Source organism: Aspergillus bombycis (genome assembly GCF_001792695.1).
Source record: "Aspergillus bombycis strain NRRL26010 chromosome Unknown contig00009, whole genome shotgun sequence".
Taxonomy (NCBI): domain Eukaryota; kingdom Fungi; phylum Ascomycota; class Eurotiomycetes; order Eurotiales; family Aspergillaceae; genus Aspergillus; species Aspergillus bombycis.
In genome coordinates this window covers 1-220,775 of record NW_019170011.1, presented here as the reverse complement: position 1 = coordinate 220,775, position 220,775 = coordinate 1, and the positions used below count along the sequence as shown (strand labels likewise).

Here is a 220,775-nt window from a genome sequence, read left to right as displayed (position 1 = left end):
ATGACACAATCATACCTACAATCGAAAGTATATCGTTGATTTCATGAGTCTTTATACTCGTCATCATCATTCTTAACAGAGAGCGAACTCAGGGGAGTGGATGGTTCTACCTAACCTTGACCGTGTACCTGGTATGTAAGATGGAAAGCCGCGTACCCGACCGACGGAACGAGGTTCAGAGGGTCTAGGTTCTATACTACTAGGAGGATCTATACATACTATGCAGTACTACTTACGTCGAAGCTCTGGTGGGGGGGAAACTTGAAGTGAAGTGAGGGGACGAGCATTGAATTGTGCCTCGTGAGCCAATCCCTACGCGCGCCTTGCAGTCTGACTGCCAAATCGAGACAGAATCACGTCTTCACGCGTTTTTCGCCCCTCCCTGTCTTTCACGAGATTCTACTCTTTAACGTACACGAACTATTAGAATGCTAACTGTAATTATACTTCGTGGGAGAAATGATGATGATTCAATATTCATTCCTCTTTGAGCTGTACATACTCCGAAACCACGCATCTGCATGTTTCGCGCTCCTCAATTGTCATTCTCATTCCGATACCCTGCCCTCCATTCTTAGCCATTCCACTCCACTTCTCCTACGGCCCTTACTGCCATAGCTTTATATCTTGTCTCGACTGCCACTGTTGTGACCGTTTCTTTTCATCCGTTCATCGCATCCTCGTCGTGTTGTTTGTTGTTGTGTAATATATCCATCCTGAACGTGTTGTTTGTTGTGTTTTGCGAAAAGCTCGACACGACTACTCTAGAGACCCGTGGCCCTGTCCAACTTTGACTTCGTTTCCTCCCTAGATATTGTATACCTCATCCTTGGTTCGTTCGTGATCGGTTCCATTTGAACCGTTGGGTTGTGTTGATCGCGGTGGTATAGTTACTACCGTACAATACCTAGACCGCCCGTCACCCCCCACTTCCTCGACGCGACCAAAACAAATCCACACCCGCGCAGGCTTATCACTCACTCAGCTCCACGGCAGTCTTCGCTTGCTGCCTGGTTGACTCCCTTTATTACTCCAGCCCTATTGCTCTGCAGCGCAATTGTCTCAGTTCTCCCTTAAGTCACGTCGAATAACATGGCCGCTCTCACAATGTCTCCCACGACCGTGCGGCAGCCCTTTGCGAGCTTGGATACACCGCGCATGCGACCCTTGCTGAAGTCAAAGATGAACCTGAAAAACCAACGAAATGGTATGTTCCTTGGAGTCTAGCTATGTACCAACACGTACTAACCCGACCATCAGGCACGATCCTGTCTGGCAAGAGACAGCCCCTCTCGGAGGTGGACACCGAGAACATCGACCCCACAACCTTGAAGTCCTCGGCAAAACGCAAGCGTGGCGCGGATGAGGACGAGCATGAGCCCGTCAAGAATATTATGAAGCCCATGAAGTCCTCGCGGATCACGTTGACAACCGTGAAGTCCAACGCAGCGCCTCACATCCCAACCACGCCCCCCAAGACATCCCTGTCTACCCCGAAATCCGCTCCCACCCTTAAACCGGCCGGGCGCTCCCCACAGGCTAAACCGTGCAAGCCATTCGCTCGTCGCTCGACCATTGCGAAGAGCCGTCCTGAACCTGCAAGTAAAAAGAGTGTCCATCGTCCTTTCTCCCTTGCAGCGGCTCTGGCAAGCGGCAAGCCAACGAGTCAACCTGCCTCCAAGGCCCCCTCTGGCTGGTCCTTCGATATTTATGTAGATTCAGAACAAGAGGAGATGACCAACCTCATGCAGCACTCGACCTGTGTGCTGGATATCAGTGATGACGAAGGCAAGGGGGAGTCGGCCACCCGAGGCAAGGAGAATATCCCCCCTGCCGAACTCGGAATCGACCTTCCTCGCTCTCGTCAACAGGAATCCCCCGCTGCTGCCGCCCGCAAGTCCATCATGATGGAAGAATCTCGTGCTCCCCTCGGCGACCTGATTGCCGCTGACTACTATGGCGAAGACTGCCACACTTTCTCTTATGCCGTCGTCTATGACGACGAGGAAACCGACGCCACTCCCGCCAAAAACGCACCTCTTCCCACTTTGCCTCGATCCTGCCCTCACAGCCGCAGCAAACTTTCCAGTGTCTCCTCTATTTCATCATTACTTGAAGCGACCACGCCTGAGAAGCAGGTCGGGGACGCCAAGTCCCGACCATCCGAGGCGGAGGTTGAAGTCTGGGAGAGTGGAAGCGCTGTGGAGGAATCTGCTTAAGACACAAAGAAGCCGACTGAGTTGGCTTTATGGTTATAATTTTATCATTCATCATTCTTTTTGGTACGGCGTACAGTGAAAACCGGAGTTGAGGCTTAGCACTTGGATTTTCTTTGCATTGTTTTATTCGATACCCTTTTGGATTACTTTCCTTTTTATGTCCATATTATTGTCTCGGGTCTTGATGACCAGCCGACTGTGACTTGTTCCAGTTCTCCTTTGTTCCTACTTGAATAACTACGCACAGAAGAGTGCAAATTCCATCCTTCCTACAATGTCCTGAATAATATAAGACTCCCTATCTCATTGGATTTATTTGGCGTCATATCTATCATCTCGTTGAACGATGCTATGCTTTTGCTTATGAGTGAGAACGTGTCATGTTTCTGATGTCTTATGATGTACATACATCTAGCTGAACAATGCGATTAGTATAAATAAGTATCTTGACAACACAAGTCAACATGAATGTTTCAAATGCCGTCACCGCCGACTTGCTGACTTGCGCCGAGGTCTCGACTCCTCGATATCCTCTCCCCCATCCGACTCTCCAAGATCATCATTTCTGTCATCATCTCCACCTGCCGTAGCGGCTTCGATAGCCTCATCCACAGCTGCTTCCAGAATCTCCTGCTTCTCAATGGCCTCCTCTTCACCTTCGCTCTCATCCTCGCCCGCCGTATCCCGCCACTGCACTCGACGACCTGCAGCGCCTTTCCCACGCTTCGCCGTCGCATCCTGCTCTTGCTGTCCCTGATTCGACTCCCTCCACGATGGGGTCCCCTTAATCATCGCCCTAATCTCCGTCGCCATAGTTAACTCCTTATTCGACACAACGCTAGCATCCAGCGTAAACGCCGTATTCACATTCTCCGGCGTCGCATAATCCGGGAAACTCAGAATCCGCGAAAAGTCCTGATCATCGGGAATCCGCTCCTCAATGAGCCCAAGGATCTTATGACGCATGATCAGTTTCAGTTTCGCGAGCGTCCCACTCCCATACCACCCATCGCTGACTGTATCGCATGTCTCGCGGATAAACCCAAGTGCCTCCTCCGCCGGGAACACGATACTCCTCAGCAGAGGGTCGGTGATATCGCAGAACATCCACATCCGGCCGTCGAGCGGCAGCGGCAGCTGGCCCGTGAAGATGTGCGTATCTGTTTTCAGATCGCTAGAGGGATCCGTCGCGGCCGGGTCGTTGAGTCGGGGCACGGCGTGACGACGCCCTGCGTAGCCATCGCGCGCGACGTCCGCTTCCCGGGGCAGGATACGGAACATGACTGTTTGGTAGGGGCGGTAGTCTGGGGATGAGCGCGGGTCGTGCCCGAATTTGATGATGGCGTCGCGCCAGGGTCCGGAACGCATGATGTAGCCTACGTAGGGGATTGCGAGCCGGAGGGCGTATCGCTGTTCGATTGTCCTGAGGTTGTTGCGGAGTCCACGACGCGTCCAGGCTGGGCGCTTCTCGAAGAGTTCCCGGATAATGGCTACTGTTTCTCGGAGGGTGGCGTCTTGGGTTTCTAGGGGTGGGGTGTTTTCGTTCGGTTTGCTGGGTACTTCCGGGACGTCGTAGGAGACTAAGTGCGTCAGGACCTTTGTGGGTTTTTGTGTGTTGACTGTTGTTATGTTGCCTGATGCATCAATCGATTGGCGGACTGCTTGGTTTTGCCGGTACCTGTTTTGAAGGGTCAGCATGGGTGTGGATTGGGTTAATTGGTATCGTTTTGACTTACGCGTAGGTGAAGGGGATATCTCCCTGGCTGAAGGATGGCGGTGGGATGATATCGACGTTTGATGACATGCCTTTGGCCATGTCTAGATTGAATTGCTTCATCTTTTCATCTGCGGAACGATTAGTTTCCACCATGCTAGACCCGATCTACAGGGCAAAACAAACAGTCAAAGGGCAGAATATGCTCCCGAAACCGATTAGCGAAGGAACTACCAGTACTCGAGAAGACAAAGTCCGGCATCCCTATATAGCCTCATTAGCGTCAACTTGCTCGCAACCCCCACAAAGCAGAAAGTAGGAAAGTTATGACAGACCTCGAAACACATGCGTCCGGTTCACAAGACCGACCGGTTCAATCTGATATTTGCCAGCATTATCGCGCAAACTCCGCAGGAGCTCCCTTGCGCTGCGCCGTGGCTGAAACTCAGGGCCAAGCGTCGAGACAGGGACACCGGTGAACGGCTCATCTGATCCTCGCTTGCGCTTACGACCAGTCCGTCTGGGCACGGTCACCTTCAGGAGGATGTTGTTGGATGGCAAGCTGGTTGACTGAATAGGTCTTGACATTGCATCCTCTGGTCGAAGGTAGAGATAAGCCGGAGTATCGGCTTTTGGAGGGTTTAGCATCTAGCAGTTGTGAGCGTAATATTCTAGGATAAACCGTCTTGGGGTGGGTGTTAATGTCAGGGCCCTGTGCATAGGGGTATACGTACCTTGGAGATCCCTGTGTTACCCTGGAGTGTGTCGATGGCTTTATCGACATTCTTGACAATCGCCGGGTGCTCGACACTGACGATGCGGCGAGGCGGGATGGGATAGAATGGGGCTGTCCTGGACCCATGTTGTTCGGACATGTTAAGGATTGTGATGCAATGATCTGCTAACCGTGGTTGGGTTGGGTTGGGTTTAGACTATGAGAGGTTATTGATATTGAGTGGTTGTTGGATGTAGCCCAAATTTAGATGTATATTTGATTGAGATGACTTGCACCCGTACGAGGCTAGATTGCCATTGACGTCAGAACGTAAGACTTTGTTTAAAGAAGCGTGTTGAATGGCTTCATATGTGAGCTGAGGCAAATTCGCCAAGTTATGTCATTTCTGGTGAACTCCAGAGGATGTATTGATACCTCTTTTGTATGTACATGTAGTTACGTTGGTCGATTTGACCTGCTTCTTTCTACGAGGGTGAATAATCGTCGGTCGTAGTCACATGACCATCACCTTTTTTTCTTTTTTTTTGGTGGAACTTACGGAGGAGTGTTTTCGAGTACCAGTTGCAAAGATGGAGACAAAAAAAAGAACAAAATTATATAAATGTATGAGGCATATTGAGATTACGGGAATGTCTTAAAATAAAGATAATCAAGGAAAAAAAATCCATATGATCATGTGGGTAGCCGATGTACTGGTTGTTTGATAGTTTTACCATTTTCCAGTACCCGTCCCTTGCCTTATGTATGTACCTGTCCCAGGCACAGGTGGTGCCCGTACCTATAATAGTAACCGGTAGTGGAAATAATAAGCATAAATGTGAAACAGGTCATAACATACAACCGATGTGATGCGATAGCCGTGGATACCAGAGTAAAAGATGAGCAAAAGAGGGAAGGGACTCTGTCTTTCACATATTGAATCTACAGAATCAGTCTCTAGAGACCTAGAAGAAATTCTATTGTATATACTAGGGTTTAACTCTATCACCGCCAAGTTGACTGATACCTGGAGTACTGGTGTATGTTCCCCTTTACTGGAGTTTACCGTAGCAAGTTGGTTGTACTATGTATGGGACTAAGTCAGTCCCACGGCTTTCCTCCACCACACGTCTGAGCGCACTCGCCCTCCTCAGCCACAACACACCCCCCGTCAGACCTTCAGTCCCTCTTCCTCATTAAACAATCTTCTATATCAACCGGCCCTTTTCTCGGCCCTATTGCAATTGCACAGAATTATTTTAAACCGCATCGTGTAGGCGACAATCGTGCCGTGCGTCTCAGTACCTGGGGACTCTTCTCCCACACCCCCGCTTCTCACCCAGCCGCTAAGCGACAGCCAACGGAAAGGCGATTCGATCGTCTGCGGACCGACTAACTGCCTAAGTTGCTCCTATACCGCTCAGTTCGCGCCTAAGGAAACAGCGTGAGAGCGACTGAACATCTCCCCCTTCCACTCGTCCCAGCTTGATCCCACTGAGGTAAGTCATGCAGCAATAGTTTCCTGTTCCTCTTGCGCGTCTAGAACCACTCTTTGTTTGTCCCCCTCCCTTTCTGGTTCCCATCTATTATGGTCGTTGCCCTACCATCTCCTTCCCCCCAAGTTGTTCCCTTTGCTTCATTATCCCACCCCTCCGGTCCTTCTGCACGGTTTCTATTAGTCGACGTCAGTTGGTGTTGCGACGTCTACTCATTGCTGTCATAATTGCTTCTGCAATCATAACAAAAAGGACCCTTATCGCAATCGATTGCTATGTTCAACTACGTTGGGGTTAGAATCGCTCATGTGGTCATTTCCAGGCCGATATAAACAACCCGGGTCTCCTGAACCGCCTCTACGCTACCCAACTACATCCCCTCCTGCTAGTGTGTGGCATCTTGCTGCACTGGCATCGAGATCGCCGTCCGAGTACATGTGGCTGTTCGAATATCTGCGACAATGAAGGGTTTCAGACAGAGAGTGGTAAGTTGATACACTGCGTCGCCGGCCTTCCTATTTTCCGCCCTGACCTCGATCCCCGCCTCAATATCACAACTGCCGCTCGTCCCGCTACTCCTAGCTAACCGTCCCAGCACGAGCAGTTGTCGAGGGCCAAAGATGCAAACAAATCTTCGAAGAAGAAAGATTCCTCCCACTCCTCGTCCCAGAACCAAACCTCCCTCGGAGTCAATCACGGTCAGCAATCCTCATCTCCGAAGAACGGCACTCCGACATCGTCGACAACTTCGGTGAATGATACAAGAGGGAAGTCTCCGGATAATGCTGCGCAGGCGGGGGCGTATCCCCCAGGTCAGTACCATGTTCCTCAAGGCGCAGGCGTCGCTGGTCAGCCAGTAAATAATGGTGGTCCAGCAACTCCGACGAAACAAGGGCAAGTGCCGGCTCCCAGCGTGGTCATCAGTCCGAGCGCACCGGTGAGCCCTACTCTCCATCCCCGTCCATGCCTCTGGGTCAAGGCGACCGAGTAGCCCCCCCCGCGTTCGCTGATCGCGCTGACCCTTGACCCGTTTTCTAGCATGTACCTCCCCCTGGCGCCGCCGAAACGATGCCAGGCGACCTAGCCCCTCCCAGAAAGTCCCATGTCTTCGACCGCCTCCAGACAACGCCCAAAGATATGTCCGAAGGGATCAGGACTCCCAAACGTCAGCATTCGTCGCGGTTTGATATCTCGGATCAACGCCAAAGAGAGTTGGAGAAGTTGCCGGGATTCCATGAAGTAATACCCAGTCGGCGTCAGGAGCTGTTTATGCAGAAAATTGATCAATGCAACATCATCTTTGATTTCAACGACCCGACTGCCGACATGAAGTCGAAGGAGATTAAGAGGCTGGCGCTCCACGAACTCCTGGATTATGTCGCAAACAACCGTTCGGTGATCACGGAACCCATGTATCCCCGAGTCGTTGAGATGTTCGCTAAGAACCTCTTTCGACCCATCCCACCGCCTGTAACACCCCAAGGGGAGGCCTTTGACCCGGAAGAGGATGAACCTGTTTTGGAAGTGGCTTGGCCCCATATCCAGGTGGTTTATGAGTTCTTCTTACGGTTCATTGAGAGTCAGGATTTCAACACGAATATTGCCAAAGCTTATATCGACCATCACTTTGTATTACAGGTATGTCGCCTAGACGGTTGGCACTGTGCAACTGCAGAACGAGACCTATAAGTTGACACTCGCACAGTTACTGGAGTTGTTTGACTCTGAAGACCCTCGGGAACGTGATTTCCTGAAAACTACCTTGCATCGCATTTATGGAAAATTTCTGAATCTGCGGTCTTATATTCGCCGCTCCATCAATAACGTGTTCTTCCAATTCACTTACGAGACGGAGCGATTTAACGGAATTGCGGAGCTGCTCGAAATCCTCGGATCCATCATCAACGGATTTGCACTCCCGCTGAAGGAGGAACACAAACTCTTCCTGACGAGAGTTTTGCTGCCTCTGCACAAAGCTAAAGGCCTCAGCATGTATCACCCACAGCTGGCGTATTGTATTGTACAGTTCCTTGAGAAGGACTCCTCGTTGACGGAAGAGGTGAGACTTCCACCTATTTCCCTTGGAATTCCGGTTAGCCTGACTCTGAACTCGAATTTAGGTTGTTCTCGGCTTACTACGCTATTGGCCGAAGGTCAACAGCACGAAGGAGGTAATGTATTTGAACGAAGTAGAGGATATTTTTGAGGTTATGGACCCGGCAGAATTTGCAAAGGTCCAAGTACCCTTGTTCCAGCAACTGGCGAAGTCGGTTGCAAGCCCCCATTTTCAGGTATGGACCATCCTAGCTTGTCTCATTCACAGTTCTAACACGTACTCTGACAGGTGGCGGAACGTGCTCTCTATTTCTGGAACAACGAATACTTCTGCAACTTGGTCAGCGATAATGTGGAGACTATCTTGCCGATTATGTTCCCTCCACTGTACGAGAACTCGAAAGGACACTGGAATCGGTAGGCTACTTATTCACCACCCGTTCCCTATCGAGATTGCTGACTCGTAGACAGAACAATCCACAGCATGGTATATAACGCCATGAAGATGTTCATGGAAATCAACCCGCAGCTTTTCGACGAATGCTCGCATGAGTATAACGAGCGGCAGAACAGTGCTGAGCAGCGCGAAAGAGCCCGAAAGGAGCGATGGGAAAAACTGGCGGAGCAGGCCAAAGACCGGCAGAATGGTGTTCCTCCACCACCGCCACCAGCCGATGTTCCTGTTTATGTAGACGAGGTTGACAGCATCACGCAAGATAGCCAGAATCGTCTCCAGTCTCTGAAGCTGGATGACTCGGGCTCAGTGAAGGAGCGACGGAGTTCAACGGTTAGTGTCCATGCCTGAGTGTTCGTGAAGTCATGTTTTGACATGACCTTGTCTGCACCTCGATGAGCCTTTCCCCCTGCTTTTGTCGTCGTCGTTTTGCTAAGATTTTGTCGTTTTTGATGTTACAGCAAGCGTGATTCTAACGTTAAAACGTCCGTTGCTCCAGAGACGGCGCCGCGACACCCTTGATGATACTCGGAGGCGACGGAGTGGTAGCGGCAGTGAGATCCGGCCGCGCGACCGCAGAAGGTCGATCGGGTCGAGTGCCGTGCAGATCTTAACACGAAGCAATTCTACCAAGTGATGGATGGTCGATTTGATGGCACTCTTTAATTTAGATTTCCCACAGTGATGGCATAGCGACTACGAGCTGCGATGAGTGTGTTTGTTTTCACTTGGTTTGACATCTGATCAGAACCCTCTGTTACGCGCCTTTCACCCTCCATATCTTTCCGATCTTATTTTTCTTTTCTCTTTCATATCTCCTTTTGTGTACATGGCTTTCAATATTCTTTTATCCGCGCGCAGGGCTATCTTTGTGCCCGTGATTCAAAGCGGACGTTTGAGTTGGACTATTAGAACTGTGTTCGGGTCTGGAAAACGGGTGCAAATGGCGTTTCCCTTAGTCGACGTTTATGTCGATGACCTCTTTTGATTCTAAAACATGAAGTATTTATGGCATAACAGACTAAATCCACCACTATATGCACCTCACTTTCGGTAATTAACCACGTGCGCCCGAAGTGTTACCCCTGTCTGGCGTCTACAGACACTTACATGATAGGATAACTAGTCGACAAGCGTTCTCAGACGCGCGCTTATCGGCATGGAGAAATGATGTAGCGAAACTTCCTGTTTAGGACTAGTGTTCCGTTCGGGGTCTTTGCGATACCCGCGTTCTCGCTGCTGCTTTCTGGTCCATCGGTTTGCAGGTGTGAATTTGCGCGCAGCTCTCTTGACCTTTGATACCCTCCACTTTCTTTCCCCGCTCCCCACGTCCTTCTCTCTCCTTACGCTCTTTAATTGATTATTCTTCTTTGCTATACCTTCTGTTTAATTTGTGAGGGAGATTAATGACTTGACGCTTGTATTCTTCGTCCTGTCCGATGCAGCGTCTTCCGTCGATGGGCCATACGTGACAGCCTATTACCGTCGCTTTCACGCGGATGAACACAACTTACGAAGCGGATTGTGCTGGCGCTCGACTTTTGGCCGGCGTGTGGCCTGGCATTAATACAACCAATCTAACCTGTTAAACACTCCCCTGGAAGGGTCTCGCCGACGATGGAGCGCAATATCGATATTTACGCCAGCAAGCTGGGCGACGAGAAGCTTGGTACGTGGGATATTTTGATTCTCTTGGGGCATACACTGGGATAGGAGCCTGGGCTTGCCTGAGGGCAGCTTTACGGAGCTTGTTGCCCTTGCTGACTGTGTTCTAGATATCAAAATCCGCGCCAATGTCGCCGTCGAACTACGAGATAATATCGAGCCGTTATGCTCTGGTGCAAGCTATCCCATATTCCTTTCAAAGTTATGGCCGGTGTTCAAAGGTATACTCAAGGGCGAGCCGGTGTTTACAAACTTGTCATTCGAGCAGGTGAGTCGCCTTGGTTGGAGATATCGTTCTGCCTTTCGTGGGGTCGGTGCTCATATGTCGTGTAACCGACCAGAAACTACGCAATTGCGTTCTCGAGACTTTACACCGGTTACCGATGGCCTCTCCCGATGTCGAGCCCTACGCCGCAGATATGGTGGACTTCTTGATGGACCTCGTACGGATCGAAAATGAAGAGAATGCCGTCCTATGCATGAAGACCATTATGGATTTGGAACGCAATCAGGCAAAGGCAACTGCTGCCCGGGTACAGCCGTTCCTCGAGCTTATTCAAGAGATGTTCCAGACAATGGAACAGGTTGTTCGCGACACCTTCGACGCACCTAGCCAAGCCACACCATCCGGCATGCTTCAACACCCGGTGCCACAGCTCAGAACTTTCAATCTCCTCGACCTAGTTCACCAGCAACTTCAGTATCAGACCTCGGTCCGTCCGATCAGCAAGGGAGCAACGTTTTACTTAGGGGGATGCAGTCCTTTAAGGTTCTAGCAGAATGTCCGATCATCGTCGTTTCCATCTTCCAGACTCACCGGAATTCTGTATCGGCAAATGTGAAGCTCTTTGTGCCCCTCATAAAGAGCATCTTGCTTCTCCAAGCTAAGCCACAGGAGAAAGCCCATGCGGAGGCAGCTTCCCAGGGCATGATCTTCACTGGTGTATGCAAGGAGATCAAGAACAGATCGGCCTTTGGCGAATTTATAACGGCACAGGTGAAGACGATGAGCTTTTTGGCGTATCTGCTGCGCATGTATGCCCATCAACTTCAGGATTTCCTTCCGACACTGCCTTCAGTGGTCGTTCGCCTTCTTCAGGACTGTCCAAGGGAGAAATCCAGTGCCAGGAAGGAGCTTCTTGTTGCAATTCGTCATATCATCAATTTCAACTATCGGAAGATTTTCCTGGAGAAGATTGACGAGCTTCTTGATGAAAGGACTTTGATTGGGGACGGCCTTACTGTATATGAGACGATGCGGCCTCTTGCCTACAGCATGCTCGCTGACTTGATCCACCACGTACGGGACCATCTGACTCGTGATCAGATCCGGCGAACTGTCGAGGTGTACACTAAGAACCTTCACGATGACTTCCCAGGGACAAGCTTCCAAACAATGAGTGCCAAATTGCTTTTGAACATGGCAGAAAAGATTTCCAAGCTTGATGATAAGCGAGAGGCCCGCTATTTCCTCATCATGATTCTTGATGCCATTGGTGACAAGTTTGCGTCTATGAACTATCAGTTTGACAATGCAGTGAAAGTGTCAAGCGCGTACAAGACAAACAAGAAGGACATTGAGCCTTCATCAGAGAGATACCTTGCCGACAAAGATCACCCACCCGACTGGGATGAAATTGATATCTTCTCGGCGTCACCGATCAAGACTTCGAACCCTCGCGATCGAGGAGGTGATCCCGTTTCAGATAATATCTTTCTCTTCAAGAATTTAATTAACGGGTTGAAGAATATCTTCCACCAGCTAAAGAACTGTAATCCAGATCATATTCAGATCGACCCGAACAGTGTCCCTATCAATTGGTCTGAGGTCTCTTACGGTTATAATGCTGAGGAAGTGCGGGTCATCAAGAAACTATTCCATGAGGGAGCTCGGGTCTTCAAGTATTATGGTGTAGACCAGCCACCACCAGAAGTAAATTACTCTTCACCCTTTGATTTTTTGGCAAGTCAGTATACAGCACCAATGTCACGAGAAGAAAAGGAACTTCTGGAGAGTTTTGGAACCGTCTTCCACTGCATCGACACAGCCACATTCCACGAGGTCTTTCATTCTGAGATACCCTACCTTCATGAGCTTATGTTTGAACATGGCGCTTTATTGCACCTGCCCCAATTCTTCTTAGCCAGTGAGGCAACGTCTCCGGCCTTTTCCGGAATGGTACTCCAGTATCTCATGGATCGAATCGACGAAGTGGGAACTTCAGATATGACCAAGGCCAAAATCTTGCTTAGGATGTTCAAGCTCTCTTTCATGGCAGTAACGCTCTTTTCAGTCCAGAACGAGCAAGTGTTGCACCCTCATGTAACCAAGATTGTTACCAAATGTATAGAGCTTTCGGTGACTGCCGAGGAGCCTATGAACTACTTCCTTTTATTGCGGTCACTGTTCCGCAGTATAGGTGGTGGTCGCTTCGAGCTCCTATACAAGGAAATCCTGCCCTTACTGGAAATGCTTCTCGAGACGTTCAATAACTTGTTGAGCGCGGCTCGGAAGCCTCAGGAGCGTGATCTCTACGTTGAACTCACCCTTACTGTCCCCGCTCGCCTCAGCCATCTCCTGCCACATCTGAGTTATCTCATGCGTCCTATCGTAGTAGCGCTGCGCGCAGACTCCGACCTCGTAGGACAGGGACTCCGAACCCTCGAGCTCTGCGTGGACAATCTCACTGCTGATTACCTGGATCCTATAATGTCTCCCATTATGGACGAGTTGATGACCGCGCTGTGGGACCACCTTCGGCCTCACCCGTATAACCATTTCCATGCGCATACAACCATGAGGATACTGGGTAAGCTCGGCGGCCGCAACAGGAAGTTCCTTAACCATCCTCCAGAACTTACATTTGAACAATTTACCGATGACGCTCCTAGCTTTGATATCAAGCTTATTGGGCCGAGTGAGAAGCGTCCTTTCCCCATTGGTATCGGTATTGATTTGGCAATTGCGAAGTTAATGGAGACGCCGAAGACGCCTGCTGCAAAGGCGTCTGATGTGTACTACAAACAGCAGGCATTCCGCATGATCTCGTCCCAGCTGAAGCTCTTTATCGGACCTGAAAACCTCCCAGAGGATTTGGCATCGCTCCTTCGGCTGCATGCTAATGATCTCTTCGAGAACAAGACTACTGGCATGGCCGATGTCTTGGACAAGTCGGAGCGATCAAGCTCTATTCCGAAGAAGCTATCACAGGAGGTTTCACTGAAGAAGCTTCTAAAGGCTAGCGTTTTCGCCACCACGGTTCCTGATCTGAAACAAACTGCGACTAATTTTGTGGCCGATGTTTGCAAACATTTCGCAGTTGTTGAAGTTGGACGGGCTCTGGCTCAAGTCAGACATAACAGGAAGCCGTTCGATGTTGCCAGTGGCGAAGGATCGGTGTACCTTGACTCGCGGGTCCTCGCAGAGGCTATCGTTGAGAGCCTATCCTCTGATAATGCCCCTGTCCGTGAAGGTGCGCAGGCGGCGATGCAGGTCATGAAAGACGCAGCTGGCGTCATCTTTGGCACCCCTGAGCGCATATCAAAGCTACCCTTCTTCCAGCATCTTGGCCGTGTCTTCTGCCACAGCTGTCATAGTGAAGAGTGGTTTACTAAAGCGGGAGGCAGTCTTGGTATTCACCTTTTTGCAACGGACTTGGACCTGGGCGATTCTTGGCTCTTCGACAAACAGGCTGAATTTGTCCGGGCATTGATGTATGTCATTAAGGATACACCGGCCGACCTACCCGCTAGCACAAGAATAAGGGCGCAAGATACCCTAGACTTGATCCTTCGAAGATGCTGCAAGAATGTTTCCAAAGATGACTTGAAGAATGAAAAGAGCCGTCTCTATTCTTTGTGCGGATTCTTTGTCTACGAACTCTCACATATGAACAAATACGTTCGGGAAGCTTCTCGTCGCAGCTTCTCAACCATTGCTGAGGTCCTAGGGTGCCAAGTCCATGAACTCATTTTCCCCGTGAAGGATCGTCTGTTGCAGTCTATCTTCAACAAACCGTTGCGGGCCCTGCCTTTCCCCACTCAGATAGGCTTCATCGATGCTATCACTTTCTGTTTGAGCCTGCATAATAACATCGTGACGTTCAACGATCCATTAAATCGACTTATGCTGGAGTCCCTCGCCTTGGCAGACGCGGATGATGAGTCTCTGGCATCCAAGCCAAATGAGTTCAAGAATGCTGAGATGATTGTAAATCTGCGCGTGGCCTGTCTCCGTCTTTTATCGATGGCAATGAGCTTCCCGGAGTTTGCCAACACGCCCCAGAACACCAGCCGTGCTCGCATCATTTCTGTCTTCTTCAAGTCTCTTTATTCCCGGTCTCCTGACGTTATCGAGGCAGCAAACGCAGGTCTGCGCGATGTCCTTACGCAGACAAACAAGCTTCCAAAGGATCTGCTACAGAATGGTCTTCGTCCCATTCTCATGAACCTTCAAGATCCCAAACGCTTGAGCGTCGCTGGTCTTGACGGGCTTGCCCGGCTGTTGACTTTGCTGACCAACTACTTCAAAGTTGAGATCGGTGCTCGTCTCTTGGATCATATGAAGGTTATTGCCGATGATGCAATCTTGCAGAAAGTGTCCTTTAGTCTTGTTGAGCAAAGTCCACCCATGAAAGTTGTTGCTGCAATCTTTAATATTTTCCATCTCCTCCCGCCAGCTGCAACATCCTTCATGGAACATCTTGTGAACAAGGTATTGGATCTCGAAGAAAAGCTTCGGCGGACTTCCAACAGTCCCTTCCGCAAGCCTCTTGTCAAGTACCTCAATCGCTATCCGAAAGAGAGCTTATCTTTCTTCCAGGCGCGCTTCAAAGAGGAACGGTTTGGGCGATTCTTTGGCCAGGTCCTTGCAGACCCAGAAAGTGAGGCGCTGCGTTCTGCGGTAGTTGCAGACACTGAAAGCTTCACATCCACTTTCTTCGGGCAGGAACCGGCGGATGGCAAGAACACTGCTGCGATCAACGGAATCTACGTTACCCATTCCATATGCTCATATCAATCGACAAAACGCTGGCTTGTATCTCATGCGGATTTGAGGGCTAAGCTATTGAGCTCCGGACGCGAGCTTGAAAAGAAATTGCGCAACGATAAGTTACCAGCCAATGAGAGACTGAGAGTCGAGCAGGCTGAGGATCAACTGATGGATATCTTCACGATCTATCTATCGGAGTCAACACAAGATTTGGATTTCCTTTTCGAAGTTATCGATGGCCTGTCTGCGGATGAATTAAAACGCACCTTGGCGTTCCCAAAGTTCATATTTCGTCACATCATAACCAATGAGTCCATTGACTACCGCCGCTCTGTTATTATGCGCTGCCTCGATCTTTACGGCCAACGAACATGCTCCCAGAAGATGAAGACTTATGCATTCCGCAACCTCGTCAATCCCATATTTGCAATGGATGTTCAGACAACATGGAACCACGCCCCCAATAGCCCCAAGCTCATGGACAAGAGCATGACTGAATTTATCCAAAGTCGCCTGTGGAAGCCTCAGTTGGCGGATCTGAGTGAAGAGTCTAGCCAGTCAGGTGTTGACCATTCACGTATGGAGCTTCTCCAGCTATCAGCCTTGTTGATCAAATACCACCATCAGACTGTGCAAGATTCTCGCAAGGATATCATCAAGTTCGCTTGGAATTATATCCGGCTTGAGGACATCATCAATAAATATGGGGCCTACGTCCTCATCAGCTACTTCATAGCCCACTATGAGACACCCTTCAAGATCGTGGTCCAAGTTTATGTTGCCCTTTTGAGAGCACACCAGAATGAGGGCAAGGCCCTTGTTACCCAAGCCCTTGATGTTCTGGCCCCTGTCTTACCTACTCGGATCATGACAGCAAATAGTAACGCTCAAGCACCAGATGCGCGCTATCCGCTCTGGGCTAAATGGCCACGGCGCATCCTGGCGGAAGAGACTGCAAACTTGCAGCAAGTTATGAGCATCTTCCACTTCCTCGTGCGACAGCCGGATCTTTTCTATGAGTCGCGAGAGCATTTTGTGCCTCTTATTGTGCCCTCATTAATCAAAATAGCTTCTCCTCCAAACTCATCTAACGAGAGTAAGAAGCTGGCGCTCAACCTCATCAGCCTTATCTGGCACTGGGAAGAAAAGCGTGTCAAGAGCCATTCTGCTATGCCGAACGGTACAATCGAGTCTCCAAATACAAAGAAACGTAAACTTGAGGAGGCTCAGGGCACATCGTCGTCTCCCTCTCTTGCTCCACCCAATACTCGTGAGCGCACAGAATACTTGGTGCCTGCTGATCTTCGAGCTGCATTGACGAAGTACCTTATTACCTTCATTACCACCATTCCTGAGCGGTTCCCTGTTCCGGCTTCTCGTATTCGTGACCTTCCTTCCACCAAGACACAGCAACCTGTACTTACAGGAGACATGGTCAAGAAGGCTGTTCACTTGCTGAGAAACCTCCTTTCTCCAGAATACTGGGGCGACCTCGATATCGAACTCTATCAGAAGGTTACAGACCCCATTCTTGCGGGGGAGAAAGCTGACAAACCAGACGAAAAACACATCACGAGTATGGTCAATACTTTGCAAGTTGTGCGGGTACTTCTGGCAGCTAAGCCAGATGACTGGATCACAGGCCATCTACCCTTGATCCAGAAGCTCTTTGAGAAGCCTCTGCGTTCTGATAACCCAGAGATCCAAGATTGCCTCCACAGCGTGGAGGATGAAGTGGACATCTCCCCCAAGCTACAGCCTCCTGTCAGACGCGTTCTCGACGCTTTGCCCGATGACCAGCCGGAGGAAGAGGATGGCATGGACGTCGAGAACTCGCCTTCTGAGTTTGTTACGTATTTGTCGGCTATCGCCACAGAAACACTTTCGGCAAACAACTATGTCTCTAGCTTAAACGTCCTTTGGACCCTGTCCAAGAATAAGCCCTCCGAGATGGATACCCACATCCCCCAGGTCATGAAGGTCTTCTCTCAAAAACTGGCGAAGGAACATGTCGCAGCTTCCGTGAACAATCAAAACCAGGTTATTCCAGGCACTAAACCCGGGGAAGGAGTTCCGGACCAGCAAGAGTTTGAAATTGGTGTGGACTTAATCTTCAAGACTATCGAGTTGATATCTGTGCGTATGTCTCATTTAGGGGAGCAAAGGCGGCCTTTCTTGAGCGTTTTAGCCCAGCTTGTGGAGCGATCGCAAAACATAAAACTCTGCAGCAAGGTGCTTGGTATGGTTGAGACCTGGATCTTCCATTCCAATGAATCATGGCCTACTCTGAAGGAAAAGACTGCGGTTTTGCACAAGATGCTGCTTTTCGAATCGCGACAAGACCAGACCATGCTCAAGAAATTCCTTGACCTTGTCATCAGGATCTACGAGGATTCTAAGATCACGCGGACGGAATTAACAGTTCGCTTGGAGCATGCATTCCTGATTGGTACTAGAGCACAGGATGTTGAAATGCGCAACCGCTTCATGACCATCTTCGATCGAAGTTTGACTCGTTTGGCTAGTTCTCGACTCAGCTATGTGCTGACATGCCAGAACTGGGATACCCTCGCGGACTCATTCTGGCTAGCACAGGCATCCCATCTGGTCCTGGGCTGTGTGGATATGAATGCACCCGCTAAGCTGCATTCTGATGACTATACTGTCTACCCTCTATCGTTCCTATTTGCAAACGCAGACAAAGATTCGAGGAAAGCCGATGTCATGGTCGACATTCAGTTAGAGGCGTTTGTCTCTGATCGGAAGCGATTCGTGGCGGATATCAGTGACGTTAGGGCCCGGGATTTGATGGAACCACTATGCCAGCTGCAACACACTGATTCAAATGTTGCCTACACTCTTTGGACTAATCTCTTCACTATCTTCTGGTCTACCTTGTCCAGAGAAGATCGCATTGATTTGGAGAAGGGTATGATTACTCTGATCACGCGCGAGTACCACCAGAGGCAGTTGGATAAGAGACCAAACGTTGTTCAAGCGCTGCTAGAGGGCGCAGTTCGTGCTAAGCCACGGTTCAAGATTCCCCCACATGTGATGAAGTACCTTAGCCGGACCTACGATGCTTGGTACACGGCTGCTGGGTACTTGGAAGAAACGGCCATCAACCCCATAATTGACACACCGACTGTCCGTGAGAGCAACTTGGATGCCCTTGTTGAAGTCTATGCAGGCCTACAGGAAGACGATTTCTTCTATGGTACCTGGCGACGTCGTTGCAAGTTTGTCGAGACTAACGCTGCTCTTTCCTACGAACAACAAGGAATGTGGGATAAGGCCCAGCAGTTGTATGAGAATGCCCAGATCAAGGCTCGCTCTGGGGCAATGCCGTTCTCGCAAGGTGAATACTACCTCTGGGAGGATCATTGGTTGATTTGCGCGCAAAAGCTGCAGCAATGGGAGATTCTCAGCGACTTTGCTAAGCATGAGAACTTGAACGATCTTCTTCTTGAAGCTGCCTGGCGCAATATTGAGAACTGGCAGAGCGAAGGCAATAGAGAGCAACTCGAATCCCTCATCAAGTCCGTTTCTGATGCACCGACGCCGAGACGTACCTTTTTCCAGGCTTTCATGGCACTCCTTCAATATCACATCAAGAAGGAGAACATTCAGGAGTTCAACGGCGTTTGCGACGAGTCCATTCAGTTGTCCATCCGCAAGTGGCTTCAGTTGCCGAAGAGGATTACAAATGCTCACATCCCTATTCTGCAGCACTTCCAGCTCTTAGTCGAGCTCCATGATGCAAGCCATATCTGTGCCAGTCTCTCGCAAACCAATGAGCGGAACCTGGATACGAAATCAGCCGAGCTGAAATTGTTGCTGGGAACTTGGCGTGACCGCCTTCCTAACCTCTGGGATGATATCAACGCGTGGCAAGATTTGGTTACGTGGCGTCAGCATATCTTCCAATTGATCAATGCAACGTATCTAAGCTTGCTGCCACCACAGACCAACAATGTGGCCAGCAATTCCTATGCCTACCGCGGATACCATGAGACCGCATGGATTATTAACCGCTTCGCCCATGTTGCACGTAAACATCAAATGCCTGAGGTGTGTATCAATCAACTTAGCCGTATCTATACGCTTCCGAACATCGAGATTCAAGAAGCTTTCTTGAAACTGCGTGAACAAGCCAAATGTCACTACCAAAACCCCAAGGAGCTGAACAGCGGACTGGATGTGATCAACAACACGAATCTCAATTACTTCGGTGCACAGCAAAAGGCAGAGTTCTATACCTTGAAGGGTATGTTCCTGGCTAAATTGAGCCATGTCAGTGAAGCAAACGATGCATTTGGTGTTGCCCTCTATTACGACTTAAGGCTTGCGAAAGCTTGGTCCGAGTGGGGACAATACAGTGACCAGCGATTCAAGAAGTCTGATCCATCGGATTATGAGTTAGCAAGCAATGCTGTAAGCTGCTACCTCGAGGCTGCAGGGCTTTATAAGAACTCTAAAGCTAGGAAGTTGCTCAGCCGAATCCTTTGGCTTCTTAGCTTGGACAACGAAGAAGGTCGTGTCGCGGCTGCCTTTGAAAATTTCAAGGGAGACACTCCTGTCTGGTATTGGATCACCTTTATACCACAGCTTCTGACCAGTCTTTCGCATCGAGAAGCACGCCTTTGCAAAGCCCTTCTGGTGAAAATCGCAAAGCTGTACCCGCAGGCTCTCTTCTTCTTACTACGTACGAATAGGGAAGATATGCTCAATATCAAGAAGCAGCATGATCAAAAGCAAGAGAAGCTGAATCGTGCCAGACAGCAGCAGGCTCAAGCCCAGGCCCAAGCCCAAGCTTCACCACAGCCTAAGCCTTCCCCATCAGCTGTGGGCGGCTCACCTGCGCAAAATACTCAGCCTCCAAATGCCAATACATCCACTCCCGTGCAAGGCCAGGCTAATCTGCCTAACCAACAGCAAGCCCAGAACCAGATTCAGCAGGGAATGGTCCAGGGCCAAAGCCCTCAAGTCAACGGCCAAGCTCAGCAGTCTCCTGCTCAGGGACAGAACCAGGGGCAAGGTCAAACTCAGAACCAAGCTCAAGGTGGTCAACAGCAGAATCTCCAGGTACCTGGCCAGAATGGGGCATCACAGCAAAACCAGAACGCTGGCACAGAGCCTGAGAAGGAACCCCTCAAGAAGCCTTGGGAATACTCAGACGAGATCATGTCCGGTCTTAAGACAGCTTTTCCATTGCTTGCGCTGTCTATGGAGACGATGGTCGACCAAATTCACAAGAACTTCAAATGTCCACCCGATGAAGATGCCTATCGTCTCATTGTCGCACTTTTGAACGATGGACTGGCGTATGTTGGTCGCATGCCTGGCTCGTATGCACAGGACTTCAAGCTTCCTGCTCCCACGGAAGCAAACATCACCCGTTTCGCTGAGACCATACTCCCGGCCCATATTCGCAAATCTTTTGAGGCCGACTTCGTTGTCAAGAAACCTACAATGTATGAGTATATTCAGAAGTTGCGGCGTTGGCGTGACAAGTTCGAAGAGAAGCTTGATCGTCGACCTCAGTCCCAGTTCCTCGAGAGCTACTCGCCGCATCTCAGCGAGTTCCGATTCCTCAAATTCGACGAGGTTGAGGTGCCTGGCCAATATTTACTGCATAAAGACAAGAACCAAGACTTCGTTCGCATTGATCGATTCTTGCCTGACATTGATCTAGTCCGCGGTATTGGTGTTTGTCACAGACGCTTGAAGATCCGTGGCCATGATGGTAGTATACATCCTTTCGCCGTCCAACATCCAGCAGCTCGGCACTGTAGACGCGAGGAGCGCATTCTGCAGTTGTTCCGTATTTTCAATGGTCTCTTAGGCAAACGCAAGGAAAGCAGACGGCGCAATCTTTATTTCCATCTTCCGCTCATGGTTCCGTTGGCACCTCATATTCGTTTGGTTCGTGATGATCCCTCGTACATTTCCATGCAGGGCATCTATGAAGACTACTGCCGACGGGTTGGAATAAACAAGGATGATCCTGTACTATTCACGATGGAAAAGATGAGGTCATTAGCAGAGACGAAGCAGAGTGTAAGTGAAACTACCGCACCTACGTACTTGAACAAGACTAATTTTCCTCAGCGGACACCTGATCAACAGCAAGTGCTTCGAACTGAGATCCTCACTGCGATTCAGGAGAAGTGGGTTCCCAGCAATATTGTGCTGGACTACTTCCAGAAGACATACCCCAACTTCTCTGACTTCTGGCTCTTCCGCCGTCAGTTCGCGTACCAATACGCGGCCATCGCTTTCATGACCTACGTGATGCATATGGGTAACCGGTATCCCAACAAGATCATGATTTCTAGGACGACGGGTGACATTTGGAGCTCCGAACTGATCCCAGCTATCAACCCTGCTAAAGCCTTCTTCTACAACCCGGAGCAGGTGCCTTTCCGTTTGACCCCCAATATTCAGACGTTGATGGGACCCATCGCCACCGAAGGTCTATTTGCTTGTGCACTGATGGCAATTGCCCGATGCCTTACGGAGCCCCGTCATGAGCTGGAGCAGCAACTAAGCATTTTCGTCCGTGACGAAATGATGTTCTGGGCTACAGCACAGCATCGGGGCGTTCTACCAGTCCCGCAGCTCCGTGATTTGGTATATAACAACAGCGATATCATCGTCAACCGGGCCGTCAGCCTTGCCAGTCCTCCGGAGGGCAATCTGCCAGCCAACCAAACTACTATTGACCTGATCTCCAAGGCCGTCAACCCTCAGCACCTAGCAACCTGCGATGCTTTGTGGATGCCGTACCTCTAGTCGCGGGGCTTTGTGTTTTCTGCTTCTCTGGTGTATTATTTTCTTATGCTTGGCGTTCTTATTTGCTTGGCGGATTGTGGAGGATTGCCTACGGTTCTAATGAGCTAGTTCCGTTTTACTGTGGTACTACTTTACTGTTTCAGCGTGGCGCTCTGGGAAACATTTTTGATGGATATGCTTATGACCTGTCTCTTAATCGCTATATTCTTGATTGCCCATTGATATGTAGTATTTATAAGAATCGAAATAATTCAGCAGTCAGTTCATATCCTTAGTCGTAATGCTTGTAAGCAACTGTACCCTATGCAATCCCAATCAAACGCCAAGCCTATAGAATAACAATGTAGAATTTCGATGAGCACATGTTTTATACCAACGATGGCTTTGCCTTCTTCTTAATGCCCAAACTATTCGGCAATGGCTTCTTCGCCTTCTTGACTCGTGTGAATGAAGGTGGCGCCTCGCTTGGCTTGGTGTCTGGCGCAACGCCATTTGAAGAATCTTCCTCGACAAGCCTCTTCACCTTCTCCCCAGTTTCCGTAGTGAATGCCCTCCTCGCAGCTTCCTCGATCTCCTTCTCAGCCTTCAACCTCTCCTCGTCGACTTCCTCCCGTACATGCGCAACCGCGGTCTCATCTCCTAGCGCCTCATTCCTCTCTATCCTGGCATTCCTCGTCCGGATCTCATCTAGCGCATCCGCAATCGCCATCTCCCTCTTCGAATCCAACATCTTCTCCTCCAACTCAGCCATCTTATCCCTCTCCGCGCGTTCGTGCTCCTCATTCTCCTCCTTCTCTAACCGATCTAGCAACTGATCCTCCGTCTCGTTATACGTCTCGTTCTTCGGATCCCGCCATGGCTCAAAATTCCGCTTCGCGCCCTTCTCCGCTGTGTAATCCATATTCTTCGGGTCCGTCTTGAACGTAATTTCGCCACTGCATCTCGTGCATCGAATATAGAAGCGATAAATGGGGATAGAGAAGTATTTCTCTTCTGTCGTCTCTTTGCGCGCGTTGAACTTTCTACCCTTATAAATGAATTCTCCACATTGTGTGCATTTCATCTATGAAAATGAGCTGGCTGCCAATAGGTAATTAAAGCGAAAGGGGGCCATGTAAAAACATACCGAAAACGGGGCCATAAGTCGAACGGTAATCACCTTGGGGCCAGTTTGTTTGTTTTTTGTGCGGGTGATTGCACTTGGATCAAAGTCTGGCGGGTAGTACTATATATTTGTGTGTTAGTTATGTCATAAGTATCATAGGGATGTGTGTTTATTATATAATGGAGGTTCTGGAGTGTTGGTGAGCTCACCTTCGAAAGGACTTTTCTTTCAGACATATTGGCGGTGTTTGATTAAAGCTTTTGAATCTGGAGATACTGTGTTGGACGCTTGATCGGACTTTGATCGCTGTAGGAAAGCTGGTAGCGTGGTGGTTATTGGGAGAAGACAGTATCTTGGATGATGGTGATGTTGCTAATGATATATGAACGACGATAGCTTGATATTTGTCACGTGGGAGGCGCTCGTTGAACTGCTTTGGGTAGTCTATTCCTATCTTGATAATGAGTTTCGCCTGCATTGCCTCTTACCGCCTACTCAATCTAACTTGTTAGCTTCCATAGGAAGGCGGTCACTAACATGTCCCTCCAGACCCCCGACCGAGTAAAGGAGATGCTTTCCTTGCATACTGCGAGGTTAATATATCTCAATTGAAAAGCCCTATTTTAAAATGGAGAGAGTCTAGTATAACGCCCATTCAGCGACTCTATAGCTATAAAATTTTTGAAGAGAAAATAATCGCTCTTGTTGAAATACTAAACTTACATACTCTTTTGCTAAAAGATACACTCTTCAATCTGTCAACTGACTGGCTGTTCTGCCGCGCAACACTTTTCCCATCACAGGCATGAGCGTTATGCATCTTTGAGTCTGGGTTTGCTTTGTATGCCATACTCAATATCGGTGCTTTCCCTTTGTTCTCCTGTTATACATTCATCTATGTCTAGATTTCTCCTTTCTTGTCTACTGATAGATCTAAACCAGCTGGCACATGACTGTACTAGTAAACCCCCTAGGAAATATACAATCGTAAGCTTAGCCCTAGCTATCCATAATGTTGGAGCGTGCTTTCGTGAACACCACAATGCAGTATACACGAAAAAGAACGTTTTGTTATGCTGACTATTACAGTATGGGGGATCACTACACCCCGAGTTGTTTCTCCTTTTGCGTTAATCTCTTCGACAGTACCACCACTACTGCTCAGGTTTCCGGGCGATCATAGTAACCTCCGGGTCATTTGAAAAGAATTAAAAGTCGGGACTGGGGAACAATGGGCTCAGATGATATACTTAGCTTGAGAGATAGATACACGTCTGATGGCCATACGCTGCAGTTCCGTTCATTTGGTGTGGACTCTCTATTGATGATGTGTGGAACTATGGTGTAGTAATCCAAGTTGAAGTTCGAGTACGTTGACAGCCCTAACATGGTTTCAGTTAGATAGGTGAGCTTGGGATATATGCACGCAGTCCCGCTATTCTTGATGTAGTTGATTCCCCCGGGAGTCCTTGCACATATGCTTCTATGGGTCTACAGGATTGCGATCTATCAACTTTTATAGGCATGGTTCCCTCGCTCGTGACTGTAAGATAAGGTGGCAAGACAGATTATTGTTATTCGCTAGTGAACAACCCTTGAGCAGATAACTGATTCAAATGATCCCCACATGCATGAATTCAATTGTCTTAATTCATTGTATGCGAGAAAAAAGAGGTTGATATCCTATTACCCGATAAGGTAAGCGCACAGACCCAGTGACGCGCCATTTTGGGAAGCATAAAGCAAGCAAACAAAACAGTCAAACATGCAATTCCGCGGATCGCATCCATAGATTCCAATCTGGATTCTCTCCCTCCCTCCTGCGTTGGACGCACACTGGGCCAGCTGTTTCTCTGGAGAAGCTATCATCGTCGCTCTCCGAGAACTTTCCTGGAAAAGGTTGGCGGTTGTACCTGGAACCAGGAACCAACGAATGCGCCTAGCCTTTATCGCCCCTCCGGACCCCATGCCTCACTGCCACAACTCCGATCTTCCCTGAATCCTTCTCGCCCTTACTCGAAAGCGCATAACAGCTGGTATCATGGAGAAATTTCTTCGCTCCTGGCGGCAGGATGCGTTGAACCGTGGCCAGCATGATGCGGCAGTCTACATCGGTGATAAAGTGCTTGCGTTAACTAGTCGGTCGATCCTTTGCCCTCGCGCCGCAATTATTCAAGACTAACGCATATTACTCGATCAGACAGCGACTCGGATGCCTTTTGGTTGGCTCAAGTACATTTCTCGAATAATAACTTTACCCGAGCTCTAGCTCTCCTATCACGGAAGGATTTGATTTCCAGGAGTACTGCCTGTCGCTACTTGGCCGCGCATTGTTATATAAAGCAAAACCAGTTTGAGCAGGCACTATCAATACTCGGCGACCACAACCCAACTCACCTGATTCGCAGCAATAACAACAGCAACAGTCGTCGCAAGCTGCAGCATCTAAACAGCCAAAGCCATGTCACTTTACGCAACGGGAAAACCACAGCTTCGCGGATCGATCGCAGCGAAGAGCGAGAGCGGGAGGATGCAAGTAACATTCGCTTTGAGGCCGCAATGTGCTATTTGAGGGGGCTTTGCTTCGCCAAGCAGAATGCATTTGACCGCGCCCGTGATTGCTACAAGGATGCTGTGCGCATTGACGTCCAGTGCTTCGAGGCGTTCGATCAATTGATGAAGAACTCGCTAATGTCACCTGCGGAGGAGCTCGAATTTCTGGAGTCACTTGACTTTGACTCTATCTCCAGTCCGGACCCATCCGTGTCTCAGGAAGCCGCTCATTTCACGAAGATGCTTTATACCACCCGATTATCCAAATACTCGTCCCCTGCAATTCTTTCCGACGCAACCGAAACCCTGTCCACGCACTACAACCTTTCACAAAATCCGGATATACTGCTTTCACGCGCAGAGGCCCTGTATACCCAATGCCGCTTCGCAGAAGCGTTAGAGCTGACTTCGTCTATTTTGTCGACCTCCCAGTCATCTACTGCGCTAACGGCGACGACTGCCCCTATTTCAGCCCAGAACCATCTGGGCCATGCACCAGCCGTGTACCCCTTACATCTGGCATGCTTATATGAAACTGGTGCCACCAATGCGCTATTCCTTCTCTCCCACACGTTGGCGGATCATGCTCCAGAAGAGTCTTATACCTACTTGGCCATTGGCGTCTACTATCTATCTGTTTCGAAAGTAGCGGAAGCCCGACGATTTTTCTCGAAAGCATCTTTACTAGATCCTCATTCAGCGCCAGCATGGATTGGGTTTGCTCACACCTTCGCGGCTGAAGGAGAGCATGATCAAGCCATTGCGGCTTATAGTACGGCGGCCCGACTCTTCCAGGGAAGTCATTTGCCGCAACTGTTCCTCGGCATGCAGCATTTAGCCCTGAACAACATGTCGCTCGCTCATGAATACCTGTCTGCAGCATATGCAATGTCGACCGGCGCAACGTCTGGCTCGGTTCCCGCACTCCCCCCACCCCATCCACTGGAGCGTCCTCCCTGGGAGGCGATCCATTGGTACTCAATGAGTTGGGAGTCGTACTCTACCATCAAAATCATCTTGAACCTGCGGTAAAATTATTCCGTCAAGCTCTCAACCTCGCCACATCTCTCAATTGCGAGCCAGGAGCCTGGGTGGCCACACGAGCGAACCTGGGCCACGCTCTGCGCCGTATTGGACGCTTTACAGAGGCACTAGTTGAATTCGATGAGTGTCTTCGTATCGGTGCTGCGGGTGCTAGCTTCGGGTATACCCCATTTTTAGGAGGAAGTGGAGGCAATGCTTCTGGCGCGGCGTCGTCCGGTGTTGGAGGCTACGAGGACCGCGGCTTGATTGGCTCACTCCACACAGCTCGCGGCCTTGTTCTACTCGAACTAAGCCGGACAGTGGAGGCTGTCACCGCTCTTCACGAGGCCGTTCGTGTCTTGGGGGCTAGCGGGGGTGGTGACGCTGCTGCTGGTGCCGGTGTTGCGGGAACACTACTCTCTCGAGCCTTGGAGATCTGGGCACTGGAGGGCAACGAGGCTGAGGCGACGCTGTCCGAAGAGGCCTCACGAGCAGGAAGCGGCAGCCGAAGTTCCAACCGGTCGTCGCGTGACAAAGGAAAGGGCAAAGTTTCCAGGCGACGCGCTATTACCGAAGAGCAGTATTCAGAGGAGTGGACGGATGAAGTTGCCCAGGTCGATTCTCACAATTTGGGGGGCGGCTCTGAGACACTGGAAGATAAGGTGGAGATGGAATTGGACGATGAGGCAGATGGACTTCTGCGCCAAGCAATGAGCCGCGTGCGAGGCGGTCGAAGCAGACGACAGCCTATGTTCAGTCCCGAGGTGGAGGCGAGCAATACGCCCGAGCCTTCTGCGGGTGGTCGTCGAGGGTCGAGGGCGTTGAGAACTAACGCTAGACAATGATTGTAGTTCGATGTTTAGAAGGCTGGTTTTGGGTGCATTGCAGTTGGGCGTTTGGATGAATTATACCCGGTTTTGTTCACTGATCCTGCGATCTATGGAGGGTTCCATTGCATTCGTGGCGTATATGATGATGCTTTTGTCTCGTTCATGTCCGCAGAACTGTGATGTTGAAGAGAGTTGCGTGAGGTACTTCTGTCCCCAAAGACTGAATAGAGAAATGGAATTATTCTTTCCGGTGGATTGAGATCTCACTTATCCCGCCGGGTTCCCCTCATACTTCTCATTGATTTGAATGGGCGAACAATTTCTGTAGCGATGGCGCAATCGCCGACAGCGGGGAGCCGTCTTACGTACCCTCGATAACTATATGTCGGAGCGCTCCGGTCCTATGATGAATATATAACCGGGCGACCTGATGAACGATGCAAGTACTTGCTCTTCCTATCAATTGATAGCTTTAGTAGTCACATCAATTGTGCCCACCCTTGTGCATCAATCACAATTACAAGATGGGCTCAACTCGCCGGCCGAACTTCCTCATCATTGTCGCTGATGATCTCGGATACAGTGACACCAAGCCGTTTGGATCGGAAATTGAAACCCCAGCACTTGATTTTCTGGCACGTACAGGAACATGCCTGACCAATTTTCACACCGCGTCGGCCTGTTCACCGACTCGCTCGATGCTGTTCTCCGGCACCGACAATCACATTGCCGGGCTGGGCCAGATGGCCGAACACATGAGAAATGCCAAACAATACCAAGGCAAACCAGGATATGAGGGATACCTCAATTGGAGAGTAGCCGCCTTGTCCGAAGTGCTGCAGGATGCTGGCTATTTCACGGCCATGTCAGGAAAATGGTACGTATCTTCCAGTCCATGCACGAAAGGGTGTGTAGCAAACTAATCAGTGGGAAAGGCATTTGGGACTGAAGCAAGAGATCGCTCCCTGTTCTCGCGGGTTTGAGAAGAACTTCTCATACCTTGCTGGATGCGGAAACCACTTCAACTACGAGCCTCAACTGGAACATGCTGGAGATGGCTTCCTGGCCCCATTGAAATCATCCGCCTTCTGGATGGAAGGGGACAGATTCCTGGACCGAACCACCGACATTCCCTCGGACTTCTACTCGACTACAACCTTTACCGATCAATTACTCCAATACTTGACTTCCAGGGAAGAAGACGACGACCGACCGTTCTTCGCCTACCTCCCCTTCACGGCACCCCACTGGCCCCTGCAAGCTCCGCGCGAGCTAATCAACAAATACAAAGACCTCTACAACGAAGGTCCGGAAGTCCTCCGCCAAAAGCGCCTGGAGCGCCTCATCCAACTAGGCCGCGTGCCCAAAGACGTCCATGCTGCGCCCATCACCCTCGAAAGCGACGACTGGGCCTGGAACAAACTCAGCGACGAGAAACGCGCCGACTCAGCCCGCAAAATGGAAGTCTTCGCTGCAATGGTCGATCTAATCGACCAGAACATCCAAAGAGTCATCGACCACCTCCAATCAACCGACGAACTAGACAACACCTTCATCCTGTTCATGTCCGACAACGGCGCCGAGGGCGCAATGCTGGAAGCCCTCCCTGTCATGGGTCCCTCGGGCAGCATCAAGGCTATCATCGATAAGTACTACGATAACTCGCTCGAGAATATAGGCAATCCGGACTCGTTTGTCTGGTACGGCCCCGCGTGGGCCAGCGCAGCTATGGCTCCTTCGCGTGGATTCAAAACCTGGATCACGGAGGGTGGCATCCGGTGTCCGTGTGTGGTGCGGTTTCCGCCGCTGGGAGTTAGTAATGGGCAGACTGACTCGTTTGCAACGGTCATGGATGTTTTCCCGACAATTTTGGATCTAGCGGGTGTGCCTCTTCCCGGGGAACAGTTTCGAGGGAGGGAGGTTGTGCCCGTGCGAGGTTCGTCGTGGGTGCCGCATCTTGCGGGCCGGACGGTAGAATTTCATGAGGATGAGGGGGGTTATATTACGGGATGGGAGTTGTTTGGGAGACGGGGTCCGTGGAAGGCGCTCTATATGACTGCGCCGAGGGGCAAGGATCGGTGGGAGTTGTATAATCTGGAGGAGGATCCTGGGGAGGTGGATGACCGGGCAGACTCGGAGCCGGAGATTTTGCAGAGGTTGATTGAACACTGGGAGGTGTACTATTCTGAGACGGGGATGGTTGATCCGGCGCAGGAGTTTCCATATACGAAGATTTGATGCGTCGATCCTTGGTGGTGAGGTTTCACGGGAGCCTGTGAGATAGGGCTGGCCTAGCATATAGTATGAGAGCCTAGATCTCCCCAACGGTATTCGCATATTAAATAAATACTCTTATTGTACAAATTTAATACACGCAGACAGTGGACACTCACCTCAAAGACCATTAGAATAAACCCTCACCTACAAGAGCAAATACAGCTCTCCATACTTGAAAAAACCCATCGCCATCACCAGAAATCGTTGAAATCACACCAACCACCAGAGTTCCAACACCCGATAGATCGACAACCGTCTACCAAGGTACACTAATAACTAACAACAACTCCCAGCCCTGAAACCGTATCCGATTCCAACTCCACCCAAAAACTAAGGAGTAGTTAAATACCACCCCAAATGCCAAAAAAATATGTAAAATAAACTTTCCCCAAACACAAGAAACCCCACTGTTTGCCGATCCCGTCGCAGAAGGACATCCCGATTCGGGTCTGAGTGTCTGTTGGTAGGGCAAGCGTGAAACGATGGGGTCTTGGCTGTCTTCGGGGACTTTTTTTTTTTTTTTGTTCTAGTCAGGGATTTTCTTAGCCTTGTTCTAGGCGATCGGGGGGTTTGGTTTCAGGGCTATCTATATATGGAATAGGGGGTGGTTCTTGGGTGGAGCTTGGGGTTGCGGGTGTTGTGAGGGTTCAATTGTAGGGGTTTTTGAGTTTGGGGAAGGGTTTATCTTCCGCTCATTTGGTTATCAGTTATGATTATTTCTGGGGCTTTTGAAGTAGAGTTGTTTTTGGGTGGGAGATTTGGTTGATTTTGTAGGGCTGTGATTGTTATACTGCTGTTGTTGCTAGTCTGCTCATGTGACCCAGATACCATTAGAGAAGCAATTCGGATTATGCTAGTAGCAGACACTATTATGAATCATATCCCGAGCAGATCATGAATGCCGTGCTATCCGAGTGAAGTTTCAAGTTTGACTTTTGACATGCTCTGTCTGGCGTTTTTGAAAAGGTTACATCCTCTTAGTCATAACGACCGCAGAGTCCACCGTGATAGTCTGAAGAAGTGCTTAGGGCAGTTAGAGAGTTCTGCTAATTATAGCAAAACAGTATTTATGGACCTCACTGTGACGGTTCACCAGGACCACATGATCTACCCCCGGTTTAGACTCGCTCGGGGGGAAGAACCACCGCCTGGTCTGGGCTCTCGAGTCAGGAACTAGGAAGGCCAAGAGTTTCGGACGGCATAGAGGTTCGAGTTTACCGTTGAGCACGGCACTATAGAGATCCACTTGGACGGCGATTTTCGCCTAGAGGATGGGATGGTTCGCCAGCGCTTGTGTTGCTCTATATGGGATTGTATAGAGAAACGCGAGTGTCTGTTGTAAGAACCATCAGGATAAGGGAGACGATGTCTACCCATCCTCGATGGCACAGCAGTTCCGCCCAGCTGTCAAAGATACACAGGCACAGACATGTGCTTCTGGAAGAAGCACATAGCTTAGCTCCGTGCTCGCCACCGGTCAATTGAGTTTTGCTAATGGTTTGAGGCTAAAGAGGTTGTCTCGGCTTGAAACTTGGATCTACATCTCAACCATCATGTTTATCCCGAATAGAGCTGTTACAATGCAACCTTGCCGACCGAATGCCATTGTCAAAGTCAGCTGAATGCTGAAAATGGGCGAGATCAAAGGTATATAAAGCATCACAAACTTCCAGCAGCAATTCCTCATCCAACCACGCTTCGACAGCATCTCTCTCTTCTTTTCATTCGCTTTCTATACAAAAAACTATCTTACGATCTTTATTATCTTTCATTTTCTCTTTTCAACATGCGTCTCGTTTATTCTACTGTTGCCTTGACGGCAACAGCTCTGGCAGTCCCGGTGACTGTTCCTTCTACCTATCACCGTACTTCGACGGTTCCTGGGAAGGTCCTTGAAGCTTCCAACCCGTCTGATGCTGGTCAGTTGACGGCTCGGACTTTCGGCCCATTGATCAACTGGCTCGGACAGCTTAAGGGAGGAAGCTCCTGTGAGGAATGTGCAACTGGTGAAAGAACCGGCTCCGATTCCATGGGTGTCAGCATTGACAGCAGTGCCGAGGATTGTAATGACGAGTCATCCAGCAACGGGAACTCGAACAGCAACTCGAACTCCAATAGCAACTCGAACTCCAACAGTAACTCCAACTCGAACAGCAATGAGAACTCTAACACCAACACCTCTGGTGGCAGCACTGACAGCGGTAGTATGCCCCCTGGTGGCATGCCTCCCTCTGGCGGCACTCCTCCCTCTGGCGGCACTCCTCCCTCTGGTGGTATGCCTCCCTCTGGCGGTACTCCCCCTACTGGTGGTACTCCTCCCTCGGGAAGCACCCCCCCTACCAGCGGCACTCCTCCTACTGGCGATGTCCCCACTGGCAGCACCCCAAGTGGCACCCCTCCCACCTCCGGTACTGAAACTGGTGAGGAGACTGGCGAAGAGACTGGTGGCTCCCCTCCTACTAGCGGAACTCCTCCATCTGGCAGCACTCCTCCTACTAGCGGCACCCCCCCTACCGGCGACGTCCCAACTAGCGGCGGTACCCCCCCCAGCTCTGGCACTGAAACCGGCATCACCACTGGCGAAGAGACTGGCACTTCTACTGGCGGCTCCCCTCCCACTGGCGGTAAGCCTCCTTCCGGCAGCACTCCTCCCAGCTCCGGCACCGAGAACTGCGAAGCCTGCGAGAAGGGCAACAACTCTGGCAACAACTCCGGAAGCTCCTCCTCTTCCTCTTCTTCCTCGTCTTCCTCCAGCAGCAGTAGCAGCAGCTCCAGCTCCAGCAGTTCCTCCAGCAGTTCATCCAGCAGCTCCTCGAGCAGCTCGTCCAGCTCGTCCGGCGGCAACCACGCCTCAGCCAACGCTTCCGGCCCCAACGACTGCGCCGAGTGCGAAGTCTCCGTATCTGTCTCTCCTGAGGACTGCGAGGACTTCGAGTAAAGGCGTGCCGAAGCTGAGAAAATGCCGGTCACATAAATCGGCCCATCTAGCCATGGGGGTTTACTCGGGTGCTTTCCTATCTGTTTTAATAACTTTTACCGATGCTGGCTTGTTCTGGCTCTAGCGCTCGTCTGCTTGTTCCCTTTTCCTTGTTAGACTACGGTCCATATTGCTGATTTGTCTGTCGCTACCGTTGTTGTGAGATAATTGATCCGCTCCTTAGTGTAATAGAATTAAATCACGTTAATGTGTGCTCGAGCTTTGATCTTCTTTATTAGTATATTATATTTACGAATGGGTAATCAAATGTTTGCTAGTTAGCGGATAATTCCTAGATATGACTAAAGTAACTAGTCTCTCTTACCTTGGGTACTTATTTAAATTAGACTTACTACGAGATATCTCTTCATTTTGTGAGATTTCAAGGGGGGGGAAGGCGGCGAGAAATTAGAGAGGAGTTTAAGGCTTTGCTATATATTGTTGAGCGTAGTCGGTTGGCTTTATAGGGTTGGCGGTGGTCTGCGGAGAGGGCTGTTGAGCAGGAGGAACAGTGGTCGCTGCTGAGCTGAGCTCACTAACTTTTGTCGTGTGACCGAATTGTTAATCCCAGAAGAGTGCATAAGATTCCCGATATTGGATTCAGGAAGGAGGGTCGTGTAATAGAGCACTTGGGTGAGATGTGCTCAACTCCAGGTGGGAAGAATGTTCTGCTTGAAAGATGAAGGTCAAGGTAGGAGAGGCCATCGATGTCAAGGTGATAGAAACTACCTTTATGGGAGGTTTCTTATGATTTTGGCTAGATCTTACATAAATGCGAAGGTATACCTCAACCCTAATCGGCTTGCTTCTTTTTTTCTTACGTGGTTTCTCTAGTTGTTAGTGTGATATGGAGTGTGCGGTCCTATTTAGATATGAATTAGCTTAGCAACTGGTGCAAGTGTGCAAGCCATCGGGGAAGAGGGATCAGAAGCGAAAATGGTGAGATTAAAAAGATAAAGATTACTAGTGTGAACCATGGAAACAGAAGTTAAAGACGTTAGCATAGATTGAAAACCCATTTTAGTCTTTCAGGCTGTGGCATGCAGCGTTCACGAAGCAAGACCCTGTGTTAGAGAATCTTGAGTAGGATCGAAAAGCTAACTCTCGGTAGTTTAGAATATACGAGTCACACTCCATCCCACAGAGGCACCTTTGGCCAGTATCAGGAACAGCGTCGAGCAAGCATACGACAGACCGCAAAAGACCATCAGCCCCCAATACACTGTCTCCTGATGCGTCGACGGATTCTGAGCCTTGAGAATCTCTCCTGCGACTGGAATAGTCACCAAGAGACAGAAGCCCATAATTGTATTCGTCGTCCCATATCGTTTGCCATAGTCCTCTGTCCGAGAGATCTGGGCCACACACACTGGCGACAAACTAATAGCCGGACCGGCCCAGAAGCCGAACAAGGCAGTGAAGCTTATAATAGCTGCTTTGCTCTCGTTGGCCGCAAGCCATAGTGCAAAGATTAATACCGTACAAACGGACCCAGTGGCGATCATAACATTGAACCGGCCCCAGCGATCAGCTAGCATACCTGGGATAACTCGACCGGGAATAGATGCGGCGCTGAAGATAGACATCAGCTCATATGATAGGGGACCGGTTAACCCATGCGACGAAGCATAAGAAGGCAGGTACGTGATAACGACCATCAGGCCGACTTCTGCGGCGGTCACGGCGAGAGAAGTCATTGTGAATACCGGTTCTCGCAGGGAGCGAAGGTCAATCATGCTGCTCTTGGAGTTATTTGAAGGCAGTCTTGTCCTTGTAAGAAACATGCTAACGATAAAGCAACCCAGGAACAGGAAGCCAAGCACTCTAACCGCCCAAGGAAATCCAATTCGATCTCGGAGTGTTCCGAAGATGTATGTGAATATGATGCCCCCAATTCCACCGCAGGTAGAGCAGACTCCAGTAGCCAGGCCCCGACGTTTGTAAAACCAGTGATTTATGGTGCCGAATGCTGGTGGTAAGATGGCCGATGCGGAAAGTCCGCCAAGGACACTGAACCCGAGGATGAACTGGTAGTATGCTTCGCACCGTCAATAGGACGGCAGTGGGAACCGGAGCTGCTCCACATTACCTTGTGCGACACTGAGTATCATCATTGATGTCGTAAAACCGATACATCCCGGAAGCAGAGTGTACTTAACACCGTGTGAGTCGAAGATGGGCCCTGTCGCGTATTAGTTAGTGCCATTTACGTCCAGAGCTCTAGCGCATCATACCGGCTTGGATACCACCGAGGTAAAAGAGAAAGAGCCATAAACTAAAGATCCAGGAGATTGACGCTTTAGAATAGTTCTGCAGCTGGTGGTCTGCCAACCACTCTTCTAGAATCCCCGTGATATTCATAAGACCGAAGCTTGGAAGCAACGCACACCATGATCCCAAGACCACTGACCAAGCTCGCCATCCGCCATCAGGGAACTCTGAAGGATCTTCTTCCGTGTACTCAATAGACGCGTGATTATCTCCCGAGCTATTGCCACTGCTGCTTGCGGCATCGTCCGTGGCAGAAGGTATCTTCTGAGAGTCGTTGCTTGTGTACATGGTCCGAGAGATTTTGAAACTTCTGTACAGTAGTCCGACGACTGCCTTGTGGCAAGATTAAAAGAAAAGCCAGAAAGCAGTGTTGAACTTGAAGTTCATAAAAGCGGCTGGAATGAGATATGTAATTCCATTTTTTGTCGATCATTGAATTATTTCTCTTTCTAATCCAATGGTGATATACACCCCTTGCATCCGATGGACCCGAAGTACGTATCCTTATCTGAAGAACATAAATGTAATGCTGGAATTTCGCCTTCGAATCACTAATGTGAGGCTCGTTGAGGTAATGATTTTGGTACCTGGGTCAGCGAACGAAGCGTTATATGATCGGTAGCTCCACATGTTTGGGATAGAGATACGTGCTTTAAGGTACACAATCAGCGACTATCGAGTTTCACAATTTTGAGTCCTGCAGAAAACAGGACAGCAACAACCATGCCTTTTCCGCCGTCATTCGTGGTAAATCGCAGCCAATCGTTCGAAGGTAAGAACCCACCAAGCATTATATCTGTTTTCCTCGCATTGGATCATATCGGTTGTTGATTGTGAACGCTCGGATAAGACATCCTGGAGCCCAAGATGGGATGGATCTCCGGAGTCGACCGGGTGACTTGAGAAGATTCCCAACATCGCCGTCGAAACATGAAAAATTTTCTAGACATAACCTTATCTGAAGGCAAAAGGCGCCACCGGGAACTGCGGCCAAACAGCGCTCGGGAGGCGCAAATAAGCATTGTGTCCATCCCTTGTGGTTAATTTCACCCGCTGCAGGAGAGTCCTTCGAAGTCACATGCTTTGTGCTGCTCAACTGGGATGAAACAAAAACAAAACAAACAAGAAACAGGGGGAAATAAAGGAAGGCTGGATCCCTGTCCACCAGCAATCTTGTATTCTCTGGTGATTTTCAATTTGCAGACATCCGTACTTTTTCACACCTAAATATCAACCATTCTACGGTGATCAAAGAATACACCGTTATCATTTTCACCTCAGGTAGCTCTTGTCCTCGGTCTGCCACATTATGGATCTGAAGATGTGTATCTTCACTGCATAGCCACACTCAACCGAACTGTGGAATAAACCCTTCTACTCTGGAGACATCATGGGAATCGCCGGGCATATAAAAATAATGTGTCTCTCCAGATGCCATGGTCCGAGTGAGACTGTCGACGAGCCTCGGATATACTAGTACCTCGGCCAATTCGCCTTTTCTTGACTGCTAGATAGTAATACGATTGTCCATCAGTGTCCTAGCAGTGATAACTCTAGTATCAGAAGAAAGAACGGAAAATTCCGAGAAGAGGACTGGAAAGATTTAGTGGGATCACATTGTGAGTCCAACGCAGGCGTGAGCCGATCATGGCCGAAATGAGGGTCTCCTTGGGGCGAGAATGAAAGAAAAACCCCGGCAACCTCGTTGAGCATAGCCCACGTTAGGAAGGTCTTGGCGGGTGGAGACGTCCTTATTTAGCGGCAAAGGGTCCAATCACAATGGGGCGAAAAAACAGGGTCAAGGTGGGGGGGCCCTTTTTACGTCACTGGCGGCTCTCCATCACGCCAGGACTTCTTTTACGCAGCGTAGTAATTCTCTCTTCAGTTCTCGGCGATTTAGTATCGGCCGATGATTTCGATTTCGGGTCGTGTCATACCCCAGTCATGTATGCTGCAAGATGAGATATTCTGACATAAATCCCAGTAAGAACATGCTATGGACGTAGCATATGGAGTACGTCACCCGTGCCACATTGACGCCCGTCATACATGTCACAGCCAGGCACGAGAGCCATGATGGCGCCTGTCTCGTTCTATTACTGGCTGCCAGCTGACGCTCCCGGAGGCGTTCGCAGGGTTGCGGTATCCGGTACCGTACTTGAACCGTTGTAGTTTAGTGCCAGGGGCCCCTAACAAGGCTGAGTCCTAGCCTCAGGCTTCTTTTGCGGGTAGTTCCTACCTGGAAATCTGGTCTCGGGGCAATTTTTGCTCCATTTCCCCGCCAGGATGACATGCCAAACCCAGTAATGAATGCGACAAGTAACAACTGTTACTCGTAGCCCGTTCAGGGACGATGATGTTAAAAAAGCTACGATCCAATGGTCCGACGAGGGGGTGCTCCATAAAGCTTGTCCATCATTGACCGAAAGGGAAAGATTGACCGTCCCCGCCGTGTGAGTTTCAGAGCATCGCCGCGTCATTGCCCTTCGCACCGTCAATCTAGGCCCCTGATCCTTTTGCTTCATTCGTTTATCCTTCCCGCTTCCCCCTTGGCTCAATTTTTGTTTTCCCTCTCTCTCCCTCTCTCTCCCTCTCTCCCTCTCTTTCTCTCTCCCTCTTCCTTTCCTTTCCTTTCTCTATCCTACAATGCTATCGACCTATTCACGCGTCATCCCGTCTTCGCCGACGCGATGACCTTACCCAGTTGTTCGAGATGGCGCCTGCGATTAGGTAGCCTCCTCTACCTGTTCTACTTCGTGGGATTCATGAGCTTCGCTTGTATCGTCACCATCTGGTATGGCGTCAATTCCGATCGAGACTATATTCACCCGCTTTTGACCCAGCTCATCCCCGCCGGGCACTGTGCGTGCCAAACTTCAACTACCTTCCAGTGCTCCACCTGTCTGTCCTGCTCCGAGCATAGTCTTGTCCCGCAGCTCACCTCCGCCCCGAAATGGGAATTCAATTCGGATCGCGATGCAAACAATGAGGGTCTTACAACACCTCAGTGCAAGGCCGCATTCCCGGGACTGTACGAGGATGTCTTCCGCGCCGAGAGCTTTTGGCGGTCCCAAGGCGCTCTTGCGACCGAGGACCTGGATCGCATTCCCTTAGGATTCGGTATGGCGCGAGCATTTATCTCTCGCGGCGAGCTGTATGTGGTTGCGGCGCGGGCAAAGCAGGAGGATCATCGACGAAAGATTGTGGCGGCATTAAGCTCCATCCATCGCGCGCTGGTCGCGGATTTCGACCGAGCTGCTCGTCGCGACATCGAGTTTGTTTTCTCGGTGGAGGATAAGGTGGAAGATGTCACAAGCTCCGACAATCCTGTCTGGGTTCTTGCCCGGTCTGCATCCGAGCAAGGCGTCTGGCTGATGCCCGACTTCGGGTTCTGGGCGTGGGATAACCCGCTGAATTCGATTGGACCCTTTGATCAAGTCGTCGAACGGGTCAAGAGAGCCGATATTCCATGGTCGCAGAAAACCCCGCAGTTGGTCTGGCGCGGCAAACCTAGTTTTGCCCCCAAGCTGCGCCGCGCGTTGATGGATGCCGCTCGGGATAAGCCGTGGGGCGACGTCAAGCAAGTGGATTGGTTTGAGCGGACGAACATCATGTCGATGGAAGATCACTGCCGGTATATGTTTATCGCGCACGTCGAGGGTGAGGTTTTCTTTCCTTGGTTGTAGCTGCCAGAGTACTAATTGGATCCCCCCCCCCTTCAGGCCGATCATACTCCGCTTCACTGAAGTACCGCCAGGCCTGCAACTCAGTAATCGTGGCGCATAAACTGCAGTATATCCAGCACCATCACTATCTCCTCGTACCGGACGGCCCGAATCAAAACTACATCGAGGTTGAGCGAGACTTCAGCGATCTTGCGAACAAGATTGAGCCCCTCCTTGATGACCCGAGTACGGCACTACAGATTGCCAACAATAGCGTGCGCACCTTCCGGGAGCGGTATTTGACGAAGGCCGCCGAAGCATGCTACTGGCGTCAGCTTTTCGAGGGATATAGACACGTCTGGAACAGCAGTGTCCCAGTGTGGTCGGACCTGTATCAGCGGGAACGGGGTCTCCGATACGAGTCGTTCGTCTTGATGGATAGTCAGATGATGTTTGATTTTCGCGCGACGGGCGACATGCCATGATGATTTTGCAAGCGATATTCGAGCGATCTACGCATTCACGGAGTTTGGAGTCTGGGATATGATAAACTTCTGCGGCTATTTAGCCTTTGAGATACCAATCAAGCGTGGTTTTGTGATTCAAGATGCTTCATAGAACTGGTACGGTTTACACCGTCTGCTATATATACTCTCAATAATACCTGATATATAACCTCCGAGTACGGCCAGTACCAGAGATGTGATGCATAGATCTTCCCAGGTGCTGTAATGCTTCAACAAACTCTCATGTCAATAACTCTCTCAACTCAAAACAGGACAGACTGCCATCAATGCCCCTCAAGGACAAACCCCTCCAAACCCCCAGGACTGCCCCCCACCAAATCCTTCACCTTCCTCCCCTCCCGGAACACCATAAACGTCGGCATAGCCACAATCCCCAACTTGGCGATCTCCTCGTCCGACAACTTCCGCACGTCCATCCGGTAAAACGCCATGTGCGGTGTTGCATGGGAGATCTGCTCGAAAGCGGAGAACATGGGGCGACACGGGCCGGTCCAGCCGGCCGTGAAATCGACGATTGTGGGAGTCGGGGATTGGATTGTGTTTAGAAGGGTTGAGTAGCTTTGGGGGGCAATCTTTATGTTAGAAAGGTGGAATTTTGGGGGGTTGTGACAACGGCCGGGGGACGGACGATGTGATTTCTTTGACGACCATTTTTCTTCCCTCTTTTCTTGTTCCCTTTCCTTACTATCAGATATGTAGGAGGTGCAATAGCGGCGATCGAGGGGTGGTGGTGGTGGTGGTGGTTGGTGATTGATTGACTATACAATCTTGTTAAGAAGACTAAGAGACCCGAGGAAGTAATAACAAGCAAATAAAGCTATCATTACAGACAAAGTCTTCCCTTCCACATATGTACATCTTTCAAGCTCCCATGAATCCAAAGCTGAAGGTAAAGTAAAAGGAATGTCTATGACGTGGTTGAAATGTGAATAGACTTTGTGAGATGCTACAAGTCCTATAATGAACTGTTCTTGTGCACTTGCCTACTAATACGGGTGGCGCCGCTTTTGTAAGGACACCACTCTGGGTCACTCACTGAGTGCTCCTTTGAACACGCACCTACCGCTCCGGCTGCTCCCGGAGCAATCAGCCAGCTTCCCAGTTTTCCCTCTGACTACTACTAGTAGTAGTAGTCTGTGTTCCTACCCGTCCACTAATGGTGCAGCCCTCGACAAACTATCCCCAGGCAACAAATAGCCGTCACCGAACAAGGAGCGCTGGAATGATTTCCAGCAGTTTATAGAACTGGCTGCCTGATCGGCAAAAGTATAGCAACAAGAATAGAAAAGAAAGCACATAATACAAAGAAGGGAGGAAGAAAGACCAGATGGCTATCATTGCTTCTAGGAGACTAGGACCCTTTTCGATCTAGGTAATAAACTCGAATCTGGGTCTAGGTAGCTCAAGTGAAGCTTATCCTCCCCTACCTAAGCACGAAGTAGCCTGGCGAGCTCGGATCCCCATCCATGTATCTATTTTCATGTATCAGTGACTTCACTGGTAGGGAAGGGTTCACAGCCTACTAGACTTACCAGAGGGGATCGCATCATTGAAAAGTGATTGCCGTCGGTCGGAATCACTATAACATTGTCCACAACCTTATCCCATTCAAACAACTCATCATCGGCTCTGTCATTCAGGAACCAGTTCACCAGTTGCTGTTCCATAGGGAGAACCTTAGGTAGAGGTACCTCATCCTGTTTATTCACACCCTCTCTCGCTGAGAACAGTACAACCTGTGGGATCTTCTGACCTGGTAGCGTACTCACTCGATACCTCAACAGTTGCTGCCTTGCCAGCGTGAAATGGTCGCTCGCCAGGGGCGAGCCGCGCTTGTTCTCTGGGGTTTCGTCATCCATCATGCTGAAGCGGTTGATGGAATCCAGAAAGTCAACCAGTGCATCTGGCATAAAGCGGGCGAAGGTGGGGCATGCTGTATCAATAAGAAACATCTTCTTGACTTCGTTGCCATCTTCAAGAAGTTGTCGTGCCGCTTCAAATGCCAACACCCCACCGACCGAGTACCCGCCGATCATATAAGGGCCCTCGGGCTTCCGACGCTTAATCTCGGTCACGTAGATGGCAGCAAGCTCCTCAATAGTGGGCACTTGGTTTGAATCGGGCTTACGCTTGAGAAAGGGGCTGCTGAGCGTGTAGACAGACACATGTTCCACTGGAGAGAGCAGCGGCGCAAGGGCATCGAACACAGCACCGGAGCCAAATCCATCCGGGATCAGAAACAGGCTGCGGTCTCCTGAATCAAAAGTTGGGCGATGCAGGAGCATCGAGGTTGCCTTTGCCGGGCATGCTCTCTCCGGCTCGGCGACCGTGCCACAGATTACTCGAACACTTCGAGATTCATGACTCGCGCTCTCTGACCAATCGACATGTGCGAAGCCCGCATCTAGCATCACCCGCTCCCAGGCCCATGGGCTCTGCAATGCGTACTTCCGGCCGTCGTCAAAAAGCCACCAACCGTCCAACAAGCCCCAGACTAGATCGTACCAGGCTAACTTTTGCGTTAACTCTACCAGTGCCACGCATCCGTCATCCGGTCGTACCAATTTGCGCATGTTAACTAGGCTGTTTCGCAGGTTGCGCGTTGCGTGTACGCAGTTGCTTGACACCACGATATGGTAGCGCCCCAGCAGATCCTCGGGCGGGTCATCCTCGATATTTAGTTTCCGAAACTCCACGCCTGCAATGCCCTTAAACGTGGTTTTCTTGGCACGTGCCAGCAATGAAACTGAGAGCTCGGTGAACGTGTATTTGAAAGGGAGCCCAGTGGCTTGGAGCACTGGGATAAGGTGCTTGGTGGTCCCACCGGTACCGCCGCCAACTTCCAGGACATGGAAGGGCTCGCCGTTTGAAGCTTTGCAGTGGATGGCTGCGGACATGAAGTCGCAAAGCAGGTTCGTAGCGGCCAGAAGATCCGGTGCGTTGGCGTAGAAGTCATCGAGGAGGCCGCGACCCTTATCGCTACCAAATAGAAGGGGGACAGGGTCTGACTTGCCTGTCAAACACTCTGCTAGGTGTGGTCCAAGGAGGCCGAGTAGGCCGTGTGTAGATGCGTACTGGGGGAAGTTCGATATAAGTTCCGTTATTAGTTCCAGTCCAGAACGATCACTTGCACCACCGCCTAAAAACACAGGACCGCGTATGAAGTGGTCTCCTGCTTTCTCGACTACTCCAACCTGTTCTAAGATCTCCCACAGCCGGAGGGTCTCCCTGCGATACTTCGGCAGTGTTCCTTGCAGATTCGGGAGCTTCTTCCCTGGGCTGAAATCCCTAATGGGACAACCGAGCTTCTCAAAGGCTTCCATGATAAAGGCTGTGACGGTCCCCAGCTGCTGTGGGTATACCCGATCCCAGAAGCCGGTGAACTTGGTATTATTCGCATAGGTATCAAAACTGCTCCGGATTTGTTGGAAAGCCATATGTATCGACACCGTGTGGCCTTTGGCTATGGTTGACTTCTTGCTCTCTATTGGGGCCGCTGCAGCTGCAACTAAGGCCCTAGAGAGATCATCTCTGGAAGTACAGTGTGTGTTGGAAAGGCTGGATAAACTGGTCGTAGGAGTCTGTACCAAGGAGTCACCACCACTGTCCGCAATATATTCACAGAGAGATGCCACATCAGCCATTGAGGAGAATTCGGTCGGTGAGATATCAAGACCTAAGGCATTATTCAGGTTGCTGATGATCTCAGATGCAACAAGAGAATCAGCTCCAAGATCCTCTAGTTTCGAATCCATCTGAATGTCTATAGTTGGTATGTCGAGAGACTGCCCAAGGATCTGGAATACCGTCTTCTGCCACATTGGAGTCCCGTCATCAGCCGTTTTGTACATAGGATCGGGATCCTGGTCTTCACTGTCGATATCGCTGCTGGTGTCGCCATCTACCCTAGAGGAGATCAGTTCACACAAACACGCAACTTTCTTAGCTGTTGTCAGATCTTCACTTGAAATTTGGATCTTGAATCTGTTACGGAGATTAGCTAGCACTTCCGACCCAACTAACGAGTCCACACCAAGCTCCTCGAGCAGGGCCTGATTTGTAATCTCTTCGACTGGTACATCCAGGGAGTGGCTTAAGACTGTTTGGACTTCACTCAGTACACTGGCTGATCTTTTCTCGTTCTTGCTGAACTTTTCCCGATGAGCAGCAGAAGCCACTTGGTATGGGATCTTGGGGGAGAATGACTGAGTAGCAGGGTTAGACGAGCCCACGGGATTGGTGAACTCCATGCCAGGATTGGCTCCTGCCAGCACTTTCGCTAGCGAGCTGCGAGGGACCTTCGAGAACTTCAGTCCCTTGGCGGACCAAATAATACTCCCAGTTTGTGTGTCGAACGAAAAGACATCCAGAACAGCCTCTCTATTGTCCTCCCGGACAATCTTTGTATACACTCTGTATTTCCCGCTAGCGCGTAGCCCGTTCAGTGGTCCTACGGCATCGATGCCCGTACAGATATAGGATGTGTCTCCAGCTTCTATCTCATCCGTAGCTCGCAGCGAATGTATAAATGCACCTGGTACCTGTAAGAAGGTGTCCACGACAGCGGGATCTGAGATGCCGTCGTTCGGCGCCCTGGCTATCGCATTGACGTCCCCCACGGGTACTGTGATGTCCCCCGCACCTTCCGTGCCCTTTCCAACCAAGTATCGTAGGCCCTGGTAGGCTGCTGAGTATATGGCCATCTTACGGAACACCTTGTACACCATCGTGCCGCGCAAAGCTTCCGTATTAGTATCTGTCTCTAATAGTTCGGTGATGCGGGCCCATTTGTCCTTTTTGTCCTGTTCCTCGTGCACACTGCTAATGCTGCTGTTTCGCAAAGCAATGCTCCCCGTGGCGTGTGATATTGACTTGCTATTCTTAGTGGAGAACAGTTCGAAGTCCCACATGCCCTGACTGTTCTCCGTCAAGGTTAGTGTGACGGAACGCTGCATGTCCAAACCCAGTGGTGCCTTGATCTTGACGGCATCTGCTACAATTTCTGGGATATTAGACACTCTGTGATCTTTATGTAGCAAGGCTACGGCATGTGAGGCCAGCTCCAGGTACATTGCTGCTGGACATATCGGTGACCCAACCACGACATGGCCTTTGACGAGGTCCTGGTACCGTCTGCTGCGCATATCGATCTTGAAAACGGACTTGCCCCTACCCTGGGTTTGAGACTTGACATGAGATATGTAAGGGAAGCGGTCAATATCCTTCAAGCAGTGAGAGCACGTTTCATACTGTGTTAAGTCTTGCTCATCTGTCTTCCTACCTCGATTTCCAGCGAGATGGGTGTACTCAAGCCAATGACTGTGCTTCTCGAACTGATACGGCGGCAGCTCTACGGGCATGAAGCTCGACTGTTCGCTCCGGTGGAACAGCCAGAACTGTGCGCTTGTCTGGCCATTCTTCCATAGTGTAACTACAGCATTGGCAAGGGATTGCACTGGTTTATTCCCATTGATCGGTACAAAGGTATGCTGAGACTGGGTCTGGGGCTGCGGCAGTGCATTTCGTGCCATGGCTATAATTGGACCCCCGAAGCCGGCTTCCAGAAATGTACAGGGCCCCAGACGGTTGACGATGCGTGAGATTGCTGGCCCGAAGTACACAGCCCCGCGAGTATTGCGGGCGATCACGTTAGAGCCGGGTCCAGTCCAGGATTGCTTGTGGCAGGATTCGAACGGAAAAACTGGGGTCTGTGTAGGGTGAGAAGAGAGGGTCAATGATGAATTGGCAAAAGGAACATGGTTGGAAAGGGAATGCATGGGCGCGATTAGGTATGTTCCATCACTGACCTGGAATGGGATTGAAGCTGACAGCCTGGCACTCTTTTCGACAATCGAGTCAGCCATAGAAGAATGGTACGCGTGCATGCCCCTAAGGACCTTAAAACGTAGCTTCTCGCTGTTAGACTTCCTTTCATTTAGGTACGATTCGAGCAGGTCTATATGCGCCGTGCTGCCGGCGACAACATAATTGTTCGGCCCGTTGTAACAAGCAATATCGAGCTTGGCATCTGGGTGTTTTTTGTGGAATGGTGCTAAATGTTCGGTCGGTGTTGTGTCTGTTCCGACCAAGTCGGCCTCAATGGCTATCATGGACCCGGTGTCGTCTCCCCACACCTCCTGGATGATGGCTGCGCGGCCTGCACAGTTGTTAGTAACTTATCCTTCATTTCTCTAGCTTACTATCCTACTGTATATACTACGTTAGCATTCGCCCATATTTAAATGCAAGGTTAACAATGATTCCAGACGTAGGCGACTTACCCAGTAACAAGCCTCATGCCACCCTCAAGCGTGATAGCACCTGAAACGGTAAGTGCCGCCCACTCGCCGAACGAATGGCCACAAATTGCCTCAGGCTTAACGCCAGAGTCGATCCATGATTTACCGCACGCATACTGGATGGCAAACATCGTGGCGTGGCGGAGGATCAAGTCACCATCACCCTCGTTGCCCTGGAGTACGGCTGGGAACAGACTGGGCAAACCAAGTGACTGCATGACTTCCTCACACCGATGTAGATGTGTTCGGAATAGCAGTGAGCTGTCATAGAGAGGTTTAGCCGAGGGAATAGTGTCGCCATTTTGTCCGCTGAAGAGAAGCACTATAGGCTTGGGGCCCTGAGATGTAATGTGCCTCTCGGGCTCGGAAAGCTGGGTTTGTAGGTCGTCCACTATATTGAAGAAGTCAATCAGCAGCTATTACCTGTTGTTAATTCAAGCAAACTTGAGAATTTCTTACAGGAAGTGGCCGTGGTGCAAAACGTATGCTGGAGTTTGCGATTCTGCTTCGTGGCCAAAGCGAAAGCGAGGTGAGAACTTGTTTCGGGAAGAAGGGAGCCTTGCTGGATCTGGATTTGAAGTTTTCTACAATAGGCCGAAAGGCTGGCCTTGGAAGCAGCCGAGATGAAAAAAGGCCAGGCAGAGATCGATGGGATGGACGACGGTGGTAGCGGTGGAGTCGGAGGCGGAGGGGGAGGCGGCGGAGGGGCGACGACAGCCGCAGCGTTGTTTCCGGAAGCGCCATAACTGTTAACCACGGCCAAGCGCAAGCTGTCACACCAGTCCCTCACCGACGTCGAGATCGCCATCATATCGGGCTCAAGGGCTGAGATATTCGGATTTAATGTCTGGAATTGAGCCTGGCCTGGGATCTTTCCGTACTTCATCATAAGCAAGACCTTGATGAACGAGACCACACCGGAGGCTCCCTCCGAATGTCCAATATTGGGCTTGACCGCGCCAACATACAAGGTGGAATCCCTATCCTGCCCGCCTAGGATCGTCCGGATCCCCTCGACCTCGATAGGGTCACCGACACGGGTGCCTGTGCCATGCGCCTCTATGTACGATACCTCTTTCGGGCTGATTCCAGCACGATCCAGCACGTCTTTGTATAATGCCATCTGGCTCTCGATAGCTGGGTTCGTTATACTGGTACTATTGATGTTTTGGTTATTGCCGGTAGCCAGTATTACCCCATGGATACTATCCCCGTCGTTCAACGCCTTCCCAAGTGGCTTTAGTACCACAACACCCACAGCCTCACCACGGCAGTACCCGTCGGCCCTGGCGTCAAATGTCTTGCAGGCACCTGTCTCATTGAGAAAACCACCCACACGCATCGCGTTATGCAATACCATGTTGGTTATTAAGTTGATACCTCCCGCAACGGCGCGCGTGCACTCACCTGCCTGGATGGCGCGGCAGGCTTGGTGGATGGCGACCATGGCTGAGGAGCAGGCCGTGTCGATGGTCTGTGAGGGCCCCGTCCAGCCGAAGGAATGGCTCAGCCGTCCTGCTACGAACGACCGGAGCATGCCGAAGCCAGTGTATGGCGAGGCTGGATGGCAAGCTAGATTCAGAGGGTAGTCAGGTGCATTCATGCCGATGAAACAACCTGTTACCTCACTACCTCTGCTTTTGTCATGTGTTTCCGCCTCTTGTTGCTGGTTACCACCAAAACAACCAGCTGATTCAAGTGCGTGGTATGTTGTTTCGAGCAATACACGCTGATGCGGGTCCAATGCTGCTGCCTCACGCTTGGACTTTTTGAAAAATTGGTGGTCAAACGACTCGATGTCAGCCATAAAGTTACCCCACATCTTGCCATCACTGACTACCTCAGGAAATCGCGCCAAGTCGATCTCTCGCGCCATGCTCCTCCCGGTCTCAATGATCTTCCAAAGGTCATCTACCGTATCCCCAGCAGCTGTGCGGCAAGCCAGGCCCACCACTGCCACCGCATGCTCGGGGTAGCTTTTGTAAGCCGTAGCGGTGCTTTGCATTGCTTGCTTACGCGGTGTGATGTCCTTGAGCACGGGATGCCGCACCGGCTCGTCAGCCTCGAGCTTCAACACTCGTACCACTGCCACATGGTCAGTCTCAAGACTCAAGATACGACTAAAGGCATCCAACGCTTCGCATTTGCTCACGTCCATAATGCCCCGAGCCCGCATCCCCTTGGTAAGCATCCGTGTGGCAGACTTATTTTGTGCCATTAGCCCTATGCCGCGCCAACAGGTCCAAAGGATGGACATGCTGTTATCACCATGGCGTCTCCTGTATGCCGCTAAACCATCCAGGAACGCATTTGCCGGTGCGTAGGATAGCTGGCCTGGGAATCCGACGAGTTGCCCGACTGATGATATAAGAACGAAGAAATCCAGCGTACCGGGTGGAAATAGCGCGTCCAATGCCAAGGAGCCTCTCACCTTTGGTGCCAGTACATCTGCGACATCCGAAGGAGAGCAACAGTGTAGTGTATGGTAGCCTGCAATGCCGGCCGCATGGACCACCCCCCTTATAGGTGGAACATCCAATTCGTCGATGGCTTGACCAAGCAAGGTCTCTGCCTCAGGCTTGCTGAGGTCAATAGAGAGTACATGGACCGAAACGCCCAAATTCTTGAGCTTGGCAATTTGCGAGACAAGCCGCTCGTGATCTGCATTATTCTCGTTTGTATCCAGGGCCGGGATAAGTCCACGACGAGATAGCAGTAATATGTTACGGGCACCCTGCTCGCCTAACCATGTCGCTATCTCCAGACCCACACCCCGTGTCCCCCCGGTAACGAGGTACGTGCTGTTCCCTTTGAGCTGAAGCTGTCTTTGGTCGTCCAGCTTGTCCTGGAATGGCTGGAGTGAAGCGGTCTGCGCTATGCCCTGGAAGGCCCTGACAACATCAAAACCTTGCGCGTACTTGAAGGCGGACAATGGAAAGCGCCCTTGGTCTTCATGGAACAGACCGCCAAAACTTTCCAACATTTCCATCTTCATGGCTCGCGCCAGGCCATACAGCGGAGCGTACGCTAGATCACCCGTACCGAAGTCCCTTGAGATGAGCCAGAAAAGCTTACTCGTCATATTTCGGTTGGCTTGGCTATGATGATACAGTATCTGTGCCACTGCAATCAAGCTGGTGCACGACCTTGTCACCGTGTCGTAGATGCTGCTCTTTTCCCTAGCCGCATGTGGGATGTGGACAACAATTGTATCGGACGTTAGCAAAGGGGTGATCTCTGTAGCATGGCTAACAATGACAGTTTCGTAGCCCTCATCGGCAAGCTGGGCCTGGTATATAGACAGCTTGTTACCTTCCTCCTCGCTGCCAGCTGCCACGAATACAGCTCTTCGAAAGTTGAGCGGTTCAGGGGAGAGTTCAGCAGGCACCCAGTTAACCCGGTGAATCAGCTCTTTGATGGTCATGACTTCTTCGTTTATCGAATACTGCGACTTCTATGGTAACGTGTTGTAGCAGCGGGGTTTTATAACGTAGAACAAACGAAGAATGACTTTGAGCTTGCCAAACTGATATTCATACAGACCACTGGCTTCCACCTTCACACTATATATAACTTTCTCCGGTTTCGTAGCTCTCTAGATATGAGAGATCACAAGGGATTCGATATCCATATCGGAGGCTACGTAACGCGTATAGTTTTGCCAACTAATGGTCGTCTGGGATTAACTGCTACTCTTACTGAGAATGAACTAGAGCCTTCAGGGTACATGGTTGGCAGGGTTGTCATCGATGGATGCTCCACGACGGTCCGAAGCAGCGTGATGGCCTTGCTGCAAAAACGTCAACCACATTTAGATCTAGGTGACTCTGGGTAGTACCTGTAAATTGGTAGTGGGTATTTCATGTATTAATATACTAATATCCTCCCATTAATAGTAAGAATGGATAAGGCAGGTTCCCAGCTTCTTACGAAACATCGTCTGCTATTCCGCAGCAGTTACCACATTGACCGAGTTTGATCGAAGTATACATAAGTTGCAGGGATAGCTGAGTATGCTCGTTGTCATACCGGCATGGTTACTACTTGACAATCCGCCATTATCCGGCTGACTGGTGGTGGGTCATCCCATTGGACTAAATGCTCGCTCATCTCAATGCTGGTGAAATAGTTTGGGGTTGTCTGGGTCTAGATCCTCGCCACCACAGCACAACATCACCCGTGATTTAACACTATCTCTAATCTGCCAGATAAGCAACACTAACTAGCCCGGGGTATATGCAACGTTCCCGTATATGTAGAAAGTGTGTTGTATTTTGCTGCAATAGCGACCCCCAACTCCAACGAGCTACTTCAAGGTGCAGGGAAGTTCGCCAGCCGACTTTGGTATTGTCTGATAAGAAAGGATTTATCATCAGAGTTAGTCAGTTCATGCTGAGGGTTACATCGGACCCTGGAATTGTGATAGACGGTCTGATAGACACCCTTTCGCCCGGGGCCTCCTTAAAAAGCTCTACAACCATTTACGCCTCTTACAATACAACTTCGATACCAGAATTCATGGATGTCTGAAAGTCGAGAGATCCGCGAGCGAGGTAACCACGCAGATGATCCAAGGTGTAAAGTGCAAGTAATAAGTTTATGATGGCATTTGGAGTCCTAAGAATCGGGTCTCCGAAGTACATCTACTTAGTCATTTAGTGAACACAAATGATTTGGTGTGGCAATCCTATATAGTAGGAGTCATTGGCCGGTGGCAAGCTAGTGTCAGTTTGGGCGGTTGGTCACAGTGGACTCCTGGAATAATATGCCCTCGGGGCACTCTATTGCCTGGAGTGCAATGTGGGCTGTTTAGACCGAGGAACGCCGTTCCCTACCGTGAACCCACCCGGCCAGGGTTTGGGCTAATCAACCCCCGGGAATCGATTAACCTAGACCTTTTGAACGAAGCCATGAGTCTATGACTAATTTGGCTAGCTCAGCGTATGCCAACCTCAATCTGAATTCACTCCAGTTCGTATGGCGTCTCTACATCTGCCTAAAGTGGTAATAGTATTCTACGGTAGAAGGAAGTCCTGGTACCACAACCTTCTTGCTTACATACGGCGTGATTGAAGGGGATGCTATAGTATACAGACTGTTCATGATAACCAAGTGTTGAAATCAACCTTCAGTTTCCACTCAACCCTGTTCCAACAGGCGTTGTTTATCTGACCTGAGGAGAAAGAATAGCCTGTTTCGGTGCGTCACCGAAATGGCTGGTGTTGTCGATGTTTGAAGCCCGTTGGTTTTCTTGAATAGGTAGTAACTCGTTGTTGTCCCGAGTATGCCCGTGGATAGGAGGAGCAATGGATTAACCCACCTATGCACCATTAAGGGTGGATAGTAGTGCCTAAATTTGGTCGTTCAATAGTCAATTATGCAGGTATTAGGGGGTCAAACTGAGCCCTTTCTAGGCCATTTCTTTATACAGCTACGGGCATGTTCGGTTTCACCTAGGTTACATTCTTCATTCGCCTTGAACTCGGTTTGAGGGCTTGTCCGACATGGGGAAAAGTGAGTGTGCCTGTGAAAATACAGGCAGATTATGGGTACCTCTATGAGAATGAAAAACTCCTAACTGCCCTTTTTTTTTTTACCAATCTCATGCCATGCTGCGTGACATCGACAATATGCAACTGACCTGGCTAGCAGTTGGAGCAGCAATCGTTGTCATTTTCCTCCACCTGCTCACCACCTGGTGGCATCTAAGACACATCCCGGGACCATTCCTCGCTAGCATTACCAACCTCCAAAGAGTCTGGTGGGTAAAAACTGGCCGCGCTCATCTTTATCACCAGGCGGTCCACGCCAAATATGGAGAAGTCGTACGCATTGGACCTCACCTAGTTTCCTTCAGCAATCCTGAGGCCATTCCGACAGTTTACCCCATTCGCCCTGGGTTCCCTAAGGTGCGTATTTTTCTCTAGAAATAATATCACCAATACGAATGTCGTTCGCGGGAAGCTGAATGCCAACGCGAACTTAAGAGTGACTTTTACGCCACACTCCGTCCCTATACCCGAGAGCGCGGCTCCATGCTCGCTGTATTCAATACACAGAATGAGCAGATACACAAGCAAATCAAAAGTCCCATTGCACCGCTCTTCTCCCTCTCCAATATGGTCATGTTTGAGAGTCTGGTCGACGAAGTATTGGCATGTCTCTCAGAGCAATTTGACACTCGCTTCGCGGGTACAGGTGAGACATTCGACTTCGGCGAATGGCTGCAGTATTTCGCATTTGATGTGATGGGAACTATGTCCTTTTCGAGAAGATATGGTTTTCTTGAGCAAGGTCGTGATGTGAATGGGATGTTGGATGCGATATTTCGGTTTATGAAGACGGCCGCACCGGTATGTGCTCTGGGTAGTATATTCTATTGTGTAGCTGATACCAATTGCCACAGATGTCACAAATTCCCTGGGTCGATCCTTGGATCTACAAGAATAGATTTGTCAATCGCCTCCGCAGGACACCTGCAATGTCCATCCTGGGGTTTGTTGATAGCGTGATTCGCGAACGATTAGACAACCCAGACCATGTCAAGCGCGATAGTCACAGGGACTTTCTATCTCGCTTTCTGGAGATCCAGGAGGCAAATTCGAGTGTGCCACCGTGGTAGATATGTCCTCCAGGTACATATGCGGCAAATGACACTGACAGAAACCCTACTCACAGGGCCTCAACCGCCTGGACATTCTCAAATGTCATCGCTGGCTCAGACTCTGTCGGAACCGTGATGCGGACTGTTATGTGGTATGTGCTCTTATATTATTTACATCGATTGCAGATTTAAAACTAACGACATACAATAAGTGAGTCCCAATTATCACAATCACATTTCTCAATGCCGCCCACCAGCATTACTAAATGCAATAGATAATCTTCTTACCCACCCCGCCACCCTCCAAGCCCTATCCAGTGAACTCATAGCAGCGAATCTCACCCTCCCCTACCCTAAATGGAACGAAGTCTGCGACCTCCCTTATCTCGATGCTTGTATTCAAGAAGCTGTCCGTCTGCACCCCCCTTTCGCACTTCCCCTCGAGCGTGTTGTCCCTGCTGGCGGTGTCACAGTCCTGAATCACTATCTGCCTGAAGGAACTTTAGTCGGTGGGAACCCCTACGTGGTAAATCGACATGCGGAAACATTCGGGCCCGATGTCGAGGAGTGGAGGCCTGGGAGATGGCTTGAAGGGGAAGGGCGGAAGAGGCTCGAGCAGAGCGTTCTTACGGTAGGCGTCGACCCTTGGCTAACTAATTTGACTAATGGCTGAGTACCTAACTGGGACAGTTTGGTGCCGGACGGCGTGTCTGTCTTGGCAAGTATATTGGGATACTTGAACTGAAAAAATTAGTTCCCTTCTTGGTGTTAAAATACGATGTGAGTTCTCGTTCTATTGCAGGTATTGACCCGGTGTTGAATTAGGTGGTTGCTAATAGGATATTATAGATGAAGATCATTGATCCGGAGAGGTTTTCGGTGGAGAACGGCTTTTTCTTCAAGCAGCGCGAGTTTTATTGCACTATTACGAGACTGAAGGAGGGATCAGACCGGGGCAAGGCGGATTCCAAGTAGAGCAGGTGAACAGGCTACCGAAGGGCCAGCTAATCCTTACTAGTCCATGTAGGCGATAGATATTTCTACCGACTTCCAGATAAGTGTGGAAGCGAAAATCTACAAAGTAAAATCCAGGCCTTCACAAACACGCCTCGAGAGATATCCTGCCCTGCCAGGTGTTAAGAACGCTCTCGCAATTCGACTGGGGTCATGGCGGCCCTCTTTCGGAAAATTACAAGACGATTAGAGTGCTCAACCCCGCTATTTGGTAGACTAGTTTTTTTTTACCTAGAGACCAACAGTCTAAAATTAGGGTGTTTGTTAATCTAACTAATCTTAACCATTCGACTCTGGTTGTTAGGTTCTTGCCACTTGTCTTGTCTTGGTATTATCTTGTTTGGCAATAGGGCCACGGCGTATGCATGATATGTGTGAGCCCTACCTTGTCCTTTTCAAATCGGCTGAAATTACCACCTAAGCTGGCTTTCAAAGCCCACAAAAAGTGGCTTGATTCACGAAGTATTCTGCTGGCTCTATTTCCTCAATGTGCCAAGTGTTGCTTCGACAAGTGTATATATAGCGTACTGTCGCCCATATCCGCACCTTCCATTAAGACCCTGCCTACACTATCTATAACCCCCCCCCCCCCCTCTATCATTATAAGTCCGAATTGCCATTATCAAAGCTCTTCCTTGAAAGTGCTACCACCACCGGCTCCGCAGTATCACCCCGTGTCACACAATGGACTCGTCGAACTTTGCATCGCCTGACCGTCAGTTAACTCCACCCTTCCATCAAATCCCGGCATCTTGTTCGACTGTCGACGTCCGAGTGATAGATACGTAAGTCAGGTCCACGTTTCCCCAAGACACATCCACCTAATTCCCTTGATTTATAGTAATACACGCCTCTACCTAAAGCCCGGGGCTTTCTACGAGCCAGCCATCCCAAGTAAGGGACCGCGCGTGCCCTCCTACTGCTTCCTCCTCTCGCACGGCGACCGGCACCTTGTTTTTGACTTGGGTGTGCGCATCGACTGGCAGAATTATGCGCCCCAGGTTGTGCGGCTCCTCACCATCACCACGGAGATAACGTCATGCGACAGGGACGTCGCATCAGTGCTCGATAGCGACACGAGTGGGTTGAACATTCGCAGTTCCGACATTGAGGCCATCGTGTGGTCCCACAACCATTTCGACCATACAGGCGACCCGTCCCGCTTCCCGACCAGTACCCAGCTCATTGTCGGTCCCGGCGTCAAAAAAGGCTCCTGGCCCGGCTACCCATCCCGTCCCGATGGTACTGTCCTGGACAGTGACGCCGTGGGTCGTGAGATTCGTGAAATAAACTTTGACAACACGAGCCTCCGCATCGGCCGCTTCGACGCTTTCGACTATTTTGGTGATGGCTCCTTCTACCTTCTAGACGCTCTAGGCTATACTGCGGGACATATGTGTGCCCTTGCCCGCACGACAGCCTATCCGCCCTCGTTTGTCTTCATGGGCGCTGACGCCTGCCATCACCCGGGCGTATTGCGGCCGTCGCGGTACCTTCCTCTTCCGCGGCCACGGTCTGGGGGAGATCCAGTGGGTTGCGGCGGATGTCCAGGAGATCTGCTGATGCAGTTGGCATCGTGGAAGAGCCCCAGTGAGCCCTTCTACCACCTGGCCCGTGGGCAGTTCTTCCCTGATTATGCTGCAGCTACCGAGACAGTGGCTAAAATCCAAGAATTAGATGCTGCCGGTAACGTGCTAGTTCTTCTTGCTCATGATAACTCGCTAGAAGAACACCTGCCGTTGTTTCCGCAGTTAGTGAATGACTGGCTAGTGCGAGGGCTGCGGGACAGCACGATATGGTCATTCTGCAAGGCAATCGCCCATGATCAATGGGTTTAGCACGAAGCTAGGAGACAGCGGGCCAAGGATATGGGGCTATCTTGGGACGGTTCGCAGAGGAGCGTGGAGGAATTCATCCCTGGGTATCGTTTTAAATCGACATGGAGGAGTTGTTATTACACCAATAGATATATTTAAATATAGCTCTTCCAATGAATATGCAGTCCATTGGCCCTGTTGAACCTTGCCCTAAGGATGAAGAGTACAGTCACTTGAAAGCTGAATCCCTCCATGCCATTGGAATCCTTGTAGGCATTCGGCGGCAGCCATTCGGGGCACCCACCGTCGCGCGGTTAGCTGTTGCCTGAGGAAACCGCCACGATACGATAATCGGTAAGCAATCCACGACACCACTTTGGCTGGTTGACCTCAGGTCCTCCGTTATACAAATTAAACCTGCCTTCATTTCCGGGAGGCTCACTAACCTTGATGTGCATAACATTGCTTTTGCAGAAAATCAACTTCCTGTGCATTGTTATTCCAATCTGTCTTGTCAAATGTACGTTCGAGAGGGTCTGTAATATAGTGAATATCTATCCTCAAAGAAAAATTACATGGCGTCTTGAGAATCACTGCAGTGAAAAAGACAAGGTTGCATATACATACCATGAATATTCTATCCTATCCGGCAGAGTATATCTTATCAAACGATATTTAAAAGAGATTTGTAGACAGCTTGGGGCTTTCATGTTAGATGGGTAGGTACCATTTAAATGTGGAATGCAAATTGCAGGATGACGGGCTTCGGGAATGAGCTCTCAGAGCTACAGAATGTTCAACCTACCAGCCCATATGAATAATTGAGCCTTATGTCTAAGTCTAATAATTCCTTAGCAAAAGAGAGAACAATCATTCGAGGACTGGAGATTTCATGCCATTGGCAAATGTAGTTCCATTGGGATTATGTCCCTTCTGAAGCGTCAATAGACCACCCCTGTGAGATAAGGTTAATTTCCTTATTTTTCTTTAGCATCTTCCCTCTGCCCTACCCAAACATTCTCTAGCAAGGGCTGCGGTATTTGAGTGTCTGTTGTTGCCCCTTCCTTGAGATATAAAATGATATTACTACCTACAAACTATCGATTGCTCCAAGATCGCCCAACGCATGTAGACTACCGGTCAAAAGTAGTGGCATTTGAGAGGTTGCTCAATAACCCGCGGAATTATATGATGGGGACTCATCAATGAGGTAAGGCCAGCTTGATCTGCAGGCTACACTTGTCGCAGTTATTCTATCCACAGCGAACAGAAGGACACTGGCAGAATTGTTAGGCTTTTTTTTGGGCAACCCAATCCGATACGTGGGTAATAAGAGAGAGAAACGCATGTTAAAGCGGAAGCGATAGTACTGACAGTATAGGACAGAAGTAAATTGACGCAGGAGTAGATTTGATAAGAGACTCTTACTTCTCTTAATATAATCTATATAGTTTTATTTATATATATCCTATTAAATCTTATATTACAAGAGCTTTCAATGTAGAAGAAAATTCTATAAAAATGTATAAGATCTAATAACTAAAGTATATATTATATATTTCAATAACTCAAGTACTGTATCTTCACTACTGCTGGGATATTTGAATTATAAAAAGGACTATTTTATATAGAATATAGAGGTGGAACACTCGCTTGCGTGGAACGCTTGTTTGCCAGTTATGTTAGTCTGCTTAGCTGAGTAATCGCTGATTTACTCCGGAATTGATCCCGGATTACTCCGGTGCACTAGCTTCATACTCAGGGAGCGCTCAGCACACGCACCATTGTCTTGCTCCACATGCCGGGATTAATCACTGAGCAAAAAGCGGCCATGAGCTAGTCTTATTCCGGGAAGGGAAAGTACGAGAACCGTTCACAAGGCTGACTTTTAACTCTCTGCATAATGGCATGATCTGGGGGTCCGCATCGGCTTTTGGTTCCGCTGTGGGGGGTGGGTTATGGGTTTGGGGGAGGTGATTGGGCGTTGTTGGGTATGGTTTGGTGGACTTTTTGTGTGTTTGGGTAAGTTGTGGGAGTGGGGGAGGATTTGCATGGCTGGGAGAGATATGGAGGTACTTGTATATACTAGTAGAACACTGCTTGTGTATGATGCTGGCGTTCATAGTGTCGTGTTAGGGAATAGAGGATACTAGTAGGGTTGCGGATGGGACACTCTGTTGAGTACTTAGATTGAAGTACAGTCTACTTTTATCTATAATGTCGATATCAGGTGGCATACTGTACTGTATATGTCAATGGCTAGGTGTCTCGGATAGGAATTTGGATCCATTATATGAAAATATCACAACCAAGAAGGCAACTGATCCGGATTTGTACCCATCTCTACCCTACTGCAAAGAAAGCTTCACAACGTAAACTTACATCAGATGTCCACTTCCAGGTTTCTTGTCTCCTTCCCTGCTCGGTCAATTGTCTGACCAGATTACCAAACCTGCCGAAAAGCAAGACAGGCTACCCGGGACTCTCATATTCTCCGAGGGTCCTTATTCCCCTTGCTTCTTCTTGTGCTGTGATTTATTTGCAGTGGAGTCTGCAATGTCTCTGTCTCCTGGAGGAAGCCCTATACATATCTTCTCGGGTGCTGGATGCGGCGAAGATGGTGTTTTAGTTGCTTCTTCTCTGGTCAAGTTGTATTCAAGAACTGTAACAGGCAGAACTAATTAACCCTGAAGGGTTTGGGCAGATGATGCAAGTTGGGTAGACATGTAGTAACACAGTGCAGTCTGTCAAGATCACATATATAAAGTCCCCGATACTGCAGAGTCATTAGTGACACCTGATATCTACCCACTCTTCTAGACTACCATTCTTCTGCTATCTCCATACCTCTCGTACCGGAAGATGATGCCCACGTTCTTCCAAGCGATCTGTTCCACATGCATAGCTCTTGCGATCTACACAGCAAGTCTAGCCATTGACCGTCTCTTCCTCTCCCCGCTCGCCAAATTTCCCGGCCCAGCGCTCGCCGCCGTAACCAGTTGGTACGAGGTATTCTTTGATGTCCTCCTTGGGGGCCAGTTCATGTGGGAAATCGACCGTCTCCATGGAAAATATGGTCCTGTTGTGCGCATCAACCCCCACGAACTCCATATCAAAGACCCGGACTACTACAATACCCTCTACGCAGGCCCCACAAAGAGACGAGACAAGTACCTTTGGTTTCTATCTGTCGGAGTTCCCACCTCGACCTTCGCCACTGCAGAATCTGATCACCACCGCTTGCGACGGGGGATGATTAGTCCCTTTCTCTCCAAGCAAGCTGTCAGGGACTGGAAGGGGGTTATCAAGGGAAAGTTAGACTTGCTCTGTGAGCATATGAAAAAGGCGATGAGGACTGGTGAGGCGGTGGAGTTGAATGCTTCTTTCGTGTCGTTTGCTGTGGATGTTGTTTCGACCTGTGCATTTGGGGAGAGCGGATGCTTCGAAGTGTTGAGGAGGGAAAGATTAGATGACAGATGGAAGAAGGCCGTAAGCAGCACCTTTGCTCAACTCATTCTTACGAGGCATTTTCCTTGGTTAGTGGTTGTTTTTCGATTCCTGCCCGTGTGGGTCAGTGCGCTGGTCGCTCCGGAGGTGCGGTATATATATTTTATGGAGAAAGTAAGTTTCTTGGGAGAAATCGGTTGCACTGTTGATGTGGATCTGAGTGTTACTAATATGGACTTCAGGCGGTAGAGCACCAAATACAATACGTATATGCGAAGAGCAGGGATGGCATCAAGGAGAATAGCATTTTCTCGCAGCTTATGCACAATCACAAACTACCTCCGAAGGAGAGGACACTGCACAGACTGACTGATGAGGCCAAATTTCTGATGTTTGCCGGCACTGAGGCTCCGTCTCAGGTTTTGGCCATCACAATGTTCCATGTTGTTCGCTCTCCGCTGGTCTGTCGAGATCTCCGTAGGGAACTGCAGGACAAGACTGAACATCTACAACATGAGCCTTGCTTGAGCGTGCTTGAAAACCTGCCGTATCTGGTGAGCAAAGGAACGCCTCCGTTATAGGACTCCACAGCTCACTTTGGATAAGACCGCAGTCGTTAAAGAGGGCCTTCGTGTCTCTGCCGTTGTCACATCACGTCTCCCGCGGATTGCGCCTGACGAGATGCTGGAGTTCAGGGACTGGAAGATTCCCCCAGGGGTATGGTATTTATCTCATATCAATCTAGCGTCTGCTTTGCTGGCTGACGAGGCCTTGGACAAACGACAGACCCCAGTGAGCATGTCCAACCACTTCATTCTGCGGGATCCTGCTATATTCCCTGATCCACTGGTCTTTCAGCCTGGACGATGGCTAAAACCAAGTCCTATCGGCTTGAACCTGGACAAATATCTCGTGCCGTTCTCAAAGGGAAGCCAAGGATGTTTGGGGCCAACGTATACTTTTTCTTAGATATCGACAACACTCGCTAACTCAGACATTAGTATGGCTTATGCTTGGCTCTACCTCGCCCTAGCTACATTGCTGCGGAAATTCGAATTCTCTCTGTCCGAAACCACCGAAGAGAACATTAGGACAGTCAGGGACTGTTTCAATGGACAGACAAAACCTGGACAAAATCGTATCCGGGTGAAGGTGCTGATGGAGTTTACATAGCCCAACTTTCGATATATCTGTGTCATTGGCATCTCCTTTGTAGGGCAGGGAACATCGCAAGAAGAAGCTAATTCCCAAAAATCAAATCATTTCACAAGGCAACGTAGCCAAGACGTGTCGCATACTTACCGAAATATGGTATGGTGGCTGGGAGTGGAGCAGTCGCGACGAACAACTAGGGTTACTAATAGAGTTTCTCTGACTCAGTAACATGGGACGCTTTGACAGCTAGGATGACAATCATGCAGTGGTGCTCCACAGCCCACCGACATGGTTGTCTTTCTTGATGCTGTGATAAGGCAATATTTGTCTGGTTTGGGCTGCGTGGTTGGACATGTAGATCTGCGCGGGATCATCATGCCCTTGGATTCAGCTCCCAGCATATTAACCGTGGCGGCCCGGATGTCCACATATACAATTAGCTGGTGCATCTACTGTGACCCGCTGGGCAATTAGTGATAGACGCACGAAGTACAGAGTAACGAGGGCTGAAAAGTAAGCTGCATGAGAATTGGTCTGTGTAAGACACTAATGAGAAGCCTGTGGGGATGGGGTGGTGCAGAAAAAAAGTTAGCGTTCGGCAAAAGACGTGGTGATGGACATTCAAGAGAGTCAAACCACCTGACCTCACTTGACTTGCCTTATGTAAGTTGGGTATGGCTTTCTTTTCCCTTTCAGGATTGATCTGTACATACATACTTACATACCAATGTTCTACCATTCCTCCCTCAGAAAACAACTCATCCAATGCCCTCACTGTGCAGGGATATAAACACTATTTTTGTTAAACAACCTGCCGATCGGGACCCAAAAGGCTGGAAAAGGCGGCAGAGTACACACAGTATTGACTTCGGCTATTCAGAGCTGGTCCTCTTCATGACGGTCCGCGGCCGCAGTGGATCAGCGTTCCACCAAATCAGAACAGATCCTCTCTCGTGTCGCGGAGCGAACTCAAAACAAACATCCACACCGACCACCCCCCCTTTGCTCGTCCACTGGGGCTTGAGCTGACAATCGTTCCACTCTGAGTGGGTGCGCACTCTCTCCATTGGGCCCCAGTTTAAGCAAGGAAGCTCTCACTCTCCAGACGAACCATGATCTGTGCGACGATCGATCCTGCTTTGGGACCACTAAGAGACAGCTAGTGGACTGATGGCCCAAGCCAGCCCACCAATTGACAAACTATTGTTATGAGATCGTCGCGCGAATCGGCGAGATTCAGCTGAGCCGAGATTTGCAGCCACACAAGAATCTTCACAAATCACAACTGGCGCCGGCGGTTGCACGGGGATGAATGTGTAGGATGGGGCAACAGAGCACCTGGTGGAGAGGGAATTTAAATTGCCTACCCGCCGGCAACTGACCCTCCTTCCGTTGGAATTTCTGTAGTTTTCCTGACCTAGTGAACATCATGTCGTCGCCGATCCCGAAGCCGAAAGGTGTTCCCATCCTGGGAAACCTCTTCAATCTCGATGGTAACAATGCCTGGGGCTCCTTCAACAAGCTAGCCAAGGATTATCGTGAGTCTCAATGAGCCTTTTGTGACAGAGCACAGTTAACACCGTGTGTCTGTACCCCTAGGCCCCATCTTCAAAATCACCATCCTTGGTCGCGATATAGTCTTTATTACCGGTGCACACCTACTAGAGGAGATTTGTGACGAAACACGCTTCCGCAAATGTGTTGAAGGCCCCATCATAGCAATCCGAGATGCAGTCAACGACAGTTTGTTCACGGCACAGCACAATGAAATGGAATCATGGGGCATTGCACACCGCATAATGGCGCCCCTGGTTTCGTGGGAAGCTGTTGAGCAGGTGTTCTCCGGCATCCAAGAGACAACAGATGACTTGATCAAGAAATGGACGGCGGGGTCCCGGCAGCGTGTCAATTTGACGAGCGATTTGGATCGATGCAACCATGCCGCAAACATGCTTTGCTTTTTCGATCAGCGGGTACACTGTATGGAGGGTCCTGAACCTCCGGTAATTAAAGCCATGGACTGCGCTACCAATGAGGCGATGCGCCGACCTCTCCGCCCCCGGCCACTCAACTGGTTGTTCTACAATCGTAAATGGAAAGCGTGGATCAAGACGATGCGTGACTACGGAGCCGACATCGTTGAAACTCGAAAGAAGCACCCAACCGACAAGAAGGACATGCTCCATGCGTTGCTAGAAGGCAAAGACCCGGAGACCGGCAAGGGCCTGACCGACAGCCAGGTGCTGGATGAGATTATCAATATTTTCATTGGTAGTGCCACGGCACCCAACCTAATCGCTTTCGCAATGTACTATCTGGCGAAGAACCCAGACGCAGTTGTCAAGGCTCGCGAGGAGCTGGACACTGTGGTCGGTGGTCCTTCTGTCAGGATCGAACACGAACATCTTGCTCGCCTCCCCTACACTGAAGCTATCTTGCGGGAATCCTTCCGACTCTCCGGCGTCGCCCCCGGCTTCAATATCCAACCTATCCCTTCGAACGGGGCCCCGGTCCTGCTCGCCGGTGGTGAATACGAAATTCCCGAGAAGCAGGCCCTGATCGCCATCCTGGCGGCCGTGAATCGTGATCCAGCCATCTTCGAAGACCCCGAAGCCTTCAAACCCGAGCGTATGGTCGGCGAGAATTTCGACCGACTCCCCAAGGGTGTGAAGAGGGGCTTCGGCAACGGTAAGCGCGAGTGCATTGGCAAGCGGTATGCCTGGCAATGGTCCTTCATGGTACTGGCGAGCATCCTTAAGGATGTGGAGTTTGAACTGGCGGACCCGAACTATGTGGTGGGCAACGACGGTATTAACTGTAACGGAGCATTCAGTGTGCGGCCGCAGGAGATGTTTGTGATAACTGGACCCAGGGCTCGCGCTGCCTAATTGTTGATCTCTCTGCTACTTGATTCTTGTTAGGATACCAATGCTGTTTATGATGTCAATAATGTCTACTAAGGATGAACGAGCTGTGTTTGAGGGGACGGTATGGGTCTGGCGATTACTTGCGGACTGCCTAAGTTATGCCACAATATTTATAGCATGTAATCAATCATATGGATTTGAAACCTCAAATGCAAAGCTCAAAGAAATCTCTGATCGCAAAAGCTATGTCCGCCACCGTCTAGAAGTTAACCCGGGATTCCTTGACAATTCACCCTCCAGCGGGTAGCTCTGTCTAACAACACCCTTTCCTGCTATCCTGATATTCGATCCTTAGGTGATCGAATTGTTCAACCTGTGACACCTCACTTTGCAGCTACTTCTCTTGCGATGGGGGCCTGACGTTCGGGAGGAATAAGACGAGAGAGAAGGAAAAATGGAGGACAGAGATGGTGGATGTGAGCGGTTGACAACGAACAGGTCTGCCATCGGTGTGTTAAATAGATAATCACACTATCTCAAGAGTATCACCTCGATCGATGATCATTCTTATTCATAAACTTCGAAGAGACCCACAATACCTTTTTACATAGGGGCGTTGTTTTTCTATCTCACCAGACAAGAGAGCTCCGGATGAAATGCACATGGCCAAGGTGAAAATAAACGCGAAGGATAAACTTATTCTAGCTCTAGGTATCTAGTCGCGCGACTATTAGGTAGCCCTTACTCCTATTATCTGTCCTATCATACCTGTTGTGAGAACTCAGGGCGACATTGCTCACCTACTAGCATCAGCAGTAGCCATTAAGGTGCTCCTAGACTTTTACTCAGTAGGTATAATTGACCGACCCCTTTAACCTAGCCTGCCCTAGCCATTGCCCAGTCTATCCAGACATCATGGAAAGCTTGTCTTTAGTAAACCATCAATGAATGACCAGATCTGGGCCGAATCATGCGAGTTAAACGTGGCAGACATATAGTACGTCTTGCGATGGCCCTGCAGGTTATTCAGATGTCCGTAGAAGCCATTCCGGATTGCATCTGGCGGGACAGTCAATAGGAATGGGCTATGATCAGAGTATTGAATAAACTCCGGTGGCTCAACAGGGATTCCCGTCTTCCTTAATTGTATGACGCTGCGAGTCATATTACCCTTAACCTCTGCTTCCGTCATGTGGTCTTTGCTTCCGTAGAGAATAGTAAGCAGCCTCGGTTCTTTGGTGGTATTTATCACATAGACCGCCGGCTGAGGCGGCAGGTGGTAGAGTGTATCTGTTGCACGGTTCACAATCTGCATGCCTTCTGGAAGACCCGGGATTCTGGCGAGAGCAGTGTAGTAGCATGTGTTACTGAACTGCCCGAACAACGCTCGCTCTGAATCGTCCAGGTCCATGTTCATTCTCTTCAGTATATCTAGCCTCGGTGGAATGGCTATGATGAGTTTCCGTGCACGAATCACTTTATCCCCGGATGGCGTTTTCACCACCGCGTATGCCCACTCCCTCTCGTCATTGCGGTGTGTATACGTGACGGTGCTATTCAGTAACACGTCCTCGCCCAGCTCCTCCCGCGCAGCACCATACAGCTGGCTATTGTTGCCACTGGTTGGCACAAGAAAACCCCCCAATGCGCCTTGGACCACACTAAGGCCGAAGTATTTCAACATGTAGAGGGTTGTCTGCTGCAGGATATCGCCAGCGCCTTGATTGAACATCGCAATAATATCGACCGCGCCCTCGAGGTGATACTTCTTCACAAAGTCGCCGAACGGGAGCAGCAGATCCGGGGGGACAGGGGTGGGAAGGTTGAAGCCCGTGCTGAGATAAGGGTACTTGAGCAGTTGGGCCGAGTATGCTGCCAATGCCTGAAGCATGTTGCCCTCGGCTGGGCCGACGGGGGTCCCGGTTCGAAGGTCGACCCGACGCTGCGTGGTGTTCTGCCCTAGAATCAAAACCTTCTCTAGTGGAATGTCGAAGTAGCCGAAGTAGTCTCGCACCAAGGGTAGGTTCTCATAGTATAGTACTCCAAAGTCGACGACGGTTTGTGTTTCCGGGTTGCCGTAGGTATCGACGTGCCCTCCTAAGTGGTTCTTTTTCTCTACCAGCACAACGCTCTGGTTCATTTGTCGGAGGCGGATTGCTGCGTATGTGCCAGCGGAACCGCCGCCTATGATACAGACATCACGGGTGATGATTCGCTCGTCATCGAATTGCGAAAGGTCGAGCTTGGGAGGGGCGCGAGGGACAGAGACCGCACAGTCTAGCCACGATAGAGCTGAGAGGACTAGCGATATGGTGGTTATTAACAGCCTCATATTGAACGTCTATATGGCCAAAAGACTTAGAGAATCCATACAAGTATTCCAGGAAGGAGGGATGGACGCAAATTTATCAAGTGTGCATGGGGTCACCCCGACGGCCAATTCTAGGGAATTGACCAAAACGGGGTGTGAATAGATTCTACGATGGATATATTCTCATCACTTACCGTAATTCGTTGAGAGCCATTGGAGGTGGGGTTCTCTCTGCAATGGCCACAAGTATGTGCTATTCCCTGGTCCCTCTGGGCCGGCCAGGGAATTTATGGGATATGGTATAGACGAATGACCCTCAAGATAGTCCGGCCGTTACACCTAGAGGCTTCTGTCGCAAATGGCTCTCTAGTGAAACATCATAGTTGCACCCTATCGCACTTGAAGAATTGTCTTATATATGTTCTGGCCTTCACCAAAACCTCCAAAGCGAATGCTACCACGATGCTGCACACTTCAGAGGTTTCAGGACCTCAATGACCGTTATACCTAGGGGCATGCTACATCACTTTTTTCTCTCGGCTGATAAGGGTTTGAATTCATCGCATAACTCTATGCCCGAATGCTATAGTAATAATCACGGCTTTATTAGTAGCTTTATCCATGTTCCCTTCCTTCATGTATTCCGGGTCTTAGAATGCTATTATCTTACTCTAAGAAGTTCAATCAATGTAATCAAGCTTGCTGCTTCTGGCAGTTATATGAGACCAAAGGTCAGTTTAACCAAGAACAAGCAAGGTGTGAATGGAAATACGAATTTGGAAATCTTGTCTATTATCACTTATACCTGGTCTCGCGTGCAGTGATAGTAGCACGCTCCATTCGTAGTAGCGCAACTGGGGATGAACTTTACCAGGTTCAGTGACGCAAGAGTTCTTTGTTTTAATTTCTCAAGACATACTGGTGTACGTGACCCTTCCATGGTGAAGTTATCTAAGTAAGGCGAGACTAATTAGCTTACTTCCACCACATCAAAACTTCACTATTAGCAAATGCAAAAGAGTGGGGCTCCATTTTGACAGCAAAAAGGGCTCTCAGCCGTTCAATTAGAACCATTGACCACTCAGTTATCTGTTTTAGCTACACCATGTTAGGTCTGAATGGAAAGGGGGCCCGAGGAATGGTAAGGTCCACTCTGACACCTGAGGGTCTAGGGAGAGCAGAACTGGGCCAGAAGATACACCTCTGCAGAAAGTTTATTATAGTCGTTCCAAGTAATAGACGCGATGCTATGGATTCGAAGTTCCCCGACCCCTGTCCATTATGAATCAGTGGTTTGTATCAATGGCTGCGCTAAAGTCAGGGTCTGTTCATATAACCTTAGACTTCAGCGGACGAGTCAGTCGTCGAGTGATTAGAAGAAGGCTCCGCACGTGCTCAATGTTAATATCATAACTAGAATATCACTCGTTCTACTACTCATAGTGTCAACGTTAGCTTAAATATGGGGCCTTGACTCTGCATCTGGCCCAATCAGCGCGTTGTGGAGATTATACAGATTGAAATATAGAAGAGTCCGTGCGCTATCTCGTAGTTTATCGTAGGAGATAATTGAGTTCTGTTTTTGTTTCAGTATTGTAGTTAAGGACTACCGAAGCATCTATAATAGAAAGGTGTATGTCCATCAACTACAGCTGCAAATAATAAGCGAATATACTAGGAATATCCAACCCCAACAGGACACTGATGATTATGACATGGTCATACTATTATTCACGGCGCAGAGGGAATGGAATCCTGCGCCAAGCTTGCTAGTTCAACGCGCAGTTTTGTATTTTACGTGGTAAAGACAAAACATAGACAACTCAAGTTGAATAGGGTTAGATACCCTCTTGTGGGAAGGGCAACCAGAAGATACCTTCCAGGGAAATAACCCAATGGAACAGTGCATTGCACGCATATGCCGAGGCAAAACAATTCATATACCGACATTGAGAGGCATTTTCAACAACAGAGCTAAGCTTTTGTCCTCCAATCTGCTTATTTGCTGTTCTACTGACCTGCGGTGGCTGTAGCTCCCTCTCTCTCCCACCAACGCGCGCATCGCCATATGGGCCTCCTTCATGGAGTTCAACCGGCTGAGGAACATGGCCCACAGTTTGACTCAAGCGTTCTTGTTCTCCATACTCCTCGGATACATACCATATGCTAGTACGCCAGGTTTTCCCGGCTTAGTTTCTGCAAGATCTACAGTACAGCTCCTTGCTTGCGCGGATATTGCAGGACAAAAGTACCAAATAAGCTTTGAAGCTTTCCAACTGCCGCGAAATCCGTGTCCTATTCGCGATCCTTCGATTAGCCTAGGCACGTGGTTTTCACCAGTCTTCCAGAGTGTAGTATCTGCTGTCGGCGATGATTCGTCCGGAGACTGAAGTGATCTGCCTCGTTATCAATTGAATATGTGATAGGGAAAGTGGGGCCCGTCAAGGGTGGGGCAATCCTATACAGGGAGGATGCTCTCAGCGCTCCAGAAACGAAAACCAGAATAAAAACACTTGCTGTAAGTCGGTAGTATGTTGCACAACATCTGGCTCAAAGCGGCATGAATGAACGTCTGCTTGTTTAGGAGTCATTTCCAAGCTGCTATGGTTCGGTATTTTCAGGTTAGTGATGCCATGCCGTCTGGCCCTCTTGGGGCTGAGCTATAGACCCGTTTACTATAATATCCCATGATGCTGGCTATAGTTGCTGAAACCGGGAGTACCCCCTGGCTGTCAAAAGTTGGAAAAGTTAATTAACTGCTAAAACTTACGCCGCTAACCATGCCGTTAGACAGAATCGGAAACGATGATCTCCCTGCCTGCTTCGAGAGCATGACTCTCTATTTACCATTTACCCTTTCTGGCCAATATCTGGCGGCATGCTTCAAGTAGATAGTAGGTCGCTGCACGGCGAGGGAACTTAACCCTAGTGAAGTTGGATCTGAGCCATGGCCATGGTCCACCGGCGCGCAACTTCGCACAAATCTACAACCTCAAGCTAGGAAAGTGCTGACGCCTCAGACTGCTAAGCCTCGTGTTTTTCTAAACATTCGACACATTTGATGCAAAAGCAATGAATTCTTGTGCATGAACTTGTATTCGGACACTTCTTTAGTCCTATGAGGTGTATTATTGTATATTAACTTCTCCAGGATGGACTCACCTTCGGGGTCGGCTACAGGTCTGCTAACAGTCATCGGGAGCAGCCCCTCCTCTTATAAAGATGGTATCATACCTCCATCCTCGAAGGGAGTTAAGGTAATCATAATGGATGTCTTTTTGATACTCCTGACGATTGTCTTCACTGCATTACGGATTCTTTCGCGACGGCTGAGGGGACAGAAGCTTCTTCCGGAAGATTATTTACAGATTGTGTCCCTGGTAGGTCATAAATCGTCCAAGATAGCTAAGCGCGGCTTTTCTGACTGTCACTGCCTCAATAGATCTGCTTCCAAGGCATTTGTTGGCTTAGTATCGCAAGTGAGTCAAAGGAAGTTCGAGGTTATTTTTTCTGATCTAAACATAGCTTAGTGTTTGTGAGAGGCTTTGGGCATCACATATGGGAACTGCAAACTTACCATATCACTGCGTTGCTTAAGGTTAGTGTTCCTCCGTCAGGCGCACAGATTGCAATCATGCATCAACTGGCTGCACAAAAATGTTCCCTGCTCATGTTGTTGTCTTTCATCTACTTCAGATGTCTTACTCTTTAGTGATCCTTTACGCCATATCTCTCGGGTTGGTAAAGATTAGCATCTGTTGGTCCCTTGCGCGCATATTTTCCACGCCGCTTCTAGTTTTCAGTGCACGCACCTTAATGGTGATGTCTGCCTTATGGGCAATAACGACGATTTTCATATCGTTGATCTTCTGCCAGCCAATCAGTCTGAATTGGACAATGGTCACGATGGAAGGGCATTGCTTGAGCCTCACACTCGCCTATGGTCTCCTAGCCGGATTTGACGTCCTCGTTGACTTATTTATCCTGATACTTCCATTTCCCGCACTCTGGAGTCTTCAAATGCCGAAAGCTACTAGGTTGGCCTTGACCTTTGTCTTCAGCACGGGAATATTGTAAGCTATCTTGGACAGGACTTTCAGTTTACTCCTTTTTTTCTTTTTCTTTTTCTTTTCTTTTATGTTTCTGACAATTCGCCTCCGGAATGAATAGAACGATGATATTCGGCATCCTACGCCCTATTGTGATAATAGGTGTACAGCGGACAGATATCCTCTATAGCGGAATCATGGGCCATGTATGGTCTATTGTCGAGAACGGTGTTGCTATTATCGTTAGCAGCAGTCCTTTTCTCCGTCCGGTCTTCGAGCAGGTTGCGAGCGCATTGCCGTCGTGTAAGAATATCACAAGAACTACAATCTCCAGAAAACATAACACGCGACATACAGAAGATGAGAGACACTTAGTGGCAGTTCCACCCGCAGCTTTCCTTGGCCAAGGAGATCATGATGCTGAAAGCATAGAGCTATCAGACTCACAGAATCGGAGGCAGACCATGTGGCCTTCAATTCCAAGTTCGGCTGTCTAGTCTTTCTTGCCGGCTTCTAATTCCCTTTGTGTTTGTATATGACTTTTAAGTGCTTATTTGTCTCTGTTGCCTTGCTTGTCGCGATTAGGAACATCCATGTCTCATCTCTTCAGTACGACGAGGTTCACGGCAGTTGTTAGACATGTCTTTTTTAGTTTCTGTTTCTCTTCTTTTATATATAGTACCTGGTTTAGTGAGCTGATCTAGCCGGGGGTTTTTATTCAGTACGCAGACATGTTTTACAGTTTCTTGTCTCCCCCTTCAATATCTGTCCTACACATTCTTAGATCTTGCAATGTGACAGCACTGTGGAGATACCTCGGTTCGTTTGCCCACATTAACAATTTAAATGATCTAAGACTTCTCTACTTGAGCAGCGGCAACACAGTGATACATATAATATGCGCTTCCTATGACCTAGATTCCGGAGTGGGGTTCCAGAAGGTGTCTGCTCCACAGTTCAGCACCTCCTATCAGCTCGGGGGTTACACACATTGGCCTACTCGACCGAAGAGAAAAGAAATCGAAGAAAGAGATGGTCAAATTACAATGCTATATCACCGACAGTGTCCGTCTTTGCTAGTTACTGATTTACTATCAAGAAAGTGAAGAGTCCTGAGCACTGGTCGTTGGAAAGAGTCCACCGCCAAGTCATATGACTAGTGAAGACCTAAACTGATCTATCACATTTGAGATTTTCCTATAGTAAGACATTTATTATTCTAAACAAGGACCGTTTAATTAACGGAGGTACTATTAGTGGCAAAATATTCGACAGACGGGTCTAGACGATATCAATGATCATATCACAAGATACCCGAAAAGCGGAGATGTATCATATTCCTACAAAGTACTTCTCGAAACCCAATACAAGACCGCAATCTACAAGCCCGACAGAATGCTCGACGCCAACGAAAATCTGTCGCGACCAAAGCTATCGCATCCAAATGGATTGACATAGCATACTTCACCGAGAACTTCCGATTTGCCTGATGGGTAGTGGCCGGATTCGTGGGATTAATATATCAGCACCCTTCTCGGCGGGCGCTTGGTTCTGTACGACAAGGTCAGTACCAATGAGATCATATCCGAGATGGAGACGCTTGCGCATCACAACCGTTGAAACGACGAGGAATCCTAGACTCGTTTGAAATGGCTGGCTTGTCTTGTAGTGTTCGCCGGACAACCGCCGCGGTCGTCGTTCGCGGGCCGAACGTCCTCCCTTCAAGGCGCCCGTGACGCCGACGATCACCAACGGAGCGGCGTCCCGTACATGTTTTGTGAAGGAAATGATGCTATAGGGAGGATGTGGTGTGATTGTTAGGATAACCAATCTCATTTGACGCCTGGAGGGTTAGGGAAATACGCTTTTAGGGTGTGCTAAACTCGCGCGCGGGGAGCGCTTGGTAACATAGCTTCGTCTTGATGAAGCTCTGGTGGATACAGACACAATGGGACATGTGTTGGTCGAAAGGATACAAGTTTCGCTACCTAGAAGGGTCGGTGCCTAGGAAGGTGTTGAGATGGTAGCAGGTTGCTAATTGTGCTGATGATATTTTGCATGTCCGTATATCGCCGCTCGAGGCCAAGGTAAACAATGCTCGAAAATGACTAGTTCTCTTATAATCCCAGTTCTAGGGTCAACATAGACTGCCTGTTGGTTGAGGGAAATGGTCGATGGGCAAGATAGGAGAGGTTAGACAGAGTGACCAAGAGTACGTTTAGATAGTAGAGTTCAGTTACCTGGAGGTTGGAATAGGAAGCAATTTGGCTGCCTATCATCTGTTAATCACCAAGTACTCCAAACTACTTTTGAACAAAGGCCCGGTTTAGCCCTAGAAGCAGATACTATATGACCTGTACGACGTCTGGAAGAACGTGGAGTAGCCCTACCATGGTACTGGTTACGATCCAATCTGAGTCCCCACCTCTTGATGAAACCTATTGTTCATCTACTTTGTACTCCCTGCATCGCCATTGATCGGCCACGCAATCATACTTCCCATGCGGCCAGTTCTCATTGTTATGTTAGTATATATTATGATCGGGTTGTTGCTGCCTCAGTCACGGGATCTTGTCTGCCCAAAAAAAAACAAAGGCAAAACGGGGGTCCTCAATGGTTCTTCAACAACAGAAATCTTTTCATTTAATCCACTCTCCCTGGTGACACAAGCGTTCGTCTTCGGTCCATCGAAGACAATTAGGGCCTACAGACTCTTCCCCTTTCGAATACGAACCCCTGACTCTCCACCAAATGAAATCTATGCCAGCGTCTTCCACAGTGGGACTGGCGACACTCCAGCCAATCGCCTTAATACATTTTCAGATGGAGACCTATTTTTCAGCTTCTCCAGCCAAGCAATGATTGACTGGCCAGTTGCAAATCCAACGGGAACCACATTGAAATGCTGACGGCCGATCAGCATCTAGTTGGGCTTATCCTGCGCCATGCCAGTGATGATGCACTGTTAATGGAACCAAGAAAGCAACAATGCTACGATTTGGGGGAGGTTGTATTCTCAGTTCAGATACCTTCATTATTCATGTCTGTGCCCATTTTTCAGGTTCCTTCTTTCATTTTACCTTTCCATTACATGCCCTGTGCTTCTATGAAACAATTCGCCACGCCACTCGCCTGCGATTCCTTTAAGCGAACTAAGACCCAGTTATTCATAGCAAGGAAGATCCTCACCAGTGTCTTGCTCATGGCTATCTGAGGAAGTTCCCGTGTACCCCATCTATACTGACCCACATGGACAAACTACAATGCCTTCTCTGGACCCACCCGATCTGGGGTATCACTGTGCTTTAGCATTTCGATGTTGGATTGAGAATAGTACTGATATTCTGGCCCTGTTCCGGGTACGTCATCTACTGGATTGTGTCTCTCCGATGGTGCCGGCTTCTTTGTTTTCCTAAAGGGAACCTCGGCGGAAGACCTGCAAGGGTTTGCTGTGAACCCTGTAGGTTGCGCGATACTCGAGCATAAACGCCGACACGGAACACGATTTAAGATACTGCAGCCAAATTACAAGTACGTATTTCATGTGTCACGGTTCACACGGCTGAAGAAAATATCACGCTGGTGAGCCCTAGCACTGGTGGCGAGCAAATCAGCTGAGCCGTGCATGAATTATCCGCGCAAATACCCCTACTCCGTCCTATCAACGCAGGTTCCATAACACCATTTGTCAGGACTTATTGGAACTAACTGGTGTGCCGAGCTGGCGCCGCCCCAAGCCTCATACGTCCCGCATGGCTGCTGACTTGGGTGTCTGAACAGCACACCCCGCGAATCGGAATGGAACAGGGCTCAGTACCTCGTGGCTATCGGGGGCCACGGTTCAAGTATCAAGTACCATGGGTGCGAGACATAATATTCACTAGTGCCCGTAAAGCCAGGAACGATGGAGCAATTCTAAGAAGTCAATTCCGTGGATATCTAAACACCTTATCCCAAAGGTCAACTACGCTTTTTGCTCCCGGGGCCTTTTTCATATATACCCGGAACATTGTCTCAATCTATTACCGGCTCTCGTAAACTCTCAGGCGCGTTGAGCGACGAGCAAATCAAAGGTCGTCCCTCAGACTCTTATACTTTGATATACCAGAACCAGATAAGCTGAGAACACGTCAGACTTTTTTATGAGAACACCGGGTAAGGCTGGCTGCCCCTAGGTTGGTTTGGTCTAGGTTGATCTGAATTTATAGTAATTAAATATATGTTGGCCACCGCTCGTTGTCCATACATCCTCGCCATACTTCAACCGAGAACTGCATCTCCGCATCATCATTTCAAGTGCTACAATTCCCTAGGTTAGGCGGTAGCTCCGCTCATTGCGAGAGAAGTCAGAGGTGGAATCACAAGCGTGAGGGCTTGTACACATCTTGAGTGAGCGAAGTGGGGTGGTTTTCAACATATATTCTCACAGCAAAATGCGCGCACAGCATGCGAGGGACGATCGTGCCAATGGCGCGGCAAACCCAAAACAGGAACAGGACCCCATCGAAAGAAGAAGGCTACAGAACAGGCTGTCCCAGAGGAATCATCGTGAGTCTATCACTTCCAACTTGAGTAGAGAGCATGGCACTAACCCCGCCCTGCACAGGTCGCAAAATCCGAGACCGAATTGCCAAACTACAGGAACGGGTAATCGCGAGTGAGCTCAGAGCCGCGGCGAGCCTCAATGGTTGGAATTATCACCATCCCACAGCACCATTGGTGACACCGACACCAGCGTACGATGTTGAGAGAAAGGTACTATCGCCTGCTGTCGAGGTTATGCCTGCGATGAGTGGTACTTATCTGCCTGGTTCGACGGGTACCTACTACCCTTTCAGTACTCTGAGTCCAGCACCTCCTCTGCCACCGCAGCCTTCACCAACCTTTCCTCAGTACGAGCCCACTGCGAAAGAAGTCGACTCGTCGGGCTCATCTTCGCCGTGTGCTCCCACAAACAGCAGTGTATGTTCTCCAGGCGCTAGCTCCTTCAATCTGGACATGGCACCGAATGCCTCGAATAACTACGTCCCATCTGAAATGAATGGCCAATACCAGACTGAGCCATGGAATATCTATACCCAGAATTCTCAGTCCAACTTCTACTACATGACCACAGGTGAGTTTCCATTCTGTCCCTATATCATATATATATGATACATCAACCGCTGACACTTAGAAGAGGCATCACTGCCTCAGATACTACAGGTTCTAGACAACGGAAATATGAGGCCAAAGGCAGTCATTCTGCTCCAACCAGACGCTCAGCAAGCAGGAGTTCCGCCACTGTCTACATCTCAACCTCCCTCACCAATGGAACAAGCAGCACCAGCTACAAGCGCCTTTCCCATACAGGGCTTGACATGTCAGTGCCACAACCGAAGCTTCCTGACCGAGTCTCCTGTGGACTGGATGCACGCGACAGCCTCTACAAGTCTCTGTCCCTTGCACGGTTCATCGCCACTGGATGGCTATCAACCGAAGCTGCCATGAAGCAGCCATCCGCGAGAAATGGGGATCTTTCCTAATAATCAGCATAGATACGGTGTTAATGGTTAACATGGGTGTTTATTCCAAGTCCTAGTTCTAGTTTATGTTTCCTAATTCCAATCTACGTTTATTACATCCAAAGTGGCCTCGCTCCCTCTACACACAAAAAGTAGAATCACTCATGCGAACGCCAATCCCAAAGACACACACGCTATTAGTATACTATATTCAATATTAAGCCCAGCCACCAAACCTACAATCCCCCAGCCGGGGAAGGCTTCCCGCCCAGATGTACTCTCCAAAAAACGCCAAGAGGGGTCTTTCTCCACCTCATGCAGCCCATACCACAACTGACGGCCTATATCACATTTCTCGAGTCACGCATATAGGTATACATGCCTACTTCGGTGTGTGTCACCGAGTCTACATTTCCTTTCTTGGATCCGGTCAACTGCTCTGGGGTCTCTTTGTCGCTATTGTCTAGACCGGGGTACCTAGTAAGTAACGTAGTATCTTGATAACTTCGTGCAGGGAAAGATGAGGCTGTGGTAGAGAGTGAGGTGACAGTTTGGCTGGCTATGTGGTGTTCATGAATATATCATCGATTTTCTCGGAAATGGAAGGGTATCTATCTCGAGCTCATGGGTATACGGGTTATTATACTCACGAACCACCCCCTCCACAAAACATCCATTACCGTATACTCAGCGCTGTAAGCTGAACCACAGCAGCCACCCTCCACCAACCAACCAACCAACTCGCAATCTCCTGAGACATAAGCCCATCATCTTTCAATACACCCCCGACATAAACCTCCCTCCCCTCCCCCGGCGGCACGAACACCACCTCCTCCAAGCCCCTCACCGTCTCAAATGTGGTATGATGTCTCGTGACCCTGCTCTCTTATACTCTCCCAGCCGCACGAGAAAATGTAGAGTGAGAAGAGGAGACAAGGTCCCTTATTCCAATGGTAAACATCTGACATACGTATGAATGCTGTTTGCAGAATAGAATCAGATTATCTCTTGTTTCTAGCAATTAAAGTTTCATGAAAATATCACAAAGATAGGCTATCTAAACCAAGACCTAATTTTTTTTACAGGAAAGACCACATCAATACAAGATAAACACCACGCCAAACCAAGATTTACAACCGAACGCATATATACTCCCCTGGTAAAGCCGGTCCATGCAATCATAACGAACACTTCATAACGCCAAGTACCAAGTCCCACATGGCGGATGATCAGCTCCAGAGCGGTGGGTGAATGTACTCCGCAGCCCGGTCAAGGATGTTGGGTATTGTCCACTCCCCGCTGGTGGAACTCTCGGGCGTCGGTGGCGGAAGGGATCCGACGCTAGGCGTCATGGCAGCGGGACCCGGTGGTACCAGGTTTTGCATGGATGCCGTAGCTGGGTTCAGATATGCGCCTTGGCCAGTTGGCAATTGACCGTGGGAGCTGAAGGCGGCTTCGAGTTTATCCAGTGCGCGGAGTGTTTTGGTCAAGGGCTTGGCCCACTGAGTCTGCGTATCGACCACGACAGCCGCCGACGCAGGGGAGGCGGAGCTGAGGGCGGCGGGACTGGTGACTGTTGTGTTGGTGGTGGTAGGAATGGCCGCACTGAGGCTTCCGTTGCGATCCGTCTGGGGAAGGCCAGACGTATCTCCCTGACCAAACAAGCCTTCTTCGTTGGCCCGTTCTGCAATAATCATCTTCATCTCGCGTAAAAGAGTCCAGAAACGGGGGTTCGTCTTAGATTCGTCTGTGACTGCGAGCAAGAAAATCGAACTGATCGCTCGTTGCAAGGCAATCCAAGACCGGGACGCATGGGAGCTAACGGTGTGCATTTCAACATAGGCTTCGACCGTGGTCATCAAGTTGCTAACGCAGTCAGAACGCATACTGCTGGTGAGCGGGTCGTTGGGGTCGGCTGTCATTTTGAGAGACGGTCGGAGGAGCTCAGAGGCGAAGTATGAGGAATGTAGCTTCAGCACGACTCTTTCAAGGTGTTCGGAGGTGGAGAAGCAGTATTTTCGGTCACGCAAGTAAGGCTTCGCCTCGATCATGATGTGTTGGATCCTTTCTTTGTATGCTTGGATGGTCTTCTGGCTCAGCTGTGCGTGGGGATTGAGCATTCGGCTGCGCACTACTTCCAGCGCTAGGGATATGTTCCGGCAGAGCGTTTCGAAGTACGAACACTCGCCAGGCGTTGAGTCCTGTTTATAGGCTATCTCTGGTTGGCAGACGGCCGTGGTTGATGGTCGATCGTAAGAAAGCGAGAAGTGGCTGTCCTGCCAAGCCATGGACCACCTTTGCAGTGTTAGAATCATCCTCGATCACAGCGGCAGGCGCAGTCCACTCACCAAACATGTCGCCTACGGTATCTCTCCGCGGTGGAAAAGCGGCTTGATTCAACATGCAAGCCAAGCGCGAGCCCCATTCGAAGGGTCATGCCTGGCACTGGTTAGCTCGATTGGCGCAGAATTGGGCATGGAACTATCCACATACCAAGAAGAACGTAGGAAATGCCGGGGTTCATATTATAGGACAGAACATTGCCAATCACAAGGAGAGTCTGAATCGCGTCTATTGTCGGGTGCGACAAGAAGTTGGTCATTCGGAGACACTGGTACGAACAACATACTACGTCCAGTAAGTCAAGGTTGTTCGCAGATGGAAGTGGAACACACGACGCTCACCATAAACTTGAGACGTTAATTCTCTCTCCTTCCCGGGCAAATCGGAGGACTGGCAGCCGGAGGCCAACACAGCAAACAACAAGCCGAGAAATGCTATGGAAACGCCAAATGGTTTTTGAGCTTGATCGTTATCCGAGCGGTATATCCCACCGGTAGCCGTTCTATTACTCAACAAAAGATCAAGGTGCATCTCGAAACTAGGTATGTCCTCGAGAACAGGATAAATAGCACCTGCGATGTCCCGATAGTAGTAGAAAAACCTAGCCATGGTTTAGCATAAGAACAAGTCTACTTAAACAGCAGACTGGTTTCCAGAAACATACTCCTTGCACTGCTGATCACTTGGGAGGGCACTGCAAACAGCGCTAATATCAAATGTGGACATATCAGACGACCACAGGTCGACAAACGGATACGTCGCAGATTCATTATCAAGACCGAGTTTCGGCAGTATGCCACCCTCCAGAAGGGTTTGCAGCTGGTCTGACCCGGACTTGTTGTTCAATATGTAAGCAAGGACGGATCGCGATCCCAGGTGGACAGTGCCTTCGCCCAGCGTGTTCGCCGCATGGATCCCCTCTCGCTCCGGGGAAGCGGCCTTGGACCGGTTGCTTACATCACCGCTCTGCACGCTGACCGTCTCTAGAGAGGAGACCTGTCCTTCTTCTGCCTTCTCCAGGCCGACCCGGAGATTCGTGATGGTTTGCTCCATCTCCTTTAGCCTGCTGCGTACATTATCCCACTCCTCACGCGCAATTGAGACTCGCCCGGCAGACGTTAACGGGTTCGATCTCGCCGCGCCAGGTTCCTGTTTAAGCCGGATAGGTGTCTCAGCCGGTCCAGGGAGCCCGATGCTTTCCGATCTGCCCGGTGTTGCTGCGGGACTATCGCGATATTGGGAAGGGCCCGCGCCGCCCATGATGCGTTTTTTGGAGGGTCGTTCGTACGAGCAGAGGTCGGCATGGTCACGCTTGACACATCCATCACACGGGAGGTTGCGATCGCATTTGACTTTTCGCGCATGGCAGGGATAGCACGCCTTCGGCTCACGCGCTTTCCGTTTCGTTCGGATAATCGCATCGACTTGGGATTGCGGCAGGTCGGAGACAGGTCTCGAGGGCGCAGCCGTCATGTCGGGGCCGTTCACCGACGGCGAAAACGACATGGACGGCTGGTATGGGGACGTCATTGGGAATATTTAAGGTTGAGTGGGAATTACTTGGTCTCGCGGTCACTGCAGTGCTGCGATTCAACTTTTTCGGTGTTTCAACGTCATGCAAAGAACGGAATCACATAGGAGGCGGATAGGCGGAATACGAGACGATTCAAATCACAGTGGTCGCTTTCATAATTAAGTCGAGGGGAGGTCCATAGTTTTAAATAATTATTTTAATTCCGGTAACGTCAATACTTGGCAAGCTTATCGAGAATTCGTCGAGGAGGACGAGGAAACAAAAGGCTACGGTCGGTGACTAAGGCCGCAAGGGAAATCCCCACGTGATGCGGAGCGGGGAAGTTTTAGCTTCTGCATTTTAGGATTTGTTACGAAATCTTAGCGTTTACATGGAGTCACACTTATTTAGTAGCTCTATGAAATAACTCGTCAGGGTTAACTAACTTCTCATTCTATAGTATTAATAATATACTAGGGCCATTTGTTAATTTAATTTGGAGCTTATAACCGAACTAAGGACCTTATAATTCTTATTATAGTACTAGTACTAGTGGTATGTAGTAGAAGTAGCAGTAGTAGCTAAGCCTAGGGGTTCACAGTACCTAACGTTAGCGGTAATAATCCCTAAGTTCAGGTACATACAGCCTCTAGGATAAAAATTCTTCAAACCGGTCGAGGACTGCAGGGCTGCATTGTCAAAGCGGGAAATGTCTTCGACCTCCAGCTGACTAGTTGATGCTCCACCTGTATAGACTATGATTAATGTATTAATAGTAGGAGGTAATATAGTAGAGCTATATCCTCCCTAGATAGATGGTGCGTTGGTATTGGTAAACTTGGTCATAGTTTCCGGTTACATTGTCTCTGCAGACCTTTTAGTCCCGCCGTACTATGACGTCCTAGCTTCTCAGCCGTACCTAGGTTAAACCATGTACTTTCTTCCGAGGCCCTCGACCCAATTAATTCTCTCAGTGAACTTTATTAAACATCTCTAGGGGTGTATCTTCTATATTAGCCATGGTATATATAATCCAAACATTCAAAACATATCACTCGTAAGCCCAAACAACGTGCCGGTGCCAATCCTTTCGGAATTGCGGAATCCGACCCTGGACACAGAAAATCTATGTCTAGTTCAATGTAAAATCATCCTTTGTCGCACGGAAATAAATTATGTGCCGGGTTCCCAGAGAGAGAACACGTTTAGCTCTTCTCGACCTTGCCGGAATTCTCTTCGTCTTCGTTATAGGCAAATCGCGAGAAGCGGCGAATAGACTCGCCCTTGAAATAGAAGACGTAAGGAATGGCGCAACAGGCCAACGCAATGAAAGCCAGCAACGTACTGGCCCACTGGTCACCCAACCGGTCATACATCTGCTCGGTAAACAGGACTGTGGATGCTCCCCACATGGACCGGAGGAAAGTCTTTGCGGCAAGGGCAGACGCGGCTTGGTGCTGGTACGTATCGACTACGATGCCGTTAGTCAGGAACGCTGAGGAGGTAGACGACAGGGAAATCTCACCAAGGTAGTTGTTGGCCGAGTTGTACAGAAAGATAAAGCCGAAACCCACTGGCCAGCCACCGATGGCAGGTCCGAACCAATGGATCTGCGGATATGATGTCCATGCGAAGATGAAAAGTCCGACCGGAATAAACCAGCACGAGAACATCATAGGGATCAGGCGTGCTTCTGCGGGAGGCTTGCCGCCATACTTTGAGTACAGCGACAGATAGTGCTTGTTGATAAATGGAGAGCAAGCCGCGCTCATGACAACACCGATGGCCAGGGGAATGAACATAAGACCGGTAGACCCGGCACTCCAGCCCTTTCCACCCTGATACACGATGGGGTACCTAAAGAATCATGTTAGAGGGCGGTACCACTGGTTTGAGTTGGAACGTGAACTTACGCAACAAAGAACATGTACAGCAAGCCATACAGCACGGACATGTAGATCGAGATGAATAAGACGATGGGTTCCAGAAACAAAAGCTGGAAGGGGCGGAAGAAGAAGATGCGCAGCTTCTCACCCATCGGCCGAGAATCCAGTTCCGTTTCGGTCACGTACTTGGGATCGTTCTGTGTCTTCCTGAGTTTCTTGGCTCTCCGCTTCAAGATCGTTGGGGCATAGGTTTCCGGCACGGTGAAGGTGATCAGCACCCAGGAGACAAAGGCCAGGATCAACATCAGCCAGTAGAGCCACCTCCACCCGGCGGCGTCGGCCAGGTAGCCACCCGCGAGCGGACCAATGGCGGGTCCAAGGAAGGGGCTTGCGGAGAAGGCTGCCATGGGGACCCCCCGCTCTTCGTTTTTCCACAGATCCGCCAAAGTACCACCGACCAGGGTCATCGGGGCACTAAACGCAATGCCGTCAATTGCTCGGCACACGATGAGAGTTCCGATATTCTTCGACACCGCACAAGGAATGATGAAGATAACCGCTATGAGGAGGGTGAAGGTATAGACCGGCCTACGGCCAAACATCTCTGACATGGGTGCAAACGCCATCGGACCTAGCCAGTCAGTGCCAGAACCAAGGAGGGATGGATGACCACAACACACGTACCAACACCAAACCCAATGACAAAGACTGTGACAACCACGAGACTAACTTCTCGCGAGACACCAAACTCTTCGGCCGGTCCTTCTATATCGGCCGTGATAACACTACTCGCGAATGCGACGACAAAGCAAGTGAACGCAACCACCATGGTACAATACCATTTGAACGCTTTGGACCAATTCTTGGGGTTTTCCGGATCGTCGATGGTAAACGTCACTAGCTTCCAATCCTCCATCTTCCCCGAGGCAGCGGACCGAACGGGCTTGACGATTTGACCGGCCGCGGTTTCTGTTGTGTATTCCTCAAGGTTGGCATCGCGGGTGACTTGGCGAACGGGTAAATCCAAGTAATCTGTGTCTTGCCCGGACCCTGAGAGGGTCCGAGTGGCATCGAATGAGTGTCCTGACTGATTGTCTGGCATGGTTGTTATGGACAGAACACCAGGTTAAGCGCTTGACTGGTTCGATGGGGAGGCTATCATCACGACTTGGAATGGGGGCATATGTGCTTCTTATATAGAAACGCATGGCGCAAGGATCAGGCGCGACCCGTGGGCACGCAAACACAATTTCTGAGAGCTAAATTAAGGGGCGCGAATTTTCGCAAAGATACCAGGCAGGAAAGATGCCCAAGATGGCAGCTCACGAGCTCAGCTTTGCATCCAATTCCAGTTTCCTATCAAGTTGCCCGATATGGAAGCAGGCGCGCTAACCGCATCTGGAAAGATACGACGAGAACACTTGCTTATCGTAACGTCTGATTTCCTGTTTCTCTCTGCCAAGCATATCTGGCTGATTATCTTTGGATTTGGTTTTTCTCTTTTCCGCTCGAATTAATTCTACCGACACATACGGAGGACTTCCATACATACATGAGCTATAATTGCATGAATCCATAGTCCGACAGAGTTTGCCCCACCTTCTATACCCAATGTATTGACAATTTGAGAGACACCTCCTTTGCGTTTACAGCGTTATTATCCGAGTCAACTCTGACGCGGCCAGGTTATTAGTTGTAACTTCACACTTGTAAACGTATACACTTGGTTTCTTGAGGCATTACATGATACCATAGAGCCTTAGCGGTACTAGGGAAACACTAGTTCATCATCTATATGTTCTTCATATCAGGCTACCAGTTATCCTAATAACCTCATTAGTGTTATGATCTCTACCTGATTCTACCACAAGTTTCCGGCATACATATCTCGTCCAGTACAAGGTATGATCTCTCTACTATGAAATAGGAAAGGCAAAGGTGCTGTCAGTGCTTAAACTAGTGCCAACCCAAGGTTGCTTTCCGGGTCCTATATCCGCGTGGATAGTTAGACTGTAAAAGCAGTCGACTACTAGTCTACCTAGTACAGGGAGTATAAAAGTTTGAATGGCTAGATCCGCCGCCAAGGCTCTTGGCACCACACCATTTTCATTATGTCATCGGAATTACGGGCCACGGAGGGTATTACCGCATGAGGAAAGGTCCTGTCTGGTGTGTCATCGATTTGGATTTTCAGTTTTTTTTTTTTTTTTCGACTCTCTCTTTGACTTCTCTTGCTCCAGGTTTTGCTTGTTTCCGAATCCCATGAGCTTGCTCCGGAGTATCCACTTCACACGGAGATTGTCTCACTTGGATTCGATCTTAAGCAGTGTGGACGTAGAGTACCCAATCCACTTTGCTCACGCTCCAGGTTCCTCTCTTGGGTCTTGACTGGTGCTCTAAAGCCAATGTCAGTGCATTTCTATAGTCTAGAAAGATGTTCGCCCAAGGTCGAGAACTCGGACACGGTCACCATGGACCCATACTCCAGACTCTTGAAGCCATGCCATCCCCATCAATAAGGTGGACACGCGCTCAGTGAAACACTGGGTCTGCCCCGTAGTGTGAACCCATCTTCTCACATCACCCCATGTATCCGACTATCCCAAACCACCCATCATGACCCTTGGGGTGTACGAGGTACGAGGTATGAGGAGCATTGCATATAAAATGACAACAACCTGAGGCAGGAAATCCTCCGGGGGTAAGATTTCTCCGGGGCAATGATCCCACGTGATTGATAAGGTAAAGTGATAAGCCGAAATCGGCCTAGCGCGGGGCCTTTTTCCCACGCCCTCCCAAAAAGAAAGAATTAATTTTTAGACAGCAAGACGGTCGAGCAGCTCAAAGCCCGTCGCTGTGCTCCTCATCGCCAGTCGAACTACTCGTTCGAGGTGTGTCCCTGTACACATCTCTTCCAAACACTTGGACCTCTCCTCCTGAGTGTCCTATCCGATTCTTCTTCTCCTTCCTTCCCCCGCCTCTCTCGTTCGCCTCCGTCTCCGTTGAGTCATTCCGGGTCCCTCCTACACGTTCAGAATGACCTCCGCTTCCTCCGATGCCACCTTTCTGGCCCTACCCGGGTCTGTTGCCTTCTCGCACTCCCGGGGACATGCAATTGCGGCCAGTATTGGAGCTCAAGATGTTCGAGCCCAATGGATTCACTACGTTCATGCGGCTCAACCCTTGGATGAACCACAGCAGAACGTTCTGAAGCAGCTCCTGCAATACGGTGATATTACCGACATTCCTCCCTCCTTCAGTGCCGAGGACGGCCAGTTCGATGTCTTCTATATCTTTCCTCGGACCGGAACTATTTCCCCATGGAGTTCACAGGCCACCGGTATCGCCCACGTCTGTGGCTTGCGCAAGTATGTCGACCGCATTGAGCGCGGATTGAAGATCTCGTGTCTCCGTGCGAATTCTGCAGAATACAAGTCGGGCTTCCAGGATGTCTTGCACGATCGCATGACACAGGTTCTGAGCCAGGAAGAACCTGACCTCCACCTGATGTTTTCCGAGCACAGCCCTCTTCCCCTTGAGACTGTCCCCCTTCACGGAAGTGACAAGTCTCCGAAGGAGGTATTGCAAGAGGCAAACAAGCGGTTGGGGTTGGCTCTGGAAGAGTCTGAGATTGAGTACATTGCGGAAGCTTATGGTCCCAATGGTCCTATTGCCCGTGACCCTACCGATGTCGAGCTGTTCATGTTTGCACAGGTCAACTCGGAGCACTGCCGTCATAAACAATTCAATGCGTCCTGGGTGATTGATGGGAAACAAATGCCCAACAGCCTGTTCGCGATGATCCGCAATACACACAAGAAAAACCCAGAGTACACGGTCAGTGCCTACAGCGACAATGCTGCTGTTCTTGAGGGAGACGTAGCCGCTCACTGGGCGCCCGAGGCTTCCACCGGGGAGTGGAACCACACGAAAGAAATTGTTCACTTCTTGGCCAAGGTCGAAACCCACAACCACCCGACGGCGGTATCCCCATACCCGGGTGCCGCAACTGGCTCCGGCGGTGAGATCCGTGACGAGGGTGCCGTCGGACGAGGCTCCAAGCCCAAGGCAGGTCTTTCCGGATACTGTGTCTCTGATCTGCAGATTCCTGGCTTGAAACAGCCATGGGAACTGGATGTTGGCAAGCCGAACCACATCGCTAGCAGCTTGGATATCATGTTGGAGGCCCCTATTGGTAGCGCAGCGTTCAACAACGAATTCGGACGGCCCTGCATCTCTGGCTACTTCCGGACTCTGCTGACAGAAATTGACGTTGGCAATGGCCAGAAGGAAGTTCGAGGCTACCATAAGCCCATCATGCTTGCCGGTGGTGTCGGAACGGTCCGGCCCCAGCACGCCATCAAGAAGCCAGAAGTGGTAAAGCCTGGTGCTTTCCTCGTCGTCCTTGGTGGGCCTGCCATGCTGATCGGCCTGGGTGGTGGTGCTGCCTCCAGTATTACTTCGGGTGAAGGTTCTGCTGAGCTGGACTTTGCTAGTGTGCAGAGAGGCAACGCTGAGGTCCAGCGGAGAGCACAGGAAGTGATTAACGCTTGTACCGCTATGGGTGACAACAACCCTATCAAGTTCATTCATGACGTTGGTGCTGGAGGTCTCTCCAACGCCCTTCCCGAACTGATCCATGATTCCGGCCTGGGCGCCACTTTTGAACTTCGTGAGGTGGACAGCGCCGACAAGAGCATGAGCCCCATGCAGATCTGGTGCTGCGAAGCTCAGGAGAGATACGTCATGGCTATTGGGGAGGACTCCATGAACAAGTTCACCGCTATTGCCAACCGTGAGCGTTGTGGCTTTTCCGTCGTTGGCCGTGGAGGCGGAACGTCCGAAGAGGAGAAGAGGCTCGTTCTCATGGACAGGGACTCGGCTGAGTACCCCAAGCCCATCGACTTGCCCCTGTCCGTTCTATTCGGAAAGCCCCCCAAGATGACTCGAGTCGTTGATTCCCGTAAATTGAATCTTCCTGCCGTCGATGCAACCCTGACGAAGTACCTCCCTGCTCTTGCACCCAACCATCTCGAGCTCATCGGGGAGGCTGCTAGCCGAGTCCTTTCTCTTCCCGCGGTTGCCTCCAAGTCTTTCCTGATCACGATTGGTGATAGAACCGTTGGTGGTCTCACTGCTCGCGACCAGATGGTCGGTAGGTGGCAGACTCCTGTGTCTGACGTCGCTGTCACTGCCACGGCATTGCTTCAAGGAGTGAAGACCGGTGAGGCTATGGCCATGGGTGAGAGGCCGAGTCTTGCACTGATCTCCCCTGCCGCTTCGGCCCGTATGGCTGTTGCGGAGTCGCTCATGAACATTGCCGCTGCTGATCTGGTTGACCGTCTCAGCCACGTGAAGCTCTCCGCCAACTGGATGTCCGCTAGCAGCCACCCAGGTGAAGGTGCCGCCATCTACGAGGCTGTGGAAGCCATTGGAATGGACCTGTGCCCCAAGCTTGGCATCAGCATTCCTGTCGGAAAGGATTCCATGTCCATGAAGATGAAGTGGACCGATGAAGCCTCTAAGGAGGCGAAGGAGGTTACTGCACCTATGTCTCTTGTCATCTCTGCCTTTGCGCCGGTTGGCAACTACCGCAAGACTTGGACCCCCGCTCTTCGTCGTCTCGAGGATGTCGGTGAGACCGTCCTTATGTTCGTCGATCTCTCCTTCGGCCGGAAGACTTTGGGAGGCTCTGCCCTTGCTCAGGTCTTCAACCAGGTTGGTGACGACTGTCCTGATGTCCGTGATGTTGAAATCTTCAAGGACTTCTTCGATGCTACTCAACAATTGCAGGACGCGGGCATTGTCCTGGCCTACCATGATAGGTCTGATGGTGGTCTGTTCACCACTCTTGCCGAGATGATGTTTGCAGGCCGTTGCGGTGTCGAGGTCATGCTCGATAACATCTGCCCTACCTCTGGCACGAAGGATGTTGTGGAGACCCTGTTCACTGAAGAACTTGGAGCTGTGTTCCAAGTCCGCAAGGAACACGAGATGCAGTTCCGCTCCTGCTTTGCCACATGCGGCCCCCCTGCTGGCCTGATCCACAAGATTGGACGAGTTTCTGAGAGAACTAAGCAGAACCTTGCCATTTATCACGGACACACCTTGGTGTACCGCAAAAACCGTGCCAGCCTTCAGCAGACCTGGTCCAGCACTTCGTACCACATGCAGAAGATGCGTGACAACGCCGCTTGTGCTGATCAGGAATATGCCAACCTGCTGGATGATGCCGACCCCGGTCTCTCATGGAACCCAACTTTCGACCCCAAGGATAAGGCACTCCCTATGCTCACCAGCCTGACCTCGATGTCTCCTTTCAGCAACAAGCCTCGCGTGGCGATTCTGCGTGAGCAAGGTGTGAACAGCCAGGCTGAGATGGCTTTTGCTTTCAACATGGCCGGCTTCTCCGCCGTCGATGTCCATATGACTGACATCATCTCTGGACGTGTGTCCCTTGCCAGCTTTGTCGGTATGGCTGCTTGCGGTGGTTTCTCTTACGGTGACGTTCTTGGTGCTGGTCAAGGCTGGGCCAAGTCTGTCCTGCTGCACGAGAACACCCGCTCCGAATTCCAGAGCTTCTTCGAGCGCCCTGATACCTTCGCTCTGGGTGTCTGCAACGGTTGTCAATTCCTGTCTCGTCTGAAGGATTTGATCCCCGGCGCCCAGAACTGGCCCAGCTTCGAGCGTAACGCTAGCGAGCAGTACGAGGGCCGTGTCTGTATGGTCCGTGTCTCGGACCCTGATCCCTCCAGGCCCAGCGTGTTCTTCCACGGCATGAACGGCACCTCGCTCCCCATCGCCGTCGCCCACGGTGAGGGCCGTGCCTCCTTCTCCCCCTCTTCCAACGTCACCGCCCAATCCTTCGTTCAGGAAGGTCTCGCTCCCGTCCAGTATGTGGACAACGCCGGCCTTAAGCCAACCATGAAATATCCCTTCAACCCGAACGGCAGCCCCGAGGGTATCGCCGGTATCCGCAACGCCAACGGTCGTGTCCTGGCCATCATGCCTCACCCCGAGCGTACCATCATGGGCGGCATCGCCAGCTGGCTGCCCGCCAAGGCCCAGGAATGGGGTGACATCGGTCCCTGGGGCCGTGTCTTCTACAGTGCCAGAAGATGGGTCGGTTAAAAGTTTGAAGTCTTTCTTCACTTTAGTAGCTGCAACTGGATTGTATATGCTTGGTCATATCGTATCGTTTGTATATGTGGGATAAGTTATCCCTGAAAAGAAAATCTATTCCCGTAGAAATTGGTTGTTATTGCGACGTCTTTCTATATTTTCCCTGGTTTGGAATGTTCCAGGATGAAATCTTGATACGATGGCATGTTTTAGTAAATTATCAATGAATTACAGCTTTTTTATTGTTCTCATTTTCATTCCAGTCTGGTTCTCATCCTAAGGTTAATAGAATAGACCCAACCACAAGCACCACGAATAAAAAGCAATACACAGTCATAGTACTCATTATCATAATAAACCAGAGAACATTTTATAGTCCTACATGATCCGCCGTCCGCTCCTTCCTCCACTCCAACCGCTCAGCCAAAATCTCCCAGCTAACCTGCGCATTCGCACGACCCACGCCCTTCAGTCCAGCAGCCAGGAAACCGACCAGTTGATTGAACTGATCTTGGGTCGTTTTCACTTGCTGGAAGTATTGTGTTTCGTGAACGGGGGTGTGTCTATCATCGTGTTCGAGCTCCTCGTCTTCGTCTTCCTCTTCGTCACTCTGGTCTTTGTCCTGGCCGTACTCCTTCTGGGCAGAGTTGGTCTGGTTATAGCGAGTAGATTGGAGATCGGAGAAGGATATGCAGAGGTCAAGGAGGGAGATGATTGCTTCGTAAAGGGGGACTAGGTTTTGGGAGAGAAGGCATTGGTCTTCCAGGGAGGACATGTAAGATTGGTGGACGGACACCATAGTATCGACGTCGTTGCAGGCTGCGAGGTCTTTTCGGAGAGAGGCGGTGGTAGTTGAGATGACGAAGTCGGTCATGTGACTGTAGAGCGTGTTGAGGAACCAGAGCATGTGATGTCGGAGGGCGTAGGCCTGGGCGCTCTTCCTGGGTTCGGAGGGTTGGGAGGAGTATTGTAGACGCTGTTTTACGATGGTATGTTTTGCTCTGCGGATTTGCATGAGGAAGGTCGAGAGGCGTTGGTAGCTTAGGATGGCGTCTTTCGTGATGATGTTAGCGACGGGCCAGGGGAGGATGTAGTCGAAGCAGATGGCTTGGAGGAGCTTGACGGAGCGACTGTGGGTGTTTTGTTTGCTGGTGGGGTCTTTGGATGACCGGACTATTACTCTGGATGGGTCGATGAAGGGTAAAGTGCTGAATGCGCTCTGGGCGAGTTCCGTGAGCAGATACCGATCGTCCCAGGCTCCCCGGCCTCGGTCGATAAGGTCGAATATTTTAAGATCGATGGGCCCGAACACGCTCATGTCTTTGCAATGGTAGATATGTTCCAGCGCTTGGAGGGAGACCCCTAGCCCACACTGCTGATCAAGCTCTCTTCGCAACAGCGATGATGTGAAAGAGTGGTTCTCGTCGACTATTCGCCCAAAGGCCGAGTCGAGTAATGCTGAGAACGGCATGTAAATGGAGGCAGATTCTTCTGGGAATACGTCCCCAAGTGTTAATGAGCTCTTTCTTGCGTGTGTCTCGCCCTCCGACACATCCAAGTGTCGCAGGAAAACCATGCTTTTGCCTGCGACGAATATCTTGCGAGCGACAGGTTGGACAAATTTCGGCGCACTTGAAAACCACGCTGATTCGTCCAACGTATACCATCCATGCCATAAGGTTCGTAGGTCTTGGTCATTATTGCGATTGTCACGGACAAAAAATGAGCCTTGGTGGGATTCCTCTAACTCTCCCTTTTCCATCCAAAGGCGAATTGGGCGTGCGTAAGTTTCGAAGCACGAAAAGAACAGTTGAGCTAGGAACTTGAACTCATTTTCGTCACCGGTAGCCTGCGTCATGCAGACGGAGTCGTAGAGGAGGTCAAGACAACGTACTGGACTATCTGATGCGTCATGTCTGAGATTAGATACAATTTCTGCTAATAAAAGAAGCAGCTTCGATTCACGGAGAACGCTCTCGTATAGCTGCAGAAGACTGACCGCAATAGTTGCGGATTGCGATAGGTACTGTGACTGCACATTAGACAAGAACCCATCAAACTCGCGCAGGCGATCTTCAATGCCTCGGTGGAAAGTCTGCAGGTAAGGAATGACCCGCGGGACTTGGTTGTATCGTCTTAAGATGTCTATTTTAGACCCAATTGAGCAGAACGAACGTAGTAATGAAGATAGCGTTTCACTTGATAAGTGTGCGAGTGAGTATTTTCGGTCTACCTCAACGCTTTCATGAAGACGCCAAAACAAGGATGTAGGTAGGCCTTGTAGCATGAATATTGTCTCTCTTACGATCTGAAGCTCTGTGAGTACTTGAGAGGAATTGCCTCCATGCAGTTCACTACCGGCACTGGTTTCATTTCGCCAGAATTGGGCGCTTTTGATCGATTCCACCAGGTCTTCATCTTCTCCCGAAGAGAATAGGTCCTCTGGAATCACGTAGTCCTCTTCTAGGGCTATGGAGGTTTGAGGTAAAGAGCGTCCATGATAGCTATCGCTTGATACGGACGAGAGGTCATCCTCGGAGGATCCAGCGCCGAAGTCTACAGATTCCCATATATCCTCCTCACAATACGCAGTTCCGGAAACATCTAACTCTGTCCAAGATAGGGATTCCACGTGCTCCTGAGGCTTCGGCCTCTCGATGCGATCTACCTTTGACAACTGAGCAGGGCGATCAGCAAGCTGCAGCAACAACGATAGGATCTCAGGGAAACAGGAGTCCCGATGTTCATTTAACTCCGTGAGACGGGCGCGGAGAGCGTCTGCTAAGTCATCTTTATTGAGGACCTGGAACTTTTCTTGAAGTCCCTCTAGCTGCTTGGCCACCGCAAACTGGTCCGTACGGCCATGAGCATTCGCTCTTAAAGTATCCTCGGTACGACGTTTCAGGATTTTGAAACGGGGGGTTCTTTTATCAACGTTAGCGACGGTCGCAACCAACTCGTCGGTTAGCGCACTAATACTGGCGGGGATGGCCATGACGGTTGGTTGGAGGGGTTAACTGCAGAACTAAGCCAGCAGCTAGCGCACAGATGACTCCCCATTGCCCATCACAACGAAAGGGGGAAGTCCGTAGTTTAGTAGAATTGCGACAGCTTTTAAGGAAGGGTTACGCGGCTTTTGTATTGATTGGCGGCAGCAGTTGACGTGTTGTTTGAGTCGCCACGCTAGACCCATTGGGGGAAAGGCGGCATCGAGACCTTGTGCTGCGAAGTCTCTCCTATACCAACTCTATTCATTACCTTTTTTTTCCCTCCTTCCTGTCTCTTGCTTGCTGCAGTTTCGCACTCAGTTGAATTCAAGATGGCTGTCGCAAGACCCATTCGCATGCTGGGTGCGTCATGCATTATTCTCATTCTATTCCTAGTCTTCCAAATGCACAAGGCACCTACTGCCAACATTAGTAAGGGGTCCAAAGGGGAGTATACCGGCATCCAAAGTGACCCCCTCAAGGAGCGTATGTTTTCCCTTCCACCTCTCCTTTGCTGTCTCACAATATAAGTACCGTGCATATTCGAGGCTGACACAACCACTTGTTTTTCACAGCGACCGGAGAACCCGAAGGACAGTTATGGCGAGCCGACGAGCACGATTATGCCCCCGACAGTGCCAACTCCGCCCGGACCAACGCGGCGCTCATCTCTCTCGTCCGGAACGAGGAGCTGGAAGAGCTGATTCCGACAATGCGCGATCTGGAACGGACCTGGAACAGCAAATTTAATTACCCCTGGATTTTCTTCAACGACAAGCCGTTTACGGAGGAGTTCAAGAAGCGCACACAAGCGCTGACCAAGCGAAGTGCCAATATGGTATGAAGAATCGAAACGAGATACATGACACGGTCGGTCTAACTATACTCAGAACAAGTACCGAAGGAACACTGGGATGTCCCCGATTGGATCAACATGGACCTCTTCCGCGAATCCGCCGAGGTGCTGAAGGAGCAGGGCATTCAGTATAGCGACAAGGTATCCTACCATCAAATGTGCCGCTGGAACAGTGGCCTGTTCTATCAGCACCCAGCCCTCAAGAACTACCGTTACTACTGGCGCGTCGAGCCCAAGGTTCAGTTTTTCTGTGACGTTGATTATGACGTGTTCCGATTCGTAGAGGACCGCAACATCACATACGGTTTCACCATCAACCTTTTCGACGCTCCCCAGAGTATCCCAACTCTCTGGCCAGAGACGAAGAAGTTCCTGGCCGCGAACCCTACGTATCTGTCCGACAACAATATGCTGGACTGGTTGACGGACGACCAACTGCGACCAGAGCACACTAATGCTGCAAATGGATACTCCACTTGCCACTTCTGGTCCAACTTCGAGATCGGCGACATGGAGTTCTTCAGGGGAGAAAAGTATTCTGCTTATTTCAATCATTTGGATCGCGCGGGTGGCTTTTACTATGAACGATGGGGCGATGCTCCTGTGCACTCGATTGGTCTGGGTTTGTTCGCAGATGCGGCGAAGGTTCATTGGTACGTAAATCGGTCCCATATCCCACCTTCGACGCACGCTGACTGGGCTAATTATCACAGGTTCCGCGACATTGGATACAATCATATCCCTTACTACAACTGCCCCAACTCGCCCAAGTGCTCCGGCTGCACTCCAGGCAAATTCTACGCCGGCGAGCCCTTCCTGGCCAAGGAAGATTGCCGACCTAGCTACTTCAAACATGTCGGAACCCATTAATCTTCTGTAACATCGTATTACATTCTCTGGAAGCGCTCGCAGCGACCGTCAGCAACCGTCTAGGCTCGACACGAGATTGGTTGTGTCAGCTGCGGCGAACGGGCATGGTTCCTCTTGATGGACCTGTATAATATCAGACTTGGGACTCAGCGAGTCCACTTCGGGTACGAGAACGTCCCATTATCTGACATCTAACGACCTCAGTGCGCGACTATCACGACTGGTTTCTTCCATTGTACATCGCATACTCAGCATTGACGACCCTAAGCACTTTAACTTGTTTCTCTTAAAAATCCTGGCGGCGTTGAAAGGATCGGTCATGGTCATTTTTATTCGATGTTCATTCCCATATTTACCTTAAAATCGTCTCATATTTGATATCTAGCCGCGTTGTGCTATCTTGATCGAATTGCTGCCGGCCTTTGTTGTACCTATATTTTTCGTGATATTCCAAACTGCTCTTGTGATGAGGATACATTAGACCGGCGCATCCTATCTCTTATTATCTCGTTTTCCATATCATCTCGTTCCTTTCGTTGTTGACATCTGCATATTGACAGATGCACCTTGCAACACGAAAAGGGTGTATATCACGGTCGTTAGGAATCCATTTTATGCGTCCAGTGGACATCAAAACAACCCCTCAGCTTGAATTTTCACTATCTCCAATAATACAGAGTACAATCAAATGCTCACAAGATTTATAGTAATAGTAGCACTGGTATAGAAAAGCACGTGTGCACCTCCATTCAAACCCCGTGACAGTAGGGCTCCGGTCGGAAGATAGGGATAGATCAAACCCATCAAAGAGACACGGGGGACACCTCCTCCAACTGCATTCTAGAGTATGTATACAGCTTTCCTATCTAATCGACTGGCACAGTGGGACAAAAAAAAGTGATTTGGCATGACGAGACTATGGTCGATTATTTACTGCTCGCCGGGGTAGAGCTCTTCACGGAGAGCAACGCCGAGTTCCTGGCGGAGACCCTCGAGGGCCTCGAGGTATTGCTTGTACTGGTCCTGGGTCTCGACCTTGGCCTTGATACCTATTCGGACGAGGTGTGTGAGTTTTACGACTGTTTCACAGAGTCATGAGAATGCAGGGGAAGAAATGGGGGAAGCGCACCCTCGAAGACGCGGACAGCGGTAGGGAAGTCGTTGACGCGGCGAGCGGCCCTGAGAGCAGCGGAGAGGACCTCAACGGAAGGGACGAGATCGTAGGCGAAGCAGTTGTTCAGGTTGCGCTGGATTGATAGCAAACAATATATCAGCATTGAGCTATCTCACATGTAATATAGGTACATATGATAGGGTGGAGCGATCTGCCAATGGCAGGCTGGATGATTATAAGACCGAGATCCAAGTGGATAAGGGCCATATATGGAATGATCTCTGTGCGAGGGAAGCCTGGCTTACCTGGAGCTCGAAGACATCCTGGACACCGTCGAATTCCTTCTCGAATCTGTTGCGTTGCAAGCGTTAGTGAGAATCGAAGGTCCTTGTATTTTTTTCCCTTTTTTCGGCGATAGATTCCGACAGCAGGCGTTAGGAGATTACGGCCAACCGGATCGAGCCCCTGTTGTCGTTGTTTGAGGCTCGCTCTCGGCTCGTCGTGGGCTCAATGGCTCGCTGGTTGGGTTGGCATACCTGGCAGAGAACTCCTCGTATGTCTCATCCTCGTGGTGGCCGCCCAGGCGCTTAGAGGAGGTGCTGAAGGCAGGACGGTTGATAGCGAGAGCAACCGGGGTCTGCAGGCGGGACCGGGGCAATTGGGGAGCTCTGAAGAGGCTGGCAGGGCGGACGGCGCGGGTCGCGACACGGAAGACAGAGACGGGCGACATTGTGAGGGGGGTTGGAATGGAGAGGCGGGCGAATTGACGTGGTGAGAGGAGTGGAGGATGGGCAAGGTGTGGACGAGGTTGAAGTCAGAGGACAAGGACGGCTGCGCTAGGATTTTGCGGGTGGTGTGAGGCGGTCGGTGCCTCAGGTTTTGCAAGCGGTCGTCCGTCATCGATTCCTTTGGCGGCTCCCGTTCACGCCCGACGGTGGCCTGAGGCTGCAACCGCTGTCATTCGCTCGTTCCGGCTCGTGATTTGTATTTCTTGGTTCTGATTGGTTCGAACATAGTCGTGTCAATTCTGGGCGGCGATTGGTTCGACTATTCCGGTGCTTCCATCCTTCCATATGGAACAGACTCAGTACTACTACTAGTAGTACTAGTAGTACTAAGTATTGGCATTATATCTGGTCAATCGTTGAGAACTACTCCGTACTGTCCTTGGGATAACAACCACCAATTCCAATGCTAGGGAGCTGGCTAGAATAGTTAAAACGAAAATACGAAAATTTATCAAGATAGATTCGGCCACTCAACTAATCACTCTCGCTCGTCGCTCGTCTACAAGGGATTGCGTAATCCAATTCCCATTAGTTACATTATCCCACCAGGATCAGTTTTCCGGACCATAAACTTATATTGTCGTATGGCTGCATGAATCGAGATTATATATGGACGGTTTTCTCTTTGTTTCCATGGGAAATTCCAGGCTATCGGCTATATAAAACAAACTAGGTCGAATTGTCTGTTAATGGTAACGCTGGGAAGAGAGGTCACCACGGTGGGAGATTATACTTGGCTTCCAAATTGGTCTAATTCAAGCATCGATGATCTGATAAGATACTCTTCATGAAGAAGCTCAAATTCCCCAGTTACCTCACCTGTAAACTGGGAGACCAAAAATAGTGACAGTGGTCTGGCCCGGCGTATATCGTGATGCCTGAGGCGACAACCTGAGTGACTCGAGATAAGATCGTTGACAATCAAAAATGACATCAGTTTCAAGAACATCATGAAATATCTACACTGGTTGAGTCAAACGTAGTACCCTCCGCTTGTTCTTATCCTCGAGCCTTCGGCGACTTTTGTTGAGAACAGTGGATCGACGATTAATAATCTGCCCTTGAACCCAACCATTTATCAGCAACGATTTCATCATCGTCCTCGGCATACCGAGGTACTAGCGAGGTATTTATATCAAGATCTAGGGATAGATTCAAAATCTCTCTCATTAACATATCCTATTTTCCTGCTTCAGAAGAGTACTATATACCTTTGCAATTCATCTTTCCTCTTCACGATCTCAACGAATAAAATGGCGTCCGCAGTCATCAACCAGATTGCCCTCCTTACTCCTAAGGAGGGAAAGTTTGACGATGTGAGTGCCTATCAATTCGCAAATCGGCCATCTGATCCAGACTAGCGCGCTTTGATCTAGATGAGAGACTCTTCCATTTAATTTAAGAATTGAAGCTAACAATCCCCGTTCACCGTATAGCTCGCCGCGGAATTGGCCAACATCACCCGGAACGTGCAAGAACACGAACCCGAGACTCTGGTGTACTATGCTTACGCCGATGCCAAGAAAGAAGAGATCATTGTCGTTGAGAGGTCAGTCTATCCTTTTGCTATCTGTTGTCTTTTTTCCATGTTTTATTGACAACATTGCTAGATATGTGAACCAAGCCGCCTTGGACAAGCACCGGGCTGCACCTTACTTCCAGGATCTCATCAAGAAGGCCCCGGAGCTGTTAGGCAAACCCCTCGAACTCAAGGTTGGCCATGAGTTGCTCCAGGAATCTGCGCAGGTTGTCCGATTGTAAGATATGAGCTTTATCTTTTTTATATATATAGTTTGATGACATTACATATGACATAAAATTTGATTATGTATCTTCTCTATAAGTATCAAGCTCAATGTAACTCTGCATCAGCCGGACAGCTCACTTGGAGAGGCCGAGTTCATTAATGCTGTGCGGGCATGTTCCCTTAAATAGAGTTCTTTAAACTTTTTGTGCATGCCAACAGTCTACTGCACGATGTCTATGACGCGCATGCACTGTAGAATGTTGGCCTATCCTCTACCACGTCAACAACTTGACTGGAATCTATTATAAGAAAACTTACATAGGTTCATGTTTCGCATGGGGAATAATTTGTTGTTCGGATGAGGTTTAGAAGTTGAATGAGGATACACAGGACCAACTTGTATATACTAGTACGGTAGGAAATATAGAACAATGAAATAGGCACTATCAAAGTCACAGGGTGTATATATATATATATACTCACACATTAATACATAATTATAACGGCCACTTACTCTAATACAAAAATTTCAACACTGTTTACTACGGAGTAAATACAAATTCAATCAAATTCAATGCAAATGCTGTTAAGAAAGATTAACCTAGATCTAAGCAAATGTGGTCTATGAAAAGTAGTTCCCATGGCGATACATGTCAAGAAATTGCGGCGGATAATTAGGAGATGGATGTCAGTGGGACTACTAGTGGTAACTAGTAGGCTCATCTATTATTGAGCTCCCATGACTTGGCGGACCCTAATTGGTAGATCTGAGGGACGTGAAATTGGACTCCATCGGACTGCCTGGGACTAGCAGCAACCATGGATTCGACACAAGTACGTGCATGTGAAAATCAAGGTGGTCTGTTCGCTGTTTGTTGGATCTGAATTTGCCAATAAGTTGTTAATCAAGTGAGCCTACGCCTTGTCCATACTGTACCCCAAGCGTCACTACAATTGGATTCTGATCACCGTCGGGAGTTCGAGGACATAAGGCCGGACCAGACAAAGCAACCAAAAAGTCGAAGCCTGAGGAGGGACTCCGGAACCACGGGAAGGCACATGATCCGCGGGCCCTAATGAACAGTCGCCCCTTTTTATCAAACCCGAGGTGTGTCCCCTGATTGGTCGAGCCCTGCGGACGTGCCGGCGAAACCAAAAAGGGACCCAACCAGAAAAAAACGACACGCGGAGAAGATTCGAATCTCCTTGCGCTTGCGCTTTCTTCGCTTTTCCTCTCCACCTCCTTGTCTTGTCAACCCAGCCCCAGTCGACTTTTTCTTCTCTTCTTCTTCTTCTTCTTCTTCTTTCGCTTCTGTTCCTTTAATATTCTCCTCTCTCTTCTCGACCCTCTCTCGCGCTTTCCTTCCCTTTCCCCTTGTCATTCCTTGTGCTGTGTTGACAGGTTGCCTTTCAGCAGCCCAGAGGAGAGAAAACAAAGGAAAAGAACGCATCTGTAGTCCTCAGGGCTTTTTTTTTGGCAGCAACTTGTCTAGCGGACTGCTGTTATTTGGGCTTATATACGCTCGATTTCCGTGTCGCAACCTCACCATTCACAATGGCGCTCGAATTCTTACAGAATGTGCCCCGTCCGACGATTGATCGGCCGTTTGGCATCCACCTCTGGCCTATCTTCGACCAGGCTTTCGAGAAGGTTGTGGGCTATCCCGCCAGCGAGTTCAAGTTTGTTGAGGGAGAGACCCCCATGTCCGGCTTCCGGGAAACCGCCGCGATGCTCGTGACCTACTACATCGTGATCTTCGGAGGCCGTATGGTTATGAAGAATTTCCCTGCCCTCAAGCTCAACACCCTGTTCATGATCCACAACTTCTACTTGACCGCGATCAGTGCGACTCTGCTGGCCCTTTTCATTGAACAGCTTCTGCCCACCATCTGGAGAAATGGAATCTTCTTCGCCATTTGCGACTACGAGGGTGGATGGACTCAGCCCCTGATTGTTCTGTACTATGTTAGTACCGTGACGATGAGAGATTCAGACTAATAACGGGAATGCTGACGCGTCAATAGCTCAACTACCTGACCAAGTACCTGGAACTCATCGACACCGTCTTCCTGTTCCTCAAGAAGAAGCCTTTGACCTTCCTCCACACTTACCACCACGGTGCCACCGCTCTCCTCTGCTACACCCAGCTTATCGGTTTGACCGCCGTCCAGTGGGTTCCTATCACCATTAACCTTCTGGTTCATGTTGTCATGTACTGGTACTACTTCCAGAGCGCCCGTGGCATCCGTATCTGGTGGAAGGAGTGGATCACCCGTCTCCAGATCATCCAGTTCGTTATCGATCTTGGTAAGTAACATGGCTGTTGACGTTCGGGAGGGACCGCTGCTAATCACACAATTAGGTTTTGTCTACTTTGCATCCTACACCTATTTCTCGTCCACCTACTTCCCCTGGGCACCGAACATGGGCAAGTGCGCTGGAGAGGAATTCGCTGCCTTCGCCGGAATGGCCATCCTGAGCTCCTACCTGTTCTTGTTCATTTCCTTCTACATCGCTACCTACAACAAGGCAGCCAAGACCGGCCGTCCCCGTCGCAACACTGGCAGACAGGCTGTTATCGATATGGCCAAGATGGAGGTCGTCCCTTCTGCCAACGGAAGCGCAGCCAATGGCAGCGCCAAGTCGAACGGAGCGGCAACCGCTTCTGGCCGCTCCAACGGCCCCGTCACCCGCTCCCGCAAGGCCTAAGTCCATCATATCCCTTTGGCATTTTGGAATGACATTGGCGCGACCTATGGAGCGATCCGCTTGGTATAATCATACCTTCAGAGGGCCCACAGGAGGGCCAGCAGAATTCGTTCCAGGAGTTATGTTCGCTTCGGTCCCGTTCGAGTTCTGATTGGATCTTTTGCCAACTCCTGGCGAAAGACACCAAGAACGAGACACTTCTCGATTTGCATTTTCAACCGTTTAATCTGGTGCTCAATGTTTTATCTGTTTAATGTATGACCATTATGATATTGGTCGCCTTCACTTCGCGGCCATGATGCACGTCAATGTCGCTTTGCTACATATGAATGTGCAATACCAGCTTCCAGCTAATGTGTGAGGGGTTCTCTTCTGCCTGGGAACGCATCGAAGTGGCCCAAGTTGCTCCGATCGTTGCCAGTCTGTATTCTACCTTATTATCACGTCTTCTGCCGGGTGCTGCTGGTTGCACCCGTCTCTTTTTCTTTTTCTTTTCCCCCATCAATGTCTTTTTACACCAATTGTGAAGTTTTATAGATGCCAGCTAAACTTAAATGTAATCATGGTCATGTGTGTTTTCTTTTACCAGATGAACAGAAAAATATTCGATATTACTGCTAATGTATATATATTTCTTACACTTTTTGAATCATATGCAGAAATTCTCATTTCTAGGCACTTATAGTCATGTCGAATCGTTGAGAGGCGCACTGTAGGCTATGCATTCAAGCAAGTCCATGTACTAAGGACCTATTGATATACGCGATACCCTACAAAATTATACACTATGACCATAAGGTGACCATTCTCACTGTTGGTACATGTCACGATTATACCAGATATTCGATATTCCATAATACATAGAGTCATAGAAACTACGAGGTCAGGGAAAACTAACAATAGAACCAAGATCTCCCGAAGCACACACATTCAAAATAGTGAATAAATCCACTTAATTCCCTCAAAACAGGGTCGAATGATAAATCCTTCTGATCTTTGAAACCATAGCACGTTTGAGAGAGGAACGTTTCATTCTTATTAGTAGTCGGAGTCGCACTCTGCTGATATGTACAGGCAGATGCAGGATCGAACGTGAGTCTACTTAACAACTGTAGATCTACACCTAGCATAGATGTATATTTATAAAAGCTGACAGTGCCGCACTAGAAGAGAGAGAGAGAGAGAAAGGTGTAGGGAGGAGGAAGGATTTTAACCAAAACAACTAGAACCAAAGGTAGAAGAGCCATTACGCAAGAAGTGAGAAGTAGTGTACGGTGTGCATGGCATATATGGGTCAGCAGCAAAGGTAGTATTAGTCACTATGGAGATAAACGAGTCAAATGTTACTTGTTGAGAGATAATGGAATCCAAGGGTTTTGGATGAGATGCCATGAAGTTTAGTGTTTATGCTCGAGTCCGGAGTAGTTCGGGCCATTCTCATTTCAAGGGCGCTGGACTAATTCCAAGCGGGTGAGGAGGACACTTCATAGACATAGCGGTGAATATCAAGCACAGTGATCACTGGCACAGGAGAGCTCAGAGTGATAATGTTCATAAAAGACATTTTTTATCCAGGGGGAATGAGAGCTATGGCCTCATTATGCGTCCGGATATTTTATGGTTGATACGTAGATCATACGAAGCCTCATACATGCAAGGGATCATATGAGATTTGTCATCTATCAGTCTTTTCATAGGCATCTATCGGAAGTATAGGGTGACCCGGAGAGTTGATAGGGTGGCATCTTCTGATACCATGATTTCCCTTGGAGGTTTGTGCTCGCGAAACCTGATATCTCTTGGGGACAAGCAAGACGTTGATGTTTTCCCTGTGGGCTCTCACACTCCACAGAAAGGTCGGAGATGAAGGGGATAAGAAATTACCACCTACCAAGTAAGCTACCGTTTCATTCTACAATGGTAGAACCCGGAGTCCACCCACGACGGAGAACCATCCACAGCTACTATGTTGGAAGCTCGGACGAGCGAAGAGCAAACCAAGAACACAGTCTCAATACATTAGGTAAGGGCGACAGTCACGTAGGATTAGTGTTTAATTAACACAGACGCTTATAAGCCAGTAGCTCAATGCCATGAGAACCAAGGTTTGATTTATACAGATCAGATCATATATATGACATCTCGCACTTTAGGGCTCTTTCTCCCATTTGCCCAAGGTTTATTTATAGCAAGTCCCGTTTTCTTCGAGGTGGATATCTAGTGGAGAGCCTCGGAGGACTATTGATTTTTAAATTGCTTCCGAAGTCTCGGAGAACACTACTCTCTGTCTTGAGTCTTCCACATACGGAGTACACGGAGTACGTCCATACTGGCTAACCATCCCAGCGGACCATGGTGGAAGCCAATAGTTTTGGACACTATTGGCATCTGAAACTCTCCTTCCGAGATGTTCTTGTAGTCAATGTTTGTTTCTTGAACTTCGAGCAAGAAATCCATGTGGTGGATCCGGTACCTGAATATGATATGACATCTTGGCGACTTTTCCCTTTCCGCATTAGGCCGGATGTGATGCTGAATTTGTTGATCGTGCACCAAGCGCACTGTGCGTGTACAGACCGCCCAGTGAGGAGCAGATGAGATTAACCTCGGCCGCGACTGTTACCCTCAATATTCAGAATGACCGGCAGCTTCGGAAGCTATGCCCTTCTGGCTGTTAAGGGTGTGGATTCGGTTTCGAAAGATAACCGTGGACGCATTCCTCTTCTGCTAGCCGCTCGCCCTGGGTATACAGAGATCGTACAGCTGCTTCTCACAGTAAGGTGTCGATCCAAATGTAAAAGTTGTCAAGGATACAACACCGCTTCATCTCGCCACAAAGTTTTGGCTGGACGTCGTGAAGCAGCTTGCTATAGACGCAGTGGGCCCAGAGTGGAAGGATAATCACGGATATAATGCCCTGCTGATCGCTGCACAATACTAATCCTCTGAGACGGTTGCTCTTGTCCTCAACGGGACGCGTGCAGGCTGACCCGAGTACTGGGGAGGGTCGACGAAGTTACATATGGAGACTCTCAAGGGATATAGCGAGACCCGTCAAGACAACTAAGTGGTGATGTATAACTAACTGTAAGAGAGGGAACGAACGGGTTGCGTGTCCCGGAGCGGTCAAGGGCGTCGTCTTAAGGGGCCATCACGTGAGGCCCTCAGGACCCATCTGGAGTCGCTCCGACTCGTTCGGAGAAGACTGTCAGTGCTATGCACCGCGAGTGCACTAAGGAAACGACGGTGGATATGACAGTTGCCCCCTCCCCCAATGGTGCGATTCCTATTGTCCGGGTAAACACCGTTATTATGTTCCCACCGGGAGGAAGATCAGATCATATGGCTTTCCATGAATCCAAGTCCGTCCATTTCCTATTCGGACAAGTCACCGTTTTAGTGCTGCTGCTAGCAGTATAGCCTGGGAAATTTTTCTATTATTAATCGCAGAGTGACCTTGGTCGAAAGTCGGTCAGCCAAAAACAAGGCAAATTACTGAGTAGTTGCCTCGTCGGAGTTTATCTTCCATGGCTGTCTGGGGTTAAGGCAGTGCCAGTGCCGTCGTAGCTCGATGAAGAAAAGAAGACGGGACGAATCCTCACGAGAAGATGATCTCCTCGGATTATGCTGAATTTGGCAAGATCATCGCTGTCAGGATAATTTCCTGGCTCTTGGCTCTACATATCATATCACATCACATCTCACAAGGCAATGGAACCGGAGCAAAGGAATCTTTCTTCCCTCATCCATGCCTGCATTCTATACCCTGCGATCCCTATCCTTAACAGAAATCTAGGGACCGCGAACAATGCCTACAAAGAATTCCCTCCCTCGTCGCTGTTTAGTATGAAGGGCGCGCGTTTTCCCGCTCCCTGTCTAGGGTAATCTCGGCATTGACTCGGCTTTTATCCCCCCCTGTCACTATTCTGCACCATCGTACCATAGATGCATTCTCTGGCTTGCTCTTTCTCCATTCTCGATTCCTATCTACTAATCATGAACGAAATAAACGGTGGAAGATCCCGTGGCGCCCCTCGGGATTTGTGCCCTTGGGTGCCTGCCATGCCGCCACCTTCGGTGCCTTGTGCCTGACTCTGAACTTGGCTTTCGTCTAGTCCTGCATATCTAGGAGTCTGTACAGTTGCATTACCAATAATGCGGTTCGGTTATCAACTGGGGTACAGGGCTTATCACATTAGCGTTTACTATGTTGCGGTCAGTTATGTATGCAGATTGTAGGGTGAGATGTGGCGATTATTACGGTTTTTACTGGGTTGTCTCTGGCCTTGTGCCATTTGATTACCTCGTTAGTAGCGTGTGGCTATAGTACAGGGTATGCAAATGACTTGTGATGATCACTATGTAACTGTAAGCCTACTTTGTGAAATAAGAGCTCAACATGAACACGGCCATCCCGAGGTTGCAGTCGTGATGCTCCATTACCACGCTAATCTCTCGGCCGTATGGTTATTGGTAGATGGACACCTGATGAATCCCTACGACGACGTGTCTTCTCCAGCCAAGTCCGAACGGTAGCAGTGTTGAGTTCCAAGGCTGTTACTAGTCAACGAAGGGTAAGGATAGTGGGGAGGCTGACGTTGAACAAGAGAGTTGCCATTTAGTCAACAGCAGTTGAGGCTTTTCGCAAGGATATTGCAAGGCCTGACGAGAAGTGGGGTTGGGAAGGAAAATCGTAAGCCGTGGAGGGGAAAGAAAGTTTGCCGATGAGTTTTATCTCTCATCCTGGTGCCGGAAAAGACGGTATCTTTGTACCTACCCATGTTGGGCTCTCTTTCTGGTCCTTTCGTGTCCTACCTGGCCTGGTAGTTGTATTGCCCATCACCCTGCATCTAAGTTTCGCGTCCATCTGAGCGTCTGGGGAAGCTGGCAGGTTGGTGATGGCTGGGGACAATGATCAGACGCCACGATATCGCCATGCAGATGATACGTGTATCATCGTCACTATCTACTGGTTTAAGCGATCTGGGAAAGTCTAAACTACATCTTGCTTAGGCATTTTCTTGATGGTTAGGCAGGTTTGCGGGCGATCGTTGCTGCATCAGGTTGTACTTGCTGTAGGGTTTGGCCATCTGGCGGGCTGGACTTGAGCGACTCGAGAAAACCCCAACGCAAGGGAGAAGCATGGCTGTACGACTCAGGCGAAAGTCGATTCGATGCTGGACGGCACGTACGTGGTCCTACACACCTACATACGTGTAACCATGCAGTCATACTTGCAGCGTCCCCTCCGTACAGGGTTCAGAGAAAGAGCGCGCGCGCATCATGTATGTCGCTCAATCTTCCAGCCACATGTATGTCTACTGCGATCTCAACCCGATAGCTGTTCCTCCATCCGGGCATAAAGTTCGTATGCCTCCGAAATATCTCCTTTTCAACCGATAAGAGCGCGAAAAAGAAAGAAAGAAAGAAACGAAACCGTGGTGTATGCCTTGGTCCATGCGCTTTCGGGATTGTTTCACCTTGCAACATAATCGTGTTCCTGCAGCTCAACGGGGGGCGGTTGAACCTGCCGCACTTGCTTTGATTTCCCTTTATTTAGTTATTTATTTATTTATTTGTTTACTGATTGTTGTCCCGTGGGTTATGCTTGTCTAATTTTATGAAGATCAGAGGATTGGTTATGCATTGGTGACGACGATCATGGTGGCCAGCCTCCTATTGTCTTAGTCGGCCGAATCGGGTAATTTCGCCTCCGTGCCCTAATTATTGCATGTCAACCTCCAAGATGTTGTAGAGAGTTTCGAAAGTCGGTGAAGCTGTCAACCACCCACGATGTATCATGGTGATATATATAGGAATATTGATTCCTTTTTTAAACTCCACGAACCATTGAGCTCGGTTCTCTTCGGATGCTATATCCGAAGAGCAGGTTGTGGGGGAATTCTCCCTCTTGTTACAGACCGACACAAAGGACTGCAAGGGTTCGAGTCAAACAGTAGGGAGGTTCGAGTCTATTGCTGTGGGCGCCGATAAGAAAAATCTCCTATTTGTTGGGCAAATCGGAGAATTTTCTCGCTCTCTTTTCGTCCCTCGTCCACCATGAGGGGGGAAAAAAAACCGGCCTTGGTTGTATTACCTGACTAAAAATTTCCATGGATTGTTGAGGCGAATGAACTCCAAGGCGGGAAGAGCAAACTAGTGTGCTTCCTTTGGGGTTAATGCTCGAAATGGTGTGTTTGAGTTAAGAGATGCTCCACCGTGGTGCAGCAACGGAGATCTTGGCAGCTTTCCCTGAGTGGGTGGTCCTTGGAGGTGATTTTCTCTGGTTCCGGTCCCCATTCAGGAGGAGTCCTTTGACTTTTTGATACATGATAATTGGGGATGATCGGAGGGTGGTCATGGCGAAGGTTGTTCACTATTGTTTGAGAAAATTCCATTTCTTGTTCTTTTTGGCTTCGATCCGAGCAATCGAATGGGTTTCAACCCTTTTGTGGCCAAGTTGCCTGCTTTTTCTTTCTTTCTTTCTTTCTCTTTCCTTTTTCTCTCTTTTATTTGCTGCAACATTTCCCCACTTCTTTTTAGTGGGGCGGCCTCACTTGATTCACATTTCCGTTCTCTATCAATAACAAACGGCCAAACATGAATCTAAGGCACTCTAAGTGACTTAGTCTCTCACGGAATGCTGCCCCATGTGGCTTAGGACAGGAGACGAAACCCTCCCAGCACAGACGTTTTGCGCTGAAGGACTCTCGATAGTCAATGATATAGGACCGACAATAGTTAGCACCCTTGATGAAGAAGCATATTAAACACCCTTCAGAGCGTCATAGTCCGATGACGATAGATTAAATGGAAAATTCTTCGCGTTCCATGGGAAAGGCGTCGTATTCCACACGGTCCCTACTAATCTTTTCGGCAGCGAAGAACCCTCCCCCTGGCCAACGCACCCAATGAACAGTCATACCATCTCTCAAATCGTCGATCGGCAAAAAGAGGACAGACGAGAAAATTTGGCTTGCAAAACGGTTTAAACCGTCGAAAGGGGAAGACGCACATGATCTCCACTAAGTAATACTAAAGTAATCTAGATGTTGCCGCCAAAGTTGGTGGCCCTAAAAAGAAGCTCCGTCCATCCATGGTCACTGCATTGACCTCCCCTGTCGACAGCTCACGTTGATACGTCAATTCTTCCCCCCGACTCGAACCTCTCGTCATTGGTTTTGCTTTTCTTGTTTTTCCTTTTCTTTTCTTTTCTTTTTTTTTTTGGTTAAGATTACCTCCGCTTCTCAAGGTACGAACCAGGGTGTCGTGTAAAGCAGGACAGAAAGCTAAAATTACACCAGCTCCCCCGGGCTGTTTCCCCTTCATTATTCGTTTGTGCCCGGATGGCGTTGAATTGTAACGCGCTACGCCGGCAGGAGATAACCGAGCTTATTCCAGCGGCTCTCTCTCGTGTTGCGTCCCAGTTATTTCTGGTATTTTGTCGTTTGTCGCCAATGTAGGGTTAGTTCGGGTGTTAGTCAAGAACTCTGCAAATGCAAGGGTTAAACCTGAAGTGATATCCTGAGGCAACGGTCCACTTGTCGGCTTGCAGGAGAGAACCGGTAAGGGAAATGATAAAAATAATTAAATAAAATCGAATGAAATGAAATCGACTAAGATAAAATAAAAATTAGAGAATTACTGTAAAATACTGTATGGATTCATTTTATTCTATGTTTTCTTCTTTTAATCCATGTTCATATTATATAGAGAATAAAATAAATCATTTAGTAGAACAAGTAATTAGGAAGGGAAAAAAAAGAAGAAGAAATAAAATAAAAATAAAAAGACCAGGACAAAAAAACCCTTTCCAAACGTGATTCCACGTGTGCACGGCTTTTCCCTTGTACTGACTACTGTACTAACCAAACATTCCTACCATTTTTCCTTCTGTCTCTCCACTCTCGATACAACGGATAGTCCGCCCGGTGGAGATCAATGGAGTGCGTGGTCCGTCCTCCGTTCCGAAGGTTGTGTGATCTCATGGCATCGAGGGTGGCTATTTTTCCACTCCTCCCTGTTCAAACCTTCAGAGACAAGGGGATCCACTTCTTTTAGAGCATACCAACCCGTGTGGGACAGGAGGAGAAGGAGAAAAAGGGTAAAAAAAGGGAAAAAAAGAAAAAAGAAAAGGATGATTGTCTGCTCTTAGTAGTTATATCTCACCTGTATCCGTCTCACTCTTTGACGTCCCTGTCCTTCCTCACCTGCGACCCTCCCCCTACTTTCGTCTCTGGTCCTTCTCTGTTGATTTTTTACTGCTTTTGTTCGCACGCTCATTTGTTATTGTCGATGATACCGTGAGTGTATCGTCCTTCTTATCCGGTGACATTGATCATTATTGCCGTCGCCGTCCTTCCTACCTCATTATCGCGGACCCGATCATTAACGACGGCTTGTCTACTTGCCATTCTTTCTTATAATCAACTTGATCTCCTTTCAGTCCTGGTCCATCCCGGAAACGGTCGGTGGAAGAGACTATGTACGACACCGCAGGGCCTATTCGTCTGGATTATATCAACCAGCAGCATCTACCACGGCGGTACGAGTCGGACGAGGAGGATATCTCGGAGTCTGAAATGGGTGGACACGACAATGCTTTCTCTCCCGTGGAGGCTTATGAGCCATCAAATTCCGACATCAACGAGTCCGAGATCGAGAGGCCCGGCTTCCCTCGGTTACTGCCTACATATTCATCCTCCGGGAAAACGTCACGCCCGGTATCAATGGACACCATCAAACGAAGCAGTGCTACGACATTCGTAGCGGACTCGTACATTTTCGAACATGATGACGACGTGATCATTGAGCTGCCATCCCCTGACGCTGCATCTCCCCTGCAATCTCCAATCTTCTTGCCTCCCAGTGTATATGTTCCCTCGGAGTCACCTGTGTCGACGAGACCTCAATCTCTCGCCTCTATTTCCTCGGCATCGGTGTATTCTGATGATGAGGATTCGGGCCTGCTCGTAGCGGAGCAGGTCAAGATCGTTGAACCCATTGCAAAACCTAATTTAATCCTAATCAGCCCAGTCTCCGAACACTCCCCCTCCCCCTTTAAGGACTCAACCCCTACACCTAATACTATCAAGGATAATTCAAACGATAGCGGCTCTCAGGGGCTGTACTCGCATCGACGGGCCGCGGCTTCTCAGCCCTTACTATGGAACAAGTGGGATCAAACTCCCGCGAAGAATGAAGCATTAAAACGAGGCAGCATGCTGCTGACCACTCGTGATCTTGAGCGGCTACCCATGGTGGCATCAGGCCCCATCGTCAGCTCACCAGTCGAGGTGCATGAACTGCCATCTCCGATGACACTTCCTATGCACTCGATGACATTCCCACGCCCTGCAACTGCTGTGTCTGAAAAGGCCTCCTCAGAGATGCATTCCCGTCGCCCTACGGATATTCTCCGCCGTCCGCCATCGATCAAGAGTCTGAGCAGCGCGAGCCTTCCGTTCTTTCACGGCCGTCAAGCCCCTACCAGTGCTGATGCCGACTCTCGGACGAGGTCTATGTCTTACACTCACTCGAGTGCCAAATCTGTGCATGGATTACCATTGCAGTCTAGTTGCCCGCCATCTCGTACCGCTAGCCCTTCTCCATATTATTCCTCCCCCTCTTTCACTCGTGAGCGATCCGGCTCCACCTATAGCACTTCCAGTTTTGGTCGCACCCCCACGCCACTCCGACAGCCCCTGAAGAAAACCTCGACATCCTCTAGCATCTACTCGTCCAGCAGTCTCCGGTCTGAGGTCGAGAGCGTCCACAGCTTGGACCCCCGGGATGTGGCTGAGACCGATTTCCAGCAGAAAGTTAAGCGAAAGAAAAGTCTGCGACGCATCCGGCAGTCGACCGTCGAATCTTTCGACCCGGCTGGAAAAAAGAGCTTCATGGGGTTTATGTTCGGATCCAAGCGGAAGTCCACCATCAAAAGTCTTAATGCTTAATTCCAGCAAGTTGCAATGACACGCCTGGCTACAGTTTGCCTGTTCTCTCTCTCTTTCGATCCTTGCTTCTCCCTGTCCTAATTTGACCCTCCTTTGGACGAATTTGTTCATTTTGATACCTATCCTTACTTTTCCTGTTACTATTTTGGTTTCCCTCATTTTACACGGATTTGTCCAGCGGTTCCTGTTGAGCGTTCAAGGCGTTGGGGTTTCTGCTTTCCTCTCCTCATTCTACGGCGGCGGCTTTCTTGGCTTTGATTTTTGAACCTTATTCTCCGGTCGATATGGACCGCATCCACCTTGTTCTTGAAGACCTTTCATTTCCTGTATCATAATGCCGAAGACTCAGTTCGTTGACGGTACCTCCTGGAGTGGGCCGAACCGGGCCGGTTATACTCAATACCCAATTGGATGCAAAAAATATACAAGAAGTTGACTTCTGCTCCCGTTCTCAAAAGTCAAATAAATGATATCAAATTGAATCCCGAGCCGAACGACCCACATTCAGCTCCCTTTTGTAAGCGAACCCCCATCCCATTGAAGATACAGAGACGGTCACGTTACATTGGCATGAATCAATCGGACGGCTGGGGAGATTGAAAGTGGACATTTCTCCATGATCCTTCAGCCCTCTGTCGTCATCTACGCCGTATCCATTATCAATCACCAACCCGAGCGACTTTCTCCCCCACTGTACCTCGTGTCCAGGGTTTCAACAGCGGGAAGAATCCCAGTTGACCACTATCTCAGCCCCGTGACTTTTGCCACCACGGTCTTCGTATTCCACGCTGTCGTGACTCGCGCAGTCGGGGGTTGTCTCTCCTGGACCTACCCGAACCGAGCGGCTCTGCCGGCCTTCATCTCTCAGTTGGGCCTAGGGCTCGTTTCGTCCGTGCGGGACTCTTCGATCTGGATTCCATGATCGGCACTGTCAGCGAGTTCGCGATGGGGTTTCCGTTTGGGGAGCGAGCGTTCGGGTGTAAGGTTGTTGGGATTTGCCCTAGTCTACCAAGGTAAGTCTATCCGGATACGCAACGATTTATTTTTTATTCTTTTTTTCTCGCCTCCTTTCTTTATCGTCCCTGGATATTAAGAACCGGGAAGGGTTGACGTAGCCTTGATCCTGAAATTTAATCAGATGCAGATCCCAGGCTGAAATCAGTTCACTTGCATCTCCGCTGAATAATGGGATTTGTGTGAGTGTGTAGTTCATGTCGTATTGGCTTAAGCTTTCCTGCCTGCATACTGCGCAGTAAGTACTAGTACTATACTCCTTGTATGCATGTAGTCTACCTTAATCTATGCAATCAATGGGTTTCTAAGAAAAGAGATAGGCACGCAGGGTGCCGTGTGCCCTGCATGATCTCGAACAAAGAAAACGCAAGATTGATACTAAAAAAAGACTCAAATGGAAAACTACACACACGGGCAAACAGGCCAACATCTCAATGAGGCTGAAAGAAGGAAGGAAGAGAGAAAGACAATAATCCCCAAAAAAAAAAAAAAAAAAAAAAACAAAGTAGGCTAACAAACACCCTCGTTTCAGATCCCTCTTCTCCACCGAGTCAAGCTTTATCAAACCCCGAGACAAAAAAGAAAATTTTCATTCTCCTAGCAACAATGCACGGGACAATACGCCCCCCAAGAAAAAAAGCCATACCGGAAGCGAATCTGAGCCGCGTTGCGGGAAGCCCGGAAGTCCTGAAGATCTCCTCTCGCACGAGTCGGGAGGGGACACGGATCTGATCGGTGTGCAAGTCCTTGCGATTGAGATTGAGATGGAGATCGGTACCAGAGATTTTCCTGGCTCATGCACGGTGAGCTGAAATCTTGGGTCAACCGATCGATACTGGGCGAGTGAAAAGCTGTTAGAGTTGCCCTGGTTGTTCGGTTCGCTACCGCGTCTTGGGTTCGGGTTCGGGGGCCCACTTAGCCTGTTCGTTTGAGGTTCGGTACTTGCTTTGCCTCCGAGCGCTCGGGATTGCGTTGGTTTTGGAGTGTGGGGCCCCTGAGGCACACGTGTGTTGTTTGTTTTTTCTTTCTTTCTTTCTTTTCTGGCTTTTCCTTTGTGCTGTTTGGGGGTGGGGGTTGGGGTTGGGGTTGCGGTTTGGGGCAATCGGGAGGTGCTTGATTACTCCTGTTTTGGCATGGGAGTTTGTGGTGGGCTTGCGGTGGCCTGATTGTCTTCTTTGGGATTAGATGGCTGGGTGGGTAGTGCGCTGTGGATTGAGCGTATTCTGGAAGGTCGTGTGCGTATTCAAGGGAAGTTTACAGGTTTAGTCTATTGCGTGGTATACTCGTATCGTATAGTACGATTTGGGGATGCCTCGCCTAGCCCTAATTGCAGCCTTGCGGAGGGTGAAAGACATGAACCAGGTCATGTCCCCGGCTCCCTGGGTGAAGACTATGAATACTCTCAGTGATATCTTTGAACGATTAACCTCTGTAATGACATTCACTCCCTGATTCACAGTAGTACAGAAAAGAAAGGCAGCCGAGCTCTCACTACAGAACGGCTATTCTTAAAAGCTACAGACCCCACCTCCTCTCTTGCTAGAACCTATCTAATACAATACGCCTTGCTCTCTAGAGACAGATAAGGAGGGTTACAGTCTTTATCTTCAATTTTATCCATTTGTTTTATGTACAGACTATCGAACCAAACGTCTTATTTGAGAGCGCTTGTCCTACTCTAAATCGCTTTGGCCGAGAGCCTTGATCCTCCGATACTGGCGATATCAATACCCGACACTGTTAGAAAGGGAAGGAATCAAAGAGGATGTCAAATATGTTGTGGCAATCGTTCATAATTAACAATAGGACAACTGTTATCCCCGATTTAATGCGATTCGGTACGCGTGCTGCGTTTGACTATTATTTTACATTAAGAGAATATATACATACCGAACCGATCGATTCGTTACATAAAGTCCCAGGTGAGGAATACCTGAGCTGGAGGTACTGTTAAATAAGCGACACCTTGCCCTAAAGGACCGGGGTGAGGTGCACCAACTAATCATAATGGTAAAGGGCTCGGACGCTGTTTGTGACGGTGCGAGGACGAGACCCGTGGTAACTGCCCCGAAAGGGGGAAGCAGTGAAAACTTGATAGAGCAGCTGTGAACATACCGTTTCCTCTGCTACGTAACAACAAGTGGCAGCCGATTATATCAAGGGTTGATGATTTCGTGGGTCAGCACCCTACCTTTGCTCCTTCAAACTGGAAGCTCGAACTCCTATCAGCGCTCCTTGTTGGAACAACACTCAACTTTATGATAATGTCGAAACGTGGTTAAGCGTACACTCTAAAAGGCTGGGACAAGGATTACATTTCAGAGTATAACCGAAGTTGTCGATCTTGAGAAGGGGGATATAGCGCAGCACAAACCTATTATCGCGACTGCATTCGACAATCAATGGATCGTAACCTATAAAGGCTATTTTGCATTCATGGGACAGAATATAGCGGAAGGATATCTATATCTGGTCAATAGATACCCCGGGGAAGTACCTGGGATAGCTAAATTCGAAATTGGGAGTGTGGAATGCCCGCCGGTAGTAGCTGCTGACGCGATGGAATTTAAGAATTTACCGGTAAAGGGCGCGCTGAATTTTATATACTAGAAAAGATATTCGAGCCTCTATTCTCGATATCAGGCAACAAGACAGTCGCAGAAGATAGTCGACGGCTGTGGAAAAGCATTGGGGGATCTTCAATAGTCTACGCAGAGCCGTGTTACAGAGACTTACTCAAGCAGCTGTCTTGGCTAACTATAAATCTTCAATCGTTTGCCTGTGCACACAGATCCGGATGTAGTCATTGCCACATGCCTAGGATGGTTGTTGGAGAGATGAAGACGCTTGGGCTAAAGAGCATATCACTTCCAGAATGGTAATCTGCGCAGGTGCTGTTCTAGACAAGAGTAAGTTGAGCATACACGCTTGAGGACCTGATAGATATATTATCACCTCTATTGCCTTGGCCATATCCTTAGATACCACACAAGCCCGCGATACAGAGGCATAAAGAAGTACATCCTCGCGCGTTTGAAGTAGGTAGCCTCGTGTGTTTTTGTGATATCGTCATGCCAGGATACTGCCAGAAGGGAAAGTAACAGGAATGCATTTAAATTATCAGACCTCGGTTGTATGTTGGAAACGAGGGTTCGGAATTAACCGAATGCAATAGCAACTGAAACCGGACGTCTTGCACACCAAAACGCATGAATCACTTTTTTCTTTCATCACTATGGATGATCTGTCTACTGTGATGAATAAATGGCCTGTTTATATGATAGCTTTTACAATCATAATCCTGGCTGTCACCGCAGAGCTACAAGTGGAAAGAGGTATAGGCTGAATAGACATGGCTACTCTGTTGTCATATTTTGTCTAGCTAGAAACTGAGCAGCATAGCCTGATGCATCATTAATCACTAGAACCTTCTTAAACGGTAGCTGCTGTTGTTTATCCCATTCTCGTAGGATTAGGCCCTGATACGCCGGGAGGTTCATCAATGCACCCGACAGAATGAGGGCACATTTATGGGGATCACAGATCTCGGCCAGCGGTTTGACTTGCTGAACCAAAGTACCGGCTGAAGACATTAGAACCCCTAACGCTTGAGGATTGGGATCCCGTGCTCTGAAGCCTAACTTTGTGACAACCTTCGCCAAGTCACCTATCTTCTCTTTAGGCCCCGAATTCGAGTGGTATATGTCTTTAAGGACGCCTGCTTCGTTAGAGTTGAGTTCTGCCAGGATCGCCCTCTCGAACTCCGAGAGCTCGTGAGTAGCTTGAAACTGCTTTTGCTCCACACTAGACAAAACAAGCTGCAGTGCTCTCTTTCCAATATCAAAAGCGCTCCCTTGGTCCCCAATTAGATACCCCCAGCCTCCTGTCCGACCGACTTGGACAATCTCGTTCGAAGGCCCCTTTTTGAAGGCAGTTGCTACAGATCCTGTTCCGGCGATCACGGAAATTGCACATTCGACCGAGTCATCCATTGCAATACAAGAGCCAAGAAGTATACCATCACTGGTCAGGCGCAGTGTTCCTTGATCTATAGAAACACCAAAAAGGTCCTCCAGACGATGGGTCAATGTTGCAATCTGGTCCGCGTGGTACAGCCCAGCTAATCCTACCCAGACCTTTGAGAATCTTAGTATATTGGGATGGCCAAATCCCTGCCTCGCAAGGGCCACCGAGGATGCCCGGTCTGTGGCCAACTTTATTTGATCCATAAGCTCCTCTAAAGGAACCGAATTGAAATTACAGGGACCAGCCACCCCTTGACCGACAACCGTTGACTGTGTTGCAATCGAAACAGTGCAGTTTGTTCCACCACCGTCCACGCAAAGGCAGTAATCGGACTCACTCTGAAGGGACATGGGCTTTGGCGGAACCCTTCTGATTCCTTCAACAAAAATGTGAAAGCTATCGCCAGCAGCATGAAGCATCCGCCTGGAAACATCTGGAGGATATCCAGAGATAGCCACGGCGCAGGCTAGCTTGACACTGCCATGACACTCCGAGATGAGATGGTCAATGACCGCATCGCCTTCAGCTGTTTCAGGGATGTCAACCGCCAGTGTCGATGGTAGTCCGTTTCCCTCTATGATATGCATCGGGGCTCCATTGCAGACCTGACGCACAATTCTTCTCCCACGTGCCTTCAGCTTCCAGTTATTCACCCGAACATCAATCATGAGACCCTTATATGTTTTTCCGAGTTTTACCATAGAGCAGGTGCTAATCATATTGAGGATCTGCTTAGCAGCGCTGCCTGCCTTGAGTCTAGTGCTGCCCGTGAGAAATTCAGGACCAACCAAAGGACATATGAGGTGTTTGACCCCGAGCTTGCCAATTCTGGACGGATGCGTGTTCGTAATTCCCGCCGTGAGGGCATCATGTTTGAGAGCTACTTGAAGTGCTCCTAGAACAAATGGGGTTCGTCCCGACGCGGAGATGCCAATCACTGTGTCCTTCTCATTGAGTTGGAGGGCTTCCATTCTCAGAGCCCCGTCACTCTCCACATCCTCAGCACCTTCTTGGGCATGAATTATGGCCTCAGTACCACCTGCAACAATGGTAAGAAATTGCCGGGGGTCGACTGAAAAGGTCACTGGCAGTTCACTGCAGTCCATGAACCCGACTCGGCCGCTATTGCCGGCTCCGACATAGATGAGCCTGCCTCCAGCTCCGAGTCGCGGAGCCAAATCATCAATCAATGATGCAATATCGGGTAGACAGCACGCGACAGCACTCCCTACCCGACTCTCCTCTTTGTTGAACTCTTCACAAAGGTCCAGCGTGTCAAGAAGATCGATCTTGTCCGCAGTTGAGGTTAGGGCTTCTGTCTGCAGGAGGTCCAGACGTTCAACATATTTCGATGGCGCCATGGGCTGAGGGTTAGCGACTGCACGCGATGCCGCTAGAAATTGACATGTGCCTGGTGTATTGTTATTTTTGGAAGGAAGTAAATGCGCTTCAGCAAGGGTTGTCATATACTAGCAATTGGCGATAGATGGCGTGAGTGGAAGTCGGTGGCCGATATCCGCCAATATCTATCCGAACTGCACCGCGTGCCAAAGTGGCACGTTCGCCTACTCCGTAGCCTGCAGTAGTCTAATTTAGTCTTGCACTCTTGTTCGGCATTCAGGACTTAGGTCTCTTTAGCAAATGTAACTTCACCAACCGCTAATCCTGTTCTGTTCTGGGTTAATTTATCATCCCTACCTTGTCTGGTTTTCGCCTGGCGCAATGGGAAACCAGAGTTTTTGCTGCACCTCTGGGTATTTATACACGCATGCCTTCTTCCCCCCGACTGGAATTCTTTACAGTGGCTCCTGATCTGCCGGCACAATGTCTGAAGTAAAGTCCGCTGAACCGGACGTAGCCTCCTCCTCTCGTGATGATGACTTTATACCCCCAAGGCCAGCCAAAAATATCTGGTCAAGAATATACCATGATCCGTGGTTTCAAGTGTCTTTGATTTCGTTTATTTCTTTCTGCAACCCGGGTATGTACAATGCTCTCACAGGAATGGGAGGCTCTGGCCAGGTAGACGGCACTGTCGCTGCGAATTCGAATGTCGCGACGCATGCATGCACCGCTGGCGCGGCCCTGGTTCTCGTGGGCGCATTCTACAAATACCTCGGTCCTCGATTATCTCTCCTGATCGGAGGGTGGACCTATGCGCTCTACGCAGGGTCGTTATTAAACTTCAACAGAACGTCAAACGGTGCATTCGTGATCGCCGCCGGCGCGATTCTCGGCCTCGGTGCCGCTTTCTTTTGGGTGGCCCAAGGTACGATCATGGTTACCTATACCAACGACAACACCCGTGGGCGAGCTATCGCGCTCTTTTGGGTGATTTTCAACCTCGGAGGAGCTATAGGCTCTCTTGCCAGTTTCGGCCTGAACTACCACTCCAAATCTGGCACTGTGACCGACTCCACCTATATCGCCTATATCGTGGTGATGCTGTTTGGGTGGGCTCTGTCGGTGTTTGTGTGCTCGACGGAGTCACTGTCTCGCAAATATCACGGCAGTAGGATCTCCCAGGACTCCAAGACCCTCAATTGGGCAAACCTCAAGCGCACGGCTACGGAGACCGTCAAGATTGTTTTCGACTGGAGGGTCATGTGCCTGTATCCCATGTTCTACAATGCCAACGTGTTCTATTCCTACCAGCAGAATACCGTCAACGGCATGACCTTCAACCTGCGCACACGCTCGCTCAATGGCGCATTGTACTGGATCGCTCAGATGGTGGGAGGGCTTCTGATGGGTTCTGTCTTAGATCTTAAAGGGATCAACCGCCGATCCCGCGCATGCATTGGCTGGGCTGTGTTATTTGTCACAGGCATGGCGATCTGGGGAGGAGGCTACAAGTTCCAGCTCTGGAATGACCAGCGCATGCGGCTTGGTTTCAAGCAGGACATTGACTACAAGGCGGGGAGCCAGTATCTCGGCCCGATGTTCTTGTACTTCTTCTACGGCGCCTATGACTCGTTCTGGCAGTCATATTGCTACTGGATTATCGGGGCGCAGTCCCAGAATCCTGTCGTCAATGCCGTGATTGTTGGTACCTACTCTGCTCTTAAGCCTGCGGGGGGAGCCATGGCCTGGCGAATCAATGCGAACAAGCTTAATGCCATGTCCGAGTTTGCTATGAACTGGGGGCTTTGCATTGGTAGCCTTCTGGTGGCAGTTCCTACTGTGTTGACGCTCAGAAAGGGGAAAGACAGCGCGGAAACAGACCACTGTTGAACCGGTGGCAAATAATGGCTCTCAGCCACATGTTAATTATAAAGGGGAAGTATTTATCCACGAGAAATGGTTTCCCGAGGGCAGTTTTTGACCTTTTTTCGTCCAATTGGACGATGAATATATATATGCAGGGATTCAGTGGACGCTGGTGCCCTTATAGTACATAGATAGGAGATTAATATACGCTGTGCTATTTAATACATAAATAATACTGTAACCCTCCTGCAGGGTCTAGACCCACAAGCCACTCTAACTTTGGGTGTTCATGTTAGTCAACAGAATAACGTCATGAAATTCTCGAGTTGTACTCTTTGGGTAACTATTATGTTTACATGTTACGAAACTGTTATTAATGGTTTCCTAGCTTTACCACCGGCACATATCTAGCTACTCCTTTCTCGGCTGACAATGTCTCGCGCCAGAATCCACACGGATGACGACTTTGACTTTTCTACGTGTTGGGAAAGGATATAGAAGATCCGGGCTGGTTAGGGCTGCAAACGGACCAGCCGAGATGCGGGGTTTCGTAGCCGAGATCCACCGAGAGCGGAAGTCGGCCGCCGTCTCGGGGTCTCAATTTCTGTCCTGCATGGGTGCCTCAGGCGCTAGCAGACCATCCACACCCCCGTATAAGAAAGTGTTCTGGACACCGATCTCTTCGCGGGACCTAGAACTTCGTCCTCACGACCCACCTGATAGTGCCGGGCCATGGGCGGGTCGAGGAAGCCTGCTAGCTGCCTGATCTGCCGCCGGCGGAAGGTACGTGTCCCGACTAGCTTCAAGCCGTATATCAAACACGTGTCTACTAATCCACTTCCTCTAACGTTCATCGCGCACTAGATCAAATGTGACCGCAGTGCGGGCTTTTGCAGAAACTGCCGCAATCTTGGCGAGCAGTGTGTCTATACCACGGAAGCTGGCACGGATACCACCGTGGCAGACGATGGACCTACCTCGAGTGATTCTGTGACGCAGGCGGGGCTTAAGCGCCGACGAGTCCTCCGGTCTTGTTTAGAATGCAAGCGAACCAAGTCCAAGTGCTCGGGCGGCTCGGCATGCACCCGATGTACTAAAAAGGGCCTGCATTGTTCTTTCTTTGAGGAGGAACCGAACCCGCGAGAGGAGGTTCACGTTCAGGGGTCATCGCATGCGATCCCGACATGGCTGGTCATGAGAAATTTGCCGCCAATCGATCGGGTGCGAGAGCTCATTGACATTTACTTCGCTCACATCCACACGGTCCGCTGCATGGGGTTCTTGCATATTCCGACCTTCATGGAGCGCTTCAAGGACCGAAAGACGATCTTTACCGAGATGTCTGGCTTGATATATGTCATGTGTGCGTTGGCTGCTCCATTTTACTGCGCGCGAGTGATCGCTTCTAAGGAGGATGGCCCTAGCTCTGCTGTGCTATTCTTCGACGCCGGTCGGGGCTGGGCAGAGGCCGCGTTACAATGTATGTTTTCGAGCTTTGGGAGTCCGCGAATTGAGTGTCTCATGACTGGGGTCCTGCTCCATGAATATTACCTGAGAGTTGGCGACTACGCCAAGGGATTCCTTATCTCAGGCTTCATCGCGAGACAAGTTCAACTCCTACAGTTGAACATGGAGTATGATGACGACGTCCTGTGCCGGAAGAGTAAGATGTCATGGGCTGCGAAGGAGACCAGGAGGCGCGTTCTCTGGGCGTGCTTTCTCCTCGATGCTTCGATTGAATGTGGTATCAACCAGCTTTGCCTAATACCGTCCGGCGATATTTACGTGCAGCTCCCCTGCTCCGAAGACCTGTTTGTACGTAACACCCCATGCAATACAGAAATGTTGACCAGGGGCAAACTACTTCCCTTCGCTGACTCTTCAGCGGTGGGCGCAGCGGGGAATCTCGATATCCGTGCATACTACATTAGAGCAATGGCTATCCGCTCCAAGATCTTGAAATATGTCAAGCATTTGGAGGGGGAAATCCCCTGGGAAGTCACGGAAAGTTCTCAGTTTCATAAGCTCGATCGTGAGATCAGGGAGCTCGATGCGTCCATTCCGGACAGCCTCAAAATGTCTTCGGAAAATATATACATCTTCAAGGCGTCTGGCCGCTTAAACTTGTTCTTCGGCGTACATATTCTCATTGCCCAAACATTCAACGACTTGTACCGTATCGGTGTATCAAGACTGGTATTTCCGAATACTGCAACTAAATGGATACGGGAAAACGCTCCGGTTGAGTTCATCAGACTCTGCCATCGAACCTGTATCAGCAAGGCCGTCTATATTGGATCCTTACTGAAAGATCTCTGGGATTGCCACAAGTTGAGCATCGTTGACCTGCCCTATGCGGTACACGCGCAGATATGCAGCAGCGTCCTGGTCACCAGCCTTTCGTCATGGAGAGAGCCCGACCCCCCGCTCCCTCACCTGTCGCACAGTGACTACAAGGGTATATTGCAGACCAACGTCACAATCCTGAAGTACCTGCAAAGGTACATCAAGGCAGACCTGTACTACGAGTCAGCCACTCAGGCGCTGAGGCACTTCCACACACGATTCTCCCACGAACCCCCCGAGCGCAGAGCAACTAGCTCCATAAGAGAACCTAGTCCGATAGACAGTAGTGATCATACTAGACCGTCCCAGTCTACTTTGGAGCATATCTTGAACCCACTGGGCACGTATCCCATGGCCCGCAAGCAGGTACAGCATTCTGATCAGCAACATGCGCGCGATGGGACATCAGACCAGCCGTCAGTCCCGCAGTCAGATATCGGGACCTCGTGTCCATCCGCCGCCGATCATCCTGCGGCTGTGGATGGATTCTTGGGCTTCCAGGACCAATCCTTTTTCAGCCAATTCCCGGACTGGGCACCCGACATTCCAATCATGAGTGACATGGGATATCCTACGTTCTTGGACCAGTACCCCGTCAGTATTGGTGATGGGACCTTGGTCATCTAGTACTCGACTTGCTGATAAAGGAACTCCATCAATGAGTTCGGGTAGATTATGTACATAAGTTGAACCCTCGACGCTGTTTCCAATAGAACATCTCCATGATACTGTTACGAACGAACGTGGATGCCGAGCAGAATCCCACCGAGTGGGGCCCCGGAAATGCCGCCAGTTCAGGGTTTCGGGCCGTGTCAATGAGGTCAATGAGTCAAACAAACAGTTAGGAAAGAACCCATTAAATCAACCATCTTCCCCACCACCAACCATCCTCACCTCGAAAAAAAACCATTCCACTCCATCCAACCACCATCATGCCCCAAAATCTGCGCTTCGTCACCCTCGACGTCTTCACTGCGGAGCCCTACCTCGGCAATCCACTCGGCGTAGTGTTTCTCCCCAACTCCCCCGAAAATGCCATCACCCAAGAACAAAAGCAACTGATAGCCCGGGAATTCAACTACCCGGAGACGATCTTCGTGCACCCACACTCTCCCTCCGACACGGCTCGAAAGATCGACATCTTCACCACAGCCGAAGAGCTCCCCTTCGCGGGGCACCCCACCATCGGCGCCGTAACATGGTTCCTGGAGCTCTCGCCCGATGCCGCCGACCGCACGAACGTGCAAACCCTCATCACGAAAGCGGGGCCGTTCGCCATGACCCGCGTCCCGGACGCGGGCACCGTGGCCGCAAGAATCGCGCATAATGTGCACATCCACTCGCGCCGGTTCCCGCTGGCGGAGCTGCTGCGTCTTCACCCTTCGCTGCGGGCGTATCTGGGCGGCGGCGGCGGTGGTGATAGAGCGGACGAGGAGGGATTCCCCGTCTTCTCGATCGTCAAGGGCATGAGTCAGGTGCATGTCCAGTTGCCCAGTTTGGAGGCGTTGGCTGCCGCGGAGGGGCCGGTGAGTGGCGAGGTTGTTCCGTGTACTGCCGTGTCTGCAGGTGGGTATCTGGATGCCGGGTGGGAGGGGGACGGGCTGATTGTCCTCTATTTCTTTGTTCCGGATGTCTATGATGAGAAGACGGGGAAGACGGTCATTCGGTCGCGCATGTTCTTGAGGAACTTTGAGGATCCGGCCACCGGGAGTGCGGCCAGTGGACTGGCGGCGTATTTGACTCTGACGAGGGCGAGGGGGGCGAGTGACATCGCGTTTGATTATGATATTGTGCAGGGGGTGGAAATGGGGAGGAGGAGCGATATTGGGGTTGCGGTTACGGTGAACGGGGAGGATAGAGCGAAGGTGGAGAGCGTGGAGCTTCGCGGGACTGCGGTCCAGGTGAAGTCGGGTGAGATTAGGGTTTGATCTGGAGTAGCTGTTAATCAGTTGCGTGTTAGATAGTGGTATAGGCAAGCTTAAATATGGGATTATAATTCTGTAAATTAACATTCGGACAGGAATAGGTTATATGTCGATATAAATATCTCATCGAATGCATCAAATCAGGTCCTGCGTTTCTTCAGCCAGCGTCAAAAGCATGGAAGTCAATCTTGGGAGATCCTCCAGCGGTTGATCCACTGAAGGTCGTGGGTCGTGGCAGATCTCTCAGAGGTCCGTCTTTCTCCTTCTCTACTATGGAAGACCATAAGGATTATATGATCTCACAGGACGAGAAGTCTAATAAGACGAGTACCCCAGACATGTGGACCTATCTGGTATATGCACGTGTGGTATCTATTATAAGCCCCACAAAGTTAACCATTCCGACGATATCCATTTAGTAGTGTGCTATACGGTTCTTAGTTGCAGCGAGTCCTTCAATCTCCACTTCGACGACGTCAGAATGCCTGAGAAACTCCTTTCGAAAGAAGCCCACACCAGCTGGGGTTCCAGTCATGATGATGGTGCCCCTGCGGAGAGTCGTCCCACGCGACAGATGACTTATGATCTGCCGAACAGTCCAGATCATGTCCCCAGTACTAGTTTCCTGCTTCACCACACCATTTACCCTGGTAATCAATTTGAGCGCTTGGGGGTCGACGACCTCGTGCGCTGCGACGATAGCATGACCGACTGGTGCGAATTTGTCCATCGACTTGGCAAAGCAAAACTGGCCACCGCTGGCCTCTGGCAACTGGAATTTTCGCGCGGAAAGGTCATTCCCCGCTGTATATCCCAGGACATAGTCCAGTGCTTCAGATTCCTCGACGTTTTTCGCATCTTTCCCCATGACAACGACTAATTCACCCTCGAAGTCGAGTTGATCGCGCGCGTCCGGGTGGATTTCGATCGTCTCAAACGGCCCGGCGAGCGAATCTGCTGGCTTGGTGAAGACTACTGGGTATTTGGGGATTGGTAACTGTCGATAGACACTGTTAGCATGAAATGGCCTATCTGGTGGAACCCTTATTACTCACGTTTGCTTCTGTTGCGTGTTGTTTGTAATTTACCCCGATACATTGCACGATGGGCGTGCTTTCGATTGGACATTCGAGCTACATGATACACTTCAGTTACTGACCATTGATGTAATATGGCAGCTGGCATACCGAGCCAACAGTTAGAATATCTCCTGTTTTCTTGAGGCTGGTAGAAAGACTCCCTTCCAACCTCCTAACTGTGTATTGGGTTCCAACCACATTGATAAGATCACCATAATGGACCTGTGTGCGGTAGTTAAAGCGAACCAATCTCTTGAACGCGGACATGATGGGCTCGTTGTTGCAGTCTTTAAATCTGAAGTAGACGGCTAAGTGCCACCGCGTGAGCTTTATACAAGATTTCGGTAGGGAGGATGATAGGCGTGTTGTGGGATTTATGGGATATGTGGGATCAATGCTTGTCACCATCCAAGCGCGATCATGTGCACGCAAAGGCAGCCAGACACCCGTCATCCTTCAAAGTATTCATTGGGATTTTCATTTGTGTCTATTTTAAGTTCATGTGGCTATGCACAATTAACCTGCTGCCATATGATTCAGAGACAATCAATTTCAAAACGCCGTACGCCAATCTCACGCTCGGGTCAGTGGTCTCAGTTGTGGCAATAGACTCTCGGCCTAGCACACGCGCCAGTCTTCTTAACATAAGCCCGGCAGGAACATGGACTACTCAAGTATAAATGCGGGTTTACTATTCTGTGATTCGGGCAAAAGCTGCCAAGCACTTCTTGACTACTAGAAAGGATCATTATACCTCCTGTGAATTGAAAGTTTATTCATACAGCCAGCAAGACCTAGTTGAATAGGTCGAACTATCACTGAGGCAATCAGAGTACCTACTTTCGCATCAACAAAACCATAAGCGGACATAACTCATATACTCACTGGCCAGCATAATATTGAGAAAGTATGTTCAGATCAATCGGGTACGCCGAACACCAAGAGGATTTATGATCCTCGAGAAATAATCAAAATGGGACAAAACACAGGCGAAGCATTTACGCCAGGAATGAAGAAGGAACATCAGGGCCCCAAACAGCCAATGACTCTTCCCCAGCCTGTACATATCCAACCGGCGTATGTTTGTTTACCTGATCTCCATCGGCGTAATGCTCAACCATATTTCCAGTGGTATCCCACCAGTAGTCAAAAATCTGAGATCCCAGAACGTGGCGACCAATTCCCCAGACTGACTTGTAACCCTTCTGGGCAAGCCACTGATGGCCCAGGTGTTGCGTGTCATAGTCGTGTACCTCAAAGGAACAGTGATGGACATGGGATCCTTGAGGATTAGCGCTCAGGAAGAATGAATGGTGATCCGACATAGCTTCTCCTAGGTCAAGGTGGGCGAACATGGTGACAATCTGTCTTTTGTTGTCTTTCTCAACATACAGCAGGTCTGTCGGGACGATGTTGAAGGTTGAAGTGTAGAAACTCAGCAATGTGTCAAACTGCTGTGTGCAGAGTCCGAAGTGGCCCAGCTGTGTGGTGATCAGCTAATGCAACGAAGACAGCGTTCGAAAAGAAAACCCTACCTTATGAACAGCAGCAGGCCCAGGGTCGAACCGGTTGAATTTTCGACAACGAGATTTCTCGTCTGGGTAATTCAAGATAATATGTTCGGGGTATTTTGTCTCGGTCGCGGGTGCTTGTTGTCCATAGACAATATTAAAAGGGAATCCCTCCGGATCAGTTATGGTCACGATGGAACCTCCACCAGGCGCGCCGGCTAGATCTTGGACTGGACCCGCACTCGGGAGTTTCGAGGCCCTTCAAAATACTTGTCAGATCTCTTCCCTGGGGGCAGAGAGGGGAATCAGCAGGAAGATAGTTGAAAGCATACTTGAGAAAGTCCTCCTGGCTCTGCGCTACCAAAGCGCCACCCAGAAACTTCTTAGGCCCCTTGCGCGCATAATAGACGTACGGATCAGGCCCATAGCCTTTGAACCAGATCTCCTCTTCTGTTTTCTTCGCAATCTGCATTCCAAAATCTGAGGCAAGTCAGTCGTGGTTCACGAGTATGAAGAATTGTTGGAGAATTACCCAGCATGAAACGCTCGATCTCATCTAGAGACGGGTGTTGATATCGCATATGACTTAGCCGTTGCAGATGAATGCGGTCTGTCGGGTTGATTTGTCGCTTCTCGAACCAAGTTGACTGCGACTCAGTATCCGCCAAAGCCACGGTATCTGGGACCGATGCCCCGTGGTTTGGTGTCGGTGCGGTAGCCATTGTGAGATCAGATGAAAATAGACCTCTTGTGTCTAGTTGTGTATCGCTGAAAATGGGCTTGAGAGTAATTTTATACCACGCATGGTGTATCCTGATCTCGAAACGGTGGGGCTAATATTGGCACCACAGCCAACCTCCCGCACCACTGTAATCCCCACCGGTGACGTTTTTATATGCATGTAGTATAGGCCTGGATATATGGTGTACTGAAAGGTAACACTTTGCCACAGTGCCGACACTGTGTGATCTACGTGGGGTTGCTATCGATCATACTTCCGGGCGAGGCAAAGAAGAAAGATGCATATACCGACTGGTCACTTTTCTGTCGTCTTTTATCCGTTATTCCGGAATCCGCATCGAAGCTCATGATAGATCCCACCTCCGAGCCCTGTCTCATCTGGAATTGCCACAAAACAGCAGAACGTCTGTAAAAAGACGAGTAGATCATGTGGAGCCCGAGATCTGCATCAAACAGCCACTGTTCCCACATTGGAGTTAGAATATGAAAGATTCCTTATCTTATAACAACTGCTTACAGCCGGACAAAAGTTGTGGCTCTCACTTCGCATTCACTACACTATTAGAAGTCTCCCTTGAATTGCTTGAACCTTGAATTTCTCGAATTCGATCATGGCATCCTCCGACGAGTGGGAAACCACAGAGATTCTGGTGTGCGGCTGCGGCCCTACTGGTGCCATGTTATCAGCCTACCTAGGCAGACTTGGAGTGCCAAATATTGTCATCGAGAAAGAAGCCGCTATCACAACGGATCCTCGTGGCATTGCTCTTGATGACGATGGGATTCGATATTTACAAGGTCTTGGCTTGTACCAGCATATTTTCACGGAGATAGGTTCTTGTAAGTTCAGCGTCTGCTCAATCAACAGTACTCCAGCCTGACCGGCCAAGGCATACAAAAGGTCCGATTCATCGGCGGCAAAGAGCAGAATCTGCAGAAGTCGCCATTTCTGCAATTTGACACTGCGTCGGTAAATGAACTCTATTCCCAGCAAAATGTCAGACCTGTGAGTAACGATTTATCAGACAGAAGGAAATACCGGGCATATTGGCGTGCTTGCCCACAAACAGCCTGTCCTCGAGAAGCACCTTCGGTCGGCTGTCCAGGAAAGCGAGTTCTGCGAGCTGAGAAGCAGCTGCACGTTGAAATCGATATCCGAAGACGAGCAGTGGGTGTATGCGACATATACCGATGCTTCGGGCGCAGAAAAGAAAATACGCTCGAAATTCCTCGCTGCCGCGGACGGGAAAACGGGCTTTACCCGGAAGATGTATTTGGAGCCTAAAGGCATCCAAATGGAATGGGCGGAAAAGTAGACGCTTTCTCTCTCTGGCGCTCCGGATTCAATGTACTGACAAGAACGCAGGTCGAAATATCAAGAAACTTGGGTTGCCCTGAACTGGAAGATCCAGCTGCCTTCACAGAAAAGCCACCCTACGTTCCCGCTCTGGGATCTGGGATATACCCCTGAGGACGTCTACGATCTTTTCTTCCCAGCTGATTTTCGCTTCCTTTGCAACGACGAGCGGCCTGCTGTATGCGGTCGTTTTGGCCTTCCTGAAGACCGCCTGTGGCGATTTGAGTTTGTGGTGGCGGACGGAGAGAACGATAACGAAATGGCTACGCGAGATAAGGTACGGGAAGTAGTATACCCCTACTTGACGTTGCCTGGTAGCCGATTTGGGTGAGTTGGTCATTCCTCCCTTTGAGGGCCAATCTATCCTTTTGCTAATGTGACGACCTAGACTGCAAGAGGACGTGGGCTTTCCCGAAGACTGTATCGAAGTTCTGAGGTCCAGGCCGTTCCGTTTCTCTGCCCGAAGCTGTAATCAGTGGGCGTTGGACCGGGTCATTCTTTGTGGTGATGCAGCTCATGTGTTTCCGCCATGTAGGATTTCATCATCCATCCTTTCTTGAAACAATATTGACGAATTCTTATAGTTGGAGGGCAAGGAATTGCCTCAGGCTTCCGCGATGCAATTGCGCTGTCCTGGCGTCTAGCCCTGATCTGCAGATCTCAAACTCAACTGGACTACCGTAGCCATTTGAGAGGATGGTTCTTGGAGAGAAAGCAGCAGCTGGATGCCTCCTTAGCCGCGACCGTTCGTAACGGGGAGATGGTGGCGGGCAAAAGTCTTGTACACGACTTTACCCGCAACTGGGGCTTATGGCTCATCCAGCTAATCCCAAACTTCAAGCACTGGCTGGAGCTTGGCCCCCGGGGTAACGGTCCCATGCAGTACACGCACCTACCAGGGATGCCTTTCATGCCGGAGTTGAAAGGCGGCCTTTGCTTCCCTCAAGCATATTGCATCTCCTTGACCCAAGGCCACACCGTGCACTTTACTGACGATGCCATCTTTACGGGGAAATCAAGCTTGTTCCAACTTGTTGTTCTACTTGACGATCTGGGTGAGTTGGACGATGCCAATGTGGACCTGGAGAGAGTCAGCCGCAGAACCCCTCTGCTTTCGGTCAGTGAGGCGACCTTTTTTGTGCCTCGTACTGCCTGCGAGGTGGTGAGCTCCAAAGAAATGTGGACGCTGCCCCGAAACCTGTTCCGCACTGCCACGGGCGATGAATTCGCGCTATCCCCGCTGTGCAAGAATCGACCAGTGCCGCGGGGATATAACGAAAGACTGATGTGGGATGTCCTACCTCGAAAGCGATATGTCATTGTGAGACACGATCGCTTTGTGTTTGCGGCGTGCAGTTCAACTGCAGAGCTGGAACAGGCTGTGGAGCGTCTGTCTGAATTGTTCGATTGATGGGTACCGCCGGTTGTACGCAGAAACAGACAAAGCATATGTATACAGTAGCACAAATGCCTTCAGAGGATTGCCCCATAACGAAATGGCTTGGATCTGATGCTTCGCGATTGTCGAAGCTCCACTTATGATGAATATAAAATTAAGAAGCTATGACTATTTTCTCGATTGAATTAGGTTTAGTAGAAGGGACTATGACGGTACTATGGCCTAGACAAGGCTTAGCGCGCGGATAGGTCTCCACTTTACCCCGCCTTTTTCTATGTTTTTGTGACCGAGGAAATGATACTCAGGTCACAGCGGTATAGAGGCTGCGGATCTTGAGCGCCGACCGCTTCAGGATTAGTTATGGAGATCCAGAACGAGCGCGATATGGACGCTTGCACGCGAAGAAGCTCCCAGTCATCCTCCGTCAACTCAGACGAAGGAGGATACAACACACCGACACACGACACCCAATCCCGCTTCTCCAGCGATGAGTACAGCGCACCGCAATATGACGGCACCATGCCTGCATACCTAAACACCGACTTCGACCTACCGCGCTACTCAAGCGTGCGCGAAGGTGCCGTGGGGGTGTGTCCCTGGAAAGGAGGCACGTACATCATCCGCGACCCGGCAACCAAGCTCGTCATAGCCCTAGAGAAGGGTGTCTTGGGCATGTATCCGGAAGCACACGAAATGGACAGCGTACTATACCAGTACGGGCGTGGCAGTCACTGGCACTGTGTGGAGAACGACCGGATGTGGCTCGGCTTTTATAACGCGGTCTCGGGGACGTATATCGGTCATGATAATCGGAAGAGCCACTGGCGGTTTCAGGCCAAGGCCGAACGGCATGATGAGTGGGAGTGGTTTTGTGCGCGGCAGCACCCAACCGGTGGACATATTTTGCTGGTGAAGCACTGGAGCGAGTTTTTTCCGATGCGAATCGGGGGCCAAAACGACCGAGAGTTAACGGTGGATGTGAACCGAGAGGGTGGGACCGTCTGGGAGTTTATTAGGGTTGGTTCGGAAAAGTGAGCGCACGGCATACAGATTTACGGCGTTTGAGAGATGATCAGCATTTGGAGCTCAGTGATGCCTGCTTGGCTGCCGATCTGAGCCCTTGGCTGTCTTATATGGAGTTGTAATTGGGTTGGATTTGGATTCAAAGTTTAGGGTGTCTAATAAATCAAATTGAACTGATCTAATCTATTCTTAAACAAAAGAAAAGCTAGTAAGATCTATCTCTGCCGATATACCATATGGAACAGACTATTGGCGTGAATAGTTAGTTTTAACAACCAACTCTAGACGCACTTTTTATTGGCAGAGGACTATATGAGACCATTGTCTGACGCTATTTTTTGTAACTCGCACGTCTTTCTCGACCTACTAAATGGGGCGAATATGAGCATATAACCTACGAGTAGTACTCAACTTTTGTTGTTTCTTCGTCTTTTTAGTTCTTGAAATCACTTTCTCATCTTCCCATGTCCACAACCTACGGCCATGCTTATACTAGTAGCTAATCGCTTACAGCATTCAAGACAATCTAAGTTTATATAAAATTTAACATACTTTGATGTTCCTATTTATTGGGCGAGTTGATCGACAAAAACGATTGACCGGTAACCGAATCTGATTTCTAGAATATACATGACACGAGTAGGTACCTAGTATACTTCTCTATCCTCGTTATACTCCGCTATAATTGATGGATTGAAATGCAGAAATTCACTAACTATCAGAGTTCAATTGCGTAGCCATGTCTTCATATTCCGATCTTATCTGATCTATGATCTATAAAAAAAATAATTGAATCGTTTAATCTTGCCCCATTCCTCGTTTCATTCATGCAGCACCGCCGTTCACGAAGAGGTCGCCTCCTGAGCAAACGTCTCGAAGAGGGTCTGAAGGCGACGCCCTTCACTATCCGCAACGTCGGAGTAGCTAGCAGCAGCGCCGAAGGGGTGGTACGGAAACGGTCTAGATATCACCCAATACGTTAGCAACGCACACAACACAACGTGTCTGGACAGGAGGGACACGCAGTGTCTGAGATGTATAGCGACGACTTCGGACCACATACCCATACTCGGGAACAAAGGTTACTGGAGATGACCTCTGTTGGGCAATTGACTGGATAATCTGTTTCCAGGAATTCTCAAAGAATCGCCTCTCCTCGGTGAACACGTCGTTAGTTGGGTCTGGGCATTGGGACGATTGCGTGGTTCCGATTCTTGCGTGGATATGGGTCACCTAGCGGGGACGATGTGTTAGAACTGGAAGATAGCTTGTCTGGAAAAAGGAAACCAACACGAGGAATGATGGTGCGCAGGAGCTCCTTGTCCTCTTCACCCTGGTCCAGAAGGCGCTCGCAGACGACAACGAAATGGGAGAAGTCGGCCGTGACTTGCAGACTTGGATCGTTGTGTTAGCTAACTGGTTTTGATTATCTAATTGTGGATGGCTTGTGGTACCTTGGGACTCTTTTTAGGACTGCTGCAGTAGAGTAGGGGCTGAAAAATGCCCGGTTTCTATGAGTTTCGTGGCTCACCATACCGGCCAGTCCGAGTTCGGCATCGACGGCCAGAGTGCCCGTGAAGAATTCCACAGACTGGTCGATCGACCACCCGTCACTGTTCTCGTGGTCAATGCCATTTCTCATTATTAAGATTAAGCATGATTTGGGAACCGTACTCGCCGGAGTGTGCATTAATCTTGAACGGCCTAAGCGTCTTGGCGATCTCGAGCTGGGCTCGGTAGTTTGTAAGATGATCTGTTGGGGTCAGGCCCACCGGCTTGGGACCTGCATAACCGGGCCATTTGGAATGGATCCTTGGGTTGTAGCGTTAGTGTTGTTTTTGACAAATATGGTAGGTCCGTGAGGGTACGTTGGGCGAGCATTCTCATATTCCAGAGACTCACATCACACAGATTTCTAGGCCGACTTCATCGCAAAGCCGACGGATGGTTGATATGTTTGGCAGAGGAGCTATGTCAACTTCGATTCCCACTAAGAGCGGACAGAACCCCGTTAGTCCACTGCTGCTCCCCCGGGGGAGTCTCAAGTCTCCTACCGTAGCCTTGGTCTTTCAAAGTCGGAAGCCATTTCTGCCAGTTCTCGTAGTTCTCGCCTGTGTCAACCCCCCACGTGGAGCGGAACCGGAGGATCTGTGACATCGTGGTTGTTCGCGGCGTAGTCGCAACAAGTCTTTGAGCCGGCCAAAGTGGAAGAGGAGTAAGAATTGGTGTTGCCTTCAATGCGCGACATCATTGCAGGCTGGGGAAGATGCTTTATTTCTACTTCCAGAAAAAAAGCAAGGAGCAAGCATGAGGGGAAGAAGCACGATCGAAAGAGTAAAGAACCACGCAGCGGGTCCGTTGACGCCATTGTCGCGATTAGGGCTTCGCGAGATCATCTCGGTGGGGGAATTTTTCCCCATCAAGCCACGGGGAAAGATGCCGAGAATGGCAGAGCGATCTCCACCTCACTTTTTACGGAGATTATCTCCTACTGCTTGGCCGTGAGGGGAAACTAAATGATACTAAGCAATTCTATGCAGTTGATTGTATGGGGTTAATTATAACCTGTTCTGATAGCGATGCGGGGTAGCTATTCCAGTATAAAAACGCCTATCGATCGCACCGCGGTCTCCTCCTTACAAACGATACCTGCTTTTGCACCCTGAATGGTCATATTTCTCTTCTCCAATCCAGTCGCAATGGCCCCAACTACCATGAAAGCAGTGAATTATGTGGGACCGCATAAGGTCCAGGTCCAAGAGGTCGACATGCCCAAGCTGGAACATCCGGACGACATCATTGTCAAGGTCACGACGGTGGGTCACCCACCATATCACGCCCCAAGGATCCATACTAACGCATGATATAGGCTGCTATTTGCGGCTCTGACCTGCAGTAAGTATACTTTGGGGGGTGGGGAGTTGCAAAAACAATGCGCAGAGAACTTATGGATTACGCAGCATGTATGAAGGAAGAACTGCCGCAGAGCCAGGCATCACATTTGGTATGAAGACATGGAAATAGCATGACGGTCATTTGCTGATGGGTCAAAAAAGGTCACGAGAACATGGGAATTGTCGAGGAACTAGGCGAAGGGGTCACATTGTTGAAGAAGGGCGATCGCGTTGTCATGCCATTTAATGTTGCGGATGGTCGGTGCCGCAACTGTGATGAAGGCAAAACGGCGTTCTGCACTGGTGTCAACCCCGGGTTTGCAGGCGGCGCTTATGGTAATACCTTGACACAGATGGGTGGGATTCCTCTTGGCTAACCGCAACCAGGTTATGTGGCTATGGGCCCGTATCGCGGAGGTATGTGCTTGAAATGAGCCCCAAGACAAAATGTCGGCGAGCTGATCTGATTGGAATGTGAAGGCCAGGCTCAGTACATTCGTGTTCCCTATGCAGACTTTAATGCTCTGCTGCTGCCGCCAGGCACGGAGCACGAAGCCGACTTTGTTCTTCTCGCCGGTGAGTCGCCCGGACTCATTACCTCCCTTTTTGCCCTTTGTTCTTTACTAACATAGTGGCATAGATATCTTCCCGACAGGTAAGACCCCGACGGTCGCTTCCACACAGAGCCTTTGTATTAACGATGGACGATCAGGTTGGCATGGTGTCGAGATATCCGGCTTCAAGTCAGGAGAAAGCATTGCTGTGTTCGGTGCTGGCCCCGTGGGTTTGATGGCAGCTTATTCAGCCCAATTACGCGGAGCCTCTCGCGTGTTCGTTGTCGACCGTGTTCCTGAGAGATTGGCTGTTGCAGAGAAAATCGGCTGCACGCCAATTGATTTCACCAAGGGCGATGCCGTGGACCAGATCATTCGGCTCAATGGCGGAGAGGTCGACCGCTCCGTGGACGCTGTCGGTTACCAGGCTGTAGACACCAGCGGATCGAAGGAGAAACCCAACATTGTGCTTGAGAATATGATCCGTGTCACGAGGGCCTGCGGAGGCATGGGAATTCCTGGACTCTACGTGCCAAGGTTAGCCATCCCGCCGAAACCCTACGGTAGCTTCCAGGAGCTAATGTTCTTTTCACCTAGTGATCCAGGTGCATCTGATGAAGTCGCCGCGAAGGGGGCGATTAGTCTCAGTTTTGGAAAGCTTTTCGAGAAGGAAAGTGTTTTGCCCCTGGCATCGGCTTGTTTACATTGCTAACTTGCTGCAGGGTCTCTCTCTTGCCACCGGCCAGTGCAATGTAAAAGCATACAATCGGTACCTCCGAGACTTGATCATCGCCGGCAAGGCAAAGCCCAGCTTTGTCGTCTCCCATGAAATTAGACTTGACCATGCGGAAGTTGCGTACGAAAAGTTTGACAAAAGAGAGGACGGCTATACAAAGGTGCTGATCCATCCAAACGGGGGATTTGAATCCACGACTGTGGGACAGGTCAGTTAAAACATATCGGTCTATGTTCATGGAGCATGGTTACTGTCTGGCGGAGGGTCTGAGTTGCTGAGATCGCTGGCAGGTTACGTCAAAATTATGATTGAATTTCTGGAAGTTCTAAGGCGCTGTTTGTCTGACACTGTTGGGTTTGGGTTTATTGATTTGCATTTTATAGAAGTTTATTTTTCTGAATTATCTTTAGTCTTGTATCTTGCGTAGTTGAACCTGTCAAGTCCCTACTATTTTAGGAGCCAGTTGAGGAAATAGAAAAGCAAAATCTGAGTTATTTAATAGGAGTAAAGAAAATCGAATGTCTCTGTATAATACAGCGAAGGAAACAAAAAGGATATATGATAAGAATACAAGGAAAGAAAACGAAAGCAGGTCCAGGATGGAGCGTGATTAGCCGAGCCTAGCAACATGTAGCAGTAGGGGATTATCTTCCCTGGTGCACATAGTCGTTAGAGGGGGTCCCTTTACAAGTGTCCATGTCGCCGATGAGAGCCCATTCGTCGGTGGTGGTGTGCGCGTTTGGTTGGCTGAGTTGCTGACGAGGAGGGCGGAGGGATCGATGAGGAAAGGGGTGTTGATGAACTTGGTGGAACCGACGAAGGAGTAGTAGACGGTGTTGGATAAACTGAGGGTGGAATTGGTGAAGATGTTGGATGGGCACTGCTGGATGGTGTTGGACTGCCAGAGGGAGTCGGAGTACTGCTAGGTTCAGGGCCGACAGGGTAACATTGTGATTCAAGTGGCGCAGTATATTCCTGTTCGTCCAGTGGTTAGCCTGCACTTGTCTAGAGTATTGCATGCCACGTACAGCAAGAGTGTAATCAACATCCGGTTGGCCATCGTTGTTACCAAATGTGGCTTCAAAATTGAGGCTAACACTCGCAGATGGGTCGACCGTGACGCCATTCTCGCGGTTTTTGGGGTCATCAGGGCAAGCCCCATCAGTCGCTGTGACCTGTCAGTAATTTAACACCAGGGGATGTACACGGCCAAACACTGACAATGGATAGCAGCCATGGTTGCAGCAATGATTGGTTTCAGATTCAGGCCCACCTCGACTCCCTTGCCTATGTTTATGTTAGCTTGCATTATTTATCAGTTGAGTGGATGTGTTACCTATCACCTGGGCAGAAATCTGCAATGATGCTTTAGGATAGAGCGCAATCTCGCCCTCGATCTCCGCGTCAACCGAGACAGGAGTTGCCTGAACTGAGGGCGTCCAGCCATCTGATTCCACGCTACGGGATTCAAGGTCTATGGATACCTCAGCCGAATCATCGAGACTGACCGTAGTTCCAGCCGTGATGGTAGCAGAGCCAGTCACTGGACCCATGTTATATCCGAGGCTGAAAACAATCTGAGGTCCAATGTTCAGGATGCCGCCTGGAATAGAGATGCCCGCAATGGGTATCCTTCCGATATCGATCTCTCCACTTTTCTGGTCCTTGATGTCACCATCGATTGCCAGTCGTGGCATAAAGGTGGCTGATACACCGTTAGGGCTAAGACTCAAGCTTCCCGTCCTGGGGATCCCAGCAACAGTCTTCACGTGAAAAGCAAGCTCAAAAGCTCCTTGAGTGCTACAATCCGCACATTCCCAGGTAACGTCAATGCTGTCCTCTGGAAGTTTCCCGCTTTTCACAGGTATCACGTGGTTGAAGTCTAGAGATGCGGATCGGTCAATATCACGTCTAGCTGCGGAAGAGGCCTTATGTTTGCCTATATTGAGCTCATAGGTATGAGCGATATCGTGCCACTTTGAGCTTTTACCCTCGAGCTTTGTTGTCTTGGTGGTCTCGTCATACGTAACACTGGAAACAATGAATGGAAGCCGGTTGGCGTTCCATTCACAGGAGCCTTTTCCAAGTACCAATACAAGACTGTGGTCATCCATTTCATTGACCCATTGCCAGGTGTGCTCCGTATAGGCAAAAGCTTGCTCCTCTTTGAAGCTCATTGCAACAGTAGTGTTGGTGCAGTGAACTGATTCGAGGAGGTCCTCAAACCGCTCCATGGACACGATGCTCTCTTGTTCACCGGTAAGCGAGACCGTGAAGTTGGCGAGAGATAACTGGCCATTTTGTTCTCCTAAGAGCAATGATAATTTATTAATAACGGTTATCTTAACATCCAAACTCGCACGTACCGCTGTAATAGAACGAGTCCTGCTTGAGTAAATCGAGGTTCGAGTATCCAGAGCCACGCACAGCCAGAGGATGCGGTTCTACTTGCAAGTGACTGATTTCCTCGAATACCAGCGACAGTCCCTGCTGGGCGTGTAGCATAAGCCACGAAGCCAACCAAGTGCGCATATGATGCATCTTGGATTGTTGAGACGAGATGGACAATTGAGATGCTTCCTTTCAAGCTCGCCATCTTCATCATCAGCGCCTTTATATCATTCTAAATACACTATTATTCGAAGCCACTCAGGGGGTAAGATGAAGTTCTCTTCCATGTAACCTTCCTTCCTTCCTTCTGCAGTAGTTAGTCGTTTCGTTGCAAAGGATCGCATATCACAATTTACGAGGCCGTATTGACGAGCCCAGTGCTCCACAAGGCGATTCCGAATTCACCTTTCGCTTAAGAACAATTAATCCTTAGGGATTCAGCAGTGTATAATCAATCGAGGGCGATTATTATCCTTGTTAAGTAATAAGTGGACCGTTAGCCGATGAGAAACCATCAAGCGTACATCGGCTCGCTCCGGGAGGGTTGGCTTGAGGGTCGGCAGCTTGCCGATAGCGTCGGCGAAGCCGACGCCCAGAGAACACCATGTCACCCAGGAACCTCAAGATATGTATTTAGATCATAGATCTGCATAGCTTCAGGAGATTATTGGACGTCAGGCGGCAAAGCTACGCGTTTGCAGCATGTCATAAACGAAAAACGGATCACCCATCCTTTCGCCCCCATCTTTAAAGTGGCTTGGTGGAATCAGAACTCTCCAAGATCAGCTAATGGTTGACTGCATTGCTGGAATTATAGTAAGTTTCCAGATTACTCGAATGTTCGAGACCTGTGGCCTTCCTGGAATAGAACAATCATTCAAACATCTGCAATGTTGTGAGAGAACCCAAGCACCCATATCTGAGAGTGCTTGGGCTGACTACCTCGGCCACTGAGCGCCTTTCTTGGTGTGTCTGCACTGTCTTCCAGTTTCTTCCATTGCGATCACTTTATCATTGATACCCAAGTCTTTAAAAGATACTATGGTGGACATCAGATGGGTGACCCTTCTGGTAGTGGACATGGGGATGTTCATTCCCGCTTTTATCGTAATTTACTGACGGTTGCTCAGAACATTCTCATAGAATTTCCAAAGATTTCTCTTTGGTGTCCAATTTCATGAAGGGATACCCATGCTGGGTTCGGTTCTGTTTTTTTATTGGGGTCCTTTCCACCTGTTACAAGATTGGCACAAGAGCCTAGGCTACATATATATATATCATTGTTGGGTGTCCAGGACGATCCACCGTACTATGATAAAAAGTCTCTACATTAGATATCACGTAGCGAAGCTTTGTACTGCCAACAGACTGTATTTCATAGCCTTTTTGTATTTACAGTCCTATAGCAAACCAGTATGATAGTAACACTACAATAAAAATTAAATTGCCCCATAAAATCCCTTGCTTAGAGTAAAACAATACATACGACCATAGGGTGTGGAGAACAGGGCTTCCCGTCCGCTCAGCCGTACTTAAGCCACACGCCGGGAGGTTAGTAGTTGGGTGGGTGACCACCAGCGAATCCCTCCTGTTGTATGTTTTTTTTGCCTTGTTTCATATTTTCCCTTCTTACTTCTTCTGCACGCTGCTGACGTTATAGATCGGTGATGCCTGGTTCTCCATCTGTGGTGCGGGCCGGAGTGTACGACCTGCCGCTGTTCACCTTAACACTTGCTGTTGCAGTGTGACAGTTGCTACATTATCCTCGCAGACTTCCTATGCGGAGGTTGTCTTACGATCATTCAGAACGCAGCAGCGGATGTCCGGGCCTTTCTGAGCCTTTCCCAACACACTTCGGAGTTATCCAATATTGGAGAACTGCAAAGATGAGCACGCTCCAGGGATTATGTAGCCGTGCGTCAAGTTATTGATCTCTTGTTTACTGGGGGCTGCTCTCTCTCCCCAGGTCACCCATCTCTGGGAGGGCATTGGTGTTATTATATTTGACTTGAGCTCTCAACCATTCGGATCCTAGCGATGCCCTCTCGCCTTGACGGGTCATTCATGGAGAGATTGAGGGCCATGTGAGTTGGATGCTGCTCGCGAGATGCTTCAGGATGATAGCTCAGTAAGCTACGACCTTCTTATGACAGGGAACAGATGACACAGCTGTACATAGTATACTGAATAGACAAGTTATGAGACAGCCCTAATATAATATTGGGCCCTAGAAAAGACGCCGGATTTGCAGCACGGCTTAATATCTTGCTAGAATGTAATGGATGAAGTTTTACTTGTCTTTGTTGCTCACGGCTCACGGCATATTGATTAAGAACACCCTGCTGTCTTGCGCGAGCTCGTGGATGAGATCTGCTGGTTACTGGTCTTGTTATGGAGATTCTACTATCCCGTTAAGCCAGTAGATCGCGTAGTCAGGCAAGTCTAACTTTAGATACTGGATTAAATCCTATGTATGTACCTAGAGCCAAGTGTATAGATACACACAGGGACAGGTATTCTGTACCATATTCGCAAATCACCTCCCTGTCCTTCCTATCCAACTTTTGATTCCTTGGGTTTTCCCACTCGTTCGAAGTATGCATGACACGAACCAATGCTATCTCCTCTCAGATAACCTTAATCAGAGAACACAGACATCAACTGCCCGGATGGTCTAGTGGTATGATTCGCGCTTAGTAAGACTCCCTTTATCGCCGATCAATCATCTTATCAACATACTAACAACAACTCCAGGGGTTCACCCAAAGCATTGACTGCGCGAGGTCCCCGGTTCGATCCCGGGTTCGGGCCTTTCTTTTTTCATTTTATGTTTTTTGATCTCTCAGGGGGTTAGTTAGTTGCATGCAATACGTAGGTAGAGAGAGAGAGAGTCTCTTGATTTTTGTTCTCTTGATGGCATTCATTCGTCCTGAGCATCCACAATGACACAAATTTTAAACTGTCTGCGGACCCTAACACAAGTTGTATACAACATAGAGAACTTTGGTACCCTCATCAAGATCTGCACGGGTGTTCTTGTCATAAGCTCGACACTTCTTCCAACTCGTCCTGAATAGGGTCATCACGTTTGACAAACAGTTGTGCCCAAAGGCTCGCCAGAGGATTGTCTATGGCCCTGGAGATCCTGATTCTTGGATGTGCAGCATACGCATGCCATCACGCTTGTTATCCACATTGAATGCTCCCCGGAGGTGGCCTATACTGCTCAATCTGTTCATGCATCCCATTGGTCTTTCTCATGTTGAGCCATTCCCAAGGGGGGGCTTGTACGCTTGTACAGTCTTACCGGTGACAGCTGAGATGACTTTAAAGGGACCCAAGCGAGAAGGTATTGAGGCTATATTATACAAAATCCAGTAAATAGGAGGATTCTGTTTGAGCTTGAAACCCACTACGTGAATTCCAAGCGGTCCAGTAGCTTGTGCTAGTACTGTTCCCTTTGAGTCCTCTGGTGAGGACCAATCCTGAACCTCATCACCCACAGCCTGTTGGAGGCCCAGCCTAAGCTATCCATGCACTCAAACAGCTCGAAATGGTAATTTTCAGAATGTCCACCATCCTTGTATAGAACATCTGGTCCAGTAGAGACCGTTCTACTTATTACTCATGGTGATTGACAGGAGAGCAAAGTATCCGTGAGGGATGGCTACAATACCGCGTTCCCTCTCTCTTTCTATTCTTTCCCAAAGCTTTCAGCACACACACACACACACACACACACATGCACATCCAGTATTCACTTTATAGACTATGTTTTAAGAACAAAAGGGATATATATATGAGCTAGCAGAGTCCAGCAGAAGCTCTATATAGTCTGAAATAAAGTTCTCTGTATGCACTTCAGCTCACTTCAGCTAACATCGGCCATGAAATGGATTAACTGAGCCGATCTCGGCGCCCTGATGCAGGTATCCAATATCCTATAGTATACTGATAACAACCCCATCAGGAAACAATAAAGGGGGCACCGGTGATCCACCGCAGCATCAAGTCAAACGCCACATCCGGGCGATCTTGGGGAACCTGGTAGAGATCAGACGTCTGCACATTCGCATGTCGGTTGAGAAATCTTACCAAATGACCCGCCCCATCCACTGTCACCAACGCGAACCGTACTGTCTCTCCGTGGTCGTTTACCCGCACTTGGACTTCTTTGGCTGTCCCAACTGTTTCATTCCGGCCGATCGCCGTTGGAATCCAGGGGCGTAACGGCTTTGATTCGAACACGACCTGGCCCTTCCAGCGAAGTGCATTGGCCCATCGAAGAGTTCCGGCCGTATTGCAAGCGAGGTCAAGATTCCCCTGATACGCAAGAAAGTGGATCCCATGAGAAAGCAGGAACACGACCAGATCGGAGGCGGACGTCATGCCCTCGGGCGTGGTGTCAAAGGCTTGAATCACATTGTCCGAGACGAACTTGTATTCGGTGATCTGCTTGGGGGGTGAGAGGGCGGCCCAGACGGCAGGGGAGTTCAGGTATTGCTGGATATGGGCCGCTTGAACGTAGCAAACGTCGTCGATCTCGCAAGGGGTAGTGACTGTTCATAGACTGGGATTAGGGTGCTCTGAGCCTTGGGTGTCGGGGAATTACTTGACGTACTGTCGAATCGGTTGCGACCGCCCTCGCCCACCTCGTCCTCGTACCATCCGAGCACTCCCTCATAGCAGACGGAGTAGGCCGCCTGGCAGAGCGCAGGATCCGGATGTCGGACGCATGTTTCGGCGACTTGCATGCACCGCGGCATATTGGCGGCCATGTTGTCGCACCGGGTCTCGTTGAAAACGGGCACGGAAACGCCGGGATTGGTGGTGCACAAGGTTTCCCAGTAGCCGTACATGGAGTCCATGGGAGACATGAAGCCGTTGCCCACCAGGCACGACTGCAGGTGGACCTGGGGCTCCGTGGGATAGCGCTGATTCTGCTTCAGGATCTGGGCCCCAAGATGGGGGATGTATTTACCCTGGAGACCGACGTTAGTTTGGTGTGCGTCAAGAAGAGGTCGTCAGATATTACAGCATATGACTCGCCCGAAAGATGGACGGGCGAGGAACTTTTATGGGGGAAGACCTCGGAGACGAAGAGCTGGAGGAATCGGTGCATGTCAACGGCGGCCTCCTGGGAGTCCCGCGGGAGGTCATGGCCTTCATCGATGTAGGAGAAGCCGACATCAACGGGTTGGTCCACAAACAGTAATGAGGAGTTCCGAGACCAGCTCCACGGATTGGGAACGGTTCCATTACCATGTTCATTAATTAAACAAGGGCCAATCTCCTGGAACAGGCCGACCATACTGGAATAACCAGGTCCACCGGTCATCCATAGGGTTAGCGGGTCATTGGCTGGATCGTTCTGGCTTTCAAAGTACCAGAAGAACAGGTGTTTTGCGCCGACATCCAGCCATCCCGTGTACTGAGCCGAGCCCGCCTCACAGATTGACTCATTCTGCTGTCGGATCCGGACCGAATGGGAGGGTGAATATGGGCTCTGGAAGATGTCAAAGTCGCCGCCCGCGAAGGTCTCGGGTCGAAGCACCGCCTGCGCGGCGTAACCCACGCCAAACAGCGCGGCATACAAAAAATCCCGCATTGCAGAGGGTGATGGTACCTAGAATATACGAGCGATGGTGGTGATGTGACGAGGAAGTTCGAGCAGGGAGGATGGAGGTTATCATACATGCCGTCCGCTGGCTAACCCTGGACTGCAACCAGTTCACCGTTACATTGAATATACCCGCCATCACGTCGCCCTCACCGCTTCCATCCACACGATTTGGTCGCGGACGAAAAGTTTAACGATGCCACCAAAAGGGCATGGAAACTCCAGAGAATCAATCGCGAAGGAGGGTAGAGTTATACTTGCGGTCTCCACTAGTGAAACGTAAGAAATATGCGAAATTCATTAAGCGGCGCGCCTCTGTAATGTCTTATATATAATCCGACGTCCTCACTTCATAGAACAACCCCACGCTTAGAAATACATGCTAAGAATTATGCAATGTCTCGGCATGAAGATAAATCACTGATACAATGGACTCTGTTGCTAAATGAACAGGTTTATCCCCAGTTATCTTGTGTATGAGAGATATTTAATAAACTACCCGGTGAGCGCGGTACTAGATCTGTTCAAACGGTTGGTATAAAGTTACCTTTTTCAAACAATATAATATAGTAACAACGTACTATACTCGTCGATTTGGTTATTAGTGTGCTGAATGCGAAGATACTAAAACTATTAGGAAGTTATTTGATCGTGTATAAACCTGCGCATAAAAATCAAGCTGAGAGGCAAAAAAACACTCTACTAGGCAGGCAGCCAGCTATTATAGATAGAACCCTCCGACCACCTTAGGGTCTTAGGAACGGAGGGAATCGGAACAGATAACAAAGATATACGCTAAAGCCTGAAAGCATTGCGAACCCAGCCAGCTCTAATAATCTCTTAGACCGTATCCGTCAACTCGAAACAAACCCCCTCCAGCAACGCCACTTTTACAGCCTCCGCATACCCAAGTCCTCCAATTAACCTCACGGTGAGCGTTCCATCACCGCTCGGGATAGCAAAAATCTCCAAAAAGTCCGCTGCAACGGGAATGTGCCACATCTCTTTGTGTACCAGCCTGCCCACCGCACCAGGTACACCGAGCATGGGCGCCTCGTCCACGTTCTGGTACTGGATCCAGCAGCCAAATTCCTTGGTATCAGCCGGCCAGTCGGTGCAGTACTTGGCGATGTCGGTCAGGCCCGTCGTCTCATGCGCAAGGCCCTCTGCCTGCTGCTTTTGGAGCGTCGCCAGTCGCTCTATCTTCGTCTGACCTGGGGCGAATTGCACGCGCACCGGGAGACGGTTGAGGCAGGGCCCGACGACATTCTGGAGCTCGGCCGGAACACTAGCTCGACCGGAGACTACGCAGCCGAAGATAACGTCGCTGCTGCCGGTGAGGCAGCTGAGCGCGGAGGCGCAGGCTAGCGTGAAGAGGGAAGCCTGCGTGATGCCGAAGGGTGGGGTTGGCATCTGGATAGAGCGTTCCAGCACGGTAGGAGGGCCATCTTTTGTGGAATCTGTCAACGTGCATGGTAGCCTGGTCATTGAAGAATTCTGGAGCGTCTTGCGCCAGTATACGTAGCTGTCTTTCCTATGTGACTGAATGTGGTGAACGTAGTGGCTGAAGGGCCGACTTTCACGCGCCGAGCCGTTGTAGACTTCAGCCAATATCTGCAGGGTTTGGCTGAAGCTGATTGCATCGTAGATGGCGTGCGACTTGCTGAAAATGAGCCTTGCTATCCCATTTCGCCCACAAAGCAGCGTGAACCGTATTAAAGGAGCGCCCAGCGGAGCGGGTGTTTTCACCTCTTCTTCTACCAGCTTCTCAAATGTGGCTTCAACAAACTCAACATCGTCAACGATGTCGATGGTGGGCGCCCAGGAATCAAAGACGGCTTGTAAGAAGGAATCCCCGGAGCGAACAAACGCTGTCCGGTAGATTTCGCAATGTGCCACGACTTGCTCACAGCTCTGGACGAGATGGTTCTTATCGGGGATCTGGGAGAAGTCAATATAGCTGTAGAACCAGGATCGCCGGGGCTCGTGGAGGTTGTCCATGAGATAGGTCGACTGCATGTCTGTTGCCGGCAGAACGTCCACCAACTTGCCGTGACCAGATTGGACGTGTGGCATCACTTGGTCTTGGACAATAGCGCTCGGGTCTGCCACATCTAGCAAGGCGAAGCGTGGCTTTTCAGTGATATTTTCGAGCGCAGTTTCCCGGTCCGTCTCGAGAAGGTCAGCGATGCGCTGCTTCGTCAGGATATCCGCGACGGTTATCGAGATCGCCTGCTCACGCGCGAGCGAGGCCAGTCTCATGGCGCTGATCGAGTCACCTCCAAGCTGGATAAAGTTGCTGTCCATTCCGAATGACTCTTGATCCCAGGAGAGCACCTGTGCAACAAGCGTATGGAGCTTCCTCTCCGCCGCCGTCTCTGGGGCACGTCGCTTAATGCTGTTGACCTGCAGAAGATCCTCCTTGACCATGGATGACGCCGCCTTGCGCAGCTTGCCACGGTCGACCTTCCCGGACGTCGTGTTTGGGATGCTGTCCACCAGCAGGTAGGCATTCGGAATCATGTAGCTTGGGATTGTGGCCGATAGGCGAGCCTTGGTGGAAGCAGCCAGGTGCTGGGTATATGCACGCGCCTCCGGCGTACCAGAAACAATTCCCTTGTTCGACGGCTCGATGAAGGCGACAAGAGCCCATTCAGCGGAGTCCGCGAGCCTAACGATATCCACGACGACCTGGGATACGGTCGTCTCCGTAATTGCATCAAATACATGGTGCCCAATCTCTTCCAGCTCCACGCGCTGTCCGCGGATCTTGATCTGGGCATCCTTCCGTCCGATAAATTCCAGGTTGCCGTCTTCTTCGTAGCGCACCAGATCTCCAGTCCGATACAGTCGTCCCTGCCGACCGGCAAAGCCGGGGCCGCCCTGAACCAGCCATTCCGGATCCTCGACGAATGATGCCGCTGTTTTCTCTGGCTCATATAGATACCCCTGGCCGACCAGAGGCCCTTCCAGCCACAGCTCGCCAATGTCGCCGATGGCGGCCAGTGAGTGGCCGTGCTCTGGTTCTACGATCCACGTTCGGACGCCGAGGCCTTTGCCAATGATCACCCGACTGCGTGCGGGATCGAGAAGGTGCGAAATCGAGATGGGTGTGCATTCGGACGGGCCATAGGAGTGGATGATTTGAGTGCGGTCTTTCCAGTAATGAATCTCGTCGCGCGGAAGGTTTTCACCCCCGTAGTTGATGACTTGCAGATCGGCTCCATGTAGCAATTTGCCAACTGTCGGGGTGATGAATGCGGTGTTCGCCCGTCTGCGAGCAATGGCCTCCCTGGGCTCGTTTTGGATCTCATACTGGGATGGGACGCAGAGACATCCACCGGCGCAAAGAGTATACAGCACATTGAGCCACGAGACGTCGAAGGCGTACGACACGAAGTCGTATGCACGCGTATGCGGGCCGAACTTCAGTGCCTTTTGGCCGTGCATGAGCGCGCTGGTAAAATTCGAGTGGCTGATGATTGCGCCTTTGGGAATGCCCGTTGAGCCGGACGTGAAGACCACATAGAGCCACGTATCCGGGTCCACCGCTGGCAGATACACATCTTCCGGAAGGATGAACGCCGGCTCCTGAGCGTCACTGACGACGATGACCCGAGTAGTCGACGGGGCCAAACCTCGTGCTCGAGCTTCCTGTGCCGCCGAAGCGAGGATGATTTGCGGTTTGGCTATATCTATTACCGTCTGCACGCGGCCGTCCGGAAGAGTCGCGTCGAGCGCAACGGCGGTCGCATTGGCTTTCATGACTGCGATTTGGCATACCGATGTCCATTTTGACTTTTCGAAGATCAAGGGAACGATGCGCTGGCCGCTCTGCGGAAGGCCCGCGCGGAGAAGTTCATGGGCAATGCGCGTGGACATCTCCTCCACTTGACTGTATGTGAAGTTGCCGTCCCATGAGCAAACTGCGGGAGCGTCGGGCTGCTTCGCAGCGACTTGGCTAAAGATCTTATGAACTGTTTCACCGCATCTCTCCAGGGTAGTATCGTTCCAGCGCCAGATCTGCTCTAGATCTCCCAGGCTGCTGGTATCGAGCAGAGAAAGTGGCTGAGCCTGGACCCGAGGCAAGGAAAGCTGTATGAAGATATGTTTGAATCTGTCGGCAAGCCGGCGGAACTGTGTTGGAGACACGACCGTAGAGTCATAGTCGGCGCGCAAACAGATGCTATTCGGTTTGAGGACGAACTCCAGGCAGATGGCATAGAGTTTGAAAGGGTCAACATCATCTGCGGCCGTTGCCACTGACGCGGACTCAAACAGAGCGTCTTTAGCATCATGCTCGAGTCTAGACTGAATGACCATGAGCGACTGGAATTGGCAGCCAAGGCTACAGTCCTCGCTGAAACGCCGGATCTGCTGAAGGCCAACTTGCTCGAATGGCATCATCTCTGCGGCTTGTAATTGCACTTGCTGCAGCAAGTCTCTGACAGCCTTTGAACGATCAATCGCTACTCGCAGTGGCACGGTGGCCATGGTCGGCCCCGTCATGCGCTCAATGCCCGGCACGTTAGCTTGTCTGCCGGACACGATGGCACCGAATGAGGCATCTGCGGAGTTGGTGATGGTCGACAGGAGGATGGCCCAGGCCAGTCGAATCCTTGTGGATGCTGTGTACTCGCCATTCGAAGCCACGTCGTCGATGTCCAGCTCCAAGCGCCCATCACATTTTGGCCTATAGGCTGGAGAAGGCAGAACAGGAAATTTCTGGGCGTTAAAATCGCGGAACTGATCCTGCCAGAACTCCTCCGCCTGGATTTGGCTGCCGTTTTTGACATACTTGATGAACGCTTGGAAAGGAGGGGTGGCAGGAATTGTCTCCGATCGGTAGCTCCTGTCCAGAGCGTCGAAAATGAGAGGCATCGACCATCCATCGTACAGAGCGTGATGAATCCGCCATGAGAAGCACGAGTCGGATATATCGTACAAGACCAACGGCGTGCCAAGACCAAAGTCCTGCGCTGACGCACCTTGTCGCGTCTCGCAGCCTTCACGATCGCGGACAATGACCTGGAAGAGACCTTTCTGACCGAGATCGACAATCCTCGTCCTCAGAATCGGGTTTGCACGGACAACCCTCTGCCATGCGGCGCGCACGCGGCCAACGTCGACACTCTTTTTCAACCGCCACTTCTCTCTTAGGACATTATCTCCTGGCCGTCGGACCGTCTCAGCCAGTAGTCCGGCCTGCAGAGGGGTGCAAGGGAATACGTCTTCCACCTGGGCTGTCTCAATCCCACACAGGGACGCCGCCTGCGCCTGAATCTCCGCTGGGACAACGTCTCCACCCAGCAAGGAGAAGGATTTCACGGACACCTGCTTATGAGTGGGCTGGAGCAGCACCTTCGAACGGCTGTCCAGCTCCCGCGCGAGGTCCTCCAGCCGCGGCCACCGGAAGATATCTGCCACCGACAGACTCATGCCGCGTTCGCGTGCTTCGCCGACGAGCCGCATTGCGAGAATCGAGTCGCCTCCGACACGGAGGAAGTGATCGTGTGGTGACAGATGGTTTGCGTTCACCTCCAAGATGACAGCCCATGTCTCCAGCAACAGGGCCTCCGTCGGTGACGAGGTGTCCCGGCAGTTCGAAATGCGACCACTGCTCCTCCGCGGCTGCAGTTCAGAGAGCTGCTCGAGGGTCAGCGTAGCCCCCATCTCCCGGAGCCGCCGGCGGTCGGTTTTGCCTGTCGGGCCAACTGGCATGTGGTCGACGGGGATATATGCTGTGGGGATCATGTACGCCGGCAACTTGTCTGTCAACTTGTCGTCGAGCCCGGCTGTGAGTTTCAGTGTGGTGGACTTGTCTCCTTCAGTGATGCAGACAAACGCAACCAGCATAGGGTGCGCGCTGTCGCGCGGCTGCACTACATCTGCCAGCACCTGCGCCTGGGTGCTCCCCTCTTTGACAAGGCTGTTCTGTACGTGGTGCTCGATCTCGCCGAGCTCCACCCGCTGGCCACGGATCTTGATCTGCGAATCCTTTCGGCCTATGAAGGTCAGTGTGCCACTGTCCCCATTGCATTCATATCGCACCATATCCCCCGTGCGGTAGAGACGGCCTCGACGACCGGCGCAGCCAGGTCCCCCACGCAGCAGCCACGGGGGGTCTTTCACAAAGGCTGCGGCTGTCTTCTCCACATCACCGAGATAGCCCTGTCCGACTAGGGGCCCCTCTAGCCAGAGCTCTCCCACTGCCCCCAGCGGTGCCAGCTTGTCCGGATTGTTGGCGTCCACTACCCACGTAATAAGGCCCTCGCCACATCCGATATTGTTCTCACACGACGACCCGCGAACAGACGCCATGGTTGCTTTGACGGAGCATTCGGCGGGCCCATAGGTGTTCAGGAGCCCGGAGTGGCTCGCCCAGTCGCCGAGAGACGCCTGGCTGAATGATTCACCACTCAGGATGACCCGGCGCAGTTGGGGCAGCTGTTGCGGCTGGAGCAGGCGCAAGATTGACGGGGTGAGGTCGACCAGCGTAGCGTGGCTAGCCTGCAGCGAGCCGAGGAGGTTGTTTTTCCGTTGCTCGTCCGACGGAATGCACAGACAAGCCCCAGACGTGAGCGAGTGTAGCATGTTGGACCATGTGACGTCGAAGGCATACGACACAAAGTCATACACCCGGACGCCAGGGGCGTACCCTAGCGCACGTTGTTGGTAGTGGGCTGCGGAGGCAAAGCTCTCGTGGGTGATCATGGCGCCCTTCGGCACACCGGTACTGCCTGACGTGAAGACTACATATAGCAGATCCGAGGGGGCTGCTGTTCGGGGCAAGGACACGCCTGAGCCCATGTACGGGAGGGCTATCACGAGACTCCAGTCCAAGATGAGCAAATTTGGGGAGTTAAGGGATGACACTGATAGCCGGTTTGCAGGCGAGGAGATGACCACATTGGACTGCACCTGGCTGGCGATTGACCTGGCGCGTTCAAAGGGCTGCGTCGAGTCGAGGAGGACGGACGCGCCGCCGGCTTTCATCACCGCTAGCTGTGCAACAGGCACCCACATGGACTTTTCCATGTAGATGGGGATGGTCCTGCCCGGTCTCACCCCCAGCGCAATGAGATGGAGAGCCAGTCGAGTGGACAGGTCGTCCAGCGCCTGGTACGTAAGCTCCCCATCCCACGCCGATATCGCCGGAGCGTCAGGCTGCCTCTGGACGACACGAGCAAACAGGTCGTGAACCAAGAGATTCCTGCACTTAGGTACGACTCGATTCCAAGCCCAGATCATGCGAAGATCCTGTTCGCTTGCTGTCTCCACGTCTCGAATTTCACACCCGACGTGGGCTGGTGTGCTGAGCCATCGGAGTGCGCATTCAAATTGCCGCAGCATCTTGGCGGCGAGGTGATGGTGGAGCACTTTGGGGTCGAAGTTTGCGCGGAGTTGAACGTCCGATTGTCCTAGGATGCACTGGATCGTTAGTGCCAGTGGACGCGAGGGGAGAAGATTCTGTTCGCTCTCCCCAACGGGCTTGTCGTCATGCACCATTTCTCGCCCGGGGGTGATGATGGCGAGAAGGGTTTGGAAGCGACAGGCACGAGCTGCGCCTTCGCCCAGCCGCTGGATACGCAGAACGTTCAAATCCACGTTGTGCGTACTCTCTGTATGGAGGCGCTCGAGCAGGTCGACGACCTTTTCGTCCCGACCGAGCATGACTCGCATGGGGGGCGCCGTCGCCATATCTGGGGAAGTCGGCGGCCCCTCGCAAGATAGTGTCCCGAAGCAGATATCGTCGGAATTGGTGTGGGCTGCCTGCACGCTCGCCCACGCGGCTCGGACCAGAGAAACAGCCATATATGACCCTGGCCAAGTGATGTCGTGGACCATATGCTGGACCGCTGCGCCCACTCTGGGCTGGTAAGACGGCGAGGGAAGAGGAGGGAATGTGACACCATCCAGGCCTGCGAACCGACTGTTCCAGTGCGAGATAGCTGAGCGTTCATCGATGTCACCACTGATGTGCTCGAAATACGAGTCGTAGACCGACCGCTTGCTGCCATCAGCATTCGGGCACCCAACAAGGTACACGATGGCTGACTCCAGCGCTTCCGCAATCATGCTGGCAAGTCCCACGCTCATGTAGTCTCCCCGGTATTGAATACTAATATCAGTCTTGACTCCGTCCAAGGTGGCACTCAACAGGAGATCAAACTGCATACATAGATATATCAGCCACCGCACCTCAAATACTCCCGTCAAACCTCGTCAGTAGCAAGGCAGGATGACCTAGCCAATGCCAATAGAACACCATGCGTGCTTACTTACCTCGTGGGGGTCCTCCTCTCGAATCTCCTCGAGTTGCAGCCCATTATCACTGCCGTACCGATGGGCCTCTCGCACAGTAATGGCGGTGTTGAATAGTGCTCCGCGTCTGCCCATGGCGTGCTGGATCTCGGCGAGGGAGGTATGCTGGTGATTAAGGTGCTCGATCGACTGTTCACCCACTGCGTGCAGAACATCCGTCAATTGCGGCACACTGAGGTCGATGCGCGCGACGAGCATGCTGATCAAGGGGCCCACTATGGCCTCGACGCCCTCCACGGGCGTGTCGCGCCCGGAGCAGACATACCCGAAGCACACCTCCTTCATGCCCGTGAACTGCGCAAGAACTAATGCCCAGGCGACCTCGAGGAACACGGCCCGGGTAACGTCATGCTTGCGGCAGTACGAGGAGATGGCCGCTGTGGTGGCTTGGGGGAGAGGAATGAGGCCGTATAGCTCACAGCTGTTCGCGCGATGGGCGTGCACGGGGAGCAGGTCACCGAGAAGCTCGCACTGCTGCGCGCCTTCCAAATGAGCCTGCCAGTAAGTGAGTCGCTTGGAGGATGACAGACTGCCTTCGACGTGGCTCACCACGTTGCTGAAGGCTGGAGGATCAGGACGGTTCCCCCAGCGCCCCCCGGCGTACACAGTGGCCAGATCTCGCATCAGGACTGGGATGGAGGCAGCATCGATCAAAGCGTGGCTCATGTCAAGTCTACAGGCGACCTCCCCGTCGGGGCTTGGCAGACGGTCACTCTGTACTCGGGCGACGAGGTCATCATTGGGGGGGATTCCATGTCCAAGAGATATTGCGTGGCTGATCGGCTTGTGACGGCAGGTGTTGCACTGACTACACGGGGCTCGATACCTTCCAAGAGGACCTGAATATCCCTCCCAGTGTCCGGATGAGACGCAAAGACAGTGGCGAAGATACTGTGTTTGCGGACTGCTGTCTTCCAGGCCACTATGAGACGCTCCAGAGAGACAGTAGGCGAAGGCCCCAGCCCTGACGAGCAACGCCACACCCAGCTATTCCGATACGAAGCTGCCCCCTTCTTCTCACTGAGGAGGATTCCTTGCTGGACTGGCGTGCACGGGTAAATGTCCCGAACCGCCTCTATTGTAATCCCCCGTCCCGCCAGCTGACCAGTGAGCAGCGCCTCGAGACCCGCATATGAGATAGACAAGAGGGGAAAGTCGGAGAGAGTGGGAGATGGCGAGTTAGCCAAGAGGTCTTGGGATGCGACCTGAAGCGCATCGGGGAAGAGATGTTGGATCCAACGGTGCAGTCGGCCCCGGTGCCTCATGCGCCGGTGTGTAGTCGTCGAGATGCGTGCGCGGCCAGCCTCGACAACAATATTGATTTCCACGAGGGCCATGCGCTGGTAGTCATCTCCAAACTCCCTTATGGCCACCATTCGATCCGGCCGGTCTTCTCGCTGCAACAGAGTCCCGGCACTTTCGAGCTGCTGGAAGACGCCCCGGTAGTTGAGCAGCAGCTCTACGGGCTGGTGATGGGCGAAGGCCTGGCGTCCGGCGGCGCTATGATAGCGACAGGCGATATACGGCCGGCCTTTTCCGGGAGCCCGTGCACGCGTATCCTTGGCCTGGCGGATACTGTCAACAAGGGAGTCGGATCTTGATCCGGAAACAGGGACGGGGTGAAGGGTGGTGAACCAGCCCACCGTCTCGGCAAGGTCCACGTCGGTGCCCATCAGCGGCTCTCGGCCATGTCCCTCCAGGAAGACGACTGGCGCGGTGCGGTCCGGAAAGGCCTGGCGGAAGGAGTGCACTAGGGCGCCGACAAGTATGTCGAGGGTCTCAGTCCGCAGGCTGCGATTGCTGTGGCCCAGCAGTAAGGCCGTTGTTTCCGCATCGATAGTATGTTCGTAGAGGTCGCTTTCCGCGAATCGATTATCTCCGGGGTCCAGAGCCCAGTAGGCCATCTGAGCCGCCTCCACTGGGTATGGTAGCACCGCAGTCGGGTCGAGCATCTGGCCTTCGGTACGCTGCAGCCGGCACCAAGTCTGAAAGGAGAGAGGCGGCGGTGGGAGCTTGGCCGGCCCTCGGCTCAGACACGTTTCCAATTCGTGCCAGATAACGCGCCATGAGACGAGGTCAATGACGACGTGGTGCGCGCTGAGCAGTAGGCTCGCGTCCTCCTCTCCGTTTCCGCAAAATAGATCGGCCGCAAAGACGGGCCCCTGCTGGAGATCAAGGCTCGCCTGTCGAGTCTGCACGACTGACTCGAGGCCGCTAGCCGGACTGGCTGGGTGTTCTACGACGACAAATGCATTATCCTCCGCCCGAACCACCACTTGTTCCCATGCCTGAGTGTCCCTACATCGCTGGAAGCGGACTCGAAGCATGCCGTGGCGCTGCACGATGATTGTCAACGCCTCTCGCAATGCATGGAAGTTCACGGGGCGGGTGATGCGGAGCAGAAAGCTCTGGGTGTAGTGGTTCAGACCGGCGGGGTGTGCGTCGAAGAACAGCTGTTGCATGGGAGAGAGCGGCCAGGGCCGACCTTCGGCATCATCCTCGCTGGCCACGATGGCAGTGGTGGGACTTCTGGCTGTCCTTTGAGCAGCCAGGGCTTGAATGGTGCGCAGCTTGAGTACATCTGCGACCGTGACGTGGAGTTTCCTCTCTCGGCATCGAGACACGACCTGCATGGCGGTGATAGAGTCTCCCCCCAGGCGTGTGAAGGCTGCGTCGGTGGAGATCTTGTTGGGGGGGATATTAAGCACCTCGCTCCAGACTTCGAGCATGTCCTGTTCCTCTTTCGACGTGGGCTGTATCCGCTCTGTGCCCCCATTCTCTATAGCGTGCTCCCAGAACATCTTCGAGGCCGCTTCTCTGAGACGTCGGCGGTCCGTCTTCCCGGTGGCTGTCATAGGAAAACGCTCGATGGGAATGTAGGCCGAGGGGATCATGTACGTAGGTACTGACTCTGCGAGCTTTTCGTCCCAGACCCCAGCAGCCTTGCGCACGAGGGTTGCCACGTCCGAGTGAATGGTGTCATCAAGGGAGCTCACCAAGGCCACGAGTGCGGGATTTGTGCTTCCTTGCGGGACAATGACCTCGGCGATGACCTGCAGCTTCTTCTGGAGCTCGAATGGCAGGCAGTTGCGCAGATGATGCTCCACGTCCGCCAGCTCCACCCGCTGCCCACGGATCTTGACCTGAGAGTCTTTGCGGCCGACAAACGACAGAGACCCATCATGGCGGTTATAGCGCACGAGGTCCCCTGTGCGGTAGAGGCGACCTCGTCGACCCGCCTGGGTTGTAGTGAAGCCACGACGGAGTAACCAACCTGGGTCCTCGATGAATGCCGCCTCCGTCTTCTTCGGATCGTTCAGATAGCCCCCTCCCACAATAGGGCCTTCGATCCACAGCTCTCCGACGGTGCCAATGGGCACCAGCTGGGTTCCATCCAGACTGACCACCCAGGTGCAACTGCCGAGGCCGTGGCCGATGGGAGGGTTCCGGTCCACCATGGACGTATCAACCGCCTGAATCGTACTAGTCACCGAGCACTCAGCTGGCCCGTATGTATTAATTATGGCTGCTCTCTTATGAAAGGTTTGAACTAGTGACGCCTTCAGCTCCTCGCCACTGAATTGCAGGCACTGGATGCTATCGGGCAGATCCTCGGCAGCAAACCAGGTCACCGACGGGGTCAAATGGGCATACTCAGCCCCATACTTCCACAGGGCGGCCGGGATGTCTTGCTTCCGCTCCTGGTCAGATGGGATGCACAGACAGCCACCAGCGGTGATGGTGTGGAGGAAGTTGGACCAAGCCACGTCAAATGCATACGACGCAAAATCGAACACCCTCTGTCCGGCTCGGAATTGAAGGCATTTCTGCTGGTGCCGGATGGCGCTGGCAAAGTTGGAGTGTGTGATGATAGCCCCCTTGGGCACTCCTGTGCTCCCCGACGTGAAGACGATATATAGCCGGGCGGACGGCGCCACCGTGGGGAGTTCGAACTCAGCTTCGGCCTGAGGAAGCTGGGTGAATGCGGCCTTTCCAACGACCATAACGTGCTTGGTCGATAGGTGACGGGTGACGGTCTCATTCTCGGCAGATGTCAAGATCAGCCGTGGATTAACCTGGTGGACGATGGTCCGAAGCCGTTCTATGGGCTGAGAGACGTCGAGCACGACGGAGGCTGCACCTGCCTTCATCACTCCCATTTGGGCCACAGGCGTCCACATGGACTTCTCGAGATGTAAAGGCACGATAGTGTCTTTCACATCATACTTCATGAGGAAATGTGCCAGATGGGTCGAGAGGCGGTCCAGCTCACCGTACGTGAGCTCGCCGTCATGAGCGCAGATGGCAGGCGACTCTGGCTGAGCCCGCACGACGCCAGCAAAAATGTCATGGATAAGCCCATCCACCCTCTCCGGAACTGCCGCGTTCCAGCGCCAAATCTCCCGCAGATCGTGCATGTTGACGACCCGAAACTCTGAGAGGCGTTGACCCCTGTCAGACCCAGCTGAGAGAAGCCGTCGAAGGATGTTTTCATACTGCCAGCAAACGTGGTAGATCAATTGAGGGTCGACTGCTGCAGAATCGATCAGGAAGCTCAGCTGGAGCTCATCAGCGTGGAGCGTGCAGTCGACCAGCAATGCCCGATGATGCAAGCCTGTCGACCCATCCTTGGTCTGCAGGTCGAGCGTTCGTGCCCTGAGAGACCGCGGCAGGGCCATGCTGATATGTTGCATGCGCGAGATACTTGCATGAGGGAGTTGGTCCTGCACGCTCTGCAAGAAGTCTTGCAGATCTGAATCCCAGGCTACATCGATGCGGAACGAGTCATTTGGGGTCAAGCCCTCGGCGCTAAACTCCTGCCATGAGGACTGTAAAGGCTGCTCCATATCCGGTACCATGATGAAGGATAGCTCTGTCGAGTCGGTGTGCGATGCCAGCACAATGGCTAGAGCTGAAGCGCATAGTGTGGGTGCTGTCGACCTGGGATTACCTGTCGGTAAAGGGATTTGGAAGTCCAGGACGGCGTCATCCCTCCGAGCATGGTCACTTAGTTGATCAATATGGCAGTTGATTGAATGGCCTGGTTTTATGTCATGATTTACTACTAGGTGGTTGTCCGTCTGCATGTCCGTGGCATGTCTATTTTGCGAATTTCTGTTATACGTGGGACCCTGGGCTTCCACGTGCCCGTCCGCGATGAAGCGAAGGTCAAATGCCTGATCTGATACATGAGGACCGTAATTTTCCGTCTTCCTTTCCTTCAAGGCTTCGTCGCAAGAGTCAACCGGTGTTGGTTGCAATAAAGGCTGCGGTGTGCTGTCCATCACACTCCTAGGGTTTGTGTTTCGCATGGCCACACGCGAATATAATGAAATGAAAGGTGAAGGTGAGATTGGAAAAAGAAAAGGGTCCGAACGTTAAGTCGAGTAGGTAAGTAAGTTGATCTTTGTTAGGCGTATTGGAATATCATTGAGAATGAGATCTCGAGGGTAAGAAGAATGCTTCTCCCCTCCATATACTCCACCATTCATTATATATATATATATATATATATGCATTAGGAGCACCTCACGGCCTTGACGGCCGAAATTAGAAAGTCCACTTTGCTTACAATCCGCTCGCTCGACTACCAAATCACCATTGTTCGCTAAGACCAGGCAAACCACATTGTCGTATTTCTAGAATTGGGTTGTGAGTCCACCAGCCGCAGTAAGCTAGATTAGGGTATGATCGTCCCGGAATCTAAGGTATTCTCGTGCCGAATGAGCCTCTCGACGCCTCGAAGAATGAGAAAAAGCCTCTCTATTCGCGCCAACCGTACCTGCCAAGGTTAGTATATCAAACAGGGCAGATCTGAGATCCGTTGGAATATCATATCAGGCTACCCATATCCATCCTCACGTCGTATTTACGAAGGCTGCGATGCAACCTCAACTTCACCATCGGCTAAACCGCTCCACTATTTTGGAATGCCAGGGGTATATATAGACTGCAAGGGGCAAACAAGATCACTAATACGGCATCACCACGACTAATGTCGTTATCCATGCCTGACGCGTCCATTCTCTAGGACCAAGGGCTCCTTCCTGCTCATAGCACACAGCCTTCTATCGCCTCGGTTCACATACTCGGCCCCAATCAACCTGATGCAGGTGTATAATATCCGAGGTAATCTCGCGACGAAAGGGATTATAGTCCGGCGAAACTACCATGGGGGACAATGGGAATGACAGGCACGCGGACTCTCCGCGAGACGTCCCAGGTACATCTATTCTTCCTGCATCCAGTGACGATGACGAGTCACTGCCGCTCAACTGGAGTCGGACTCGAAAATGGCTCACCGTCATTACACTGTCAGCCTTGGCATTTATTGTGTGAGGGATCAGCATGCCCTACATCCTTCTCTTTGGAGACTGATTGTTGACCAGTAACCTCTCGACCGTGATTTGCGCCCCCGCCAGTCTTCAGATTTCCCAGGAGTTTGACTCCCATAGCGACTTCCTGGCCGTCTTCTACATCACTGTGTGGAATCTAGGCGAAGCCATTGCGCCTCTATATATTGGCCCACTTTCGGAACGAGTGGGACGGCTGCGCGTCTACCACTTCTACAATGTTTTCTTCATCATCTTCACCGCCATCACCGGCTTCAGCAACAGCATTGGCATGATCATCGCCTTTCGCTTCCTCACCGGCGCCGCCACAACGGCCTTCTTGAACAACAGTGTCGTGGGCGACATATTCGCCTTCGAGGCCCGTGGCTCTGCCATGTCAGTCATGAGCCTGATGCCCCTCGTGGGCACTGCAATCGGTCCCATCATCGGCGGCTACCTCACGCAGCGCCTCAGTTGGCGCTGGACCTTCTGGTTGACTGCTATCCTCACTGGTGTTGTAGAGTTGGCCATGATCCTGGTTTTTCGGGAGACGTACTTGCCCTACATCCAGCGTCAACGGGAACGAAAGAGCGGTGCCGCTGTTTCAGAGGAGACCAAGTCCAGGCCTCCCCTGCATATGCTGCCAGTGAAAGTCTTACGCTTCCTCTTACAACCGTTCGTCATCCTGTTTCGGTCTCGGCCCGCGACCATTATAGCGCTGTACCTGTCCATTATCTACGCCTACCTCTTCCTGCTCGTCGCAACGATGGCCACGGTGTTCCAACAGAACTATTCCTTTTCCGAGGCTGATTCCGGTCTGATCTATCTCGCGCAAAGTTAGTCCCGCCCCCCCTACTTATCCCAACAATCCTTATTGTCCAAGTGCTAACATAATACACCCCTTCCAGCCACGGGCATGTTCATTGGAACACTCTTCTGCCGCTTCACGCTCGACCGCTTGGTCACCAGTAAGGCGAACCTACTGGAGAACAACTTAAGATCGCAATCGACGGCTGCGGTGGCGGTGCGGTCTGAGAGACGACTCATGCCGGCGCTCCCAGGCATGGTGATTCTACCCACCGCGCTATTTATGTACGGCTGGACGCTGCAGACCCATGTCCACTGGATGGCACCGGCCGTCGCCACCGCACTGGCTGGATTCTGCCTCTCCACGGCGACCATCCCCGTCATGAACTACCTGGTTGACGTCTTCGGCGACAAGTCCGCCTCGGCCATCGCGGCCGTCCTGCCGCTGCGCTACGTCCTGGGAACGTTCCTGCCAGTTGCCGCTCCCTACATGTACGGCCGGCTCGGCTACGGCTGGGCAAACTCTCTCCTAGCCTTCATTCTGCTCTGCTGTCTACCGGCGCCTCTCCTCCTGATCATCCCACCAGGGACGAATCCGCTCTTGGTCAAGCTGGCACGCCTTGTCGGAAACCATCCTGAGTGAAAGAAGCGGTTTGAGCTGGAGCCACCGCAGGCGATAGTCGGATGGGATGAACCTTACCAAGCATACATGCTCAATGGTCTGCGAAATACAGACACATTTCCATCTACAATGTGTAGTTCTATTTATAAAGTTCTGTTCTTGTAACAAGTAACATCTTTATGCGGTACATAGGTGCGGATCCGCTAGAGCCTTGCCAGTCCAGCTTACTGTAGCACCCTATCAACTCTGCTTCTCCAATACGACCCATATTCCATATCCTCCAGCGGGCTCGTATCCCTTTTTATATTCAGAGTTCGGGGCCAGAGCTCCCTCTGCCAGCAAACACCACCAATAGATAATATATATATCATCTATTAGGCCCTACAGTTAACGTCAAATGGCCGATTGCGACTATAGCGACCAGGGTAATTAATAAAAGAAAGGCTTATGGGAAGATAAGGGATATCTATACATGGTAACCAGAGGAAGCAACTGGCAAAGGGGAGAGAGGTCGATTGTCTTCCAAAAAGTCTCAGTGAAGAGTTGTCTTACCTCCCTAAAGAAGCAAACCAACAATCAATTCCGAGAAACCTCATCCGACCTTGTATTGTTATCAACCAAGTATCCCGAAACCAGTCCGGCTCAGTAGTCATACACATAGAGTCATTGGAAAGCGCCCGGGGAAGATTAGATTTCTACGGCCTAGAAGGTTATTTATTAACAAAGGATTGACACGACTAAATACTGTGCTAGTGAAGATTCAATATGTTCATAGCATTTTAATTCATATATAAATTCATTGATGCCCCCATTTAGAGCCGTCGGCCCTTAACAGAGATCCACTGCACGGCCAACGCTCCAGGGAGCGCAAGGACGGCCATGGCTACCGCCACGTAAAAGGCCTCGGTGATGGCTGAATTATATGCGCGCAACGCGCCAGGCAGCATCTCACTTGGGACGGTGTCCCGTAACATGGTTGCGCCTGCCCGGAGCACTTGGGCCGCGTCAACACCGGGAGCCTGGGTGGCCAAATTTCGCAAAAGCTGGTTCTGGAATACATTTTGACCCACGGACATGAAGATGGAACCGCCAATGGTCTGCATGAACACCACAATCACGGTCGCAAGAGGGAGATCGGCGGGTGGAAGCGCGCCCTGGACCGCTACCATGGGCTGTTGAAGTCCGCAGCCCACACCAGCGCCGTACACGACCTGGTATCCTATCCAGATCCCAGCGCTGGAGTTCGCTTGAAGTGTGGAGAGCAGTCCAGCCCCAATGGCCGCGATGGCAGGTGTGATAAGCATGAACGGTGTGTAGTACCCAAGCGCACCGACCAATCCACCAGAGATAATGGAGAAGATAACCAGTGCAAGCACCATGGGAATGTTCATGATGCCGGACTGTGTTGCCGACACGTCTTTAATGCTTTGGAACCACATCGGGAGCTGGTAACCATGGGTCTTAATAACGGCTGCTTGAGAAGGCACTGGTATGGACTCACATAGTAGGTAAAGATGATCAAGGATCCATTGATACAGAAAGAGAACAACGCAGCGCCCCAAACATTCCGGTTCTTAATCAAGCGTGGAGGTACGGTGGCTTTCTCCTGTCTCCACCACTGGACCGCGGAAAAGGCCAAGAGTAGAAGCCCAAAGACTGTGAACAAGGTGATGATGCGGCCGTCATGCCAGCGGTATGTAGTGCCCCCCCACTGAAGTGCCAACAAGAGGCAGACGATAGCTGGTAAGAAGAGAGCGAACCCTACCGGGTCAAGTTGCGATATTTGATCCCTGAATGTCGCTCGCCTGGTTGTCGCCGTAGGATCATCAAAGGATAGCAGGAGGAAGATTCCTGTGACGGCGCCAAGGGGTAAATTAATATAGAAGCACCATCGCCAGGTAAGATTGTCTGTGAATGCACCACCAAGTAGTGGCCCGATGACGCTGGCAACGCCAAACAAGCCCCCAAGGATGCCCGTCAAAAGCGGCCTTCGCTCCAGTGGCGCAGACCGGGCGATTATAAGCAACGATCCAGAGAAGATGCCCGCTGTTCCGCAGCCGGCAATAGCGCGTCCGATGATCAATCCCAGTGAGTTTGGAGTGGCACCACAGATCAGGGAGCCAATCTCAAACACAGCAAGTGCCTGCAGATAAACCCACTTGATGGAATAGAAGCTGTACAGCTTTCCAAAACTGAGAGTCAAAGCACTTGTGGTGAGGAGATAGGCACTGCCGTACCACCCGACGTCGTTCAGGGAGTTGAACTGATTCGCGATCTTGGGGATGGCTGTGGCCATGATGGTCGTGTCCTATAATATCCCAAAAAGTTAGCCCAGCTGTGTCACACGCAGAGGTCTAAATGATGTGTAAGTGTCTCACCAGTGCTAAACAGAAGACTGCGAGACTTAAGCTAACCATGATCATACCCAATTTCCAAGCTGATGGGTATTCTGTCGACGACTCCTCGCCATCTTCGCCTGAAAGTTGAATTTGGTGTGAGCTGGGTTGTGCTTTTCCTAGATCTTCTAGTTGGACATAATCGTTCACCAAAGTATCTTTGGACATGCTGCCCTTGTCGATTGGCTGCCAGACGCTCAAGCTGCCATCTCTTATTCCTGGCTTGGGCTGAACGCCAGGAGTGATATTAGCCATCGTGGCTAGTCAAGAAGGTAGTGGAGACTAGTATCACTACAGCCGAGGAGAGATAGCAAAATAAAGAAGACCTTGAAAAAGAGTCGGTTGGGCTGAGTTCGATCATATTTTTTTAAAAGAAAGTCTGACGGGACAAATATCTTGTGAGAATGCTTGGTAGGGGCAAAAGGACAGATGTGACGCAGGATAGAATGTATTACAGGAGCCCTTGCATCTCCCTTGGGGGGGGGATGGAAACTAGGCCTACACTATGTCGATCCCTGGTAGAACAAGATTGCTACGGAAAGGGTGCAGCAGCAATAGAATGGAATGACCACACTAGTGCAAATAACTTCATTTAAGCATTTGTCGTGCAATAAATGTCGATGGTTAGTATGAATGCCCTTCTCCACATATCACAAGCAAGTGCTAGTGATAGGAGTACGAGGGCTTGTAAAATACCTAGCAATAGCCCAAGTCAAACGTCACAAGATCTGTAGGACGAAAAAGTCCTGTCACAGCGCTGCAGCACCTGATGGTTTATGCGAAAGCACATCTCCCAGGTAGCAGCATCACCGTCGCCAGGCACGTCATCGGCTTTGAAATCTTTGATCTTCCCATTTCCCCGAAACCAGCATAATACACACTGAATGGGACGGCAACGGCTCATACAAATGTCGCACCTGCCATAGCCCACAAGGACATGAACTGAACTATCTTTCGTTGTCGGAGTGGGCCGAAAGAGAGACGGTTGAATGTCTCCCCAAGATAAGTGGATGGAAGTGGGGACTGAATGCGGCTATGCATGGTGACAGGCATGCATATCCAGGAGTGATCGCTATTCTCGTCCTAGTGGGGATATAAGTTCGATTAAATCATCGTTCGTTGAGAGCCATGAGGCTCCGCAGATATGGCCTGATATGCGATATAATGATCACGGTGACCCAGCCCCGAACATTTCGTAGCTTGCGCGTTGCTAATGGGCTGGAGCACTGCTCTTTCGTACTACTAGTAGTCTGGACATACCTAGGGCGAATTGGAGATTTCACAGCGTCCCTAAGAGTTGTAGCTGGGGCTAGTAGAGAGTACACGGGAGTTTATCGGTATCCAAGCCGTTGGCGCAGATATACGGAATACGAACGCTCAGACCTCCAGAGCCAGGGCTCATTCAAATAAGGGAAGGGAGCCTGGCCTGCTGTTCTTGGTCCCAGTAGCTACCATGTGGTTGTGTGATGATGCCGACGTGTGGAATGTGGATGCATACCGTCCTAAGACTAAGTTTCCACGTAAAACGCGTCATCCGCAATTTACCGTAACCAGGCCCATACATCTAGGGGGCCAACCCTGTCTAGGGCTATCTGCAGTCGTGGAGACTATTTCCATTTGTGCAGGATATCTATCTATCCTTTCTTGGTGATAGCTCAGATGACCAAGTATGACTTGCCCAGTCATACTCTCCCTTTTACTTCCTCGCTGCCTCCGGTCTCCCTAATTACGCTGAGAGGCCATTGTGCTCGGCTGTGGAGCATCTGGTCATTTATACATGCAGGAGGGCATCTTCGATATAATGTGCTTATGTATGGCGGAGGTATGTTATGCCTTCTCTCTGTCTCATCTCCAGAAAATCAATCTTCACTGAGACTTTCAAGTAACTGATCTCTGCCCCATCTCTCATGTTAGAGATATCGGCCAAATAATGGAACTGTCCGGCCCAGGGTCATTTACTAAACCGACCTGGCACCAGCCATTCGTCAGCTTCCGTCCACTAATTGCACGGATTTACATATTATTCTCATCCTCCAACGCCTCATACGAGTACTAGCCATTGACAGAATAAACCTAGATATTGGAGGCGTGCATCTCCCGTCAAGATATATTTCTGTCTGTGTATGGGTGTTGCTCGATACCCTTTGCATTCCACGACTTCTCGCCCTTGCAGATGCTGCTAAGTCCCGGCTCTATTATTCCTTCTCATTTACGAAGGTCTGATCTCTACACTTCCTACCGCGCGAAAATGAAGAACCCGCGGCTTAGAATATCTTTGAGCGTTGGTGAGGTCTCTTCAATAGCTTTTGGCGTCGGAGCGATCCTTGCAAGTTGTGATATCTAGCCTTCTATTCTGGCCGTGTCCAACTCTGCAGAGCACCAGTAACCCTGTGTAACTATCCTTATGGTTTCCCAGCCTAGCGGTGGCCACGTCACTGACCCATTATGGGCCTTCCATGCGGTATGTTTCAGTCAGGTAGCACCCCTGCTATCTTCAGACCGCATCCTTTGCGGGGAGAGAGTTCAGACCTGCCCGAATGTGTCTGGAATTAAGGATTGTCAGATGCAGATCATTGTCTTCATTCAATGATCTTTCCAAGCGTACACTATTTTATGCAGGACGAAATGAAATCCTGTGGTGCGGCATCCATCAAACTTCTGCTCAGGGTGATGCAGACGGTCTTGTCACTAATTCCTGGGCAAACATGACCTTATCGGCGCGCATTTTATAATACAAACGCGGGCCACTATTATTCTGGCTCGGCCTCGAAGAATATCAGTGGTGACTCCGGCGTCCGGGGAACTACCACAGTAAGGACGCCAATAGGGGTGAATGTAGCACTTGGAGGAGCAATGAAGCTGTTTCTTATTTGCGTTAGCCGTTTGTTTTCTATATATATTAGGGTTTTTACATTGTATGTCGGCTTAAATAAGATAAGGTTAATGAGGCACTTTTAGCTTCTAAATCTATACTCCGTCCTGGGACCCGACGTATTCTATGTGGATGATGTGACCATTGTGCCTCCAGTTAACCGGGTAGGCGGGCATGTAGATGCAATACACTTGGTAGATATTTATTAATATTGTTGCCTATTCGACAATAATACTAAACATGGCTGACAGCGAAGATTTGGGTGATTAGGAGATGTCGGTACAGGTGGACTTGGGAGAACCACTGGAGTTGTCTAGACAACTGGTCCTCGACTGTCCGCCTAAAATCGCTATTTTTCGTTCGCCCGAAATAATAAAATAAAAATTCAGAGCACTGTTCACCTGCCCCAGCCTGACCCTATGAGCAAATGGGACGAGTTATTTCTACCTTCCATCGTGTGCATGTATGCGGTTCTCTATAGTAGCTATTTCCCAGGAAGAACTAAGGTAGTGCAGGCAGTGCAGATAATCCAGGCAAGTCAAGCCAGTATTATCGTGTTCGATCCTCTAGATAATTTAGGCAGAGTCCAGACGGAATCATAGAGCAAGCGATTTGAGCAATCTAGTCAACGAATGGAATTAGTATACAGTGCAGTGCGTATGTAAATGTCACCTAGATCAGCTTGCAGCGATACTATGATACATTAGGGGCTCACTCGGGGGTTCGTCTTCCACGGCCCTCCAAGTGGCTACCCCCACAAACCCCTCTACAAAGGCATAAGGTTCCACGGATTGTTTAATGGTGGTTTGAATGCCAGAGTAGTATATGCAGGTTCCCAGGAGCTCGGCACATACCAGAATTTATGACAGTCTGGGTCACAAGTTGAAGGAGATTATTAAGTATTTCTTACTTGGCAGTACGAAATGGGCAAATCGACACCTATTACTCTAGGAATACTTCTTGCCATGGTTCTAGACTGTTCAGACTTTCAACGTGTTATATCCATTAAATATTGTACACAGCCTGCAAAACTAAACTCTCCTCGATAAGCTTAGTGATGTGCTACCCTGTATCTAAGCTCTTTACTAAGGGCGCACGGTGTTCTGTAGCAAGCTTAGCTATAATTCCTCGTATTATATTAATCGTCTTGGTTCCAAAGACCCGGTCATCCCAGTACAGTAGATATTTGAAATAGTTGTTCTTGTTTGACGCTCTGCCAGATGTTGCAATACTTGACCAACGTTCGCTGGATAAGGGACTAATTGAGATAGTACTGGAACATGTATACTCTGCCGCGGCTGCCTCCACATGGACATATTATGTAGATTCCTGCTGGTGGGGGAAGTGTTTGGTCTTCAGCTTCTCCACAACCAGCGTTCCTAATCTCCCCACTGTCCCTGCTTTTGAGATTTCTGGGATTGCCACATCGACGTTGAGTCGGCGCCGGGTCCAATTTCTGATCTCAATGGACATCAGCGAGTCGACCTTGATATTCCTAATCTCCTCATCGGTCATATCTTCATTGTTGGATATATATGTTGAGACCAACCGGCCAACTTCTCTCCGTATCCGATTTGCGAATTCAGGGTCATATACCATGGCGGGATTAGCGTCTAGCTCGCCCATGAGCTCCTGAAGGCTATCAGGCTCTTCATCGTTTTCCGATTGTTGAAAAGAGTCATAATTGGTAAGAGCACGCGCACGAGCATCAAGTGTCCTCCAGAAGGGAAGGTCATGGACCTGACTGAATGGCTTTGTTGGACAAAGCCCTATGCCCAGAGTAGCAGACTCGAGGCCTTTCCCATTGGGCAGCTCTGGGTGGGAGCGCACAATGGCCAAGTGCAGGGATTCCATTAGCTCAGATTCCTGTATGAAATGCACCGATAGTGCTCGCAACCTCTGCAGAACATGCGGCATCTGGTTCAGAATACCGACACCCTCCACACAACCAAGATCCAGTACCGAGGCTGGCAAGCCGCTAGTATGGCGGTATTGTACGAAGGAATCTAAGAATGCACTTGCTGCAGCATAGTTTGCCTGGCCTGGGTTACCAACGAGACCAGCCATGGAGCTAAAGACCACAAAAAAGTCCAATGCAACGTTTTGCAATGCGGAGTGCAGGTTCCATGTCCCTTCAACCTTTGTCTTATTCGGTACCATCCACTGATCATGCGACATTTCAAGATACATATGGTCCTATTTAGCATTTCACGCATGAGTTAGCTGTCTGCGCCCACATGTACCAAACGATGGGTGGCTTACGTTGAGGGCCATGGAGAGGTTGATAACACCTGCGATAGGTCTGCTGCAGCTCTCCACTACGCTTTGGACATCTGGAAGACATGTAACATCCCCGCTCACAGTGTGGACATGACAGCCGATGGCTTCCAGCTCCCGAATAAACACTTGATAGTCATCTGAGTGGCCCGCTGAACGGGAAAATATTATCAGACTTCGGGCTCCGTGACAGGCCATCCATCGGGAGACGGCTTGGCCGATCCCACCCAAGCCCCCAACGAGCAGGTAAGATACGTCAGGCTTGAATACTATGTCCTTTTTATCTTGTACCTGTGGGAGATGACCAGGTGACTCGGGCATCCTGATGAGGATTTTACCCATATGTACCCCTTGCTGCATGTATCGAAAGGCGCCGATGATATCACTGGCTTCAAATACAGTTCGCGGTTGAATTGGGCGTATGTGACCTTGGTCGATCATTTCCAGAAACTTGTCGAGTACAGTGCTGATTTATGTTAGTCCAAGGTTAGGCGGCCAGACAGTGGTAGAGGTACTTATGGAACTCATCAGGTTGTTCGTCGAAGAATTGGTTAAGATCCACCCCAAAGAATGACCGATTGGACATGAAAAGATCCATGGAGAGCATGCCATGCCCAAGGAAGTCTCGCTTGCCTAGCTCAAGCATTTTGCCAAAGGGCGCAACGCATTTCCAAGATGTATGAAGGAGATTGCCTCCTAAGGAATTGAGAACTACGTCCACACCCCTATTTCCTGTGCAGCGCATAAGGTCAGGGTGAAAGGAGGCATCTCTTGAGCTGAATATATGATCCCTAGGTATGCCATAAATATCTACAAGGTGCTGCGCTTTATTTTCGTTTCCAACACTGGCGAATATCTGTGAACATATTAGCAATATTTGGCGAAGCACATGGGTGCACACGTACATTTGCCCCCACCATTTGGCAAACTTGAATAGCTGCCAGGCCAACTCCTCCAGTGGCAGAATGTATGAGAACGGACTGTATAATAATTAAAATTAGGCAACACTGGTAGGTAGGAAGGGGCTTACCTGGCCCTCTTTTAGTCTGGCCAGATGTAGCAGAGAATAGATCGCTGTCGCAAACACTGCAGGCATCGTGGCTGCATCTTCTAAGGAAAGACTTTCATGAATCTTCAGACACCTTCCGGCAGGTAACACCCGTCGTGTCTGGAGAGAACCGGGGGCGACGAAGAATACCCTGTCACCATTGCAAATATGTTGGACATCACTTCCTGTTTGGACAACCACGCCACTCCCTTCAATGCCCAGGTCTTCTATCTGCCCGAACACTCCCATTGAGACCATTATGTCTTTGAAGTTCAACGCTGCAAACTTTATGTCGACAATGACTTCATCCTTCCCGACGGTGGGAAGGTCCACAGACTTCCAGTACATGGTATCAAGGACACCGCAGCTGGTCATTGAAAGTTTCCTTGGAGTATCTTCACTCGACATACTACACAGTTCTGTCGCAAGGTTCGTCCAATGGAACCTGGCCACATTTATCTTCCCATCCTGCAAAATATATTCACTATCAGGGACGACATGAGTGTCGTCGTGTCGTTCGACCTGTTTGTAGACCCGGACGATGCTGTCAGATGCCAGTGCGCCGTAGGAGTCGATCTCCAGGGTGTTGAAATTTAACTCTAACTCCTTTCTTAATGTCCGAGCCAATCCAAAAACAAGGCTATAACGAGGGTCGTGGCAAATTGTTTGGCAGGTTGATGTAACCCATAGGATAGTTGCTTCCCGGTTCTCTGCAAAGTATCTCTTGAGACGTTCGTGCTGCTCAGCAGAAATGTCATGCAAGAAGGGTCCAGGTTGGTCTAACAGAAAGACAATCCCTGAGGTAGGAGGACAGGACACCTCATCAAATGCTATCCAGCGCACTGTGTAGCCAGCTGCAGAGAAGCTTTGGGCTACATTGTTCTCCCATTCTCCCACCCCAGCACGGTGTACAATGGTGATATCGGTTGCTTGGGAGGGGTTGAATGGGCTCCGCGACACTATGTTCACCATAGATCGACTAACTCCCTCGTCGTCAAACTCTGCTGCTTCAACACCTGTGAAACCTGCTCTGAGAAGTTCGGTATTCCACCGAGTGGGGGATATGTAGGGCTTGTCAGCACGACCATCTTTCTCACCTATCCACCAACCGGGAAGTATGCCCTAGATATGTTACTAATAAAACGGTTGAGTATATCTGGAGTGTCCCTACCGTTATAAAATCAAATATCGGCAGCGCTTTTATCAGTTAGTGTTGCGTTTGGAATTTGATAGAGTATAATACTTGCCTGACCAGAGCTCTTGAAGGAGTAATCGACCGCCGGGAGTAAGAAGCTTGCGCACATTCTGCAGGGTGGTATGGAGGCACTCTGTTGCATGGAGGACCTAATGGGGGTTGTCAGTCTGTCTTCATTATCTGATATGTGGGATGTGTACATTAGAAGCGACAATAACATCGAATGACCCGCATTCAAAGCCTTGCGAAACCGGGTCTTTGCTTATATCTAGTATGCGATAGTCCATATTTTTCTGGTCCTTGTATTTTTCTTTCGCGTTATGCAGGAATCCCGGAGAGATATCAGAAAATACGTAGGTCCCATACATTGGAACTCCGTCGGGGGAGCGCAGATGATCTAGCAGGACTGTAGTGCTTCCTCCTGTGCCAGCCCCAATCTCCAATATCCTCATTCGGGGGTTGGAGTGCATCAACAAAACCAGTAGCTCCTGGCAACAGGCCCATGACCCTGGTTGGTAATACGCATCCGCTAATCCATCTTGATCCACGAGAACGTGCAGCGGAGATTCCGAACCAACCATAATATCCTCGATATGCGATAAAACTGTGCTAGTCAGGGTAACCAAACCTGGGCCATTCGGGTCCCGCATCTTAGCTTCTTCGGAAAGCTCATCAATGAGGCGCATCCTTTCCCGACTGCTCAGTTGAAGAAATCGCCGTCCATCTGGAGGTGCCGGGGGGACACCGTTTTTAATATCCTCCGCCCATCTAGCAATGTTTTCTTTATATTTATTTAGATGCTCGGTAGCGGGGATCTTGTCCTTGATGCGGTAGTGGGCTTCTGAGATCAAACATAAAACTAGATCTGTATATAGCTTTCCATCCCTTCCCACAGGCCGAAACGAGAGGAGCTCTTTCTGCGGTACGAGGTCCAGGTCTGGTGCCCACCTTGTTCGAGTCACCAGCGGAAAGCCATGTTGCGAAGACTCCCCACTATCAGTGACAGAGAAGAATGCTGCACCCTCAATGGACAATACGGGAGATTGTCCGGACACTAATGTAGCATTTCCTGTCGTAATACTTGTGGATGACTTGCATGCATCAGCCTCCACAGCAAGTTCCCCGTTGCCAGAGCTGACGCAGATACGTTCAAAAAAAGAAGGCACAGACACTTTGTCAAACACACTCACCGTACCCGAACATATTGCCACACTCATAATCTGTAGACATTGGTCAATTATGTTCGGGTGTAGGCTATAGTGACTTTCATGCGAGGTATGATCTTCGATCATTGTGGCTGTTGCCATCTTCCGGGTGGGATCCGATGTTATATCTTGTAGACCCTTGAAACGATCCCCGTATCGTAGTCCATGGGTTGCCATAAGTCGGTACCACGTATCAGAGCATACTCTGCGGTTCAATGGAGACACCTTCTTGGTTTCCCTATCGCTTTCAAAGCTAGCACAGGCGTGTCCCTGGCAATGCCTGACCCAGTCCTCACCGTCATACGCCGAGACCGTGAACTCATACCAGTGTGAATCAAGGAAGTCTGATACCTTAACAGGTCTCAAAGTTGTAACAAGCTCAACCGTTTGACCCTCTGCTAAAAGCAAAGGAGCCTTTAAGAGAATATTTTGGAGAGAATAGCTTTCAGAGCCGTCAATCTGGCGGACCGCCTCTCCTATCATGGCTATGAAACCAGCCGCTGGGAAAACAATCCTTTTCGCTAACTCGTGGTCAAATAACCAGGGAACATCGTCAGGTCGAAGAAGATTTGACCACATAGGTTCCAAGTCACTGGCACCAAACATCCTAGAGCCAAGAAGCTCATGGTGGGGAAATGCACGAAATCTCCACTGATGTACGAGACGACTTTCGTTAAGTAACTTTGCACGATGATCCCATGGATATGGGGGTAGGTTTGTCAACATCTGTCCGTCTTCTACAACACTTTGAAGGTCAACAGCTGGCACACCGTGTGTCCATAGGCATCCCACCGCTTCTATTAAACAGACCTCAGCTTGCCTTTTCCTGGTCAGTGTTGGAACGTAGGTGGCCTTCGACGAGTTGCTTCTCTGCATGATTTGACGGATAGGTCCTGATAAGGCACAATGCGCTCCAATTTCGACAAACACATGTCCTGACTGCTGGTGGGCTTCCAGAATTGCTTCCATAGCCTGGCGGAATAACACAGGGGACTCCAAGTTTTGGCGCCAATACTTTGCCAATAAGTCCTGTGGATCTCTGACCAAGGAACCTGTCACTGTGGACCAGAGGGGCACCATGTCGTTGTGTGTCTGGATGCGCGACTGGGTGGCTTGTTCGTAAAAGGCTCCGACCTCCTCCATATGATCTAAGAGGACACCAATTAGCAATTAGATGCATCTACGAGGCTGGACACGTTCATCGCTTCAATATACTGACCGGAATGATAGGCCTTGTCGACCCGCAACCGCCGACCAAATGTGTCTGGATTGTCAGATTGAATCTTCTCAATCACATCACCAATCTTATCGCTATCCCCAGATATTGTGGTACTTTGGGCACTATTCTCACAAGCTATCACCACACCTTCCACGAGGTATTGCTTGATATCTTCTGCCATGAGGCCGATAGCTGCCATGGCCCCTCTTCGTGCTCTTTTCACTGCCTGCCCTCGATAATATGCCACTATTATTGCCGATTCAAGTGAGATTGCCCCGGCAGCATAGGCGGCCGCAATCTCGCCACTTGAGTGGCCTAATACCGCGTCAGGCTTTGCACCCCAACGTGCAAGAAGATTGACAATTCCAATCTGAACTGCAGTACAAAGTGTTTGGGAGAGCTCTGCTTCATGTATTCTGCAGGAGTCCTCGTCTGCGACAAGCTCGTCTGGGCCAGCATCATCAGTAGGCGAAAGCTTCTAATCCTCAGTACCTATGGATAAAATCTTACCTTCGATACTCCAGTCCGGAGGTTGTTCCAAGGCTTGGATCACCTTATCCATCCTTTGTATATCTTCCTTAAACAAGGGAAAACATTCCAGCAGGCCTTTGCCCATCGTAGGCCATTGAGCGCCTTGCCCAGTGAACACGAATGTCAACAGCGTGGTCTCGAACCGACGTCCCTTCCGTTCGCTGTTGGAAATGGTGCCATCTACCCCGCCAATAAGAAAAGTGCGGTGTTCTAGATGCTCCCGTTTCATGGCGAGGGTATACGCCAGATCTCGGAATGCTGGAGCGGTTCGCTCAACATATTCGGTCAAGTTGTTCACGCATTGTGTTAACGCAGTTGGACTTGCAGCAGATACCAGGAAAAGAAAAGGCGCCGGGCTTTCGTTCTGAGATGGTTTACGGTCTGGCACCAGCCCGTATGATACAGCAGAATCCAGGATTGCCTACATATTCAATTAACGCAAGCTGACCCTGCGGGCAAGATCCCTAGTATAACTCACATGTGCATTGGATCCACCGATTCCAAAACAGTTAACGCTTACTCTGGGTTGCCTGTCATGTGGCCAAGGGGTTGGCTCGAGCGGCACTTTAAGCATGGCTTCCTTGAATGGTACTAAATCAAAGAGTCAATCTGTGAGACGCTGGCTGGAGGCAAGGCAATGGAAGCTCACCCTTAGGATTCGGTTCCTTAAAATGGATGTTAGGCGGTATCACGTTCTTTTCGAGGGCTAACACAGCTTTGATGATTCCTGTGATGCCCGAAGCACCCTCTGAGTGACCAAAGTTTGGCTTTGCCTAGGATGTTTCAGCAACTGCTTGACTACGGCTACGAGTTGAGAAACATGTACTGACCGCCCCGATATAGACACCTTTCTCCTTGAAAAGATCTGCAACAACCGACAGTTCTGCTGTATCACCAACCACGGTTCCAGATCCGTGACACTCGAAAAAGGCTGTATCGGTGATATTACTGATCCCTGCCCTTTGATAGGCCTTCCTAATCAACTGCTTTTGGGTTGGTGCTCCAGGGGTCGTGATACCCACAGTCTTACCATCGCAGTTCGTTGCAGATGAGCGGATGACGGCTCGTACTCGGTCACCAGCTGCCACAGCGTCTTTCAATGGCTTTAAATAAACCGCATTGATTGCCTCACCGCGTCCATAGCCATCCGCCCCAGCATCAAACGTTTTACAGATCCCGTCGGGGGAGAGGACCATGTTCTCGGACATAGTCGTGGTCATCGTGGGGCTCAAGATTAAACTGGTGCCCGCAACGATCGCCGAGGAACAATCGCCGGTACTGATAGCGCGGCATGCTTCGTGTAGCCCTACCAGTGACGATGAGCAGCCCGTCTGAACGGTCATACTGAGTAATAGCAACTTAGTTTAAACCCAGCGAACTCCGTCTTCTCTGGTCTTCTCTCACCTTGGCCCTGTAAGGTCATATTCATATGAGATACGGTTTGCCAGAGCATAGTCCCCAGCCCCTAAAGCATGTAGTCGGTCAGTATATTGTATATTCTTGGCGCATAGATCCATCCAGTCCTCCCCGAACACTCCAACCCAGCACCCAATATCCTTGCCTCTCCAGTCTACCTGGCCTGCATTCTCCATGCACTCCCACACAACCTCAAGCAGAAGTCTCTGCTGAGGATCAAGCCGACTTGCTTCGTAGTTGGTTATGCCGAAGAAGCCAGTATCGAACTCCGTAGGATCTTCCTGCAGAAAGTACCCTTTCTTCGTTCGAACAGCATTCGGCTTCGCCTGCTGATAGAAGGCATCAACATTGTATCGGGATTCTGGGACCCTGGTCACAGCGTCTTGCTTGTTCATCAAGAATTCCCAAAACTGATCCTCCGACCGCACTCCGCCTGGCAATCTCATTGCCATGCCTACCACGGCGATCGGCTCGCAGGGCTTAGTATCCCGACAGAGGCTTCTCTCTATCTTGGTCGCATTATTTGTACTTTCCAAAGTTTTGGGCTGCTGGGCAGCCCCGAGGTCCTTCATCACGCTGCTAAAATGCGCGTCAAGCTTCAAATTCCATGAGTCTTTGCTTCCTGTGTTCAGAGATGTTAAATGCGAACTTACAACGCTCTCGGGCCTTAACTCAGGGGCCGGCATATTGGCAGATGTTTCCGACATACTAAGGGAGATGAGATTACTCTTGTCACCGGAGGACAGAAGTAGGAAGCTATGATGCTTGGTTTTAGACAAATACCAGCAGCGAGCCGCAGAATGAGCCACTTGCACCATACAGTCATTCCGGGCTATGTGTTATATTTCGGAGCTGCTTCATGACAGCAAGCATGGGTACACCGCCATTCCTTGACAAGGCGGAAATCCACTGTGACCTGTGGGAAGAATACCAGACGTACATATCACATTGCGGAGGTGCCATTGTAGATCCCAAACTATGCTAGTGTAAACTTGGTATTTCTGCCTGTGATGCTTTTCCCTGTCAGACAGATTTCAAAACTACATAGTCAGAAAGCCCGATTGGTTTGGACAGCTGGAGCCAGGGGTATTCTACTGGATTTAGGCCAAATCATTATCCAAGGTGTAACAGCTGGGGCGACCGGCCCGGCTCGTCCTGGACGTATTTTAGTGAGCAGCTAAAATGGAATTGATTGACGTGTCAAACCACTAAGGTGGGTAACATTCTTCACAATCCTACATGTGACATATACTAAACCCCTCGTACAGAAGCAATTCGACAGGGAAATTCTTCCAAACGCAGCTAGCCAAGAGATGGAATTAGTGGAGAAGCTGAAAATGTCCAGGCTTGCATAAAACTGTGGATATATTGACATTTTGCTCATCTGGTGAAGAATTTGCGCAGAAGATCATCGGGCAGCATAAGGGCTATATGAGGGAAGGATCTACAAAATATGGCACGGACTCTCCTTGTTGCTTGGTTGCTTGAAGTCCTCCTTTCTCAACCCCTTGACTACATTAAAACGTTGTATGTTATCGACAGGACCGCACTATGCACCATCATGGCTCTTCTTCTTGCGGATTCTGTTGACTACATCAATATCGCATGGGCCGAGCTGGTAAAGAAGCACTCTCCTCAACAAATTGAACTCCTGGGAACCTTCTTCACGCAGATCTCGGTGTTTTGGTCTCTATCCCTGTTGTTTCTATTACTAGATTTATTCGGCCCGTTGCATGTTCAGCGAAACAAAATACAAAGCTCCTCCCGGCAACCTGATCGAAGACTTCTCTGGAAAGCCATCCTCGTTGCAGCACTAAACCAGGCATTCGCGACAACACTACATCTCGGGCAGATTTTCATTGTCCGTCCACTGGTTCCCCAGCTTACCGGTTTACGGGTGGACCCATGGCTGCCATCGGCGGCTGAGATAATGCACGGCATCCTTTGGTGCACACTGGGTCGCGAAGCTCTCTTCTACTATGGCCACCGTGCCTTGCATTGGCCCTGGCTCTACCGGCGTTTCCATAAGCAGCACCATCTGTTTACCACCCCCGTGGCTGTGGCTTCGCTGTATTGTCACCCCGTTGAACATGTTGTTTCCAATATATTACCTGTCGCCATTCCCGCACACTTGCTGAGGATTCATGTCGTGACATTCTGGCTGTTCGCTTGCGGGGTTAGCGCCCAAGCGTCCTGGGCGCACTGTGGGTATCGCTTCTTCGACTTCAGCTTCATGGGTTGGAAACCAGAGATTCATGACTTACATCACGAGAAGCTCAATGTCAACTATGGACTGATAGGTATATTGGACGCAATCCATGGAACAAGAGCCACTCGGCGGCGGTATGTATCTACGGGGACTTCAGAAAGGGTCAAGATCTGTTAGTTATGATACAGTGGGCAATGGCAAAGCCTGGGATAAGTTAAGAATAGTAGAGCTCGCGAGTCTGGACGAGTATAGCTGAAAATATCAGAACGCGCTGGGCATCAACTTGGAACAGCTAGACATAAACACCACACGTTACGGGTTACGAAAGATGAATCATCACCAACCCCGGAGCAAAGGTATTTCGGGAGTACTAGACAGCTTTTCTCAGCCGATGTGTTTTACAGCTCCTTGGAGCACAATCCCTGCTCATCGATACATAACTTAGCAGCGCAGATGCTATCCCGGTGGTGTATCATCTTGAATAGTCATTCATATTTGGTTACCGAAATACTAACACAAGAATCGGCACCCTAGAGGCCCTGATTCAACCACGATTTTTTACATCAACGCCCCCCACCCCTTCCCAAAATTAGGCGGACGATTGATGTCACAGAAACAGCGAGAGTGCGGTATCAAATGAGTTTGCAAGGCTATCGATGGGGCCCTGGATACTTGTATGATTGTCTACAGGTATCTTCGCCTTCGACGCCTTCTCATACGCGGTCCTGTCAGCGGCAAAGTTTCGCAAAAGCCCGGTTGCGAACATGCGAACGCCTAGAGAGTCTATGGAATTGATCTAATACGCAGAGACCAATGTTAGTCACAGTGGGGTATATGGATATTCTGAAGCCTACCTTTGCCGGAACAGCGTTCAGGGCATCATCGATTGACTGCCGGACTGCGTGGTAGTTCTCCACAATGTTGGGTACATCGTCCTGCGACAGCGGCTCAGCGTCCTCAAAAGATTTTCTGGAGACCTCAGCTGCTTTTGAGACCTCGTATACGTCACGAGCGAGTAATAGAGCCTTAATGAAACTGCCATCGAAGTCGTCAAGTGACTGTCGTACGATATGTGTCTTTAGACTCAGGTCCTGCATCCCTTGGACGATCGTAGCTGCATCCTTAGCTTCCAAGAGGGAGCCAAGATGTCCCATCATCCCCAAGAATATAATCAGTGTCACGTAAAATCCTTGTAACATCTTTGCGCGCAATCTCTCGATTCGTGTCAAGCTGACAGCGCGACGAAGTGTGTGGAATGGTTCCAGTATTTAACGTCCTACTCCTGAAAGCTGGGTATGTAACTTCAAAATGGTCGCGAGAATGTGGGTCAAGACATGTTAAAATCCTCCTATTCATGCCGCTTCCGTACGTAAAGGCTAATAAACGGTAGAATTAATGGACCTGCGGCAATGAGTAGCGCATGGGGCGGGTAGTCACTAGGAGACTGCCCTAGCCCTGGCTTGTTTCGTTGATCAAAGACATCCAAACCGAATAGCTTCACCATAGTCATCTGGGTATGGTCATACATTAGTGATTCTGGGCTGGAAAAACGACAGCATCTGTCTCCACCAGAAGCATTACGGAACCGTTGTTTCTAAATTATTTGGCACCCCTTACATATTTCATGACCCCCTCCCTTGCAAATCCTCCCCATATGAAGCGCGTTCCAGTCGACATACAAATGATCTTCCTACTTACTACAAAATACGGAGTAAAGGGGTGCCTGGCTCCAGCTCAACGAATCACTCAATGCCAATCGGTACAATTTGGACTTGTCACCTGCATCAATTTGGACGCCAGTAGGCTTGGCGGTATTGACTTGGTAAAGCCATGTAAGACCGATCCTGCTGGTTTTTATGCGACAACAACAACAACAGCGTAGTCTTGGAATATCACCACACCTCAAAAAGCGATGAAATGGCTCCTAAAGACACACACAGCCGTTCAGATTACTTCCCAGTAGTCATTATCGGCGCCGGTCTATCTGGGATTGCGGCAGGGTGCCAACTGAAAACAAAACTTGGCCTGAGCCAGTTTCGTATATATGACCGGAACGAAGGAGTTGGAGTGCGTTTCCAGCCTCACTGTCTGCAGGCGACTACTGACATTATCACAGGGCACATGGTGGGTTCATCGGTATCCAGGTGTAGCGTGCGATGTGTCAGTACACGAGCCTCCCCTATATTCCACGACTACTATTTACAGTCTCTCCTAGCCCTGCAAGCCTGTACTCTTACTCCTTTGCCCAAAATCCTTCATGGTCAACTCTGAAGCCTTCTGGGGAAGAGATTGCGACATATATACGAGCTACCTCTGAGAAATTCGGGCTTTGCCCGCATATTCAGCTCAACACGGAGGTTAGCAGTCTGATATGGGACGAGCAAAATGAAGAATGGGAGGTATCCATCCATCAGACACCACCGGCCAAAGAGGAGCCAGCAGGTTTCCCTGCACCCAGATACAAGCGCTCTGTGCGAGCAAAGATAGTCATCAGTGCTACAGGAAAGTTTGCCGTCCCTCGAACAGATTCAGCACACGTTCAAGGGATCGAACACTTCAGGGGAGACGTTTTACACACTGCACGATGGGATGCCAATGTCAACCTCGAGGATAAAGATGTTATAGTCATCGGTGCTGGTTGCAGTGCAGCACAATTGGTTCCAGCCCTTCTGAGTCAGTATAACGTTCGCTCAGTCACACAGCTGGTGCGAACAGCTCCTTGGGTATCTCCAAACCTTCTTTCATCCAGGCAGCTGCGCGCATGGGAAGCATACATGCCCTGGTTAAACCGGAATATCCCTGGCTTGGCACAGATTGTTCGTATGGTTATGTTTTTAATCGCTGAACTTACCTTCTTTCGAATATTCAAGGCGGGACAACAGTATGGTCGAAAGAGGTATGAAGAAAAGCTCCGGGTTTATATGGAACGCAGCATCCCCAGGGGATGCCACAAAATACTTACTCCCCCTTATGAGCTTGGGTGCAAAAGACTCGTCCATGATGCTGGGTGGTTTCAGAGCCTCTGGGATCCTAGATTGCATATCACAGATCTTCGGCTGGATAGGGTTGAAAAAAGGGCGGTAATACTAAGAGGTCGAGGGGAGGATTATCAGGTTGCACACTCACACGAAAGCAAAGTAACAGCGGATGTGATTATCATGGCAACAGGATACGATACCTCAACATTACTGCACAACATTGATGTCATCGGCAGTGGAGGTGCTGCGCTGTATGACTACTGGACAACTGGGGGACTCCAGGCATACCAGGGGCTAGCGGTTCCTGGATTTAAAAACCTCTTTCTCCTACTAGGGCCTAACTCATCGAGTGGTCATACTAGCGTTATGATTGGCGTGGAGAACTCCATCCATTATATTTTGAAACTTATCAAGCCAATTCTTGAACTTGACGTGAGCTCCTGGGATATCAAGGCAAAGTCAAACAGAGTATGGACAGAGAATGTCCAGAGAGCATCCCAGGAGAGTGTGTGGGTAACCGGCGGATGCCACAGTTGGTATGTGGACGATAAAGGATGGAATAGTGCTGTATATCCGTGAGTACACACCTCAACGGTTGACCCTATTATAGCCTTTCTTAACCAGACCACAGATATTCCATGATCTATAATACTTACCGCGCTATGTTTCCTGAGTGGGCTGACTGGATACCGCGGTATACAAGCAAAGGCATCAGGAAACACCATCAAACAAGGATGCTTAGATTCAGTATCTACACTTCTGTACTTCTATTCTTTCTTGCATTAACAGAATTGTACAAGCGGGTGAACTAGGATAGGTGTTCTATTGTGTCATTTTTTGTAGTCGAAGAGCCTACAACCATGATTCAGGATAGTACCCCCTTATCGTCGAACAACCGTTCGGCGGCACATTGTCCTCGGTGATTATATCCAAAATCAGAGGCAGACGAGGCATTTGGTACTTCATAACATGCGCACTGTAAGATTCTCTCGAGTCTGGGTTGAAGCGATGATATGCAGTTCTACAGATGCAAGGACTCCATAGAGGAGGACATTGTCCGTTTGGAAGCAAAGTTCAGGGATGTCGACACGGCACGAATCCCGCACGGAACGTTGCCGGGATAGAATGTACCATTTGGAAACAGGGAAATGATGAAGAACCTTGAAGCCGACTACGTGTGATGTACAGTTGAAGAGGCTTGTCACGCTGGTTGGTGTGGATGTAGAGATTGAGGGGATGACAGAGGTGACGGAGTCGCATTCAACTCCACGCTGGACATAATGCCGCAGGAGCACCTTTGCTCATTTGCACTAGATCTACTACCACTTATATACACGTTATGGCTTCTGATGACTGAGTAGAATTCCTAAAGTCACTTTCAACGGAGATATGTTGGAAAAATGGCGGATAAGGATATCATGTACACTTCCTACTGTCTGTATATATTCTAACCATGTTGATAGAGACATTGTACATCCATGAAGCATGCCACACGATCTATAGATCATCCAGAGGTATGATTTAGTCTAATATAAGCAGCTTAGCGTAACTGTAAAAAGTCATTTCGATGTGTATTATGTAAAGGTATTTTTTTTTTAAAAAAAAGAATAAGAATCCAAAGATCGTATAATGATAATTATTTATAAATCGATATTAACGTTCATCCTGAGAGTTGAACCCGGAAACACGGCTTTAGCCGTCACTAGAGCTACCCGGGTAAGGCGTTGATGACTATACCCAACCGAGTCTAGACTCAGGAGGGATTCGGGTTGAACTGAACACACTCGAAGGTTGGCGATGTGGGGATAACTACCTCGGGTTTGTTATGATATTGTAACATAATTGTCGGGCTTTCCAGGTGACTCGTAAAATGTGAGTCACCACCAGGATTAACTACAGATGCAGAACTTCTCCTGAATTTTGACAGCGGAACGTCGGGATTATTCCCTGACGTGATAACATCGCGGCGGCTCTGCCGCCTGGCGACTGACTGCCTCCAGTGAGGCAATTGGTTGCCTCGGGTTTCATCATCTTTCACCTACTAGTGCGTACGGAGATCCTGTCACTGATCCGAATTCTCTCTTCATAAGGCTTAGTGCCTAGCCTGTTCGATTGAGCACTCCCTTGCTATACACCCGCCTGCCCCTTTCCACAACACCTCGGCAAGGTCTCAACCATGAACATCATCCCATCCGTCCGTTGCGTTTCAGTTAGCAATTGCAGCTTCGTCTCGGCGGGACCAAGGCATACGACGCAGTTCGTGAATCATGGCGTACGTCTCTGGCGACTGCCAACTGCTCGCTGTCACAGCTCTGCGGCGTCAATTCCGTCCGAGAAGCACATCAATCGATGCGAGGGTGAATCACTCACGCTTGCAGATGGCCGCACGCTCGGCTTCCATCTTTACGGCGCCCCTGATGGCATCCCCGTATTCTACCTCCACGGTGTTGTCGACACGGGTGTTACCCTCCAAGGCAAAGAGGATTCCCTAGCCAAAGAGTTGGGCATTCGATGGATCGCTGCCGATCGCCCTGGGGTGGGCAAAAGCACTTTCCAGGCCGGACGATCCATCATGGGCTACCCCGACGATATCCGGCAACTAGTCAACCACCTGGGCTTGGAAAGATATTACCTTTTCGGCGTCAGCGGCGGCTCAGCGTACACACTCGCGTGCGCTAAGATGCTGCCGCGAGAACAAGTGCGCGGTGTGGGCATCTGCGCAGGCGTCGCTCCCTGGCACGCCGGTCGCCGAGGTCAGACCCTCAAGATCATTTCCCAGATGTACTTGATGAAGTACTGGCCGCAGCGCTTACTGCGGAATACGCGCGACATCTATGTGCCGCTGGCCCGCGACCCAGACCAGACGGCCATGGCGAACCGCTTTCGCCGGGACTTGCTCCCATACATGGATGCCACGCAGGCCGACGCCTACATGGACACAGATGCTATGCAGAGCGCCGTACGCGTCTACAGGCAGTACTATGCCCAGGGTATCGATGCTCACGTCGCAGACATGCGCATCCTGACGCGACCCTGGGGCTTCCGCATTGAGGACGTTGCTTATGAGGGCGTGAAGCTTTGGTATGGCGGCGCTGACGTCAACACACCACCGCATATGGGCTTGCACCTTGCCCGCCGTTTACCCAAGAGCGTCTATAAGGAATATGCGGGTGAAGACCATGGATCGTTGCTCGCTGGTGGGCATTTACGGGGGATATTGAGTGATCTGCTGGTAGGGTCGGTATGAAAAGTAACTGAAACGCGTACTCGACAATCTCGGATGATATATTTCCCATATTGTAATCGGTATACGAGCTGCTCAGTAATCGACGATATGAACTTTCCTATGAAGGTCGTTATCTGTATTCATCTTTTTCCGAGCCTCATCTACCTGCTTAAACCTAGCGTTTAGGATCTTAAGATCTTCTACTCTAACACGTTGGTAGCTGTAAAGGCGTGTAAAACAATTTATAGCCAGATTTACGCGAGGTAAAGTTATATACCATTCGTCCTCTATAGTATGAGGGGGGGGGATAGTATTGCATTTCAGGAACAGGATATTAGCTATTTCTCGTATATACGCTGGCTGTCGAGGGACCCTACGTTCGTTTGGTAATAGAATACAGTTTGTAAGTGGTCCATCGTTACTAGCAGTCAATTGATGACTATTAGTCGGGGTATCGTTTTGAATGAGGCCCTTTCAAGGGCTGCGTAGCGTAGATTAAAAGAGTTAACTGTCTCTCTAAGGCAGCTAAATCCATGGTTTCTTATGGCGTATATAGCCAGTAGGATACTACATTCATACTCATCACGTATTGCTGAACACTCAGGTAGTTTTGGTGGTGTGACGTATGTTTTAATGGTTTAAGAAATTGAGGTGCGTTGAAAACGTGGGTTACTGGTCTCTTTCTTATATAGTAGCCTTGTGGAAGGGATTCTTATCATATGAGAATGACCACTATGATGTAAAACTACTAGGACTTTGCCATTACGTCCGTCAGAACAGCGCTCCAGACACTCAGGCAAACCATTATCATAACCGTAGCAGCCAAATCCTCCATCATGCAGCGTGCCACATCCAGAACAAGAGATGTAATGAGTCGGGCTATTCTCCTTGGTTCCCTTCAGCAGGATATCCAACATGAATTCACGACCATGAATCTCGCGGTCCTTGGCACTGAGTATGAGATCATCAAGGCCGGAATGCTTTCCACATCAAGAGCAAGTTGCTCTGTCGCGCATCATAACATTGCCACCCCGAGAGATCGATCATTCTATATTAAGACGTGTCAGAAACTCGCTTTTAGATATCAGCTAAGGGAGTCAGTGTTGGATGACCGCGTACCTTCCATGTGTAGGGCCGAGGCAATGCGGGAGCGTTCCTGGTCAGTCATGATCTAGCGGAGTCCATTCTCGCCGGATTTGATCGATTCCGGACTTGGTAGAATACTGGTCTTGTGTAGACCATCAGATGATTCTTTAGGCATATACTGAAGAACCATATTCTAAAGGATTCAGATCAAGCGTTCTGATAAAATCTAGATTATATAGAACTCAACAAATCTGTTAACGCTGCTATTATATCTATATAACTCTGATCTGTCTCCCTCAAATAACAATACTAGACTGGCATATGGCCAGGTTAGGTTAGGTTAGGTTAATAAGGCCAGTGATATCCAACCGCTAGATTATAATTAGATTAATAGAATTTCTATCTTTAACCACAGTTACGCTAAAATTTACACAGTTAACCGAAATTAAGTATACTTAATATCAAGTCTAATAAATTATGAACCGAAACTGGGTAGTGTTGCAGTATCTAGAGCTCTATCAGATATCTACATATTGAGATAGAACGGCCCTCAAACTTAGTTGATCAATGCATTTCAGGACAGGATGCAGAGGTGCCTCGACCTTTCTTCGACGATTACAGGTGGTTATCAGGGTTACTGCCTACTGCACGGAGTTTGGACGGAAGTTCTGCTGGCTAGTTGAAGGACAAGGAGCTTCCGCGACAGGTTCTCTATCGACGGAGACTTCTGAAAGAAACCTCCTAATGAGGCTTAGGGACCGGCCGACGGAGACAAAAAGTCGTCTATCAACGGAGACTTTCTCGCTTCCGTGGAGGCAGCTGAGTAATCTGGTATTGGTAATCCATACGTAGGTATCTATCTATCTATCTATCTATTTGGTGACGTATTTTTGCTCTCTACCACTCTGGGTTTCGCAATCCTGTATAAAAAGTGATGAGTTCAGCAACAGACTACCGCTGATTTCTTCCCATATCCTATCTCCTCTTTGCAACTAAGCCCCATATTGCAACTTTGTTTCTATCTCTTTGTAATATATGTGCATCGGCTTAGGACATTAGAAAAAGAGAATGGCAACCCCCATTGCTGCTCATGTGATCGCCGTCGTCGGCGCGACAGGAAATCAAGGAGCTGGCGTTATCCAGGCGCTACTTGGCTCTAGGGCCCCAGACGGAGGTCTCTGGCATGTCCGGGGCGTAACGCGCGATCCCAACTCACCAAAAGCGAAGCAGTTTCTCTCCGACCACCAGACAAATGACAGCCGCCTTTCTCTCGTCCATGGCGACGCGTATGACAAGGATTCCTTCCAAGTTGCCTTTGCGGGTGCCTATGGTGTGTTTGCCATGACTTCTGAGACCCATAGAGGAAGACTCCTAGAGAAGGAGGAAGAAATGAAGCATGAGATTGAAGCCGGTCACAATATGGTCCTGGCTGCGGAAGACTGTGGTGTCAAGCATTTTGTCTTTAGTAGTCTGCCGGATATGGTCAGCGCAACGGGAGGTCGATTTGTGAATATGCACCACATGAACAATAAGTATGAGGTTGAGAAATTCGCGAGAGAAAGACTGAGCGGCGGGGTGACTTGCCTTATTCCTGGTTGGTACTATAGCTCTGCGGCGCAATCCTGTGCTGACAGCGGGCTTTTTCTTTGGTACAGGATTCTTTTATACTAATTTGCGTTGGCCTCAATATTCTATCCGCCGGTGTGAGTTTGGCTTGAAACATGCAGACCTTAACCCATCCAAGGCACAGGCTAATATGACAATTTGGTAGCGGACGGCGTCGTTGAGTTTCGTATTCCCATCCCCGGAAGCCAAGTTGCACAGTGGACAGATCCAATCCACGACATGGGGACTTTCGCTGCGAGTAAGTTCATTTGATTTCCCCCAAACCGGGTAAAAGGAAGAATCCATAGACCATTCTCAAAAGGGGAATTTAACATGTTGACCCTTTCCAAAAGGAGTATTCGAGCTCGGCGTCCCAAAAACCCACGGAAAGACCTACTGCGTGCTAAGCTCTCGCACCACACCCGATGAGATGGTAAGGACATTCACAAGAGTCACCGGCCAGCCTGCGATCCACGACCCCATATCGGCGGAGGAGTTCGGCGAGATGACGGCTCCGCGCGTTGGGCCGGCCTTTACGGAAGATGCCAAGGAGATGATGGAATGGGCTGCTGTGGCGCCCGCGGATAGGATCTGTTACGGGGCTTTCGCTGAGGATCAAGATCACTCGTTTGAGGAGCTTGGTCTGAAGGCTTCTACTTTTGAGGAGTGGCTTCGTCGCAGTGGATGGATGGGTTGAAATAGTAGTGGCGTAATTGGGCTACCGAGTGTGTATGGCTCAGCTTGGAGGTGAGCTTGGCTGATTTTGACATCGTAGCCGATACGCTTCGCTTTTTGCAGGCTGTAATGAATGCTTCATAGCGTTATATTGAGGCTTCTCCTATTTCTCCGATATATTTACTAAGCACGACAGCCGATGCCAAGGAGAATAACTGGTCGTGGTAGATGCGACGATCCTCGCTATATATTCATCAATATCTTAAAATCTTATATTTTTCTAAATTTGGTAGAACAAAGTATTATAGATAGATCTGTTGTTAGCTATATTATCTTAAATAAATAGAGACTACCACATTGATAATAATTAGATATAGAGTATTTATGTTAATTATTAGTATTTATTCTAAGTCAATAGTTATTACTACTTCAGTTTTTTTAAAACAAATCTCAAGACTATTATCCTTACTGACCACGCAGAATATGTAGTAAAACTCCATTTGGTTGAAAGCCTTACTCGAAATGGCGCCCTAAATAAATGTCTAGGTAGTGCGCTAGAATCACATTCAGTCCAACAGAAATCCACTGCCGTCCAATCGAGTAGATTGGGCTTGTTCCATTAGGGGGTAATCACGGAGGTCCGAAGCGCTGTACACAGGTAATGGAACGGGAAGTAAAGATAGATATGCCAGGTCCAATATGGATGTATAGTTTCTAAAACAGTATGAATGAGTTGACCTGGTAAGTAAAAGGATTCTATTAGAGTAACGGGTGGTATTTATCAAATAACTAAACTAATAGGAATGACCACTCTCGCTAGACTCCGGAACGGGGCGTCCCCTTTGTTTGTGTCTGGTTATATGGTGGATATATAATTTCTAAAGTTATTGGCCTATCTAGTAATTTCAACTCGGCATTGTTATGTTAACTGTGATTACGTGCAGGGTAGTTGGTAGAAGCCCGTAGAGATGGGATCGTATTCGAGAAGGAAGTAGGTGTTGGCGGGGCTTGGGTAATATTACCTAGTACTAGGTATTAGTAAGGATTGAGTATTACAAAGGCATGCACTGCGTTAGCATTCTTGGCTTTTCAGGGCGTTCAACTGAGACATTTTGGTCTTGGGTGCATATCAGCACTGGACGCTGTTCATAAAAACATGGATATCAATCTTGATCTAGATATTAGGACCGCACTTGCAGTCATGTGCAAGGAAAGGACATGATGCGATACTGGTTAACAACCGATGATGAATGTCACCAAATACATGAACCTCATGTCGATCACCATATGACATGTCAGGAAGAATTGTATAGGGCTGAGAACATCACGGGTTAGAGTGTGGCGCAGTCTTGGCATGGTTACCTTTAGGCTTCCCCCACGTCGACGAAACTCTTTCCTTCCGCTTACTTCTCCCAAGAGATGCAGACAACACTTCCTCATCAATATGGTCAATACTGGACTTCCGAGTAAGGACTGTTACACTTGTCGCCGTCGCCGGGTGAAGGTGGGTTCCAACTCATGTGTCATGACGGTATTGATCACTAAAATACAGGCAGTGTGACCTTGGACGCCCCGGCTGCTTGCGCTGTAAGAAGCTGGGCCATGACTGTCCGGGTTATAGGGACTTGAATAGACTGAGTTTTAATTTCCGGGTCCTTACCCCTGAATCCTACCGGCGCCATAAGAATCAGAATTCCGACCCACAGGTGACGAAGGACACCGAACAAGAACAGGATCGGCATTTCCGATTCGCTGGAGCGAGACAGCCACCACTAGCACTCACATATGTGCCGACTGAAGAGTGGGAGGCACATGCAAAGCCTCTTGTCATCAGCCAATTCACCATTCTAACCATGCAGGGTGCTCGAGTGTACGGCTCGTTCGACTTCCTGCCGCAACTGCTTGAGCACACTGATAGCACATCTACATTGCACAAGGTGTGCAATGCTGTTGCATCCGCCTCCTTTACCAACCGGTCACGGCCTGATAGCACTGGATTCGGCCATAGAAAGCTTTATGCCAAGGCCTTGCAATCTTTATCAAATGACGTCTCCCACGTTGAGAAGCAGAAGCAAGACCAAACGCTGGTGGCAGTGTGGCTGCTGTGTTTGTATGAGGTAGGTTAGTTCTAATATTGACACTCCAGTCGTAAAGGCTAAGACTCCTTTTCACTATAGCTCCTAGTTGGGGCACCGAGTCAAAAGTCACAGCAAGAACCTCGGGGCTGGAACGCGCATGGCGAAGCAATGATTGGACTGTTGCGATTGCGAGGCCAGAACCAATTCTTGACCAAGACAGGATGCCAGCTTTTCCAGATAGCGTACCCTATCATTGTAAGTTTCCTGTAGGCTGGCTGAAGTCTTCGGTCAGTGCTGACGTTCCATGGCGTAGCAAATACAGGCAATACAAGCAGGTCAGCCACCTCCACCAGAAGCAGTCGCATGGTTGCATTCGATGCAGACATCCCCCATGGCGAAGGAGATGCTCTTTCTGCCGGCATTTCTGTACAGCGACTTGGCTTGTCGAATTTATAGTACCATCCGCGATTTGATCGAGCAAGGTACACACGAAAAAATGCTCCTGAGCATCGACGATATAGTAGTGGCTTGCAAAAATCTCGAATCGTCGATTGATGCAGTGATTACTCAAGGGCCAGCCCTACAGTCACAGCCAGGTCCATCAGACGACCTAGCAACAGGACAAACTGACAAGTGGTTAATGAACCAGCATGCCGCGAACTATCTCGATGCATTTCTCTTTCAAGTTTATCAAGGATGCATAGACCTTCTCTCCCAAACATTAAAAGCTACTGCACCACCGAAGAAGCGCGCTGAGCTCCTGTGCTACCATGAGTCTAGCACTAAACGGTTAATGCACCTGGCAGACCGCATTATAGTATCCCTCCCACTACTTATGCCGGCTACAGGGGCCAGAGTTAACCAACAGGGCCCAAGCATTCCAACATGGGGACATGCCCTAAAGCTGCTTTGGCCGTTGGGTCTAATTTCGTCTTCCGCCAATGTCATCGACAGGCAGCGTGCTGCTGCGAACCTGGGTCTACTTCGAATAGGCTATGAGGTTGGAATTATGCGTGCGGTAAGGACATACTCGTAAATTACTGAACGACGACCCTGGACAAGCGAAGGCTATGCAATACGAAATTGTGGAAATTGTAACAACAAACACATTTGAACTGAGCGATAACAATAGAACTGCAGCCGAACCTGGATCAAGAGCACCGATAATCACACGCAACAAAAACTGCCATCCTCACCGGGCAACAAAGTATCCACAGATTGTACCCATTAATAGGAACGCGAAGTCTGGCTCTCGAACACCTCGTCCAACCAGTTTAGAGTAGCCAGTGCCAGCTGAGGCTCAGCCCCAAGGGCACAATGCTCTCCCGCGCCAACATTGGTCTTGAAAAGATGATAATGAGCCTTGTCTCCGAGCATCCGCGCCATCCTCTCCGGCTGGCCGGGGGCGAGGCCGTCGTCCTCACCCGAAGCAACAAACACTGGGCAAGTGATCTTGTCCAACATTGACTGATTGAGACCCATTTCGCCCATTTTCGTCATCCATTCGAAAGGGCTGGTGGTATTAAAGGACCATAATCCCTGATCAAGGCCCCATTTCAGCTGTGTGTCACTTGATTTCTTGTAACCCGCCCAGATCGCCGCATCGAAGGCTGTGGCGTTCCCACTGCGATATAGTTGACGCAGCTGTTGTGGGAACTTCTGCAAGGTTGACTCCTGAAGATCAAGCATTCCATCTATTGCAAGGACGGCAGCAAGACGGTGTTCACGGGTGGCTGCCAAAGGGGCCAACTGGCCACCGAACGAAACGCCTACCAACGCGATCCGGTCCGTGTCCACGTCATCACGAGTGCTTAACCAGTCCACAACGGGGGTGACCGCACTCCACCAGTCGGGGATGAAGCCAATGTTTGAGTCACGACGTACTGTAGGCTGTCCGGGTCCCTCGTAGGTGACGAAGTTCCACCCGCGTGCGAGGACCTCCTTGCCCAATTGATGGTATGAATCTTGCTGAGCTCCATCGTACCCAGATCCGACCAGGATCGTGGGGACTCGGTTGCCTTTGCCGCTCGTCACATTGGTCAGTGATGATTTCGGGGCCCCATAGAAATACACGGGAATCTTGAACCGGCCCGCGTCGAGCTCCACCTGCTGCGGTGGTTCAGGCAGCAGCTTCACTGCGGTGTCATAATGGTCCAACACGGAAGACCAGAGGGTTTGAATTCGAGGATCGGAAGCATTGCCGTGCAGGAAGAAGTCCGCTGCGCGATAGTATGTCGACGCACGGAAATGCGCCTCACGAGCGGATACGGGAAACCTGGTGGCGTTCACTGAGGCAGCCTGGTCGGCGATTTGGTCTGCCAGGTACTTGAACTCTTTATAGAAGCTTTCCATATCGCCTGGCTTTATTTGGGAGGCTGCGCGAAGGACCTCGCCCGTAGCAGCACCGCCACCATTGCTGAAAGAGAGAAAGGTCTCCAGCACAAAGGAAAACTCAGGGTCGCTGCTTAATTGGTAGATGGACGAGGTAGAATTGGTAATGGTGATGTTAGGGATCGATCCATTTGCCGTCTACTCTTTGTGTCAGTGACTGATATCCAACGGAAGTATTCAAGGGTGCCATATACCACTAAGGTGAACAGCGCTCCAACACAGAGTGATAACTGGAGACGCATTGCTATGGAATGGTTTTCAAAGAGGATCTGGGATGTCGGGCTTCAGAAATAATGTTTTGATGTTGATGCAGATAGATCAGAACAGAACTGGCAAGTTGCAGGGAGGAATACCACGGTTTATATATTGTGGAAAGTGATCTAAAACTCCATTGCCTTCGTTGTTAGCGTTCACAATCAGGTAAACTAATTCTTCGCAAGTCGGATACACGAGCTGTCCGCCTGAATCATATTGCCTGTTTTGGAAACCCATTCGAGCTGCCCTGATGATAATCCGGCCGAATTAGTCCATCCAAAGCAGCCTAACGGGCAAACAAGCATCGCCGATCGCTGCCATTCCGGGTAACCCATTCGAGCCTAGTACGTTCTGGGAAAGGCGGGTCGGCGTTGGAAGTTCGAACAGGGTGCCACTATACCAGAATGGGTTAGCCTTTCGAGGGTAAGCCTTCGAAGCGTTCGTGGACCCACATCTGGCGGATGCTGACATTCAGCGCCCTAACCGGGAGCCATATTTAGCAAACGACAACAATCTCGTGTAGGTTAGCTGGCTTCCAATCGTGGCGATGCATAAAGCCTCAACCCACTCTGATCCAGTCGCACTAATTTCTGACATCGCCGCTCAGAACTGGTTCGGTTGCCGATACATAACTGTTTCCCTTTTAAGTGTCTGTCATATTTGGTATCATGACGTCGGTAGGGCTACTCAATATTCTATCTTGCCTTCTCGCAAGTATCGCTATTTTATGCTTGATCCATCAGGGTCACAAGGATCAAGCTACGGCTTAGGTGAATGCTATATGTTATTGATGTTTGACATGTATGGCCAAACAGCATACGCTTTCTACAGAAAAATAGTTATAGAGATTAAACATGACTTTATCTCTGGTCGAGAGAAGTATTCAATCAACGTGTGCAAGGAGCCAAGGAACAGAGATTGTATATAATCGCCCATGAGAAGTAAAGATTCCCAGGCATTTGGTAGTGCTGCCAAGTAGGACTACTTTTCCGTTCAAGTATTTAGCATAATTTGCCCCGATTGCTTTGTTTTTATTGGTTCTTGTCAAGTGAAATAGCTCTATATTAGTAATAACCGACGAAGTGCTTGTCCTCAGGCTGGCAGCTTCGATTTAGGTAATAATGCTTTTCCTAGAATATATCGTAGACTCGTGACCGCCAATGGGCCGACGCGTCACTGGAAGCCCTAGTCAACGTACAGATAGAAAAGTCGATAAAGTTGGAGCTGTGGTTAACGCTCCTCCTTACATAATAATTCCCATCCCTACAAGGTTTTCATAAATAAGAGCGGACAACCTTACCTCAGGTATCAATTGTGACTGAATATTCACCTAGAGCAGCAAAATTGTGCTGGGTGCGTCACTAGTGCAGTGACATTGCGTATGGTCGGCCAGGACCTGTAGGCTATGACAGTCGATCAGACCCACTTGGAATGGAACTCCATGTCAGCTAATGTAGAGCCTCATCCTGTTCTTCGTTGTGGTTGGCAGTTGATTATCATGCCTGGTTTGTTAGCTTTACTTTGGGCCCAATGGCTTAAAGACATCCCAGTCGTCAGAGCCCATCTAACCCGAACGCTGAGTACTAATGTTGGCCAAAATGTATTGTTTACATCCATGTAAGCGTCCCGATCGGCCAAACAGTATGTGAGCCATCAAACACGCTATATAATGAAATAGTCTGTTTTGGAACCCAGCATCTTAGTAAAGTGGTGAAATACGCGAAGTCCAGGTCCCCGGTACTTCAGCCAATGTTTAAAATTCAAGGTCGGCTTTGAACAACCTACATTCGACCGGAAAGCTCGTAGTTGGCACGGCGTTGTTTCTAAAAACCGCGTTCAGCATGAGTGGCCATCACTAAGTAGACGCATGTAGTGACTAACTCAAGTTGTGGAACTGGGGCTATGATTGCCATCCGACTGGCTCAGCATGGCGTCAACGTGGTAGTTGACTATAATGTTGATCAGCCAAGTACTTCTCGGACAGTGGTAAGATGGCGATAGACGGCATTGGAGGCCGTACCTTCCAAGCGATGACTGCTGGGCCGGCCTGCCTTCGCTAATGATATCGCTGGCCTCATTGCGTTGATCGCCAGTCTTGAGCCTCCGTACTTGACCGTCAACAGTTCTTTATCTGCAGAGGGCCCATATGGCCTCAAGAAATTCGCTTTCGCTGTTGAGCATCGCGCCACTATTAACCGTTGTCTGTAAATGTATTTGATGCAGCGTTGAGGTGCAATACGCTAGTGTTCGGAATCAAAGACTTTAGGGTACCTCAAATCGAGAAGCCGGCACATGACGTAAGCTAAGAAGCCACTGCATACTGGTCGCTAGTCCAATTCCAGTGAAAGAAAAGAGAGCACCACAGATGTGGGGAGACGGTTCGTACCGTATCCCGTGGGATGGATTTGACGATGGCACATCGTTCGTCGAGAGATCTGGACCGTCTCAGGTGATAAGAGACTGCAGCAAATGGAACGAAAAAGGTTCCAATCAGCTCATCGCAGACAGTAAGCCATGCTCAGATATCTAGCTGGGATGAGAATACTATGTACTTTATAGGTGGGGTATGCCATCCTGTGGATCCTTAAGGAATTGCCTTCCTGCATCAGTTATGATATCCGAGACGGGATCCCCTCTGTGCTGCCCCACGGCGACACTTTCATGGCATTGCGGAGTAGAGTACAGTTTTTAGTATACCCCCTTGATAATAGCTTACTCCCCGGCTGATTAGGCCTTTTGGCCCGGCCAGACTACTAAATCGCCCACTTCCACTCAAGCACACTGGCGAAGGCCGCCGAAGATACAGCAGCTTATCCGATGTCCCGCTAGGACCCTGTAGTGTAGTAAAACGTAAGTATATAGGTATAAAAGCTTTGCCCCATTTTTCGTCGAACCCTCTGGCTGTTCTTGCCTCGGAGTGGTATCCCAGTTCGAACTTCGTCTTACTTTGACTTTAACAGCGTGACGCTTCGTCTCATTACGAGCATGGCTTCGTCAGAGCAATGCATCTTCCACGGTACCCCTTATGTTACGGGCACCACCTCCGCCACACTGTTGGCAGCAGATCTGGAACTCAGCTTCTGGGGCGGCGTGGATCCCAAAACGGGCGAGGTGATTGATCGCTTCCACCCGCTGAGTGGTCGTTTTCTGAAAGACACCATCCTAGCCATACCGGGAGGCAGAGGGTCCTGTGGCGGCAGCGTCGTCATGATGGAACTGATTCTTAACGGCCTGGGCCCCAAGGCACTGATTTTCGAACGTCGCGAGGAAATCATTACCCTGGGCGTTATCGTTGCCGAAGAGATGTTCGACAAGTCGGCCGCGGTGGTAACATTGAACCCGGAGGACTTCCGTCGAGTACTGAGCTGGGATGGCAAGACTGTCCACGTCCAGGGTGAAATAGTCTCGGATAGTCCTTTGAATACCCACAGTAGCGATCGAGGTATGAAACCCACGGTTGACCTGACCAAGTGCAACGTTCAGCTTACCGATTCCGACCGGGCCATGCTGGATGGAACCCACGGTGAGGCGGCGAGGATCTCGCTTCAGATCATCATCCGAATGGCGGATATGATGGGAGCCCGAGAGCTGATGGATATCCGCCAAGCCCATACGGATGGCGCCTGGTATGGCCCGGGCTCAGTTGCCTTTGGAAAACGACTTCGGGACTGGGGCGGTAAATTCAAGGTTCCTACTACTATCAACTCTCTCAATATTGACCAGAAACGATGGCGGGCTCTCGGAATTGAAACAGAGTTTGGATCCTCTTGTGATGAACTGGCCAAGGCCTTTGTTGACATGGGCGGCAAGATTTCATTTACCTGTGCCCCTTATCTACTAGACACAGCACCGACGTTAGGCGATCCAATTGCCTGGGGAGAGTCCAATGCCGTTCTCTACGCAAACAGTGTACTTGGTGCGAGGACGCTCAAGAACCCCAATATGCTGGAGGCCCTGATTGCCCTGACTGGCCGTGCACCCAAGGCGGGAGCCTATCTGGACGAGAATCGCTTTGCGTCTATCTGGCTCCGAGTAACACCGCCCGAGGTGACGGACGACTCCTTCTGGCCGATTCTAGGCTACGCTCTCGGCGCCATCGCCACCGCCCACATTCCGGCCATCACAGGGCTGGAACACTTGAAGCCCAATCGTGACGATTTCAAAGCGTTCTCAGCGGCATTTGCTACATCGTCCAGCGCTCCCATGTTCCACATAGTCAACCTGACCCCCGAAGCCCCTACGCTGGAGGCCGTATGTCGTGCAGGCATCGCCCCCAAGGCTATCGATGTGGACTGGAAAGATCTAGCCGCGACCTGGGAGGAGTTCAACCATGGCTCTGAGCCGCGCGAAATTGATCTCATCTCATTTGGCAACCCACACTTCTCCCTCCGGGAGATCCAAGGGATAGCGAAGCTGTGCCAAGGAAGGATCAAGAACGAGCATGTTGCGGTGATAGTCACCTGTGGTCGTGCCCAGTATGGCCTTGCCGTGCAGGCGGGCTATGTCCGGGAGCTTGAACAGTTCGGGGTCCAGTTCTTGCAAGACACCTGCTGGTGCTCCATCCAGGAACCGGTGATCCCCAAGGACACCCGCACGATCATGACAAACTCTGGCAAGTACATCCACTATGGACCTGGACTCACCGGCAAGCAGTTTGCCTTTGGCAGTCTGGAGATGTGCATCACTGCCGCGTGTACGGGGAAGAGTACGGGTAACCCGCCGTCGTGGTTACTTGACGCTCGATCACGATAGTGGCCGTTTATTTCCAATTCGACGTGTGCAATTTGGTGGTCGTGTTGTCGGTTAGTCTCCAGGTATAGCCCCATTCTGGATACATAAAATTGATCGAAAAATACGGTCGGGAGATACGGGTTGAAACCCGATCCGAACGCTCGCCGATTTTCGGATGCGGGTATCAAAGGCAGAATCCGCTCTGGGACTCGGGAGTCAGGATAGTTAGAAAGGAATCAATTGTCTATTCTAAACGAGGAACGTATTCCTTTAAGATCAAAATAACAAAAACAGTGTCGAACAAATGTCCAGGAGGAAACCAGTTAGGCAAGCAGGGCCTTGACACCTGTGAGGACCCCGTTCGGGTTGGCACCGCGCACGGTCAAGTCAGTGACTTGCTTGCCGTCCTTGAAGAAAACGAAGGTAGGCATGGCACTGATACCCAAGTTGGCAGCGACGCTATTCAGCTCCTCCACATCTACCTTGTAGAACTCGACGCCCTCGTTCTCGTTGCTGAACTTTTCGATCGCAGGGGCAACAGCCTTGCAAGGGCCGCACCAGGTCGCGAAGAAATCGACAACGACTGGCTTGTTGGAGTTGATGACCTTCTCGTCGAATTCAGCAGCCCTAAACCAAAGGGTATTAGTGTATCCGTTACCGACCGCAAGATAGATGGACCAGGGAATGTGAAACAATCAATCGACATACGACTTGATCTCGTGGACACCCATTTTGGCAGAAGTGGATCGGAATTGCTCGAAGGAAGAGGAAAAAAAAGTGGATTCGGGACGCTGGGGGAGTGGACGGGCGTGAAGCAAAACGGTTCTCGGGATAAAGCTAAAGCTGGAAGCAAGAGAGGAGAGAGAATGTGAAGGGATGATGGATTTAAATCAATTGCTAGCTCGCGAGGAGGGGCTCTTCGGAATCAACGAGGGACACAAGTGCTATGATAGGATAGACATTGGTCGTTGTGGAGTAGTTATGGAGTAGATAATTACTACGATGGACTGGGCTAGACTAACGGAATTGAACCGGTAAACGATCTGCGCATGTAAGCGAGCTACGCACCACCCACGATCTGAAAAATTAAAATGGTCAATCTAGTGAACCTACTCCCGACTGTACCAGGGATGCAACTACGGGAATATCTAGGATAGGCGGAAGAAGAACAGAGCATCAGAGAGACAATGGATTTCATATTAGCAGCCTTGATAGTTCCTTTCCTTTGATTGATTGCCTTCTGCAGGACTCTGAGTCCCTGACACAGGTTTCATCGAGCTGGAGGACTGGGGCATCTGAAGTATATTCTATATAAATCTACATGGCAGTTGTTGGTATAGTTTTCATCTTGAGAGAAAATCAGGCAATTCTGTGGCGTTAATGTTGAGCTCCAAGTTTTATTGAACCACTACAATGAAGAACCTCCAATTCAGGATAAACAGTATCTTAACTCCCACCGGGCTGACCCTCGTACTATGTTGAAGACTAGCCTACGAGTGCCAGAGTTGAATATTATGCAGCTAATGGGCATGGCTGGGCTTATCAATCAGCCCCATCGCCTACTGGTGTCCGATTACCTGTCCGCAGCAAACTTAATTTATAATATCTACTACCTGCGGCCAATTTAGGTGCACTACCTGCGATCTTGGTTGTACGCTATTACGTTGGCGACCAGCATATACTGGCTTGGCCCGGGAAGGATTGTGTGAGAATCCAAACATGAAGTCAAATGGCTCTGATTAGGCAGACTATCAGCCTCCACCTTTCCAATATATGCAATCCACCACCTCATGATTCTTCAGTATAGGAATGATAACTGAGCAACTATCGCAACCGTCGAAGTCGCCCCGACAGATAGTGCGACACCCAATGGACGCGCGTCAAAGGATAGGTTATTCAGTCCGAGTCCGGGTTACATTGGTAGGCCTCTATGTTGTTGATGCAGTAATCAGGAAGTCTCTTGAAGCCAGGATATTTCTTGCCTGAGCACGTGACGGTGTTTCTAGACTCTGTCAGTCTATCCCTGCTCGTGTATTAAGCACCTACTCAGAGTGTAATACTTACGGAGTTCCGACAGTACAGAAGAAGCCCTTGGTATCTACCGCAAACGAACCGGCATTCTTCTTGAATCCAACCCGAATCTCGTGCAGTGTCGATGGTTTGAGGCATTCATTGTAGCATGGTCCCTTGAAGTCAAAGCCCTGGCATACTCTTATGGCAACGCAGGCCCGGGCCTGGAGATCGGAGGGATTGGTTGCATCTGATAGGGCTTTTTTGAGTCAGTCCATGGGTATTTAAGAGGTGTGCACCGGATTCACCTTCATCGGAGGCGACGGTCTGTCCGGCTAAAAGTGCCATAGTAGCAGCAAGGGCCCTGAGGAGATTCATTTTGAAAGAGGCTGGAGATGTAGAGTTGATCTTGTTTGTACTTTGCAGTGAGAGCAGAGTCTGTTGCTTCTTGGAGTTCGGAAGCATCGACTACTGTCGAGTATTTATATCTTGACCTGTCCCATACAGAAATCTATGTCGGATAAATCTAAGAAGACCACCATGGCATAGAGACCAATCTGAATGCTAGGGAATAGGCTTAGAAACCGTCCTCCAAACCCGTAGTCTGGATAGGGACAATAATCTGTCAATCCCTGCATATGCCAAGCGTAGAAATAGGTGGCCTTAATCGCAGGTCGCCTGAAGTACAAGCGGAGCAGCCCATATTGTGGTCGAAGTAGCGCTCCATAGCTCCAAATACGGCCGAGTGGGTCAGAGATCAACATTCCTAGCCTTCTCCATAATACGGTGGGTTAATTGTGATTGGGGCTTACACGAGGCTGTGTAATGGCCTGCCGTAGGCGGTTATTCAATCCAAGCCGTGTCGTGTATCAGCGAACCCACCTTCTACATGTCAGATCGTGTCTTAGGAGTCTTTTTGTTGGCGTTGTGTTGGGTTTCTTCCGAGTCGCCAACCCCTGGGATCGGGGATCTACATCAAAACTAGCTTCAGCTATCCCGACCAAACTTTCCTTTCCCCACGGGCAAGTGCGACGTTTACCAGCCAATGACACAAGCATAACGGGTAACTACTGTATCCTAAACATAGGAAGAAATCTGACCGGGTCATCATGTCTTATTAACACAGCATATGGATGGGATTGCGTATAGGAATGGTACGGCACCCCTGCCAACCCGGACTTTCCAAGTCATCTCTTAACCCTAAGCCAAAATGCCGGTAACAACGTGGTGGATATTCTAGAGTAAGAAATTATTAGGAAATAAATTCAAGAGATGGTCTGCTTCAGGCCGAAATTCGAGATGTTCAATGTCTTTCATCGCTTGGATAGCTCGCAACCAAGACGACCATATCGTTTCCGATAGAGTGAGCATGGCCCTCGAAATGGAGCTTTAGTCGAGAAGCCAGCGAGTGCTTGATCACTTCGTAACAGGGATGTTGTTTGTGCCACATATCCACCAATAGCTCCGCAGCAATCGCGCACCGTGTGGACAAATCTTCCTCCGGAAATTCATAGTGTGCGCGGATTCGTCGCAGGGAGATATCTCGAAACCCCTGGTTTTCCAAGCGTTGCACTGCCGCCTGGAGGATCTGACCTTGATGGTCGATTCGGTGCGAGCGCGTCGCAGCGTTCAGATGCATCACTGCCTCGTTACCGGGAGCCCCTTGAAGGATAACAATCTTGGAACCGCGCCGGCGGGCCACACGGACCATTTCCTGGATAGCCTTCTCCAGATCCATAGTATGGTCAAGTGTCCAAGGGGCTAAGACGACCTGGAAAGCCTCCGATGGGTATGGAAGATCTTCGGCCGGCCCGGAGAAATACTGGACTTCTTTGTGCCGTGTATATCGACTCAAATCATGTTCTTGTCCGAGAGCAAGCACGTCCTGTCCCTCCGCAAGTTGTTCGAACAGCGCCTCAAGATCCTTGCTCACCAGCGATCGGTGAATATATCCACATTGTCAGCCGGGGTGACGCGCATTGGAGAGGTGGGGAGTGGATATGGCCCTAGCAATGGCTGAGCGTCGACCTTTCTCGCGAGGACATAATAATAGGCTTCGGGAGCTATATACTGGGTACCAGCGGGGAAGAAGAGATCATTGGCGGGTTCATCTGCAACGACAAAGCCGGCGCTTCGCAGCAGCCGAAGCCATCCATCCTCTGAGTAGAATATCTCCTTGGTGTAGTTGCCCATCCACGGCTTCCTAAGCATCCACACACAATCCCATGTGGGATCATATGTGCAAGTCTCCGAGAGCAGGCTGGTGCTAGGCGTCACAGCGATGGCCAAGTATCCGCCCACTTTAAGCCACTCCGAGAATTTGAAGATCAAGGAATATTCCTCCCCAGGGGTATGTTGAAACAAAGACAGAATGGCAAACACAGCATCGTAGGGCTGGGAAGGATGGAAGTCATTCATGTTGGCTACTTCAAAGCTGCCCCGGACTTGGGATTGGGCGATTTTTACCATCTTAGGGGCAACGTCAATCCCATGAACTTCATGGCCTGCACTTGCCAGGATGTCCGCCACCGGCTTGCCGGTACCACACCCCACATCTAGAATTCGGCTACCCGGGGGCAGCTTCTTGGAGGTGCGATGGACAAACGCACGAAGCGGGGCATTGTTTGCAAAAGCAGCTTCGTAAGTCGCTCCCAGGTCATTAAATAATGATTCTCCGTCGATCGTCATGACAGAAGGTCTTTGGCGCGAGTTGTAATAATATATATCAAGTGTTGACGAAAGGGGAAAACTAGGCTACTTTCACCGTGAAGGCCGTGGTCTGGGATCACAGGAAATCAATCCTATGCACTTGAATATCTCATGATATATAATGGGGCAAGGTCAAGTAGTAGATATGACAAGCTATGCAGGCTTTGGCTCTTCCTTGCCTATGACAGGTGTTAATGTTGTTGGTTGCCTCGTCCTCACCGCAACTTTAGGGAAATCTTGACCATTTAGACAAAGCCCCCAAAGCCACAGTCGAACCTAATATTGAAGTCATTCGACAGTATTCTCAGCGCAGCCAACGAATTCGACTCAACATGCACTGTTCTCCCTGCAGGTAGAGTTGTCATCGATGTGAATCTTGATCTTGACCTTCCCTGTACTCCGGACGGGTTCGGGGTGGGTCTTCAAATGGTTTCACGTTCAATCAAGAGTCCAAATAGACATCCAAATGTGTCCCGTATAACTAGATCTATTTGAGTCGCATGTTTACATGCAACGCAAGGAGCCAGACTTGCTAATAGGACGACTTGGTCTCGGCACCAGAGAAGCTGCTGCGTTCTCTTATATACTGCTGTAGGTAGTGTAGGTAGTGGATTGCGTATACCGAGGGAACCAGTGCAATGGTCAGCAAGGGTCTGTCCTTTCCGGAACATACAAACTTCTGACTTTAACTGTCATTTCACTGTGTCTAGGAGAGCTAATAGAAGCGGACGAGCGATGACCACGATTACGAAGGCGGGGCTGGCGATCTGTCAGCTTCCGGGGGAGATTGTACCAACCCGTAGTTACCCTTTAGTCAATGAGTCAATTAATCAAGATTCTATTTTCTCCTGGAGACTAACTACCAAACGTCCAACAGTGGAAGTGTTTCGAAGGCAGAATCTTATTCAGGATGGCCGCAGAGGACCTTGGAGGCTGGAATTAACCAGGACTCACAGAAATAGTAAGACAGTTTGCATGATTTGTAGAGACCCAGCGAATATAATTGTCTCCTATCACTTTTAGGACGAGAGTGAAGATTGGACGGGTGCGGTTATATATTATTCGCGCATCGCGATACACAGCCAGAGAACATCACATATAGTATTGTAACGAGAATGGAAGACATCCTTGTGTCCAATACTGCTGTTTTATAGAAGACACAGAAGATTTAGTACAATTTCTGTCACCGTGCTAATGTATTTATAGAGTGATGTTCGAGAAGCGAAACTCGTAACTTTTGAAAGTTGTTTTCCCACCTGGGGCTCCCCACCTGGTTGTCCCCACACAGACGAGGCTGTCCCCACCCCCGGCCTGCCGGAATGCAACGCAACATCCGTTCTGGATCTCATTTTCCCTCCGAGCCTCTCTTTCTCTCCTCCCAGTCGATTGTTTTTCTCTCCCACTTTGTCAGACGCTACGTCCCACTTCCTCTTCTCTCTGTACACCTCCGCTAGTAGAGGGTGAGCACGATCATGGTATCGTCTCCGGTCGAAAGTGGAGCCAAGCCAACCAGTAATCTCAAGAAATTTCGCTGTGGCGTGTGCGATAAGGCCTACACGAAGTTAGAACATCTCACGGTACGTTATAGTTATTGTGCGTAACATTGCACCACACGCTAAATGAAACACAGAGACATGAGAGAACACGTGGGTGATCCCCAGACTCACCAGGACAGGAATAGAAATTCAGCCCCCCTGGTCGAAGAACAGAACACAGCTGATGGGAACTAGATGTAAACCTGAAACCATTTCACTGCATACAATGCAATAAAGCCTTTGGCAGACAGGATGTGCTGAATCGGCACATGAAGCTGCATGCGAACAGGCCCGCTCAGAGTCCCACTGCGAGGATTGCACATCAGCAGCAACAAGCTGCGACGGGCGGTGGTGCAGCTCTTCCTGGAACATTAGCGCCCCCGGAAACCTCGTTAGGGCCGGCGGATTACTCGCTGGAGCCACCCCGTATCTTCGACCAGTCTCTCCTCGCCAGCCCCTATACACAAGAATCGGAAAATCTGCTGGACTGGCTGATGCCGGATTTTCAGAACACTTCCTCGCTGCTGTTACCCATGGCCGATTTCTCCGATACTTCCCATCCGTTGATATCAGCCTTAAGCTGTTTACGCCCGGTGCCCCCCGCTGATAGCCAGGGGAGCCCTGGCCAGCATGCGGTGCATGAAGTTCACAAGCTCGTCGATGATGTGTCTAAGAGACTGAACGATGATCTACACAACACGGGTGTTACCCCGGCTTTCGTGGAAGCGTGTTTGAGAGAATACTTTCGGCGAGTATCGCCGTCTTTCCCGATAATGCACGAGCCGACGTTCTCCGTGCGGGACTGTATCTCCCCTCTGTTGTTAAATATGGTTGCTTTGGGTTCACTCTTTGTCTGTCTCCCCAATGCGGTGAAGCAAGGAGAGATGCTGTGGAAACTGGGACATACGGCGGTGGCAGCCTCGTGGCAGAGTTTGATCGAAGTGCGAGGGCCGCAGGACCAGTGCAATGGGATCCAGTTGGTTCTCACGGCTCTTCTGGGGCAAACGTATGCATTACTTTCCTGCAACACCAGCATTCGGACAACCGCGTTTGTCTTTCATGGATTAGGCTTCTATTGGGCGAGGACATCTGGCATGTACTCCGTGGATGATGCTCAACTAGGAGCCATGCCCAGCTTGGAAGCAGACTCAACGGCCAAGGAGGTTGCCTGGCGCACCTGGGTGGCCGCAGAAATTCAACGGCGAGCAACCCTCGGACACTATGTTTTGGACGGGCTCATTTCGCAGGCATCTGGCTCTGCCGCCAGCGCGCGTCATCTCACAAATAAAATCAAGACCGCATGTTCTGATGCTGCATTTGCCGCCGAAACGGCCGACGAATGGATTATCGAAATGGCGCGGTTGGACCATGCGCAGATCCCATTCTCAGAGCTCTTTATCCGAGTGTGCGCGAAGGATTACATTAAGGCGCCATTGCAGCTCTCGCTGCTTTCCACTGCGGTTCTGCTCGAAGGCCTGCAATCATTAATTGCCGAGCTACATGATGTGGACAGTCCCGCGTTGGGAACCGTTCCACGCTCGCAGATCATTCGAGGCCTCCTAAATATTTATGAGGGCGATCTCTGCACCTCCCGCAGTATTGACTCCCTCCAGAATCTGATCCGCTGGCATGCCATGTGCATCGAGCTTTCCACCCCCACTATATTCCTCTACCGCCGCATCTGCGACGAGTACAAATTGCCACAAGTCCTCAGCGGTATTCCCGTCAGAGGCTGGGCGCGCCCCTTGAACCTCACCATCTGGGCCCAAAGCGTCGAGGCCTTCCGCGCGACTCTCCACGCCGTCTCTATCATCCGTCTCTTGAACGAAATCCCTAGCGGTCACACTCATGCCATGCATATCCCCGGCTGTGTGTTCGCCGCCGCCATGATCCTGATCGCCATTCACCTCTGCAATAAGAACAAGGTCAAGATCCCCAAAAGTCTGCGATGGCATGACGTGTGGGCCGGTGTCCTCGCAGAGAACAATGCGGTGGATAGAACCTCACTAGGCGAGCACATAGATTATGCGTCTGCTCCGGCTTCGGCCTTGCCCTCTGTATCGTCCCCTTCGGCTGACTTCAGTGGGGCCGAGGAACTAATTCACGCGTTGAACCCAACTGGCGCGGATGATACGATGACCTCCGTGAATATACTGTCCGAGGTGAATTCGTTGCAGATCAGTCTGAAGACAGTGGCCTCGCGGTGGGGGATCTCGGCACAGATGGAAGAGATTATTGGGCGTTTGGCGATGCTTCCTAGGCAGTAGTTGACCAAGTGAGGCCCTGTGAAATTGACCCTGAAAGTGATCGCTTTTGATACCAGAAACGGCCTCCTTTCCACCCGTCACTTTGATCGGCGACTCGGTACTATACACAAATCACTATTTTGCACCCCGGCCCTGACGCTTGGCGCTCGGTCGACAATCAGCGTCTACCTGCAAACCAAAACGACGCCGAAAATGGCGCCCCTTTGCAGCCAACTTCCTAGAGATGGGTCTAAAACCCCAAACTGGCTGCCAGCGCCTTGCGACAAACGGAGACTGCGCATTACTCCTGCCATGCCGTCACTGGTCATTGCTCAATAGGCCTGCGCAGCTAAATGGTTGGTACCGCCTGTTCCTCATCCCTGGAGACGCCCACTGTGGTGCCAACGCCCTCCAGCCCAATGCTCCCTGGCCCGAGACCACTTTTCCCACTCTTATTGATTGGGTTGAGAAGGGCATCGAGCCCAAGACTTTGAACAGTACTGTTCGGTCGCCAGGAGAGCAACAGCAAAATTGTGGCTGGCCGCTCCGTCCCTACTTCACCAACAATGGCACCAAGCTTGAGTGCGTTAATGATCAGAAATCTCTCGATAGCTGGCAGTATGACCTGGATGCTTTTCAGATGCTGATTCTTTAATGCCCGTTTGATAAGGACCTTCCGAACATATACTATCAGACTATCACTCTATGGCCTTTATTGACTCGCGATCCACTGCAGATGGACAAACGGATTACGTTGTTAACATCACGAACAATCTTTACAATATCCTGCAAACTGGCTACAAAGTCAAAGTCACTGTTCACAATAATGTATCATACAACAGATCGGATTTTATCTTGTCTTATAGCACGTTGCAACACTTCGCAGCCCTGTATAATATGACTCCAGCTTACAGCGCTGAACATCGGTTATAATCACACCGAAGATATTGGTGCAGTAGCTGTGGCTTATAACTATACCGATCTTCAATGGCTGAGCTATGCCGCCGATTTGGAGCAGTAGTGATAGTATCCTGTATACTACTATTTTCAACTCCGTGACTAGTTCTCGTACATGGTCCAGAGACCTCATGATTTAGTAATCGGGAATTTTGTTTCCTGGTTTGTATCTCAATGCAAGACAGTAGTTTCACTTATCTTCCCACGGTCTCCAGTGGCAGGTACTCTCGCCGGTCAATTTTCATGCATCCGTTTAGCTAGAGTCACTAAAATGAACCCACAGCCATGTGGCTCGGGGTAATTCTCAACTACACCTCACCCTTCTCACCCTTGGCCATGACAGGAGTGAGCGAGGCAAATGAAAGGATAGCGGGCAGGACCAAGGGAAATGTTTTAAGGGGAAGGGTGTTGGGCGAGAAACTAAGGGATGGAGGTTAGTGGGGGATGGAATAGAAACAGGGGAGTAGTGATAAGTGCAAGATAAATAGGTTATAGAGAAAGAAAGAGAAAAGAGATTGAAAATGCAGGATTTCCATGCTGGCAACCATAGAAGGTGGAGGAGGATAGAACAACGTCTCCCGTTTAAAATCAAAACTTTGCTAAATACATGTCTATCGAACGAGGGTATCCATCACCCCTCGTATTTATCGCCCACCCAACTATGTAATCCGTCTACCAAGCTAAATGACTCCTCAAAGCCTCGACAATGCGAGCTGCACCAGCATCGCGGTCCAAGACGGCTAGAATATGTTGATCTGGACGCACCAACACCGCCTGGCCCTGCTTCAAAGGCACTATATCATCCCATTTTTCCTGACCAGGCTGCAGCGAGAAGTCCACCCCTTTGACCACCACTTGCAGTGACAAGCTAAAGGCCGCAGTTGCAGGAACCAGGTTCAGTGCCTCTTGAACGGCGGACTTGATCTGCGAGGAGGAACTCTCGTCGACCAGGATAGTAAAGCTGTCAAAGCGACACAGGTCTAGCGTCGAGTAGGTCATTTCCGCTACCCCCTGTGACTCGGCACCAATATATGACGAGTCAATTGCGGGCAGCTGCATCTTCTCGGGATCAGTGAGCTTGATCCAGGCATGGGGCAGACGGGCTCCAGGTACGCAGACAGGCTCATACGCGGATGCGTTGTCGGGGATGCGCTTGTCGCCGTACACGTAACCAATGTGCAGGCCGAGGTTATCGAAATGCTCACGCTGACCCTCAATGCCCTCGTTGATATCCACCATCGCCTTTTCATCGCGGATTTTCTGGTATAGATTCTGACGGGCAACGTCAATATCAGGATCCGTAGTGCCGAGTGCCTTTAGCAACCCGAAAATTTTCTTTCCGTTCTTCACGCTCTGTTGCGAGTTTACCAAGGCAACCTGGCGACGCTCGGCTTCGTATGTATCCAACAAAGCGTCCGTGGCAGAGCCATGGTGCACGGCGGCCAGCTTGTAAGCCAGATTGTGGACGTCGCCGATCCCGGAGTTCAGGCCTAGGCCTCCAGTGGGAGGGAAGGAATGGGCGGCATCGCCAGCACTGGGAGACACAGTTTAGCCATTTGGACAAAATGCCGGTCAAATAGAAAAGATAGAAGAGGGATACTGACAGGAAGACCCCTCCGTCACGGTAGGACTTGGCGACCTTTCGGCTCAGTATCCAAGGACGGTAACTGAGAACGTCGTACTTGGTCTTCGCACCGATGGCAGCATCGACGACCTTGCGGCAGTGCTCTTCATTCCACGATTCGACTGGCCATTTTTTGGACTAATTCAATGAATCAGTACCGATTGTGGTAAAGTGGTAGAAACAGTACACATACGTCAAAATTGCAGATCAGAACTTGGTTTCCGGACAGGTCATAGGCAATAATGAATCCAGCGACCAATGGATCCATAACCCAGTGCAGCATACCGACCTGCTCCTTCACGATGGGACGTAGATCCGCGTTGAAGTGGATGGTCATCATTGTTTCGTCTAACCGGGTCGTTAGTATCCAGATTATTAACATCCACAAGGGAGGTTATACTTACAAGAATCCTCGCCCTCGCTTTTGATGCCGAGGAAACTGCGCACGGCACTTTTTGCGCCGTCACAGGCAACCACATGCTTCGACCGGACTTTGTATAGCTCTCCTGAATCACGGTCCTCGATGGTTGTGATGACATGATCGTCAAACTGATTCAGTGAGCAGCCATTATCTACATAAGAATGGTACAGTTGCTCACCTGTTCCAAGCTAACAAAGGTGTGGTTCTTGCGAATCTCGACCAGGCTGGTCTTGGATAGCCTCCTGGCAATCAGCTCTTCGAAGGCAGGCTGTGGGATATTGTGAATCATCTAAACGCCATTTTAGTGCGTGGAATTTCTGAATATGGGTTGGTCGAGAACCAACATTCGGGGTGCTGTCAAGAACTCCAGCATCCATGCGCTCATAGGGCAATTTGCCGACATCTTCGCCAGCCAGGCTTGTGATAAAGTTGACCCAATAGGCATCTTTACGAGCGGTCCCAACTTTGCGAATCTCGTTCACGTCCAACCCGAACTGGCGACACATTTCGAGTGACCGGGGACTCAAGGCATGAGCCTTGGGGGCAGCCAACCTGGTCGCATATCTTTCAGCAATCAATGATCGGACTATAATAGGGTCAGTATGCATATCAACGATATGGCACCATATCTTAGAGCACAGAGGGCATACAGACCGCCGAGCCGCTCCAACATAAATGCTAAAAATAGACCCGACGGGCCACCACCAACGATTAGGACGGGAACATCGTCACGAGTAACTGAAGGTGACATTGTCTCGCTCGTAAATTGCGAATGTCTGGGCTTTCGTGGAATTAGTTCTTGTCGAGTACGTCCTTCAAAGTTGGCTTGAGATGATATGACTTGATTTCGCTTCATGTAATTAACATGAACGCATCAATATAGAGAAGACATCCTCATTTTAAATCGTAGTAGGAAACGCCGCGCGCCTCTTTCCCACCTTGACGGCTAAGGCAGGCAATTGAGGGAATGTGGGGAAAAGCCGATGGTGGGGAAGTAGAGAAAGTGGGGAGGGGCGACTCGCACCGCAACAGAGACCATCCAATCGATGTGCCGTCTTACGATATGGACAACCATACCGACACTTGCAAACAGGAAGGGGAGGAGAGGTCAGTAAGTTGGATTCCTCTGCCTACAGCAGTTATGGGTAAGTGCTACAATATCTGTATTTCTATATTTAAGTTACCTACGAGGTTTACATGTGTCCGTCCGTCTAAATCCGCCGAAGCACAGAGGTTCGCCTACTAAAGGTAGTACTGTACAACTGTAGTGGTCATTTGGAATGATCCTTTGGTATTTTCTATTCTAATTAGGTTTATCCAAGAATGGCACTGGACGCAAGAGGCAATGGCTACCAGGCGATGCGCACAAATCCCAAGAGTGACGGCGTCTCGTGCTGATTTCCACCTTGAGCAGACAACAGAACGAGTGGCCGTGGAGAGCCTGCTGTTCCTACATCGATGGTATCTTCTATAACGTGTCCTTGAACTCGGCGAAGATGGCGGGAAGAACAGTGTTCAAGTGTTGCATCTCGATGTTGCAGTGCACGATAAGATCATGAGCAATCTCAGTGGTGTGCTTCGCCAACCAAAAGCGCGAACGCAGCTCGCGCGAACCATCAGGCAAGCGGCGGACCTGGTGGACTAAGTAGGAAGCGTTGTCAAAACCAGATGTCACATGAGCTAGAATGGGAGGGTCAGTATGGGAGATCCAGTGTGTGGGCTCAAGGGGGGCGACATACCACCGGTCACAATGTGGGCTGCCACGACGGTCTCAATGCCCACTGCATCCCAGTTAGACTTGTCGAAGCCCAGCTCCGAGGGATCGATAAAGGCGATGGTAAGCTTCGAGGCGTCGTTGCCGATGTATTCATCGATGAAGGAGGCGGTGTTGATATAGCGCTCTGCGTAGGTCTTGTTCGTCCAGTCAAGAGAGTCGGGGTGCCGCCAGGCGTACTGATGCGCTACAGGGTTCCAGAGCTTGTAGCGAGCGGTCTCGACAAGGTGCCAACCAAACCACCAATCGTACATCTCACCGTTTACTGGCAGATGCAACCAGGTTAGATCAATTTTTCCATACCAGAGTTGAGAGAAGAGATCAAGGATTGAACGTACTATCCGGAATCTCGGTTCGGGCAGTGAGCATCGCGGTACCGTTCAAGGAGATCGCATAGCCGTTCTCCATCTCCTGGTATCCAGGCAGAGACATGTAGTATCCGGCATCATGAGCCTCGTACGCTGCATGTCCAGGCGTCGCAATTATCAGCTCCCAAGTAAACACAGGTGGGTCTCTGGAAAAGGGGGCACCTACCAAGAGCAGCAGCAAAAGGACTAGAAGAGATCCCCTTCTGGACTTCATCAGTGATAGGGGCGACACGAGGACGCCAGTACTTGGCGAAGGGCTTCTCAAAGTCGGCCTCCGTATAGCCCAGGTAGTACTTGCTAGTGTCGTTTTGGTAGGCGTCCTTGTTAATCGAGATCATAGAAGTCCCCAAACTAGTAGGTGAAGTGGTAGGCACTGTAGACGTCGGGGTGCCAAAGTTGGACTGGGCAGAGGCACCCGCGGCCAGGACCATAGCGAGATGTTGGGCAGACACCATGGTGATGATCAAGATGGAAATTGCGGTAGAGGGGGAAAGGTCACAATAATGAGCATGGAAAGATGGGATGATGAGATTCTAGAGTGGGATCCTCTGGGACCCCTTATATAGATCATTCAGTCCTGTATCGGCCATTCGGAGGTGTGGATGCCTCACAGGAAGCTGTTCTTCGGCTTCTTGCGGCTCGTCCCAAATCGGAAGGCCGGCAAGTAGTATTGGCGTATGTACACTGATCCGATCATTAGAATTTCCATGGCTCTTCGTTCCTTTGGGCTTCCATGATCCCGGCAGCAGGATGATTAGGGTCTCAAAGTGGGGATCGAATCTTAGTAGCTAACCAACACATGATTTCCAATCCGCGGTCCCTGCAGTCATTAGCTGTAGGCAACTGTCTCCAGTGTTAGTAGGGTAGTAATAACCGTTCATCCGGAGTTGAACAAATAATATCTCATCATATCTGCCCAATGGGACGACCAGCTACTCTATGACTTCATCCGGGACTAAATAGTGTGGGCCACTATTTCTCGGATCCCCACAGGATCCACCGATAGTGCTGCTGCCCTACTCCAGTATACTTTGGTGATCGTCCCAGAGCCAGCCGATTATCTGCACTGAGCCGGTCGACCGATCCGCATTCTCCCTAGGGAATTTCAATCGGTATCCTCCTTTTCCCACTTTTCCACATCGCAACCTCGCCATCGCAAGTGTCCGATCCGCGGCCGATGTGTTATTATCCCGACTCCTCTAAGTCAGCCAAGATCGTGATCCATGCCCGTGATCTATGTCAAAGCCGCAAGATTAATGTGATTTATCTTATGGAACTATAGCAAGCGCAGAGGGCTGAAGGTCGATGCTCGCCACAGTGTGATGGCGCTACTGCACAGAACACTCCAAGTTTCAACTGTAGCAAGTCTGTGAAGGTTTTACAGTATAACTATAGACTTCGGAAGCGTGGGCCCAAGTCCCAGACACGCTGTAACTTCCGGTGCCCAAATTCCCTGGAATGTGTGCCGGAGGACTCTGATATGCCGACTCTCGGCTCCCCGATATCCCGACTACTATTACGCGGATCATTGTGTCACCGGATCTCGGGCTCAGGAAATTCAACTACCACGATCAAACAGTGGGGACTTCTGATCATACGTCAACCTTTGAGTATGGGCCGACTTGTGAGCCAGCTTCGGCGAATGTCCCACTCCAAGAAGTTTACACACAGCTCTCCTCTGCTCGCGCAGCATTGACGGGGTACCCGCTTGATGTAACCATTTCTAGGTGTATTTGTGCCTTCATGGACTATTTTGAAGTGAGTTATTCAATCATAAACTACATCCGGGTCCGCTCCAGTCTCACCCTGGCTGCGCCGACCCCTGAGAAGGGGCCCTACTGTATTCATGTTTCTTGGGCATATATAGTCAATCTAAGATGCTGGAAGATCTCTCTGCGGTTCCCTGGTACACCCTTATTACTACGCTCTACGCAGGTACATTGCACCTTGTGTCCGTTCCGAGCGACGTGGACGCAACGCTGTAGCGGCCTTACTTTCGTCACGCTTCCCGAGAGACACGGCAGATTTACCTAGACCTGAACATCAAGTACCCCGATGCCAACTCGTCGGCGATACGGACGCTCCAAATAGCTACGGAGGCTATTCTGCCTATAGTGGACCTTATCCACTCACTGGCCTTGACACACGGGGTCCACATTTACACACCTGGCCTTTCTAGAAGCCGGCTCCCTTTGAAGCTTAGCCGCCTATTCCCAGCAGAGTACGGACCATTCAATCAGCTCTCTGCGGAGTTTTGCGATTTGGCATGTCTGCCAATTCAGTGGGAGGATCTCCATGGTAGGTGATGTGATTACTCCGTGGCGAGATTCATAGGCGCAAAGTAGGACTTAAGTGTTTGCGCCATAGTCCCTAAGCGTAGGGAGTACGGCGCCTTTAGATTAAAGAAACTTTCATTTTTAAACCTGGTAAAATATTGCAGGATTCAGCTATGGACACGGTAGCTATGGTAATAATCTGACTGTCTAGACTATTATAATCGGTAGATAGTATAATGGAACCAAATAATACAGAAATGACGTCCAGTATTAGGGGACTGCGTAGAATAGTCTACCCCTCTCAGTCCCACAGCGAACTATACAGCCAGGTGACAATGTTATTGCTCTAAAGAAAAGCCACCTTGGAACATGGAAAGACAAGCATATATGTAAAAAGAGAACAGAACAAGCTCCGTAAGTCTTTTGCCTAGCCCAGTGGATACAGCTATCTTTCAGCAACCCTCATATTCCAAGAGATGCTGCAAGGCGACCTTTCAACATCCATTCTCAGCGCAAATCACCGGCCCCTATTTAGGACTTGGCGCACATGTCTTATTGAGACTAATAGCCTCCGCTTCTCTATCTTTAAGGGAGCCCAGAACAGTTTCTTTTACCTGGGGAGGAAGGCTGGTATTCCCTTGTACGGTTGTTGACACCTTCGCCAACTAAATTTAAGAGATTAGTCAAGTGGGCTTTGCAGGTATATAAAGATCAATAGGTTACTTACACATGTCTCAAAGGACTTCGTCAAGGATTCCTCAGACGGGGCTGTATCGGTGAATCCTTGAAGATCATTGATTAAGCAACTGCGCAGTTGCCCAAGAGGCACACAATCGGGACCTCCGCGGCAGTATTCAATGCCAGAGAGAAAAGACTTGGAAAAACATTGAATGTAAGTGTCCTGGGTTTGTTCGATATCTCTTTGGACAAAAGTTCCTCGGTTGCCGATCGGCTCAGCAACAGCAAGACCGGCAGCCACAAGAGAGCAGAGTAACTGGACCTTCATCTTTGGGTATTTCTAAATGGTCTCAGCGATGGGATGTAGGGAACCAATACGTAAGACTTTCTTGGAGTGTGAGGATTAGGAATGTATAAAGTGTTTGATGAGAGACTACACTGTATCTAAGCGTAGTAACTATCCTTATATAGGCTTCTATTCTTCAAGTAGGGGCAGCTTCTAGGAAATACAATTCGCAAATATTCAATATTTTAGAGACACTAGTGAATAGATCGACGCTTTATTAAGATATAAAGTTTTATTAGTCCGTACCGAGTTGATATTTATAAACTATCAGTCATTTATATATTCCTGAATATGAACGATACCTGTCGAAATGGTGTCCTATCTGAGATCTTTATGATATATCCATCATCCGATGGCAATCTGATATCATATATTTATATAGTCGATGTAAAATTCACACAGTATGATACATTGCGATCTATAAAAAGCACAATATTACGCTCCTGACCTAAAATGTAAAAGTGCCGAATTATGATGTTATTCTGGCTCGTGCTTATTTAGATGCAGCACCTTGGAACATCCTTGAACCTCAAAAGTCGTTTGCAGCCACGCTGAACTTGTTCGTAAGACAGGTTGTTGTTGATAGCAACTTCTCCCCGGATATATCGTTGCATTGATATTCATAATTGTGGATATTCGACTGGGTTTGGATACAAGCACACGACGCCGCGTGGCAAATCTGGCCGTTCACAGATTCTCAGAGAGTTCGTAAACCCTCCGATGTAGGACGCCAATACGCCGGTTATCCTTGCCCTTGGACACACGCACCGAGACTATACTTTACGGCTTGGTCTAAAGTACAAGCACGATAGGTCGAATCTTTGAAAGTCTCGGTGTGATATGTTCCGTTCCCACAGTTGGTTTCACATTCCCCCTTCGTGCCCCGGAGTTGGTTGACAGGCTGGTTCGCCGCTTGGGCTACGCCCAAAAAGACGAAAACAATGGCTTGAAGGCTGAGATACATATTGACTGGTCACGAACAGAGGAGATCGATGCAGCGATATCCGTGACAGTAAACAATCAATTTCGGTAGGCTTTAATTTCACGCGTAGAGATCGGCAGGGCTATTGACATTACAAGGTTGTCTCGGTCCTTGTCTGCTGAGAAAAATATTTCCAGTGTGTGAAAGATTCCAGGTTGAGGTGAGCAAATGAAACGAGTCTGGTGGGGATGAGTCGGCAGGATCGGTGCAGAGACTAGTTCAGCATAGGTCTGCTTTGTGAGCAGTGTGGGTTAGATTGAGCAATGTGTCGATCACTTACAATGGACCTCCCCTTCTGCCCCTCCTATGCACGCGCAGGATCAACGCGACTATTGCAACATGTTTCCTGTTCATTGCCTCCAGACCGGAAAGTCTGTTCTCCTTTCATTCGGTTCGTCGGAACTATCCGATATCTCATGACGGTGTACCTCGAGAAATAGTAGATGGTAGAACAGCCAGGAGCCTTCGATAACCTAAGTGCTCTAACGGAGGGCGCGGAAGGTGTGGTGAAGAGCACATAAAGCAATTCCGACATATTCTTCACGCAGGATGGTCAAGGACAATTGGCCAGATAAGGCTGTCTTCCTCACCGGGGCTCAATACGATGACAACTCCTGGGTCCGCTGCTAGGAAGGTTTTCAAGCTGTCAGCTCCGGGGGGGTGGTCAGGGTGGGGCGGAAAAGGCAGCTGCTAGGCAAGAATCAACAGGGATCTTGCCGGAAAGATAAATGGTAGGTCCACCCCTACGGTCAATTGAAGATGAATGTAACCCACATGTCAAGCAGGCGATCCCGAGGAGACACACTGTCGGCCTGGAGTCGAGACGCATTCTGTTTATCTCCAAGCTTCGACAGGTTTTCGGTGGATCACCCCACCGGTTGGCTAATATGTCTGCAACGTGGACATTTGGCCATATGGAAAGGCCTTTGCTCACCTGAAGACCGTAACCTTTCTGCAAGGTATAGCGCACAAGATATGGAATTTGGATGGTGCGCCGATTGCCACAGCCACGTCCCATCCCGTAGATACACAGAGCACACACGATTGTGGTCTTCATAAAAACCCCGTCAGCGGCCAGCTGGATGCTCTCCACATCTTGATGAGGAGCAGATTCAAGAAGGGATATCACGCTGGAGAGACCATCCCAGTCATCGTAGATTTCGTCGCTAGGTTGTTCTCCGTACGTTCTTTTTACACAGTCCATCCACGGAATGTTATCCGTGCCCGAGACGGAAATCCAATAAGTTGTCTGATGGTGTTTCTCGACTCTGAAGAGCACGATTGACGGCTCTCGCAGACTCAACGTGCTGTATACTTGCAAAGTGCATTATAAAACCTGCCTTGGATGGTTCAGCTTCAATGAGTTCCGTGCTGTCAAGGTCTCCGTAAGCGAGGCGAATGGACGAGTAGCGTGTCCGCACCTGGTCTCCCTCTAGCTGATATTTCATTTTGGAGAGGTAACAAGAAAGTAAAATCATGATTACTAAGTTGACCAGAAGGTCTCCGGGCATGAACAGTCCATCCGAGTCAACTTCAGTGGCAAGAGAAAATCTCCGAGTGAAACAGAGTCTCTTGGCAGCTCATCTTAATGACTAGGTCGATGTCCGAAATCTAGGAAGGTTTAGCTAGTTGGGTGATTGAAAGATTCGCTAACAAAGCCTTTAATATGCGCCTATGTCATATACTAATATCGTATATAAAAGAACGCACTGTAGCATCTATAAAAACTGCTTAAACCAGACGGTCTTTTAATCATTATAAGATTATCTTCTCTGAGTGATCCGATCCCGAGGATGGAGATAATGCTGCTGCTGCTGGCGCAGCACCACCTGTGCACCAGATATTCAGCTCACTGCAAGCCCTTGGGCCTAGTCACCAGATGTACAATTATGAGACGTCGCCCAAGAAAGGTCCCTAGAAGAGAAGACATTAGAAGCAGGCAGGCGGGCAGTAATGCTATTATATTGGAAGATTTTCCCTACATATCTAGTACCAGTAGCGTCCAAGACTAAGTCACGGTGTTATAAGTACACGGTATCAGTCTTTGCTAGGTTAATTGAGCATGAGGTCCGAACAACAATTCCAAGTTGTATCGGATCGGATCGGGTCGGGTGAACTTCAAATAGGGGTTTAGCCCTATGTTACCATTCATGAATATACAATCCGTACGCAATATACATTTACCTGCACTCTAGACGAGTCCTGATGACCTTAGGGCTTTTGGATAATCTAGATTACATGCTATAAGAATTAGCTTTTCTTACATAGCGGGCTCTAACCACTTTACCGAAAAAGGACTATATTCATCATATTCAATGAGTGCTTGATCGCGAATGCCACGAATCCACGCATAGGTTAATTGGAATCAAGCTTCGATGGCTGGCTAATACAGCGGAATATCTATTGTCTTTATAGTGGTAAACCAAGTAATGGATAATCATGACTTTTACAAGCCGCATTTCATAAGAAACCATTATTCCAGTGTTCCCGTTAGAGTTCTCTGTGCACATGGGGGTAAATTGGGAAGGCTGGAAGGCTGGAGGCAGCAATGACCGCAAACAAAAGGTATATTCCCGTCGAAACCTCATTTCCATTTACATGATTCTTCAGTATCATACGGGAACACCAGCAGCTCCCATTTGTGTTACCACGATTGAATGCATCAAGCTGGGCCACTTGTCGTTGTTCGAGCACACAACCTCCGTACATCCAGAAGCCTCAGCATTTCTGCCCAAAATCCAATCGGCTGCTCCATCTCGACTTCCTCGTACGCCGCGATGAGACCTGCCTCCCACTTCAAATCGACCTCACTGGGCCGCAACCATCGGGTTCTTTTGTAGACCTTCCAGCCAATGAATGTGACAGGCGCCAACAAGACCATGGTATAGCCGAGGAAGAAGTTCGCGGTATTCCACGGTGTAAAGCTCCGGTAGGCAAAGAAAAGAGCCATCAGGACCATCCAGACCAGTGCGATATATGCACAATAAGGCTGGAACTGTCCCGTATAGGGTAGCTTCGATCGATCGAAATTCTGTGCCTTGCAGGCGTTATAAAAGCAGATGTAGGTCGTCGTGATGATAATATAGTCGATCAGGATATTGGCCGTTGTGAGGCTGATAAGCCACTCTAACACCTGCATCGCGCTGCCGGACAGTTGCAGCAACGAGAGACACGCAAATGCCATAACCACGATGAAACTATATATGGGCACACCTCGTCGATCAGTCTTGGAGAAGAACCGTGGCGCCCGACCCTCAACCGCCATTCCATGCAGCGCGCGGGTTGCAGCATAGGTGTAAGTGTTTCCAGCAGAGAACACCGTTGTGACCATCAGGGCACTGACGATGTGAGGGAGAACGTTGACCCCGAGGTTCTGCATGGCAATGATATAAGGTGATGCGGCAGCAGACGATTCTCCGCTTTCTAAGGCTGCAACGAGGGTAGGGTCATTGTAGGCGACAAGGGTGCCAACGCACAAAGCGCCCCCGACAAAGAAGACACCAAAACGCCAGTAGACGGTCTTGAAGGCATTCTTAATGTATATACGGGGGTGCTTGGCTTCTGCTGCTACCGTGGAGATGTATTCCGGTCCGACGACGGTGAAAACAGCAATCCATAAGGCGCCAAGGAACCCTTCGAAACGGCCAAGGTCTCCTCCAGAGGCATATTCAGCGAATGTCCCGGGGTTTTTCCAGTAGCGGAATCCATACGCATCGCCTTTCGGATTACCGCCGACCATGGTAATGAATGTGAACAAAAATAGGATAAAGATCAAAATGACTTTCCCACTAGAGAGCCAAAATTCGGCCTCGCCGTAGGTACCAACGGCAAGCAAGTTAATGACTCTACAGCACCACATTCTAGTTAGCTTGTTCTTCAGATCCTGGGATGGCAAGGAGTGTGGAGATATGCTCAGAGAGATGCCTCACGCGTAAGCTGCTATACAAGCCAAGCACACCGCAACAACAGGAATGTCATCCCGCCAGTACTCCAGGAGTACGTTTACTGCCGAGATCTCGAACGGCACTGTCAGAGCCATATAGATAAAGAAATTCCATCCGGCCATGAATCCCCAGGCGTCATCTACCCAGTAGCCTGCCAGTCGAATAAACCCACCACTTACGGGCATGTAGGTCGTCATCTCTGCGAGACAGTTATTGAGCATGCCGACCATGAGAGACTCGATGATGAAGGCGAGAAGCAAGCTTCCCGGTCCGCCCTTGTATAGACCTGTTCCGATGGCAATGAACAGGCCGGTACCGATGGAGCCTCCAATAGCGACGAGCTGAATTTGGCGGTTCCCAAGGCTACGGTGCAAGCCGCCTATACTGTTCGCCGGGGAGACGGCACCCTCATTAAGATCATCTTTGTTGTGATTGAGCCCGTCTTGCTGGTAATCTTTCGTTTCATATTTGTCTTCGGTAACAGCAGGTATGTTGGGATCATCGGCCACAAGGTAACTCATCATGAGGTTTAAGAGAAACAAAATTAATTATATAGGGCTGTGTCAGTAGTCTCAACGTGAGAAGATATTAGACACCCCTTGGGGTGTCGAAAGCTGTATTTATATTCTCTTCCACTACGGACTCGAGTTCTACGTAGAGGACACTTCGTTGGGTTAAGGACGCATCAAAGACTTCCTAGGCAGACACAAAGACCCTAAATACGGAGTCTGGTTCTTCGTGTGGGGAAATCTGGGGTACATGCTCTTCGGCATCATCGGGAACACCAACAAGGTTGTTGTATATCGGCTCGGCTCGGATGGATTACCTTGGCTACGACAGCAAACCCTATTCCAGCCGTTAGCATCCAGCTTGGCTGCCTATTTATTGGCCAGCAGACATCAGTCTTGTTGTGGCGTCCGTATTTCAAGATACTGCAGCTCACATCATCGAGATGCTTTAGGTTTCTTCAACTGAAATCCTAAGGCTATGTGAATCCCGTAGTATTCTCGGCGTATTACTGCCTAGAGATTCGTATAGAGGGCTTAAGTAGTTTGGGTAGGCCTTGTCACTATTATCCTTCTGTCGTATTACCATAATCCTTATAGCATCTATACGAAGAGGTGCCTTCAAGTATTTAGGGGGTGAGGGGATTCCCTTTGTTTCTCCGCAAAGAGATAAGAAGCAGATATGGAAAATCGGGCGCTCCCTACAGTAACAAATAGACGCATCGGTATGATAGAGGCAATACCCTGTCCACCGTTACTAGATAATGGAGGTTCTTAAAACTGATAATGCAAGCAGTTGCCGGATGTGTTAGGCTTACACCGAGACAAACTGGGCTGGGTAGCCGTTAGGGAAGTTGGAATTGTCAGGAGAAAGCCTATGTTCATGAATTCACACCTATATATACACTTGCATATATCCCCTGCAACATTTGTACACTATTTTAGGCGCCTCCACTATAACAGATTTTGCTAGCCTCCATGTTGACGGATGCAGTCTGCAATTCGCCGCTGATGCGCTGCGGCTTCGCATTTTTTAGTCACTGAAGCTTTACCTATACGGCCCCGGCAGCAGTACGGCTCGTATATCTGTGCATCTAGTACCTCCAGTATCCCTGCCGTTTACCTTAAAGTAGAAGAACAATGATTACTAGATATGTGCCACAATACTTTACACAGCAGGGCTCCTTCTAGCAGCATTCCCAATGGCTTCAGAAACTGAGGCTGAGGTTGCGAATGATCTGCTACTAGAGTGTTAGTAAGCGAACACATGTAGGAACCGCATGAACACACCCTGGAGAAATGGGATATACGCCGTCAAGCCATTCCTCCACGTTTGAAGCACGTCCCACTTCTGCCCTTTGGAGTGTTTGCAACCTCAAATTTCTGTCCCCGAGCACTTTGTTCAGTAAATTCGCCGGGCCTGTTGAGGGAGAAAGCCGTAAATATTGTCCTCTTACACTTCATATGCAGCTTCCACTATCCTCTCTAGGCGGCGTAACCTGGCAAGAAGCCGTTTCTGTTCCATAAGCCGTGTGGCATGGCCTTTTCCAGTTTCTCCCTTGCTAAAGCGCCGGAGAATTGTACGAGATGAAGGCTGCTTTTCATTAGAAGTCGAAGCAGCTCCCTCCCTTCCCTTTAGAACTGACAATTCAGGTTTGGGTGACATGACTTTTGCGTGGGAAGCTTTTGTTCCTCGGGCCCTTTCCGGTGAAACAAGCGGCCGGACGTCGTTTAAGAACACTGTCAACTCAAAGGTCTGCTCATTTGTGAATACTGCAGCAATTAGCCCCTCTTCTGTGAGGAGAGAGAAATAAGAGAACACGGAGTACGGCAAAATGTTCCTAACTCGATATTCTTGAACTTGAAAACCCGCGAGGTATTGCGGTTTGGGTTAGCCCAACTAACGAAACCCGCAAAAGCCCAACCCATTCGGATCAATCTAACCAGCAGTTCGATCTCAAAAGCTCAATCCGATCCGACCCGAAGGAGGTTCGGGGTGGAATTTACGGTTCCGATAACATGGCCAACCGTTGTGTGACGGGTATGGGTTCGATCATACAGTTAGTGCATCTTGGCGCTTTAGGGGAATGAAACAACCGATGTCTTAGATATGGTATACGGTAAACATTGCTCACCGTACCGTGTTAGATATTCCTGCGGTAGAAAAAGGTATTGATATCCCTACTGTATTTCCCCCACCACCAGTAGCGCGTCAAGAGCCGCGGCGTAGAGAGGCTATCGTTGGTGTTGGATCGCGTCGGTCAATGATCATGCATGCTGTTATCCAGGGCTTGACGATCTCGAAACCCTTGTCCTACCATTTTGACAAGATAGCTGAACAAGATGGCTAATCTAACCCTGACCGTCGTTTCAAGAGCACCGCTGTGCCGTCAACAATCAACCGGTTCTCAAGTGCATCAATGCCGAGCCTAGCGTGTGGGGATGACTTAAGTCCCCGGAAGACAGTCAACCGTGACCCTTGTTGGCTCGAGCAGCCGAGTCTACCAGACGGTGTATTTTTTGCCAGCACGCTATGTCGTCCCTCCTGAATGTTGTCGAGATATCTAGATACCGAACACCGACTTGCCACCGGATCTCCTATTACCGATTATGTCCCGACCTTACCCTTCTACTTCCCAAGTCTGACCAGGTATACGAAGCTAGAGCTATCCCCTCATAAGATCATCACCGTGGAAATTGCGGGGAATCACCGGCAGGTTCGCCCGCCAAGAGCCTCTCTGCGCATATCCTGACGTGAAGATCCGCGGGTTCTGCCGCAACCCTGCCAAGCTGCCCGAGCATTTTCGTCCTTCACCCACCCCGTGTCACCATCCTACATGAGAATGTAGATAATCTAGGTACCTTACGCGCATTTGTCAAGGGAAGCAACGTGGTGATTTGCGGCTACCTAGGTGACAATACTTTCATGACGGAAGGGCAAAAGTTGCTGGTGGACGCATGCAAGCTCGAGAACATGCCACATTATATCGCCAGCGACTACTGTCTGGACTTCACCAAACTGAAGTACTGCCAGAACCCGGCCAAAGACCCAATGAAGCATGTCAAGGCTCACCTGGAGACGAATAAGAGCGTCCAAGGTGTCCATGTGCTGATTGGCACATTTACGGAGACATTCTGGAGCGGGTACCTTTGGACTGTGGCATGCCAAAGACTTCCAATTGTCCTACTATGGAGACAGTGACGAGATGTGACAGTCGACTATATATGGAACCACCGCCGAATACGTCGCGGCTGTAGCGCTTGATCGAAACGTCATTGGCATGCAGCACTGTGAGTTTACCTGAGATTGAAACGTCCAATGAGTGGAGCTAATGGGAGTCGGTTAGTTTTGGGTGACAGATCTCCGATTACTTTGCCGAGGTCTATGGGAAGAAGCCTGACCTTGAGCGCCTGGGACCGCTGCAAGATCTTTACAACACCATGCACGCAACATCCCAGAATGATTGATCCCAGAAATATCTTTGCATGCCTTGCCATGTAGGTGTCCCCCACACCCTTGCTAGTACGCGCCTCGCTAATGAATACAGGCTCTACCAGTACTAGTGTATCAACAGAAAGACACATCTCATGAAGGACTTGGATAATTTCAAGTATCCTCAAGTCAAGCCCATTCACGTACAAGGGCTTCGTGCAGCATCGCAAGATGGAGGACTTGGCCGACTCTTATCAACCCGCGATATCAGACGTTCTAACCAAACTCGCGATAACTATTACTTGGCGGGGAAGGCAAATTACTTTCCTAGCTAGGGCATATTTCACTATCAAAATTCTAGGTTGGAAGTTAATTTCTGCCCACGTCCTAGACTCTGCAGTAGGGGTCGTGAAACCCACAAAGACCATACCGCAAATCAAGCATTTACCAGTTGTTCCTTTCCGAGCCACGACTCTACGGCTTCTTCAATTGTTCTGAGTGACCGCCTGATCTCATGCTTGGAAAGGATTTCTCCGGCGTTGGACTCCACAAAACAATGGCAGCAGGAAAGAAATGACAATCGACATCATGGATGCGTTCATCTACATAATAGTCTTATAACATACAGTACATTTCTCATTTCCCTGTTGCTCACATACACAATATAGGCTATGTTAAGAAAAAGGCCAAGGACTACCTGCGTCGACAAAGGTAGCAAACAGAGATGCTGTTGCATCGTATTGACCGAAGGTCGGCGTATCCATGACCGTGGTGATCGTCCTAGGATCATCTGCCCATCGTTTCGGCAGTGGCAGAAAGTCTATCATATGGCAGTCGAGGCAGTCCCCATCCTCACTATGTCATAAACATTCAGCTATGTAAGGAGTCAGGGCCAGCCGCTTCGTGGAATAGACCAAACACACCGATGCCGTCACATCATATTGATCGAAGGGTGGTGGTATGCCACCAACTATCGCAGTCTGGGCGTGGCCACCATCTTCCGGTTAAGTCGAGATGGCGTCCATCAGCCAGTCGATGTCTGGGAGCGTAGTATCTAGACCTGGTGCATCAAACATTGCCAACTCCGGGGCGTTTATTGGGCTATTGGGTTGTATATTGTAAGGTACCCGCCACCCTCCATTTGCTCCGGCCGTGGTACTCAGCCGCTGGAGCACAGAGGTATCCGCTCGTTTTTTCAATTGGGTAATCGATTTCCAGACCATAGCGCTTTGTTGGCTAGCATCTGATCGCCAGGTATCGAAGACAACGCTAACAATTGCCCAGGCCTGATCGGTCATGGCCGACCGTGGAAGCACACACAGCTCCGAGAGGATGAACGAGGCCGCATGCCACTGGATATAGCTGCGGAAGAGCCAGGCCCATCCACTAGTGTACACATGATTTTCCAGCAGATGAGAGTATTTTAAGGCCTTCAGGGACAGGACAAGAAGCTGGCTGCGGTCCAGACACGTGCTGACGCTCGGGCTGCCAGAGTTGGCCAGGGCATATCGAGTCATTATCCAATATTTGGCTAGGATAAGTCGGGAAGCTGTGGCACAGACCCACTGGATTGGCACACTAAGATTGCATTTGCTCAAGTATTTTTTGTCGATATATTGTCGGGTCTGATGAAAGGAATCCTTGCTCGATAACTTGGTATTCGACAGGGTGACTGTTGCGTCCACATTGTGTATAGCATCATGCGAAAAAGCGACAGATATCTCGCACCGGACGCGGAGGAAAGTCACATCCGTGAACCCGTCATTTTGCTGCGGTATTGTGTCCAACTCCGGCACAATATCCTCATCGTTCAGATTAGATGGAAGGTGTGTGTCGAACATGTCGCTGTTGATTTGACGGACAATGCCATGGTCTTCGGATGCACGAAGATCCAGAATATAAATATGCCACCACAGACGGCGCCTCATCTCCGTCTCAAACAGACTCAGGCCAAACAGGGTCCCGTCCCGGTGGAGACCGAGTCCCTGCGCGAGTCGCACAATGATCGAAGTCATTGAAAAGGTAAATTTGGGCGCGTCCTCGCGGCGGATGCAGGTGACGTAGAGGACAGCCGCCTGCAGGAGGATGAAACTGTCTGTATAAAGTAGACCAGCCCTGGATAAAGCTTGTTCTACGGCAAATCGGAAATTCTTGATGCAAGTAGCTCGGCAGACACCAAGGTTCCCAAGGCATTGGTCCTCCGTCATACTGATGACTGCAGCCAAATATATTACCAGGATGAGAGCTTCTGAATCTTGGAATTGGCTGTCTGGACTCTCGTACGCATCCCGTATTAGCTTTGATGCTGTGGGTCGGTGAAGGATGGGCACCAGCGGTGAGACGTTCTGCTGAAAGAATTTCCACAGCAAGAGTGCTTTGCCAGCTGGGGGGTAGAACTTGCGTAGCAAATGCACAGGGTAATCCGGACCGAAGAGGAAAAAGCTTGAGGGATAATTCACAGGCGACGACCGAGTCTCCGGTATGCCAACCCCATCCGACGGAGGCAGCTGTAATCCGTCGTGGAACTCTGCTACCTGAGGGTCGTCCGTCAGCATACTGATGTTGGGCCCCGTGATTCATGGCATGGCAATGATACCTCGTCCGCGAGCCGGACCCAAAATCTGTTGCTCAAATACCGACTGCGCCTTTCCTGGATGGTAAGGCGTCCAAAGTCTTGTACATAGCTCTGGCCGGGGACACTCGAAGGCTGAAGAAGGTTAGTCGACCTCGCCAGTCACCAACGTGCTATCTAGCTCACCGGATTGCTTGACCCCGTTAGGGGTGTCTCCGAAGCTTGAACTACATTGTGACATCGGCGGCGGCGCGCAGGCTGTGGGTAGACACAAGCCGTTCTCGAGGCAGCGCAATTTGAGCATGGCGTCATCTTATCACATTTCACTTTTCTGGCACGACATAATCTACAACTTTTACCGTACGGCCTGCGGGGGGGAACTTCCGGTTGGTTGGCTGTAACTGACAGTGCCAGCCCCCATGACGAAGTCTGCGTCGAGATATCGTGAGAGTTGCAGGTCTCCATGGTACTATCTTACCCTTGGCTGACACGGACGGGAGCTTACCCTTTTATAAGGCCGGAACTTCCGTATTGCCGAGAGAAACACGGACAAAATGTCTAGTGTTTCTTTTAACCAGTTGGATTCCTCCGACGCACGTACACGAAAGAAGAAAGGATAATCCGTGAACGTCACTGCAGAAGAGCGGGAAGCTGGGACATGATTGGGCATGACCGGGACTGCTTACCGGTTACCTTAACGGGGCCTTTATGCTTTGCTAAATTAAATCCGTGGTCGAATGATCCGGAGTACTAAATTTAATACTAGTCTTGGTTAATATGTAAATACCAAAATATA

General features: G+C 50.0%; 59 protein-coding genes across 59 annotated transcripts; 32 read left to right on the top strand and 27 right to left on the bottom strand.

The window, feature by feature from the left end:
• Positions 1-1,092: 1,092 nt before the first annotated feature.
• Positions 1,093-2,219, top strand: ABOM_003552 (uncharacterized protein; the record flags this gene model as incomplete). Its single annotated transcript, XM_022530682.1, has 2 exons — positions 1,093-1,207; positions 1,261-2,219. 2 exons carry the CDS (start codon positions 1,093-1,095, stop codon positions 2,217-2,219), a joined length of 1,074 nt encoding a protein of 357 aa, XP_022393049.1.
• Positions 2,220-2,702: 483 nt separating this feature from the next.
• On the bottom strand, positions 2,703-4,808 carry ABOM_003551 (transcription factor TFIIIC subunit TFC1; the record flags this gene model as incomplete). Its single annotated transcript, XM_022530681.1, has 5 exons — positions 2,703-3,897; positions 3,956-4,064; positions 4,120-4,197; positions 4,269-4,581; positions 4,668-4,808. The coding sequence occupies 5 exons, from the start codon at positions 4,806-4,808 to the stop codon at positions 2,703-2,705; spliced, it is 1,836 nt and encodes a 611-aa protein (XP_022393048.1).
• Positions 4,809-6,605: 1,797 nt separating this feature from the next.
• ABOM_003550 (protein phosphatase 2A regulatory subunit RTS1) lies at positions 6,606-9,290 on the top strand (the record flags this gene model as incomplete). Its single annotated transcript, XM_022530680.1, has 8 exons — positions 6,606-6,629; positions 6,740-7,081; positions 7,183-7,782; positions 7,850-8,203; positions 8,265-8,435; positions 8,489-8,616; positions 8,671-8,986; positions 9,153-9,290. The coding sequence occupies 8 exons, from the start codon at positions 6,606-6,608 to the stop codon at positions 9,288-9,290; spliced, it is 2,073 nt and encodes a 690-aa protein (XP_022393047.1).
• Positions 9,291-10,270: 980 nt separating this feature from the next.
• On the top strand, positions 10,271-22,106 carry ABOM_003549 (histone acetyltransferase TRA1; the record flags this gene model as incomplete). The annotated part of the gene is made up of 5 exons (XM_022530679.1): positions 10,271-10,322; positions 10,429-10,586; positions 10,660-11,031; positions 11,079-21,371; positions 21,423-22,106. The coding sequence occupies 5 exons, from the start codon at positions 10,271-10,273 to the stop codon at positions 22,104-22,106; spliced, it is 11,559 nt and encodes a 3,852-aa protein (XP_022393071.1).
• A 367-nt stretch (positions 22,107-22,473) lies between these two features.
• On the bottom strand, positions 22,474-23,447 carry ABOM_003548 (Saf4/Yju2 family protein; the record flags this gene model as incomplete). The annotated part of the gene is made up of 3 exons (XM_022530678.1): positions 22,474-23,169; positions 23,233-23,331; positions 23,421-23,447. 3 exons carry the CDS (start codon positions 23,445-23,447, stop codon positions 22,474-22,476), a joined length of 822 nt encoding a protein of 273 aa, XP_022393072.1.
• Positions 23,448-25,252: 1,805 nt separating this feature from the next.
• Positions 25,253-27,632, top strand: ABOM_003547 (anaphase promoting complex subunit CDC16; the record flags this gene model as incomplete). Its single annotated transcript, XM_022530677.1, has 3 exons — positions 25,253-25,349; positions 25,412-26,749; positions 26,812-27,632. The coding sequence occupies 3 exons, from the start codon at positions 25,253-25,255 to the stop codon at positions 27,630-27,632; spliced, it is 2,256 nt and encodes a 751-aa protein (XP_022393073.1).
• Positions 27,633-28,141: 509 nt separating this feature from the next.
• On the top strand, positions 28,142-29,855 carry ABOM_003546 (arylsulfatase; the record flags this gene model as incomplete). The annotated part of the gene is made up of 2 exons (XM_022530676.1): positions 28,142-28,494; positions 28,553-29,855. 2 exons carry the CDS (start codon positions 28,142-28,144, stop codon positions 29,853-29,855), a joined length of 1,656 nt encoding a protein of 551 aa, XP_022393074.1.
• A 1,825-nt stretch (positions 29,856-31,680) lies between these two features.
• Positions 31,681-32,832, top strand: ABOM_003545 (uncharacterized protein; the record flags this gene model as incomplete). Its single annotated transcript, XM_022530675.1, has 1 exon — positions 31,681-32,832. One exon carries the CDS (start codon positions 31,681-31,683, stop codon positions 32,830-32,832), a length of 1,152 nt encoding a protein of 383 aa, XP_022393075.1.
• A 1,151-nt stretch (positions 32,833-33,983) lies between these two features.
• Positions 33,984-35,475, bottom strand: ABOM_003544 (monocarboxylate permease; the record flags this gene model as incomplete). The annotated part of the gene is made up of 3 exons (XM_022530674.1): positions 33,984-34,909; positions 34,961-35,053; positions 35,106-35,475. Coding segments are annotated over 3 exons (1,389 nt in total), but the record flags the coding sequence as incomplete, so codon positions are not given.
• Positions 35,476-37,832: 2,357 nt separating this feature from the next.
• On the top strand, positions 37,833-39,292 carry ABOM_003543 (uncharacterized protein; the record flags this gene model as incomplete). The annotated part of the gene is made up of 2 exons (XM_022530673.1): positions 37,833-38,802; positions 38,865-39,292. 2 exons carry the CDS (start codon positions 37,833-37,835, stop codon positions 39,290-39,292), a joined length of 1,398 nt encoding a protein of 465 aa, XP_022393076.1.
• A 305-nt stretch (positions 39,293-39,597) lies between these two features.
• ABOM_003542 (polyketide synthase) lies at positions 39,598-49,057 on the bottom strand (the record flags this gene model as incomplete). The annotated part of the gene is made up of 5 exons (XM_022530672.1): positions 39,598-39,906; positions 40,867-45,491; positions 45,543-45,550; positions 45,616-46,024; positions 46,093-49,057. The coding sequence occupies 5 exons, from the start codon at positions 49,055-49,057 to the stop codon at positions 39,598-39,600; spliced, it is 8,316 nt and encodes a 2,771-aa protein (XP_022393077.1).
• A 2,185-nt stretch (positions 49,058-51,242) lies between these two features.
• On the top strand, positions 51,243-55,089 carry ABOM_003541 (uncharacterized protein; the record flags this gene model as incomplete). The annotated part of the gene is made up of 8 exons (XM_022530671.1): positions 51,243-51,542; positions 51,621-51,986; positions 52,040-52,251; positions 52,312-52,389; positions 52,454-52,868; positions 52,928-53,017; positions 53,087-53,208; positions 54,093-55,089. 8 exons carry the CDS (start codon positions 51,243-51,245, stop codon positions 55,087-55,089), a joined length of 2,580 nt encoding a protein of 859 aa, XP_022393034.1.
• Positions 55,090-57,930: 2,841 nt separating this feature from the next.
• On the top strand, positions 57,931-59,688 carry ABOM_003540 (cytochrome P450; the record flags this gene model as incomplete). The annotated part of the gene is made up of 4 exons (XM_022530670.1): positions 57,931-58,689; positions 58,758-59,069; positions 59,122-59,468; positions 59,517-59,688. The coding sequence occupies 4 exons, from the start codon at positions 57,931-57,933 to the stop codon at positions 59,686-59,688; spliced, it is 1,590 nt and encodes a 529-aa protein (XP_022393035.1).
• A 1,411-nt stretch (positions 59,689-61,099) lies between these two features.
• On the top strand, positions 61,100-62,558 carry ABOM_003539 (putative cytochrome P450; the record flags this gene model as incomplete). Its single annotated transcript, XM_022530669.1, has 2 exons — positions 61,100-61,208; positions 61,270-62,558. The coding sequence occupies 2 exons, from the start codon at positions 61,100-61,102 to the stop codon at positions 62,556-62,558; spliced, it is 1,398 nt and encodes a 465-aa protein (XP_022393154.1).
• An 892-nt stretch (positions 62,559-63,450) lies between these two features.
• On the bottom strand, positions 63,451-64,869 carry ABOM_003538 (amine oxidase; the record flags this gene model as incomplete). The annotated part of the gene is made up of 1 exon (XM_022530668.1): positions 63,451-64,869. The coding sequence occupies one exon, from the start codon at positions 64,867-64,869 to the stop codon at positions 63,451-63,453; it is 1,419 nt and encodes a 472-aa protein (XP_022393153.1).
• An 8,461-nt stretch (positions 64,870-73,330) lies between these two features.
• Positions 73,331-74,422, top strand: xanC (transcription factor xanC; the record flags this gene model as incomplete). Its single annotated transcript, XM_022530667.1, has 3 exons — positions 73,331-73,445; positions 73,504-74,013; positions 74,103-74,422. The coding sequence occupies 3 exons, from the start codon at positions 73,331-73,333 to the stop codon at positions 74,420-74,422; spliced, it is 945 nt and encodes a 314-aa protein (XP_022393160.1).
• A 1,208-nt stretch (positions 74,423-75,630) lies between these two features.
• On the bottom strand, positions 75,631-78,274 carry ABOM_003536 (putative C6 transcription factor; the record flags this gene model as incomplete). Its single annotated transcript, XM_022530666.1, has 5 exons — positions 75,631-76,696; positions 76,750-76,840; positions 76,895-77,029; positions 77,086-77,345; positions 77,409-78,274. 5 exons carry the CDS (start codon positions 78,272-78,274, stop codon positions 75,631-75,633), a joined length of 2,418 nt encoding a protein of 805 aa, XP_022393159.1.
• A 1,188-nt stretch (positions 78,275-79,462) lies between these two features.
• Positions 79,463-81,245, bottom strand: ABOM_003535 (MFS transporter; the record flags this gene model as incomplete). The annotated part of the gene is made up of 4 exons (XM_022530665.1): positions 79,463-79,728; positions 79,783-80,114; positions 80,171-80,774; positions 80,828-81,245. 4 exons carry the CDS (start codon positions 81,243-81,245, stop codon positions 79,463-79,465), a joined length of 1,620 nt encoding a protein of 539 aa, XP_022393162.1.
• Positions 81,246-83,179: 1,934 nt separating this feature from the next.
• ABOM_003534 (phosphoribosylformylglycinamidine synthase) lies at positions 83,180-87,274 on the top strand (the record flags this gene model as incomplete). The annotated part of the gene is made up of 1 exon (XM_022530664.1): positions 83,180-87,274. One exon carries the CDS (start codon positions 83,180-83,182, stop codon positions 87,272-87,274), a length of 4,095 nt encoding a protein of 1,364 aa, XP_022393161.1.
• A 361-nt stretch (positions 87,275-87,635) lies between these two features.
• On the bottom strand, positions 87,636-90,260 carry ABOM_003533 (putative gamma-tubulin complex component GCP5; the record flags this gene model as incomplete). The annotated part of the gene is made up of 1 exon (XM_022530663.1): positions 87,636-90,260. One exon carries the CDS (start codon positions 90,258-90,260, stop codon positions 87,636-87,638), a length of 2,625 nt encoding a protein of 874 aa, XP_022393156.1.
• A 324-nt stretch (positions 90,261-90,584) lies between these two features.
• ABOM_003532 (glycosyltransferase family 15 protein) lies at positions 90,585-91,978 on the top strand (the record flags this gene model as incomplete). Its single annotated transcript, XM_022530662.1, has 4 exons — positions 90,585-90,738; positions 90,828-91,079; positions 91,143-91,761; positions 91,822-91,978. 4 exons carry the CDS (start codon positions 90,585-90,587, stop codon positions 91,976-91,978), a joined length of 1,182 nt encoding a protein of 393 aa, XP_022393155.1.
• Positions 91,979-92,908: 930 nt separating this feature from the next.
• Positions 92,909-93,822, bottom strand: ABOM_003531 (cytochrome c oxidase subunit VI; the record flags this gene model as incomplete). Its single annotated transcript, XM_022530661.1, has 4 exons — positions 92,909-93,057; positions 93,108-93,225; positions 93,398-93,443; positions 93,629-93,822. 4 exons carry the CDS (start codon positions 93,820-93,822, stop codon positions 92,909-92,911), a joined length of 507 nt encoding a protein of 168 aa, XP_022393158.1.
• Positions 93,823-95,133: 1,311 nt separating this feature from the next.
• ABOM_003530 (putative quinol monooxygenase) lies at positions 95,134-95,641 on the top strand (the record flags this gene model as incomplete). Its single annotated transcript, XM_022530660.1, has 3 exons — positions 95,134-95,196; positions 95,317-95,429; positions 95,491-95,641. The coding sequence occupies 3 exons, from the start codon at positions 95,134-95,136 to the stop codon at positions 95,639-95,641; spliced, it is 327 nt and encodes a 108-aa protein (XP_022393157.1).
• A 1,541-nt stretch (positions 95,642-97,182) lies between these two features.
• ABOM_003529 (elongation of very long chain fatty acids protein) lies at positions 97,183-98,337 on the top strand (the record flags this gene model as incomplete). The annotated part of the gene is made up of 3 exons (XM_022530659.1): positions 97,183-97,602; positions 97,653-97,935; positions 97,991-98,337. 3 exons carry the CDS (start codon positions 97,183-97,185, stop codon positions 98,335-98,337), a joined length of 1,050 nt encoding a protein of 349 aa, XP_022393133.1.
• Positions 98,338-106,820: 8,483 nt separating this feature from the next.
• ABOM_003528 (uncharacterized protein) lies at positions 106,821-108,293 on the top strand (the record flags this gene model as incomplete). The annotated part of the gene is made up of 1 exon (XM_022530658.1): positions 106,821-108,293. The coding sequence occupies one exon, from the start codon at positions 106,821-106,823 to the stop codon at positions 108,291-108,293; it is 1,473 nt and encodes a 490-aa protein (XP_022393134.1).
• Positions 108,294-112,663: 4,370 nt separating this feature from the next.
• On the bottom strand, positions 112,664-114,694 carry ABOM_003527 (putative glucokinase regulator family protein; the record flags this gene model as incomplete). The annotated part of the gene is made up of 1 exon (XM_022530657.1): positions 112,664-114,694. The coding sequence occupies one exon, from the start codon at positions 114,692-114,694 to the stop codon at positions 112,664-112,666; it is 2,031 nt and encodes a 676-aa protein (XP_022393127.1).
• A 463-nt stretch (positions 114,695-115,157) lies between these two features.
• Positions 115,158-116,567, top strand: ABOM_003526 (UNC93-like protein; the record flags this gene model as incomplete). Its single annotated transcript, XM_022530656.1, has 1 exon — positions 115,158-116,567. One exon carries the CDS (start codon positions 115,158-115,160, stop codon positions 116,565-116,567), a length of 1,410 nt encoding a protein of 469 aa, XP_022393128.1.
• A 708-nt stretch (positions 116,568-117,275) lies between these two features.
• On the top strand, positions 117,276-119,516 carry ABOM_003525 (Zn(II)2Cys6 transcription factor; the record flags this gene model as incomplete). Its single annotated transcript, XM_022530655.1, has 2 exons — positions 117,276-117,326; positions 117,408-119,516. 2 exons carry the CDS (start codon positions 117,276-117,278, stop codon positions 119,514-119,516), a joined length of 2,160 nt encoding a protein of 719 aa, XP_022393125.1.
• A 305-nt stretch (positions 119,517-119,821) lies between these two features.
• ABOM_003524 (PhzF family phenazine biosynthesis protein) lies at positions 119,822-120,817 on the top strand (the record flags this gene model as incomplete). The annotated part of the gene is made up of 1 exon (XM_022530654.1): positions 119,822-120,817. The coding sequence occupies one exon, from the start codon at positions 119,822-119,824 to the stop codon at positions 120,815-120,817; it is 996 nt and encodes a 331-aa protein (XP_022393126.1).
• A 412-nt stretch (positions 120,818-121,229) lies between these two features.
• ABOM_003523 (fumarylacetoacetate hydrolase family protein) lies at positions 121,230-122,160 on the bottom strand (the record flags this gene model as incomplete). Its single annotated transcript, XM_022530653.1, has 3 exons — positions 121,230-121,811; positions 121,870-121,947; positions 122,002-122,160. The coding sequence occupies 3 exons, from the start codon at positions 122,158-122,160 to the stop codon at positions 121,230-121,232; spliced, it is 819 nt and encodes a 272-aa protein (XP_022393131.1).
• A 731-nt stretch (positions 122,161-122,891) lies between these two features.
• On the bottom strand, positions 122,892-124,216 carry ABOM_003522 (2,4,5-trihydroxytoluene oxygenase; the record flags this gene model as incomplete). Its single annotated transcript, XM_022530652.1, has 4 exons — positions 122,892-123,374; positions 123,429-123,663; positions 123,737-123,884; positions 123,937-124,216. Coding segments are annotated over 4 exons (1,146 nt in total), but the record flags the coding sequence as incomplete, so codon positions are not given.
• A 540-nt stretch (positions 124,217-124,756) lies between these two features.
• On the top strand, positions 124,757-126,913 carry ABOM_003521 (putative monooxygenase; the record flags this gene model as incomplete). The annotated part of the gene is made up of 6 exons (XM_022530651.1): positions 124,757-124,985; positions 125,036-125,115; positions 125,171-125,457; positions 125,512-125,829; positions 125,891-126,033; positions 126,087-126,913. 6 exons carry the CDS (start codon positions 124,757-124,759, stop codon positions 126,911-126,913), a joined length of 1,884 nt encoding a protein of 627 aa, XP_022393129.1.
• Positions 126,914-127,261: 348 nt separating this feature from the next.
• On the top strand, positions 127,262-127,936 carry ABOM_003520 (uncharacterized protein; the record flags this gene model as incomplete). Its single annotated transcript, XM_022530650.1, has 1 exon — positions 127,262-127,936. One exon carries the CDS (start codon positions 127,262-127,264, stop codon positions 127,934-127,936), a length of 675 nt encoding a protein of 224 aa, XP_022393130.1.
• An 830-nt stretch (positions 127,937-128,766) lies between these two features.
• On the bottom strand, positions 128,767-130,081 carry ABOM_003519 (sugar phosphate isomerase/epimerase family protein; the record flags this gene model as incomplete). The annotated part of the gene is made up of 7 exons (XM_022530649.1): positions 128,767-128,884; positions 128,988-129,157; positions 129,216-129,318; positions 129,379-129,537; positions 129,599-129,736; positions 129,827-129,914; positions 129,979-130,081. The coding sequence occupies 7 exons, from the start codon at positions 130,079-130,081 to the stop codon at positions 128,767-128,769; spliced, it is 879 nt and encodes a 292-aa protein (XP_022393122.1).
• A 542-nt stretch (positions 130,082-130,623) lies between these two features.
• Positions 130,624-132,325, top strand: ABOM_003518 (glutathione-independent formaldehyde dehydrogenase; the record flags this gene model as incomplete). Its single annotated transcript, XM_022530648.1, has 9 exons — positions 130,624-130,740; positions 130,794-130,819; positions 130,885-130,928; positions 130,981-131,154; positions 131,206-131,235; positions 131,299-131,394; positions 131,459-131,909; positions 131,970-132,048; positions 132,095-132,325. 9 exons carry the CDS (start codon positions 130,624-130,626, stop codon positions 132,323-132,325), a joined length of 1,248 nt encoding a protein of 415 aa, XP_022393121.1.
• A 393-nt stretch (positions 132,326-132,718) lies between these two features.
• On the bottom strand, positions 132,719-134,649 carry ABOM_003517 (uncharacterized protein; the record flags this gene model as incomplete). Its single annotated transcript, XM_022530647.1, has 5 exons — positions 132,719-133,027; positions 133,137-133,276; positions 133,330-133,395; positions 133,445-134,416; positions 134,475-134,649. The coding sequence occupies 5 exons, from the start codon at positions 134,647-134,649 to the stop codon at positions 132,719-132,721; spliced, it is 1,662 nt and encodes a 553-aa protein (XP_022393124.1).
• A 3,816-nt stretch (positions 134,650-138,465) lies between these two features.
• On the bottom strand, positions 138,466-140,107 carry cp8 (putative carboxypeptidase Y; the record flags this gene model as incomplete). The annotated part of the gene is made up of 4 exons (XM_022530646.1): positions 138,466-138,543; positions 138,595-139,058; positions 139,121-139,481; positions 139,535-140,107. 4 exons carry the CDS (start codon positions 140,105-140,107, stop codon positions 138,466-138,468), a joined length of 1,476 nt encoding a protein of 491 aa, XP_022393120.1.
• An 807-nt stretch (positions 140,108-140,914) lies between these two features.
• ABOM_003515 (uncharacterized protein) lies at positions 140,915-153,303 on the bottom strand (the record flags this gene model as incomplete). The annotated part of the gene is made up of 4 exons (XM_022530645.1): positions 140,915-140,948; positions 141,027-148,291; positions 148,406-149,163; positions 149,271-153,303. The coding sequence occupies 4 exons, from the start codon at positions 153,301-153,303 to the stop codon at positions 140,915-140,917; spliced, it is 12,090 nt and encodes a 4,029-aa protein (XP_022393119.1).
• A 1,312-nt stretch (positions 153,304-154,615) lies between these two features.
• Positions 154,616-156,226, top strand: ABOM_003514 (uncharacterized protein; the record flags this gene model as incomplete). Its single annotated transcript, XM_022530644.1, has 3 exons — positions 154,616-154,779; positions 154,834-155,612; positions 155,685-156,226. The coding sequence occupies 3 exons, from the start codon at positions 154,616-154,618 to the stop codon at positions 156,224-156,226; spliced, it is 1,485 nt and encodes a 494-aa protein (XP_022393118.1).
• A 791-nt stretch (positions 156,227-157,017) lies between these two features.
• Positions 157,018-158,856, bottom strand: ABOM_003513 (MDR family MFS transporter; the record flags this gene model as incomplete). The annotated part of the gene is made up of 3 exons (XM_022530643.1): positions 157,018-157,605; positions 157,971-158,513; positions 158,584-158,856. The coding sequence occupies 3 exons, from the start codon at positions 158,854-158,856 to the stop codon at positions 157,018-157,020; spliced, it is 1,404 nt and encodes a 467-aa protein (XP_022393117.1).
• A 3,934-nt stretch (positions 158,857-162,790) lies between these two features.
• ABOM_003512 (polyketide synthase) lies at positions 162,791-171,050 on the bottom strand (the record flags this gene model as incomplete). The annotated part of the gene is made up of 14 exons (XM_022530642.1): positions 162,791-163,669; positions 163,736-164,216; positions 164,266-164,606; positions 164,656-164,730; positions 164,781-165,920; positions 165,970-165,995; positions 166,076-166,142; positions 166,194-168,346; positions 168,418-168,864; positions 168,928-169,369; positions 169,427-169,539; positions 169,598-169,721; positions 169,779-170,292; positions 170,353-171,050. The coding sequence occupies 14 exons, from the start codon at positions 171,048-171,050 to the stop codon at positions 162,791-162,793; spliced, it is 7,500 nt and encodes a 2,499-aa protein (XP_022393116.1).
• An 875-nt stretch (positions 171,051-171,925) lies between these two features.
• ABOM_003511 (sterol desaturase family protein) lies at positions 171,926-172,750 on the top strand (the record flags this gene model as incomplete). Its single annotated transcript, XM_022530641.1, has 1 exon — positions 171,926-172,750. The coding sequence occupies one exon, from the start codon at positions 171,926-171,928 to the stop codon at positions 172,748-172,750; it is 825 nt and encodes a 274-aa protein (XP_022393115.1).
• A 430-nt stretch (positions 172,751-173,180) lies between these two features.
• Positions 173,181-173,772, bottom strand: ABOM_003510 (cell wall mannoprotein 1 family protein; the record flags this gene model as incomplete). The annotated part of the gene is made up of 2 exons (XM_022530640.1): positions 173,181-173,369; positions 173,428-173,772. The coding sequence occupies 2 exons, from the start codon at positions 173,770-173,772 to the stop codon at positions 173,181-173,183; spliced, it is 534 nt and encodes a 177-aa protein (XP_022393114.1).
• Positions 173,773-174,490: 718 nt separating this feature from the next.
• On the top strand, positions 174,491-176,130 carry ABOM_003509 (flavin-containing monooxygenase; the record flags this gene model as incomplete). The annotated part of the gene is made up of 3 exons (XM_022530639.1): positions 174,491-174,640; positions 174,690-174,733; positions 174,789-176,130. 3 exons carry the CDS (start codon positions 174,491-174,493, stop codon positions 176,128-176,130), a joined length of 1,536 nt encoding a protein of 511 aa, XP_022393085.1.
• Positions 176,131-177,727: 1,597 nt separating this feature from the next.
• On the top strand, positions 177,728-178,798 carry ABOM_003508 (alpha/beta hydrolase; the record flags this gene model as incomplete). Its single annotated transcript, XM_022530638.1, has 1 exon — positions 177,728-178,798. The coding sequence occupies one exon, from the start codon at positions 177,728-177,730 to the stop codon at positions 178,796-178,798; it is 1,071 nt and encodes a 356-aa protein (XP_022393086.1).
• Positions 178,799-180,931: 2,133 nt separating this feature from the next.
• Positions 180,932-182,165, top strand: ABOM_003507 (uncharacterized protein; the record flags this gene model as incomplete). Its single annotated transcript, XM_022530637.1, has 3 exons — positions 180,932-181,457; positions 181,635-181,727; positions 181,822-182,165. 3 exons carry the CDS (start codon positions 180,932-180,934, stop codon positions 182,163-182,165), a joined length of 963 nt encoding a protein of 320 aa, XP_022393082.1.
• Positions 182,166-183,587: 1,422 nt separating this feature from the next.
• Positions 183,588-185,257, top strand: ABOM_003506 (Zn(II)2Cys6 transcription factor; the record flags this gene model as incomplete). Its single annotated transcript, XM_022530636.1, has 4 exons — positions 183,588-183,647; positions 183,700-184,260; positions 184,321-184,476; positions 184,535-185,257. 4 exons carry the CDS (start codon positions 183,588-183,590, stop codon positions 185,255-185,257), a joined length of 1,500 nt encoding a protein of 499 aa, XP_022393083.1.
• Positions 185,258-185,448: 191 nt separating this feature from the next.
• Positions 185,449-186,854, bottom strand: ABOM_003505 (alpha/beta hydrolase family protein; the record flags this gene model as incomplete). Its single annotated transcript, XM_022530635.1, has 2 exons — positions 185,449-186,750; positions 186,807-186,854. The coding sequence occupies 2 exons, from the start codon at positions 186,852-186,854 to the stop codon at positions 185,449-185,451; spliced, it is 1,350 nt and encodes a 449-aa protein (XP_022393070.1).
• Positions 186,855-189,159: 2,305 nt separating this feature from the next.
• ABOM_003504 (uncharacterized protein) lies at positions 189,160-191,619 on the top strand (the record flags this gene model as incomplete). Its single annotated transcript, XM_022530634.1, has 2 exons — positions 189,160-189,164; positions 189,828-191,619. 2 exons carry the CDS (start codon positions 189,160-189,162, stop codon positions 191,617-191,619), a joined length of 1,797 nt encoding a protein of 598 aa, XP_022393084.1.
• Positions 191,620-191,921: 302 nt separating this feature from the next.
• ABOM_003503 (thioredoxin family protein) lies at positions 191,922-192,329 on the bottom strand (the record flags this gene model as incomplete). Its single annotated transcript, XM_022530633.1, has 2 exons — positions 191,922-192,225; positions 192,307-192,329. The coding sequence occupies 2 exons, from the start codon at positions 192,327-192,329 to the stop codon at positions 191,922-191,924; spliced, it is 327 nt and encodes a 108-aa protein (XP_022393163.1).
• Positions 192,330-193,494: 1,165 nt separating this feature from the next.
• Positions 193,495-193,986, bottom strand: ABOM_003502 (uncharacterized protein; the record flags this gene model as incomplete). The annotated part of the gene is made up of 3 exons (XM_022530632.1): positions 193,495-193,600; positions 193,663-193,858; positions 193,917-193,986. 3 exons carry the CDS (start codon positions 193,984-193,986, stop codon positions 193,495-193,497), a joined length of 372 nt encoding a protein of 123 aa, XP_022393079.1.
• A 925-nt stretch (positions 193,987-194,911) lies between these two features.
• ABOM_003501 (uncharacterized protein) lies at positions 194,912-196,296 on the bottom strand (the record flags this gene model as incomplete). The annotated part of the gene is made up of 2 exons (XM_022530631.1): positions 194,912-195,493; positions 195,565-196,296. 2 exons carry the CDS (start codon positions 196,294-196,296, stop codon positions 194,912-194,914), a joined length of 1,314 nt encoding a protein of 437 aa, XP_022393080.1.
• Positions 196,297-198,121: 1,825 nt separating this feature from the next.
• On the top strand, positions 198,122-200,119 carry ABOM_003500 (fungal specific transcription factor domain-containing protein; the record flags this gene model as incomplete). The annotated part of the gene is made up of 1 exon (XM_022530630.1): positions 198,122-200,119. The coding sequence occupies one exon, from the start codon at positions 198,122-198,124 to the stop codon at positions 200,117-200,119; it is 1,998 nt and encodes a 665-aa protein (XP_022393081.1).
• A 223-nt stretch (positions 200,120-200,342) lies between these two features.
• On the top strand, positions 200,343-200,753 carry ABOM_003499 (uncharacterized protein; the record flags this gene model as incomplete). Its single annotated transcript, XM_022530629.1, has 1 exon — positions 200,343-200,753. One exon carries the CDS (start codon positions 200,343-200,345, stop codon positions 200,751-200,753), a length of 411 nt encoding a protein of 136 aa, XP_022393135.1.
• A 974-nt stretch (positions 200,754-201,727) lies between these two features.
• Positions 201,728-203,851, bottom strand: ABOM_003498 (uncharacterized protein; the record flags this gene model as incomplete). The annotated part of the gene is made up of 7 exons (XM_022530628.1): positions 201,728-202,589; positions 202,660-202,817; positions 202,873-203,027; positions 203,084-203,228; positions 203,279-203,389; positions 203,445-203,686; positions 203,755-203,851. The coding sequence occupies 7 exons, from the start codon at positions 203,849-203,851 to the stop codon at positions 201,728-201,730; spliced, it is 1,770 nt and encodes a 589-aa protein (XP_022393136.1).
• A 717-nt stretch (positions 203,852-204,568) lies between these two features.
• On the bottom strand, positions 204,569-205,697 carry ABOM_003497 (uncharacterized protein; the record flags this gene model as incomplete). The annotated part of the gene is made up of 4 exons (XM_022530627.1): positions 204,569-204,780; positions 204,840-205,139; positions 205,213-205,335; positions 205,409-205,697. The coding sequence occupies 4 exons, from the start codon at positions 205,695-205,697 to the stop codon at positions 204,569-204,571; spliced, it is 924 nt and encodes a 307-aa protein (XP_022393139.1).
• A 6,489-nt stretch (positions 205,698-212,186) lies between these two features.
• Positions 212,187-213,989, bottom strand: ABOM_003496 (uncharacterized protein; the record flags this gene model as incomplete). The annotated part of the gene is made up of 2 exons (XM_022530626.1): positions 212,187-213,369; positions 213,454-213,989. 2 exons carry the CDS (start codon positions 213,987-213,989, stop codon positions 212,187-212,189), a joined length of 1,719 nt encoding a protein of 572 aa, XP_022393140.1.
• A 2,911-nt stretch (positions 213,990-216,900) lies between these two features.
• ABOM_003495 (uncharacterized protein) lies at positions 216,901-217,742 on the top strand (the record flags this gene model as incomplete). The annotated part of the gene is made up of 4 exons (XM_022530625.1): positions 216,901-217,131; positions 217,190-217,265; positions 217,322-217,472; positions 217,550-217,742. 4 exons carry the CDS (start codon positions 216,901-216,903, stop codon positions 217,740-217,742), a joined length of 651 nt encoding a protein of 216 aa, XP_022393137.1.
• Positions 217,743-218,411: 669 nt separating this feature from the next.
• On the bottom strand, positions 218,412-220,283 carry ABOM_003494 (fungal specific transcription factor domain-containing protein; the record flags this gene model as incomplete). Its single annotated transcript, XM_022530624.1, has 3 exons — positions 218,412-219,937; positions 220,004-220,114; positions 220,166-220,283. 3 exons carry the CDS (start codon positions 220,281-220,283, stop codon positions 218,412-218,414), a joined length of 1,755 nt encoding a protein of 584 aa, XP_022393138.1.
• Positions 220,284-220,775: the final 492 nt, after the last annotated feature.